We start from the raw sequence: 288358 nt of genomic DNA on the forward strand, positions 1-288358 counted from the left end.
CATTCTAATTTGCATTTGTGTCCATAGTACTTGACATATACTTTGTTTCTACTCAAGATACTCCAGCCCAAATAGCAATAATTAATATTTGTAATATGGTTTGTCAGGAATGTAAACTTTTTTCACCCCATTCATTAATTGACCATTTTTGTACAATGCAGCAATTTGCCCTGACCTGACCTTGGATGCACTTTTTAGTTTGAAGCACTTAAAACTTTTGGTTTAAAAAACCCTCACTTCTTGTGACAATATTATTGTCTGTTTCTTTTTGTGAACATATCAACAGCTTTTGTGTTGTCCATCATCCTTGATTGCTGAATGAACAACGGACCTGACGTAGAGTTTGGCGGAAGGGTTACTCCATCGCAATGGTGACAGATAATGGAATTTATACTTCAACTGACAGGATATCCGTCACTGTTGTGACAGAGTAACCCCTCCACCACACTCTAATTCAGGCCCTAAATGTCCAAAATGGCTTGGAGATTTGAGATAACTCTATGTTGTATCTCCCACAATGCAGTCTTTGTATATATTAGGTGCGTTTTACTCACCGAACATTAATCTTTGAAGTGCTGGGTAATTGAAGGACATAAGCCAATTGTGTTGAATAAAAAATCCCAACTGGTATTCCAAAGGATAGTAATACTTCTTGTAGAAACAGTATTAGTTTATCTTTTATGAGTCTGAGATTTTTGTTGGAAGAATAACACAGTTTGAATTGACTTTATCAACATACAGTTCTGATAAAAAGTCAGACTTCAGCACTTTGATTACAGGAAGTCAATTATGTTTTTGTGTAGCTTTGTGGACTCTACGTTACACATAAAAGACCAAAAGAAAGCAAGAGTCACACAAATTCTTGAGGAGTAATTCTGTAAACATGTTCAATGTAAAAAGGATCAATGACACACACTTTTTAAACTTACATGAATTAAAGTTTTTGGCCTATGTCCCAAACTCTTAGAAGATATAATCCAAATTCAATGTGTTACTTAATTTCAGGGACAAAGTGTGACTTCAAACAGACAAATTGTCTTACCTTAAAATGTTTCTCGTTTTCAACACCAAGATGCATTTTAAACATATATAGGACTTGAAGAACTGCAGAAAAGGCATCTCCATTCATCTTGGAGTCAAAATCAGAAACAGCATTTTGATTTGAGCAGACTGCAATTGTGCATATGTTAGAAGCAAAGGTGGTAAACACAATGAATAATATTTTGGGTAACGCTCTGTTGAGGTCCACATCTGATTGCTATTTATAGTCACGATCACTTTAAACTTCAGTGCTTAGACTGTGGTAAAGTGATATGCACTTAGTCAAGGTGCAGTAAGTACAAGTCATTTACAGGATTTGACTCAACTGTTTAATTTTTTCACTAGGTAGACTCTTAAGACATTGAAGTGACTTTGAAAGCACATTTTTACAGCCTTGGATAAACGTTTTGCTTGCTTGCACTGAGTAGTAATTAAAAGTGATTGAAAATGAAATGCAAAAATTGTGTCCATGCCCACTTATTTACTTAGTTGCTTTTTGATTTATTTAGTATTATTTAGTACATAGTAAAGTTGTCTGCACAGGTGCAGAAGTTTGGAAACAGGAGCAGCAAGACGTGGAAGATATAATTTTCAAACAATAACTCCCACAAAAAATTATCACACCTTTGATGTTACAAACCTATTAACAATATTCCAGGTTACATTTATTATCACATTAGCAGTAACACTACAATGAGACACAATGCAAATACTGTTATAAATTAGGTGTTGCTATTTTTTGATGTTCTGTTTTGAGGTGTTGTTACTTATAGGTTTCTGTTTTTGAAAGGTCACAAGCCTTACATTTGCTCTGTGATTTATGGATTGAATGACTTTTTTGAGTGTTGCAGTATATGTGGCAAACCATGATGTATGAATTCATGTGGATTTTAGTTTTAATTTGTAAACATAACTTTAGTTTGGCTGGTTAAATACATATCATTGTTGTTTCTTAAACATGCTAGGGCATTATACTTAAAGCTATTTTTCAGTGAATTTCTGGATTTTTTTTATTATATACCACATCCAATATTGGGACTCAGGGCCCTGGGCCCAACTTGTTATTTGTGATCAAACCCCACTGCACATGGTGATCAGCCACAGATGAGATTGGCCTAAGGCCCGGGCTTTTAGTCAGGCCTTGTGCCCAACCCATTGCAGGGTTGGGATACAGGTCCTAGCCCAGCACCTTCTTTTCTTAAATTTTTCAGTGGTCTGCAGACCCTGCTGTGTAGTTGTGTAGTTTGTAAACACTTACAGACTTGAGGACCCTTGTGTAATCTCTCACTTGGTTTATGGATCAGATTGCAGGTACCAGGTCTGTAAACCAAGTGTCATATTCAACAAGGGTCCATGACCTCTTGCCATGAGTTCACAATCCAGAGGTCTGCAACTCTGTCAAGAAAACAACTTTTTTTTTTACATTAGTGAACCAATAGCAGTTTGTTTGGGACATTTAGTTGAGCGACACAGTGAGGGGATGCTGCCCCATTATAGCTCCTTCATTTTTATTTTTCAGGACACAGGACTGAAATCCCCCAAGTTATATAATGGCTGCCACAAAATGCTTCTTCCAGGTACAGCCAATCAATGAAAGAGCTTTGAGTCCATGGACCTGACTTTGAATACGCAGAACCAAAATGGACAACATGAGAAAAAGCACCCTTATCCTAACAAATTTCTCTATTTTTTAAATTTGAATCTGCAGACGATCTGAAAAGCCCAGGTTCACAGATCTCCCACCAATAGTGTGCCAAGGTTCTCTATCTTTTCAATCATTCCAGGTCTATTCTGAAACACACATTTCTCAAAAACTACAAAACAGATTGAAACCAAACCATTCAGGATTTTTTTCAGTAGCACACACCAAATACACCCAATGGAGTCAAGAGGGGAAATTACACTTTTTTGCCAATCATTATTACCAGCACTGGCTATGCATAAAACTTGCCATGCCGAACCCAAATTGAGTGAATTCTTTTGTGGAGTCATCAAACAACAACAACATTATTATGAGCACAACAAAATGGATCTTCAAAGTACATTTTGACATAACTAGACATACAGAGGGACTAACACTGACTCTGCTACTTCGGTATATGTTAACTGAAAAAACACAGTCAAGGTGAAGTTATGGTTAGCTTATGGTAAAATATCTGATTATTCTTTTCAGAAAACCTGATATTCATTGAAACACATTCAAAGTATGTTTATGTTTATGAATTAAAACATTAAACTCCCTGAAATGCACCAATTAGTTTCAGCTCTGCAATCCATGACTGGCACAATAGTCATGCAAACAATAACTCATACACCAAATGCAATTCTCATGAGGTACTTAACTCCAAAGAGCAGAAAAGCCCACCTGTACTCAAGTGTACTCATGTGAGGGCCTGTTCAATAAGCAGGTGTATCTGACTGTGGTCCAATGTAGTAGTTCATAGCGACTTAATGAAAAATAATGCCCTTTGTTTATTGCAGCAGTAAGAAATCATGAAACGTCTTCTTTGTCTTGTCTAAGGATTTAAAAAATGGATAGGTGCAGCAAGGCACGATAAAGGGTATAGCTTGGATTTAATTGAAAATAATTCCTAAACTAATCCGTACCTACCCATAATCTGCTCATAGCACATTTTACTACAAACAAATAGAATCCAAAGTCTGAGGGACTCGACATCAGGACAGTGGTCCTTCTTTTTATGCTTTTATGATGGCAATGACCTGAATCAGTTTTCAAACTTCCGATATTAGGGTGGTTTTTCCCACTGCCCTAGGGCAGCGGTTATTAACCTTTTTACTTCTAGGGACACTGAATACATCTCTACTGGAATCAAGGGCCCCCAGCCTAAGAAATGTATACAATTTGAAGTTCAAAATAATACACAGAAACAAGAGTTGATCAAACAAATACCCAATTTATAAAATAATTTAATCCACAAACAAAAACATTATCCAAAATATAAATTTTAATTTCAATGAGAAGGTTGGAGCATTTCAGAATTTGGCTTATTTTTTAAAGATGATGCTAAACTCTAAGGGGCATATTTATACTCCGTTTGCGCCGAATTTGCGTCGTTTTTTTCGACGAAAATTCGACGCAAAACTAACTCCATATTTATACTTTGGCGTTAGACGCGTCTAGCGCCAAAGTTCATGGAGTTAGCGCCATTTTTTGGCGTGAACACCTTCCTTGCGTTAATGAGATGCAAGGTAGGCGTTCCCGTCTTAAAAAATGACTCCCAGGCATGTGCGTGGTATTTATACTCCCGGGCAGAAATGACACCCGGGAGTGGGCGGGGCAAAAAACCCCGCATTTGCACCTCTTTTTAACGCCTGGGTCAGGGCAGGCGTTAAGGGACCTGTGGGCTCAGAATGAGCCCAGAGGTGCCCTCCCCTGCCCCCAGGGACACCCCCTGCCACCCTTGCCCACCCCAGAAGGACACCCAAGGATGGAGGGACCCTTCCCAGGGAAGAAAAGGTAAGTTGTGGTAAGTATTTAAAAAAAAAAAAATTGTGGCATAGGGGGGCCTGATTTGTGTCCCCCTACATGCCACTATGCCCACGGGACAGAAGTCACCTGGGCATGGCCATTGGGCAAGGGGGCATGACTCCTGTCTTTGCTAAGACAGGAGTCATGTTAATGGCGTCTGGGCACCCAAAAAAAATGGTGCAAATCGGGTTAAGACGATTTTTTTGCCTCAGCCTGACTTGCCCCATTTTGGGACGCCCAAACGCCATTTTTCCCTACGCCGGCGCTGCCTGGTGTATGTCGTTTTTTTTCACGCACACCTGGCAGCGCCGGTCGGCTAACGCCGGCTAACGTCATTGAATAAATACGGCGCCTGCATGGCGCTTCAGAATGGCGTTAGCCGGCGCTACTTTTTTTGGTGCAAAACTGCGTTAGCGCAGTTTTGCGTCAAAAAGTATAAATATGGCCCTAAGACTCATGTTGTTTTTTAGGCTCTAACTGCATGCTTCATTCTTGTCAACAACTACCAGTACCTCAATTGATGTCACCTAGGTCATATTCATACTTTTTGATTCAAAAGTGCACAAACGCCACTCTTAGCTGCATATGGCCCTACATGTGGTGTGTCACCACCTTGTATACACTATGCTGACCATTGCACACCACAAGCCTCACAAGAAGTGACCCTCTGGTGGTGCCTGGGGCTCTTTAAAATGGGCCATGATATCACCATCTTGCCTACTATGATATCTGATCATTGGACAGTTTATCACATCTGGCATTGCATTCAACACACATGACTCACTCACACCAAACCCTGGATTACTTCACAGGACACACATTATCACATTTACTGGATTCCTCTGGGTCTTCAAAACGTGCCACTTCACCAATCATGTAGGGGGCTGGTCCACCTGTAAGACATAAATGGTAAACCATGCTTAGTGTCAAATCATAGTCACTGCGAGTGGACATCAAATTTCAGAGTGAACTAGTTAAGAGGAGTGAGCTAGTCATCCTAGTGGAAATCAGTGCAACAGACACACCACTACGATCACACAATGACACATACAGTCGGGTGAGTTTGAGTGACACATATGAACACTAGCACTGGGCCAGAGACTCCTGTGGTGCTACACCCTGCAACATTTATAGTTGGCATTGTCATGCAGCTGACTGTGGGCACGACACCTTCATTACCAAATGGGACTGTTTGATAATGTATTTTCCATCTGAGGGCCATGCTTTAGTTGTAGCAGTGGCAGGACCATTGTTACACCCATGGCATTTCTGCCTGTAACAGATGTAAGAAACAACTATGTCATCGCCATAGCTCACAAGCATGCTACTACCCTGGGATTGTGTGGGATTTGCATTACACACCCTGCAACATACAGATTTAAATGTGTGTGCCATCACAAGGCAGACACACTTAAGGAATTGCTATGGCTGTGGCCTCATGTGCAGTTGCTTTATCTACCTGCACATTGACTGCATTGTGACATGTATGTATTGCAAATTGTGGTGGGCCTGCTATTGTTGCCATTGTACACTATTGTCAATCCAGTGAGGGAGAAGTACGTGGGCATAGACATAGTGTTCAACACAGACACACTTGCTCTGTGGTCAGAGGATGAATCTGTAGTTGGAGGTTAGTGAGTGATGTGGCAGAGATGGACCTGATGCAGTGCAGCCTCATATTGTCAGTGAGGAGTTGTAGGCCAGTGGAAAAGACTCTGCATATGTGTTTGGATTAAGGGCGGTAGAGGCTGTCTGTGACAGAACATGAATGGTACACTGGAACTGCCAGTATTCTCTTCCCAACTCATGTACAATCTCCCAGACATGGCCTTGCCTAATGACACAAAGGGGCTAATAGGACAACAGTGGTGCAGCACCTGAGACTTGAGTAATTAAAAGTGAGCACCGCCTTTGCGTCATTTTCCGACGCATAAGCAATGCTAAATTACAAATCATGTGTTTGAGGTTAATTATATGCTGCTAATACGTCACACAATGATGCAAGGGCAGTGCTAGCCTCTCATGAATCTGGCCCCAAGTGCTGCCCCAAATGATGTGTACCCCTTAGCACACCCCTGACAACACTATGTGTGGGCCGTCTATTCAAACTGGTATAAGGAGGAGTTGTGTAGTAAATACATGACACTACCTTGCCACTTTGCAAGACTTACAACTCAAGTACTCAAGCTTGTCCTGCAAGGCACCCAGAGGGGCTTTGTAATAGAAATGTGTCTCAACTGAAAGTCTGCAGTGATCATGCATTGATTATTTCATGACTGATGTGGCAAAGTTGTCTCATGGAATCAAATGCACCATATTCATTGCCCGCTAAGGCGGGTAAACCCCCTTTTCAAACAAAATGGCTGGGGCAGGGGTCATGTATGTGAAATGTTGAAAAAGTTGCGCTATGCATGCATTGCTCCACTTTGTTGACACAATCCTGGGAGAAATGGTAGGGTGACGGGGCCTGTTTGGTAATTACATCTCAGGTGGTGGAGCACCTTTCCTCACCGCAGCCACCTTGCCTCTGTCCTTATACAAAATAAATGGAAACTTAACCCAACTAACTTAGCCCAACTATCCCAACTAACTAACAACCGTGGACAGACACCCCAAGTACAAATACAAAACTGGACAAAAACTACACAAAACCACAACTTCTAGGACAAAATGCACACAAAATTTAACAGTACACAGCACAAGGAACACCACAAACTTCCAATCACAACCAGCAATCAACCACCAGCTCCAGTACTGAAACATCACAGTGACAAAGGCACAGACTGTAAAGAGAAAGTGAAACCACTGTACCATGCTTGTAGAGAGGATTTCCTATTACATCACTTCCGGGGGTGGGGTGTTTCCAGTTTTTCAGTTATGCGTGTTTTTATTTGACACATTGGACATATGTGTGGTTTATGTTAGACGCATAATGCACATGCGTCGTTTACATTGACGCATGACGGTTATGTGTCGATTTCACAGAAGGCTGCATTAAGAGGAGGGTGAACATAGAATTCACGCTAAGGGCCCATGTGTAATTTTCTTAACGTTTGCAGATGTTTTTGATGTATTGGCATCAGATTTTTTGCCTCATTTCCTGATTGCCTGTTTTTTTGTATTGTCCTTGGATGCACCCTGATTAACTATGCATATGACATGGGCTGTGCTGCAATGTGGCATATGGAGTATGTTCACATGTGGAAGTCCATGCAACAATGTGGTAAGGGTGTAAATGGTCGGTTCCACCAATGCGTGTGTTATGGAGTCAATAGAATGCAATTATTTGCATGTCATGCATATATATGCATGTGTGACAACTGTGTGTCCACATATGTTTGGCATTCAGTACCAGGCAATTGGTCGGAATTGTGATTGTGTTTTGTATTTTGGTATGTGATGTGACATTCCAGACATTTTGACATGTCAGTACAGATGAAGTGCAACACAGGCACATTTTAATGAGTCAGTGACAGTGCACAACAGAGTTCCAAAATTGGCAGTGCTGTGCTGCATCATTTTCACTATGCAGGAATCCACCATGTATAATATGTTACAAGGCAACCCTTGTTGTCCCCTGCATCGTCGCCAAATATGCAGCCGTGCACCAGCTCTGCCAACCTTGCACCAGGGTGCTTTGCTGGCTGCCATGAGGAGGTGGTTAAATCTGTGCAGGAAGGAACACCTTCCTATACATATACTATTTTCTTGGGCAATTAGCTCTTTCTGTGTGTGCAGCAGTATGCAGCACTCATAGGTGGCACAATTACATGAGGTCAAATCACAGTCTATTTCCTTATTGCAACCTGCAAACGCCACCCCTGGGGTGGTGTTTGATGTTGGCACTGTCTCTGGTTTTAGGTGAGACCTACATCAGAGTCAGTAACATCATGCTATGTATCTTGCAGTGACACACCTAAGGCAACACACATTTCACGCCCCTTCCACGCAAAGTGCTGCATGGGAGGGGGGCCCTATTTCCAATGTGGCTTCAAGTTACAAAAGAGTGGTTATCTGCCGACTTGTACATACAGTGCAGGCCATGACAATGGCACTAGGGGCTCTTACATGTGCCCCTTAGTGATGAGTGGCAGCTGATGTTTGTGCCAGTCATCAGGTATCCAAGGGTGTGTATACCATTGTTTCAGGATGATCAATATTACTACCAGTGTACCTCTTGTCTTCCAATACACGAGTCAGCATTTATACTGTCAACACATGCACAGTGCAGGCTATGGGATGGGGCTCAGCTACTTTACAAATGCGTCCCTTAGTACAGTGCATGTAAGGTCAGTGACGTCCTAAATATTTCTTCAGGGCTCCACTATAACATCCATGTGAGGTGGCACTACAGTAGGTGTGGTGCCACTTCTCACAGATCTGGCACATGGTATGTGATGGCCATTAATTTTGTATTCCTATATGTGTCACAGCATCAGGCAGATGTCAGTTATGTGTTGATGAGATGTGTTAGACCTGAAAATCGTAGGATGGTCACCCCTAAATTTGTGCCTGCCTCCCTCCACTTTTTGGACACTGTTTTTGCTGGTTTTAAGACTCTGTGCACTTTAACACTGCTAACCAGTGCTAAAGTACATATGCTCTCTCCCTTTAAACATGGTAACATTTGACCATACCCAATTGGACTATTTAATTTACTTATAATTCCCTAGTAAAGTGCACTATATGTGCCCAGGGCCTGTAGATTAAATGCTACTAGTGGCCTGCGGCACTAATTGTGCCACCCACTTCAGTAGCCCCTTAACCTTGTCTCAGGCCTGACATTGCAAGACCTGTGTGTGCAGTTTCACTGCCAATTCGACTTGGTATTTAAAAGTACTTGTCAAGCCTGAAAATCCCCTTTTTCTACATATAACACACCCCTAAGATATGCCCTAGGTAACCCATAGGGCAGGGTGCTGTGTAGGCAAAAGGCAGAACATGTACCTATGTAGTTTACATGCCCTGGTAGTGTAAAACTCCTAAATCCGATTTTACACTGCTGTGAGGCCTGCTCCCTTCATAGGCTAACATTGGGGCTGCCCTCATTCATTGTTTGAGTGGTACCTGCTGATCTGAAAGGAGTAGGAAGGTCATATTTAGTATGGCCAGAATGGTGATATAAAATCCTGCTGACTGGTGAGGTTGGATTTAATATTACTATTTTAAAAATGCCACTTTTAGAAAGTGAGCATTTGTCAGCACTTAAATCTTTCTGTGCCTTACAATCCACGTCTGGCTGGGTTTAGTTGACAGGTCCTTGTGCATTCACTTAGACACACCCCAAACACAGGATACTCAGCCTCACTTGCATACATCTCCATTTTGAATGGGTCTTCCTGGGCTGGGAGGGTGGGGGGGCTGCTCTTACACAAAGGACTGCCACACTCCCTACTGGGACCCTGGCAGACAGGATTGAACTGAAAGGGACCTGGTGCACTTCTAAGCAACTCTTTGAAGCCCCCCCACTTCAAAGGCTTATTTGAGTATATAGAGGACCTCTGCCTCTACCAACTCAGAACCTTTGTGGAGAACAAACTTGTAACCAGAACCTGCATCCTGCCAAGAAGAACTGCCTGGCTGCCCAAAGGACTCACCTGACTGCTTTCTGTGAAGGAATGCTGCCTTGCTGTTGCCCTGCTGCCTTGCTGCTCTCTGGCTGAGGTGAAGAAGTGCTCTCCAAGGGCTTGGATAGAGCTTGCCTCCTGTTCTCTGAAGTCTCAGGACCAAAAAGACTTCATCTCTTCAACAAGGACTCCTTGTGCGGCAAAATTCGACACCTGCCAGGAACGATTCACAGCCCGCACTGTGGTGAAAAGTTCACCGCACACCAAACCGGAACAACGCAGCCCAACTTTGCAACAAGAAGACTGATGCAGTGCCAGCATAGTGACTGGAACTTCGACGCACGGCCCACTGGATCAATGCACAGCCGACCCGGAATGACGCAGCCCGACTTCCAGAGAAGAATCGACGCAGCGTTTGCCGTGCTGTAGAAAATTCAACGCAACACCCACCAGATCGATGCAGCTCCTGTGACTTCATCCTGCGGCGCAGGAAATCCATGCACTGTCCCTGGGGCATCTGAAAACCCTGCAACCCAAAGAGGATCCACGACCGAGCACCGGAAATCGACACACAGCCATCCCTGTGTGAAAAGTAAACGACGCATCACTGTGTGCAGCCCGAGAAATCGACGCACACCCCCTTTGTTTCCAAGCTTCTCCTCCTCTTTGGTTCTTTGTGGAGATTTTCACACAAACCAGGTACTTTGTGCTTGAAAGAGACTTTGTTTGCTTTAAAAAGAATTAAGACAAATATGGAGTTAAGTTTGAGTTGAATTAGCGTCAAATAAAATGACGCTAATTCAGCGCAAACTGAGTATAAATATGGGCCTAAGTGTTCATACTATATTCTGCTTACTGTACTTGCGTTGCTTCAATAAATCAAGCTAAGGATATCAAATGATTACTGTTAGAAATGGGGTCTTTGGTTGACAGTCAGGTTACCCCCTGTTCAAGCAAGGACCCTCACTCTAGTTAGGATAAAAGAGAATCACCCTCAGCTAACCCCTGCTTACCCCCTTGGTAGCTTGGCAGAGCAGTAGGCTTAACCTCAGAGTGCTGGGCGTAAAGTATTTGTACCAACACACACAGTAACTTAATGAAAACACTACAAAATGACACAACACCAGTTTAGAAAAATAGGAAATATTTATCTAGACAAAACAAGACCAAAACGACAAAAATCCAACATACACAAGTCAAGTTATGATTTTTTAAAGGTTTAAAATAAAAAGAGTCTTTAGGTAGTTGTAACACCACACTAGCGCTGCTAGCGTGAAAATGTACCTGGTTTGCGTCAAAAATAACCCCGCACGGGCGGTGTGCGTCGAAAATAACCCTGCACGGTTATATGCGTCGAAAAAGCCAGCAACGCGATGGTCCGAAAGTCCCTGCGGCGCAGGTTGCGATCTCTCAGCCTTCGTCAGCGATGCTGCGCGTCGTTTCTCCTGCTCCGGGCGTCGATTCTCCGGTCGCGTTTCCTGCGGCGTCGTTTCTCAGCTGCGGAGCCGGCGTCGCGTCGTTTTCTCAGCCGCGATCGGATTCGCGTCGATCTTTTCTCCGCACGGCGCTCGGTGCGTGTATTTTTGTCCTTAGGCTGCCAGCCTCTCCTTTCAGGGTCCCAGGAACTGGAAGGGCACCACAGAGCAGAGTAGGGGTCTCTCCAGAGACTCCAGGTGCTGGCAGGAAGAAGTCTTTGCTATCCCTGAGACTTCAACAACAGGAGGCAAGCTCTACATCAAGCCCTTGGAGATTTCTTCTTCAAGATGGAAGGCACACAAAGTCCAGTCTTTGCCCTCTTACTCTGGCAGAAGCAGCACTGCAGGAAAGCTCCACAAAGCACAGTCACAGGCAGGGCAGCACTTGTTCCTCAGCTATCAGCTCTTCTCCAGGCAGAGGTTCCTCTTGGTTCCAGAAGTGTTTCTAAAGTTTGCAAGTTTGGGTGCCCTTCTTATACCCATTTTAGTCTTTGAAGTCACCTTTCTTCAAAGGGGACTCACACCTTCTTGTGAAATCCTGCCTTGCCCAGGCAAGGCCTCAGACACACACCAGGGGGCTGGAGACAGCATTGTCAGAGGCAGGCACAGTCCTTTCAGATGAGAGTGACCACTCCACCCCTCCCTCCTAGCAGAGATGGCTAATCAGGAAATGCAGATCACACCCCAGCTCCCTTTGTGTCACTGTCTGGTGTGAGGTGAAAAACAACCCAACTGTCAAACTGACCCAGACAGGGAATCCACAAACCAGGCAGAGTCACAGAATGGTTTAAGCAAGAAAATGCTCACTTTCTAAAAGTGGCATTTCCAAACGCACAATCTTAAAATCAACTTTACTAAAAGATGTATTTTTAAATTGTGAGTTCAGGGATCCCAAACTCCACATGTCCATCTACTCTCTAGGTGAATCTACACTTTAATCATATTTAAAGGTAGCCCCCATATTATCCTATGAGAGAGAGACAGACCTTGCAACAGTGAAAACGAAATTGGCAGTATTTCACTGTCAGGACATATAAACCACATTACTATATGTCCTACCTTATCCATACACTGCACCCTGCCCTTGGGGCTACCTAGGGCCTACCTTAGGGGTGCCTTACATGTAAGGAAAGGGAAGGTTTAGGCCTGGCAAGTGGGTACACTTGCCAAGTCGAATTTACAGTGTAAAAATACACATACAGACACTGCAGGGGCAGGTCTGAGACATGATTACAGAGCTACTTATGTGGGTGGCACAACCAGTGCTGCAGGCCCACTAGTAGCATTTGATTTACAGGCCCTGGCACCTCTAGTGCACATTACTAGGGACTTACTAGTAATTCAAATATGCCAATCATGGATGAACCACTTACATACAATTTAAACAGGAGCACTTGCACTTTAGCACTGGTTAGCAGTGGTAAAGTGCCCAGAGTAACAAAAACAGCAAAATCAGAGTCCAGCACACATCAACAACCTGGGGAACAGAGGCAAAAAGTTAAGGGAGACCACGCCAAGGATGAAAAGTCTAACACGTGTCCCCCCCAGCTAAAAGTGGGGAGCAACTACCCAACCTCATGGGAGTTCTCATCACTAAGGCGGAAGAACCTGGACAGACCATCAGCATTGGCGTGCTCTGTACCGGGTCGATGTTCCACCGTAAAGTCCATCCCCTGAAGGGAAATGGACCACCTCAACAGTTTTGGGTTCTCACCCCTCATCTGCATTAACCATCTGAGGGGTCTGTGGTCGGTCTGAACTCGGAAGTGAGTCCCAAACAAGTAGGGTCTTAGCTTCTTCAGTGCCCAGACCACAGCAAACGCTTCACGTTCTATGGCACTCCACCTACGTTCCCTGGGTAGTAACCTCCTGCTAATGAAGGCTACGGGTTGATCTAGGCCCTCTTCATTCAGCTGTGAGAGTACTGCTCCAATACCATGCTCTGAGGTGTCTGTCTGTACAACAAACTCCGTGGAGTAGTCGGGTGCCTTCAGCACAGGTGCTGTGCACATGGCAGCCTTCAGGGCATCAAAAGCGTTCTGGCAAGCCTCTGTCCAGATCACTTTCTTGGGTTGCTTCTTAGAAGTCAACTCAGTTAAGGGGGTAACAATGGTACCATATCCCTTAACGAACCTCCGATAGTATCCTGTGAGACCTAAAAAGGCTCTCACTTCAGTCTGGGTCTTGGGAGGCTCCCAAGCCAGAATCGTGTCAATCTTAGGCTGTAGGGGTGCCACCTGGCCACTCCCCACCTGGTGTCCTAAGTACACAACAGAACCCTGCCCTATTTGGCACTTGCTCGCCTTAATAGTGAGGCCTGCCTTCTGCAGGGCCTCTAACACTCTCCAGAGGTGTTGCAGGTGTTCCTCCCATGTGGAACTAAACACAGCAATGTCATCCAGGTAGGCGGCACTGAACTCATCCAGTCCTGCCAACACCTGGTTGACCAACCTCTGAAAGGTGGCAGGGGCATTCTTCATCCCAAAGGGCATCACATTGAAGTGGAAGTGCCCATCGGGGGTAGAGAATGCTGACCTCTCCTTTGCCCCTTCAGTTAAGGCAATCTGCCAGTACCCAGATGTTAAATCAAACGTACTGAGGTACTTGGCAGCTCCTAACCGATCAATGAGCTCATCAGCTCGGGGGATGGGGTGTGCGTCAGTCTTGCTGACCGCATTGAGACCCCGGTAGTCCACACAGAACCTAAGTTCTGGAGTGGCACCAGGAGCAGTAGCCTTTGGGATCAAGACCACTGGGCTGGCCCAAGGACTGCTGGAGTGCTCAATAACCCTTAGGGCTAACATTTTGGAGACTTCCTCCTTAATGCAAGCCCTCACCCTGTCAGTCACCCTGTAAACCTTATGTTTAACAGGTGTACTGTCCCCAGTGTCCACATCATGTGTGCACAGGTGTGTGACTCCTGGGATCAGGGAAAACAGTGAGGCGAACTGTCCCAGCACGTGGCGACAGTCCCTCTGCTGTTCCTCAGTCAGGGAAGGGGAGAGGATCACTCCCTCCACAGACCCATCTTTCTCTCCTGCAGACAGGAGGTCAGGAAGAGGCTCACTCTCTTCCTCCACCCCGTCATCTGTCGCTAGGAGCATGGATAGCTCAGTTCGCTCAAAGTGTGGTTTGAGGCGGTTGACATGTAGGACCCTCAAGGGGTTCCTGGGGGATTGCAAGTCTACCAGATAGGTGACCTCGCTCTTTCTTTCCACCACCTCAAAAGGCCCAGTCCACTTATCTTGGAGAGCCCTAGGCTCCACTGGTGCCATGACCCACACTTTTTGTCCAGGCTGAAACTCAACCAGAGTGGCATTCTGGTCGTACCACCGTTTCATGTCCTCCTGGCTTGCTTCCAGGTTCTCCTGAGCGAGACTCCTGAAGCGGGCAGTCTGGTTTCTTAGTGCCAGCATGTAGCTAAATACATCCTGGGGTGGTTTACTAGGAGCTTTCTCCAAAGCCTCCTTCACCAGACTGAGCGGTCCCCTCACAGGGTGGCCATAGATGAGCTCAAAGGGGCTAAAGCCAAGTCCCTTTTGAGGCACCTCCCTGTAAGCGAACAGAAGGCATGGCAAGAGGACGTCCCACTTACGCCTCAAGGGCTCTGACAGGCCCTGAATCATGCCTTTCAAGGTGCGGTTGAATCTCTCAACCAGACCATTACTTTGGGGGTGGTAAGGGGTGGTGAACTTGTAGGTTACCCCACACACCTTCCACAGAGACTTCATATAAGTGGATATGAAGTTTGTACCCCTATCAGATACTACCTCCTTGGGGAACCCCATGCGGGTAAAAACCCCCATCAAGGCACGTCCCACCACGGGGGCGGTGACCGTCCTTAGAGGAATAGCTTCTGGGTACCGTGTGGCATGGTCCACCAAGACCAGGATGAACCTGTTGCCCATGGCTGTCTTGGGATCCAGAGGCCCCACAATGTCAATTCCTACCCTTTCAAAGGGAGTACTGACTACCGGTAAAGGTTGGAGGGGAGCTTTGCATTTCCCCCCACTCTTGCCACTTGCCTGACAAGTCTGACAAGATCTACAATAAGCAGCTGACTGCTTGTTCATCAAGGGCCAGTAAAAGTGGGAGACAAGCCTCTTATAGGTCTTGTCCTGCCCTAGATGTCCTGCCAAAGGCACATCATGAGCCAAACCCAGTAGGAAGGTCCTGAAGCCCTGGGGTACCACCAGCATACGAGCTGACCCCGGCTCAGGAACCTTAGGCTCACTATACAGGAGGCCATCCTCCCAATAAATCAGGTGAGTACCTGGCGCCCCGCCAGCCGCCTGGGCTGCAGCCTGCTGCCGCAGTCCCTCAAGAGTAGGGCACTCCTTCTGCGCTGTGCAGAATACTTCCCTGGTGGGTCCCCCTTCCTGCTGCCACTGCGACAGCTCGGGGACCTCCCCCAGTTCAGCCACCTGTTCCCCTGTAGGTTCCGGGGCATCACCCTCAGGCTCTGCCTCCTCCCGGACCGTGGGAACTTCTGGGGCGGGTTTCCCGCGCCTCCTGCCTTTCCTCTTCTTGGCGGTCCCCTGGGCCACTGTTTCAGGCTCCAGGGGCTCTTGACTACCCTGATTGGCTGCCATAGACCGGGTGGATACGCATACCCACCCAGGCAGACCCAACATCTCCAAGTGAGACCTGTGTTCCACCTCCTTCCAAGGGGAATCTTCCAGGTCGTTGCCTAGCAAACAATCAACAGGCATGGTTGGACTCACAGCTACTTTCCAGGAACCTGAGACCCCCCCCCATTCAAAGGGAACCTGCGCCACTCTGCAGAGGCGCTCAGAATTGTCTACTGCAACTACTTGGTGAAGTACCCGGGGATCAATCTGCTCTTCAGACACCAGGTGACTCCTCACTGTAGTCACACTGGCTCCAGTGTCTCTTAGAGCCTCCACCCTCTGTCCATTGATGGTCACCCATTGCCTGTACTTCTTAGTGTTATCAGGCACTAGGTTTCTCTGGACCATCTCACTGTCCCCTAGTGAGACAAGGGTCATTTCTGCTGGTTCCCACCCACCTGAAACCAACTCCTCCCCAAGCGCTACACTGGCCAAACCCTGGGACGGTGCACCAGTGGGTGCCGGTGTACTTTTGGGGCATTTGGGGTCCCCCCTCACATGACCCACCTGGTCACATGAATAGCACTTACGTAGGGGACCACCTGCCATTGGCTTCCCTTTGGAGAACCATGGCTTCTTTTCACTGGGGGGTTGGGAATCCTTACCCTGGGAATCAGTTTGGGGCCCTTTAGAGAACTCATCCTGTTTGCCCTTACCCCCCCCTTTCTTCTGAGAGGGACCCTGCCCACCCTTGGCGTGGTCTCCCCCATACCTCCCTTGGACCCTGGTGCTCTCCCAGCGGTCCGCTTCCTGTGCAAGCTTCCTGGGGTCAGTCAGCTTGCTGTCAATGAGGTGCTGGCGCAGCTCTGGAAAACATAAACTGTACAAGTGCTCCCAAGCAATTAAATTGTAAAGCCCCTCATACGTGTTTACCTTACTGCCCTTCACCCAACCATCCAGTGACCTGCAACAAGAATCAACACATTCCAACCATGTTTGGGATTCCTTTCTCTTGTAGGATCTAAACTTCTCCTTGTACTGCTCAGGGGTGAGACCATACCTGGTAAGTAAGGCCTCCTTCATGGCAGGGTAGGTGAGACTCTGAGCATCCCCTAAGGCCGTCAGTGTGTCCCTCCCCTCTGCCTCAAAATGCTTCCACAGGGCTGCCCCCCAATGAGCTTCAGGGACCAGGTTCATGTGGAGAGCTGACTCATAACCCTTGAACCACAAGTAGATATCATCCTCCCTCTTATAATCCCTCACAAGGTCTTTTGGGATGTGTACCCTTCTCTCAGGCTGCACTGTAGAATTGCTGCCACCATCCCTACTGGACTGACTCCTCTGATCCATCTCTTTTAAACTGAGCTCATGAGCCATGTTTATCTTCCTTTCCTCAAGGGCCAGCTTTCTCTGTTCCACCTCAAGGGCCAGCTTTCTCTGTTCCACCTCTAGACTGAGCTTTTTCAGCTCCAACTGGTACTCCCTCTCTGCCTGTCTGTCCTGTAACTCTCCAGGTGTCAGACTCTTGGAGGACACACTGCTACCTGCCCTGGAGATTCTCCCCTGAGACATAGCAGGCCCACCCACTACATCAGTGTGAGTGACTTGCAACTCCTCTTCCCCCTCTGGCTCCTCATCTGTGTGCCCCTCAGCTGCTTTGGCTGTCACCCAGGCCCTCAGCGCCTTTTGCAGCTCATCCTTCTTGGATGAGCTCTTAATGGGACAGCCAACATTACTACAAAACTGCTTCAACTGAGCCACTTTGTAGCTCTCCAATTTCTCCAAGTCAAAAGCAGCTTCAGCTAGGGCATCTCCAGACTGAGACATGATGAGAGGTTAAAAAAAAATATGCACAGTTCCAAAAACAGAAAAGCAAGTTCTCAAATGAAGTTTCAGAAAAGTCAATCACGGGATCAGCGAAAAAAAAGAAACTGAATGCAGAGAAAAACAGTCCAAGTAAAAAAACAAAAATCACAAGACTAGTAGTATGTGGTCACGTAGTGGTCTGAGATCAAAACAGTAGTGTACACTTAATTACTGTATGTCAAGTACAAACACAAGTCCAAATCCCGACCGCTGGTCACCAATGTTAGAAATGGGGTCTTTGGTTGACAGTCAGGTTACCCCCTGTTCAAGCAAGGACCCTCACTCTAGTTAGGATAAAAGAGAATCACCCTCAGCTAACCCCTGCTTACCCCCTTGGTAGCTTGGCAGAGCAGTAGGCTTAACCTCAGAGTGCTGGGCGTAAAGTATTTGTACCAACACACACAGTAACTTAATGAAAACACTACAAAATGACACAACACCAGTTTAGAAAAATAGGAAATATTTATCTAGACAAAACAAGACCAAAACGACAAAAATCCAACATACACAAGTCAAGTTATGATTTTTTAAAGGTTTAAAATAAAAAGAGTCTTTAGGTAGTTGTAACACCACACTAGCGCTGCTAGCGTGAAAATGTACCTGGTTTGCGTCAAAAATAACCCCGCACGGGCGGTGTGCGTCGAAAATAACCCTGCACGGTTATATGCGTCGAAAAAGCCAGCAACGCGATGGTCCGAAAGTCCCTGCGGCGCAGGTTGCGATCTCTCAGCCTTCGTCAGCGATGCTGCGCGTCGTTTCTCCTGCTCCGGGCGTCGATTCTCCGGTCGCGTTTCCTGCGGCGTCGTTTCTCAGCTGCGGAGCCGGCGTCGCGTCGTTTTCTCAGCCGCGATCGGATTCGCGTCGATCTTTTCTCCGCACGGCGCTCGGTGCGTGTATTTTTGTCCTTAGGCTGCCAGCCTCTCCTTTCAGGGTCCCAGGAACTGGAAGGGCACCACAGAGCAGAGTAGGGGTCTCTCCAGAGACTCCAGGTGCTGGCAGGAAGAAGTCTTTGCTATCCCTGAGACTTCAACAACAGGAGGCAAGCTCTACATCAAGCCCTTGGAGATTTCTTCTTCAAGATGGAAGGCACACAAAGTCCAGTCTTTGCCCTCTTACTCTGGCAGAAGCAGCACTGCAGGAAAGCTCCACAAAGCACAGTCACAGGCAGGGCAGCACTTGTTCCTCAGCTATCAGCTCTTCTCCAGGCAGAGGTTCCTCTTGGTTCCAGAAGTGTTTCTAAAGTTTGCAAGTTTGGGTGCCCTTCTTATACCCATTTTAGTCTTTGAAGTCACCTTTCTTCAAAGGGGACTCACACCTTCTTGTGAAATCCTGCCTTGCCCAGGCAAGGCCTCAGACACACACCAGGGGGCTGGAGACAGCATTGTCAGAGGCAGGCACAGTCCTTTCAGATGAGAGTGACCACTCCACCCCTCCCTCCTAGCAGAGATGGCTAATCAGGAAATGCAGATCACACCCCAGCTCCCTTTGTGTCACTGTCTGGTGTGAGGTGAAAAACAACCCAACTGTCAAACTGACCCAGACAGGGAATCCACAAACCAGGCAGAGTCACAGAATGGTTTAAGCAAGAAAATGCTCACTTTCTAAAAGTGGCATTTCCAAACGCACAATCTTAAAATCAACTTTACTAAAAGATGTATTTTTAAATTGTGAGTTCAGGGATCCCAAACTCCACATGTCCATCTACTCTCTAGGGGAATCTACACTTTAATCATATTTAAAGGTAGCCCCCATATTATCCTATGAGAGAGAGACAGACCTTGCAACAGTGAAAACGAAATTGGCAGTATTTCACTGTCAGGACATATAAACCACATTACTATATGTCCTACCTTATCCATACACTGCACCCTGCCCTTGGGGCTACCTAGGGCCTACCTTAGGGGTGCCTTACATGTAAGGAAAGGGAAGGTTTAGGCCTGGCAAGTGGGTACACTTGCCAAGTCGAATTTACAGTGTAAAAATACACATACAGACACTGCAGGGGCAGGTCTGAGACATGATTACAGAGCTACTTATGTGGGTGGCACAACCAGTGCTGCAGGCCCACTAGTAGCATTTGATTTACAGGCCCTGGCACCTCTAGTGCACATTACTAGGGACTTACTAGTAATTCAAATATGCCAATCATGGATGAACCACTTACATACAATTTAAACAGGAGCACTTGCACTTTAGCACTGGTTAGCAGTGGTAAAGTGCCCAGAGTAACAAAAACAGCAAAATCAGAGTCCAGCACACATCAACAACCTGGGGAACAGAGGCAAAAAGTTAAGGGAGACCACGCCAAGGATGAAAAGTCTAACAATTACTTTCTAGCATCCATTTCAAACTTCATCACATTCATAGACAGTTTTAAAATATGTAATTTTACATTTTACCTTTTCGGTATAATACTTTATTTATCTTATAGTATTATCTAATGTTGCATTGTGGACCACCGTATCCGGCCTTGCCGGCTCCCAGGAGTCAACAGACCACAGGTCATGAACCACTGCCCTAGAGAAAAACACACAGAAAATTCTACACTGATGCCTGAAGTTCAAGCATTGTATTCCTGGAAAATGAAGGAAATCGCTACATGGGTCCGTCACATTTCCTTTTATTGATCTGTCCCTTGATCAATAGCTGGTCTGTTTTCTCTGCTCTGACACAGCTACTAAGCTGGAAAGTCTATTATGTTCAAGATTAAAATGATTTGCCTAGGACGCTCATCTCCATTTTATTATAGTGTTCCAGCCCAGACACTGGCTTTGCATCTGTTTATCCTATACAGTAACTGAAGAAAATAAAAAAAATGTTAACATCTAAAAATAATGCCTACACTTACATTACATTATCTGGCTTTTCAAATTCTACTTTTCTTCAAACATTCAGAAGTTAGGCACTAAGTGGAATGTTTTTATGAGAGGCTTCGATTATAAATTTTAGGACCCAAAACTTTGTAATCTGCATAACCCGTATGCTATAGGGAAAATGTTACACATTTCTGAAGGCTTCACACCATAGGTGCACATACGAAAAGACAACATTTGGCAAGCTGATTGCCAGTCAGCCTGGGTTGTCATCATTATTAATTATTAATACCAAACAGCTAAAGGTTTTTGACCTGTTAAGTGCCAGGCCATACACAAGTTAACAGAGGATTATGCTGGGCCAAGACGAATCCAAATTCTGAGGTCTTTTAGGGGTTTGAAACTCCAGTAGAGGTTGAACAATGTGTATTCAGAAAACAAAACAAATGTGACAATACATCGTAGGGATTTTTTGCAGACTCATATGGCTTTTCACTTTCTAATCACAAGAAAGGCCTTACAGATAGTAGAACCATTTGCAAACCATTTGGATGGCTCGGAAAAGGAAACGTGCCATCTAAGCAATTTTATTAACAAATACTTAGCATGTACACATAGAGTTTTGCTATGATCATTAACCTTTTCATATTTTATTTTTGACAAAAATGTAAATACCTGCACATGTGCCAAAGGAATACAGGTACGCAGGTTTTCAGAAGCAATATTAAATGGTTGTGTAGTGGACATTTTTAAGGCTGTCAAGTTACCTGTGTAGAATCTACGTAGTGTACAGTTCTGCACAGAGGGAAGGGCAGCAGAATGTGCAAACACACATTTTTTGTTTTTCTTGCCCGGGGGAAAACAATGCTTCTCTGCTCAATTATATAGCTGGGGTTTGGAAAGCTCTGGTATACGTCCACAACTGAGACTTGTTGTTGAAGACTGTTAACACAAATTAGGAAAAATCCTTATTAAGTCATTGGACTTATTCATGCGACAAAACACACCTGGCTACATCCTGATTGGAGAAACAGAGCAAGGAATACATAATGAAGATTTATCGTTATGCACCGTCATTGGCGTTCAGTGATTCCTTCAGGTGTGCTCACATTTCATCTGTAAAGCTTTGGGCCCTTGACTCCCGGTTGGAGTACTTGCACAACTGCTTTTCCTCCCTTGCTGAGCACCGTGAGATGAAAAGGAATATTTTGGTACAATACTCACTGGTAATTGTTGCGTGAGTGCGGTATCATAACTCTGGCCACCGAATTACTTGATGAAAACAATCTGTGTGCCTGGATGTGAGCGTGTGACTATTTGGAGGAAAGAAGTGCATTTCAGTCTTTAAAGCACAGAACGCCCTACCTACATAAAAATGGAAATTAAGAACGTATGGGCATATCTAAAATGGCCTAGCGCCACCTTGCATCACATTAACGTCATTCTTTTTTACGTTAATGTTGCCCAACCAGGATGAAATCCCCACACCATATTTACAGGGTGGCGCAATGCATGCATTGCACCACTCTGTAACCCTTTGCGCTACATTATGCCTGCGCTAGTCATAATGTATGCAAAGGGGGCGTTCCCCCATTAGGGGGGGCTGGAAAAAAGGCGTAAGGAAATCTATGAGATTTCCTTGTGCCATTTTTTATGGAACTTTTAACGCCTGCTCAAGAGCAGGCTTTAAAAGGGGCCTCCATTCTTTAGAATGGGGCCCTACCTACTTTGCTGGAGTAGCACCAATATTTTAGTTCTACTCCTGCAGAGTACTTCAATAGCGTCATGAGAAATGATGCTATTGCCTCCTACCCTGTGCCATGGTGCACCATATTTTAAATATTGCGCACACATGGTGGCGATAATGGGGTACTAAGGGGCGCAGGGAAAGTTGCACTGCACTCAGTGCAGCGCTACTTTCCATAAAATGGGTCCCTGGTTCTATCATCTTTCATAAAGTAGATGAAAACAACTAATGGTTTGCCACTGGTAGAAGGCACATTATGGGCCTCCTTATGAGTCTAGCAGGCCACCTGCCGGCCAGCCAGACCCGTGGGGAGCAGACCACTGTGGACCAGGTGGTCTCTCCCCCCCCGGCCCTATGATGATGTTTCCACTTGGAAGACTGGTGAAGACCTCCGTATAAAGAGATTTCGGCCACTCATCCCAGTGGAAACAGTGAGGAGGCATTGGCGTCGGCTCCACACCGACAGAATGTGCACTGTCTGCTGTAGCAGACTGTGTGCATTCTGAGGGTGTTGGGCAGGGTTGCCCCTGCAGTTCCCAAGACATAGTCGTGGGCAGTGCAAGGGTCCCCTTGAGGCCCTCAGCACTGCACTGCCTTTCCACCAGACTTTTCATGGCAGGGACCCCGCCATGAAAAGGCTGACAGAAAAGGGACTCATGATCAGCATGGCAGTGCTGAGCTCAGCAAAGCTGTGGCTGACCACGACTCCGGCTGCTGCCACCCCACCATGATCCATGAGGAGTGCAGCGGTCTGACTGCCACCGTGGCCTTGGCTGTCCTTGGACTGCCAAATTTGTAATGAAGTCCTATGTATTGGTAGCAAATATACTGGAGGCCGACACTTGGTATCATTTGCTGTCTACAAACATAAATGCACTTCTCGATGAGTGGCTGCTGCATGGTATTTTAAATCGCTAATGTAAAATGTTCGGACTTAAAAGCAGAGAGAAATAATTTAAAACAATGCATGTTTTTTATATACTGCAGCACCTTTGATAAATACATTTTTTAAATCACTATTTAAACTTAATTAACAAGACAAACAAATCGTTTTAAGTCAGTAGGCCTAGAAGAAAATGATTAACAATGTATAATTACAATATGATGATGTCGTGCTCAGTTCTTTTCTTAATCATTTTGAAAAAAATCTATTTTGGATAATTCTGTGAGAGGACTACGGCAAATTAAAATATGTGAAATTGTTGCCTAAAACAAAGTTTTTTGATCAAAGTAACAGAGAAGGCTTCATACTAGCAATATATAAAAGTGACAGTGTATTTTTATTTATTTTCTATCTATTCTACTGTAGGAAAATGCCTCATTTTGCAGGGTCTTCCCCATTTTATGTGGACTGATGTTTCTAGTTCTTTGACTCTGTGCATTGGAACTCTGCTAACCAGGCTCCAGCACATGCGCTCCGAACCCAGTCAAAATTGGTTATTCTCCTAAATAGCATGTTTTTCACTTACCTCTGAGTCCATAGCATATGGTACAAAGAGTATCCATGACTTGTAGGTTAATGTTACCAGTGGGCTGTAGCACCTATTGTGCCACTACTAGAGTGATAATGTGAAACATGGCTTGAAGCCTACCAATATAGTCTTGCTGTGACATTTTTAAAACGGCATTACAACTTGTCAAAATAAACCCTTTTGACAAGTCAAAACCTTCCTTTTAAATATGTAGAAATGGAATGTTAATCATGTCCTTATGGTGAAAAAGCCCCCAAAGCGATTTTCTTTGTAGCAAGGCTGGCTGTTCCATAGAAAAGCACAGGATTCCATTATTATATTTAATAATGCTATTTTTAGTTAGGAAACAGTTAGAAATATAGTTCAGAAACTCCTTTCAATAGTTATATCAAATCCAAATTAATGGTAAAATCGAATTTGGGATAACTATTAACAAAAAGGTACTCAAAGGAATTTACATTTTCTGTGCCTACACATATTGAAGGCCCATTTGCATGTGCTTCAGCTGTTACCCAGCTGTTACCCAGGAGCTGAATATCTTCCTTGATGAGTGTGAACTTGTTCCCAGAGCTGAGACAAATGCCTTGGGTGTGGGAAGATGTTGTTGTCCCCTTGACAGGGATGGCCATTAATTTAAAAAAGGCCTTAAGTATAACAGGGTGATGTAGCTAACACTTGAGTCAACCCATTTCTTTTCCCACTTAGTCAGGAAATGGGATGGAGGTTGGCCTCAGAACTGGTTTAGAGTGACCAAGGAGGAAGGGACTTCTCATTATTATCACCATACATCTAGGTGGGTATATAGGCTTAGAGCAGGGCAAGAAGAGGTCAACCTTGTTAAATTTATGAAAATAGGTGCAGTTTGACATGTTTTGTGGCATAAGTGGATAGGGTTACTGTTAGAAATGGGGTATTTGGTTGGCAGTCAGGTTACCCCCTGTCCAAGCAAGGATCCTCTCTCTAGTCAGGGTACGTCACACACAATCCAAATTATCCTGTACCCACCCTCTGGTAGCTTGGCACTGAGCAGTCAGGCTTAACTTAGAAGGCAATGTGTAAAGTATTTGTGCAATAAACTATGCAATAACACAGTATAAAAACCACAAAAATACACCACACAAGTTTAGAAAAAGTATAGAATATTTATTTGAGTAGAATAAGGTCAAAACGATCAAGACTAAATAAGTACACGTTGAAATGTCACTTTAGAAAATTATAAAAAAGAGTCTTAAGTTCTTAAAAGCAATAAGTGTCTCTTGCAAGCACAAAGTACCTGTTTTGCATCTAAATTATCCACAAGGGACCACAGAGGAGGAGATGCGCAGAAAACTGGGAAATGTGTGTCAGTTTCTCAGGTCGCACACAGAAGATGCGTCAATAGTTTTCACGCAGCAAGGGATTTCCAGCCCGCGGACTTGGATTCTCTTTGGGTTGCGGGGTATTTGGACACCCCGGGGATGGTGTATAGAAATCCTGGGCATGCGGGATAAAGTCACAGGAGCTGCGTCGATCTGGTGGGCGATACAGGGAAATTTCTGTCATACGGCAGGCGCTGCATCGATTCCTCTTCACAGGAAGTCTTGCTGTGTCATTCCGGCTCAGCAATGCGTTGAACCAGTGGGCCGTGTGTCAAAATTCATCACAACTCTGGTGCTGCGTCGATCTCCACTCTGGGAGCCGGACTGCGTCGTTCTGGTTCAGCATGCAGTGATTTTCTCACTGAGGTGCAGGCTGTGCATTGATTCCAGCAGGCTATTTGTTGATTGTTCGCCACACAAGGAGTTATTTACATAGATGAAGTCTTTTTGGCCTTGAGACTTCAGTAAACAGGAGGAAAGCATAATCCAAGCCATTGGAGAGCACTTCTCAGCTGAGCCAGAGGGCAGCAAGGCAGCAGGGCAACAGCAAGGCAGCAGTCCTTTTCAGCAAAGCAGCCAGGTGAGTCCTTTGGGCAGCCAGGCAGCTTCTCTTAGCAGGCTCTCGTTCAGAGTTACTTTCCCAGTAGATATCTTGTCAAGAAGTGTCTGACAAGCAGAAGTGTCTGAGTTGGTAGGGTCAGAGGCCCTGTTTAAATACCAAAATGTGCCTTTGAAGTGGGGGAGACTTCAAATAGTGGCTTGGAAGTGCACAAGTTCCCCTTTCAGTTCCATTCTGTCTGCCAGGATCCCAGTAGGGGGTTTGACAGCCCATTGTGTGAGGGCAGGCCACTGTTCTTTGACATGTAAGAGTCAGGACCTCCACCCTCCCAGGCCAGGAAGACCCATTCAGTATGCAAATGTGTGCAGGTGTGACTGAACATCCTGTGTTTGGGGTTGTCTGCGACATATGCACAAGGGAGCTGTCAACTAACCTAGCCAGACGTGGATTGTAAGACACAGAAGGATTTCAGTGTAGAGAAATGCTCACTTTCTAAAGGTGGTATTTCTAGAATAGTAATATTAAATCCAACTTAACCATTAAGCAGGATTTTGTATTACCATTCTGGCCATACTAAACATGACCTGGCTATTCCTTTCAGATCAGAATCTACCACTCAAACAGTATGTGAGGGTAGCCCTAATGCTAACCTATGAAAGGAGCAGGCCTCACAGCAGTGTAAAACGAATTTAGGAGCTTTACACTACCAGTACATATAAAACACACATGTTCATGTTCATGTCCTGCCTTCTACCTACATAGCACCCTGCCCTATGGGCTACCTAAGGCCTACCTTAGGGGTGACATATGTAGAAAAGGGGAGTTTAAGGCTTGGCAATTACTTTTAAATGCCAAGTCAAAGTGGTAGTGAAACTGCACACACAGGCCTTGAAGTGGCTGGCCTAAGACATGGTTAGGGACTACTAATGTGGGTGCTGCAGGCCTACTAGTAGTATTTAATTAACAGGCCCTGAGCACATGTAGTGCACTTTACTAGGGACTTACAAGTACATTTAATATGCCAACTGGGTATTAGCCAATGTCACCATGTTTTAGGGAGAGAGCATATGTACTTTAGCACTGATTAGCAGTGGTAAAGTGCACAGAGACCTAAAGCCACCAAAAATTAGGTCAGAAAAAGAGAAGGAGGAAGGCAGAAAATTTGGGAGTGACCCTACAGAAAGGCCATTTCCAAAAGTTACCCTTTTCCCCATTAGTCATGGAGGGCCAAGTGTCTCCCCCACTCACAAACTAGTGAGAGGCAAAATGTGGCAACTCTTTTGTAGTTTCTTAAGAACAATACTGGCCCTGTTGAAGACAGAAGAAGGACTGTTTCTGATGTTGAGGCTTAAAGGGCTAGGCTTCCTCCCATTTATACTCAGAACAAAGAACTATACTCCAAGGGTCCTCTGATTGATCTCCTGTTAAGATACAGGACTACGAAAAGCTGCAAGACATCCCTTTTCCTGAATGCATAGCTGACCAAGTCCAACTGGACCTGCCTTAAACCCTGCTGGTGACTTCTGCTGTTGAGAGTCTTGCCCTTCAAGTGCTGTTCTTGAGGTCCTAAGACCATTGGCTGTGTCAAAATGTATACCTCCTAACATCCAAAAAACCTGGGGCTTGGAAACTTTTTGCCCTAAATACCTCAAAAGGACCAGGACAACCTGCCAAGTCGATCTGATGAAGGTGTGCTGTTGCTGGGCCAAAGAATCAGTTTGCTCTGTGCTTCTTGGCAGCAGCAAATCCAGTTGAGCAGGATGTCATGGATAGAGTATCTGGTCTTGTGGAGCTCTGTTTAGGTACAGTCTGCAGCATTTCTCCGCTGGGGGGATCAGAGCTCCAAAAATTCTGACTTTAGAAACCTTCAAGGAGCGAAGGTGGAAAAATTATCTGTCCAGAGAGGGCCCCTTCTTTGGGCAGGAAATTTGAATTTATCCTATTCAGAGCTTTCCTGCTAAAAGTCGGTGGCTTTACTGAGCTCACCTCACCGAATGGATGTACTAGTTCATGGAACCCTTCTCTGCCACAGCCTGCTGCCTTGCCACTGAGAGAATTATTTACTTCCAGTTCAGATTCTTAGTCCAAAGGTAACATTTCTAACCAGCTTGAACCTGGTTTTCTGTATCTGACCTGCATTCCATTGTGGTCAGCTCTAAATTGTTCCAAGATCCAGCTCAAGAACAACCAGATGGCCACAGTTGGAGCATAAAGCTTTGTGGCATTACTGGTACCTAAAATTGCAAAATGAATAATTCTCTAGTTCCTCATAATACATTTGTATCTTGTTGGTGTCATTTTGTTCATTAAGCTATTCATTAGTTTTATAAACTGGAGTTGGATTTTTATTATGCTGTGTCTTTGACCTTTTAACTATTTTGTAGTCTTCTGGAGAAAACCTAAAGGAAGAGTGGAAAAAGAGGGCTACCCCATTATGTTTTGTGGATGCTGAAAATGTATACATGATACAATAGGCTTTATGGTGCAACCTATGGTCTTCACCCTGTTTGAGATGAGTCGCTTGTAGAGCTATGATGTTGTGTTGCTGCTATAGCACATATTTCCATAATTTACTATGCTTAGATGATGAATTTAGGCCTTTAATGCTCCACAGAAGTGTAGTGATCACAATGGGGATTCAGTTAGTGTGTGGCCTGCGTCTTAGCTCTGCAACATACTGTCATTGGGCTCTTCCCTCTTCCCACCTCCCCAACCAACAAAAGCCATTGTGCACCTCCCTGATCCCCACTCCTCCAGCCCCCCTTCTCATCATTAAGCTGCATCCCTCATGTACGATAGTACCAAATACCAAGAAACTTAGACAAAACAAACAAAAAACTAGTGGGGCAACATGTCTTCAAACAAGAAGGCTCTTGGGGGCGGGGTACATTGCATGTCAGGCATGTGGTTAAAAGCTATGAATGCAAAATGTTAGAAGCTGTTTATTTTCGAGGTGTGTGAAGGCATTTTGGTTATACTTCAGTAAAAGACTCCTACCATCTTATGACCAAGTGAGATACACTTAGTTCATTTTCACCCCCTTTAGAAAGTAGGAGGAAGCAGACAGTAGAGGCTAGCAGTGCAATATTAATCTTTGAGGTAAGCCACCAGTCTCTGTTAATGCACATAAGCTCCTTGGTAAAGAGGACCTGCTCAGGAGTGAGAAAAAGAAAAAATCATTAAGTTTTCAACATTTCCTCTGGGGTTTGGCTTGTTTTTGCGATTACCACTGGATCTTCTCTGTGTTTCTCAAGTGACTTGTGGTGGGAGTAATTGTGTTTCCTCCTTGTCCTTGATCAACTGGGAGCGGCATACCCAGGATTGTGACTGCAGCTTGTATGCCTGTGGTATAATGAGTCTTCTTTTGATAATCAAACACCGAGCCAAATGGGTACATCCATCTATACCTGATGTGTTCCTGCCTTAATTTGTTGGTGGCAAGCCATAGTTGTTGTCTATGAGCCAGCGTTGTTGGAGCTGTATCTTGGAAAAGAACCCACATTGCACCCTGGAATGAGATGTCATCCTTCATTTGCACTGCTCGAAGAATCGCCTCCTTCATCTTAAAGGAGTGGACGTTACCAAGATATCATGGGGCAGCTGCACCCTCTTGTGCTCTGGTCACCCACTTGGTGGTCTCTCTATATTGATTTTCATGTGGTTTTCACCCAGTTACTCCGAAAAAAGGCTCACTACGTAGGCCTCAAGACCCAGACCCTCTGCCCCTTTCTCCAGGTTACGGATGCATAAGTCATCATGTTGCGACCTGTTTTCAAGATCTTCGCATGTCAATATTTAGGCTTGGAGTTGCATTCGGAGGGAGTCAGATGATTCTTCAGTCATGTTTGTACGTCTGTGCAGCTCTTGGATCTTGGTCTTAAGATCTAACGCTCGGGAGCCCACTGAGTCAATATAGTGCGGGAGCGCTGTGAATCTGATATGTCAAATTTGAGTAGGACCAAGAATGAGTTCAGGTCTGCTTTCAGCTTCTGTCTATGTTCCTGCTTGAATTCTTTTAAGGGAGGTGAAATGGTCCTCCTTTGTGCGCGCCATGGCGTCTCTGCTAGCAGTGACTGAAGGGGTGTCATGCACCTCTGACGGTGTGAAAAAGATGGACACTATTTGTCTGAGTCCTTTTTGGAGGCATAAAGACTGCATTTGCTGATGGAAGCTGTCACCCCGAGGGCCTCCACTATTCGTACTCTGTCTGGCTACTTCGAGGTAGTCACTTGGGAATAGCACCTGTCAGATCTGATTTAAGAGGGCCTAGTGCCATTTAACGACACATTAGCATAATTTGTTTATGCTAATGTGACTTTAGATGGCCAAAAACGTAGTGCCATATTTACAAAGTAGTGCAATACATGCATCGTGCCACATTGTAACCCCTTGCGCCACATTTTGCCTCTGCCAGGCACAATGTATGGGAGGGAGACGTTCCCCCGTTGGGGGGGGTGAAAAAATGGCACGAAGAAATCTGAAAGATTTCTTTGCATCATGTTATCTGGCATTTTTTAATGCCTGCTCAGGGCAGGCATTAAAAGGGGGAATACAATTGGTTTCAATGGGCCCCTATGCGCCAACATTTTGGTGCTAACTCTGAATAGTACCTCAATAGCGTCAAAAATGTTGATGCCATTTCCCCCTACCCTGCGCCATGGTGCTCTGTATTTTAAATACCACGCACACATTGTGGCAGTAGGGGGGTGCTATGGGGCGCAAGGAAAGTGGTGCTGCACAGCGTGCAGTGCCACTTTTCTTAAATATGCCTCATAGTATGCTGTAGAGGTAGTGAGACTATCTTCTGGGGCCACCAAACTGCACTTAGCTCCAATTGTTGGGCTATTTCATATCTCAGTTTAAGGCAAGAGAGAATTATCCAGGTCTGCCCCCAGCACCACATCTGCTTGTGTTTGTTGTTGCGGTACCTCAATTCAGTAGAGCCCATGGCCTTTCATTTAGCCCAGCTTACAGTGGGGGACAGCGGGCTCCAATTATTTGGTATGCCTTGTGGTACATTCAGTTAGTGAGTCCAAGGCATTGCATTCCCTTTGAATTTCACCATTTTAGCATTTATCTTAGTGGTCGAACTCCATTCTAATGTCCATTGTCAGGTGAGACAGAGATGGCACTGAAGCTTCCAGGGAGAATCATGTTCGTCAGGCTTCAAGCTATGAGAAGACCCAGGTTCTGCAGTCACTTTATTTTTACAATTCATGGGAGAGTGCAGTGTGTGTCTATTTGAGGAGTTTTTTGCCATTTCTTAGCCCCAGTGCTGCCATCGTAATAGCAGGCATTCAGCAAGGTTTGTTTTGCAGAGGGAGGTAAGCCTGTATTTCTGCTTATTTTGTTTTTCTTTTAAAGGTGCCGGAGCACCTGGGGAATGGGGGTGTCTCTCAGAAGCACTAAAGTTGCTTTTCTGGCCACTGTGAGGTTCACCACAGGTGACCTACTGCTCTCACCGCTGTGTTATCAGACCCCCAAGAAGTCACAGCAGTCAGGATTTAACTGCTACCCTTTACCTCCTTAAATATGCATTAGTATTCCCCCACCTGGGTCACTCACCTCATAATTCAGGGTCACAATGGGGCTTCCAGAATGTGACTATGGTGACGGGGCCGCGGTGGAGGCCCATCTCCCAGTAGCACTCCAACTCATGGTGGTCCTTTGGCACACCCCCACGCAGTCTCCGCTATCCCCTCAATCTGCTGCCATCAACCTCCTAGGGGCTCCAAAAAAAACCTCTGGCATTGTCATCCACATGTCACATATAGAGAAGGGGTCCCCTGTGCCAAGTAGAGCTGGAGATGTGCACACACCTCGATTCCACATATGTTTGCAGCAAAGCTCGTGTGGATCACCTCCACTCAGCCATCTTGGTTGGCCACGACCCTCTCCTTTTAACTGTTCGGTACTTCTGAATGTTTTACACATTTTGTTAAATTCAGTCTTAACTTAATCTGGATCCGCGAGAGCATGGCTGGGTAAAGATCCTTCTCCTACCTTGGTGCGAAGACCTGGAAGTCTCTGCCTCTGCACTTCAGGAAATCACCATCACTGCTGCAATTCAGGAAGTATCTCAAGACCTAGCTCTTCAACTAATCCACAGATCCACACACCCCCACTCCACTCCCCCACCACACTCAGCACCTGAACCCTGATTGATTGATTGATTGAATCTGTGTGACCTGTGCCATAACTACCAGTTGTTGAGTGCACATTTAAATCACTGAAACCTTTACTAGGCCTACCAAGAATAATGGCCTTATTACTTGAAGTAGACTACCATCCACTTCACCTAATAATCCACTTTCTCACATCATCCATAGGTTAACTGACATGCGGTATATGGCAACTGTAAAACCTTCAGACAGCTCTGGTGTTTCAGACCATTTTGTGACTTGTAGCTTTGCTATTACCATTTTAAGTATGAGTTTACAAATCTCTGGATACAAAGTGATGCTTGCCAAAAAAGGTTTACTGGCTAATGATGTACCCCTTTATTTGGTATGCATCAACGTGTTTCCCATATGTCCCCACTGGAAATCACCCTCACTGCTCTCTGCGGTTGAATTTTAATTCAAAGAGCAATTTATAAGATAGTTTCAGTGTGCCAAATAAGCATATGCAATTTAGCAAAGATACATTTTGTGCACCAGGTGATTAGGGATATCTGTAATTAGAAAAGCATCTCAGGGCTGTAACTTTGCATTTATAACTTGGGAAGTTTTACCAGCGTCTGTTTCCCATTGCAACAGCAGGAAAATGTTTACAAGGATGGTGTTTCCTGACTTCCCACTAATATATGTAATATGGCACAACAATGAGTCAAAGACTAATGCTCCAATTATCACTCTACATACACATTTTTGCACTGCATATAAACCAGCATTCAAAATTATATGGAGCGTGTTAGACTTTTTGCCTTACGCAGGATCATCTCCTAGTCTTTTTGCCTCCTTCCTCCTGGTTTTTCTGACCTCTCGCTGTTGGCTCTAGGACTCTGACCACTTTATCACTGCTGACCAGTGCTAAAGTGCAGGTGCTCCCATCTAAAGTTGGTATGATTGGCTTATACCTAATTGTCATATTTAATTTACCTATAAGTCCCTTGTACAGTGGTATCTCTATACCCAGGACCTGTAAATTAAATACTACTAGTGGGCCTGCAGCGCTGCTTGCGCCACCCATAATCCACGTCTGGGCAGAGTGACAGTTGGGGCTTTGTGCATACTTTTCAGACAGCCTGTACACAGGGAGGGTGGAGGTGTCACAGAGGTGCATCTGCATACTGAATAGTCTTCCTGGGCTGAGAGAAGGGAGAGGCGGGGCACACCTACATTTGTAAAGGCTGTGCCCTGGCCTCACACAATAGGGTCATTAACCCCCACTGATGTTTGAAGCCTGTGCTGAAAGGAGAGAGGGGGCACTCCCAGAACCAGTTGTAACTGGCTGGAACCTCCTCTCCCTACCATGGTAAAACAGTGTAAGAACTGACTATAAGTACAGGGGAATTTTCCCCACAATTTGGAGACTCTTGGAACACATGGAACTGGACACAGAAATGCTGGAAGGACTTACCAGGGACCGCCATGGACTGCTGCTGATGTGCTGACCTGTGACCTGCTTGGTCACTGTAAAGGACTTGCCACTTGCTGCCTTCCCTTGTGCCGGCCTGTTGCTAGGGCCCCTCTGCCTGTGGGCCCTTTTCTTGAACCTTTTGCTCCCCAGTGATAGGGTGCTGTGGCCCCTGATCCCTGCCCTGACCCTGAAGCGTGAGAGGTGCTTCCCTCGGTGCCTAATCTATGGCTGAGTAAAGTGCTCCCCCTTTTTTTTCAGCGCTTTTGCAAGAAAATCACTGCCGCAGCCCGGGCTGTTGACTGGAGCCCTAGCGCTGTGAAGAGCGCTCTCATAATTGCCCCAAATCACCGCTGCGACCCGGGAGCAGATTTATAGGCAGTGCGAGGATTGCGCTATTTCCAGTGCCCCCGGGGCACCCAGAAAGGAGGATTGGAGCGAGCGCGCTCCAAACAGTGCCCCAGGGTGAAGCGTGCTTCTTAACGCGCCCCCGGGGCACTTACAGGCACCATCCTTGGTGCCTGCTTCATTCGACAGCCCCGGTCGGGCTGAGAAGCGGCTCACGCATCCCCTCGGGTGTGGCCGCATAGGGAAGCATCAGAGGAAGCCTCATCAGAGGCCCCTGCTCCCTTCTTCACTTTGGCAGCCGCACTGAGGACGAGGGCGGCTGCCTCCCACGAAGCAGGACACAGGGCGGAAAGGGAGTTCCCCGAACTACTTGGTCGTCTTGTAGCTTTTGGGCCACCCCTCTTTGGAGAGGGCCATTAAAGGCCCCGGGGGGCCCATAAGGATCATGGGTCCCCAGAGGGGCCCGTTTCAAACATTACAGAGTGGGTGCTGATCGCCCCTCTCCCCAAGAGCATGGCGTGGCCCCAGTGAGCGCACAGGAGCGCCAGGGACCCCCCATACTCCTCTCACTAGGCACAGGGAGGCCCCCACGTTGCGCAGAAGAGCGCGGGCCCCTTCTTGGCCTCTTAGGCACTGGCGGTGCCTTTATCATCTACCAGGTATTTCAAAGGGACAATATATATCAGAAATTCTTATTAGAGACTTTATTGTATTATATGTTGCCTACCTGGTTTATGATGTTTTTATACATGTGCGCATATGTTCCTTTTATGGACATGGTTGCTAATATGTTTTTCTAACTTGCCATATGTTTTCTAATGTTCCTACTAAGGGCGTTTTATGATATTCTTATGACAAGTGTTCTAATGTGATAACGTGTCTCCTGACTACTGCTTATGTTGCAGAATACTGAGTAACCTGTGTGTTATGTGTGACTACTGCTAAGTTGCAGAGTAACTAATGTGTAACGTTCTGACAACTGCTAAGGTAGCAGGATAGTACTGATATGTGATGTTTGGTCTGATAATTGCGTTGTGTACAATACAGTATATTTTCATATAATCTGGTGTTGTGTTTCCTTTGTGGTGGGGATATTGCGTCACATGTGTTGTGTGTGTTGTGCAAACGCTTTACACATTGCCTCCGGGTTAAGCCTGACTGCTCGTGCCAAGCTACCAAGGGGGTGAGCAGGGGTTATCTTGGACGTGTAACTCCCTTGCCCTGACTAGAGTGGGTAAGTTCTGCCTGGCTGAGGTGCTTACCCTAGCCAACCAGAAACCGCATTTCTAACAGAGTGGAAAAATGTAAAATATCTTTTAAACATGACACATCTATATTTGTTAGCCTCATGGGATTTTGCCCCAGCCAATCCTACCATGCTTTTATTTTCTGTCAAAAGGTACTTATTTTTAGTCCGGAACATGGCACATCAAGTACAAAAATGATTGCAGGGCGTTCTTGCTCTTGCTTCCTACAAGCAAAACAATATATGCCAGACAATATAACAGGTGGTGTTTACAGTGCAGTCCTCACCCACTCTCTCTGCAATTGCCTAATGTGAATATTTATAACAATTATAGTAAACACTGTTTTTCTAACTAATGTTCGTGCAGGACGATGAATCCGTGAAACTTGTATCTAGGTGCAGTCTAACAAGTGATTTATGTTACTCATATCTATTTTGGGGATATTTCAATATTTGTCTATAGTTATAGTAAGAAATGCTAATGTATGTTAATTTTCTAGTTGACAACATTTAAATCTATGTTATTTGCCATAGATAAGAGATTATTTGTGTGCCCATGTGTAACACATATCTTTGTTAAAAGGGTATGGCAGACAGATTGGTAGAGGTTCATTTAGCTGTGAGAATATAGTTCCAGTCTTCAATGAACAGATCATTAGTGTCTACATTAAACACTTTTGTCCCTTGTTGTAACATTCATTGTTTTTTAAATAAAAATTGTGCTATTGTTTGCCTTATAAGGTCTTTATTATAATTGTTTTTTTTTTCTTTTCTTAAGTTTGATTTCGGCAAAATATGAAGTTAATGCCCCTATATATACGCCCAGAAAAGGGCACTGTGATTTGGAAAAACATACAGGAAAAGGTGTGGAATTACTGCACTCTGTATGTTGTATCCCACTCCAGCACAGGTTTGCATAAGAGCAGGCATCTCTTTAGAGTGGCACTGTGGGCGAAAGATAATGGATTGGAAAGCTATGCAGAGTGATTGCCAATCATTTACACTTTTTGCAAGCATTCCTCCCATCACCTTTTGTGTGTTTGATAGCCCATTCCAAGCCATTAACTTGACATGGCCTGGTAATTGTATAGAAATACCACCTAGTACATATTGCAGTGTTCCCCAGCGAGAAACTGCTTAAAACGTATGACCCAATGGTATTATACCCCTGCCCCGATATGCTTCATCTACCCAACAGTCTCTCCCTCCTGCTAGAGATGCAGAGCTCAGCAGAGAGACCTTCTCCACATATGGTGGGAACGTGTCCTCCCGTCACTTTATTTTGGAAAGAAATTCTCAAAGACACACTGGGATATCGCATCCCCTTGCACCACCATACGATTGTCTTGGGACACACTGGGACATCGCATCCCCTTGCACCACCATACGATTGTCTTGGGACTACGTCTGCCAACATTACTAAAATTGGCACCTGACAGGTGTGGGTAAACAACTAATAGCCCTGGCATGGAAGTCACTTAAGTCTCCCTATGTGGCAACTTGGTTCACAAGACGTTGGCATACTCTGGCAATAGAGCACATAATGCTGAAACTGACAGGCTCTGACCACAAATTTACGCAACTTTGGCAACCCCTCATAGATCAGTTGTCTAGTCTGGAATTTCTCTGTTTTCAATCATCCTGAATATGGACCCTGCACTTGTTTGATTGACCTAATGGGCTGATGGCTGACTGTTCCCCACTTTTTATAGACATCTTGCCCAGTTGACCACTTATCAGCACTCCGATGAAGACACCATGCTACTATTTGCTAACATTCTGCCCCTATTACACCAGGATCTCCACTGCCTCAGAAATGAACTTGCATTCCCAGTTAATCCCCTCCCCCTTGCCTCCTGGCCCTTTCCTCCGTTCACTAGCTGGGCACAACTCCTTTTCCATCCTCGCCCTCGCGAGCCGGAATAGCTCTCCTTATAATTCGGCCACACCTCAGCATTCATCTGCAGGCTTTTCCACCATAGCAGATGCCAACCCCACCCGAAGTTTACCGATTCCGATTGGTACTATACACAGTATTGGCCTTCTGTGATAGCCTTATTATCTCACCTCTTTTGTCTCGTTGTCCTGACTCCTCATATGCTTTTCATTATAGCAATGATGAAGCTTTCTATTGTGCCTCTCCTTTCTTTCATTATCGCAATGTATATTTTTAGTGAAAATCTAATAACAAGATTTTGAGCAAAAGAAATACCACCTAGTAACGTTAATAAATAGTGTTATTACTGCATCACTTCTGGGGGCTAAAAGTGTTACCTTTATTCTATGCTCAGAAAATCATTGATATTTAGTGTCACTACACTTTGGAACAGATTCACAAAGATTTTGCTGTGACTTTGGGCCACTTGTACAAATCGTTTGCCAGTCACAAATGGGCTGATTTGTAGAATCGGACCATCTGCAAATGCAAAAAGGCTTTTTGGGATGTACCAAGCCCTACTGAAATTCGATAACCTACTACTGAATCGCAAATTGGTTTTGCGATTCATTATTAGGAAGAGGATTGTTTAGATGCCCCTTCCTAATACTGAATCACAGTGGTTTGTGTGATTGATTTGTGACTGAAATGTGGTCACAAAACATTCACAGTATACTGCAATTTTCAAGTTGGTGTCAACCCATTCTCAAATGGGAAGGTGTCCCAAGTGAATTTTTGTAAAAGCATTTTTAAGAGCAGGCAGTGGTCCCAAGAACCACTGCCTCTTCTCAAAAAATGAAATGAAAACTTGTCTTTTTATTTTCTCAGAGAGCTGCCTTAAAGAACAAAAATATTGCTTTATTCAAAAGCAGTCACACACCTAGTGGCATGCTGATCCTTGCAGATCACCACCACTGTGATTTTAGTGATTCCCAGTGGGTCACAAACCAAGACCTACCTCATTAATATTCATGAAGTGGGTCTATTTGTGACCCACTGGGAAGCACAAAATATGTCAAAGACACATTTGTAAATTGGTGTTTTGTGACTACCAAAAAGTGAATCACTATTTTGGAACTGCAAACAATTACCTTTGTACATGTGACCTTACTCTTGTAAGTTCAGGAGTTAGGCTCAGCAGAATACTTGTGAATCAGTTCCAGAGTTACTCCTCAAGTTCAGGAGTAAGTCAGAAGTACTATATAAGTAAGTTACATAGATCTACTGTAGAATCTTTGTGAATATGGCCCTTTGTATGTTTGTTGTAAGATATTATGCTCATGATTGCTTGTTTGCATTCAATTTGAATAAAGAATTTCCTGTGGCAATTTTTTCTCTTCCAAACGCACTCTTCCACTTTATCCCAGGCGACTTCTTAAATAATGAGCTATTTCTGTGGGCTGGGAGCACACGTTCTCTTATAATAACAGTTACAAATATTTGCTTGCATCTGGATGGATGCATCAGTTTGCCAGTGCATAATGCTATTACATTAAGAGCAGTGTGAACACAAGACACCACCTGAAATTGAAGCTTGTGTCACTTCATTTAATCAGGACCCAGATGGATTTTTATGAAAATAAATGAGCATATCTGACTGAAATATCTCGACAAAACGAGCAGGCTTAGGCAAAGGATTCAAAAAGTGTTTTATCTCCACATCCTCAGCAGAAACTCTATGGAGAGAAGCAACACAAGTTTTCTTCACACAAAGCACAGGTACAGTTTAGGCAGCAAGTCTGAGAATATTCCACACAGGAGCACACACACACAGAACACACACATGCACACACACTTTCAAACAGTAACGCACATACTGTGCACAGCTTAGGTATCGCACTGCCAGTAGGAGAGCAAGCTTCCCTCACATGCACAACAAGAACACTTCAAGAGCAGTAGCAGCACAACTTTATCCCATATATTCCTGAAATTATTTCTCTGTAAAGTACAAAATACCCACCCATACTTTGGCAGCAGTGCCCACACACCAGAACCATTCCGATGTGCACAGCCAACTGAGGAACTGGGGAATCTGCTTCGAGACCCTCTATTGGCTTAAAATCCTGTGATTGTGCTTTAAAAAATAAATTTAAAAAACTATGGAATTTAATCTGGTGTTCATTTAAACCGCTCTCTCCTTGGGCCAAGTTCGTGGTTTAGAAAACTGCAAGAAAAACTGTGATTTCAGTTTTTTGCCTGACAGTGTTAACAATTCAGAATGTTGACTAGTGTTTACTGATTGACTGAAACCGCTGTCCTTCTTGCATATGTGGATTTGAAGGGCAGAAAATCCCCACCAACACATCATGATTTCAAGAACAACAAAACACCCCAAACACATAACTCCACAGACAACCCAGGGTCTCTGCTCTTCTCAGATAAACCTGAGCCAGCTGATTCTGAAAACCGGACATGACTTTAGCTGCCTGTTCCATTCCCTAATTATCAGTTTAGGTGTTATTCATGCATCTGATAAATAAAAATACCACGGGGGAAGACATGCGGATTTTGGTGTTTATTGCACCAAAATCCGCATGACACTGTAAATACTGTATGATTTGTCCCCGTTCAGTTTCAGAAGGCTTGACCTGCCGAAATTTAATATAGATTGGGGTATTTAATGTATCTGATAATTATCGGATGCATTAAATAGCTCTCAACGTTTCATTTAGACAGTGTTTAAGCAGGAGTTTACACAGGGGTTGGAATATATCCACTAACTTGTAATCAGGGCCTTAGTCTAACATTTAATTTAGAGAACTGCTAATCGCCCAGGAGTCTGTTCAAAAGATGTCTGAGATGAAAACTTCTCTTTTCTAGCAACAAATCATCTGCAAATAAATACAATTTTATTTCCTCATAACACAACATGTGATTCAACATCAGGTTTCAGTTTTACATAAAACGGTCCTGAAAAACAATGGCTAAAAATGATCACGGAAAGCAGTAAGTATCATAAAAAATGCCGCAGTTAAATAAGGAAACGTGATTTTTTCTGTTTCTATAACTGTCACACTTTTCATCCTCTTCAGTGGCTGTTTTTTTGCAGCAAAATCAATATGTGTTTAGGCTTTTACAATGGCCATGTAATCAATGGTATTTGAAGCATGATGATGCATTCGTAATTGCTGTTTTACAATTGTTGTTAGTTCCTAATTGATGTCAATGTTTTATTATAATTATTAAATACTTAACTGTGGAAATACTAGGACTTGGTGGCCAGTGACAGAATTCTCTTTACCATGTAATCGCCAGTCACTTTTACATTTATCCTGACATGCACAGGTGAATGTCTTACATTTTGTATGTTATAAGTTGTGTTCGCTATTTTGTCACCACGTTTTGGAGTGATGAAACTCTACTCGTTGCTTCCCTCCACTAGTGTTTCAATGATACTTACATACTGAAAGGTGCAACTGTGAAATACACTATATTTTCTTTGCTTTTCTTTTTCTGCATGAAGTAAACTTGTTGACATTGACTCAGAACTAACATGAGACACTTTATATTTGGATGATCATTTTGCATTCTTTTGAGTTGGGTAAAAATAACATTCATTACAGAGCTGCAAGAAACCCTTCTGAGTCAATGTGCACTTTACAAAAATTTCTTTCTAGATTATACTACAATAAAGCAAGCGTCACAATATTCCTACACTAGGTGTGCTTTATCTGCATGAATATACTACAGAAATTATGCCCTCGTGTACAATACTTACTCAATGTATTGGGTGATTGTGTGAATGCTGTACTACAGTAATGCCTTCAATGGCTTTGCTTATAAAAATCAGGCAAGATAGATCCTTCTATATGGAGCAGTCACCTACATAACACTTTCTGCAGAAACTGATTCTCACATGTGAGAAAAATGTCCCAGTCCTGTGTAAGACTCTGTGGGTCTTTTCATTTAAAGTCTTCTGGAGGACTTTGTAGCTTCTCCCAATCGGAGATGGAATGTGAGAAGGAGGGACCCCTTATGAGGTGCAATGATGAGGGGGAAAAGGCATTTTTTTCTAGAAAATCAATATGACCAGCTCCAAGAACCAGTGGACAACTGAATACTAAAGACATATTATAGTCTTATAGCTTGCTTTAGACGGCTATACCAGTTGTTAAAATCATTCAACCCGGCTTATAGGCTGAGGGACCTGCCTATAACACCTGGTAAAGCCGAAGGCAGAAGGGCTATAAGACCAAAAAGAGATCACAAGAACCCACTGTGGATATAATGAAGTTAGAATGATCTCAATTAAAAAGGGAGAGACAGAAAGACAAACATTTTAATGTTGGACCAGAACGCATACACGGTCATTAATAACTCTGAGCCACTTCATTGTCTTCAGCTGAGCTCTCCACATTTTAAAGTTCTAATGTAGCCTTATAGCCCACTGCTGAGGACTATACTTGTTGTTAAAGGCCCTGAACCTGAGTTATAAGCTCGAGCCGAATGTGGGGGCCTATTACGAGGGTAAGGGCCTTCAACAACAGGTATAGCCTGGGGCTGAAGGGCTATAAGGCTATTAGAACATTCCACCGACTAAGGGTAGAATGTTCTTAAATAAAAGTGTGAAACAGAAAGACAAACATTGGAAAGTTTGAGATTAAGGCTTATAACAGCCATTGTAAGCCCGGACACACTTCATTGTCTTCATTGGACCTCTCAACATGTTTGCCTTTCTGCTTCACCCTTTTTATTAAGAGCATTCTGCCCTTCAGCCGTGGGTTCGGGGCCTTTAGCAACCAGTATAGTCCTCAGGAGTGGGCTATAAGGTTACATGAAAGCAAAGGCTTATTAAACATGGCATGTTTTACTGAGAACAGCATGCTAAGGGGAACTGATTTAGAATTGATAAAAGAAATCAGGGCATAACTGGGGGTAAGTACACATGTAATACAAACAGTATATAGTCATGTTTTTCGTGTGTATTTGTAGTTTAAAGGACAGGATATGAATAAAGTGATTGGCTATGGAATTTACCACTTTCTGGCTGATTGCTGAGATCAGATCCCAGGCTTTCACTTTCAAAATCAATGTAAAGGGTTAGAATGCTGTGTTTTTTCCCACTGGGCAGTTCCCCCTTTGGGCTGGAGGCTTTGAAGGCCAATTTACTTGATAGGGACCACTGCTGCAACTTTCTTCAGCTTCCCCAATTACAGCAGTCAGTGGTGGAGTGGGGTGTCATCAGGAGAGAGAGCGAGAGAGAGTGGAAAGAGAAGAAAGTGAGAGATAAGAGTGTGAGGAGGTAGCGAGCAAGGCTAGCTCAACATGTTTGCCAGGGCTGATTTTAGTTCCCTGACCTGATACCAGTGAGCATAATCTCTCTTTTTAGTGTCTTAAAAAGGATTCCGTTTGTAGTACATTATACAAACAGCGTTCACCCCATATCTAATTATGCTATTATTTACTTTTCAGAGCCTACAATTATGTCTTCTGATGGTAATAAAATCAGAATGTCTTTTTCTCAATAATAACAGTGAACATTTGTAGATTTGCTTCTGTTTAATTCACAATGATAGATTTACAAATGTATGGATAGTGACATAGGACGAGAACACAAACATTTTCAGCTGGCATTATATCATGCCTTTCGGTGGTATAAACGGCAGTGGTCAGTGTAAAGACTGTTCATTGCTGTGTTATGAAAAATGTGGTAATTTTCAACACAGATGAATTGTGGGCGCTTTTGTGTTGCATTTTCATCTGGTGGTGATGTGCTGTAGTATTTTTTATTCTGCTGTGTTTATGCTGCATTATTCCAATGTACTGTGTATGCTACATTATCACGTTCTATTGTTGTCTTATGATATAGTTGTCGTGTTACAGTATCGTTTGACTGTTTTATTTTGACATGTCATGATTTTGTGCTATTTTACTTTGTGTTAATTTTGTTCTTTTCTGCTCTGAGATTACCTTAAAGGTGTCAACAAATGATGATTCTTTTCCAGTCAAAAGCAGCACTTTCCTTTAAATTGCCAGTGCCAATCAACCATTTACGTCTCTCTGATGTGGCAAAATGCCAACACTCAAGACCCTATATAATTGATGACACGTGGCAGCCAAAAATGTTGGCAAAGATCTTTCTATATTAGCACGTTCAGTGCTTACTTTATGTGAAATAACCCATAATGTATGCAAGACATAGCTGAAGTTTATGCAAGTGCATTGTTTGCAATTCCTTGCATATGCTCTTGCCTTAGATTTTTAATAACACATTAGTTTCCACAGCGGAGACCTACAACTATTTTTTAACCGCGCAAATGTAAAATTATGAATTGTTTATATATATGGCACTTCCTCCAACAAACTTGCCTAAAGATGTGAATCATTTTTCTGCACTTTTGCCACTCCTTTGGGAATATGCATATTGGAATCAATTACAGGCTCTTGTGCGTGGATTCGAAAATTGGGAATGTCCTTCAAGTTCATATTTTTTTTGGGAGAACATATACATTATTCTTCATTTTCCAGCTCTCCTGGCAGTTTATTACGGGGTTTTTTCCTGACACAATAAGCAATGTGGCTCAGAGTAAATTTCAGTGGCTTAGGACAACTCAAGGCTTTCAATCATTACCTTTTGTTTATTTCATTGCATAACTCAATGTCAGATGTGTATGCCCAGATGGGGGTCCCAAAGCTTGCTGTACTCTATGACTTAATTAATACTTCACGAAAGAGGTACAGCAATAACACCCATGTCTTGGCTTACTTGTGTTCTCATACAGGAAAACACAAACATTAAATTTGTGCTTGGCTACCCGTCTTTTATCAGTATAATCTCAGATTGTAATTGTTGTAAAAATGTACAAAAAAAGTGTTTACCTGTTTCATTGCTAATTTAAAAATAAATTATTGCAATATCATGATTACTGGCTACTTTAAAGAACTTAACAATTGGTGGTTTTACTGGCAGTTTTCTGACGTTTTCTAAATAAGATACAGTGTGTTGTACAATACTTAAAATGAGAGGTACTGAAAGAGTTCTTTTAACTGCACAGAGAACCGTTCTTTGTATCTACTTAGTTGGTGGTTGTTGCAAATGAGCAAGTTAACTTATAATTCGACCTATTGCATGCAAAGCTCCTTGGGAAATGCAGATGTGAATGCAAATTACAGTCTTGGGACATTTCAAAGTATTACTTAGCCCTAGTGTTTAAAATGCATTCACTCGTCAAAACAGGAAACCGTCATGGAAGAATAGACAATTGTTACAAGTCAATCAGCAAGTGTAATCAGGCCTTCCATGAGATGCTCAGGGTCAGTTTGGTCTTGTAGTGTTTGAACACAGAACCCGTATAAGTTATATTGTATGCAGACAGTGATTACATAACTGAATTAATTGGGCTGTGCAAAATTCAAGTGTCACTCAAAGAGCAAGTGTAGCAAATGAGGTATGCTCATTTAGCAAGAAAGCTGTAAGGGTGTAAGATGTAACTTATGGTGAATTTTGGAGCATTCTGTCACAAATATATTACAAAAGCATCGTATGGTAGCTCATTGTCATTCACAGAGAGCACATTTTCCATTGAGATGGCCACTAACTTTGCACATGCATAGTTTCACTGATAAAAGCATATAGCACACAAACGATAATGTGTGGAAATCAGGTTTCAGTGAATATTTGTTTTGGTGTGTGATTTTCTAATGCTGACATATTTTTAAATATATCATAGGTATTAAAATTTTGTTTTGTGTTAGAAAAAACATCATGAAGGCTTTCCTTTCACACCAGCAAGATTGCCACATTGTTCACTTTACAAAGTCTTCTCACTTTGCAGTATGAGAAAGAACAGTAAACAAACACCAATGCCCATTTTAAAATAATAAGCAGCAGTTTATCAGAAGATATAGCCTGAGATTTGACCTCTTTGGACGCACAGCAAGATAAAGGCATCTTTATTGCTTTAGCACCTTAGTAACTCCAGCATGGTTATTTTGGAGGTGCTGCATAACCCACAGCACCCCTAATTCCAGCACCTATGTAGGAAGCATTGCTTGTAGGTTTAGTCCCCGCATACATCCATGATACTGATGAGCCTCTGCCATTTCCTTCAAGAATGCTTTTCTCGCTGGCAAGGGTACTAATGTGTTAAAGACCTTCACAAATACAGCAGGGAGCTCCATTTGCAGGGGTGTTACAGGTGACAACAGCTGATATCTGTTATCACGCCTCTAGTACTGAAGTACATTGCGACAACCTGGCCATGATGTTCTGAGACCTCTAGCTGCAGCTGAGTGGCGAGCCAAATCTAAATGAAAACATAAACCAAATACAGCTGTTTCCAAGTGATGATATTCCCCAAACATAAGGAAGAGCACAGTGTCCAATGTAGGTCCAGGATGACCAGTTCAAGGCCAGGTCTTCTGGATATAAGACACATTTACATTCACATTTACATTTTAATCATTTCAAATTGAAACCATTGACATGTGAAGTTGTTATCATGGATGTTTAGAAATGGGGTCTTTGGATGGCAGTCAGGTTACCCCCTGTCCAAGCAAGGACCCTCATTCTAGTCTGGGCAATGGAGAAACACACTTAGATAACCCCTGCTTACCCGCTTGGTAGCTTGGCACAAGCAGTTACACTTATCTCAGAAGCAATGTGTAAATTATTTGTACCAACACACACAGTAACACAGTGAAATCACTACAAAATGGACACCACACCAGTTTAGAAAAATAGGTAATATTTATCTAAATCAAACAAGACCAAAATGACAAAAATCCAACATACACAAGTCAAGATATGAATGTTCAAAAGAATAAGAGTCTTACTCCATAGAAAACAATGGAAATGTTGGTTTTACACAAAGTACCTGGTTTGCGTCAAAAATAAAGCCGTAGGTCGAGAGTGTGTCGGAAAAGTCAGTGATGCGTTGATTCCTTAATCGCAAGTGAGGCCGTGCGTCATTTCCTTCCCTGGTTGGGTTGGCGATGTGTCATTTTTTCCCTCGCAAGAGAGCGATGTGTCGATTTCCAGAGGGGGCACCTCAGATCTGCTTTGTTTCATGATGACTTTGACGTCCAGAGACAATGCGTGAGAAATCGAATCACACAGTGTTAGAAAGACACGCCCTGTGGGGTTTGCGTCATTACCAGCAGCCTTAAGCGAGGGTTGCATCGTTTTTCCAGCCACAATGCGTCGATCTCCAGCCACAATCCAGGTGGGGCTTTGAGTCTTGCATCAAAGCGGATGGCGCATCATTTATCAGCCCGTGTTGCAGTCAAAAATTTCCCTGCACGGCATTCTGTGTGTGGATTTCAGCTCTTGTTCTGCCAACTTCAACTTTCAAGGGCCCAAGGAATGGACAGGGTACCAGTTGGTAGGACAGGAATCTCAGCAGAGAGTCCAGGTGCCGGCAGAGGACATCTTTGATGGCCCTGAGACTTCAAAACAGGAGGCAAGCTCAGTTCAAGCCCTTGGAGATTCTTCTTCAAGCAGGAATGCACAACAAAGTCCAGTCTTTGTCCCCTTTCACGTCATAGGCAGAAGCAGCAACTGCAGGATAGCCCAACAAAGCACAGTCACAGGTAGCACTTCTCCTCTGCTCTTCAGCTCTTCTCTTTGACGGAGGTTCCTCTTGGTTCCAGAAGTGATCTACAAATCTAGAGTTTTGGGTCTGATATTTATACCCCTTTCTACCTTTGAAGTGGGCAAACTTCAAAGGAAAGCCTCTGTTGTTGCCAAAGCCAGGCCCCAGACACACACCAGGGTGTTGGCGACAGCATTGTGTCAGGGCAGGCACCGCCCATTCAGGAGTAAGTGACCACTCCTCCCTCCACTCCAGCCCAGATGGCTCATCAGGATATGCAGGCTACACCTCAGCTCCCTTTATGTCACTGTCTAGGGGGAATTCACAAACAGCCCAACTGTCAGTCTGACCCAGACAGGGAATCCACAAACAGGCTGAGTCACAGAATGGTTTAAGTAAGAAAATGCCTACTTTCTAAAAGTGGCACTTTCAAACTAACTATCGCAAAACCAACTTCACTAACAGATGTCTTTTTGAATTGTGAGTTGAGAGACACCAAACTTCTTATTTCTATCTGCTCTCAATGGGAATTTACACTTTAAAAATATTTAAAGGCAGCCCCCATGTTAACCTATGAAAAAGACAGGCCTTGCAACAGTGAAAAACGAATTTGGCAGTATTTCAGTTTTAGGACGTGTAAAACACATCACTACATTCCCACCTTTAACATACACTGCACCCTGCCCATGGGGCTACCTAGGGCCTACCCTAGGAGTGCCTTACATGTAGAAAAAGGGAAGGTATAGGCCTGGCAAGTGGGAACACTTGCCAAGTCGACTTGGCAGGTTAAAACTGTCCCCACAGACACTGCAGTGGCAGGTCTGAGCCATGTTTAGAGGGCTACTAATATGGGTGGCACAACCAGTGCTGCAGATCCACTAGTAGCATTTGATTTACAGACCCTTGGCACCTCTAGTGCACTTTACTAGGGACTTACAGTAAATCAAATGTGACAATCATGGAAAAGCCAATTACACCTACACCTTACACTTTACACAGGGGCACTTTAGCACTGATCAGCACTGGTAAAGTGCCCAGTGTACCAAAAACAGCAAAAACAGAGTCCAGCACTCAGTCAAAACACAGGAAACAGAGGTAAAAAAAAGACAGCAGAGACCACGCCAAGGATGCCAAGTCTAACAATGGAAATTTTGCATGACTAGGTGCCTTATAAATACGTTGGACACCCCAGCGCTAGAGTTTTGTACACTAGGCCTATGTTTTAAAAATAGGTGATTTGTCAAGAAACCAAAGTCCAGAAAAACATGTTTTTCTGCTTCAAATAATTGATATCAGTTAACCAGTGGTATGAAATACAAACATCCCACCGTACTGCAACATACACTAAATAAAGTGGAGGTGGTTGACAATTGCCTTGCCTTGCCTAATATCGGCTGCTACGTACTCCTATAACCAGACGCATAGCTGATTAGGATTTGCTTTTAAATCCAATGGTCTATATAGGCGCAGATGCAGTGGCACACTGCACTGGCCTCATGGCCTTCTTCTGGTTCTTAGGCTATGATGTGTTACTGTTGCCTGACATACTTGTTGACAGCAGCTGGAATGTAAAGATCACCCTGGCAGTGGCAATAGTACCAGGTGCCACCTCCTCTATTAATGAGGAGTCCTATGTGGATCAAGTCAGCGATTGAGATAATGAGCCTCAGCGATAAGATCATGGGCCTCTGGATGTCTCAAATTGCGGGGGGTACTGCCAGCCATTTGTTTGTTGTCTAGCACTATTGCTCATATGTCCCTGGCCTCACAGCCATTTATTAAGATGGCCAGTCTGATGATCAGTAGATAGAGGGCTTGATGGTAGCCTCATGCCATACCTCAAATACGTGGCTTTACCTGAATTAAATCTGAGGTTGAAGCATCTGGTTTTTTTATACGATTTGAAAGAGTTCAGTTCTGCTACTAACCTTATTTGAACACATAAAATAGATTATCATTTGTTTCAACTGATATCAGCATGGCTTCTGTGTGATACTGTATGTTTGTGCTGCAGCCTGCTGAACCTGCCGAGGAGAGCTTGTATCTAAGCATGGAGAAGTTTTTATAATGCTTGTGTAACCTCCCATCATTTCTAGCATTTCACGTTATGCTTGTTATGCAAATGCCCAAAAAGATGCCACTACACCATGTTACATAATTGTAGTTTGTTCATGAACAAATTCTATTGCAGGAGCACAGGAACAAAATAAATGTACAGAAAGTGGCTGTTTGTATTCAGCATGTGCAATTTTCTGCTATTTTCTTTAGCATAAAGCATGTCTTTGCATCCAAAATTATTGCAATGACCCATTTCTTTACCAAAAACAGCATTAGTTGGAAGGAGTGTGGTTCATTCACATAATTCCATATAATTTTCCCAAAATGTCATTAAGTGACACCTAAGGAAATTCTGCAAATATCTCTCAGCACTAGTTGTCAAACAAAAAGAGGTTCTTGAGCTGTACCTCGTGTGCATCCCTTTTAGTTTTTTTGGATCCTGCATTTTGTCTTAAGGTATTTGCATGATCTGAGGCCAGGCTCTGAAGGGTAAGGGTATTTTTAGATAGATGATGCTACTGAAAATGTTTCTTATATATTGAGTCAATGTAATTTATTTGATTCATCTGGGAAGTTATGGCCAATTTGCCCTTATGAAATTTGTACCTGGACTTGATAGCATCTCCTCCTACATTGAAGGAGAGATATGAGTTTAGAAATCCTAACATAATACGGATAATCACTTGAATATGGACAATATTTTCACTCATACAGAGTGCCTGCAATGTTTGCATATCAATCTCATCGAATGATGAGTGGGCATTTCATTCATGCTTTACTGTCCCTGATTGGTGTATATGGGGGTCACTTATTGCAGGTGCATAGTCATTTCTCTTTTACCACTGAGACACTTCCTATGTGTACGTTACCCGCTTTGTTTCATTCTTTGAGTCCATGCATGTTTTTTATAGCGGGACAGTAAACGAAGAGAGGCACTCATTCATAATCCTTTGTGTGACTTTTAGATGATTGTCTGGCCATTTGGAATGATTCCTGGTGCCCATCAATTGGACTCCTCTTCGCAGAGGGGCATAGCTATCACTGGAGCAGTGGGCGCAGCTGTATTGGGGCCCAGTGGTTTGAGGGGCATAATGCAAGCCAATTATGGTTGTCTGTTATTACCCAAACAATGGCCCCTGGACTGTTGACTTATTTGCATTTGGGCCCAAGGCACCTTGCAAGGTTAGTGAGGGCATAAAAGAGTCGGGCAGGGGAAAGGCACTTTGAGCTCAACTCTTGTCCTCTGGTGTGCCTTTGCAGTATAGTGTAGGGCCTTACACAGTGCTTGAAATGGAAAAATAGAAGTGAAGGTACTCTGTACCACAGTACCTTCTTGTTTCTGAGAAGTGCCGGTACTCTCCAATTAAAAGTATTGCGTTTTTCTTGAGAAGTGGAGGTACTCGCCCTCTCAAAATAAAAAAGTGCCGGTACTCTGTGCCGACAGTACCGGCCCATTTAAAGCACTGGCACATTCCTTTCACACAAGCAGCACAAGGAACAGGGAAGACTGGGCGCGTTACGGGCTGAATGTTGGACTGGGGCGATTCTTTCGAATCACCTCGACAGAGAACAACACTGGTCATTCGCGGCACGCGCTGCCGTCCATTTTCGGGCATAACCATGAACAGACCACAACACTCGTCATTGAGGGATAAAAGGCCGCTTTAATAGAACAGGTCTGGCAAACAAATAACCTTGGCAAAAAGCCTCACAAAACTACTTGAACCTCACTAATACATAAATTACCTCCTATCCCCTCCCCCTCCCTCTAATACCCATTCCACAACTACCCCTTAACCCAAACACCTTGACCTGACCTACCCTTTACTTCTAAAATACCCTTGCCTGTAAATCACTGTCCAGTCATCTTTATGTCGATTCCCTTCCCCACCCGAACTGCTTCTTGGCCCAAACCCCCCGCAGCCAGACCTGACTATCAGCGGCAGCCAACCCAACCTCCCCACAAGAACAACCATCAAACATTACAACACACAGACCTGCTCTCTTAAAGAATAACCTATGACAACCATCGCCACAAAGCCTAGGTATTACATAAAACCCCACCCCAACCAAACCAAAGGAACAAAACAAACCAAAATAAATAATTAAATAAAATAAAATAAAAATCCTGGGAGGGCGGGAGGGCACGAGCACAACACGCCTACTGGGTGTGACGACGGCCAAAGAGGCCGCCCACACCCAGCCCCTGCCATATATACCCTTGCCCAAAGCCCGCCTTATCCTGCCCTACCAACCAATCCCTAAAAAACTCGGGCCGTGGACTGTACCACGGACGCCCGACAAGCCCGGGGGGAGACCGGGCAAGCCCTCTACTCCCCCCAAGCCCCCATCGGGCATAACCATGAACAGACCACAACACTCGTCATTAAGGGATAAAAGGCCGCTTTAATAGAACAGGTCTGGCAAACAAATAACCTTGGCAAAAAGCCTCACAAAACTACTTGAACCTCACTAATACATAAATTACCTCCTATCCCCTCCCCCTCCCTCTAATACCCATTCCACAACTACCCCTTAACCCAAACACCTTGACCTGACCTACCCTTTACTTCTAAAATACCCTTGCCTGTAAATCCCTGTCCAGTCATCTTTATGTCGATTCCCTTCCCCACCCGAACTGCTTCTTGGCCCAAACCCCCGCCACACAGGAAAACCCGGTAGGCGTTTTCCTGCCCCACCCAACCCTACTATCTATCCCAGAGCTTCAACCCCAATAAATCCGCAATAAGCATACGCAAATCCAATAAATACAGCTCATTACCTAAAAAAGAAAGATGAACCCCATCCTGTCTGAACAAAGCCACCTCCGAACCCAAAATGTTATCATGGCTCAATATAGAAAACCCATGTGACTTACAAAAGTTTTTCATCTCTCTGTTCACTTTCCGCCTCTGCTTCTCAATACCTTTAAAAGAATGAGCACCCCTCCAGACCCTCCTAGGTACCAGGCGTGTCCAAACAATGTGAATTCCTGCCCACCTCTCTTTAATACGTAGTAAGTCCACCTTCATTGTCTTAATCAAACCAATACCTGAAAGCGCCACTAAATCATTTTCACCTAAATGAATTACCAACAAATCCGGACAAACCCCTTGCCTTAGCCTCTGAGATAAGACATACAGTAATTCCCCCCACTTCATACCACTTTTCCCCACCCAGCTAACTTTTACCCTTATACCATCCAAGCCCAGCTGGTGACCAAAATGCCTTGCAGCTGCCTGCTTCTCCGCCCATCGCACAAAAGAATGCCTGACGATCCAAACCGCACAAACTCCATCTGGGCCCCCAACGCAACCTAAAAAGAAAAAGGGAGTGTTAATCAACAGCCTCTTACCCATCACCCAGGACACGCAGCACCAACCCTAAAGAAAGGCTGAAAGAGAAAATTAAGCATAAGCAGGGCATAAAGAAAACAGACCTGTTCCAACACCCCCCCCAAAAATCGCCCCAATCACTTAAAATTACGAACATACCGTTGAAAACACTGAGACCTCCATCTACCCAACTCCCGGATTACCTGATCACTCCTCCCAAGTCTTCTCGCTTCCGTCGCCGCCCCAATCCTAAAAGAATGAGTCCCATAGCATCTTGGATCTAACCCCAACTCTCTAATACACATTTTCAGTACCGCCAAAACTTGAGACGCCATCAACGCATTCCCATCCTGATGAATAAAAAACAACCTCGCAGATTCAGGCAATCTAGCCCCAAATATTTCCCACAACCCAACCGGACAGTCTTGCATACCCGTGCGACGCAAAACCACCTCTTGCCCCCTACCCAACTGATCTGTTTTTGATTTACCCAACCAGATCACAATATCCCCACCACTTACCTGTACATTAGAAAGCAAAAGACCCTCCCTCCCTCTCACTCCCAACAACTCCGAAACACGAAAGGCACCATGAAATAACCACGCCATACATAAAGAGAAAAGCCGAACTTCCCAACTTGAAAAACAAACACTCTTCAAACACCGCAAAATGGCCCTAAGTAACTGGGACGTAATCGGCCTTCTTCTGTCCCACCTAGCACCCCCCGCCCTAGCCCAACCAGCCAATACCCTCCTACAAATCTCCCCCTCCACTGGATCGTAACCCCAAAAATACTTACCGTAAAAAGCAATCCCAGCCAACTTACCAGCAATCGTAACAGCCGACAAACCTTTCTCAATAAGATGCATTATGAAACGAACCGCTTCATCCCTTCTCCTCCCAATGACATCCGTCCCCCTTACTATTTTTATCGCACCTGCTTCCAAGAATTCACACCAAGCCTGCCAATAGCTCTTTCGCGTCGACGGGGCTATAGACATCTGAACCAGCTCCAAAAGGCTCAATTTCCTATCTCCCACAATTCCCCCGGGACGCAAGTCTTCTCCGAATCCGCTCCCGGAGCCAGACCACGGAACCTCTGCCACTGAAAACGAGATAGGGCGTCAGCAATATCATTATTAATGCCTGGAATGTATTTAGCTTTAAACATAACGTTGAACCTCAAACAGTGCAACAAAAAGATTCGCAGCAACATCAACACCTTGTCCTCCTTAGCTTTTAGTGAATTAACTAATGCCACCACAGACTGATTGTCAACATTAAATACTACATTCCGATTGGCTAAATGAGAGCCCCAAATCACCAATGCCACCACCAAAGGGAAAAACTCCAAGAAGGCAATACTATGCTTTGCCTCTTTCCAACTGACTGGCCAGGCCTCCGCCACCCAATGGCCATCCCAAAACAATCCAAAACCATTCGCTCCTGATGCATCAGAGAATATCTCCACCTGCCAGAACCAATCCTCATCCTCCACCAACATGGAAACCCCATTGAATCCCTGCAAAAACCCCATCCACATCCTCAAATCATCCTTGATGGCGGCCTTAATCCGAATATGCTGATGTGGCAAGCATGCTCCTCTCATCGAAAAACCAAGCCTCCTACAGAAAGCCCGCCCCACTCTAACTACTCTGCACGCAAAATTTAGGTGACCTAGTAGAGCTTGAACCTGCCTCAACTCCATCTTCTTCTTCTTAACTGCCTCATCTAACAACTCAATCAACTGCTGAACTTTATCCTGAGGTAACCTCAACTCCATTCTCTCTGAATCCAACTCAATACCCAAAAAACTAATACACGTTGATGGCCCCTCCGTCTTCTCCCGAGCCAGCGGCACACCAAATTCCTCCATCAATCTCTGAAATTCCAACAACGATCTGCCACATGATCCAGACCCCGCCCTTCCGACGAAAAAGAAATCGTCCAAATAATGAGTGACTAAACCCACTCCATCCAAAGCCTGAAAACACCACTGTAAAAAGGTGCTAAACATCTCAAATAATGAACAAGAAACTGAACACCCCATAGGCAACATCCTATCCACATAAATTGCACCCCCAAATTGAATTCCCAACAGGGAAAAATCCTCTGGATGAACTGGCAACAACCGAATTTTGCCATTTCGGCACCACGTCCAAACCTCCTCACCAAAGCGACCGCTTGATCCACTGACGCATAATGCACAGCAGTGTCCTCCACTGCGATGAAATCATTAATCGAAACACCAGCAGGCCACAACAAATGATGGATAAGCCTAAACTCACCCGCCTGCTTCTTAGGGACCACACCAAGCGGCGAAATCGTCAAATTAGGCAACGGCCATTCAAAGAAGGGGCCAATTATCCTGCCTAAAAGCAATTCCTTCCTCAACTTCTCTTCAATCACTTCTGGGTACAGCCTCGCAGATTTCAAATTATTCGCCCACCTACGCAACCTAGGCCCTTGATAACACAACCTTAAACCTTCTTTAAAACCATAAAAAAGAACTTTTGCCTCTTCGACCCTAGGATAGCGCTGTAGCCAATACACAATAACACTTAAATCAATAGGAGAAGGCCCCTTTTCCCCCAACAAGCTGAGTCTGTCCTCTACCCCTGTCCCCACCTCTAAACTGCTGTCCTTGACCACTCCACTGCATACCCCCGAAGCACTGATAGGATGGGTGCCTCCCACCACAGTGGGAACAATCGTGCCGAAATCTGCACGGCTGCCTGTTGCAGAAACCACTGTTAAAAGCCCAGCAAGATCCATTCCCTTGCAAGTAGCTACGCTGTCCAAACCCCACCCCAAACTGGGTGGGACGCCCCTGAAAGGGCCTATACTGTACAGGCAAACCACTAGCTGTGTGCGTGGTTGGAGCATACCTCGCTGTCCTTAACCACTGCATCCACAGCTCATTATCAATTTCACCCCAAGCCTTTGACGGATCCATAGCTTTCCGAGCCCGAAACTCTTCATCATAGCGAAACCAACCAAAACCACCATAATCCATCTGCGCTCGCCGCACTACATCCATATACTTAAAAAGAGCCACACAAGAATCAACATGCCGCTCGCAGTAAACACTAGCATAAATGAGAAAAGCAGACGTCCAATTCTCTATGTTTGTAGGCACCCTAGGCCTCCTGAGTAACTCCCACTCCTCCTCCTTAGACCCTTCTTTTGCCTGAACTTCTCTATGGAGCAATTTGAAAACATCAACAAATTCCCCTTTCCAAATCCTCTCCTTTAAATTCTGGGTGAGATGCGCCCCCAAAGGCATCGCCACCCCCATATAAGGTAATTTTTTACCCTTCACTGCGACTCCAGCATTAACCGCCGCCACATTATGTACCTCGTCAGTTCCAACATTCGATGCATCTTCCTTCGTCCCAACTTCCGACTTACCTGCACCAGAGTTGAACGAATCCACCTGTATTGAGGCATCCACCCCGCCCTTCGTTAACAAAACCCCAATAGCACCCTTCAAGTTACCCCCAATCCCCTTTCCCACCTCACCTCTTGGTAGACTCCCCGCTACTGCTTGACGTCGCCTTGCAGGGTGATCGCCCCGGACCACCTCTGCTACCGATGGCGCAATTTCAGTAACCACAGCCGAAGAAACCGGAAGAGCCCGATCTTCCATCTCTTCCTCGAAGTCCAGAACTTCTTCTTCTTGGAGCTCCCACCTTCCCGTAGCGCCCCGGCTAGTGGAAGGGACCTCATCTAATGAGCCCGCACCGTGACCCATTAGCGACAATTCTGACTCCCGCGCTGTCAGGTAAGCCACTCCGGACTTCACCCTCTCTTCTCCCCGGTGTGCCAAAGGCGCCCTGGCCTTAACCGGCCGACTCTGACCATCAGAAGGCCGCCCAGCCTCCCGATGCACCGTCAACCCCTTCAGTCCGCCCTGAAACCGAGGAGCGCCACACCCAACGCCTACATCCTCTACATCTCTCTGCCTCACCTCCTGTAAAACTTGAAACTTTCCTTTATTCAATTCACCACTAGACTTACCCCAAACTCTACCTTTAAATATAGCCCCATCCTGATCAACAAATTCAACCTGCTCACCTAAATCCAAACCTGCTTCAGTAACCACACTCTTCCTCCTCACCTCCCCGGGAAAACTACCCAATGAATCCTTATCAACCAAACCATAACCCTCAAACCCTGCCACAAACTGACTATCAGAAAACAATTCTCCATCACCAAATTCTAAACCAAAAGCCTCAAACCCTTCTTGCTCCTCATCGGATATCAGGATCACATCCTCTGACCTAATAAATTGCTCCTGAGCCTCCACATCCACCGCATTCCGCTTCGATTTTAGTGAAACCGGCACCTTTTCCCTTTCCTCGATGGGCGCCGCCATTTTGTGCATGCATCCTAACTGTCTTTCCTCTAAGATGGCTGCCGGACGCCTGACTCTTTCTTTAGTCAGTTGGGCTTGTACAACTGACTTGATGCGCCCCGCCCCTCCCTCGCGCACACCTTCACGCTGCGCCCCCTGCCTCCCCAGCACCGCCTCCGCACTCGAGAGGGCCGCCCCTCTCCCCCCAGCCGCAACCCGCCGGGCTAAAGAGCCCCCCGAACGCCGCGATGACCTCCCAGCCCCCCTGCTGCGCGCAAACCACGTCGGGCTCCCTTGGACCTTCGCTGGAGTCTCCAAACGTTCATCAGGTGAGCGCGACGCCTTCCTGCCCTCAGCGCTCTTCGCCTTAAATTTTTTACATTTTTGAGGTGAGGATGAGCACGCGATAACCGCCGCGCTCACTCCTCTAGAAGACAGCCTTTTTGGTCTCCTTAAGCCCACCCACGCCTCCTCCAAAACCCCTTCTTTTATCAAGTCCTCCCTGCCCTCGTCCTGCAGAATTTTTAGGGCTTGCACTACCTTACTGGGCTCCATAATTTTACGGAATACCACTACTAATAACTACCTTCTTCAATATGACGCACCGTGAAACACCAAACAACACTTTACTCCAAACAGCTGAAAAACGCCTACCACACACCTACCCTCTGACACGAGCACAACACGCCTACTGGGTGTGACGACGGCCAAAGAGGCCGCCCACACCCAGCCCCTGCCATATATACCCTTGCCCAAAGCCCGCCTTATCCTGCCCTACCAACCAATCCCTAAAAAACTCGGGCCGTGGACTGTACCACGGACGCCCGACAAGCCGGGGGGGAGACCGGGCAAGCCCTCTACTCCCCCAAGCCCCCATGAAGCCGGTGCTTTGTTGTATAAATGATTGTGAACGCCTGCCTCACTTGCCCCTGAAATGCAACCCTGCTGTGCCTTTTGCCGCGGATTGCCGCACTCTATTGAGCGTACTGAAGGTTACATTTTTATCAGCCGGCGTGAAGCGGTGATAACTGTTACTCTTTCTGTAGGAGATAGTTGTTAACTCGCCTCCGAAAGAAGGCCGGTCGCAGCTCGGTTTGTGTGTACAGCGGTGTGGCGCCAGTGAACTCGGAGCATCCTAGATTTCTGCGAGGCCGGATCATTGCGTTGACACCTAAATACTGTGTATGGAGACAGCGTGCCGGCTGCCGCGCCTGCATTGAACATCGCTTTCCTGTTGTGTTAAATTCATTCCATGCCATCGGTGCCTAGCTTATACAACAAGCCCGGTTTGAAGGCTGGAAGCGGGCCAGCTCCATCCGTTCTCTTCATCTTCTCCAGACAAAGTCATTCACGGGAAGATAAGCACAAATTGCGCAGTCCCCTCCCGCAGAGAAGCCGGGACGTGTTTTACACGCGTCTTAGGAGGTCGGTTCGGTTAGAGTGCAAGAAACAGACATAATTGCCGAGCTGAAGGGAATTGTCAGTAAATCAGAGGGAAATTGATTGTCGACGTTGCTTTTTTCGTTTATCCTGTATTGATGGCGGATGCTTGTGGCTTTGAATTTATTCTGTATGCTTGAGCCATTCTGAGAAAGGCCTGCCGAGGGGAACTTGATGGAAACAGACAGAGCTCGTAACAGGAAAAAATTAAGACAGTCTCAGTTCCACGTCTCAGGTATTGTACGTGCTTTACGTGGAAATACGGTGTGTTTGTCGTTGTATGTTCATTGTAAAGCGCCTCTTTCATAAAACCCTACGTCAACATTTCTAGATACATAATTTACTTGTACCCACAATGCTACAGTCCTTGGGCCAGATTATGCAAGTGTCCTGAAAGTGAACTAATGATTGTACCTGCTTTTCACGCTCCGGGCATTTTCTGTATTTCAGAAAAGGGCAATTATGCTTTCATCCCCCCTTCTGGAAGAGGTATTATGCACGCACGTGCCAGCTAAAGGGAAGGGGGTGTCACCTCATTTGCATGTAGCTGTCACTCCATGCAAATGAGGGAATGCCTTTGATGTTGTCTGTGTAGTTTTTGTGAGTTCCCAGACTGCTCTTTATTAGGAGTCCCGGAGGGTCACAGAGACCCCTTGAATCGCTGGTCCACTTGCTCAGAAGAGCACTGGCCATTTTTTTTTAATGAAATGGAGTGCATGCTCCCCATCTGCTCAAGTAGCTCCCGAAGCTGGTGAACACCGGGGAAAACCATGACTGGCTACAGTTTCTTATAGTGTCTGCACAAATTAGTGTGCAGCCCCCTGAGATAGGAAGCTCGATTAGAGTTCGTTTATTCTGTAATAGGAATGTGATGGATGCATTATCATCATCATAATTATTATTATTGTTATTGTTATTATTATTATTATTATTATTGTGTTTTTGTTTTGTTGTTGGTTTATTGCTGTTCTTTTGTTGTTTTTAGTTTGTTGCTGTTATTGTTATTACCATTAACATAGTTAGCATAATAATTATGGTTTCTAATACTGTTTGCTGTTAGCCTATATTTACAAGTCAAAATGTGCAGAGAATATACAACAACAGTTTCTCTATTGCATGTTTAGGTGAGGGTTATGTGACATGTACTCACCAACAGGCAACGGTTTACCCATACCTAAGTGTATCTGCTTCAAATCAAAACTTAAAAAGCCATAGCTTGTATTTCTGAACTAAAATGTAATTCAGGTAAACTATGCACAATTTCCTTTCTCATAATTATGTAAAATTTGGGGGAAGTTATGAAAAACTACGAGGGATTACAAGAAAGCAAAATCCACCATTTAGCACTATAGTAAGTGAAAATGCACCCCTGGGTACATTTCTGACTCAAACTAAAATATTATGAGAAAAACACAATTGCTTCGAACAACAGCCACTCCTGTTCTGGTTGTTGACTTTGTTCCTGCGCTCCCATGCTATGTTTTTACTGTGAACTATGGCATAATTATGCAACTGGCTTCATTGTGTAATTTTTTTAATTTCATATATCATGCGTAATGTGAAATTCTCAATATTATGTGAATTACGCCTATGTCATTAACATTTTGCCTGGGCCTAATTTAGAGATTTCAAGAATCAGAGGGAGACCATGAACACAGGTTGATGCAAAAACAACAGAATCGCCAAATTGCCAAATGAATAATATTGTCATAAAATGCGACTGTAAAGTTCTGAATCAAAAGGTAAATTTTAGAAAGGCATACACCCCATGATGTAGGTTAAAACTGGTTTGTAAAGTTTTTTACTTAGTTCTTAACAACATTATTTTGGCTTACCTTAGTCCTTGAAGTCTGGATTGCGAGTCATTGCATGTTCTCTGATGTCCTTGTAGTCACCTAGACCAGAATCTTAAGACTTTTCTTTTCAAAAGTTTGGAGATAAGTCACTGGTTGTCAATGAAATGCAGATTTTCGTTGGCCAATTGAATATTACAGGCCAGGATGTCTCTTAAGCACACAGTTAATGATGAGATCCAGTTACTGTACTTTGTCATCCGTGCCATCAAGATTCTTTCAAAGAGTTCCCTGCAACTGTTCATGCAGTGTGTCCCTGAAGTATTGTTTATAATCGATCACATTGGGTCTTTCAAGTGAGGGGGTTCACTGTCATCGTGTCAATATGTGTTTTCTCTTGAAGCAAGAATAATAAGTAGTTTGATGCACTCACAAAGGACTTCGCTGAAATATCCTCCCCCAACCAATGAAACTACCCAATAGACTCCTGAACAGTGGCCCTGAGCTGAATCATGAGCAAGGAGTACCAATGCATTATTTGATTTGTGCATTTCTGTTTGCACATGTGGGATTAAGTTTCCATTTGTTTATGCATACGGATCAGTTTGTGCACATGGCCTCTGTTGTGATTAGCTCAGATGCACACATAACTTGTCATCAGCTGCTGTAACTTTTATGAAATTATTTCTAACTGAGATGGTGCCAAATGGTGTTTGCCAATTTCTTTGTTAAGCACAACCTCATAGAATCAGTACTAAATGACAGGTCCTCTGAGACACCTGCTTACCACAACACAAGCATTTTTCAAGGAGGCACAACTAATCAAGGAATGCAAAAATGACACTATGTTTATTTGTTCATCCCACCAGAGAAAATTCTATAATTTCAAAAATATTATCAGCAAGCTAGAAAGAAGGTGCCAATATTCTTTCCTGGCTTACAATAATTATAAGTAAAAATGGCTCCTGAAGATTCCACCTACAACATGACACAAGGAAAGCACAGTGGCAGTGAATAGCATAAAGTAACTAACAATACCTGTGACAAAATGCTTTTACAGTTCTTGACAAGATCATCAAAACAGAAACAGGCGTTATTCTCATTTATACATTTGGCAAGCAGAGACAGCAGCATAAAATGTGGCCACATTTTGGGGATAACTTAAGAAAGAAAACAAAAAAAAGTAAAAGGAAGCCAACCACTGTATTAGAAGCAGGTGTGGCTGTTCATTGATTGCAGGCTGTGTCTATCTAGAGTAAATTTAGGGGCTACGTGTATCGGGGCCCATGGGATATCCAATCATGAGTATGCTGCCACCAAAGAGCTAACATAGAGTGTTCAAGGCACCCAGTGAGACCAAAACAGGAACTCAATCCGTTTATAAAGCTAGAATGTTTAAATACTAAAAAGTTTGATGTTGGACTTGACTCTTTCTGCATGGTCATCCACAAACATTTTGCCTTCACTTTTCTGTTTTCTGAACCTGTTTTTGTTGGTTTGTAGGACTCTACATGCTTTACCACTGCTAACCAGTGCTATAGTGTTTGCCCTTTCCCTTTTAAACATGGTGGAACTGGCTTACACACAGTTGGCATAACTTATGTGTAAGTCCCTAGTTAAGTAGTACTACAGGTATCCAAGGCCTGTAAAATCAATGCCACCAGTGGGCCTGCAGCACTGGTTGTGTCACCTACTTATGTAGGGTTTTTAAACATGTCTCAGGCCTTCATTGCAGCCCGTGTGTGCAGTTTTAAACTGCGATATCGACCTGGTAAAATTAAAAAATTTCCCTCTCCAATGCTTCCTTTTTAAAACATGTAAGTCACCCCCTACGGTAGTCCTTAAACAGCCCAGAAGGCAGGGTGCAGTGCATTTAAAAAGTTGGACATGCACTTTTTAACTTTTACGTATCAAAGTAGTGGAAAATGGCAAGACCTCCCTCTCCCATAGGACAACATTGGAGTACCTTATTACATGCAATAATAGTTAACTTTAAATTGGAAGCAGGTAGGAAGTTCACATTTGGAATCTAAGGAAATATACGTTAAAAACCTTTTTAATGGCAAAGTCAGATTTTAAGACACAATTCTGAAAATGTCACTTTTAGAAAGTTGGCATTTTCTTGTCCCAACGAACTGTAGTCTGTATCATGGGTCACATGACTAGATGTAGCTGGAAGTTGGTCTTTGTGTATTGCTCCCAGACAGTGAGACAAAGGGGGAATAAAGGTTAGGTGGGATGGCTTGGCCAGATCCTGAGCTCAAGGAGAGAATGACCCCATCTTGGATTTTTAAAGAGCAATGCTTCCCGGGGTTTATTTTTGCCACACTTCACAGGAAGTGGTCACCCCTGAGGGTGGCACCCTGCACCCCATTGGCCAGGGGTGACCCCCTCCATGCCAGCCCAGGAATACTGCATAAATATGGGAGAGTTGCCCAGTGATTCAGAACACTGCCTGAACTATAAAGAAAAAAAATACTTCCCTACTGGAACCCTGTTCTGCATCCGAAAGGACTGCACTTTGCATGTCTGCAACTGCTGCACACTTTGGAACTACAGCTACCTCCTTCAAGAGAGGGAAGGAGTGGTATCCCTGACAGCAACAGGGTAAAGGAGCTTCACCCGCAACATCCCCACCAAGGAGAACCAAGCTAACCACCTTCAGCTGCACTTTCGAGGATTTGCCGGGCACAGTCCCAACATCACAAGGATGATCTCAGACCTGCTAGACCCTTGGATTGGTGTTTTGGCGACCACTGGAGACCCAAAGGAGGACTTCTGGAAGAAGGAGATCCAGAAGTTTGGAGAAGACGGGCGAACATTTGGAAAAAAGCTCCATAAGGTGACCAACCCATTGACGAGAGTCAAACCGCCAACGTCGAACCACGACCTGGCCTGAATTTCAAGTTCATCCCGTTGAAGCTCCGGAGCTTTTTTCCCATCAATGAGACTTCCAGGAGTTGACCAGCAGCCCACCCTGAGCTAAGCTGATGACGTTGCATCGAATCCAGGTCTGGCGAGGAGCCTTGCTGACGACAAGAAAAAAAGCTCCAGAAATACATCTAAGTCTGAAGGTAAACCTTTGACCGAGGTCTCCCACTCAGAGTATCCGAGCAGGGCTCCGTTCCCGTTGGCCTCACATTGTGACTTGGTCCTGGTCAAGTGAGACCAGATGTCCCTGTTTTGTACTATTAGTTTTTAGGCACTGGAAAGCACTTTTTTTTAAATTTATTCTTTAAAAATTCATATCTCTGATTCCCTACATGAGAATTTATTCGTTTTGCTGTAATTTTAAAGATAATAATGTTCTCTATTGCTATAAATTGATGCAGGATTTTTATTGTGTGTTGTGTTTTACTTTTTATTGTATTGTCGTTCTTAATTGCTTTACACACCAGTCTCTTAAGTTAAGCCTGCCTTCTCATTGCCAGCTACCAGGGGTTGAGCAAGGGATTCATTTATTGAGACACTGACTGAGCCTTACATTGTGATTGTGGCCTTATTACTAGTGGTAGGTCCCTATTTATCACTACTAATAACCCACTTTCTAACAGTGCTGTAATATCCTATGATAAGATAATATCTCACATTTTCTTTATTATCTAATCTCCTGCAGCACATTGTCATTGTCTGGTGCTTATCTTCTAATATGTGCTTATTACTTATCCAACACCGTTTTAACAGTTTAATTCCTATTAACCACATATTGAATTACATTAGGTGACTGTGACTTTGGCAGCCTTTTTAAAATAAATTTGTTGCATGAACAGGACAATTGATTCATTATTTATGTAAAAGTGAAACACCAGTTGGCTATTTGTCGGAAATAATTTGTATGAAGTTAAGAGAATCAAGATTTATGGACGTTCGTCAATAAAATTACCTTTTTATCAAAAAGATAACAAGGATCACAAATTGTGTTTTTTCCACCTCCCAGAGAAGGATTGATGGGCTGATTTACTTAATCACATGTCTAAGACTTATGGTAGCTAACCGTTCCACTTTATCCAATATTTCCCTTAGTGTTTTCTTCTGTGTGGTCCTTTTTTCTATTCACATGACTGTCAAACCCTTTATAAATGTAAACACTCATCACTTTTGAGTTGATCTTGAAAACTGCATTGTAACGGAACTAGTCTTTGAAACACTTTGATTAAATTGTGACAAAATCTAGAAAACATGTACGAGAGAATACCTTACTTTACATTAAAATCAAACTTGGGCAATGAAAATGGCTTACTTTCTCATATGGTACCCAGAACACATATTTCTTCACATTAGAGGTGGGCGAGCAGATGAAAGCTTGAGCCTGATACCTGGCTCTGGATCAGCACGAGGCCCCATTGGAACCTCGAGCCCATAACAAGCCAAACTTTCATGTAGTCTTTGCTTGCCATCCTCGCTCTATTTTTATGCAGAAAGAGGTGGAAACAAGCATTAACTTTTATTTGAGGCAGAAAATAGACACAAGTAGATACCCATTTAATGGATGGTTTGTACAAAGTGAAAACAGGAAACTGAGATTAATTGTGGCTTCCCGGCTTAATCATTTTATGTGATCTTAAGCAAATATTTTATTTTACTGATCCTCCTTTTTCTTCTATATTGCATATGAAAGCACCTCCAAATACATGTATTTAGAATGTTAGCTGTACAAAACTGTTGGACCTGGCTTTTTGACAGGGACATCCCAAAACGTTTTGCCTCCTTCCTCCTATTTTTTCTGACCTGTTGTTGTTGGCTTTTGACCTCTGGGCACTTTACCACTGCTAACTAGTGCTAAAGTGCATATGCTCTCTGTGTAACTTGTACTACTGATTGGTTTATCCATGATTGACTATTTAATTTACTTGTAAGTCCCTGGTAGAGTGCACTACATGTGCCTAGGGCAGGTAGATTAAATGCTACTAGTGGGCCTGCAGCACTGGTTGTGCCACCCACCTCAGTAGCCCCTTAACCTTGTCTCAGGCCTGCCATTGCAAGGCCTGTGTGTGCAGTTTCACTGCCACTTCGACTTGGCATTTAAAGGTACTTGCCAAGCCTAGAACTCCCCTTTTTCTATACATAAGTCACCCCTAATGTGTGCCCTAGGTAACCCCTAGAGCAGGGTGCTGTGTGGGTAAAAGGCAGGACATGTACTTGTGTGGTTATATGTCCTGGTAGTGTAAAACTCCTAAATTCGTTTTTACACTACTGTGAGGCCTGCTCCCTTCATAGGCTAACATTGGGGCTGCTCTCATACATTGTTGAAGTGGCAGCTGCTGATCTGAAAGGAGCAGGAAGGTCATATTTAGTATGGCCAGAATGGTAATATAAAATCCTGCTGACTGGTGAAGTCGGATTTAATATTACTATTCTAGAAATGCCACTTTTAGAAAGTGAGCATTTCTTTGCACTAAAATCTTGTTGTGCCCTTCAATCCACGTCTGGCTAGGTTTAGTTGACAGCTCCTTGTGCATTCACTCAGACACACCCCAAACACAGGGTACTCAGCCTCACTTGCATACATCTGCATTTTGAATGGGTCTTCCTGGGCTGGGAGGGTGGAGGGCCTGCCCTCACACAAAGGACTGCCACACCCCCTACTGGGACTCTGGCAGACAGGATTGAACTGAAAGAGGGCTTGGTGCATTTCTTAGACACTCTTTGAAGTCACCCCCACTTCAAAGGCACAACTTAGTATAAAACAGGGCCTCTACCCTACCTCATCAGACACTTGCTGGAGAAGAAACCTGAACCAGAAACTACATCCTGCCAAGAAGAACTGCCTGGCTGCTCAAGGGACTCACCTGTCTGCTTTTCTACAAAGGACTGCTGCCTTGCTGTTGGCCTGCTGCCTTGCTGAACTCTTGCCTGGCTGTAAAAGTGCTCTCCAAGGGCTTGGATAGAGCTTGCCTCCTGTTCCCTGAAGTCTCAGGACCAAAAAGACTTATCTCTTCCTCTTGGACGCTCCGTGCGCCTAATTTTTCGACGCACAGCTTGCTCCGCGGCAAGAAAAACGCCGCACACCGACGCTGATCGACGCGACGTCTTCGGGACGACCGAAACTTTGACGCACGGCCTCGCAAGGACAACGCCGCCCGACTTCCTGGGAGAAATCGACGCGACGCCTGCCGTGAGATCGAAACTTTGACGCACGGGCTCGCAAGGACAACGCCGCCCGACTTCACAGGAGAAATCGACGCGACGCCTGCCGTGAGATCAAAACTTTGACGCACGGCCTCGCAAGGACAACGCCGCCCGACTCCGCAGGAGAAATCGACGCGACACCTGCCGTGAGATCGAAACTTCGACGCACAGCCCCGCAGAACGACGCGCAGCCGGAAAACAAGCAGGAAAATCCACGCACAGACCCGGGACATCTGGTACTCCCCGCAAACCACAGTAAGAGACTGTCCGCGCGCCGGAAAACGACGCCCGACTCCCCGCGTGGAAAATAACGACGCAAGTCCGTGTGTGCTGAGGAGAAATCGATGCACACACCAGTTTTCCACGCACCTCTTCTCCTGTGGCCCTCTGAGGAGATTTTCCACCAGAAACCAGGTACTTTGTGTTTGAAAGAGACTTTGGGAGTCATTCTGACCCCGGCGGGCGGCGGGAGCCGCCCGCCTGGAGGGAACCGCCAGAAGACCGTACCGCGGTCAAAAGACCGCGGCGGTCATTCTGGGTTTCCCACTGGGCTGGCGGGCGACCGCCAAAAGGCCGCCCGCCAGCCCAGTGGGAAACAGCCCTCCATGAGGATGCCGGCTCCGAATGGAGCCGGCGGAGTGGAGGATGTGCGACGGGTGCAGTGGCACCCGTCGCGTATTTCAGTGTCTGCAATGCAGACACTGAAATACAAAGTGGGGCCCTCTTACGGGGGCCCCTGCAGTGCCCATGCCATTGGCATGGGCACTGCAGGGGCCCCCAGGGGCCCCACAACACCCCTCACCGCCATCCTGTTCCTGGCGGGCAGAACCGCCAGGAACAGGATGGCGGTGAGGGGGTCGGAATCCCCCATGGCAGCGGAAAACCGGCGGAAGACCGCCGGTTTTCCTGTTCTGACCGCGGCCGAACCGCTGCGGTCAGAATGCCCAAGGGAGCACCGCCAGCCTGTTGGCGGTGGTCCCGCGGTCCCCGGCCCTGGCGGTATTTACCGCCAGGGTCGGAATGACCCCCTTTGTTTACTTTCTAAAGACTTAAGACACTCTCTATCACTTTTCAGTGATATCTTTACAAATTCGTATTGCAACTTTGATCGTTTTGACCTGAAGATACCCAGATAAATATTATATATTTTTCTAAACACTGTGTGGTGTATTTTTGTGGTGTTATGCTATGGTGTTGTATGATTTATTGCACAAATGCTTTACACATTGCCTTCTAAGTCAAGCCTGACTGCTCGTGCCAAGCTACCGGAGGGTGAGCACAGGCTGATTTTGGATTGTGTGTGACTTACCCTGACTAGAGTGAGGGTTCTTGCTTGGACAGAGGGCAACCTGACTGCCAACCAAAAACACAATTTCTAACAAAAACCTATTGTATTTGATTTACTAGAGTGAAATTTTGCTGAATCTGGGCCACATACAAGGTTCACATGATAACTGTCTTGCCTCTAAGTTCACTAATGGCACTGTCCGCAGAACGCGGCGTTTGCAGGATTGGTTTAGAGTTCATGTTCAACTTTCAATGCGTACTTCTCAGGACAGTGCTATAAGGTGGCAGTGTTATGTCAAAGATTTCACATTTTAAAAAAATACACTTTTTAAAATTCTGAAGTGACCATATCAGTTTTGCCTGATGTGTGTTGCATGATTTGCATGGCAAACATTTTATGGCTCCGCTCGTGCACATGCTCTTACAGCCAAGCCAGACCCTAGCCTCGGCTCTGGCTTAACCCAGCCTGTTAATTTGTTGGTTCGTTCACATTTATTTCATACAACCTCTCTCTGAGTTACAGGTGCGGCTAAAATGAAGTTTTCACCCGATATACATCACAGGGGAAGCACAAGCTGCGCTCAAACGTGTGTTTTTCCCACCTATTGTGACCCAAGTAATAACGCCATTAAAATGGTTCAGTAAGCTGAATACTGCATGAACGTCAATTCACCAAAATGCCAGGGGTAGCAGAAGTGGCGTCACGCACCTGTTCTGACCCTCAATTCCATTCACAACATGCGTACACATACACACATTCATACTTAGACACACACCCGCCTATCTAAACACACTCACCCTCAAACATGCAAACAACATACATTAAAAAGGGTTTCTTTGTGCTTACCTCAGCTGTGAGGGAAGATCTAATCCAGTAATTGAACTCCATCTTTTATTAGATTAATTGTGAATAATTAAATATTATTCACTATCAGTGTAATAAAAAAATGAGAGAAAACAAAGAGAAAGGAGCACCAACCATTACCCATAGCGACGTGCTGCCACTGTGTTTCTGGCACTGCTTTTGCCAACCTCTTTAGCTAGATGTCGAAAATACATTGCCGGGGGGTGGCAAGGGGCAAGCCGTGTGTAGCAGCTGCGCCCCTAAACGACTTCCATGGAATACAGTGGGTCAAACCAGTCCAAAATACTACCAAAACATATTATTTCTCTTTTCCACATTGATACTGTATTAAAAGTGCATTTTCCTTGATGATTTGTCCCTCCCTTTCTAGTTCATCTCTAGCAAGGAGGCCATATTCATTTTCTAAGTGACTATACTGCAATGCAGTTGTTAGTGGAGTGCATTTTTACCAGTTAATTTCTAAAAGTTCATCCTATATATTCTTTTAAAATGTAGGTTTCAATATTTTCTTGGAAACTTCAGTTGCCGGCCTGTGTTTTGTGTGGTTGATGTCGTGCGGTATCTCATTGCGTAGATGAGTAGCTAACATCTGATATTAACTCAAAATGACACTAGATGTGAGAGCATGTGGAAGGCAAGTTGAGTTATAGTGAAAGGAGACCATTTTATCAATATAAAAACAAACATATGTTTGAAAATAAAATGACAGAGAGAAGCAAACTAATAGACTGGTACTATGGTTTGTGCAGGCACCAAGGCAAGCAAGAAAATGATCTGGCTATCAGGCATTACTGAATCCTCATTTAGTGCGCAGTGCAAAAGGAGCAGTAAAAGAACTAGGTAATTCAATTCACAAGTGTTAAGTTGTTCAAACAGCATTCACTTTTCAAAAGTAGCCAAAAACGATTCATTTTTCTGAATGCTGACTGTACAAACGGTTTATGAGAGTGTCTGTGCTTATGGTTTAGGTGAGTCTTACTTAGGGGTTGGCGTAACTGGTGGAAATCTCTCTAGTATAATTATTTATCATTACAGTGAAAGTACTTGTAATTATGTTTAATTACATGAAAAACATATTTCAGCATTTAGCACTATTTTCTTAGTGCGTAATGCACCCTTGCATCCAGAATGGGCCTGAAGATGCATTTTGCACTAAGAAAATAGCACTAGATGGTAAAGCAGCCACTCGCTATCTCTTAGCTCGTTGTCCCTGTTCTCCTGCGGTAGAATTTTTGCCCCAAGTAATTACTCTTAATTACTTAAACTTCAATAATCACATAATTTTGATAATTTCACCATAAAATCACAACAGTAAATGCATAATTACCAAAATTACTCAGATTACTCTGGCGTAAATAACATTTCGTCCAGGCCTAGTCTTACTAAGGTTTTGCATGGGGGCTTGCATGGCGCAAAAAGGGAAGCAAAGCATTATATTAATTTACTTAGCAATATAGCCGGAGTTATAGATGAAAATGGTGAACACTTTTTAGTATATCCATGTCAGAATGAAAACATAACCACAATATAATACATTTAGGTTTTTTGTAAAATCAAAATGTTGTCACATGAAATCTTTCGCCCAAGCTGGTTATTTTTCCCTAAATGCAACTCTCCAAAATCCTAGTTGAGTATGTTTAGTTAACTGAAGTTATATTTTAATAGTTGGCATTACTGTTGATTTAGTTCTATTCTTGGCAATTATTTTTGTAATTTATAAGACAATCACAAAATGGTGAGAAATGCAGTAATTCTAGGCCACACGACTGATGGTTTACAAAAAATGCAGGTGCAGGGAATGCAAGTGGTGTGCATGATGCATGAAGCTTAGCTGTTGCACATTTAACATGTACCATTTCCTCATATCATTGGTGCGTGATGTCAAAACAAAACAATGGGGCATATTTATGAGCCCCTAGCGCCACTGAGCGTCACTTTACGTGACGCTTCAGTGGCGCTAACCTCTTCTCCATATCTACAAGGAGGTGTTCGCCACTTTTTGTAGCATTACACCTCCTTGTAAATATTGGCACCTCCGACGCAGTTATCTGCATCAGAGGGGCGTGCAATGGGTGTTGCTGTGTGCGTGCCACGGCAACACCTGTTGCATTTTGACACTGCCTCAGATTTACAAGATTTCGTAAACCTGAGGCAGGGCCAAAATCTAATGCCACCCCCAGGTCGGGCATTAGCAAGGCACAACGAGAAGGAATACTTTTATTCCTCCTCGTTTTTTACTTTTTCTATGTGTGCTGCATTCTGCAGCACACATAGAAAGAACAAAATGCCAGAAATTATTGTTTATGTGTGGGAAGGTGTCCCTTCCTCCACATAAACAATCATTTGAAAATTATGCTTTGGCACTTCTGATTGTGTTGCTTCTGCAGGACACACAGAAGTGCCAGAACGCCATTAGTGATTGTTCATGTGCGGGAAGGTTTCCCTTCTTGCAGATAAACAATCACACTCCTCAATGCAGACATCCTTGCACGATGGTGCAAGAATGCCTGCGTTGGCACTGGCAGCTAAATTTAGGGCAGGGGACAAAACAGGGGTGCACTGTATTCACTTATATATACGGTGCATCCCTGCGTTATGAAAATGACAGAGCGTGGCGCTGCCAATTTTGGCGCATTTTCACGCTCCGTCATTTTCCCATTAATATTGGCCCATGTGCTCAAAGCGTGAATGATGATGTCATGGACTGGTGAAATTTATTTTGCGAAAGCTGTAACAGTGGCTTTCAAAAACGGGATTGCGGTATTTTTACTTTTGTTTCTGGCTGTTCTTAGAGTAAGGTGGACACATTTGTATCCTGTCGGGCACTGTGGTCACAAAGCAATATGTTTTAGTCTCAGAAACAGCAGCTTAACCCAGGTCCTTAATGATGTAGTATCTGTAAGTGGAAAACCTCTCACAGAAATACTTTGCTTTTGTGTTCTAGGAGACTGTAAATGTTATATGTGGTAAGCTGCATCATAAGGCATATTTTAGTTTTGCATTTTCTTAAATATTTTACCTTCTGCAAATAATTTACTCATTTATATTGTATCGCTGATCTCTGAAATTGGGGAGTGAATTTGGGGGAGAAGAAAAGCTATTGAGAAGGATATAGTATATGTGCGGACACCGGTATGTCTGCTTGGATGTCTGTAAGAATGTTGTTCTGTGTATAATTATGTGTTCATATGGGTGCACATATTAATATCAGGAGTATACCTCTGTGCATGATTTCAAAGCCTGAACTTATTAGGGTTGTCAATACTTGTTTACATTTGCTGCTCTGTTTCTTGTTCTTTCAATATATGCTCCAAAAAAACGCATTGCCTTAACATATTTAGTCAATATGTCACTACCTTAATGTAAACGTAGCTCATTGCCACCATTTGCTTGAGTAAAAACACCTTAATAATGCCAACCACACGTGCTGATAGAGTAACAGGTTGAGAATATGCTGGATAATTTTTTGCTAGCATTTCTTCGTACTTAAGGAGATAGCTAAGTGCTTAATTTGAGTCTGTGTTTTCCGGTGCACAGCACAGCCACCTAATTGTCAATACCAACACTTATGACAGTCTGCCACATGATGGTGATGTTTGTTTAATTTAGAGATGAGAACAACAGTAGTTGTTTATTAATTCAATATACATTAAAAATGTTTAATACCTGCTCCCCAAAACATTCTTATAGCTTTGTGGACCTGGAACAGTCTCAATCGTCACAATTGTAGGTGTGTGATGTATAGTAGTTGTGTTGGAACTGTCATTGGTAGCGATGACAGGGGTAATGGGTAGTGCAAGCTACAGTGGCTTAGCGACAAGGGCCCTGGTACTTATTTTTTGTAACATATTAAGCACTGACGAGGCACCATTTGTTTTCAAATAAAAATGGTACCTCATTCTCACATTAGATAACCTTCATTTATTTTACTTGACACATTCTTTATGAAGCATATATTTTTTAATTCAATAGGAAACTTTTTCAGTGTATTGCAGTTCAGTAGGGACTCTTACTACGATAATAAGAGTAACCACAGGGGAAAGAACTGAGTTGCAGTTCAGTGATTTCACAGTGATGCATAAGAAAAGTGGAACACTGGCAATACATCACAGCGGCAGAAATGTGTTCCACTACTGCATGCATGTAGAAGTAGAGTACTGCTTGAACTTTGATACCATTTTATGATCTTGGCAAGAACAAGCCTGCTTACTAGCTGAAATTGTACATTTCACCTGAAGTACTATTTGTCACTGCATTTCATCTCTTCTGCAGCTTTACTACTGAGAAAGGAATGTTGGTTCAATGAAACACTCCTCAGGTTTCTGGGATCTAGGACCTCTCTCAGAACTGATTGAGATCTGCCAAAGTAACCATAAACGTTAAGGTACACCATGAGTTATCTGTATGAAGGATTTCATCACAGTTACCTGTAATAATCTGTGGTTCATGGACTCTGTCCCTTTTTTGCACTACTAACTCTTCACTTTCTTCTGACCAACTCTCTTAAATTCTTTTCACCTCTGTACCAATATTCCATCTCCGACATCACAGAAGCTTGATGGCTGATTCTGGACTCTTCTGCTCAAGAGCTCTCACACAGATATTTATTGTGCGACAATTTCACAAGAAATAAATGGCCTAGAGTTATGCAACCCCCATCTCTGGGGAACAACCCAATGCTGCTACGAAGGTTGCTCAGACCAAGTAAAACTGACAGACAGCCGGTGTGGCAGCATTGGTGACGTGTGCAACCTCATTATCATTTCTACCCTTAAGGGAGTTATACACGTCTAAGCAACATTGTCCAAGGGAAAGGGCCCTCAGAGTCAGCTAGGTCAAAGAATGCTGGGGCATTGCAAAGGGCCCCTTCTGTCGTAAGTGAGTACCAGAGAGCCCTTTCTCTGACTGCCAATATTGCAGATCTGAAACAAAACTCCTTTTAGAGAACCTTCTTCAGGAATTAATCAGTTCATACAGGAAAGGAAAAAAATCAAGCTACTCGCTCTTCTGCCCGGTGGCAATGGCACTGGTAATCAATGGAAAGGAAGCTTTTGGAACACAATAAGGGATTAACCACTGACCAATGGAAACTCTCCTGGTAGTGGTTTAAGGCAAATTCCTTGTGCATCAAAAAACATGTCTAAATATGTTTTCCCCATGCAGTATGATTGTCATTCCAGCAGGTGAGAGGGAAACTCAAGAGATTTCTTGGTTAGCTCCAATTTCTAGGCAAGGCTCATCATCTGCCAATAAAGAAAGGAGTAGAGCCTTTCTTAAACTGCAGGGGATCTTTCTCCTGAAACACTGATAACGTTGTTGAAAATGAATTTAAAGCAAAACATCCTTCTCCAGTTCTACCCACACATAATTTGTTCACTTTATAGCCCTTCATACAACACTTCTGTCATCTCTGAGAACTGTAAACAAAGGGCCAGATCTATTAAGGTTTTGTGTTGCCTTTGCACCACGAAAGGGGACGTAAGGGTAACATAAAGTCTAAATGAGATTTATCAAGCCACGCAAGGCCACCTTGCATGGCTCTGCATGACTTGTTAAATCTGGAACAACGCAAGGCAGCACAAATCAGTGCCTTGCATTACTCTACCCCGGAGAGGCGTGACATGGGTGGTGCATGGGTGTTCTCACACATCCACCTATGTATTTTGGTGCATATTCAGATTTACCATTAGTGGTAGACCCGGGAATCTGTCAAAATCCTGTGCTTCCTCACAGAAGTCGTAACAAGGGGAAATATGCTTATTTCTCAACATGCTTTCCTCTTTTATGTGTGCTGCCTCCTGCAGCACACACAGAAAGAGGACAATGCCTCTGAGAATAGATTTTTACAGGAAGGTGTCCCTTCCTGCACAAAAACAACCCTGCATACAACGCAGGCACCCTTGCACTACAGTAGAAAGGGGTCCGCATTGTCGCTAGGCAGCCATCAGTGTGCCAGCACTAGGAAAGGACAAAAAAGCACAGTTTAATGTAAACAAAGAGCATTCCTGCCCTTTCACTTTCTTGCAGAGCAGCACAGCAGAGCAAGGTGGCTTGCTGTGTTGCGTTGCACGAATTCCTGGTAAATATGGCCCAAATTGTCTTACTATGACTCTGTTTAATAATACTCTATTTACTGACTCAGAAGAATGGAGCAATGAGTGAGCTGAGTGCCAGGATCAAAATTCATGATGATCGCCACATATTTCAGAAGCAACATTTAAGTATTGAGACAGCCTTTACGACTTGTACAGTGAGGCCACACCCTGAATAGTATGTTTTTCCATTGTCTTTGCAGTATTCCATATATTGCTGCAGGGGCTTTGGATATTGTACCACAGAAAAGCACATGCTGAAGTGTCCCCCACCTTTTTTGCTTTTATAACAAGATACTAACATCCATTTAGGGGTTATCTTATGAAAAATGTGTACTTGCGTTACATCTAAGCACCAGTTATGTTTACTAAAATGAACTATATACAAAGCTGAAGAACTATTTCAGTGGTGACACGAGAAAGCCACTTACTTAGGGTTAGATTTTTTTGAAAGTTTAAAAATAATGTTTGCTTTTTAAAAAAAAAATAGCCTTAAAATGTAGGTTTTTTTAAGTTTACGATTTGTTGTTTACGTAAGCAATGCTACTATAATGTTTTGTAATTACGGAGCACTGTAACGTGGATCTCAAACCTCAAAGAGTAGTGGGTATTTTTTCATTTAATTACCTAGCAACCATACCTGTGACATCCTGGCAAATGAGTCATAACTATAAGCTTTGTGTGTGTTATAGTCACTTGCATAGGAATACAGTTATGGAGATTTAACCTACTTTAATATTAACAGCAGTACAGCAAAAGAAATGCGCCTAATTTGAATAGTATCTCAAAAAATGAAGGAAACGAGATCAGTGAGACAAATTACCCCTTCCTGTGACTAATGTGAGCTTTTTAATTGGGATTTTTTTTACTGGTGCTGGGAAATACTTTCATGGATACAAAGACAAGTCGGCACCTGCTGCTTATCACCCAGGAAAAGATAGAAATATTGTGACTGAGCTTGCGATTATTTCTGAATGAGCCCTGAGCAGTAAAAGGCACTTCTCACCCAGCAATAACCTGCATAATCACAGCCTTCATCAGTCGATATTGTGCCGCCAAACAGATTAATGAAAACATGAAACAACGTCAGATTGCTCAGGGGCTTAGTCACCGAGGTGTTTCCCAAGTGCCATTGCTCTAGAGGTCCCTGTTGCTCGCTTGGATTTTCTACCACATCACACGTCTGAATCATATCTGTGTTTAAGCAACGGGTGATGGCGCTGAACACAGATTTTTTTATTTTATTCTGTGAGGTCACCTTTGGGGGAAACCTGGCTTTGTATTCAGCCTGTCTCAAATTTCCTACTTTGCGGCCTGTGGTAGTCTGTGTAGTTAGGGCGTACAATGTGGTAAAAAATGTGTATATATTCAGTTCATTTAGAAACCTTATGTCCCCTGTAAGTGTCCAAGGATAACATAAATGATGGAATAAATTAGCAATGCGAATCATTGTTGGGTAAATACTGCCACCTGTTGTTCACGCTAGAGATCCCCGTTTTCCTCTTTACAAGAGGAAAACATATTTGCCCAATGCCTAGATATGAGAACGGTGGCTCTATTAGCTCATTTTTAAAATTTGCAATTTCCATTTGTAAGTTTTTGTAAATCCCGGCGCTTTCATTTTAATACTTACAATGACTGGAAACACGTATTTATGTATCTGTTTAAATGTTCTGCTTTAACTCTTGTTTGTGCATGATCTTTTTGTAGGCTTTTGCAAGTATTTTTTAACCCAGACAACTTGATTGAAGCTAATTTCTCATTTTCATTCTTTTTGCAGACTGTCTACAAAGCCTGGCTGTGTTCCCAATATTTTGAAGTCACACAACTTGACTGCAGTAGCAAAATTCCTTGCAAGCAATATTGTTTGGAGGTACAGACAAGGTGTCCGTTTATACTACCAGACAACGACGACGTTGTCTACGGAGGTCTATCGAGTTTCATCTGTACAGGTAAAGTGCAAATGGTTTACTCTCTGAATACTGCTCAGTGAATAGTAATCACGTAGTAACACACAAAACATACATCGAGGGAAACTAAATAACATACAACAACAATGGAGATATCCAGTTAAGATTTAGACCTTGTACCATAAGGAATGAAATGTCCCCTGTTATACACTAAAAGGATATTTACAAGGCGACTCAAAGTTCCATGATTTGATAAAGGCCTTCAGTTACCTTTCTTCATTTGGTCACAGAATTTCGCAGTGACTTGCAAATTCTTTATAACATATGGAACAAAGGCGCATATTAAAGAGCTCCTAGTGACTCTATGCGCCACATTTGCATAATTTGTTCACGCTAATGTGGCTCAACAACGCCAAAATCAACACGCCATAATTTACAAAGTGGCGCTATGCATACATTGTGTCACTTTGTAACCCTTTGCGCTATATTATTCCTGCACCAGATATAATGATTGCAAAGGTGGCATTCTCCCGTTGGGGATTGGTGGGGGGCGAAAAATGTCACAAAGAAATCTAAAAGATTTCTTTACATCATTTATTTTGTCACTTTTAACACCTGCTCAGAGCAGGCGTTAAAAGGAGGCATTCCATTGTTTGCAATGGGCTTTGCAGGATTAGCATCAAACTTTTTGACGCTAATCCTGCAAAGCTCCAAACTAGCGTTAAAAAATGTGACCCTGGTTCTATTAACTGCCGCCATGGTGCGCCGTATCTTAGATATGACGCACACATGGTGGCGTTAGGGGAGCACTAAGCGGTGCAACAAACGTGGCGCAGCACTGGGTGCAGTGCCACTTTTCTTAAATCAGGGCCAAAGTATTTTTTAACATTCATACCACAAATTCATATTTTATTTTTACTAACACAGAAAGGTTAAGGGGAACACGTTTTCAATACTCCTATGACTGTTATAATGAATATAAATTCAGAACTGCAGTTTATACTTATATGCATCTAAGCCAACTGAAAGCAAAAAGTTCAGATCATTTTAGAATTTGATCAAACCAAGGGACATCTTCAAGCCATCTCTTGCTTGGGTGAAATGCTGTTTGGCTAGCAACCCAGGTAGTTCATTTTTTAATTGTTCCTTGGATGTGATTGTCTTGAAGGCTGTTGAAATGGAGTACCACACATTAGGGCCCAATTTAAGAAAAAGTGGTGCATTAGAGCTGATGTGCCACTTTTTCCACGCCCCTCTACCGGCACCTAATGACATCATGGTTGCGGCGTATTTATAATATGAAGCACCATGGCCCTCGTTAGCACAATAGCATCAACATTTTTTATGTTATTGTGGCACTTTGCTACATTAGCGTCAAATTTTGCAAAGTGCAAGGAGACCCATAGGTTTCTATGGGAGCATAATTTTAATACCTGCTCTCGGCAGGTGCTAAATATTATGCCAAAAATTGCGAAGTGAAATCTGTTAAATTTCACGGCACCATTTTTGTGAGCCAGCTGCTCCCGAAAACCCCCTTGCATACTTTATGCCTATTGCAGTCATAATGTGGTGCAAGGGTTTACAAAGTGGTGCAATGCATGTGTTGGCACGTGGAAAATGCCACTTTAGCGCTGCCTTTGTGTAAAAAAAATTATGCTAAGGTGGCTCTAAGGTGGTGCTAGGGACTCTTAAATATTCCCCAGAGTGTGCTTCCAAAAACAACAACCGCTTTAATGACTTGTCTTTCCTAAAGGAACCGTTTCTAGCAGAAGATTTTCTGAATTCAAATAATGTCCACTCCAGAGGGTCATTTTGAAGAAGAATATTGTGGTTGCCGTACATAGAGCCAGATGCATGTAATTTTGGCTTTTCAATTTCCTAATAGCGAATCTTAACTACTCGCTTTTAGGAAATCGAAAACTGGGATGTATAACAGTGTGTTTAACACGGTTTGCGATTCCCAATGGGATCGCAAATGATCTACCTCATCAATAATTATGAGGTAGGTCGCAATTTTTGACCCACGTGGGAATGGCCGCACTCAGAGGGATGGTGACCTGCTGGGGACAGCAGACCACCATGTCTGTGACTGCTTTTTAAATAAAGCAATTTTTTGTTTTGAATTGCAGCCCGTTTTCCTTAAAGGAAAATAGGATGCATTTCAAACAAAAATCATAAAAAGTTTTCTTTGAATTTTTTCAGAGTAGGCAGTGGCCTGTGGGACCACTACCTGCTCTGAAAAAATACTTTTGCTTCCATTCACGAAGGGGTCCCTTGGGGACGCCTTCCTATTTGCGAATAGGTTACCACCAACTTGAAGTTGGTTGCAACTATGATTGTTTTGCAACTGCATTCACAGTTGCAAAACAATCTTACATCCCCCTGCAACTCACTATGAGGAGGGGACAATCTTGCGACACCCCATCCTAATAGCAACTTGCACGCCTATTCTGGGAGTCAGTAACAGGTTACCAACCCACAGAAAAGAATTGTTACATTAGGTAAAGCCTTTTCCCGGTCCCAAGCAGCCTGTTGGGCCTTTTGGGACTAGGAAAAGGCTTTCATACATCTGTCCCATTGTTCATTGTTGCTGTCAGTTTTTGAGAAAGTGTTTTAACTTCTAAAGGAAGGTACTTGAAGGAAGGCCGAAGGAGATCGGTATGGTCATATTTCCTTTCTTCTGTAACCAGCCTGGTTGCAGAACACAGCATGACTTTGAGCAGTGCTGGGTGGACCTTAAGGAATTCTCGCAGCAAATAGTTATCATAGTGCAGTGTTGAAAAGCCTAGGGATTGAAGGCATATTTTTATCAAATTCACATGCAAACCAATGCTGTAACCCACCTTGCTGAACTGTGAAAAGGTGAGGGCAGGAATGTGCCGTATTTATTCAACATTATATGGCACATTCCTGCTCTCTGCCTGCCATGGACATCAATTTGCTGAAAAGCCAGGGATTGCAGAAGTGAAATCACACTCCATTTCACCTTCACTCACACACACATACTTATTTAAACATACTCACAAATTCATACTTACAAACACTTTTTCTCAAACAAACACACTCTCATTCGGAAGCATGCAGACAGCCATGGAAGGGTGTACTCCTGCTAATTGTACTCCAATTTTATTACACTAATATTGAATTATATATTATCATTAATCAGTGTAATAAAAAATTAACAGAATATAAAGAGTGGAGCCGTAACTGATGTCCATAAGGACGAGCTGCCTCTGTGATCCTGTCACCAAAGTTGCCACCTCTGATGCCAGGGGTCACAAAAGCAGTGCCAGGGGTAGCAACGTGCAAGCCAGGGGTGGAGATCCATAAAGGACGTCCATGCTGCCTGCACTGGCACACAAACTGCTGCCTAGTGTCAATGCAGGCACCCAGTCACTATGGTGCAAGGGTGCCTGCGTTGTAGACAGGATTGTGGACTTTTATTCCCAAAAACAATCATCAGAGACATCTTACTCTTTTTATGTGTGCTGCAGACTTGAGCACACAGAGAAAGAGGAAAGAATGAGGGGAAATAAACATTTTTCTCCTTGTTGGCATAGCCAGGTCTACCACTAATGGTAAATCTGGGAATGCACCAAAATACATGAGTGGATGAGTGGGGACACCCATGCACCACCCATGTAATTCCTTCCTGGGTCCAAGTAATGCACGGCAGCAACTTGTGCTGCCCTGCTTTACTCCACAATCACCAAGCAATGCATGACCACACAAGGTGGCTAGCGTGACTTGATAAATATAATTTAAGGTTTTGCAAAACCATGATAAATATAGGTCACATTGACCAGATTGAAGTCTTCTTCAAGTAAGAGACACTTTATTAATTGGAGAAGTACCAATGCATCATTTGGTTTTTAACGTTTATGTAGCATGTTGCTATACTAGAGTGGCCTAAAACACGGTCCAGTTTGCCACAAGTTAGTCTTGTATACATCACTGGTGAAGTGTATGTTTGTTGTGCGATCTTTAAGTGTTGTGAAGGCTTATGTGTTGTGATGCAAAATTCCCAGTCAACCTTATTAATACCTGCCTCCTATTTTATCTGGCATAGGTGCTGTAGTGGAATGTTCTTTTATGGCAAGCTACTGGTTCATTCGGGGTGGCACGATGAGTTTCATAAGTGACGAACAGACATTGCTTTAGGAACTGTAGGAGATTTGTGACTTTTCTTACTCGTGTTGGAAGCGAGCTCCAGAGACTGCTGGTCTATGCCAAAAGGGGTGTCACAGACATATAACGTGTTCTGTACATAGAATAGTCAAAAGAAGGGACACTCCTTATCTGAGTTTTATTACAGGGTGTGTGTGAAACTTGAATTGCAGAAAAACTCACTTTGTGCTATTTATTACTTAGGCCCTGAGTTAAGTGGGCCTAGTGCCACTTTAACCCCCCCTTAGCATGATTTTGTTTTACGCTAAGGCGGCGCTAAGGCCTTTTCCCCACGCCATATTTACAAAGTGCCACAATGCATGCATTGCGCCACTTTGTAACCCTTTGCGCTACATTATGCATGCCCCATGCATAATGTATGAAAAAGGGCGTTCTCCCATTAGGGGGGGTCGAAAAATTTGCACACCATTGTTTACACTGGGCCCCTATGTACTGTTCAGGATTGGCACCAACATTTTGCCACTAACCCTGAACAGTACAACAATAGCGTCAAAAATGTTGATGCTATTGCCCCCTACCCTGCGCCATGGTGCACCGTATCTTAGATATGGTGCACACATGGTGGCGGCAGACGGGTGCTAAAGGGTGCAAGAAAAGTGCCGGTGCACTGGTTACAGCGCCATTTTCCTTAAATCTGCCCTTAATGTTTCTGCAGTCCGCCCAACAGTGCTAGTTTTGTAAGGTAGAATGAGAAAGACATTTTAAATAAAAAATATTTCCTGGAAAAATACATAAGCTAATGATATAAAACGTCATCTATTTAGAAAAGCAAAAAACTAATTAATTCTTGAAGAAAGTAGACATTGATTATGGATGCTAAATATAATAAATCTGTGACAAACATTCATATTTGCACACATGGTTATTAAGCTATGCTGTATTATTGCATTTCTAATGATATGTACTAGAGCTGCTTGATTTCTTTAGTTTGCAAGTATATAAAATCTGATAGTGCTCTCCTTTCCTATGTTTGCTTTAGCTAGTACACTAGAAAATGCACTGTATTGGCAAACAGTGTGGCTCAATATATCATAAAAAAGTTGATCGTGAGCAAAAGTAAAAACATTTTTGATGAAAACAAATATATTATCATAAAATAATATGATTGATGCCTAAAAAATAATTGCTTTATGAGAAAATTAATTTCTTGACTTAAAACCTATGACAACATCAAAAGAAAACTACTCAATCTGTGGTTGGCAAATTAAAATGTGGGGATGCAATTTTTGTCCTTTTATAGAGTCCAATTGGTTGATTAGCCAAGATGTATTGAATATGTTAAAATTGCATCCACAAATTACACAAATAATCATTTGGCCATGTCTAATGGGTGAGGCTTGATAAAAGACATCTTCACAGGTACCCTATCATTTGGCACCTGAAGGATTCGTTGTGTCTTCCCGTCTCTTTGTTTTGGAGCCTATTGATTTTTATCTCAAACTACCAATACCCTCTACTGCATAATTGTTTAGTGATAGCACAGATGTAATGAACAATACTGAGAATTCCCCTTTGACTCCCATCTCTCAGAAACTAGTCACTCTAGACATAAAGTCAACTCAAAGCAATACACAGCAAGCTAATGCTAAAATTAATCAACTATTAATTAGCAATCACGCCGCCATTCAAGTACCACCCTATTTATCGCAAGCCTTTTGGAAGTGTCTTCGACTAAAACTATTTACTTATTGACCTCCTGGCTGTTAGATTGTCACATCATGCAATCATCATGCAATCAAAATTGTGTCCTAAAATTCGAATCACCATATTTTAAATGATCAGTTCACTATGTATTTATTTTGGCTTTTATTTATTATATTGACAAAAAAAGTAATCAATTGACTTTTTTTTCCAATTGTTTTACGTTTTTGCTTTATATATTAGGTGCGAAACACGTGATCAATAAAGCCATCCCCTCATTTTGTTTTCTTGGAACTTTACGGTTTTGGAAAAATTGTTAATCAAATTGCCTCATGATTTAAATTAAATATGGTTCAGCTTGGCTTTTATACTTCGTTATGTTTCATTAGTTCAACCCATTTGTGTTTCTGTGATCTCCTTAGAATCCTTTTATAGAATATCTTTTTTTAGTATCCTATTCAAATAATGTTTTAGAATGTGTTTCTCCTTCTCCTATTTAGTGTGTGCATCATTACCATATTATTCCCTAAAATGCGGAAAAACAGTGCCTAATTTGATCTGGGGTTTGCCGTGGGGACCACCAGCACTTATTTTTGAGGACCAACACTTATTTTTTTGTATCAGCTATTTACCAAGAGCAAGATGGGGGAAAATACAGAAAGAAGAAAGACGGAAAAGCCATCACAAAGGGAGAAAGCAGGAACCTGCAAGAGTGAGATAAAGGCGCCAGGAGTGTCTGGCAGTGGATTAATGAGCCATAAACTCAATTGAAGACTAGCAGCCTTGTTATTCTGCATGCCAACATTTAATTGCACCAGTTTCAGGCTCCTGCGCAGAGATTTGGGAAACAGAACTCTTTCTTTTTCAAATTAAGCATGGGGGAAAATACAGTAAAATTGTCTGATTGCCCTAGTCTAACTAGTGAAAAGGTAGAAGGTGTGATATTTTCCATTCACAAATTATGTCAGGTTTTAGCTGGTGAAAGCTGTAGAGGAAAAAAGGGATGCCATTTTTGTGCTACTTGTACTCCCAGCTCAGACAGGAACGCCAGTCTGTGCCCACATTGGGACTACTAGGACATTTTCAATAAGGCTGTACGTTTATAACTCTAGACAGACAGGAGGACTACACAGGTTGCCCAGAGGTTTTAAGTTCGCTTGAAATTATTGTGGTATCTTGAAGGCTCCCGAAGGAGTAAGGTACCTGATTTCCATGAACTTTATGATCACAGTTTTAAATTTTCTGTGTGAAATATGTTTCTATGTACTTCCAAAATGTATGTGATAGAATAAGGAGTATATTTTGAGATTCTGTATGATTCAGAGATAGATGTTTGTTTGGAGTACCCATTGGGAAATATCTGGGTGGATAGATCATTTGCACTTATTCATTTTAAGTGAATAAATTGGAAGTGGAATATGTTTTTTTCCACTTATTGCACTGATGTTACAGTCTTTTCATAATTTTAAATCATTTTCTTTTTTTAAATTTTCTTTTCATGGTATAGGCTAATCTTTATTGGACACACAGCTGCACATTGAATATTTTCTGGAACTATGTAGCTATTGTGGATATGATTGATGAATGGAGTTTGACTATTGCAAAGGAGAATCGAAGATATACAGGGATTTTTTAAAATTATTTATTATTTCTTCCTGAATTTGTGTCATTGACTAGTGGAACCAGTGAGGTTCATATGTTTGATTTTTGTGTCCAATTTATGTTTTGCCACAAACAGATCTTTAACATGTTACAAGATGGCCGCCATTTTATATGAATGTGTAATCAGCAAGTTAGTCCGTCTACTATTTTGATCAAGTGTATACATGTCAATTACTTTTACCGCCTTTGTTTATGTACAGCACTGGTCAACGTTTGGAATGGTTAACATTAAGAAAGACTAGAAAGCTGAAATGCATCTGTCGTTTGCTATAAGTGTGGTCTAATAAATATATTTGCCTAAGCAACATTGTCTAGTGGATATCTCCTGTGAGTGCCCAGCTTTGACTCAGAGGAACATATATATATATATATATAAAAATCAGCAAAAGAATAAACCATTGCACTCCAGGAAGCATATTTTCTGAGCTTATTTATTCAGTACAGTGTGAGTGCCTCAACCACCACCCGATGCGTTTCGACCACCAAGGTCTTGATCACAGATAACCTTGTCCCTTTACTCTGCTTGATTTATAACATCATGTAACCACAGTTAATTTTGGGGAATTGTGGATGATGTAGTTTCAGAACATTTTTGTGTTTACATTTTGCGTTTTTGATCTCAATATTAACCTTCTAAGTGAAGCAGTTCCAAATTAATGTACCAAGTTAAACATGGTCAACTAAAATCTGTTAAGTATATTGTTCTCCTTACAAGCCTGCAACTAAATTCTCTTCCTACATATTTAACCGCTTATATTCCTACACAGGGTAACTACATGTTATAGAAAACCCTCTTTCTCTTCTATAATTGTGTAATTCCACCATTATTTTAATATCCAATTCTAATTTTACACATTCGTTGCTTTTATTCTTTACATAATTCCCTTTAGGTAGGAATTTATTAACAAACGTCATTCTTCAAATGGGCAAAAACAATATTTGAGAAATAAATTTCTTCAATAATTTGATGCTTGACCATTACATAACTTTGATCTTTATTGTTCACAGTTCTTATGTGTTCCAGTATTTGTTTTTTCAATTTGCAAGTTGTACTGCCCACATATTTAATGCCACATTCACATTTCAGTACATATACTGCATGAGTTGTCTCACATGTTATTTTCTGGTTGATCTTAAAAGTTCATCCTGAGGTGTCCTTTGCTTCTTTTCTGTTTTCACCAATATGACATGCCTTGCATTTCAAACACTTGGGGAATCTAACACTTCTTTCCTTTAACCAAGTATGGGACATTTCTTCTGTCAAGTGGCTCTTCGCCAGTTGGTCCTTGATAGAGTGAGCCTTTCTATAGGTGATTTTTGGTCTTGCCCCTACCATGGGACCTATGTCAGGATCATTCCTCAACAAATTCCAATGTTTTTTCAAAATGTTGAATATTTTGTTGTGCTGTTTATTGTATGTGATTAGCATTCTTATTTCTTGATCCTCTTTTGCATTATTGTTTTTACATTCTTTCTGTATCAAAGTTTGATTTCTGGGTACTCTTCTCGCCTTTGGTATTCCTTGACTGATATATTGTCTTGGATAACCTGTTGTTTTGAAATTGTTTTTGACATCCTTGACTTGTTTTGTCATCTCTAAATCATTTGAACAATTGAGTCTCACCCTCAAGAATTCCCCATTGGGAATGCTTTTTAACTGGGTTTGTGAATTAAAACTACTCCCATGCAAGATGCTATTTGTTGGAGTGGGTTTACGGTAGTGTTGTTTTCAAATTTTGGCCTTGCACATAAACTTTGATATCCAAAAATTCTATTTCTGTTTTGTTTATTTTATGTGTAAACCTTAAACCAATGTCATTGGTGTTAAGAATTTCAAAAAACTCTTGGAATTCCCTTCCATTCCCTGCCAAATGACGAACACATCACCAATGAATCTTAGCCAGAGTACTATTTTTTACATGTACTGGTTGTTTTCTTCTCTCTAAGCCACTTCCTTCTCCCACCAACCCATGGTGAGGTTGGCATAGCTTGGAGAGAAGGAAACTCTGATTGCTGTTCCCTGTATTTGTAAGAATAGTTCATGATTGAACATAAAAATGTTGTTGGTAAGACATAACATTTTTGAGTGTTGCAACTGCTGTACATTGCGCTGTCTTAAAAAGTATTCTATAGCTCTAAGACCCACTTCATGCTTAATGGACATGTACAGAGACACCATGTCAATTGTCAGCAAAAGATATTCAGATTGCCATGTGATGCCTGATAGTATTCTTAAAACATTGCCTGTGTCCTTCACAAAAAAACTCAAGGTTGGAACTAGGGGTGCCAGAAAGTAGTCGATAGAAGATGACAGGTTCTCATACAATGAGCCACACGGAGTCGGTTGCAGGTGGCGTCACTGGATTCAGCAGCGGCGTGGGTCTGAAGTCGTCCGAAGTCAATTTCCTTGGATTTCCACCAGCTTTCCTTTCAAGGGCCCAGGGACTGGATAGGTCACCACTTGTCAGGTCAGGAGTCTCTCCAGAGACTCCAGGTGCTGGCAGAGAGAAGTCCCTGAGACTTCAAACAACAGGAGGCAAGCTCTAAATCAAGCCCTTGGAGATTTCTTCACAAGATGGGAAGACACACAAAGTCCAGTCTTTGCCCTCTTACTCTGGCAGAAGCAGCAACTGCAGGGTAGCTCCACAAAGCACAGTCGCAGGCAGGGCAGCATTTCTCCTCAGCTCTTCAGCTCTTCTCCAGGCAGATGTTCCTCTTGTTTCCAGAAGTGTTCTAAAGTCTGTGGTTTTGGGTGCCCTTCTTATACCCAATTTCTCCTTTCAAGTAGGCCTACTTCAAAGTAAAGTCTCTTTTGAATGTGAAATCCTGCCTTTCCCAGGCACTCACCATGGGGTCGGAGACTGCATTGTGTGAGGACAGGCACAGCCCTTTCAGGTGTAAGTGACCACTCCTCTCCTCCCTCCTAGCACAGATGGCTCATCAGGAAATGCAGACTACACCCCAGCTCCCTTTGTGTCACTGTCTAGTGTGAGGTGCAACCAGCCCAACTGTCAAACTGACCCAGACAGGGAATCCACAAACAGGCAGAGTCACAGAAATGGTATAAGCAAGAAAATGCTCACTTTCTAAAAGTGGCATTTTCAAACACACAATCTTAAAATCAACGTTACTAAAAGATGTATTTTTAAATTGTGAGCTTGGAGACCCCAAACTCCACATGTCCATCCGCTCTCAAAGGGAATCTACACCTTAATCAGATTTAAAGGTAGCCCCCATGTTAACCTATGAGAGGGACAGGAGTTGCAACAGTGAAAAACGAATTTAGCAATATTTCACTGTCAGGACATATAAAACACATTACTATATGTCCTACCTTATCCATACACTGCACCCTGCCCTTGGGGCTACCTAGGGCCTACCTTAGGGGTGTCTGACATGTAAGAAAAGGGAAGGTTTAAGCCTAGCAAGTGGGTACACTTGCCAAGTAGAATTTACAGTTAAAACTGCACACACAGCAGTGGCAGGTCTGAGACATGATTACAGAGCTACTTATGTGGGTGGCACAATCAGTGCTGCAGGCCCACTAGCAGCATTTGATTTACCTGGCCCTGGGCACCTCTAGTGCACTGTACTAGGGACTTACTAATAAATCAAAAATGCCAATCATGGATAAGCCAATTACATACACATTTTGTAAAGGAGCACTTGCACTTTAACACTGGTTAGCGGCGGTAAAGTGCCCAGAGTAGCAAAAACAGCAAAATCAGAGTCTAGCACACATCAACAAACTGGGGAACAGAGGCAAAAAGTTACGGGAGACCACGCCAAGGATGAACAGTCTAACACCGCCTTTTTCCTAATCTTCTCTTCCACATCCTTTATTTCTTCATGTATTTCATCCAAACTCAATTTTGCATATTTAATGAATATTTAAATCATGTTCTTGGAACATTGCATCCTACTTTCACCCCAGTCTTGTAGCATTTCTGGTTTGGTACCTGGGTGACTGGGGAGAGTGACGATCCTTAAGCCTCAAGGTATTCTGGCTACTTCAATATATTTTTCCAGTGTAATTATCTCCCTTTGGTGATTTCCTTTCTTAGAAGTTTTTCTAATTACCAAAATAGTTTTTTAGCTGGGAGGTAATTTTCTTTTTTATTCATTACTTCTATGACTGGCAATGTCATGCTTTCTTTGTTGAATATAACTTCTGATTTTTGTCTCCTCCTAGCTGCTCTCGCTTCCATTCTTTCTCTGCACTTGTTATACTTCCGAAAATAACTTTTTTTCCAACACTTGTTTTAATTTTTAAATTCTTTACATTCCACTAATTCCTACAATTACCAATGTGTTGTTGTCTCACACCCATGTGACTCAATCACCTAGACCCATTAATTAAAAAAAGTTAATTCAAAACAGTTTGATACTATCATGTATTCAATTGGCCATCGTTTTTTTTAAAGTTCTTTTTGTTATTTTCATTGTAGCATTTTTCATGTATACACTGTGCTTTCAATGTTGCACTCCGTATGCGGTATTCTTATACACCGTTTTTGTAGTTTCTTTACTATGTAGAGTACCATCCCTTAAGAATTGTTCGATACTATGTATCTTTACACTTTCTGGCGTTGGCACTCAACACTAGTATTGTTTATTACTATATGCTTAAAACGTCCCGGTCCATCACATTAATCAGACTGCATTGATATTGTAACTTATTTAGTATTCCTTTTCGAATGCATCGATTCAGCACATACCTTTTCAGGGGGAGACTCCCATGCGATCGGCGTCCCCTGACTCCATTCATTTGGCGCTCTACCTTCTTTAAGTGTGTGACTTCCATAGCGTATACCGCTTCCTTCGATTGCATTTTCGATGCACAGCTCCCAGAACTATATTCTCGCTCAAGGACCATCCCCTGATGAGTATATAAGTTGCACAGCCACAAGTGTGTCAATGTGAGAAAAAGTGTTTGGTGGCTATGCAATTTAAATAAAGACTCCCAAATTGGACTTTGTGGAGTGCAGTGAATCTTATTGTTAGAATATATAATCACAAGATTGGTCTCCTTTGTCACCAGCACTGGCAGATGAGTGCGCCACTCAAACAACTGACCAATTTGCACACACACACACACACACAAAAATACATGAGAACTCCCCTATATGTCAACATGGAGCTTTGACCAAACACCTAGATCGAGTTTTCTGAGACTGTGAAGAGAGAAGATAAGTGTCAAACTGGCACTAGTGATGTAGGAACAGATGAAGTCAGGGGACTCTCTCTAAGGTCTCAATAGAGCCAGTCTCATCTCTGACATTAGGGAATGAAATGCGAAGAATCTCACGTAATGGACTTTTCCAGGATGATGAGCGGTAATCACATGTCCTTTGCTTGTCACAGCTTTGAAGGGTCCAGCATCAAAGGGAGCATCGGATTTACATTTTCTCTTTTGTCACACCAATACTCGATCTCCTTCATTGAAAATTACGCTTTTGGACATATACATTCATCTGCTCAATGATATTCACTATCTGTTTTAAATCTGTTGGTCCATTGTGGTAACTTTGTCAACATTGGATCCCCTGAACATCAGGGTGGCAGGACTTACACCCGTCATTGAATGAAAAGTTGTCCGGTAAGCTCCAAGAGTAGCATGGAGAGCTGACTTCAGATCAAGCTTCTCCAATTTAGCACACTGCATAGTCTTTTTAAGGATGCTGATAAGGTGTTCGATTATGCAGTTTGCTTATGGCCAAAGAGGTGTGATTTTCTGATGCTTCACATTGAGATGATTAAGAAAACCTCTGAATTCTCGACTGTTGAAAGACTGGCCATTGTCAGAGTTTAGAAGTGAAGGAACACCCCATATTGCAAAAATGCCACCTAATCTCTTGATTACTCTTTCTTTAAGAATCAAAGCGAGATCTTCTACTAATGAGAAATGGGAGTATTCATCGATAATCACCAGCAGGTGATGTCCATTGTCAAGAGGGCCAAAGAAATCAACAGCAATTCTTTTCTATATATGCTTTGGTAATTCCAACATGCATGATGAGTGATTGTGGGAGATAAGCAACTATACAACGACAGGCCTTCAACTCTCTTTCAGCTCTCTCAGTCAAGATGAGGGAACTAAATTCAGTATTGCAGAGCTAGTTTAGTGGCATCAACTCCACGATGTCCTTCATGGGCCACTTCAATTTTCGAACCTCGTAAGACAATACCTTCTTGAGTGATGGACAGTTCATCTTTCACATTTTTGAATTTCTGATTTTCATTGTCACGTGTGAGAGGTTGAGTGTGCCATTTACAGGATTATTGATGTGCAATAATGTCTATTAGTATCAATGTGTCACTATCTTTGCTCTTTGCAGTAATAATTTGTTGAAAAGGCATAGTGGCACAGTACTGCACATTTCAATTAAGTTAATGTAGTCTTCAGCCACTTTGGAATGGGTACCATGACACTGTACTGCCACTCGTGAAAAGTAGTCAGCAGGGTTTTGATCTTTCCCTGGTCAGTGCGCAATAGTATAGTCATATTCCTGTAGTTGCAAAGCCCGACATTTAATTCTATAAGGTATCGTGGCTTTTGGATTGCCAAAGATGGAAAGCAAATGCTTCATGATCGGTTACAAGAGTGATAGGTTTTTCACATAAGAATACGTGGAAATGTTCACCAGCCAACACCACTGCTAAACATCCTTTCTCAGGTTGTGAATAGGCATGTTCAGTTTGAGGCAAACCTCTGCTTGCATATGCCACAATATGCCTTTCAGCATATGGGTGTCCATTGTGTTGGGTAAGGATTGCGCCCAACCCGACCAGGCTTGCTTCATTAACAACCTCTGTATGAAGCTTCGGATCAAAGTAGATTATTTATGTAGCATTTTCAATTGAATGCTTTATTTTCCTAAAACTTTGCTCACCTTCATGTGACCAGTAAAATGAAACATTTATTGTTGGTAACTCTCTTAAGGGAGCTCTTACTGTGGAAAAGTCATTTATTTATCTGGAACAATAACTAGCCATGCCAAGGAATGAATGTAACATGGTAACATCTTGTGTGGGATTGGTGGCTGATAATACGTGTACTTTAGCTGGTTCCAGTGTCATACCCCCCATCAGAAAAGGATGGACAAAGAACTTGAGTTTTGTTTTGTGAAACTCTAATTTCTTAGCATTCAAAGTTAAACCTGCATCAGCAACTAAATGACACACTTGCTTTATCATGTCCTTTTGAGTTTCTCCCTGAAAATCATTGTCATTACTGTAATTGAAAGCATTAATGACAGGCTGTATGATACTTTAAATGACATTTTGAAAACATTCTGCAGCTGATGACACACAAAAACTTAATTGTTTATATCTAAACAAATCAATATTGGTCAAGAAGGTGGTAATGTACCTGCAGTTTTCTTCAAGTTCCAAATTGATGATATCCGTTGTTCAGATCAAGGCGACAGAAAATGTTGGCACTGTTTAGCTGTGTGATCATGTTGGCAATGTGTGGACCAGGATGTCGTTCTCTTTTAGTTGCCTTGCTAGCTTGGCGGGCACAGCTTCTTCACTATCTCTTTTGAATACTACCACTATGGGCTAGACCCACAGAGTTGGACCAGTAGATTGCTCAATGGTATTATGCTTTAGTAATATCTTAAGGTCTTTCTCAAGAGCTTCTTCTAGATGAAATGCAATTCCTCGATGTCTTTGAGCAACAGGATGAACGTCCTCATTGATCTGCGGTTTCACTTTCATGGTCTTAAGTTTTCCTAGTCCATGAAACAACAACAAAAAGTGACTTACTATTTTGTGATGAGCATTTGTGTTGTAGTTCACAGATATCAGTCCCATATCAGAAGCACTATTGAAGCTGAGTAAGTAGGCACTTAATGCAGTACCTTGAAGTATGTGAATGGGTTCTTGTACCTTTGTCTTTTTGTGTCTCATGGTTGCTACGAATGAACCTTGTCTCTTTAATAGCATCAGTGCAACCCATGTATATATAGTAGCCTTCGATGGTGTGAGACGAGACAGTGGAGACAGTTCATTGTATTTCTCCTCATGCATAATGTTTATTGATGCACTACTGTCAATAGTAAAAAGTATGGAGCATCCATTTATCTTTAGTGTAATCTGTGGACAATGTTTGAATGACTTTTGTGATTTTACTCATTAACTTTTCCAGTTGGCCAGTCTGACATGTGCATGTTTCTCTAAGGTAAACATGAACATCGCACATCCGTCCTCCTCACTGTCACTTGATAATGAAAATGAAGAACTCTTGGACAAATAATTAGATGATGATCAACTTTGTTCGGTGTCAATTAGTCTTAGCTGATATTGCTGCCTGGCCTTGTGGGTGTGCATAGAACTTAGCTTCTGGAACCTTTGGGTGTCCATTTTGTTTTCTTGTGATGCAGTTAACTTTTCCTTCGCTTTGCAAACTATTACAAAATGGTTCTCCTCCCCACCACCTTTGCACACTTGTCCAATGGTGGCACATTTTTCTTTATATGGAAACAAAAATCCACATCTAAAGGTCAGTTTTTTTTTTTCTTTAGAGATATCACTTGGTATCCTTTGGCTTTGTGCTTCTACTTGATTTTCATTTTCATGACTAACTCATTCTAGGCACCTCCGGTCTCCATGTGAACAGCTTGTCGATCAGCATGTTCCGCAGCTCTGGCAGCCATGTGAACTCACTCCAGACTAAGGGTTTCTCTCAGCATTCAACATCTGAAAGAATCTGACAGGCATCCATAAATAACTGGGACATGTATGGCTTCTACGTCATTGAATTCATTGAACTTACCGTGTTTGATAGGTGTATCAAGCCTCTCAACAAATTTGTCCATTGCTTCACTAGCTTTCTGGTATCCCTGACTGAAAATGTATCTTTCGTAAATGATATTTGGCATTGGATTGAACTATTGCTTCTTTGATTTGACGGTATGTGAATTTATCAGTTTGCACCAGTTTCTTTATTACCTCTCTTACTCCTTCACCTGCAGAATTTTTGAGGTATTTGACAATCTTTTTGTTATCTGTTTCTTCCAGTGCATCGATGAAATCATCAACATTTCTACCCAGGCAGTCTATGTGTCACCAATATTTTGCTTTTTAGTGATATCATCATGAGGCAAAGTTTTCTAGAATGTGGCAGCATTATAACCTGTGGAACTTTCTGCTGTTGAGAGTGGAGCTCTTTCTGGCAGCATCTGCTGTCCACTTGTACTGGTACATTTGCCAAGTACTAGTCACATGCTACATCTGAGTAATCACACCCACACTCTGGTTGTGAGGCGCAGTCTTCTTCTTTATCAGTGAGTACCGACTTTGCTTCTTGCAAGGTTTCTTAGTCATTCTTGCCTCTTTGCATTCAATGAAACCTTGGTTATCCTGAAAACCTTTACACTGGGTGAAGTGGTGCTTTGACTCCACATACACCAATCATCGATCTTCACTTTGACTGAGGCACATGTGGCATGCACAGGCAGTTTGCTGGACCAAGGCACTGTCGATCTTCGGGTTGCGTATCCCATCCTCATCACCAGTTGTAGCGCTCTTCCCAGTCTGTGTACTCATAAATCAATATGCCACACATAGGGCTTGGTCTTACATGTCTTTATTGCTCTGCATGAAACCCTGAACTCAACATTCTAAACATGAAATCTATTCACCACACCTGAACACTTGTGTTACAGTTCTATGGAGTCCACAAGGAAGCAAAAGGGTACTGTCATCGCTAATTCACAAGACACTACAGCCTCCTTCCTATCCTCATCCCATCCCGGCTAGCTTTGACCAAACATTTAGGAAGACCAATAAGGTAAAGCACTTTTTTTCTTTTTGATGCTGAGATGATCCTCAAAAACAGATTTGATTTGTGATACGTAGTAGTTTTCCCCAGCTTAATAAACTTAGAACTATGCTATCCTGAAGCTCAAGAATGGTTTGTTTCAACTATATGTATGTTGCACTTCTTGCCATGCAAATCACTCATGTACATAGGGCCCACAAGGCAGCAACCATGATGGTTGCAGGCCTGCGTCCTAGAGATCATGCATCACGGGCTAGGAATTCTTCACTTTGGCTAACAATCCCAGACAGAATCACGTTTAAAGTCACCTGCTGGATGTTTACATTCTTGAATAGTGCAGATAACAATATCTGTCCAACTCAGTCACTCCTTTATTCCTGGAGGTGCACCCACATAAATGTTTGCAATTAATATTTCTAGCTTTAATGATTTGACTTTGTTTTTTGTATTCTTCATCTACTACATTATTGTATGTCTCCTATGACCACCCATCACTCCAGGCCTGTTTTTGTTTCCTCATTCCTTACAATTCTACAAAATAAATATTTTCCAAATAGAAAACATCCAGTAAAAGCTTTATTATCAGTCTAACACTTTAGTCTTATAATCGGCAACTCAAAGCATTAATTTAAGATGCAATTGGGGTCATTGAGGTCTACTTTTGTAAAACATGGAGCAAAACAAAAACACTATTGGGAATTGCATTTGCAGTAGTAGTTATGTGATTATGCAGATGAGGAACATAATGAGAAAAATAACAAAGCAAAAGAGATTTCCGGCGTATTTTCCAAATATTACCAGCAAATGTTTTGTGTTTTGCACTGACAGTGAAAAGGTGGTGGTGGTGACAACGATCACAAAATTTAAGTGAGTGTCAGTTGTGCACAGCTCAAAACGTGCACCAATGCAAAAGCAGGCACAAACACTAGTTGCACCTAGTGTTTCACTATCTTCTGGTTATAAATGATCCAACTTGCAGATAATTAGTAAGCTTAGCTGAGTAAACAGTGAAATATCTAACATCATATAACTTCCCATTCACATGCATGTGGAAAGAAAAAGGCAACCACCCAACCATATAGTGCCTTGCAGAAGTATTCCACATAATGTACCCTAGACTGATGTGGCAGCTTCCTGCTTTCCCTGAACTTCAGCCTATACTTCTCAGGGGTGAGGACTTGCTTTCTGACAAGGTTTTCTGTCATGAGTGGTACTTCATCATGTCACCCTTCTCTAGGGATAGCAGTGAATCCCTCCCCTCATTAGGTATACGCCTCAAGTACTCATACATGTATAAAGCTATATCATATGCCTCAAGCCACCTGTCTATGTTATCCCCCACTTCAAAATTAGACATTAGATCTTTGTGTATGTGGCCCCGCCTGTCTCCATTTAACAATGTTGTGTCACTCTCACCATTAATCTTGGGCCATATGGCCACTAGGCTTTGATGTCCAGCTCCTTCCGACTCACTTCATGGGCCAACAGTAGTTTTGTTTCACCCAGTGTCCTTTCAGCATCTGCTTTCTCCTGTTCTAGGGCCAACATTTTCTCCTCCAAGGCCCTCTGAGCACCTGCCTCCTGCTTGGCAGCATTCTGACTTTCTTCAAATACACCAAAGGATATCTGGAGGTCTACAGTGGCCTTCATTCCCACATGCAGCTCAACCCTGTTGAAGCTGTGAACATTGACCATCTCTGTCTAGATTGAAGCAAAAAAGGTGTGAGGCGGCACCCATATTTCAAAATGGAAACAATAGTCAAATCAAAAACTAAGAGTAATTTTAAAAGGTTGAATCTAGTATCAAAATATTTATATGAGATTTTAAATTTAGAAAATAACCACTGAATACCTCTGCACAAATACAAGTACTGGATCCCACCACTGAACACCAATGTAAGAATTTGGGTTATTGGTTGAGTGGGATGGAAATCCTCACTCAGGAAACAGCCACAATCCTTGTTAGGGTGAAGCACAAAAGTAACTAAATTTACCTGTACATAACCCTCTGGTAGCTTGGTACAAAGAAGTCAGGCTTAAAATAGAGGCAAAGATTAAATTGTTTATGCACCAAAGAAACAGGAATACAGTAAAAACACAACCCAAGAAAAATCCAAAATCAATTTAGAATAAATAGGGTAGATTTTAATAAATAAAATGTTACCAGAACAACAAAAATCCAATCAGTAGAACTTTAGATATTCAATTTCAAAGTTTTAAGTAGATATAGCACCTCAAAGCACCACTCCTGGTCATCTGATTGTACTAGTCTACGGGAAAGTCACATGTTCATGGCCAACCATGATGGAGCATGAGCAGGATACAGGGACCAGGTTAGTGCCACTGAAAAAACTGTTACCTTCCAACAGACCAGCATGAACGGGCCTGTTTGTGGTAGTGAAGAGCCTAAAACCTTAGGATGTCTCCTTTTCTTGAAGAGAAGTGCACTCTGATGCCAACCAAGGGTCCAGGACCTGGGAAAACACCTCTTTGGGATCAGGGACTCCCTCTAGTGGAGGCCTGCAGGACTCAGACAGGTCCATTTGCTTTTATGCATCATACTGATTTTTTATTCTTAAAATGAGTAATCAATGTAAAGCTGTAAGTAGGCTATCTTAGATTATAGTGTATTTAGTCCCAGCAGTGACCCAAAATACACTCATAAATCTATGACTAAGTGGTGGAAAAGAGGAAAAGAAAGAATCAGGATTCTGTACTAGCTACATCAAAGTTCAGACCTCACCACAATGAGATTTTTGGAGAGATGTAACAAGGGCTGTGTATAAACAAATGCCCTCATTTATCATAGGCTTTAAAAGGGGGAGTGTTCCAGAATTCCTACCATGTGATGCAAGATAATGGTAAGTGAGGACTTGGGGTGTATTATGAAGAGGTATGCTGGCTTAGAGCTGAGCATCTGTTTGTCTTTTTATTTGTCTAAAGTTCAAACATATAACTTCCTTTTAATACATGTACTTTATATGAACCTTCTGAGTTTTGCAGTCTGCATTTCACACATTAATTCAGGGAAATTGGGAGATATTCCAAGCAATATGTATTAACTTCAGACACCTTAAATCAAAAATAAAAACAGGCACATTTTTATATTTTTCTAACCCCTTTTCTTTGTCTACATCAAACACCTTAAAAGAGCTGCAACTACAGATATGGGGCTTCTGCCAGAAGTCAATGCAAATAAGCAAGAAAGCAGTTTCATTCTCAACCAACTCTCATTCATTCAGACCTGTTTAACAGTGAAGACTTCTGACACCATCTCTTTGGTGGCTATTATTTCATTGAATAACTGAAATTCAACTTGAAAATTGTCTGCATAGTTTGGGGGGATGACAACCAGATTATACAGAGGCATAATGTAGTAATTAAAGTGAAGTAGGGTGTTAGCCCTGACAGCCTTAGGGTGGTCATCCCTAACTTTTTGCCTGCCTCCCTCCACTTTTTGGATACTGTTTTTGCTGGTTTTAAGACTCTGCACACTTTACCCCTGCTAACCAGTGCTAAAGTGCATATGCTCTCTCCCTTTAAACATGATAACATTGGACCATACCCAATTGGATTATTTAATTTACATATAAGTCCCTAGTAAAGTACACTATGGGGGTCATTCTGACCCTGGCGGTAAAAGGCAGTTACCGCCGGTCAGAAGACTGCCATAACACCGCCGCGGCCGCGGTAAACCGCCAGGGTCATTCTGACCCACAACTGCCAAACCGCCAAAAACCCGACCTCCACTGAAGGCCGCCACATCAGCGGTCAGCGATAAACTGGAGATGACCAAACCTCCACCGTCACGCCAACAGAAATACGCCCATGCCATTCCGACCCACGAATCCACGCGGCGGTCTTTCAACCGCGGTATCCCATTGGCGGTACACACCGCTGCACTCAAAATACACACACATCTACAAAACACCGCCACATTGGACAATTACAAATACACACACCTGATACACATACAAACACCACTCCCACACAATCAATACGATATAAAACACACACCCACATCACCCACAAACCCCCACAAATCGAAATTCGGAGACAAGGCGCAATACACAGAGAGAGAGCACAGGGAACGCAAACCACAACACACACAGGAACCCAACATCATCCCCCACACTACATCTACGCACAAAACACCACACCACCACACTCATCACCACAAACACCACCCCACACCTCATCCACACCACCCCATGGCACCCCAAAGACACCCCAGGTTCTCGGACCAAGAACTCAGGGTCATGGTGGAGGAAATAATTAGGGTAGAGCCCCAGCTCTTCGGCACACAGGTGCAGCACACCACAATAGCCAGGAAGGCGGAGCTATGGCAAAGGATCGTCGACAGGGTCAACGCTGTGGGACAGCATCCCAGAAATCGGGAAGACATCTGAAAGCGCTGGAACGACCTACGGGGGAAGGTGCGGACGATGGTGTCAAGACACAACATCGCTGTGCAGAAGACTGGCGGCGGACCCCCACCCACTCCACCCGAATTCACAGCATGGGAGCAAGAGGTCTTGAACATCCTGCATCCTGAGGGCCTCGCTGGAGTAGGCGGAGGAATGGACTCTCGTAAGTCTAATCTCAACTACTACATCCCCCCCAACCACCAGCATGCCAACCCACACCCCCACCCTCACCCCCAACCCCCCAGCACATATCCTCCCTGCTAATGTCTCACCAGCACAACCCACCAAAACCAACACCAACCCCTGAATGCCAACACAAACCATGGACACCCATCACCTAAGCATGACCACTGCACATACCCATCCCCCCCCCAAACCACCCTCACAACTCCTCCCACAAGGGAATGCCAGCACTGGGGGACAAGGGCACCCACAAATCGCACGCCATGGCACACACAGAAGCAATAACCATACTCTTTTACCCCTGCAGGGCCCGAACGCCAACACACCGGCCAGGAGGGTCCAGAAATGTCCATCCCACCCCCAGAACAGGCCCCCAGTGATGACAGCAGCTCTGTCGACCTAGAACCTGATGACCAGCCCGGACCATCGGGGACCTCTAGACAGTCGGTTCCCCTCAGACAGCCACAGGCCACAGCAGACCTACCCCCCTCTGGAAACCCCAGCACAGCACCCACCCAGCGGGCCCATGCCTCTGTCTCCAGGACAGGTCAAGCAGCGGTGTGTCTACCACTACAGGGCACCCAGGGCAACCCACCACCCCAACAACAACAGGGACCTGGGGGCAGTGGTAGTGGGCACACCGTCCAGGGGACAGAGGCCCAGGAACAAAGGGGAACTGGGAGGGCTGCTGTGCGACAGAGGGAGGACAGGCCTAGGGAACCCACTGTCCAAGAGGCCCTCACCACCATCATGGGAGCGTACCAAGAGACAATGGCGACGGTCCTGGCCAGGTTCCAGGAGATCCAGGCCATGCAGGAGGAACAGTACATGGGGTTCCGGGAAGAACTGCGCAGCATCAGTTCCGCAATGGGTACAATCGTGGTGGCACTCAACCAGATTGTCACTACATTGCGGGACCATGTGGCCCCCCAAAGGGCCCCAGCCACTAGCATGGAGGAAGAACAGCCCACCACCTCCGCCGGCGCTAGTGGTCAGGAGGCCCCGACACAACAGCAATGGGCCACCCGGACCCCACCCCCTGCAGAACAAGAACCACCCCGCAAGAAAGGCCTGAGATCTAGGAAGAAGACAGAGTAGGATGTCAAGACCTCCGCCATGCACGGATCCCCCCGGATGTCATCCCACTGTCCCACTTGTTCACCCTGTCCAACCTTGAACTGCCCCTGCTCCACCTTCCACAGGCATATGGACAATGCACCTGTGCAAACGAGAGTCTGGACTCTGCCATGGACATGCCTCCACCATCACCCATCACCCTTTTTGAACTATACACCAATTTTTGCTCTTCAATAAACACAATTATTGCACAAAAACCATCTGGAGTCTGCTATTTATTTTTTTAAACCAAATGTATTCGATATAACCAACCAAAAATGTCCAATTACATTGTGATGACAATATACCAGTGTCACACAGCGGTAGTCCATGGGGAAATAAACCAGAGGGCACTCCGTGGGGACCAGATCACTGAAATAGGAAGGCAAATTAACAACTAAGTTACCATACATTGGGGTGAAAGGTCAGACAGTAGAGAGCCAGTACTGTTACAGATATAATAAAATGCAGGAGTAGATTCTTACCTGTGTGTTACTGGAAATACTGCTGTTTCACTCTGTCCGTGTTGTCTGTGTCGTCCTCTTCGTCTTCCTCCTCTTCACTCTCCGCAGGCTCCACAGAGGCCACAACACCACCATCTGGACCATCCTCCTGCAGGAAAGGCACCTGGCGTCGCAAAGCCAGGTTGTGAAGCATGCAGCAGGCCACGATGATATGACACACCTTCTTTGGTGAGTACATTAGGGATCCACCTGTCATATGCAGGCACCTAAACCTGGCCTTCAGGAGGCCGAAGGTCCGTTCTATAATCCTCCTAGTACGCCCATGGGCCTCATTGTACCGTTCCTCTGCCCTTGTCCTGGGAGTCCTCACTGGGGTAAATAGCCAAGGCAGGTTGGGGTAACCAGAGTCACCAATTAGCCACACACGCTGTCTCTGTAGCTGTTCCATCACATAAGGGATGCTGCTATTTCGCATGACGTACGCGTCATGCACTGACCCTGGGAACTTGGCATTTAAATGGGAGATGTACTGGTCAGCCAAACAGACAACCTGGACATTCATTGAATGATAACTTTTTCGGTTCCTGTACACCTTTTCATTGTCTTTTGGGGGGACCAAAGCCACATGGGTACCATCAATGGCACCAATGATATTGGGAATGTGTCCAAGGGCATAGAAATCACCCTTCACTGTAGGCAAGTCACCCACCTCAGGGAAAATGATGTAGCTCCGCATGTATTTCATCAGGGCAGACAACACTCTGGACAATATCCTTGAAAACATAGGCTGAGAAATCCCAGATGAAATGGCCACTGTAGTTTGAAATGATCCACTGGCCAAAAAATGGAGTATTGACAGCACCTGCACTAGAGGCGGAATCCCTGTGGGTTGGCGGATGGGTGACATCAGGTCTGGCTCCAGCTGGGCACACAGTTCCTGTATAGTGGCACTGTTGAGTCTGTAGGTGAGTATGACATGTCGTTCTTCCATTGTCGACAGGTCCACCAGCGGTCTGTACACGGGAACATTCCTCCGTCTCCTCGCAAGTCCCAGCGGACGGTGCCTAGGAAGGACAACATGGAGCACAGAGTCAATCAACCCACAGGTAAGTTCCCACAGCCTGCACAGTACACGAATCTCTCTGGATTGAATGGCTTGTATGAGTGTCGATGCAAGGCCTAGCCATGTGTGACGCAGTAGGAATTAAGCCATGTGGGCCCTTGAAATGGCGGCTGCCTGACCTGTGAAGTGTGGCAATGTGAAGTGAGGTCATTGCGCTGGCGTGGCACACCGTGGCGGTAGGCGGTCGAAGACCACGGCGCAAAGCAGCATTGGTTAACATTGAACCCTATGGGTTACAGGAGCCAATGAGGATGTGCGCCGGCGGTCGCGGTACGCACCGCGCGGGCGTGACCGCCATTTTCTCTCTGCTTAATCACACGAGACCTGAGCATCCACAGGAGAGGACCTATACTGCAAGTGCTGCTGTGACCTCTGTCTGGAAGTGACAATGGCTGCTGCGACTGGGGAAATGGCCGAAGAGTTGGAGAAGCTCGTGGACGGGGTCCTCCCCCAGTATGCGCTACTCTACGGTCCTCCAGACCAACAGGTGAGTACACGGGGGCCAATGCATAGTGGGCAATGCCTGTGATGAGTGGGGTGGATGTACGATGGAGGGGAGGGGAGCGAATTACGAATGCATGGCACGACAGATGAGAGCATGTGCCACATGGCAAGTTTGGGGAGGGGGGCCACTCACATCGAGCATGCAGAAAAGTGATGATGTTTCTTTTCCCCCCCTGTACATGTCACATAGGTCAGCGCCCATCAGAAGATCGATATTTGGCGTGCCATCGCCAAGGACGTCCGGGCCCTGGGGGTCCACAACAGACGGGGCACCCACTGCCGCAAGAGGTGGGAGGACATCCGCCGCGGGAGCAGGAAGACCGCCGAGGCTCTGCTGGGGATGGCCTCCCAACCTAGGAGGGGTGCCAGTCGTACCTTGACCCCCCTGATGTCCCGGATCCTGGCGGTGGCCTACCCCGATTTAGATGGGCGCTTGAGGACATCAAAGCAGACACAAGGGGGTGAGTACCAGCACATTCAGCTATATTTGCGCGCAGTGGAGGTGCCTGGGTGGGGGAGGAGGGCTGTGGGTATCCCTAGGCCAGGGCGATTTCTGTAGGCTAGGCCCCTCCGTGAGGTATGGTCCTGTGCCCCCGCCCCCCACCTCTGTAGGGTGCCTAGTAACGCTGTTCATGGACCTGTGTATTCTGTGTGGGCAGTTGTCACCCATAGGCTTGTAGGGCATGTCCCAGTGAATGAGTAGTGTACCCCAAGTGTGCAGCGTAGTGCAGGGGGCTTCTGTGTCTGTCATCTCCACCAACGGTGTCCCCAATGCATGCACTCAACTTGTCTTTATTTCTCCACCCCCCCCCATTTTCTTTGTTTGTCTGTGAATGTGTGCATTAGCATCATCAGGCGGAGGAGGAGTGGCATCGGCGCAAGAGGGAGCTGCATCTCACATGGCCCCGGAGGGGCATGCAACGGACTCCGACATGACCAGTGAGACGGAGGGCGAGGGGGGCTCCACCACGGGGACCCGTGCAGACGTCAGTGACACCGACACGTCCTCGGATGGGAGCTCCCTTGCGGTGGCGGCAACATCCGTGCCCACCGATACTACAGGTACAGCCGCCACCCAGCGCACCAGCTCTGCCCTCCCAGCAGCCCCTTGGCCTTCGGCCCGTGCCCGCACGGCCAGGAAGGCGGCCATCTCTTCTTTCGCCCCAGGCACCTCAGGCCCTGCCCCAGTCACCCCTGCTGCCCTCAGTGAGGAGGTCATTGACCTCCTGAGGACCATCATTGTTGGGCAGTCTACCCTTTTGAATGCCATCCAGGGTGTGGAGAGGGAGGTGCATCAAAGCAATGCATACCTGGAGGGCCTTCATTCGGGTCAGGCTGCCCAGCAGCGATCGTTCAACGCTCTGGCCTCAGCACTGACGGCAGCGATTGTCCCTGTCTCCAGCCTCCCTCTTCTAACTCCCTCCACCCAGTCCCACTCCCCTGTTCCTCTGCCTATCCCATCCACAACTACAGACCAGCCTGCACACACCTCAACACCCAAGGGAAGCTCATCCAGACATAAGCACCACAGAACACACAAGCATTCACCCAAGCAACATACAGATGCAGACATGCCAACAGCCACTACCTCCTCTGTGTCCCCCACCTCCTCTTCTCCCTCCTCCCTCCCTGTGACGTCTACACTCAAACCTGCATGCACACCACCATCAGCCAGTACACCCATCACCAGCACACCCTCCAGACCAGTCCGTACACGTGCAGTCACCACCCCCACTGCCATGTACACGTCCCCTGTGTCCTCTCCCAGTGTGTCTGTCACCCCCGCTTCCAAACCACACAAACACAGGCAGGCACCCAACCAACAGCCATCCACCTCACGACAGCCTCCAGCCCAAGCACCTGCACCCAAAGACACCAGACTTGACTCTCCTACAACCACATCCTCTTCCTCCACTCCCACTCCAGCTACCCTTCCCATTGCTCCTAAAAAACTATTCCTCTCTAAAGCGAACCTCTTTTCCCCACCTGACCCACCCCCTCCATCTCGTAAGAGTTCCAAAAACACCTCAGCCACCACCAGCCCAGCAACTCCCAAGAACATCGTGCCTGGTTTTTGGAGTCCGCCCTTTCCTTGGGCAGGGACATCGGCCAGCAGCAAAGGCACAGCCAGCCCCCCCCTGGGAAGAGGAGCAAAAAACTGAAGGGCAGGCGCGACAGGCCTGATACGCCTGCCCCCAAGGAGGGTAGCCTTGCACCGTCACCTGCCACATCGGGTAAGGGAGCCAAGGGCCACGGAGAGTCTGCCAAGGAGGGCAAGGGCAGCAAAGCGCAAAAGGCAGGGAGCAGCCGACCTGGCCATGAGGGCCCCAACAGCCCCATTCCGGGGGTATCGGAGGAGACCCAGGGCCCCAGGACTCCATCACAGGAGGGCCCCGCAACAGAAAGGTCCGATGCTGACTGAGCGGGAAGTATTGGCCAGGTGTGGTTGACTCAAAACACAAGACAGGCACCGCTGACCAGGGGCTGCTGTGAGTAGCACCGCTGAACAGGGCCCCACCAAGACAGGCACCGCTGAACAGGGGCCGCCGTGAGAAGCACCGCTGAACAGGGCCCCGCCGTGAGAAGCACCGCTGAACAGGGCCCCGCCGTGAGAAGCACCGCTGAACAGGGCCCCGCTGTGAGAAGCACCGCTGAACAGGGCCCCGCCGTGAGGAGCACCGCTGAACAGGCCCCGCCAAGACAGGCACCGCTGAACAGGGCCCCTCCTGTCAAGCACTGCTCCGCTGGGCCCTCATCTCAAGCACCGCTCCGCTGGGCCCTCCTGTCAAGCACCGCTCCGCTGGGCCCTCCTGTCAAGCACCGCTCCGCTGGGCCCTCATCTCAAGCACCGCTCCGCTGGGCCATCCTGTCAAGCACCGCTCCGCTGGGCCCTCCTGTCAAGCACCGCTCCGCTGGGCCCTCATCTCAAGCACCGCTCCGCTGGGCCCTCCTGTCAAGTACCGCTCCGCTGGGCCCTCATCTCAAGCACCGCTCCGCTGGGCCCTCCTGTCAAGCACCGCTCCGCTGGGCCCTCCTGTCAAGCACCGCTCCGCTGGGCCCTCCTGTCAAGCACCGCTCCGCTGGGCCCTCCTGTCATGCACCGCTCCGCTGGGCCCTCATCTCAAGCACCGCTGGCCCATTGGCAGGCCCGGATCTGTGTCGGGCAGGGCTTCACGGGGCCCTCTGCCCACCATGCCTCCTCCATGACCAGTGGACTCTGTAATCCACCTGATGGACTGTGGCTTTGCACCCCCCAGGATGGCACAGTGGGCATGGAGGCCCTTCGTGGATCTGACGTCGTGGACTCATGTGGCTGAGGTGCCCCCCCTTCCCTTCCCCCTGAGGTGCCTGTATTTTATTTTTGTGATGCCCCAGCAGTGTTCTCTCCAATGGACTCGATCTCGTGTGTGGGCTTTGCCCATGTGTTGCTGCACATTGGCCCACGGACATTTGAACTTTGCAATACTGTGCCGGACTTTTGCTACTTGTATATATAGAGTTCTAGATGTGTAATAATTCTTTATATATTGCTAAGTTCGCTATACTTAATTATTGCTATAATATAGTTCTATTTTTACAATCATTGCCTTTTGTCTTTGCATTTTTGTTTTGGGGGTTTGGGGGTGTAACTCTGACTTTTTAATCTGCATTGGTGTGTAGGTATTTCGGTGGGGGTGAGGGTGGGGGTGGGTGTGTGGCATATGTGTGTGCCCGTAACCTTTCCTCCTCCCCCCTCCCCTGTGTCGTAGGTGCAGTACTCACCGTTGTCGTCTGCGGCGACGTTCGTGATCCTGGAAGAAGAGCAGGAAGCCAATGGCTGGGAGGATGTGGAGTTACGGTTCCATGCTGTCCCGATTCCGCGTGGAGTGTGTCGAGGTGAGCGTTTTCCATTTGAAATGTCTGTTTCCGCCGTGTTTTTATCGGCGGGGCTCCTGCCCCGGAAAAGGTGGCGGATTGGTGAGTCGTGATAGGGTGGGCGGTACATTGTCAGCCGCCTGGCTGTTGGCGGTGACCGCCGCGCTGTTTGTTTGTGCCGCCGTGGCGGTCGGAGTGTTAAAGCGGCGGGCTGTGTTGGCGGTTCCCGACAGGGTCAGAATTCCATTTTTTTGACCGCCAGCCTGTTGGCGGGTTGGCCGCCGCTTTAACACTGACCGCCAGGGTCAGAATGACCCCCTATGTGTCCAGAGACTGTAGATTAAATGCTACTAGTGGACCTGTAGCACTGATTGTGCCACCCACTTAAGTAGCTCCTTAACCATGTCTCAGGTCTGCCATTGCAAGGCCTGTCTGTGCGCTTTCACTTTCTATTCAACTTGGCATTTAAAAGTACTTGCCAAGCCTAAAACTCCCCTTTTTCTACCTGCAAGACACCCTTAAGTTAAGCCCTAGGTAACCGATAGGGCAGGGTGCTGTGTAACCAAAAGGCAGGACATGTGCCTGTGTAGTTTACATGTCCTGGTAGTGTAAAACTCATATATTCATTTTTACATTGCTGTGAGGCCTGCTCCTTTCATAGTCTAACATTAGGGCTACCCTCATATACTGTTTGAGTGGTAGCTGCTGATCTGAAAGGAATAGGAAGGTCACATTTAGTATGGCCAGAATGGTAATACAAAATCCTGCTGACTGGTGAAGTTGGAGTTAATATTACTATTTTAGAATTGTCATTTTTTGAAAGTGAGCATTTCTCTGCACTTAAATCCTTCTGTGCCTTACAATCCACGTCTGGCTTGGTTCAGTTGACAGCTCTCTTGTGCATTCACTCAGACAAACCCCAAACACAGGATGCTCAGCCACACTTGCATACATCTGCATATTGAATGGGTCTTCCTGGGCTGGGAGGGTGGAGGGCCTGCCACTTACATGTCAAAGGACAGTAGCCTGCCCTTACACAAAGGACTGCCACACCCCCTACTGGGACCCTGGCAGACAGGATTGAACTGAAAGGAGACCTTCTGCACTTCTAAGCCACTCTTTGAAGTCTCCTCCACTTCAAAGGCACATTTGGGTATTTAAACAGGGCCTCTGCCCTTACCAGCTCAGGCAATTCCTGGAGAAGAGAACCTGAACCAGAATCTGCAACCTGCCCAGAAGAACTGCCTGGCTGCCAAAGGACTCATCTGACTGCTTTCTGTGAAGGACTGCTGCCTTGCTGTTGCTCTGCTGCCTTGCTGCTCTCTGGGTGTGCTGAGAAGTGCTCTCCAAGGGCTTGGATAGAGCTTGCCTCCTGTTCCTGAAGTCTCAGGACCAATAAGACTTAATTCCTGCAAGAAAAACTCCTTGTGCGGCGGAAGTCAATGCACAGCCTGCCAGAAACGATGCACAGCCTGCATTGCGTTGAAAAATTCACTGCACGTCGAACTGGAATGATGCAGACCAACTTTGCAATGAGAAGATCGATGCAGTGCCAGCGTAGTGACCGGAAATTCGATGCACGGACCTCTGGATCGATGCACAGGCGAGCCGGAACAACGCAGCCCGACTTCCAGAGAGGAATCGACACAGCGCCTGCCGTGTGGTAGAAATTTCCAAGCAATGCCCACCAGATCAACGCAACCCCTGTGACTTTGTCCTGCTAGAACCTGAATTCAACGCATCATCCCGAGGCATCCAAAAACCCCGCAACCCGAAGAGGATCCAAGCCGGAGCGCCGGAAATCAACGCAAAGCTTTCCCTGCGTGTGAAAAATAAATGGTGCATTGCCATGTGCAGCCCGAGAAATCGACGCACACCTCCCTATTTTCCATGCATATCCTCCTCTACGGTTCCGTGCGGAGATTTTGCACACAAACCAGGTACTTTGTGCTTGTAAGAGACATTTATTGCCCAAAAAGACAGAAGTCCTCATCTTCCGCTCCATCCCCTCCACATGGGATGACTCCTGGTGGTCTGCCACTCTCGGAAACGCTCCGACTCCCACCGACCACGCACGCAACCTAGGATTCATCTTGGACCATGACAGAGCAAGTCAACACCATCTCCTCCTCCTGCTTCAACCCCCTTCGCATGCTCCAAAAGATCTACAAATGGATACCCCCCAAAACCAGAAGAACAGTCACCCAAGCCCTCGTAAGCCGCAAACTGGACTACGACAATGCCTTCTATGCAGGAACCATGTCCAAACTCCGGAAGATGCTGCAACGCATCCAGAACGCCTCCGTGCGCCTCATCCTGGACATCCCCCACCACTGCCACATCACAGACCACCTGAAAAACTTGCACTGGCTCCCAGTCAACAAGAGAATCTCCTTCAAACTCCTCACCCATGCTCACAAAGCACTGCACAACACCGGACCAGAATACCTCAATAGACGACTCTCCTTCTACACCCTGACCCGTCATCTCCGCTCCGCCGACCTTGCCCTCGCAACCATCCCACGCATCTGGAGAACTACAACCGGTGGTAGATCATTCTTGCACCTCGCCGCCGAAACGTGGAACACTCTTCCCACCCACCTGTGCCAGACCAAAGACCTCATTACCTTCAGGAAACTTCTCAAGACATGGCAGTTCGAGCAGTAGCAGCACCATCCCCCCTTCTCCCCTCTGCCCTCCTCAGCACCCTTCAAATTCCTGATTGAATGATTGATTGAAACACTCTTTATATCATTTTTACAGTGATATCTCAAAATATACTGATTGCATCTTAATCATTTTGACCTGCATTTATCCAGATAAATATGATATATTTTTCTAAACTCTGTGTGGTGTATTGTTGTGGTATTCTACTGTGTAATTACATGATTTATTGCACAAATACTTTACACATTGCCTTCTAAGTTAAGCCTGACTGCTCAGTGCCAAGCTACCAGAGGGGGGCACAGGATCATTTGGATTGTGTGTGACTTACCCTGACTAGAGTGAGGGTCCTTGCTTGGACAGGGAGTAACCTGATTGCCAAACAAAGACCCAATTTCTTACTTAGGGATAGACATGAACCTTGCAAAACACTGCATTGAACCTTCACAGATTTAGCCAACGCCTCCCCCAACTACAAGCCAAGAAACAAAATTACCCTTTTAGAGATACTCAAGATACAGCTGCCACCCTCACCAGTTTGTCTAAAAGCATGAGATGCCCAAGGGCATCAAAGTCTGCTTATACATTCAAAAACATCAGGAGTGTTGAGATCACAGAGTTTACAGTGTTCAAAATAGTAGACTGGAAGTCAATCAGGACAGCGTCCATTCCTTCACGGGAATGAAAGCCTGATGGGTTATCGAAGGACACCATTCAGCTCCACATACTCCAAAAACCAATCGTAATAAATTAAGGATAATTTATTCAGCTTTCTTAAACACCTATCTGTGATAAGACAGTGGCTAGCAGGAAGCTCAGAAAGAGGGTGGACAAATGGACACAATATCATGGTTGCGCTTTGTTTTCATTTGAAATCACAACAGAGGTTATTATGCTGTGCTCATTACTATTCATGAAGCTTCTTTATCACCTGGGGAGGGCCAAGATAGTAGTGTTTGCACAAGAAAGAAGATAAACCATGGAAGCTGGGAGAGGCATGCTTAGAGCCCCCTCTCCTCAAATTAATTTGCTTCTGGGGGCCTCCATCTCCACTGGAGATAACACTGATGATGGTAAAAAAAGAACAACCACCTGGGAAGAACAGGTCAAAGACAAGTATAAAACACTACCGCACCCATTATATGTGCTCCTTGGGTCGCCAGAACCCCAGGAGAAAGGCTTTTTGTCTCCTCAGTCCTCACACCTGTGTCTTGGGGGGCAGGGAGCACACCACAAGCTAGCAGCCCATCCTCACTGTGGCAGAATGGAGAGATTGACTTATGCACTGACAAAGGACATTGTCTGGTGAGCAGCAGGGTCATGCAGGTTTTTCCCGCAGCCCATTACAGCATGTGACCATGGTGCTCCATGGAGGAGCTGTGGCACCTGTGAACACTTAAAAACAAAGGGAAAAAAGGTAACAAAATAGAACAGCATCTTGTTTTATCATAATGCTGCTTAATTCATGTGCATGTCCTCATGCCAAAGGAGCACCCGAAAATCCTCTGAGGTATAACATGTAAATATTTCCTTTGGTGGTGCCCAGAGAGGGCAGAGGCATGACCAATCTATCGTGGTACATTCTGAGAGGCTGCCACCACTCTGACAGCACCACATGAGTCCCAAAGTTTTTACCAAAGTCGCTCTAAATTTTCTAGGGCATAAAATTGTTGACCTCTGATGAGTTTTTACACGGTGTCAACAACTTGTGGAGTTGGAGCTCTTGCTCAGAGTTCCTGGAGTGTAGGAATATCTGTAAGTAGCTTCTAATACTGTGATTGCACCATGTTAAAAGCAAGATAAAGACTTAAACACAAATTTGTGGAAATTGAATTGCTTCATCGACAATGACAATATTGTCAGCCAATCATTATTTGTCTTATTGAAGGTGATGGGAATAAGGTTAACAGTGAAATATTACATGCCCTAATTAATGTTATTGTATTGTGCTACAATCCTTGGTGATTTTAATGGAGTTCCATTGGTTTATTATGATATATTGTGGCTTTTATTAATGTGGTGACACCCTGACAAAGCCAGTAGGCCTGCCTTTTGGAAAGTACACCCCATTGCATTGTGTCTAATATATGTGAGGAGTATGGAGATCATAGGTTTCAATGTTTGCTAGGGATAGGAATGAGTAGGAGGACATCACCACAGTTATTTCCACCTACCTACATTTATATATTTGTAAATTAATGTGTTGTGTTAAATAGTATGTACATTATATTGTGCGTTTCCTTGTTTTGAGTAAATGCACTGTCTGGACAGTAATTTACTGAGTGTTGTTTGTTGTGTTTTTATGGACTTTGGTACTAGCCAACACCACTTCCCATTAGTAGGCCTTGCACTGCTCTGCCTCACTACCATGAAGGCAAACTGAAGGTTTCAGATTTATTACCTGTGAAGAAACCACATCCTTTGCAACTAATGACATACTTTCTTACAATCTGTGTTATCATGAGACTGAAATGCCAAGCTGTGCTTCCTTAAGATGCTATAAGTGTTTAGGGAAATTTTCAAAGGGGCAGAACTAATGTTGTAAGCACAAGGAAATCAGCATGTCAGACTGGAAGATAGGGAAGAAATAACACCCATTTGTGCAAATTCACCCCACTCTTGGAGAAACCATCTAAAACACTTAATAGACTGAGTCCCCACTCCAGTGAACTCTTTGAGTCAATTAATTAAACTAATGTAATTAATGGTATCAACGGTTGTAGAGAGGTCCAAGAGGTTCATTAGGCTCCAATCTTCTTGATCAACAATTCAGAACAACTTATCATTAACATCAATCAACGCAGTCTCGTGCCATGTTTTGCTCCGAGAGCTGGCTGGCTGATATCAAGACACCTGTGTGTTACAATGTGAGTTTAGAATTGACATGTTATGATCTAAACATTGATGTGGCATTATTGGCTAAAGAACGATGAGTTGGAATGCTACCCCAAGTGATTGCCAGTAGTATCACAAATTGCAAGCATTTCTCCATCACCTTTAGTGTGTTTGATGAACAACTCAAGTGGCAAGGTTATGCCCAGAAGCGGGTCCTGTGCTTGCTCTGTCACTAGTTACAGGTTACACCCAACTGAAGATACCCAAGCAGGGCAAAATCGGTCTTGGATTGCTTGTGTTCTCGTTAAAGTAGGACCTGACCTGGTAAATTCAGCTGGAGTGTTCCTATTGAAGCATGGCCAAGTCTGATTTGTATATGGCTGGTTCCAAACTGAGGTTGCATGGTAGGTAAAAGAACAATCATTTGAAATGCTACTCTAAGTAATTGCCAATGGTTAGACAAATAAAAATAATTCTTCTAATCACCTTCTGTGCTTGCTAGGATCTAAACATTATCTTGTTTAGACTGGGAAGGCCCATTATGAAAGACTTGTTGGCCAGATGAAGATTTTGTGGGGTGACATCTTAAAGATGTTAAGGGAAAATCTTTTGAAAATGTTAACATGAATGAGTGTATAAAATTACGGTCCGGGGAATATTTGGCATGATTATAAAAACATAAATGAAGCAGTTGAATGTTTTGTTTTCCTAAACTGTAGAAGCTAATGTGGACAATAAAGTTCTTTGTGAAAAAAATCCCCACATAGAAGGTAGACCTAAGAATTGTTAAGAGGTAGCCTAGAGGGATTACTTAAGTTTCCGTTTGTCTCTTTTTCAAGATCTTTTTATTTCCTCATGAGATTTTCAGACAAGTAGCAAGTTTTGATTCATGCTGACAGTGAAGCTTCTTTAACATGTTGCAAGAACATTTTAAACTGATTATTCATCCTTTGGCAGGCACTGGAGATCTTTCAGCACTGTGTGATGTGATCAAACCATTTACAAAGTTAAAGTCTTGCTTTTAAATGTGCCATGACTCTGATGGGAGAACATAACATTTTTGGAAGTCCTATCGTGACAGCATTTCCAAAGCCATTGGGAGTAGTCACTAAGGGTTGCACCATTCAGACCCCCATTGTTAGTGTCCTCTGAATTCTGATTGGAAAGTAACAGCAGTTACTGGCTCCATTAGAATTGCTAGTTGTTTTACTTTCACTGGTGGTTTTCTTCTGATAAAAACTCTGGATGAAGTCTGCCCTAAAGTGACAAATTACCAAAATTTGACTCTGAATTACAACTTCTACCAGTAATTTCTCATTTCTTAGTGGACTATGAGGGTTTAACCAGTAATAGACCAGATCGCCCGCTGCCTGCAGAGTTACCAGTATTCCCAATGTTGGGAACCAGGAGGTGGTGAATAAAAGATTAGGAGTATGCAGCATGATTAATATTTTTAGATTTGACTACACCTCTCAAATGCACAGATACAGCACCCCTGATGAGGTTCTGATTCTCTTTCCATTTGGTGATAGTTTTGAATTTGTTATAAAGTTGAAAGATAGAATGTACTTTCCAGCCCATAGTTTGGTACGCTGCTCTTAAGTGGGTGATTGTTGCTTTTAGATTTTGCAGCTTCCTGAATGATTAGGATGCTGAAGAATGGGACACATATGCAGATTATAATGCTATGTTCACTATATTGCTTGTTATGTAGTTGTCAATTCCCTGGATTATTTAATAATGGCAGTCTAGTGCATTTGGTATGCTTTTATTTCAAAATATTTGCAGAACAATATTTGAGCTGCAGTTGGTAACTATTGTTGAGACCTATGACACCAGTAATTGGTGTTGTATGCATACACCTTATTTTGGGTGCTAAAGGTACAATCTAAGGACATCCTTCTTGGCCTGCTCCATGATTATGTGTAATTTTGGGGTCTGTTTGTGGAACTCTGATGTTCTGTGCATCAGCCACACTTCATTGGATTTTATGAAAGAGGAAATAACATTTTCTCCAATGTAGATGCTCTTTTGAATTTCTGTGGTTCCCAAATGTTGTCATGTATGATGATGACCATGCTTGGTAATGTGTGCAGTGACAAATCTGATTTTGATTTATTCATGGTAGAGTTTGTGGGATTCGCTGGTACTTTGCAACTCAGACGCTGCCTTTGCTAATGTTTCAGCTAGACTTTATGCAGTTTTTCCCTCAAAGCCGAAAGATGTATTTTTGTTTTCTCTGAGCATTAAGAATATTCGTGTTGAAGCTTTTACCTTAGCCTCTGTCCAGCAATCAAACATTGCTCCATCGGGGCCTTCAAATCCAACATTTGTATATGTCTAGTTTTTGTGCAGCATTAGTACTCCACAAAGTGAAAAAGACAAAAGACCCCTCGTGTGACTAGTCAACAATCTAAGGAACCCCAGATAAGTGGAAACATAGGGCCTTAGTTAGAGATCCGGTGAGTGCCCCACTGTCTACTGGTGGAGGTGGAAATCATAACCTTTGCCACCCTGGCTGATTACCGTCCACTTATTTAGAGAGTCCCCCCTGCCTGGATCAGATGTTTATGCCTACAGAGGAGATACACCATGGCTCCTCCTCTGAAGGTATTGTAAGTTTGCTGAATTGCCGCTGTGCAGCCCTTCAACAAACTTTTTTGTTTCTCAGAAACTTAGGGGCATATTTACAAGCCCATAGCGTAGCCTTAGTGTCATTTGTTTTTTTTACACTAAGGCAGCGCTAACCAGTCCCCCACCCGGCACCATATTTATAAAGTGCTGTAATGCAAGCATTGTGCCACTTTGTAACCCTTTGCGCCACATTATACCTAAGCAAGGTATAATGTATACAAGAGGGCATTCTCCAGCAGGGAGGCTGAAACATGGGTGCAGTGGAATCTACGAGATTTCATGCTGTCATTCTAGCGTCATTTTTTAATGCCTGCCTAGAGCATGCGTTAAAGTGATGCTATTGCATTAGCCAATGGGCCTCCCTGTGCTTTGTTGGACTAGTGGCAAACTTTTTTTTGGCGCTAGTCCAACAAAATGCCACAATAGCGTCAAAAATGTTGATGCTATTGTCCTAAAGTGCACCATGGTGCCATTAGGAGGGGTGCAGGATGAAACAAGGGAACTGGTGCATTGAAGCTGATGCACCAGTTCCTTGTAAGGTTCCAAAGTGGGAGTTTGTTTTAAAAAAAGAAAATACTATTGACCCTGATACTTTAGGAGTTTTCTTCTTGGGTCTGAGGGTCATTGATTTTTGTTTTCTGTTCGAGACCACCAGACGTTTCCCGGTGGTTCCTAACAGAAAAAAAAACACTTCAAAATATACACTCTAAATAGGCCCTGTGTCCATGAGGCAATTAGTGCAAGATCTCTGCAAGCCTAGCCGGGCAGGAGCACCCCCAGAAGAACCACGATGGTCCAACTGACTCTAAATTAGTATACAGACCGTCAGTTTGGCAGATAGGTGTGCCACCACATATTTATCAGAGTACTCAGATTACCTTGTCTGCCAAACTCCAAATGACCACCAGACTTACTTTATTTTCAGGCTTAAAACATGTAATCAATTATTTTCAATGTAGAGCATTTAAAAATGTATTGAGCACATATACCCTCATCTCTCTCTAATAGCTTAGATGGTGAGTTACAAGCCCTTTCTATTCTGCCAGAAGCAAGCACAAATATAAATTTATGAATAACTAGGCCACCCAACAGAGGACGTGGGAAATCTTTGCCTCAGTGCACTTCACAGATTGAACTCAGGTGAAGCACACAATTTACACCAATCAGTGCATGCAGCGACTTGTAGATTATAATTAATCACATGCCCAATTGACTTCTGAGCTCATGCCTGGTGCACATTGTTGAGACATGCCCAGCACTCTAACAGAAAAGCGTTCTTTGTGTCCTCATTAACGATCAAGCAACATTTAATGTTTGACCCTGGATGTATTCGATGTACACTGGCGCTTATTTTTGGACCGTGACTTATTCTTCTTCATCATACTTCGACACATAGCAAGATAGCAAGGCAAAGCAAGCAAGAAATAGGAAGCAATTGATACAGAAACAGTGACAAAAGGATAAAACAGGGTGAAATTTAGCCTGCAAGAGCGAGATAAATAGATAGTAAGAGCCTAGTTCACCAAGATAAACATACGCTTTTTGTAAGTTTATGATTTTTCCCTAATCACACTCCAAAAAATGTTTTGTAGTAATGTTGACATGGGTGTGGTGACTCCACATAAAATACCCTTATGGATAGAAAAAGATAATAAACTAAACAAAAGTGTAAGCTTACCTTTGTGAATCAGGTCTTACTGTCTGTTTATCTCATTCCTGCAGACCATATTTCCTGCTGCTTTCTCCCTTTGTCACTGTTTGCCTGTCTTTCTGTACCTCTTTTTTGTTCCTCTTTTTAGGACTGTCCTATCCCTTTATGTACGGAGTCTCCGCCACAAGTGCAGAGAATCAACAGTCCTAAAGATGATACTTGTAAAATACCTTTGTGAATAGGAGACAAACCATAAACTTACACAAAGGTGTTACTGTGCCTTTGTGAATCTGGCCCTCTGTGTGGAAGGCTGATAGATAGAGTCTTGAAGTAGAATCAAGACTAGGCAGCATTTTTTCCAAAAATTACAAATTAGACACTGTGATGAGACCCTCATTCTACGGTATGCACATTTTCCGAATTGCTACTAAGGAACTGAAGATGGCAAGTTTGGTAAGATCATATTTTCATCACATTGAAACCATCATCTGACTTCTATTTCACCGCACACCATCACTGTGTCAATATTCATTTTTGTGTTCACGTCTTTTAATTCACACTCACCATGAAGATCTATGCACCCTTTCAGACTTAATGGTAGTAAATAATGCAATAAAATTGAAAATTAGGTTTGGCTAGAATTTATTAGATCTTTCTCATGTGTGTGTTTACAGGAGACTTGGACTGCAGACCCTATCCATTTAAACGGATACAGGACATTTCACACCCCTGCAATCCCTTCGCCACGGGGTAGGGCGAAAGGCAGCCTTTGCACATACATTTCTAATAAGTCTGATTCACTAAAGGTGTCTAGCCTAATCTCTAATACGTATTATCAACTGATTATATGCGAGTTAAAATCTGGAGCGCCTTTAGTTATTATTAACTTCTATAATAATGCTCCCTTACAAAAATTTCACATATCCTTATACAATTGCAGGATGATTTGGACCGCGCATGTAACCATACACACAAGGAGACCTACATCATCTGGGGAGGTGATTTTAATACTCATTTGTGTCCTCAAATACATGAGAAAGTTTGCAGCCTAGGTGCAGGAGGAAATGATGATTTATTTCATTTTAGCCATAATTACCTTGGTAACATGTTAAATTACATATTATTTAAATTCGATCTTTCTTTCTGTAATGGTCTAACTGGCAGTAACCCTCAGCTCAAACCCACTTTTAATGGCAGAGGTGCAAACACCATAATAGATTTCATGCTAATATCAAATAACTTCGCTTTTGGTGCAGCAGACTATAAAATATGGGACATTGCGCTAAGCGATCACTATCCCCAAAGCATCCATCTCGAACTGCCCCAAGTGATAAACAAAAACAAGAGTGCAGTAGAAAATGCAGCAAACATTGAATTGGGCTCAAGAAATGGGTATTCTATACCTTGGTCACAGATTGAACCGACAAGTTTTATGGAACAGCTGTTGAATGACAACTCCAATGAGGTTGAAATATGCCTCTCAGACAACATCAGAGCTCAGGACTGCATTAGTGCATTTACAGCAATCACCATGGGAATTAAACAGTCCCTTACAGCAAGGGCAGATAAATCTAGACCACGGGGAAATAAAGGGTGGTTTGATGCTGAATGTACACGTGCCTATAGGAGACTCAAACTGTACCTACATAGTCAAAACCCAAACAAGCATGAGATCACTATCCTTAGGCACAAGTACAAAGAGGCCATAAAACATAGGAAAAAAGATATAAAAATGAGGCTTGGAATAATCTTTATGAGGTAAGTATACAAAATAATAACGTTAAATTCTGGAAGATAGTAAATTCTCCTCTACTGGATGAGGGCATGTCACTGAGAATTGAAATTGCTATTACCGATGAGGATTGGGTGACCCACTTCTCCAAAATATACTCTCCGGGAAAGACAACCTCTGACATAAATGCACACAGAGTGGATCTCCAGCCTATCACCCCACCATTTAGTTTAAGAGAGGTCATCAACGCAATAAATACCATCAAGAGTGGGAAAGCACCAGGCCCAGATGGGGTACCAATTGACATCTATAAGGCCAACGTACCACTTTGGGTCCCCTTATTGACACAGGTTTTACGAGCCTGTTGTTCCACAGCCTTTATCCCGACCTGGGCGGAGTCCATCATTGTTCCAATTTTTTTAAAAGGCGACCGACATAACCCAGCATGTTATAGACCAATCTCACTACTAGATTCCCTTGCAAAGATTGCAGGACGTATTGTGCTTAACAGGCTGCGGGAGTGGACGGAAGCTAATAACATATTACCGGACCTACAATATGGCTTCAGATCTGGGATAGGGACTGTGGAACAGGCCCTGAATTTAGATATGCTGATTGGCAAATACACAAAGGCCAAGCCAGGTGCCCTATATCTTGTATTTGTAGATTTGACCTCAGCATTTGACTGCATAATTCATAGTAAACTTTGGTCCATCTTGCTGCATATGGGGGTCGACAATACAATAGTTCACTTTATTAAGGAACTATATTCCGGAGCAACAGCTAGGGTACGTTTCGGGTTCCAGGGGGAGTGTACTACCTCCTTCTCTGTAAATCGGGGGGTACGTCAAGGCTGTGTTCTTGCACCTCTTTTGTTTTCTCTCTACATCAACGAACTAGAGGCTGTCTTGTTCACAGAATATAGAGATCTCCCACAACTTGGCTCCCAACAGATTCCAGCACTAATGTACGCTGATGACGCTGTTCTGATGGCACGTACCCCATTAGCTTTGCAGCGATTATTGGCAATTTTTGGTAACTATATGGAAGATCTAGGCCTCAAAATCAACCACTCGAAAATCTATACGATGACCTGTGGCATAAAATCCGCTAAAAAATCCCATATTTCATTAAATGGCGCTAAACTAGATGATACAGAAACTTTCTCATACTTAGGAATTATGTTTGACAACAAAGGCACTTGGTCGCAAGCTATCAATTCCAGGAAATTACTTTTTACGAAAACCATTATGGCTGTAAAAAACGTCTCCCAAAATGTTATCAGGGCCACGCCTAAAAATATGTTGACAATTGATAATGCCAAATGTGTCTCTGTTGCAACGTATGGGGCAGGCCTATGGGGACATAGGAAATGCAATGTCCTGCAGTTAGTAGAAAATTATTTTTTTTAATGTATCTTAAGTGTTCCAAAATCTACTTCAACCATGGTGTGTCATTCAGAACTGGGGGTAACATACATTTTAGACTTATTAAATATTCAACCAATTTTACTCTGGTACAAAGTATGGAAATCTGAATCCGCAAGCCTAAACAGGGCTGTTATTGCAGACGCACAATCACTAAACTATTCGTCGAAAATCCCCTGGCTGGCCTACATAAAGAACTTTTTTATGGCCTTGGGATATCCAGAGTTTTATCATACACCAGAAAAAATGAAAAGATTTTCTGGGAAAGATTTGAAAAAAATTTGTCTTTTCCATCTGGCGGACCGAAGATGGGCAATAGAATTAAGGAAATCAAGTTTGATGAGGAATCTTTTGCTTCAGCAATCGGACGGTATGGAACCATATTTAAAGTACGTTCTGAACCCTAGGCATCGGTACGTCCTCACACACTTAAGACTAGAGACATTTCATCGACTTATCAGCTTTTCTTTTACTAATGATTGGAGCCCAGTGCTGGGAAAATGTCACTGCGATTTTAAATCAGATCAAAGTACAATGCATACTGTTTTATTTTGCACATTATATTCTGATTCAAGGAAAGTGTTTGTTTTACCACTTTTAAAATCCTTGCATTTTACACAGTTCCGCCCTGCTTTTCCCTATCTGCTGACTCTTCCATCAGTTCAAATTTGCAATGCCTTAGCGGTTTACCGGTGTGCAGTTATGAACTCTCGATCACACTTTTAGTGTGAATTTAGGAGGTCTCCTGTGTATAAATGATTTTAGCAATGTCAGTAACTTTTATCTCCTAAAATTCTGTTTTAATCTCCCTTACCGTTATCAGGGTCTTTTAATGTGTAATTGATTTTAGACTTTTGTCGTAAACTTTATGACACCGTGTTAATTTTTAGAAATGTTATTTATTCATATTAAGTGGAAGTTGATTGGCATTGTTATTGTATATTTATGTGCTTTTATGATTGTGATAAACAATTGAATAAAGTATTTTGATGATGATGGTAGTAAATACAAGCTAACAATGTGCTTGTAATGCTGGACTTAAGTTAATATGAATGAATCACCAGAATAGAAAGATAGCACAGGAAAAAAACTGCTCCACAAATGCCAAATGACCATTAACTATTATTATGTGTGTGTGCGTGTGTGTGCATGTGTGTGTGTTGGCACTTTTTGTAGAAATAGATAATTAATCACTTTGGCCCACAGGAATCTTAAGATAAAAAAAAAAAAAACGACGTGCCCATCATCTGTGAAAAAATGTAAGTGGGTTATACTTTTGCCACTTCTGCCAGTTTGCTACTTGTACTTATATTCATGACACAGTATGTACCAATTCTGTAGCCTCAACAGTCAAACATTATTCTGTATTATTAAAAATCTTCAGAGTCTCCACACATGTTGACTGCACATCTGACATCAGATATTTCAATGTTCAAGATAAATAATAAATCAAGCTCTCCTTCTTCTCTGTACTACACTTCTGTAATGAATCTTGTTCTCATTGCTCTTTGCTCTAGAATATTCTTTTTCTTTCTAGGCCGTATCACATCTTTATCAACGGTAAAATGGTGCAAAATCATAATGATGAAGATATCAATTTGCAGTCATCTGCACCACTCTTGTTGACCTGGTCTTTATCTGTTCCTGGTGTCGACAGTAGGCCCACACACACAAATGGGTAGTGCTTTTATCGGGACAAGTGGAGTAACACTAGGTGGTGGGACCTTTGTGGATTCTTGCAGAACTGGAAGTTCCATCACAGAAATGAAAGGATAATGCTTGATGTTAGATAAAATTTGAGGTTTGCGGGGCAATTTGGGAAAGAAAATGGGATCATGTCCATGCAAGGCACACCATCTTGGAATCTGATGGGTGTCTACTTTTAAAAAATCTCTGTGGTTGTTAGGTTTCCATGGGTGGTGGCAAAGCTCATCCTCAATACTGCAGGTACTCCTATAGCTCATCTCTGAACATAGTGATTTAGGGCCTTTTGTGTTGGAGTCTGTGGTCCCACTCACTGAAGTGGGGTACTGTTGTTATCAGGAGACATGTGGGAATGCTGGGCAATAGGAAACTTGTGGATCCCTGCAGATTCTGGAACTTTCCTGCACACAAATGTGAGGAAAATGTTTGCTTGGAACCAATGTTTGAGGTTTGCAGGGACTTCTGGGTAAGAAAACCTCATGAGATCCACTCACGCCAGACCACATTCTACTACTCCCTTTGTTGTTTATTTTTCAGAAATATGTTTGATAGGTTTCAATAGGTGGTGGCACAGATAATCCCCAAAATCCACATCTGTGGAAACATTTGTTATGTCCAATTTGTTTTTTGTGCCCTTTCCTATAACGGGCGCTTGGCATACCTACATGAATTGGGTTCTGGATTTATATGGAGACAAGTGGGAAGGCTGGGTGGTTGGCAATTTGTGGATCCTCACAGATGCCAGAAATTTCCATCACAATATGTAAAGAAATGTGTGCTCTTTCACATTTACACAAACCTTGAGGTTTTGCATGGCATTATGGGAAACTGAGTGGGATCATTTAAAGTTAAACCACCCTGGGCACCTATGGGTGTTAAGGTCTAAAAATTGTGAGTGGTTGTTACTGTACCTTCAAACTGAAACCGCTACTGAAGCAAGACTTACACCGGTTGGTTGAAGCACCTCCAGAAGTGCTAGCTTCAAAGATGAAATACTAAATACAGTTTCAGAATATTGATCCCAAGACTTCTGAAGTTGTGCCATGAAGCTAAGACAAGGCACCAACCACTTTATGGGCCATTAAAATGTCTTTCACACTCACCACACAAAGACTTTCATATCCCCATCCACAGGCCTAATGCAAGACAACTGTATACTCGCATCAACAGGCTGCTGCCATTCAAGGGCCCATTACATTCATACGCAACAATATTGAATCACCAATCAAACCACCTCTTACCCAGTCTTGCAAACTCACCACAGGAAACCTCTATACACATGACCAGATATGTTGTAGGTTGGTGGCTCAACAAGCCTCACAGCATCACAAATGAAAAGAAACATGGGTTAAGTTTTTAAGCATATGCCTCCCTTGATGTAGTGAGTGATACCGAATGAGTCCCAGAGCAATACTGAAGGCGTCCCAACTGAAACTTTACTAAAGACGCCCATGACAGCCGCATAAGACTCAGAAAGACCTGTGTTTCATGTGCCATTAGCACACTGGCTGAGCTAAATTGAAATCTGGTCACTTTGGGGGTGTAAGTGGTGGGATGTCTGGGTATGCCTCTGATCCTGTGTTTCTTGAACTGAGTGCATATATATCTACCTTTCAAACAAAAATTAACATGCTGTGGAAGATCAGCCTAAATTCCCTAAACAGCATGTCCACAATACTAAGGCCCATATTTATAGTTTTTTTGCACCGCATTTGCGTCATTTTCTGGCGTAAAAATGGCGCAAACTTACAAAATACAATTATATTTTGTAACTTTGCATCACTTTTGCGTCAAAAAATGATGCAAATACAGCACAAAAAAAGTATAATATGGGCCTAAGGACATTTGTTTTTTGATCAAAGGGTATAGTGTGACAACATACTGCATTTCCTGTCCACCATTATGTGCTGTGACATAATACATTTGTCATATGGCAAAAAAAAAAAATCTAACACATTCTGATGGCAGATAAACATGGCAAGTAGGCCACAAATATGACTTATATGTGCAGTGTTAGGGGCAGAGTTCTGTGTAATACTATGTGCATTTGTAAAGCCTGCTATCACCCAAGAGGGTATCCTGCCACTAGGTCAGGAACTATGGTGTCCTTTAACTTGTACCCAGCCTGCCCCTGCAGGCTTGTGTGTGTACCAGGATACCTGTGCCCATGTAGTGAAAGAATACCCATGTGTGTTTTCACTACACATGAGAGCTGCTCTGTCAATAGGTTAACATGGGGATAGGTTGTAACTGATCCTGAACTGCAACAGTGGATTGCAGTGGAGCAGCCTCATGATGTTTACTATTATTCGATTCACAAGGACAAACTTCTTCCCAAGGTAAAGGCCGTTTTGTCAGTAATAGTCTAGAAATGCCACTTCTAGGAAGTGGACATTTCTATTTTCTAAAAACTCTCTTTTAATTCCAACTTCATTTCACTGGAGGGTGGGGAAAGCACATTTGTTCATTCCCCTGCAACAGCCTTAAAACGTGGGCACCCGAGAGCCTCTGCCAGTTGAGGGCCTGGCTTGATAGATTGGAGGGAGAGGTCTTGAAACTTTGCCTCTTGGAGCCAGATCATAGCCCCACTAAAGATAATGATCTGCATTGTATGTCCCCATCGCAGACAGGGCGGAAATTTAGGGGAGGCATCTGTGGTTCAAAGGGAAAACCCTTTAAAGCACCCCCTACTTCAAGGGCACACTTCAGTATATTTACTGGCACCACGCTTCAGCAACTTAGAGCTGCACATGTAGAAACGTGGGACAGGACGCTGGATCGCATGGTGCACTCTGCAAGAAAACTCTGTTGTGCACAAAGAGTATTTACTGCCCCCAGGAAGGGACCACGCAACTTCAAACATTGTGGTTGACCTGGGGAAATGGGTAGCTGCAATGTGCACTCTGAAGTGTACTCCTCAAGGGTACGACGGCGTGCCCCTTTTTCACTTGTGGCGATCTCAGGGGCATCAATGACCTCCTGTGAGGGACCTTCTACTGGTGTCATCTGGAGAGCAATGCCCTCGTAAGTACTCGCATTGTCAGGTGGACTCCATCTGGTACCAGCGTTATGAGTGCTGAAGCAAATATACAATCCGCAGGCCAGTTTTGCCTGGTGCCGGGTCTTAAATGTATTGCCCGCATTTCAAAGAGTGTGGCCCTTCATCGTGGGGTCACAACTTGCATAAGCAGATGGTTTGTTGTGAGTGGATTAGGCTTTGTTGGGGGCGTTGCATTTCTCTAATGCTCATTGTGTGCAGTGTTCGTGTCTTAGGTGACATCCCTTGGAGGTGTAGGCATCTCAAGAGCACTGTCGTATCCTACCTCATGTAGCCCTGCTGAACTTGCGCCTTTTGTGTGTGTAGCCAGATCATGTGCCGGGACTCAAATCATCGCAAACCAGACATTGTGCCTCATTCCAGGGAGGCACAGAATTGGGATCCTTCATGTGTGGATCATCATGCTCCACACATTGTGCCTCATTCCAGGAAGGTATGACATTGAGAACTTTGTGTTGACTATTGGGATTGTCTGGTACAACTCAAGTCATCACGCACCAGACGTTGTGGCTTTTTCCAGGGAGGCACCACATTAAACATGTTGGGCCCTTTCCACAAAGTCTAAGTTTATGACTTTTTTGGTATTCACAAAGGTGAGTTACAAGTCATATATTTACTTCTACACTCAAGGTGGAATCTCCGCACTCAGGCGGAGATCACCCCAAGTACGGAGATTCCGTCCTGAGTGTGGACATAAAGGTACTACTCCTAACTTACCTTTGTGAATACCGAAAAGTCATAAACTTAGACTTTTGGTCTAAACTTAGTTTGAGCCCTTTGTGTTTGTAATTTGAAGTGCCTGGTGTGACTCATCATGCACCAGATGTTGTGCCTCATATCAGGGAGGTACGTGAAGGGAATCATTTTCATGTCTTTAACTGGATTATATGGTGCGGATCAAGTCATTGTGCACCAGATGTTTTGCCACATTCCAGGGAGATTCAACATTGAGCATTTTTGTGTGCAATCAGAACCTTTCTGGTGTGACTCACATTGATGCGCACCAGATGTTGTGCCTCATTTCAGTGGGTACAGCATAAAACACCTTGTGTTGTGATCGGAATCATCCTGTGCAACTTAAGTCATCACGCACCTGACATAGCGCTTCCATCCACGGAGTTGTGCATTGGTATCTCTGTGTTCTCAAGTCATTGCACCTCAGACATTGCGCCTCCTACAAGGGACGTCAGGGATTTGGTAACTATTGTCTATTAGAGTGCCTGGCTCGGCTGAGTGCCACTGTGACCAGCATTTGTCCCCAACTGCCCTCCCCATGCTTTACAGATCTGGGCCCATATCAGATGGCATGGTGTGCAGACCTTTCAGTGAACTTCCTGATTGGTGGACAAACCTGCGTTTATTGACTATTATCTTCTCCTCTGGTATCTCTTCCTTCCCCCCATATTGTCCCAGAGAGACTGAACAAGAGTGACTCCAGCAGTGTGTAGCCTAGCACCCGGGGAAAGGCTGTGCTCATCTTCAGTTAGTGGGAGATAGAGAATTAGGGCCAGTTGGAGGGTGGAGGAAGGGGTTGGGGCCCAAGGGGGAGTCCGCAAGTGCAGCAACAGCTAACTGGCTGCATGTCAGTGCACCGCATTAGGGTGTATGTGAGTGCTTAGTTTATGAGCCACTTGATATCTGTGGCACTGCTTGGTGGTGCGGAGTGAGTGTGTGGGAGCAATTGCAGGTGATTGCTACATTGGACAATGGTGTTGCCAGACATGTCAGTTCTTGCTAGATGACCTACATGGTTGACTTTAGATTATACATGTGCGGCCCAAGGACACGGAGTTAATTTAAAATGTTGCATTGCTCTGTATGTACATATTGCTGCTATCATTGTGAACTGGGGTGCTCCCTAGAACTGTGTATAATTGAGTTGTGGTAATCGCTGGGTTGGGTCTCGTGCTGACAACGTTTGGCACATCATGTGGGTGCTGGGAGACAATGTATTATTTTTCTCCTGTGTGCATACTGCAGTTGTCATTTTAACACAGTTGGGCCTAGTACTGCTAGTGTTGTTTCAAATGGTGAATTCTGCCCAGAGTTACGTTATTCATGCTGTGTTAATTAATGTGTGTGTTAAATACAGAGCTTATTTATCTACACCTCCTGTGAAGTCTCATTTGTGACGCTCAGCATAATTGTGTGGTATTGCTGTGCCATTGCTTTACACATTGCCCCTGTGATAAGCCTGACTGCTCTGTGCCAAGCTACCCGAGGGTGAGTGTAATCACCCACTCCTGACGGGTGTGGAGAGTTCTGCCTGGCAAGGGCCCAGACTCAGCCAACCATAATGTGCCGCCTCCAGCGGGTGAACAGATGTGTCTGGAAGGTTTCTGAAATTTGTGCATATCTCAGTCTGTAAAGATAACCAGTAGAGCTCTCACACAACATTTACATCTCTCGATGCCCAAAAAATATCTCCTGCCTGGTATGTAGGGCCTGAACAGCAGCCACCATTTGTGTGTCATCAATGGCTATATTCTTTCCAGCAGTATAGCTCTCTGGAAATCTTGAAGAAAATTGTGCAAGGCATCCTGAATTTTGAGCAATCTGTCATGGTCTGGATGGTCCTGAGGCAAAGTAGCAGAAATGTCACTGAAATGCAGTATAGGAAAGTAGCCTCTTCCTAGCTTGATTACCCCCACTTTTGGCCTGTTTGTCAGTGTGTTTGACTGTGTCTACTGGGATTCTGCTAACCAGGACCCCAGTAGTTATGCTCTCTCCCCTAAATGTAGTTGTTGGTAACTGTTAACTCTGTATTTCACCCACAATTGGCACACTGGTGCCCCATTATAAGCCCCTAGTATATGGTACCTAGGTACCCAGGGCATTGGGGTTCCAGGGGATCCTTATGGACTGAAGCCTGTATTTTGCCACCCATAGGGAGCCCAAGCAAAGGGTTCTGCAGGACTGCCATTGCAGCCTGCATGAAAAGGTACAAGCACCCTTCCACTGCTGCTTTCCACTGCACCAGGTCACTTATAAGTCACCCCTATGGTAGGCCTTCCAGCCCAGAGGGCAGGGTGCAAAGTACCTGTGTGTGATGGCACCCCTTTCTTGTCCAGAAATCCACTGTCAATGTCTTGCAGACTCTTCTGGGTTTTGCAATATTCTTCTTTACTTATCTGTGTGTGTTCTGGGAAACATACTGTGATTTATTCCTGTTTACCTGGTTGCTGGGGTGGGTTGTGGTACTTACCTTTGGGCTTTCCTAGTACTCCCAGCTCCCCTCTACACACTATACTTGCTTTGGTGGGAAACCGACTTTCACATTCCACTTTCTTAGTATATGGTTTGTGCCCCCCCCCCAGGCTTATTTCTAACTTCTGTGATTTTCACTAATTGCACTGTTTTCTAACAGTTTTTATGCATTTTCTGCAAACTAATGTATATAATTTGTGTATTACTTAACTCCTAAGGGATATATAGTCTCTATGGTATCTTTGGTATTTGTGTCACCAAAATAAAGTACCTTTATTTTTGTAACACTGGGTGTTTTCTTTCATGTGTGTAAGTACTAAGTGTGACTACAGTGGTATTGCATGAGCTTTGCATGTCTCCTAGATAAGCTTTGGCTGCTCATCCACAGCTACCTCTAGAGAGCTTGACTTCTAGACAGTGACTACACTACACTAATAAGGGATACCTGGGCCTGGTATTTGGTGTAAGTACCATAGGTACCCACCACACACCGGGCCAGCCTCCTACATGCAGCATACTCTGCAAAAGTAAAAACTGATCCCTGCTCATGACCAGTGTGAAGCTGGGTGTTACCCAAACCATGTGAGTTGATTAGTAAGACATTATGCTTAGTTTGTGCACTACCCCCATTTTGAAATGACTGCTCAGAAATGTCTTGAACTCCCCAGGTGAGGTGGAAGCCAAATAGTATGCCCTAGAATGAGGTCCAAGAGTGACTCCATGCTCCCTCAGAAACTTTGGCATGAAAATGTGTTTGGTGCACAATTCCTTTAAGGAAGTCAACATCCAAAAAGAGATGCATGTAGTCAATCAGCAAAATCTTTACTGTATTGCCTTAACATCCAACGTCTGCAGTTAACAGTGGACTTTGGGGCTGGATTAAATTGGGGAGGTGCCAAGAGATCAATGTGTCTGGGCTAGCTACCACACGCACCTGCTCTCTGGGTGGTCTACCTTGCTACTGTCTCTCTGCTATACAGAGTGTGCTTGCCAAAGGACTTAATGACTGCCATGATCATGTTCCTCAGAATCACTGGAACCTGAGGCATAGAATGGAACTCATCGGCTTAAATGTTGCTTTCAGATTTGGCTTCGTTTTCCTCTCTCTCAAATGCTGCAAATTCAGTGGATGAGTGTGTGTCTTCAAAATGTTTTTAAAGTGGAAAAGCAAAAAACACTTAGCTTATCAATGCTGCGATCCAATTAGTTCCTCTAAAGAACTTCTTCAAAGGCATAAAAATTATTAAAAAACCAAACTTTTACATCAACTTGTCACATACGCAATACCACAATATACTTAATGGGACAAGTGGCAAGGTTGCTTCACTCCATCATCTGAGGAGAGTGGAACTGCGGCACATCTTCCAAGAAATGATTCAGTTCTGCTATCACTTTGCACTGGTGCATCGTGTGCTACATTGTATCAACCCTGGCCCACTTGTGCCATTGTGCAAGGGTGTCTGCATTATGGTCAGAATACGTTATGTGTAGACAAACTACCCTTTGAGGTATTTTCCACTATGAATGTGTACTCAAGAATACGCAAATGTGAAATAACAAGAAGTAAACATATTTCTCCTCATTATGAAAGCTTCTTGCAGGTGTCAGATTTTAGTGCGCGTCATGTCTACAAGTAAAAAACCAAGGTTGGCTGCAGGGGAACTCCTATGCACGGCCCATGGAATGCCTCCCGGGCTCAAAGTAATGCAGGGCAGCACAATGTGCTGCTTTACTTTTTTTTTTAACAAAGCAACACAAATAGCCTTTTGTGTTGCTATGTAAAATCCTAGGAAGCGTTTTGCATTGGACATGCGTGAAAAAAGACCTGAAACATGATGCAAAATCTTTTTATGTGTGGACCAAGTTTTCACTGAAGACAAGCAGTGTAGATGTTTGGCAAGTATAGAAAACTGTATGCCTTTATTCTTGCTGTAGGCAATATTTATTGTAAAATATCCAGGAAATAAACACTAATTACTGCCCATTTCATGGGCCCACAAGCACCCTGGTGATCCTTTGAAATAGGGCAATGTTGTTTTCGCTGTGAGGGGTGCAAGTGCACCCTCTATTGGGGTGCAATCTCACCATCAGAGGAACACAAACATTTTGGAAAAATATTTTGCCTCCAAGGACTCCAGTGCCTTGTCTCTCCTCACATCCGGTATGGATTTTTTATGTCAGCACACCTCATAGTGGGCTAACCTCACAGATGGGCATGAGAGGGTGTCTGGGGGCTACAGTTGAAGTGATTCCGCTCACCCCCACCATGGAGTTTGAAAAAGAGAAATCTTTAGTCCAAGCACTGAATGTTGCTTTTGAAGCCTTCCCAATTTCAGCCAATGGCCATCAGATGGAAATGGGTGGAAGTGCTGATGCCTGCACCAAAGTGGTTACAACTGCAGTACACATTAATGGAAAGGCCATCAATATGCGGCTCTTTCTTGTTCAGCTTTGATGTCACATGCTCGGGTTTCTGCCCTTTTCGTGAGACAGAAACCAATGTACTAATTGCTATATATGCTAGTGTGCATGTTGTGTCAGGTGGCCCGTTTTCCCTGATCCTTTTAGACTTCAATATGTGTAATCCTTCTATTGTTTTAGGAGTTTTCATACCAAAGACATCAGACATCAGGCTTGGTAATGAATTATATAATTAGATAATAATAGGTCAGGTAGTCTCTCTTTCTTCTAATAGATCAAGGGCCTCATTATGACCTTGGTGATAAATACCGAATACCGCCGAGGTGACTGCTGCCAGTATACCGCTGCAAAAGCGAACATCCGACTGCCACATAATAACACATACATTCAAAACCGACAGAAAACAGCCACAACGTCAAATCCGCCAGACCCACTGATTGTGATAAACTGTCGGTACTACGGCCCATACCGTTACGCCCCCAACACTACACCCTCCAACTAATGACCCACCAATCACCACAGTGGACATTCAAGGACTGTAAACCATTGGGGTGAACACCGCCACAGCGGATAAGACCACTCAAAGACAAAACAAGACAACATTGGCACAAACTAAAAACCCACACCTGACACAAATATACACACCTCCCACACCCACTAACAGCACTAAAAAACACACACCCACACCACCCACAATCCTTTGCTAACACGACAAGACCGCAATAGCTAGCCTCGCAAATCACAGAGACAACTTCACACACACCACAACCACCCATTCATCCCTCATGCACCACTCACCCCACGTCCCACCACATTACTCTACACCCTCAGCACAACACACACACCACACAACACCCATGTCCCCACAAAGGCACCCCCTTTCACTGATGAGGAGTTACGGGTCATGGTTGAGGAAATAGTCAAGGTAGAGCCACAGCAGTTTGGAGCACAGATCCAGCAGATATCCATTGTCAGGAAGATGGAGCTATGGCGGAGGATCGTGGACCAGGTGAATGCTGTGAGACAGCATCCACGAACAAGGGACGACATCAGGAAGAGGTGGAACAACCTATGGGGGAAGGTACATTTCATAGCAGCAAGGCACCAGCTTGCCATTCAGAGGACTGGCGGTAGACCCCCACCTCCTCCCCCACAGCTGACAGCATGGAGGAGCAAGTCTTGGCAATCCTGCATCCTGAGGGACTCACTGGAGTTGCCAGAGGACTTGACACTGGTGAGTCAATTTTACTACCTATCCAACCCCCATACCTGCATGCCACTACCACCCCTCACCCTGTAACCCATCATCAGCTCCATCAACCACAGTGCACCACCACAATTAACTAACCCAAATGCCAAGCCCTGCTTGCCATACTCACTGCATGCACATCCCTTCAAGCCTTGCATGTACACCCACCACCAATGCATGCACAGCATGAAGAACTAACAATCCCACAATATATCACAGCACACAAACAAGGGTGGCAGGGCTACAGCAATGATATAGGGGAAGCTAGGAATGAATATGTCACAGACATGTAGCATAATACACCACTTACATCCCCACAGGTGCCTGAGCCACTCTCAGTGGTGAGGAGGTGCCACGGCTACCCAGTCCCCCACCAAAAGATGCCCCCAGTGATGACAGCAACTCTGGAGTTCTGGATCTGGATGAGCTCACTGGGCCATCAGGGACCACTTGTCAGACAGATACACCAGCAAACACCCAGTCCACCATAGAGTCTCCGCCCTCAGTATCCAACACCACAGTAGCCACCCAATGTCCCCAGACCTCTGTCCACAAGACACATCAATCAGCAGTTTTAGGTGCCACAGGCACAGCGGGCCAGGGTCACTCGGAGGACAGCTGTGCGCCGGGGGGAGGACAGGCCCAGGGAACCGACAGTCCACAAGGCAATCACCAATGTCCTGGGAGCTTACCAACAATCCCAGGACAAGATGGTTCAGGTGATAGACATCATGCAGGGGAACCAGCACCACCAGGAGATTAGGAAAGAATTGCAGGCCCTCAACACCACTATGGTCTCCATAGCAGGGGTGATGGGTGATATGGCAAACATCATGAGGGAGTACACACCCCAGTACCAGTGGGCCCTATCCACTAGCCAGTCAACTGACCAGCCCTCCAAATCTGCTGCAGCTAGTGGACAGGTGGCCCTGACACAGGACCCACAGGCCACAAGCACCCCTCCCCTACAGAAGGTGAACCACCCTGCAAATGTTACCTGTGACCCAGACATACACCAGAGACACTTACCAAGACCAAGATCACAGCCAGGAAATTAGCCCCTCCTGAATGTCCCCCTTGCGTTCCACTGTGCCACCTTCTCCACTTTGAACTGCCATTGCTCCCCTTCCTTTGGCCCTTGGACACTGGATCTGTGCTAAAAACAGACTGGACCACTACCCTGGACTATTCCCAACCATCATCCCACTCTATTCCACTTCCCATTGTAGAACAATTTTCAATAAACACCCTTGGACACAACTTGTATAATAGTGCTTTATCTACAGGGTAACGAAGTGTAATGAACTGCATGATCCTGTGTGAATGTCCAGTAACATGTTGACCCATCCAACAAATGTGCCTCAGTAGTCTGGACCCATCACTGCAGTACACTGTTGGAACAACACCAACATCTGCAATAAGGAAAGGTATAGGTGACAGTCAGGTGGGATGCAAAGGGAATGACTGGCATCATGCTGCAGTCACACAGTACAACACAAACATTTAGGGGGTCATTCTGACCCCTGCGGTCTTAGACCGCCGGGGCCAGGGTCGGCGGGAGCACTGCCGACAGGCCGGCGGTGCCCCGCAGGGCATTCTGACCACGGCGGTAAAGCCGCGGTCAGACCGGCAATACTGGCCGTCTCCCGCCAGTGTACCGCCGCCCCTTTGAATCCTCCAAGGCGGCGCAGCTAGCTGCGCCGCCGAGGGGATTCCGACCCCCCCTACCGCCATCCAGTTCCCGGCAGTCCGCCCGCCGGGAACCGGATGGCGGTAGGGGGGGTCGCGGGGCCCCTGGGGGCCCCTACAGTGCCCATGCCTCTGGCATGGGCCCTGCAGGGGCCCCCATAAGAGGGCCCCTACGAGTATTTCACTGTCTGCTTGGCAGACAGTGAAATACGCGACGGGTGCAACAGCACCCGTCGCACCTTCCCACTCCGCCGGCTCGATTACGAGCCGGCATCCTCGTGGGAAGGGAGTTTTTCCCTGGGCTGGCGGGCGGTCTTTTGGCGACCGCCCGCCAGCCCAGGGAAAAACTTAGAATACCCTCCGCGGTCTTTCGACCGCGGAGCGGTATTTCGGAGGGGGGAACTCTGGCGGGCGGCCTCCGCCGCCCGCCAGAGTTAGAATGACCCCCTTAGTCTTGCTTAGATCAACAGTCTTACCTGGGTTTCATTGGAAGTACTGCTGGATCAAATGTGACCTGTTGTCCACATCCTCCTCCTCTTCCTCCTCCTCACTGTACTCAGTGTCCACTGCTGCCACAGCTGCATTGTCACCGCCCTCCTCCTGCAGATAGGGTACATGCTGCCTGGGGGCCAAATTGTGCAACATGCAACACACAACAACAATTCTACAGACCTTCTCAGGTCTGCCAGATGGAGGCACCTGAACCTAGCCGTCAGGAGGCTGAAAGTTCTTCCAACAATCCTCCTGATACACCCATGGGCATCACTATAGCTATTTTCAGCCCTTGTTCTCGGATTCCTAACAGGGGTCATGAGCCAGAACAGGTTTGGTTAGCCGGAATCACCTGTAAGAAGTAAGTGACACACATTAGCCCTGCGCAATGGCATGGGCCATGACTCCTCAAGGCATACACTTACAAACACTGGGTTGGGACACAGGCTCACCTATTAACCACACTCTGTGCCTCTGTAGTTGTGCCATCAGCTGTAGAACACTGCTATTCCTCAGGACAACGGCATCATACACCGACCCTGGATACTTGGCAGTGACGTGGGAGATGTACTGGTCAGCCAGGCACACCATCTGGACATTGAGTGAGTGGAAACTCTTCTGATTCCTGTACACTTGTTCATTGGCCGGGGGGGCTTGGGGCTAAGGCAATATGGGTCCCACTGAATGCCCCAATAACATGAGATATGTGTCCATTGCATAGAATCCAGCCTTCACAGTGGGTAAGTCATCTATTTGGGGGAATGCAATGTAGCTGCACATGTGTTTGAGCAAGGCAGACAAAACCCTTTCAAGCAGAATAGAGAAGATTAGCTGTGACATCCCTGCAGCCAAGCCCACTGTCACCTGGAAGGAGCCTGTTGCAAGGAGATGGAGCACTGAGAGTGCCTGCACAGGAGGGGGGTTGCTGCGGTGCTATGGATAGCAGGTAGCAGATCAGGCTCCAATTGTACACACATCTCTGTGATTGTGGCCCTGTCCAGACCATAGGTAAGTATGATGTGGTGGTCCTCCAGTGAAGCCAAGCCCACAAGGGGTCTATTCACTGGTGTTTGCCTCCTCCTATTCCTCTGCAGTGGTTGGTACCTAAGGGACCCAAATATAGAAAAAGAGTGTCAACAGGAGCCATGAGCAGACTACTGCAGTGTACACAGAGCATGTTTGTATGTTGGACACTAGAACTGTGTAGGTGAGTACATTTGACTAAAATCAGCACTTAATAATCAGTACATGTGTTCTAGCATTTGAAAATGGCACCCGCCTGTCCTGTATTCAGGGAAAAGTGGAAGTGACCTCACAGCGCTGGCGTTGGGGTCATGGGGGAAGGCGGTCTGTACCGCTGTGCAATTCCTCATTGGCTAACATGGCCCTTAATGGAGTATGGGAACCAATTATGATCAACACCGGCAGTGACGGTGTTCACCGCCGCGGACGTGACTGCCATTTCCTTTCTAATACTTCACTTGATTCCTTACTTTCCACAGAACAACATCTCCACTGTGTGTGCTGCTGTGACCTGTGTCTGTAACCTGCCATGGCTTGTGCTACAGGGGAAAGGGCCCCAGGATTCACGTCGGAGGAGTTGGAGTGCCTTGTGGACGGGGTCCTACCCCAGAATGGCCAGTTGTATGGGCCTCCAGTCCAACAGGTGAGTACACCATAGGTATGTTGCATGCGACATGACTGCATGGAGATGTGTGTGTTTGCTGGCAGTGTGTCAGGTGGGGGGAATGGCTGGTGGCAGTGTCAGTGCAGGGGTATGGGTCATGTGTGTGCCTCACTAGGGGAAGTGCTTTTTGTGGGCCATATGTGTGATAGGCTGGATTGTTAGGTTCAGGGTGTACCACCTTCTGTGTTTCCTCTGCAGGTCAGCGCCTATCAGAAGAAGGGATTGTGGTGTGCCATCGCCAAGGATGTGCAGACCCTGGTGGTCTATAGCAGGTGGACCACCCACTGCAGGAAACGATGGGAGGACCTGAGACGCTGGCCCGGAAGACCACGGAGGCCCAGCTGGCGATGACCTCCCAACAAGGGTGGGGTGCCCGCCGGAACCTGACCCCCCGATGGCCCGCATACCGGCGGTTGCCTACCCAGAGCTGGATGGGTGCTTGAGGGCATTACAGCAGCCACAAGGGGGTGAGTACAGTGTGTATGACAACCATCTCTGTTGGCTGGCATGGGATTTGGGTGCAGGGTGCTAGTCAGTGGATGCCCAAATATGCCAGTTCAGATATTGCTGCGTGGTCCTGCTCAGGATAATAGGGTGGAAAGCATGTATTAGATAGCTAGTTAGGTGACGCGACATGTCACGCAGGGCTTAGCTGGTCCCAGTTGGTGTGTGGCTGGCAGAGTTTGGCTCCTACCTGCTGTGGTACTTAGCCAATGGTATGCCAGTGTGGTACATACTGCCCATTCTTAGTCTCAGTGTGTGACAGTGATGTGTCTGCCATCTGTGCTGTTGGTGCTGAGATTTACCCTGTGTTCCCTTTCTTTCTCCCCCCTCTCCTTTTGTCATCCTGTCCATGTATGCATTAGCATCATCTGGCGAAGGAGCAGGGGCACCGGAGAGTGAGGGAGCTGCAGCCCACTGGACCCAAGAAGCAGAGTCCACCGACGCCGAAGGGACCAGTGGGATGGAGGGCAAGGGGAGCACCATGGCGGGGACAGGAGGTAACACCACTGACTATGAACTGTCTTCCAATGGGAGCTCCCTGGTGGTGCTGGACCCCTCTGGGACCATCTCAGCTACAGGTTTACCGCCACCCCCATACCAGCACCACCTTCCCAATAGCCCCTCACCGAGTTGCCTGTGCCCGCTCACACAGGAGGGTGTGTATCTCCTTCCCCCAGGCACCTCAGGCCCTGCCCCAGTCAGCCCTGCTGCCCTCAGTGAGTAGGCAATTGACCTCCTGAGCACCATCTCTGTAAGGCAGTCAACCATTGTGAATGCCATCCAGAGGCTGACATCCCAAATGCAGCAATGCAGTGCCTTCCTGGAGGGCATCCACAGTGGGTTGGTGGCCCTACAGAGATTGTTTCAGGCTCTGGCCTCTTCACTAACGGCAGCCAGTGTTCCTGTTTCATCTGCCCCCCTCCTACTACCACTACCCATTCCCAGTCTCCTTACCCCCAACCCATTGCATGCACAAATTCTGACAAGCATGCACCTAAAACAACACACAAGACTCGCACAGAGAAACACAGGCAGCACACGTCAGTCCACAAGCACTCACACAGCCAACAGACAGATGCACACACAACATCATCCACTGCCTCCACTGTCTCCGCCTCCTCCTCATCCCTCACAGTCACATCCCCACTCACACCTGCATGCACTGCATCAACATTCCCAGATCCTGTCACCTGCCAGCCTTGCCACAGTCACAACAGCAGACCTGCAGACATGCACTCCACACACCACATGCACAGTTAGCACCACCATCACATGCAGCACACCCACCTCACTTGCAGACACCACCACAACATCCATCCACACATCAGGTTTGTCCTCCCCCACCCTGTCTGCTCCCCCTCCAGTAACACACAAACACTCGCAGTCAGACCCCCAACAGCCATCCACCTCACACACGCACACTGTCCATGCACATGCAGCCAAGTCCAACACACCTCCTCCTCCTTCAACAACCACTCCCTTTACCTCCACTCCCATCCCTCCTCCCACATCCTTCCCCATTATCCCTAAGAAGCTTTTCCTTTCCCACCTTAACCTCTTCCCTTCCCAAAAGTCCTACCCATAAAAGAAACGTCCCACCACCCCAGACCAGTACCTCAAGCACCAAGTCCGACACAGCTCCACCACCAAAGTCTCCAGTTGGCACTATGGGATACATGAGTGTTAAGCTGGACCCATGCAACATGGACACTCTCCCCCAAATGGAGGGCTAAGGTGCTGCCCCCTCCCAAACAGACTGGCAAGACCATGGGACCACCTACAAAACCCAGGGCCAAGAAGGCCCCAACGAATTCCCTGCCCAAGGAGGTCTCCCAGATATTAAAGGCCAAGGAGGCTCCCCAGAAATCAAAGGGAAAGGAGGAGCCCCAGACATCCAAGGCCAAGGAGGCCCCCCAGAAATCAAGGGCCAAGGAGGCCCCCCAGAAATCAAAGGCCAAGGAGCAGCTCCAGACATCCAAGGCCAAGGAGGCCCCCCAGAAATCAAAGGCCAAAGAGGCCCCTCAGAAATTCAAGGCCAAGGAGGAGCCCCAGACATCAACGGCCAAGGAGGCCCCCAAGACATCCAAAGCCAAGGAGGAGCCCCAGAAATCCCTGGATAAAGAGGCCCCACAGGAATCCCTGGAGAAGGAGGCCCCACAGGAACCCTTGGACAAGGAAGAGCCCCAGAAATCCCTGGGGAGTAGCCCCAGAAATCTCTGGGCAAGGAGGAGACCCAGAAATCCCTGGACAAGGAGGCCCTACAGATATCCCTGAACAAGAAGGCCCCACAGATATCCCTGGACCAGGAGTCCCACAATATAGTGGCCATGGAGCAGCATCCGGAACCAGAGGCCAAGGAGTCGCACCCAGAAACCAGAGGCCAAGGGGCACCATCAGTAACCAGTGGGCAGCCAGCCCCCTCCTCATCCTGTGGACAGCCAGCCCTCTCCTCAACCTGTGGGCAGGAAGCTCCCTCCAGAACCAGTGGGCAGCCAGCCTCCTCCTCATCCTGTGGGCAGGAAGCCCCATCCAGAACCAGTGGGCTCACAATGAGTTGCAAACCCCACCCACCCCCGCGCACTGAGGTGGCTGCCTATTTTTCCAACATGATGCCTCTGAACAGTGGATTCACAATGTTGTCAGGAGTCAAGTTGGGGCTTGGACTTTGCCCTGTGGGCATTAGTGACTTTCGACTAGCCTTTGGGCCTGCATATCTGTGTATGTGTCCTGCTTTTATTTACTCTGGGGTTCTGTTGCTGTTTATTCCTGTGCATGTGTTTCTGGGTGTGTGGTGTGTGTATGGTGTGTGTTGTGCGTGTGTGTGTCACTCTCCCCCCTTCTCTCCCTCATTTGTGTGCTAGGTGGCTGTACTCATTGTTGTCATCTTCGTCTGGGTTGGTGCTCCAGGATGGCCATGGCGTGGTACAGCATCGGAAATACTTGCAGTTCAGGTTCCATGGCGGACACGGACTCCTGTGTGTTCATGGAAGTGAGTTGCTCCTTTTCAGTGATGTGTTTCTGCCAGGCTTTTGGTGTCCTTGTTACCAGCCCAGAAATCCTGGCGGTGTGCTATGTCATAATTTGGTGGGCGGATCCTTGTCTTCCGCCTGCCTGTAGGTGGCTACTGCCGTGTTCAGTGTTTGTACCATGCTAGCGGTTGGTGTGGTACGTTGACTGTCTATGGGAGGGATCACCGTCATGGTCATAATTTGGCAGTCATTACCGCCAGCCTGTTGCCAGTGATACCGCCACGGTAACCCTGGCAATCAGAAGACCGCAAGGTTTACAGCAATGTGGCTCGATTAGTCACTCTTGTTGCATTGTTTCGAGCAGCATTTTACACCTATGTGGGTGACATCCAACTTCTTTTAAGCCTTAACAGGAATATTTCTGAAAATATCAAGTGGGTCCATCCCTAGTCGACTACTGTAGCTTCTTGTATGGCAAACCAATTATCTCAAAATAAATTATGAAAAAATGGAGGTTCTCATTTTTGCAGTCAACCCTATTTCCAGATATCAACTTGGTAGCCTGCTCTGCTTTGTAAAATACAGGGCCGCAATTAAGAAATCTTGGGATTATAGTCAATGCCTAGTTATTGTTTGGTGCCTCATGTGAAATACACTACCTCAAGTTTTTTTCATGACTTAAAACTCTGAAGTTTGAAGTAGTGCAGTCCGAGAGTGGAAGAATTAAGTAGTGTAAGGAAATATGTTGGTCATTATGAGTTTGGCGGTCCTGCTCCGCCATGCCGGCAGTGGCGGTAATACCTATGACAGCTTGGCGGAGCAGGCCCGCCAAATTATGATCAAGGTGGTGAATGGGCTGCAAAGCAGCCAGGTCACTGCCTGTACTGCCAGGACGGTGGGACTGCCAGGCTGAAGGTGTACCACTTTTGGCCTGGCGGTCCACCTTATACTGCCGACGGTATTATGAGTCTCCTTTTCACCGGGGATTTTCTGGCGGCAACCCCACCAGAAAATCCCTGGCAGAAAGGATACTGGCAAAAGGAATTAATATTCCTGTTGCCAGTATGCGACCCCCCCGAAACAGCCACGGCTCCCCTCCCACACCCCCAACCATGGTTATGCCCCCACTCCAACTGAAGGGGGTAACAGTCTTTCAGCTCTCCTCCACACACTAAACGATCTTATTCCAATAGCAAGCAAGAGGACATTTGATTATTTTGGGTTTTGGTTTCACATTTGGGCCATGAGAGCTTCTCTAACTCTCAAAATTGTCCCACTTGGAATGGTGAGGGCTACAGTTTTTGGACTGTGGGACGCTGCCATGTAGAAAAATCCACGAGACCTAGAAACATCTGAAAACTAAACATATAGGTGAGTCCATGGTGGTGTGCTTAACATGCACCTGCACCATCTTCTTACCCACAATGCCCTACAAACTTCCAGCTTTGCTTGCAATCACACATTTTCCCACATTTTTGTGATGGAACCTTCCGGAATCTGCAGGAATCAACAATATTCCTACCACCCAGCATTGTCTCATCTATACCAATAACAATTCTGCCCTACTTGTCAGCCTAAAATGTATTTTTTCCAAACTGTCCTTTTGCATCCGCTTTGGCACCCCCCCAATTTCAACCAGTTTTTGGCTCGTCCCTGTCACAGGCACTTTGCCCACCTATGCAAGTGGGTGGTAGGAAATATTTGTGCTGGTGCGGTGATCCCACTCAGAAATAAGGAGAAAATTTGATTTTTTAGCTAAATTTGAGGTTTGCTGAGGATTCTGGGTTAGAAAACATTGGAGGATCCACGCAAGTCACACCTAACTGGACTCCCTCAGGTGTCTAGTTTTCAGAAATGTCTGGGTTTGGTAGGTTTCCCTAGATGGTTTCTGAGCCCAGGACCAAAAACGTAGGTGCCCCTCACTCTGCTAAAACAGGTAGTTTTTTTATTTGATAATTTTTATGTGTCCATGTTGTATTTCGGGGCATTTCTTGTTGCAGGCACTAGGCCTACCCACACAAGTGAGGGACCATTTTTATTGGGAGACACGGGGTAATGCTGGGTGGAAGGAAATTTGTGGCTCCTCTCAGATTCCAGAACTTTCTATCACTGAAATTTGAGGAAAACGTGTTTTTTTGCCAAATTTTGAGGTTTGCAAAGCATTCTGGGTAACAAACCTGGTAAAAGCCCCACAAGTCAACACATCCTGGATTCCCCTAGGTGTCTAGTTTTAAAAAATGCACAGGTTTGGTAGGTTTCCTTAGATGCCAGCAGAGCTAGAGGCCAAAATCCACACCTAGGCACTTTCCAAAAAACACGTCAGATTTCAATGTAAAAATGTGATGTTTCCATGTTGCGTTTCCTGTCGCGGGCATTAGGCCTACCTGCACAAATGAGGTACCATTTTTATCAGGAGACATGGGAAAACACAGAATAGAAGAACAAGTGTTATTGGCCCTTGTCTTTCTCTACTTGTTTTACTTCCAAATGTAAGACAGTGTGTAAAAAAGAAGTCTATCTGAGAAATGCCCTGTAATTCACATGCTAGTACGGGGACCCCGAAAATTAAGAGATGTGCAAATAACCACTGCTTCGCAACACCTTATCTTGTGCCCATTTTGTAAATACATAGGTTTCCTTGATACCTATTTTTCACTCTTTATATTTCACCAAATGAATTGCCGAATACCCGATATACAATGAAAACCCATTGTAAGCTGCAGCTCCTTTATTGGCTCTGGGTACCTAGGTTTCTTGATGAACCTACCAGACCTATATATCCCTGCCACCAGAAAAGTCCAGCAGACATAACAGTATGTGGCTTATTTTTTTTATTTTAGTTGTTACTTTCTGTAGGAAAACCTTGAAGGATCTACACAAATGACCACTTGCTGAATTCATTTTTGTCTACTTTTCAGAAATGTTTAGCTGTCTGGGATCTAGCATTGATTTCACACCCATTTCTGTCACTAACTGGAAGGAGGCTGAAATCACCAAAAAATTATGAAAATGGGGTATGTCCCACTAAAATGCCCAAAATTGTATTGAAAAATGTGGTTTACTGATTCAAGTCTGCCTGTTCCTGGAAGCTGAGAAGATGGTGATTTTAGCATTGTAAACCCTTTGTTGATGCCATTTTCAGGAGAAAAAACACAAACTTTCTTCTGCAGCCCTTTCTTCCCATTTAAAAAAAAAAAAAAAAAAAAAATGTAGTTGCATTTTGGCAAATTTCTTGAACTCCTCTAGGGAAACCACAAACTCTGAGTACCTCAAGAATCCCTTGCATGTAAAAAAAAGCACACAAATTTGGCGTGGGTAGCTTATGTGGACAAAAAGTTATGAGGGCCTGAGCTTGAACTGCCCCAAATAGCCAAAAAAAAGGCTTTGCACCTATGAGAAAGTAGCCTCTTTCTTGCATGGTTACCCCCACTTTTGGCCTGTTTGTGAGTGTGTGTCAGTCTGTACTTACTGTGTCACTGGGATCCTGCTAGCCAGGACCCCTGTGCTCGTAGTTTGTGGCCTATGTGTGTGTGTTGCCAGTAGTGCTTAACTGTGTCACTAAAGTTCTGCTAACCAGAACTCCAGTGCTTATGCTCTCTCCACTTCCAAATTAGTCACTATAGTTTAGTGACTTCATATTCCAATTCCAATTGCCACACTGGACCCCCTTTATAAGTCCCTAGTACCTAGGTTACCAGTGCATTGAGGCTCCAGGAGATCCTTACGGGCTGCAGTATTCCTTTTGCTACCCATAAGGAGCTCAGACAAACCTTTTTTCAGTTCTGCCACTGCAGCCTGAGTGAAATAGTGCACACACTATTTCACAGCCATTTTCACTGCACTCAAGTAACTTATAAGTCACCTATATGTCTAACCTTCATTTACTGAAGGCTAGGTGCAAAGTTACTATCTGTGAGGGCACCCTTGCACTAGCAAAGGTGCCCCCATGCTGTCCAGAGCCAATTCCCTGGACTTCGTGAGCACAGGGATACCACTAAATGTGTGCACTACATATAGGTCAATACCTATATGTAGCATCACAATGGTAACTCCGAATATGGCCATGTGAGGTATCTAAAATCATGGAATTGTCCCCCCATTCCAAATCTGGTATGGGGGGCAATCCCATGCATCCTGGGGGCTCCACCATGGACCCCCTGTACTGCCAAACCAGCTCTCTGGGGTTTGCACTGCAGCTACAGCTGCTGCCACCTCATAGACGGATTTCTGCCCTCCTGGGGTCTGAGCAGCTCAGTCCCAGGAAGGCAGAACAATGCATTTCCTTTGGGAGGAGGGTGTTACACATTCTCCCTTTGGAAATAGGTGTTACAGGCTTGGGAGGGGTAGCCTCCCAGAACCTCTGAAAATGATTTGTAGGGCACAGATGGTGCCCTCCTTGCATAAGCCAGTCTACACCGGTTCAGGGACTCCCAGTCCCTGCTCTGACATGAAACTAGACAAAGGAAAGGGGAGTGACCACTCCCCTCTCCATCACCACCCCAGGGGTGGTGCCCAGAGCTCCTCCAGTGTGTCCTTGGCCTTAGCCATCTTGTTTTCCAAGGTGTGGGGACACTCTGGAGTTCTGAGTGGCCAGTGCCAGCAGGTGATGTCAGAGACCCCTCCTGATAGGTGCATACCTGGGTAGGTAACCAATCCCCTTCTCAGGGCTATTTAGGGTCTCTCCTCTGGGTGTTTCCTCAGATTCAGCTTGCAAGACTTCTCCAGGAATCCTCAGCATTCTCTGCTTCAGCTTCTGACCATCGGATCATCCGCAGACTGCTCCAGGAACCGCTGTAACTGCAACAAAGTATCCAGGATGACTACTGTGGCCTGCAACTTCAGCTCCAGCCACTATTGGCAACAGTTTCCAAGGTGTGCACGCTCTGAGGACTCCCTGTCTTCAACCTCCACCAGAAGAACTGAAGGAATCTCCTGTGGAGTGACAGAGTCACTTCCCTGCTTTTACAAACACCTTTTGTGACGATGACCGGTTCTCTGGGACTCCTCTCCTGACAATGAGCGTGCTCCCTGGAACACAGTTGGTGGACCAACATGATCCAGACTGTCTTAAGTTCCAGCTGTCCAAATTTTGAGGAGGTAAGAGCTTGCCTTCCCGGTTTGCGACAGTGCCTCTGTGCACCCCGTCATCTCTAGCTCCTTGGGCTTCTGTGCACTTCTTTCAAGAATCCATAATGCACAGTGTAGCACAGGTCCCCATCACTACATCCTGCAATGCACAACTCGCTGAGTTGTTCTCCGGCGGTGTGAGCCTTCTTTTGTTGTGCTGCACCAACCGCACTTTGCATCTTCTTTGTCCCCATGTCCTGGGACTCCCGTGGGTGCTGCCTGGTCATCTGTTGGCTCTCTCCGGTGTTGGGAGCCCCCTATGCCTCCTCAGTCTGAGTTGAGGTCCCCAGGTCCCTCCTGGGTCCAGGCAGTTCCATTTTGATTCAAACTGTGACCTTGCTTGAACCAAGGCTTGTTGGACAAATCCAGTGACACAAACAGCCTGCATCCAACATCTCAATGTGGGACATCTCCTGCACCATGCAGGAACCCGCAGCCATCTCCTTTGATGCTCTTCAGAAGACTTCTAACCGGAGAATCCTCTTTTGCAGCTTCTTCTAGGTTGGCATGGGCTCCTTTCATTCCTGGAATCTTCTGCGACTTCTGGACTTGGTCTCCTCTCTTCACAGGTCTTCAGGTTCAGGAATGCACCATTTGTTGATTGCAGTCTTGCTGGGTTCTTGCAATATCTCTTATCACCACTTGTAGTGTGTCCTGAGGAAATTAGCATACTTTCCTCCTACTTTCCTGGGCTCTGGGGTGGGGTATTTTACTTACCTTTAGTGTTTTCTTACACTCCCAGTGCCCCTCTGCACACTACACTTTCCTAAGGGGGAATTCATGATTTGCATTCCACTTTCTTAGTATAGGGTTTGTGTTGCTCCTAGGCCTATTGCATTCTTTTGTATTTTCTACTGTTTGCACTATTCTATGATTATTTAATTACCTGATTTTGGTCTCAAGTGTATATAGTGTGTATAATACTTATCTCCAGAAGGAGTATTGCCTCTAAGATATTTTTGGCCTAGTGTCACTAAAATAAAGTACTTTTATTTTTGGTAACACTGAGTATTGTCTTGTATTGTGAATACGTACTGTGTAACTATAGTGGTATTACAGGAGCTTTCCATGTCTCCTAGTTCAGCCTAAGCTGCTCTGCTACAGCTACCTCTAGACAGCCTAAGCTGCTAGAACACTGCCTACATTTCACTAATAAGGAATAACTAGACCTGATATAAGGTATAAGTACTTTAGGTACCCACTACAAACCAGGCCAGCCTCCTACAGCACCTGAGGGAGAAAAGGCCTGGCAGCGAAGGGTTTAAAGGTTTACATGAAAATAGCGCATCAATGCTCAAAGCACCAACTGTGGTTATCTCGTCTTGCCAAACCGGGACAAAATCAAGACTTCAGGCAGACTGCGATAGAGCGCAAGGTGGATACAGAGTGCCACTTTGGCACGCTCAACACAGTACGTTAAATACTGAGGCGTTTTCTGTGAGCTGTTGCTTTGCGGTGCTTCACGGTGGATCAGGTGAAGACCACAGAGTGCATACCATAGGCCACATCCAAGAGACAAGGCCTGGGATGGTACCACTTGAAAGGGCAGACTCACAGACAGAAGCATCCTGGTGCAGGAGCAGGTTGGTTGGAAGTCTTTTGGGTCCCTTGGAATCACTGTGGTGCCTGGGTGGTAGAGATGCAGATCCAGTCCTTCTGACTTCCAGGCAAAAGGGCAGCAGCTATAGGTCAGCACAGCAAGCAGGAATCCAGAAAAGTAGCAGTCCAACAGAGTGGCAGTCATTTCAGCAGCACAACAGTCCTTCCTAGCACAGTATCCACAGGTTCAGAAGTGCACTGAAGTGGTGGTGTCTACGGTCCAGTAGTTATACTTTGGTGCCCTGGTGCTCGAATGTGGGAGAAGCTTTTTGAATTATATCTTTGAGGTCCACATATGCCCTGCCTCTCTTGTCTTGGCTCCAAGCTGGCTGGAATGACAATGCAGGGTTGTTCAGCCATATTGTGTGTGAACAGTACAACCTATTCAGATGTAAGTGAGGCACTCCTAAGCTCCACCCACATCAAGCTGGTTAATGGTCTATTAAGGCTCATCAAGTTATAACTAATCTCCCATTGTGTGCGGCTGTCTAGAGGGAATGCACAAGGCCCAGTTGTCACCCACCCCAGACGTGTATTAGAGAAAGCCAGCAGGTACACAGGGCTCAGAGCAGAAAAATTGCCAACTTTCTAAAAGTGGCATTTTAAAAATTGTAATGATAAATTTGACTTTACTAGTAAAGAGGATTTATCATTACAGTCCCATAGGTACTGAACATGACAGCCCTACTTCATTCCAATCAGTAATTACACCTAATAAATGTATTAAGTATCCCCAAATGTTATCCCATGAGAGGGCTATGCCCCACAGTAGTGAAAAACGAATTTGAGAGTTTTTCACTGCCAGTGCATGTAAAGCTAAAAAGTATATGTCCTGCCTTTTTCTTACATAGCATCCTGCCTAATGTGCTACCTAGGTCCTACCTTATGGGTGTCTTATGTGTAATAAAAGGGCAGTTTAAGGCTTGGCAAGGGGTTTAAATTGCCAAGTCGAAATAGCAGTGAAACTTCACATATAGACTCTGTTGTGGTAGGCCTGAGACATGTTTAAAGGGCTCTTTAAATGGATGGCACAATCATTGCTGCATGCCCACTAGTAGCATTCCATTTCAGACCCTGGACACTTACAGTGCACTTTACTAGGGACTTATAATTACATTAAATATGCCAATTGTGGATACACCACTGTTACCATGTGTTAGGGAGGTGAGCAAATACACTTTAGCATTTGTTAGCAGTGGTGAAGTGTCCAGGGTTGTAAGGCCAATAAAAACAGATTCAGCAAAAAGGGGAGGAGGAAGGCAAAATGCTTGGGGGTGACCCTGCAGAGAAGGACATTTCCAACAGTTATGTATAGCATTTGTTTAAATTAGTTTATTTTTTCACAAATTAAAGTTGCATTTATGGAAGTCTACACTTTAAGTAAATCTACCTTCATGAATAGCCCAAATTAGTAAAGTTACTGAAAACTGTAAAATTAAATTAACTAGTGGTACATTTACTAGTGTAGATTTTCTTTGTGAATATGCCCCTGATAGAGGATGTTGCCTGACGAGGGAGCTTTACATGGTTTCCCCATGCCTTGGTATGGTGTTGGGCAAGGCTCTAGAAATTGGGGTGGGCTTTGTTGTCCTTTCCCAAAGCAAATTTACAACTGCATTTTCCCACAGGTAAAATTAGGTGTGATGGTTTTGTACCCAATAAATCTGAGTGTGAAAACACCACCCAAAAGATAATTGTACAGAATAGAATTTTACAAAGAAATTCTGCTCAGCACAATTCTTAATAGAGGCTACCTGTGCTAGAACATATTTTAGCCATGCTATATTTTCTTATTTCTAAAACTATCTCCTGTCTAGACATTTTTAAATGGTCTACAAAAATACTCAAACTTATGTAGTTCTTAGGACATTTTTGAAGAATGTTTGTAAATGTAATCCATCTTCACATATAACACAGCTGTTACATTCTGGTACTCATTGTACTAGAATGTATTAATTGCATAAACCTAACAGTTATTTTTTCACCATGAAGCTTCACTTGCAGGTTTTCACCAAGAACCGCAGTTGATGGGATATTTACTGAGTGTTAAATCAGTTTTGTAAACTTTAATATGGATTTTCTTAGACAGCCAAGAGAAATTGTAAATGAGGTGGCTGCTCTGTACAGAACTCCTCTCAGTGCGCCAGGTTTTCACAATTTGCTTGCCGAAACCCAGACATGTTGCTCACTGATCCCGATATAAAATACATAAATGCAGTCAATGTCTCATAACTATGGCCAAGACACAAATTTCAACAATACTGATTCATTCAGCCTCATACCTAATGATTGTGCCATAAATGTTAATTGAAATTATGGAAGTAATAGTTAGAGAAGAGTTTTTGTGAAAGTGATTTATTAATTGGGGTGGATGCTAGCCCACACAAGCAATAAAGTCACTACTCTGTTAGATTCAGGTGAAGATTTGAGCACCTTAAACCTGAGCTCACCCCTGGTAGCTATAGCACAGACCAGACAGGCTTTACATAGAGAAAATTTAAAAAGCATTTACAAGCACTGACACAGTTAAAAAGTGAAAAACGCAATAAAATAAAAAACCCACTCAATTCATAAAAATTGAGAAACATTTAATAAACACAATTACAAAAATTCTAAAAGGAAAGCCAGTGATATGAATTTTTATAGATTTAGGGAAAAAGGGCCATGAAAACTTAAAGGAACCTAGGCATGATTTCAGGGTGACCGCAATGGAACCCTGGCCCAGTACACCAAGCAGACTCATCCCAGTCAAATATGTTACTTTCTGATCTATCCTCTGAAACAGCAGTTTAGGATTTTACTGTGTGACCTCATAGAAGTCAAAATACTCTAGCAGGGCAAGATTGTAGGCTTTAGCTGGCAAAATCCACCCAAAGCCAAATAGCCAGGGGACAAAGTCCAACTGAAGCCCTTGTCTTTTTCTGGAAGGGTCCAAGTGGTAGAAATTCAAATTTAATGTGTCTCCTCCCAGTCAAGAATTCTATCCTCAGACGCTGGGCCTGATTTAGATCTTGGTGGAGGGGAATACTCCTTCACAAACATGATAGATATCCTGTCTGCCGTATTACAATCGCCGTAGGATATAATGGGACTGCCTTTGCTAACAACAGCATTTCATTTGAATTTCTTGGAGCTGCAAAGTTTTCAACATCTGAACAAGCATAAAGTTCCAGTATGCTAGATAACATTTAAAGGTAAAAGTCAGAACAAGATAATAAAGTAAGATAAATACATGCATTTTGTATTACTGTGTGTACACTAGTCTTCTTCTTGTTTTGTAGATTTTGTATTTGTGAATTAAATACAATCATTCAGAAATTGAATATTTGTTTGATGTATTCTTGTTTCTGTATTTTTTGTGATGTTATGAGGTTTGAAACATATGAGTTGCTTAGTTAGTGTCCTCCGGCATCCAGTGGTCATTCAGTGGGGGTCCTCTAAAGTAAAAAGGTTAGAAACCGCTTGTCTAATGTATTTTCAGCAGCTTAACTGTCCTAGGCCATCTTATCTCTATGTAAAATCTATTTTCATAATCATCTCTGTGCAGCCCAGAAGACACAAAGCTGTCCTGTCACTTTAACAGTTGACAAGGATGTTAATTTTAATGACAATAAAGGTGCACAACATTTTTCACTGAATTAAATTGAAAGCCATTTTGGTGAATACCAACTTCACATTTGTTTGTTTTTATGCAAGTTACTACAAAATTCCCAAATCTGATTACAGAATACAGGGCCATTTGTATCTGTGTAATCGTTAGGTAAAGTTTGACCAGATTTATTGCAATCGGTACTGAATTTTGCAAACCGACCTTCGTACTAATTGGTCAGTTCACAAAATTCGATATCGGAGTTGGCTGACCTACCTAATTATTCATTAGGTTGGTCACTAGTTGTGACTGACACTGCCTGGATGCTATCACAGGAATGGACAGCAAGAGCTAACAACCACACAGTTTGGGGCTGCGGCTGACTAAATACACTTTTTTCACAAAAAAGTCAAATTCACTTTAAGGAAATGAAGCTGATTTTTTATGGTTTGAAAGTTGGACCACTGCCTACCCCAGAAACCTTTTTCAAAATTCACAAAAAGGAAGGGGTCCTAAGGAGACTCCTTACCTTTTGCTAGCTAATTACTACCACCCCAACTTTGGAGTCAATGACTTTTCCATTCACAGCCCGAATAACAGTTACAAACTAATGATAAAGAATACTGATTTGTTATCAGCAATAGATGTCCAAATACACCCCTAAAACTTTGCAGACTGAAAATGATTAAAACAAAGGAAATCTATTTTTGCGGTTACAAGTCTAATTCATTGGTTAGCACAGTCAACCCTGAGTTATGTTGCATGAAATGAAGAGGTTTACCATTTTTGAGGCACAATGAACACTTGAGAATGCACAAATAACCATGCAAAATGCACCAGCAGTGACCATTTGTGCACTGCCATTTCTAAAGCGTTTTATTTAAAGGTAGATGTATAGAGTGGGTAGTAATCTTGTTTTCTCTCCAAGATTCACTGACAAGACTCTCTGTGGAATGCTGTCATCTGTGTCCATGGAAGGTGTAGTAATTCCTCTGACATGAAGACAGCTGGCTTTGTTATCAGTGGGTGAGCTTAAGGTTTGGTTATGGTTCAATCCCAATAGAGTTGTTTGTTATTTCGCATATGCCTTTTCTATAAGATACTCTCTTAGGGTAGGAAAAATTTAGTATAGTCTGGGAAATGTGAATGAAACCTGAGATAACTGGAACTCAAAAGCAAATTGTGATGATTAGATGGATGTCATAATGAGATGGTGGAATTCTGTGGTAATGGAATGTTGAGGAAGTGGGGCAGTAGGGAGTTGCAGGGGACGGTTTGCTGGTGGGTGTTGTGCCGGCATTTGCTCCTGTTATGAACTGCATTATTTAAAATAAAGGAATTATACTTACCTCTGCGGTATACTAATCTTTACAATGGCGACGAGGTGGGCAGGAGCAGTGTTGGCATGATTTATGGTCAGCGGTGTAACATCATGAATTTCGCATTTGGCAACATTCTGGAGGTGCCTTCATTGTACTCGAGTGGAGCGGACGCCGTAGGCGGCACATCTTTTCATGCGGCAATCTCCGTGAGGCATTTCCAGGATATTTTGAAGTTTTGTTATTTCTCTATACGTGCTGACGGCTGTGTAATGAAGTTTAAGGCATGTGGAATGATGCGTAGGAGTGTGCCCAAATTTCCCTGGAAAGCATGGTACACTGAGCCAGCCATTTTAACTAATTGGGAAGCTTTGTATGCTTCATATTTATTTACACAGTGAGTGGATTTGACATTGATAACTTTCCTTTCATGGGGATTGGAGCACTTTGTTGCTGATTGACTACATTGGATTGCATATTTATGCTTGTCAAGAGAATTTGGCACTTATAATTTTCTTCACGGTAATTGGCAAACCATGAGGTTTAGATTTTGTGCATATTTGTGCAATATGTCTAGTATTCAACCCCCACCCTTTTTCTTAAATTAACCAGATGATCCTCCTGTTCAAGGGGGATTATGGTTGGATTTATTTGAAGCATATGTAGATGTATTGGAAGAAGGTGAATGTACACCAGAAAGACATTTGTCAGTGCTTAAACATCATTTGGGGGCGACTGGATTGAGAGAATTAAAAAATATTCCACCTATAGATAATGTTAATGGAGAAGATATGTACAAATGTGCATTAAAACAATTACAGGAGAGGTATGGCAGAAAGGTAATGTGGTCATGGAAAGGTATAAGTTCTATTCCAGAGAACAGAATGATGATTAATCTTTTGACCAGTATATGGCGGTGTTAAGAGGCCTTGTGGTTACTTGTGCTTTTGAGCACGTGACATATGACCAGGATTTAAGAGATCAATTATTGATGAAGACTAAATCTAAAAAAAATCAGGAGAAACTATGGTTGTCAGGTGAAATATCCTTAAAGACAGCTATAAAAGTATCGAGAAGTACTGAGGTAACAGAGAGTTGCATACAAGTTATGAGAAAAGATAATAAGGACGGTTGTACTATATGTGCTGTGAGTGATGACAGGGATTGCAAGGAGAAAAAAAGGTTGTAGTTCATTCTGCTAGTGGGGGTAACAAAATTGGGATGACTAACAATGCTAAAGTGTATTTTAGGGGTGATGCTAGTACGCATATTGCAAATTTTAAGGGATTTTCGGCTATTGGCACAATGTGTAGTACATGTAAGAAGAAGGGACATTTTTCACGAGTGTGTAAAGGTTTGGGAAGAAAGTGAGTTGTATTGTGGAGGATGTTGATGATGATGAATTTGGAAAAGGTATGCAAAATATGGTGTTAAGTATTCAGAGTAGCAATTTTAAGGGGAGGAGTCTTCAATTACCTCAGTGTTGCTTAAGTATTGATGGCGTTCAGGTCGAAGTTATGGTGGATTCATGTGCATGGTATACTATAATGGGGAAAACGCTATTTAATCAGTTGTGGCCTGGTAGAGAACTGCAAAACACTAAAACCAGTCCTTGTAGTTATTCTGCTAATAAAATTGCGATAGTGGGTAAAATGGAAGCAGAATTTGAGTTTGCTGGGAAGAAATGTACTGGAGAGGTTCTTGGAGCTGAAGTGGGATGACAATTTTGGGTTAGTCACATATATGTGAATTAGGGTTGAAAGTAGACCCTAGTGCCAGTCCACTGGTGTATGCTGTGAATGTGCGTAAATTGCGGAATGATTTGTACTCTGATTTAAAACAAATTTCCAACAGCTTTCAGTAGTCAATTGGGTAGTATGAAGAATTTCCAACAATCCATTGTGTTAAAAGAGAATGCCATTCCTGTCCGACAAAAATTGAGGAATGTTAAATTTAATTATAGAGGGAAATTGAAGGAGATGTTGTGAGACTTGTGCGACAAACATATTATTGAACCCATTGAAAGCCCTGATTGGGTTTCTCCGATTGTAATTTCTGTGAAATCGAGTGGGGATCTCAGGCTGTGTGTAGACTTGCGAGCACTCAATGATGCTATTTGTGTAGATGCTTTTCCATTGCCAAATTAACAGGAATTAATGTAATGCATTGGTGATGCTACAGTGTTTTCAACTATCGATTTGGCAAATGCTTATCATCAGATACATTTGAATCCAGATTCCAAGCATTGTACAGCGTTTATTACACCAGAAGGGATGTTCCAGTATAAAAGGATGCCTTTTGGATTGGCTAGTGCATCCGCAGTTTTTCAAAGGGAATTATCCAAAATACTTTCAAACATAAATGGTGCAAAAGTATTTCAAGACGATATATTAATATATGGAAAGGATAAATTGAGCATGACAGCACTTTAAAGGCAGTGTTGCAAGCACTGACAAACTACAGATTAACTGTTAAAGATCATAAGTGTATATTTGGAGAAAAACATGGGGAATATCTAGGTCACATTATCTCAAAGGAAGGTATTGATCCTAAAATTAGCCATGTGAAGGCTATTCGTGAAGCTCCGGAACCAGAATGCAGAGAGCAATTACTATCCTTTTTGGGGCTGGCTCAATTTTAGTCTCATTTTGTGGAAAGCTGTGCATCCAAGGTGGAGAACCTTCGAGCGTTACTGAGGAAAAATGCAACATTTTGCTGGGAACAAATACATGCTAAGTAATTTGCAACTATAAAGGAATAAATTGAAAATGCATCTTGTTTAAGTTCATTTGATGAAACTGCCAAATGCATCATATCAGTGGATGCTTATGGGTATGGTATCAGGGCTGTATTATCTCAACAGAGAAAAGGAAATTCATGGGTAGTTGCATATGCATCTCATACTTTATCCCATGTAGAGAGTAACTATTCTGTGATTGAAAAAGAGTTGTTGGCTGCTACTTGGGCGGTGCAACATTTTAGAATCTATAGGGGGCGTAAATTCAAGATCATAAGCCTCTCGTTAACATCTTGAGTTGGGGTGGAAAAAAAACTTACTCCAAGATTATCAAGACTTGCTTCGAAATTACAAATGTATCATTTTGTTGTTTTGTTGTCTTGATTACCACTGACCACTGGAAGTGTTGAGGAGGTTGATGATACTGAATGTGATGTTGCATTTACCCATGATGATGTGATGTTTCTGCAAAATGGGAAAATTGATTTAGGGCTATCTGAATACGTGTGGATGGAAGAAATGCAGAAGGATGAGATTTTGTTAAAAGTGAGAGAATTCATCTTGAAGGGGTGGCCATCAGAACAGAGTTTGCAAGGTGAGTGTAGTACATATTGGCAGGTTAAGGATGAATTGTCAGTGTCTAATAATATTATTTTGAGGGGTGATAAAATTGTTCCTCCCCATGATATGCGAGAGACTATTGTAAGGTTGGGGCGTGAAGGTCATGGGGGTATGGCAAGACCTAGGAGAAAAATGAAGGACATTTTTTGGTGGCCGGGTCTGGATGGTAAGAGAATTTTGTATGTGTATATTGAGTGATAAAACTGTTAAACCTTTAGTATTACCATTACAAGTGGTTGAATTGCCTGATGGGCCATTGCGGATGGTAGCAATAGATTTCATGGGACCGTTTGTTACTCTACCTGCTAAGGAAGCATATGCTATTGTCCTGATTGATTACTTTTCCAAATGGCAGGAGGTTCGTATGGTTGGCAATATAATTACTGATACGGTGATTGAATTTTTGAAGGATGTATTTGCAAGGGAAGGCATTCCAGAAACTATTGTTTCAGATAATGGGATGCAAATTACGTCTGACAAGATTCAGTCCTTCTTGAAGGGTTGTGGTGTGAATCATGTGAGGGTCCCATTGTATCATCCTGAAGGGAATGGTCAGGTTGAAAGGTTTTACAGAGTAGTCAAGGAAGCTATACAATTAGCATTAGCATCCAACCTATCCTGGTAGGAGGCCATCCAAAGTATGTTGTTATCTTACAGGAATACACCCAATTCTGTTACAGGCAAGACACCTTCTGAGCTATTGAGGGGTCGGAAACCATCTTCTAAATTAATTCCTTGGTAGTTCAGAAACAAAAAACAAAGGGAGTTGTTTAAAGAGGACTTTAATTCTGTGAGGGAACGTGTACCAGAGTATCAGGGTAAGGTGTTGAAGAGAGTTAATAATGGAAGGTCAATGCCACGTTTGATAGATGGACAGTATGTGCGTGTGAGGAATCCTGGCTTAATATGTAAAGGGGATGCTCAATGGTCGAATCCTGTGAAAATTGTGAAAGTTCTGGATGGTGATGTTAAACTTGAAGGTGGGAGAGTACGTAATTTGAGGCATGTGAGTTTGTTTAAAGGGTTTGGTATTCCCGAGGGGAAGGAATTAAGTAGTCAAGATGATGTACTTATTGGGAAATGATTCTATTTTGCAATCAGATGAGGTTTGTTCCGATGGTGGTGATGATAGTGGGTCTGGGTATCATAGGAACAGTATAATACCTATTCGGAAAAGTCAAAGAGAGAGGAAGTTACCAAAGTACCTCAAAGAATTTGTGATGGGAAGTAAATAATTCGGAAACATTGGAAATTGTCAAGGTACCTCAATGAATTTGTCATGGAAGTAAATATTTTACTTCATGATAAACAGAAAATTGTTTATATTTATATATATTTAATATATGTTTGTTTTGTACTATGGAAAAAATGTGTATTGTTGAGGAAAAAGATGTGTGGTGATTAGATGGATGTGATATTGAGATGGTGGAATTCTGTGGAACGGGAACGCCTACCTTGCATCTCATTAAGGCAAGGTAGGTTTCCACTTCCAAAAAATGACTTTAACTCCATAAATTTGGTGCTAGACGGGTCTAGCACCAAAGTATAAATATGGAGTTAGTTTTGCACTGAATTAAAGTTTTTAAAAAATGACGCTAATTCAGTGCAAACAGAGTATAAATATGCCCCTTAGCGTCAAAAAATGATGCCAATCTGGTCAGAATCATTTATTTTGACTCAAAACTGCCTAACGTCATTTTTTTTTAAGCTAGCCTACCCTTTGCACCGGCTTGCGCCATTCCATAAATATGGTGCCCAGCTGGTGCTAAAAAATGGTGCAAGCCGGTGCAAAACTTTTTGGGGCAAAACTGCCTTAGTGCAGTCTTGCACCAAAAAGTATAAATAAGGCCCTATGTTTGTGGGATAATTTGTTCACTATATCTGAAAAACAAATAGTTATCTTAGATCTCTTGAGATAATTGTGCAGCCAGTTACCTCTACCCAGATGAAAAAAGTGTTTTTGCCTCTCTACCTTGGCCTGTAAGGACCATTTCAGTAGGCTGGCCCCAAACCATGGAAAAAATTGTAAAGTGGAGTCAACTCAGAATATCACAAAAAGGTGGGTGGTTTGGTCTACACCCAAGTTACATTGCTCCTGCCTTCTCACTTTGATATCAAACAGTATTGCCTTCACTTATCAAGAACGTTATGTAAAATTACATAATTTGTATGAGCATTTGATTTTAGTAAGGGGCATGCTGGCAATTTTTTAAAATAAAATGACCTCTAGAATATTTTAAAAAGCTATAATATCTGTTAAAAATGAGGTTTCTAGTAGACAGTCAGTTTGCACTCTGTCCAAGCAAGAACCCTCACTCTAATCAGGGCAACACTCCTAATACAACCTCTGCCCGCCCCCTTGGTAGCTTGGCACAAGCAGTCAGGCTTATCTCAAGGGCAATGTGTAAAGTATTTGTACCAAAACAAACAGTAAATCATTGAAAACACTACAAAACAGTCACCACACCAGTTTAGAAAAATAGGTAATATTTATCTAAAACAAACAAGACCAAAACAACAAAAATCCAACATACACAAGTTAAAATATGAATTTTCAAAAGAATAAGAATCTTACTCCATAGAAAACAATGGAAACACTGATTTTGCACAAAGTACCTGGCTAGCGGCAAAAATAAAGCCGCACGGGCGAGCGTGCGTCGGAAAAGTCAGTGATGCGTCGATTCATTACTCAGAAGTGAGGCCGTGCATAATTTCTTCTCTGGTCAGGTAGGCGCTACACCATTTTCCTCTTCCGCAAAAGAGTGATGCCTCGATTTCTAGACAGGGCACTTTGGATCCACACAGGGCCACAGTGACTTTGACGCCCAGTGACGATGTGTGGAAATCCGGTAGCACGGTGTTGGAAAACCACACTGAGTGGGATTTGTGTCATTATCAGCAGCTTCAAGTGAGGGGTGTGTCAAAATTTTCCCCGCATGGCTTCCTGGCCGTGGATTTCCTTCCTTTTTCTACCAGCTTCACCTTTCAAGGGCCCAGGGCCTGGATGGGGCACTACTTGACAGGGAAGGAGTCTCAGCAGAAAGTCCAGGTGCTGGCAGAGGAAGACTTTGATGGCCCTGAGACTTCAAAACAGGAGGCAAGCTCAATCCAAGCCCTTGGAGATTCTTCTCAAGCAGAAATATACCACAAAGTCCAGTTTTTGTCCCCTTCACAGGCAGAGGCAGCAGCTGCAGGATCGCCCAACAAAGTACAGTCACAGGGAGGGGCGGCACTCCTCATCAGCTCTTCAGCTCTTCTCCTTGGCAGAAGTTCCTCTTGGATCCAGAAGTGATTTAAAATCTGAGGTTTTGGGTTCACTATTTATTCCCCTTTCTGCCTTTGAAGTAGGCAAACTTCGAAGGAAAGTCTCTGTTGTTCACAAGATCCTGCTTGCCCAGGCCTAGGTCCAGACTCATACCAGGGAGTTGGAGACGGCATTGTGTGAGGGCAGGCACAGCCTATTCAGGTGTAAGTGACCACTCCTCCCTCTACTCTAGTTCAGATGGAGTTTCAGGACATGCAGGATACACCCCAGCTCCCTTTGTGTCACTGTCTAGTGGAGATTCACAAACAGCCCAATTGTCAGTCTGACCCACACAGGGAATAGACAAGCAGGCAGAGTCACAGGATGCTTTAAGCAACAAAATACCCACTTTCTAAAAGAAACAATTTCAAACAGACAATGTAAAAAACAAACTTATCAAAGGATGCATTTTTAAATTGTGAGTCCAGAGACACCAAACCCTACATTTCTATCTGCTCTCAAAGGGAAACTGCACTCAAAAGTTATTTAAAGGCAGCCCCATGTTAGCCTATGAGCAAGATAGGCCTTGCAGCAGTGAAAACCAAATTTGGCTGTATTTCACTGTTAGGGCATGTAAAACACATTTGTACATGTTCCACCTTTAACATACACTACATCCTGCCCATGGGACTACCTAGGGCCTACCTTAGGTGTCCCTTACATGTACCAAAAGGGAAGGTTTGGGCCTGGCAAGTGGGTACACTTGCCAGGTCAAATTGGCAGTTTAAAACTGCATACACAGACACTGCAGTGACAGGCCTTAGCCATGTTTACAGGGCCACTCATGTGGGTGGTACAACCAATGCGACAGGCCCACTAGTAGCATCTGACTTACAGTCCCTGGGCACCTCTAGTGCACTTTACTATGGACTTACTGGTAAATCAAATATGCCAATCATGGATAAACCAATCACCAATACAATTTATACAGAGAGCACATGCACTTTAGCAGTGATTAGCAGTGGTAAAGTGCCCAAAGTCCTAATGCCAACATAAACTGGTCAGAAAAAAATAAGAGGAAGGAGGCAGAAAGTTTGGGGATGACCCTGCAAAAAGGGGCAGGTCCAACAGTATCTCAGCCAAACTATGTAGTATTATAGTGGGTAACCATGGGATAACAGTTATCTTTGAACTGTTGTTTTTTCTACATGTTGTTTTATTTGCAATAAAGGGACTTAGCATGCAAAAATCTATGGCTTCTAAACCAATATAATTATGATTGTATAATCAAATTTTATTTTGCCCATTTGTTAATACATATTCTCTAAAGGCCGCTGAAAAAATCCCAATTTTCTTCATTTTCTTAATATAACGTAGGAACATCATCTTGTGGCATGATGTGGAGCAGTAATGCGGAAATAAATAGTTTGTTAAACATAGATTTTTATGAAACATTGTTATGAGAAGGAGACGCAGTGTCAGTGAATTTTCATCATACCACCACTCTTTTATGAAGCTTTCTTTGCCCTTCTGACTACAGTAGCAATGCCTCATACATCTTGATCTACGATCAGCTGCTAGGCCTGATATAGAAAAGAGGCCACTATAAATATCCCTTCCGCTGTAAAGGAAAGAGGCCATATTGAAAAATTAGCTCTGGTTCATGACACAAAAAAATGTAATCTAATGCGGAAAAGGGATTTATATATATATATATATATATATATATATATATATATATATATATATATATATATATATATAAAACACTTCATTGAAAAAAAACTAAAGGTTACAGGAATGTTATAGTTAGGAAATAGAATAAAAACACTCTGATAAATTCATTAAAAGACCAAAGGTTACAGACACATTATAGGTAGGTTCAGATTTTACACACACAAAACCATAGAAATCCAGAGTTATTTCAAGGAACTTTAACTTGTGCCCTAAGGTAACTATTAATTGTGCTCTCACCATGCACAGTTTTCTCATCAATAGGTTTACTGCAAATGTTACAGTGATATTGTCAATGATGTCAAAGAAGATGTCATGAGTGATGTAATAACTAACTTAATTAATAGTGCATGGCTAGGGCTCAAGTTATAGTTACCTTAACCTGGTTGCTCCTCTTACCACTTTCCCCTTTGCTCTCTGTTGTCCATGCGCATGGCCTTGTCCCCTCCCTATTGCTTCCCATGGTCTGTTGTGCTGCACTGCCATCCCGCTTGCCCTGTGTGGTGTATTGTACTGCTATAATCCCTGACGCTTGCCCTCTAAAGTGAGTTTGGTGCACCGGCTCGTCTCCCTCCTGCCATCTGTTATTTGAGTCCATATACCTACTTCCTTCCTCCTGTCCTCCGTGATCCAATGTACCATACTTGCCATTATTTTGAATTTGGCAAGAGGGATATTTTGTGAAAATAAAACTGTGAAATAGATTTTCCCCATTGACTTACATTGAAAAAGAGGTGATTTTATGCAGGAGGTAGCTAAATTTAAGCCTTTGTAGGCTTAAAAAAATCGGGAGTCTCCTGCCTCAATCCGGTATGTTCGCATAAATGGTTGTACTGTTACTGCCTCTTTGTTCTGCCCTCAATGGTCTGTTATATTGCCACAGCCTTTCTTGCCCCTGCCCCACCTTCCCTCTGCCCTCCATCGTTTGTTTGTACTGCCACTGCCACTCCTGCCTGCCCAACATGGTCAACTTGTTGCCTCTGCACCCTCCTCCATGCCCTCAATTTTCTGAGTCAGTATCTATATCTATATATACATCTATATCTATATCTTCATCTTTGGTGGAGTTTGACAAATCTTCACAAAATTTTCCAAAAAAAGTGTTCATGTGAATCTTGTTGTACATGGGAAGTTTCGGGGTGATCTTTGAAGCAGGGGCAGAGGAAAAGGGGAGTCAAAAAACATGTGTTTCCCATTATAATTCCCATAGGAATTTTATCTACAACTACACCCTGAACCGCTGGACAGAATTGCACCAAATTTGGCAGAACGGTAGCTCTTGGTCGAGAAAGAGTGCTTTTTGTTATTTTGTGTAAATCGTTTCAGGACTTTTTGAAATATTGAAAGAACACTAAATATAGATATTTAGAGGAGCAAAGGGTTTGCAAATAATAACTAACTTGTGCAGGGAAATGCAGAGCTCTGATTGGCTGCCAACAATTCAGCCAGGTAGTGTTGGCAGCCATATTGGGACTCGCCTTGAGCTAAGTCCCACAAAAAAAGATGAAAAAAGAAAAGATGCAGGGTAGGTTCACCCAGACCCCTTAGCTCTAGTGCTGGGGTCACAGAGGGACCCCCTCTGGTCAAAAAAGCATTTTGTTAAACATTTATGCTGCACATTTGCTGATCCAGTGCAAATTCACAGCAAAAATGTAATGGTCTCCCTATAGCCCTGGGAACCACCGTCACCCTGGGGCTGAAATCAAATATAATGGTACTCATTGTACTAGAATGTATTAATTGCATAAACATAACAGTTATCTTTTCACAATGAAGCTTCACTTGCAGGTTTTCACCAAGAACCGCAGTTGATGGGATACTTACTGAGTGTTAAATCAGTTTCGTAAATTTTAAAATGGATTTTCTTAGACAGCCAAGAGAAATTGTAAATGAGGTGACTGCTCTGTACAGAACTCCTCTCAGTGCGCCAGGTTTTCACTATTTGCTTGCCGAAACCCAGACATGTTGCTCACTGATCCCGATATAAAATACATAAATGCAGTCAATGTCTCATAACTATGGCCTAGAAACAAATTTCAACAATACTGATTCATTCAGCCTCATACCTATTGATTGTAAATGTTAATTGAAATTATGGAAGTAATAGTTAGAGAAGAGTTTTTATGAAAGTGATTTATTAATTGGGGTGGATGGTGGCCCACACAAGCAATACAGTCTCTACCCTGTTAGATTCAGGTGAAGATTTGAGTACCTTAAACCTGAGCTCACCCCTGGTAGCTATGGCACAGACCAGAAAGGCTTTACGTAGAGACAATGTAAAAAGCAGTTACAAGCACTGACACAGTTAAAGAGTGAAAAATGCAATAAAATAAAAAAAAACACTCACTTCATAAAAATAGAGAAACATTTAATAAACACAATTACAAAAATTCTAAAAGGAAAGCCAGTGATATGAGTTTTTAGAGATTTAGGGAAAAAGGTCCATGAAAACTTAAAGGAACCTAGGCATGATTTCAGGGTGACCGCAATGGAGCCCTGGCCCAGTACACCAAGCAGACTCATCCCAGTCAAATATGTTACTTTCTGACCTATCCTCTGAAACAGCAGTTAAGGATTTTACTTTGTGACCTCATAGAAGTCAAAATACTCTAGCAGGGAAAGATTGTAGGCTTTAGCTGGCATAATCCACCCAAAGCCAAATAGCCAGGGGACAAACCCTGGAAGGGTTCCAAGTGGTAGAAATTCAAATTTAATGTGCCTCCTCCCAGTCAAGAATTCTATTCTCAGACGTTGGGCCTGATTTAGGTCTTGGCGGAGGGGAATACTCCTTCACAAACATGACAGATATCCTGTCTGCCGTATTACAATCGCCGTAGGATACAATGGGACTGCCTTTGCTAACAACAGCACTTCATTTGAATTTCTTGGAGCTGCAAAGTTTTCAACATCTGAACAAGCATATAATTCCAGTATGCTAGATAACATTTAAAGATAAAAGTCAGAACAAGATAATAAAGTAAGATAAATACATGCATTTTGTATTACTGTGCGTACCCTACTCTTCTTCTTGTTTTTGTAGATTTTGTATTTGTGAATGAAATACAATCATTCAGAAATTGAACATTTGTTTGATGTATTCTTGTTTCTGTATTTTTTGTATTGTTTTGAGGTTTGAAACATATGAGTTGCTTATTTAGTGTCCTCCGGCATCCAGTGGTCATTCAGTGGGGGTCCTCTAAAGTAAAAAGGTTAGAAACCGCTTGTCTATTGTATTTTCAGCAGCTTAACTGTCCTAGGCCATCTCATCTCTATGTAAAATCTATTTTCATATTCATCTCTGTGCAGCCCAGAAGACACAAAACTGTCCTGTCACTTTAACAGTTGATGAGGATGTTAATTTTAATGACAATAAAGGTGTACAACATTTGACACTGAATTAAATTGAAAGCCATTTTGGTGAATACCAATTTTACATTTGTTCATTTTTATGCAAGTTACCACAAAATTCCCAAATCTGATTACAGAATACAGGGCCAGTTGTATCTTTGTAATCGTTAGGTAAAGTTTGACCAGATTTATTGCAATCGGTACTGAATTTTGCGAACCGACTTACGTATTTATTGGTCAGTTCACAAAATTCAATATCGGAATGGGCTGACCCACCTAATAATTATTCATTAAGTTGGTCACTAGTTGTGACTTACACTGCCTGGATGCTATCACAGGAATGGACAGCAAGAGCTAACAACCACAGAGTTGGGGGCTGCGTTTGACTAAATATACTTTTTTCACAAAAATGTCCAATTCCCTCTAAGGAAATAGAGCTGATTTTTTAAGGTTTGAAAGTTGGACCACTGCCTACCCCAGAAACCTTTTTCAAAATTCACAAAAAGGAAGGGGTCCTAAGGAGACTCCTTCCCTTTTGCTAGCGAATTACTACCACCCCGACTTTGGAGTCAATGACTTTTCCATTCACAGCCCGAATAACAGTTACAAACTAATGATAAAGAATACTGATTTGGTATAAGGAATGGATGTCCAAAATACACCCCTAAAACTTTACAGACTGAAAATGATTAAAACAGAGGAAATAAATTTTTGCGGTTGCAAGTCTAATTCATTGGTTAGCACATTCGACCCTGAGTTATGTTGCATGAAATGAAGAGGTTTACCATTTTTGAGGCACAATGAACACTTTAGAATGCATAAATGACTATGAAAAATGCACCAGCAGTGACCATTTGTGCACTGCCATTTCTAAAGCATTTTATTTAAAGGTAGATGTATAGAGTGTGTAGAAATCTCGGTTTCTCTCCAAGATTCACTGACAAGACTCTCTGTGGAATGCTGTCATCTGTGGCCATAGAAGGTGTAGTAATTCCTCTGACATGAAGACAGCTGGCTTTGTTATCAGTAGGTGAGCTTAAGGTTTGGTTATGGTTCAATCCCAATAGAGTTGTTTGTTATTTCGCATCTGCCTTTTCTGTAAGGTGCTCTCTTAGGGTAGGAAAAACTGAGTATAGTCTTGGAAATGTGAATGAAACCTGAAATAACTGGAACTCAAAAGCAAATTGTGGTGATTAGATGGATGTCATAATGAGATAGTGGAATTCTGTGGTAATGGAATGTTGAGGAAGTCAGGCAGTTGGGAGTTGCAGGGGACGGTTTGCTGGTGCGTGTTGTGCTGGCATTTGCTCCTGCTATGAACCACGTTAGTTAAAATAAAGGAATTATACTTACCTCTGCGGTATCCTAATCTTTCCAATGGCGACGAAGTGGGCAGGAGCAGTGTCGCTGTGATTTATGGTCGGCGGTGGAACATCATGCATTTCACATTTGGCAACATTCTGGAGGTGTCTTCATTGTACTCGAGTGGAGCGGACGCCGTAGGCGGCACATCTTTCCATTCGGCGATTTCCATGAGGTGTTTCCAGGATATTTTGAAGTTTTGTTATTTCTCTATACCTGCTGACGGCTGTGTACTGCAGTTTAAGGCGTGTGGAATGATGGGTAGGAGTGTGCCCAAATTTCCCTGGAAAGCATGGTACACTGAGTGCAGCAGCCATTGTAACTAGTTGGGAAGCTTTGTATGCTTCATATTTATTTACAGGGTGAGTGGATTTTACATTTACAACTTTCCTTTCATGGTGATTGGAACACTTTGTTGCTGATTGACTACAATGGATTGCATATTTATGCTTGTCAAGAGAATTTGACACTTATCATTTTTTTCACGGTAATTGGCACACCATGTTGCTGATAACTACTGGAGTTTGAAGAAAATTATAATTATTGCATCGTGGATTTCATCCTTGTTTTTTTTTTATTGTACTTGTAGTATGTTTATTTTTTTCTTTCTATTTTTGTTTAGTTGTTATTTACCTATAAATTTGATTTTGTGCATATTTGTGCAATATGTCTAGTATTCAACCCCCACCCTTTTTCTTAAATGAACCAGAGGATCCTCCTGTTCAATGGGAATTATGGTTGGATTTATTTGAGGCATATGTAGATGTATTGGAAGAAGGTGAATGTATGCCAGAAAGACATTTGTCATTGCTTAAACATCGTTTGGGGGCGACTGGATTGAGAGAATTTAAAAATATGCCACCTATAGATAATGTTAATGGAGAAGATATCTACAAATGTGCCTTAAAACAATTACAGGAGAGGTATGGCAGAAAGGTTAATGTGGTCATGGAAAGGTATAAGTTCTATTCCAGAGAACAGAATGATGATGAATCTATTGACCAGTATATGGCAGTGTTAAGAGGCCTTGTAGTTACTTGTGCTTTTGAGCACATGACATATGACCAGGTTTTAAGAGATCAATTATTGATGAAGACTAAATCTTAAAAAATTCAGGAGAAACTATTGTTGTCAGGAGAAATATCCTTAAAGACAGCTATAAAAGTAGCGAGAAGTACTGAGGTAACAGAGAGTTGCATACAAGTTATGAGAAAAGATAATAAGGACGGTTGTACTATATGTGCTGTGGGTGATGACAGGGATTGTAAGGAGAAAAAAAGGTTGTAGTTCATTCTGCTAGTGGGGGTAACAAAATTGGCATGACCAACAATGCTAAAGTGTATTTTAGGGGTGGTGCTAGTACGCATATTGCAAATTTTAAGGGATTTCCGGCTATTGGCAAAATGTGTAGTACATGTAACAAAAAGGGACATTTTTCACGAGTGTGTAAAGGTTTTGGGAAGAAAGTGAGTTGTATTGTAGAGGATGTTGATGATGAAGAATTTGGAAAAGGTATGCAAAATATGGTGTTAAGTATTCAGAGTAGCAATGTTAAGGGGAGGGGTCTTCAATTACCTCAGTGTTGCTTAAGTATTGATGGTGTTCAGGTCGAAGTTATGGTGGATTCATGTGCATGGCATAGAATAATGGGGAAAACGCTATTTAATCAGTTGTGGCCTGGCAGAGAACTGCAAAACACTAAAACTAGTCCTTGTAGTTATTCTGCTCATAAAAGTGCAATAGTGGGTAAAATGCAAGCAGAATTTGAGTTTACTGGGAAGAAATGTACTGGAGAGGTTCTTGTAGCTGAAAGTGGGATGACAATTTTGGGTTGGTCACATATATGTGAATTAGGGCTGAAAGTAGACCCTAATGCCAGTCCACCGGTGTATGCTGTGAATGTGGGTAAATTGCGGAATGATTTGTACTCTGATTTAAAAAAATGTTTCTAACAGCTTTCAGTAGTCAATTGGGTAGTATGAAGAATTTCCAACATACTATTGTGTTAAAAGAGAATGCCATTCCTCTAAGACAAAATTGAGGAATGTTAAATTTAATTATAGAGGGAAAGTGAAGGACATGTTGTGAGACTTGTGCGACAAACATATTATTGAACCCATCGAAAGCCCTGATTGAGTTTCTCTGATTGTAATTTCTGTGAAATCGAGTGGGGATCTCAGCTGTGTGTAGACTTGCGAGCACTCAATGATGCTATTTGTGTAGACGCTTTTCCATTGCCAAATTAACAGGAATTAATGTCATCCATTGGTGATGCTACAGTGTTTTTAACTATCGATTTGGCAAATGCTTATCATCAGATACATTTGAATCCAGATTCCAAGCATTGTACAGCGTTTATTACACCAGAAGGGATGTTCCAGTATAAAAGGATGCCTTTTGGATTGGCTAGTGCATCCACAGTTTTTCAAAGGGAATTATCCAAAATACTTTCAAACATAAATGGTGCAAAAGTATTTCAAGATGATATATTAATATATGGAAAGGATCAAATTGAGCATTACAGCACTTTAAAGGTAGTGTTGCAAGCACTGAGAAACTACAGATTAACTGTTAAAGATCAAAAGTGTATATTTGGAGAAAAACAGGGGGAATATCTAGGTTACATTATCTCTAAGGAAAGTATTCAACCTAAAATTAGCTATGTGAAGGCTATTCGTGAAGCTCCGGAACCAGAATGTAGAGAGCAATTGCTATCCTTTTTGGGGCTGGCTGAATTTTATTCTCATTTTGTGGAAAGCTGTGCATCCAAGGTGGAGAACCTTCGAGCGTTACTGAGGAAAAATGCAACATTTTGCTGGGAACAAGTACATGCTAAGTAATTTGCAACTATAAAGGAAGAAATTGAAAATGCATCTTGTTTAAGTTCATTTGATTAAACTGCCAAATGCATCATATCAGTGGATGCTTATGGGTATGGTATCAGGGCTGTATTATCTCAACAGAGAAAAGGAAATTCATGGGTAGTTGCATATGCATCTCGTACTTTGTCCCATGCAGAGAGTAACTATTCCGTGATTGAAAAAGAGTTGTTGGCTGCTACTTGGGCGGTGCAACATTTTAGAATCTATATATGGGGGCGTAAATTCAAGATCATAAGCCTCTGGTTAACATCTTGAGTTGGGGTGGAAAAATCCTTACTCCAAGATTATCAAGACTTGCTTCATAATTACAAATGTATCATTTTGATGTTTTGTTGTCTTGATTACCACTGACCACTGGAAGTGTTGAGGAGGTTGATGATACTGAATGTGATGTTGCATTTACCCATGATGATGTGATGTTTCTGCAAAATGGGAAAATGGATTTAGGGTTATCTGAATGCGTGTGGATGGAAGAAATGCAGAAGGATGAGATTTTGTTGAAAATGAGAGACTTCATCTTGAAGGGTGGCCATCAGAACAGAGTTTGCAAGGTGAGTGTAGTACATATTGGCAGGTTAAGGATGAATTGTCAGTGTCTAATGATATTATTTTGAGGGGTGATAAAATTGTGCCTCCCCATGATATGCGAGAGACTATTGTAAGGTTGGGGCGTGAAGGTCATGGGGGTATGGCAAGTCCTAGGAGAAAAATTAAGGACATTTTTTGGTGGATCGCTGGGTAAGAGATTGTAGTATGTGTATATTAAGTGATAAAACTGTTAAACCTTTAGTAGTACCATTACAAGTGGTTGAATTGCCTGATGGGCCGTGGCGGAAGGTAGCAATAGATTTCATGGGACCGTTTGTTACTCTACCTGCTAAGGAAGCATATGCTATTGTCCTGATTGATTACTTTTCCAAATGGCAGGAGGTTCGTATGGTTGGCAATATAATTACTGATACGGTTATTGAATTTTTTGAAGGAAGTATTTGCAAGAGGAGGCAATCCAGAAACTATTGTTTCAGATAATGGTATGCAAATTACTTCTGACAAGATGCAGTCCTTCTTGAAGGGTCGTGGTGTGAATCATGTGAGGGTCCCATTGTATCATCCTGAAGGGAATGGTCAGGTTGAAAGGTTTAACAGAGTAGTCAAGGAAACTATACAATTAGCATTAGCATCCAACCTATCCTGGTAGGAGGCCATCCAAAGTATGTTGTTATCTTAAAGGATTACACCCCATTCTGTTACAGGCAAGACACCTTCTGAGCTATTGAGGGGTCGGAAACCATCTTCTAAATTAATTCCTTGGTGGTTGAGAAACAAAAAACAAAGGGAGTTGGTTAAAGAGGACTTTAATTATGTGGGGGAACGTGTACCAGAGTATCAGGGTAAGGTGTTGAAGAGAGTTAATAATGGAAGGTCCGTGCCACGTTTGATAGCTGGACAGTATGTGCGTGTGAGGAATCCTGGCTTAATATGTAAAGGGGATGCTCAATGGTCAAATTGTGTGAAAATTGTGAAAGTTCTGGATGGTGATGTTAAACTTGAAGTTGGGAGAGTACGTATTTTGCGGCATGTGAGTTTGTTTAAAGGGTGTGGTATTCCCGAGGGGAAGAAGTGAAGTAGTCAAAATGAAGTTAATGGGTACTTATTGGGAAATGATTCTATTTTGCAATCAGATGAAGTGTTTTCTGATGGTGGGGTTGATGGTGGGTCTGGGTATCATAGGAACAGTATGATACCTATTCAGAAAAGTCAGAGAGAGAGGAAGTTACCAAGGTACCTCAATGAATTTACCATGGAAGTAAATATTTTAATTCTTGATAAACAGAAAACTGTTTATATTTATATATATTTAATATATGTTTGTTTTGTATTATGGTAAAAAATGGTTTTGTTGAGGGAAAAGATGTGTGGTGATTAGATGGATGTGATATTGAGATGGTGGAATTCTGTGGTAATGGAATGCTAAGGAAGTCGGGCAGTTGGGAGTTGCTGCCGGCTGTTTGCCGGTGAGTGTTGTGCTGGCATATGCTCCTATGAACTGCGTTATTGAAAATAAAGGAATTATACTTACCTCTATGGTATCCTCCTCTGTACACAAATCTTTTAAACTCCTGAGCTTGTTTCAAATTAGCTTTCTATCAGCCATTAAAAATGTGACTCTTTCCAGTTTTTAAGATGTTTGGTACTTCTCAAAGTATTGATGATTAGTCCTTTTATAATTGTTAGTTTTTAAGAAAGTTTCTTCTGCTCGTGTTTGTAAGAATGTGCACTGAAAGGGAATAGTAGACATAGAGTGGATGAAGAGGATGAAAAGTGATGTACCTCACTGCACATTTCCCAAATGAGAAAACATTGCAACTGTATTTATATCTTGCTTTAGGACATTTCACATGCTGCTGAGATGAATATGTAACTATTTGAAAGTAGGCAAGGGTGACTTGTATATCATAATTATAAAGTTAATAAAACAAGTACCAGTTAAGCGGAAACTTGAGTGATTCAATGTGGTTTGATAATGTCAGTCTCTCAGTCAGCACAGCATCAGTCATGCAGCCTTTATTTCAAATTAAGCAGCTAAAATAAGTAGTGTTAAAGATTAGACTGACAGTGGGTTTTCTTATTGATCCTGTCCCTTTGAAGCGGTAGCAGCCCCATGTATATGCACAGCACTTTCCGATAGTATTGGCATTTTAGCTAACAGCACCACTAATGCTAGGATTGCGGACCATCTATTTTTAAAGGGACCGCCTGGTGAATTATGTCACAGAAGGTCTCAAAACCCAAGCAGACATCTTCAAACAAAAGTGATTGCCAGATGACTAATAATGGTGATTGTTATCCATGCAGCACCGGGTAAAGAGAACCGTGTATTTTCTAGATACCAGATGGCTCCTTTAATGGTAAATTCAAACTGCAAAATTGCTGATGCAAAGTGCAACTGACTAAAAGGCCACAACCCAATGGTGGCTTTAGAAATAAAAATGGGCCATGTTGTAACTATGAAAGGGCCCGATCAGACACATTACCGGAATAGATACTATGTTTGTGGGATAATTTGTTCACTATATCTGAAAAACGAATAGTTATCTTAGAACTCTTGAGATAATTGTTCAGCCAGTTACCTCTACCCAGATGAAAAAAGTGTTTTTGCCTCTCTACCCTGGCATGTAAGGACCATTTCAGTAGGCTGCCCCCAAACCATGGAAAAAATTGTAAAGTGGAGCCAACTCAGAATATCACAACAATTTGGGTGGTTTGGTCTACACCCAAGTTACATTGCTCCTGACTTCTCACTTTGATATCAGACAGTATTGCCTTCACTTATCAAGAACGTTATGTAAAATTACATAATTTGAGCATTTTTTAAATCAACACTAAAAGTTAGTTTTCTTCACCAATGTTTAGCCCAACAACTGATTTTAGTAAGGGGGATGCTGGCAATTTGTTTTTATTAAAATGCCCTCTAGAATATTTAAAAAAGCTATAATATCTGTTAAAAATTGGGTTGCTAGTAGACAGTCAGTTTGCACTCTGTCCAAGCAAGAACCCTCACTCTAATCAGGGTAACACTCCTAAGACAATTTCTGCCCACCCCCTTGGTAGCTTGGCACAAGCAGTCAGGCTTATCTCAAGGGCAATGTGTAAAGTAGTTGTACCAAAACACACAGTAAATCATTGAAAACACTACAAAATGGACACCACACCAGTTTAGAAAAATAGGTAATATTTATCTAAAACAAACAAGACCAAAACAACAAACATCCAACTTACACAAGTTAAAAAATGAATTTTCAAAAGAATAAGACTCTTACTCCATAGAAAACAATGGAAACCTTGATTTTGCACAAAGTACCTGGTTAGCGGCAAAAATAAAGCCACACGGGCGTGCGTGCGTCGGAAAAGTTAGTGATGCGTCGATTCCTTCGAGGCAGTGCATAATTTCTTCTCAGGTCAGGTAGGCGCTACATCATTTTCCTCTTCCGCAAAAAAGCGATGCCTCGATTTCCAGACAGGGCACTATGGATGCACACAGGGTCACTGTGACTTTGACGCCCAGTGACGATGTGCGGAAATCCGGTAGCACGGTGTTGGAAAACTGCACTGCTTGGGATTTGTGTCATTATCAGCAGCTTCAAGTGAGTGGTGTGTCAAAATTATCCACGCACGGCTTCCTGGCCGTGGATTTCCTTCATTTTTCTACCAGCTTCACCTTTCAAGGGCCCAGGGAATGGATGGGGCACTACTTGACAGGGAAGGAGTCTCAGCAGATAGTCCAGGTGCTGACAGAGGAAGACTTTGATGGCCCTGAGACTTCAAAACATGAGGCAAGCTCAATCCAAGCCCTTGGAGATTCTTCTCAAGCAGAAATATACCACAAAGTCCAGTTTTTGTTCCCTTTCACAGGCAGAAGCAGCAGCTGCAGGATAGCCCAACAAAGTACAGTCACAGGGAGGGGCGGCACTCCTTCTCAGCTCTTCAGCTCTTCTCCTTGGCAGAGGTTCCTCTTGGATCCAGAAGTGATTTAAAATCTGAGGTTTTGGGTCCACTGTTTATTCCCCTTTCTGCCTTTGAAGTAGGCAAACTTCAAAGGAAAGTCTCTGTTGTTCACAAGATCCTGCTTGCCCAGGCCTGGGTCCAGACTCATACCAGGGGGTTGGAGACTGCCTTGTGTGAGGGCAGGCGCAGCCTATTCAGGTGTAATTGACCACTCCTCCCTCTACTCTAATTCAGATGGATTTTCAGGACATGCAGAATACACCCCAGCTCCCTTTGTGTCACTGTCTAGTGGAGATTCACAAACAGCCCAACTGTCAGTCTGACCCACACAGGGAATACACAAGCAGGCAGAGTCACAGGATGGTTTAAGCAACAGAATGCCCACTTTCTAAAAGGGGCAATTTCAAACAGACAATTTAAAAAACAACCTTATCAAAAGATGCATTTTTAAATTGTGAGTTCAGAGACACCAAACCCTAAATTAAAATCTGCTCTCAAAGGGAAACTGCACTCAAAAGTTATTTAAAGGCAGCCCCATGTAGGCCTATGAGCAAGATAGGCCTTGCAGCAGTGAAAACCGAATTTGGCTGTATTTCACTGTTAGGGCATGTAAAACACATCTGTACATGTTCCACCTTTAACATACACTACACCCTGCTCATGGGGCTACCTAAGGCCTACCTTAGGGGTGCCTTACATGTACCAAAAGGGAAGGTTTGGGCCTGGCAAGTGGGTACACTTGCCAGGTCAAATTGGCAGTTTAAAACTGCACACACAGACACTGCAGTGACTGGTCTTAGCCGTGTTTACAGGGCCACTCATGTGGGTGGTACAACCAGTACGACAGGCCCACTAGTAGCATCTGATTTACAGTCCCTGGGCACCTCTAGTGCACTTTACTATGGACTTACTGGTCAATCAAATATGCCAGTCATGGATAAACCAATCACCAATACAATTTATACAGAGAACACAAGCACTTTAGCAGTGATTAGCAGTGGTAAAGTGCCCAATGTCCTAATGCCAACATAAACTGGTCAGAAAAAAATAAGAGGAAGGAGGCAGAAGGTTTGGGGATGACCCTGCAAAAAGGGCCAGGTCCAACAGTATCTCAGCCAAACTATGTAGTATTATAGTGGGTAACCATAGGATAACAGTTATCTTTGAACTGTTGTTTTCTCTACATGTTGTTTTATTTGCAATAAATGGACTTAGCATGCAAAAATCTATGGCTTCTAAACCAATATAATTATGACTGTATAATCAAATTTTATCTTGCCCATTTGTTAATACATGTTCTCTAAAGGCTGCTGAAAAAATCCCAAATTGCTTCAGGAACGTCATCTTGTGGCATGATGTGGATCAGTAATGCAGAAATAAATAGTTTGTGAAACATAGATTTTTATGAAAGCTTGTTATTAGAAGGAGACGCAGTGTCAGTGAATTTTCATCATACCACCACTCTTTTATGAAGCTTTCTTTGCCCTTCTGACTACAGTAGCAATGCCTCATACATCTTGATCTATGATCAGCTGCTAGGACTGATATAGAAAAGAGGACACTATACATATCCCTTCCGCTGTAAAGGAAAGAGGCCATATTGAAAAATTAGCTCTGGTTCATGACACAAAAAAATGTAATCTAATGCGGAGACGGGATTTATATATTTATATATAAAACACTTCATTGAAAAAACTAAAGGTTACAGGAATGTTATAGTTAGAAAATAGAATTAAAAAACCCTCATAAATTCACTATAAGACCAAAGGTTACAGACACATTATAGGTAGGTTCAGATTTTACACACACAAAACCATAGAAATTCAGAGTTATTTCAAGTAACTTTAACTTGTGACCTAAGGTAACTATTAATTGTGCTCTCACCATGCACAGTTTTCTCATCAATAGGTTTACTGCAAATGTTACAGTGATATTGTCAATGATGTCAAAGAAGATGTCATGAGTGATGTAATAACTAGCTTAATTAATAGTGCATGGCTAGGGCTCAAGTTATAGTTACCTTAACTTGGTTGCTCCTCTTACCACTTTCCCCTTTGCTCTCTGTTGTCCATGCGTATGGCCTTGTCCCCTCCCTATTGCTTCCCATGGTCTGTTGTGCTGCACTGCCATCCCGCTTGCCCTGTGTGGTGTATTGTGCTGCTATAATCCCTGACGCTTGCCCTCTAAAGTGAGTTCGGTGCCCCGGCTCATCTCCCTCCTGCCATCTGTTATTTGAGTCCATATACCTACTTCCTTCCTCCTGTCCTCCGTGATCCAATGTACCATACTTGCCATTATTTTGAATTTGGCAAGAGGGATATTTTGTGAAAATAAAACTGTGAAATTGATTTTCCCCATTGACTTACATTGAAAAAGAGGCGATTTTATGCAGGAGGTAGCTAAATTTCAGCCATTGTAGGATTAAAAAAATCGGGAGTCTCCTGCCTCAATCGGGTATGTTCGCATGTATGGTTGTACTGTCACTGCCTCTTTGTTCTGCCCTCAATGGTCTGTTATATTGCCACAGCCTTTCTTGCCTGTCATGCATGGTTGGTTTGTTGCCCCTGCTCCACCTCCCCTCTGCCCTCCATGGTTTGTTGTACTGCCACTGCCACTCCTGCCTGCCAAACATGGCCAATTTGTTGCCTCCGCACCCTCCTCCATGCCCTCAATTTTCTGAGTCAGTATCTATATCTATATATACATCTATATCTATATCTTTATCTTTTGTGCAGTTTGACAAATCTTCACAACATTTTCCAAAAAAAGTGTTCATGTGAATCTTGTTGTACATGGGAAGTTTCAGGGTGATCTTTGAAGCAGAGGAAAAGGGGAGTCAAAAAACATGTGTTTCCCATTATAATTCCCATAGGAATTTTAGCTACAACTACAGCCTGAACCGCTGGACAGAATTGCACCAAATTTGGCAGAAAGGTAGCTCTTGGTCCAGAAAGAGTGCTTTTAGTTATTTGGTGTAAATCGTTTCAGGACTTTTTGAAATATTGAAAGAAAACTAAATATAGATATTTAGAGGAGCAAAGGGTTTGCAAATAATAACCAACTTGTGCAGGGAAATGCAGAGCTCTGATAGGCTGCCAACACTTCAGCCAGGTAGTGTTGGCAGCCATCTTGGGACTCGCCTTGAGCTAAGTCCCACAAAAAAAGATGAAAAAAGAAAAGATGCAGGGTAGGTTCACCCAGACCCCTTAGCTCTAGTGCTGGGGTCACAGAGGGACACCCTCAGGTCAAAAAAGCATTTTGTTAAACATTTTTGCTGCACATTTGCTGTTCCAGTACAAATTCACAGCAAAAATTGAATTGTTTCCCTATAGCCCTGGGAACCACCATCACCCTGGGGCCGAAATCAAATATGATGTGGGGAGCTGTGTGCCCCCCCTCAGCCCAGGGACTGCTGCCTCCCCAGAGCTTTGATGAAATATTATGTGGGTGGGCCATTCAGCCCTCCCTGCAGCCCCAGAGACTGCCACCTACCCAGAGCTTTAATCTCATACAATGCCTCGCAGCCCTGGGGACTGCCAACTCCCTGGGGCTTTCATGATATTTAATGCCGGGGGGCCATGTGGGCCCCTTACAGCCCCAGGGACTGCCGCTTCCCAAGGCTTTAATCTAGTACAATGCAGGCGGGCACACAGCCCCCACAGCCACAGTGACCGCCTCCTACCCAAGGATATTTTACATTGGAAGGGGGCCATGAGGCCCCACTCGTGAAGCCAATGATGACCCAGGGCCGGTTCCTGCTATGTCCTGGGGTGCCCACACCTGGGACATAGCTGTTTGCTTTACTTGGCGGGAGCTTTGACACGCCAAGTCAGGGCAAACACTTCAATATCTGCAAGTGAGAGCTGTCAAACATATCGGGTATCGGGTTCCCACAACCAGGGAGCTGCTATTTAAAGCAGCTTCCTGCTTGTGGGAGCAATGCCTACTCCCGCAGGCTGTGAGGAGGCAGCTAGGGCCCTGGGGACCTTCAGGCTTCCCCCGCGGCCCTGTTACTCTCTCTTTCTTCCTTCCCATAAAGGGATGGAAGAGAGAGAGAAATTGTTATTGCAATGGTCTCTATGTACAATGACTTTAAAAATTCAGATTAGCAAGATGTTTGGTAAGAATGTTATAGTTACATTTGTATGCACAGTAGAACAAAGTCACTTCTGGGCTCATAGTAAAAGTCTTGTGCTGTCACTGAGTAGGCTGAAGGTTCAAGTCCTAGTATTGCTTGGCAATGTGTCTGTTAATTTTGTAGTGTTTTCACTGTTAAACATCCCTAGTGCTGAAACACTGAAGTATTTTCCCCTCAATATCTGGGTGCTTAATGTCATAGCTAAGTCTGGACACCACACAGTAAAGAGTCACTTCTGGCCTAGCAGTCAAGGTCTCAGACATGCACACTACAGGGAGTGCAGAATTATTAGGCAAATGAGTATTTTGACCACATCATCCTCTTTATGCATGTTGTCTTACTCCAAGCTGTATAGGCTCGAAAGCCTACTACCAATTAAGCATATTAGGTGATGTGCATCTCTGTAATGAGAAGGGGTGTGGTCTAATGACATCAACACCCTATATCAGGTGTGCATAATTATTAGGCAACTTCCTTTCCTTTGGCAAAATGGGTCAAAAGAAGGACTTGACAGGCTCAGAAAAGTCAAAAATAGTGAGATATCTTGCAGAGGGATGCAGCACTCTTAAAATTGCAAAGCTTCTGAAGCGTGATCATCGAACAATCAAGCATTTCATTCAAAATAGTCAACAGGGTCGCAAGAAGCGTGTGGAAAAACCAAGGCGCAAAATAACTGCCCATGAACTGAGAAAAGTCAAGCGTGCAGCTGCCACGATGCCACTTGCCACCAGTTTGGCCATATTTCAGAGCTGCAACATCACTGGAGTGCCCAAAAGCACAAGGTGTGCAATACTCAGAGACATGGCCAAGGTAAGAAAGGCTGAAAGACGACCACCACTGAACAAGACACACAAGCTGAAACGTCAAGACTGGGCCAAGAAATATCTCAAGACTGATTTTTCTAAGGTTTTATGGACTGATGAAATGAGAGTGAGTCTTGATGGGCCAGATGGATGGGCCCGTGGCTGGATTGGTAAAGGGCAGAGAGCTCCAGTCCGACTCAGACGCCAGCAAGGTGGAGGTGGAGTACTGGTTTGGGCTGGTATCATCAAAGATGAGCTTGTGGGGCCTTTTCGGGTTGAGGATGGAGTCAAGCTCAACTCCCAGTCCTACTGCCAGTTCCTGGAAGACACCTTCTTCAAGCAGTGGTACAGGAAGAAGTCTGCATCCTTCAAGAAAAACATGATTTTCATGCAGGACAATGCTCCATCACACGCGTCCAAGTACTCCACAGCGTGGCTGGCAAGAAAGGGTATAAAAGAAGGAAATCTAATGACATGGCCTCCTTGTTCACCTGATCTGAACCCCATTGAGAACCTGTGGTCCATCATCAAATGTGAGATGTACAAGGAGGGAAAACAGTACACCTCTCTGAACAGTGTCTGGGAGGCTGTGGTTGCTGCTGCACGCAATGTTGATGGTGAACAGATCAAAACACTGACAGAATCCATGGATGGCAGGCTTTTGAGTGTCCTTGCAAAGAAAGGTGGCTATATTGGTCACTGATTTGTTTTTGTTTTGTTTTTGAATGTCAGAAATGTATATTTGTGAATGTTGAGATGTTATATTGGTTTCACTGGTAATAATAAATAATTGAAATGGGTATATATTTGTTTTTTGTTAAGTTGCCTAATAATTATGCACACCTGATATAGGGTGTTGATGTCATTAGACCACACCCCTTCTCATTACAGAGATGCACATCACCTAATATGCTTAATTGGTAGTAGGCTTTCAAGCCTATACAGCTTGGAGTAAGACAACATGCATAAAGAGGATGATGTGGTCAAAATACTCATTTGCCTAATAATTCTGCACTCCCTGTAAAAGTAAGGGTTCTAGCTAGGTGAGTCTGTAGTCATTACTGCTTTAGTTTCTTTTCAACTATAAATATTTAAGTTACATACTGAAAGATGCTCCCACTCTTTTTAATTGACAAAAAACATTTTTATTTTTAATATTTCCAAAAATATCTCATTCTAAGTATATCATACATCAAAGCCTAAATCACTCTCTCTGTCTCAATCTCTCACTTTCTCCCCCCACCCTCTCTCTCTCTCTCTCTCTCTCTCTCTCTCTTTCTCTCTCTCTCTCTCTCTCTCTCTTTCTTTCTTCTGGTTGGGCAGTTAGGAGGGCTGGTCGCAGGGATTGGCCGCAGGCTAGGTCCTTAGGGCAAGGCTGTCACGCACCGCTAAAGGCCATGCGCGGCAGTGTTTGGATTAACGTTTAGTAATGAAAGTTCCCTCACTTTAAAAAACCATAGAGATTCACTGAAAAAAACAAAGATTACAAGGATGTTTTAGTTAGGAAACAGAATTTTTAAAAAACGGAAATTCACGTAATAAACCAAAGGTTACAGGGATGTTATAGTTAGGTTCTGAATTTACTCGTACCAAATGTTAGAAATTCACTAGTAATAGTTAATTCAAGTAACTATAACTCATGCCCTAAGGTAACCATAACTTGGGGCCTCGCCATGCACTGCTAATTACTCCAGATATTACAGCACGCATTACATCTTTTATAAAATCATTGACAATATCACTGTAACATTTGCTGTAAACTAATTCATTAAAAAAACTGCATGGCAGGGGTGGAAAGCCTTATTACTACCTACTATGTGGAAACTTTATCTTGACCAATAAATCCTGTTTGCACAGCAGAGACAAAATAGACAATGAAATTAAATCAGGCCAAACCAATTTTTAAAAGCAGGCAGTGTATTTACATCATCTGCCTGAAAATACCATATAAAAGTGAAGCTCAGCCACTGTTCCCGAAGGTGAGGGGACATTCTCTAGTTTCTGCAAGCCTTTCTTGAAGAAGCTGTGGGTCGGTATATTACCCTGGGAGTTGCCTGTCTGTATAGGAGAAAGGAGAGAGTATTGTTCAACAGGAAGTGTTCTGTCTGTGCCAGAGAACCAAATGGAGAAGGAAATGTTAGAGAGTGCCATGAAGTGGCCTGATCACCCTGCACAGCCTGACTTCTCAGACAAATATGACTGAGAAGTGTCATGTCTGACTTGCAAGTACCAACTACAAAGTAAAAACTGCCAGATTTGGAGGCAGCCCAGGGAAAGACACATGCATCCTGCAGTGGCTTTCATTTCACTCTAGTGATTACACCAGCATTCTAGACTGAAGGACGGAACTCCTTCTAGTGCGAATGTTGGAGCAGAGAGATAGAAGTATAACAGTGGAGCTGCTGCCCTGCCAGCCAGTTGATATTGGCAAGGAGACAGCATTACCTCAATATGCCCCCATGAATGCAACAGCTCGTTCCATCCCCCAGCATACCTGTGATTGGTAATTCCTGTTTCACACATAACAACAGGTAATTCTATACACATGAGAAACATTTCCTGTGAACTTTGTACTTGGTTGGAAAATGTATTGAACTTTGCTATCCATGCATATGGACTATATAATCATGTGTTCTGTACTGCCTGAAGGGTAACAGGATGCTAGAAGTTATTCTCCTGCAAAATAGTGAGCCTACACCTGAGTTATTACTTCCATGTTTTCATTCTTTGGAGAACCTGTAGATCTTATACTACATTACTATAGATTTTCTTACTTCTTCTGTACAGCAATACGTTCTGTTGTGAATAAAATACTTTCTATAAACACAGGTCTGGACTGGCCATTATTGCATACCTTTTATATCTGTTTGAGTTCTGCATCTCTGTTCCCCATACCACCTTCCTGAGATGCCTGGTCTGATGGCTCTCACTACCTTGAGACTCAATTGCAAAAAGGGTGATATGGACTGACATAAGGGTAACAGAATGCTGAGCGGCATAGTGAACCTTCACCTGAACTTTGACCATGACTACTCCCAGGTTTTCATTTTGTAAAGAATCTTGTAGAGCATTTCTGTAAATTGGACTACTTTTCATGTTTCGTATTAAATTCTATTGTGATTAAATACTTTTCTAAAAAACACCGGCCATGGAGTGTACATCATATTATTGCGTGTATTGTGTGATTGTTTGATTTCTGGGGCTGTAGCCCTCCACTACATCTCTGTGATGCCTAGACTGCCTATTCATGCTACATTGAGACTCAAGTGTGGAAAGTTTGCACTTGGGTGAGTTTTCTGAGCCACATTATAATGGATACCAGTGGCAAATGACATCAGCCATGACGGTTGGGGACCAGCAACTCCTGTCTGCCATGCAAGTCCCTTTTATTGAGTCTGATAGGCATAACAAGTATTTAAAGTGCTGTAAAATTTCTGAGTTACTTTGAAAGAGTTGAATGAGGCCTGTTACTTGCTCATGAGCTCACCCAACAGAATACATGGTGAGAATTAGTCTTGGTGTCCTCCCTCTCCATGGGGTACAGATACTGAGTGAGTCAGTTGCTTTGGAGAGTGGTGTGTACTCTTCTAGTTACAGGAACTTGGGCAATAGAGTGCAGGAATCAATGTGTTAGTGCTGATTACAACATTGTTCACCCATTGTTTCAACAATAGCTAATTTTCAGCAGAAATACTACAAACTATATTGCCCAAGGGACTGGGACTTCTGCCCCCCTCGGAATTAGCCAGTCACTCAGAATGAAAGCCTTAAAATATGTAGCTGAAAATTGTCCTGCAGGACCAACCTGGAGACTCAATATAGAAAAGGTGTCAAAGTGGTCAGATACATTGTGTGAGAGCTTTTGGCCAGATGTGGATATCACAGGCTAAATTAAACACTGTGCCCTGGGGGAGCAACAGGCATGTGCACCGCCTTCCTACACCTCCAGGGCATAATGGTGTTAAAGAAGGGGCCACAGATGCTTGTGCATCCCCTTCTGTAATACTGATAGCGTTGGTGTATTTGTAGTGCCAACACCACCATGAAAAACTGTTCTCTCATTTGTATGGGGGCATGGCACCATGCAAATGAGGCAATCAGTTTGTCTCTGCCCCTGCCCCGTATTACCAACGTGGGTCCAGAGGCAAACATGCCCTTAGGAGACGCCCTGAAAGTGTGCCACAAAAGGTGGACCCCCAGACATTCCCACTACAGACGAGTGCAGTCTCTCGCTGCAACCACCAGCAAGGGAATCCCACTCCCATCTTCAAAGTGCAGGCAGCATACCACCTGCACTCTGAAACAGGGAACATCTTTAAAGCAGCAGCTCTATATTTCACATGAATGCACTGCCCCGAGACAGGCCGCGTTTGCTGCTTCCCTGGAGCAGATCATTCTTTCTAATACTACACACTGTCTGTGTTTGTACCTGGTGAACCTTTTGAAAGTTGTGCCATTGTGAAACAGGGAAAGTGTGCTATATTCGTAACACAGCCCCTGGATTGAAAATCTCTAAGCACTATATGGTTTCATATGGCTGGGATGTTATTGCATGTGGCCAACTTGAAGATGCAGGGCTCTACCATTACACTTTTGGATTTTAATAAGTTTTAGACCTTGAGTGTCCCAGGTGGATCAAAGTACTACATAATAACCAACCGAGAAGGCTTTGAAGTATGATATCTTTAGCTCAACTCCCAGTTGTAGTTGCCTAGGTGGGTTTCAGAAATTCGAGTCTTCCTCGTTTCTGCACTTCAATACCAGCCTGATCACTTTAATTTTGGGACACCTCCTGCTTAGAAAATGAAGGTTACTGAATTTGAATGCTAAAATGTTAGAGGCAAATCTACTTTTACCAGATATTGTAAGAAAAATAGAGAATTGATTTAGTGACCCAGTCTTTTGTGATTACTGTTTGTTGAGCTATTCCTTTGCATGTACCAGGAGCAATGTCAATGTTTAAACTCTTCATAAGACTCTCATTACTCTTCCTGCTCTCCCAGCCTTAGAAAGAAAAGCCAGATACTTGTCATCAGGATACCAATGTAGTCCAAACAGCAGGTTGAAGTCAACTCAGATTTCCACCAGTTCAGTTAACTGTGACTCCTTCCTAATCAGCTTCTCTATCAAAGAAAATTTCTCCCAAAGACACAAAATACCAAGTAAGCCAATTAGATGCTCCACATGGGACTAAGGCTTCTCTGTACCTACATGCCTGGTCATGAGGTTGACTAGGTACAACATTGGAAAAAGATTTTATCAGTATGAATTTTTACACATTGATGTTTCTCAAAGAGTATTTTTTAAATATAGTAGCTGTCAGCATAATGAAATAGTGGAGGTGTAAAAAACAAGTCTCCAGAACAATTTGTAAACAAAATTAAGCTTTTTGTGGGAACAAGGTTTGTCCCTCACATCCATCGAACTACAGCCGGCGGAAGATCCATCTTCTTCCTCGCCACAAACCTGGAACACCCTCCCCGCCCACCTTCGACAGACCCAGGACCTCCTGACCTTCAGAAAACGCCTCAAGACCTGGCTATTTGAGTAGTAGCAGTCCTCCCCTCCTCCCCCTCCCACTCTCCTCAGCGTCTTGAGCCCCTAGCGGGTGAGTAGCGCGCTTTACAAATGTTTGATTGATTGGTTTCAATGCTTAATGCATAATTCTGGTTTATGAATATGGGGCCCGATGTACTAAAATGCAATTTTGCATTCCCTTAATAGTGACTTTAGAGAAATCACTATTTAGGAAATGCAAAATTCTATGTACAGAGATACCGGTTTCCTGATAGTGATTCCTACAACAGGAAACAGCAAATAAGGAATCCCATTGCATTTCTGTCAATAAGCCGGTTTTGCATTTCCCAATAGTGATTTCCTATTAGGAAGTCGCCATTTGGGGAATGCAAAACCAAGGATGGCAATGGGCAAAAGGTTGCCCTTGGTGGACCCCCAAAACTAGTGGTGTACATGTAGAGCACACATATGCCCAAGGGGCATGTGTGTGCTCTTTTGCACTAAAAAAAGCATTTTGGGGTGCATTTTTTAAAATACACATTATTACCATCAACTTCAAGTTGATGGTAATTGCATTTCCTAAATGCCCAAATCACATTCAGGAAATGCTCTGTACATCAGAACAGGAACCACAAATAGTTAATCCCTATTTGCGATTTCCTAAAGGCCTTTGATTATCAGAAAAGGCCGTTTTGTATTTCTTAATGGCCTGAAATACTGATTTGCCCCATTAAGAACAGCAAAAGGTCTTTGTACATCTGGCCCATAGCTATTATAAAAAAATATAAATTATATGCCATCTTTATGGCTCTCATCAAGTAAATTGACTCAGCCAGTGTGTGATCAATAGTGTGAATAGAACAGTGATAACTATTACTTACAAATAGGAATTATTGTGTTGTGCAACAGGACTACTATTAAAATATATGGACATGGTAGATACACAACCCTTTATTTTAGAACTCATACTTGGGTGTACTACAAGGGTACTCTAGTTCCTCCTTGTTTGTTTAGTACTTAATGGGTTTTGCCACTCAAGTATAACTGGGGAACACATTTATCTTGAAATCAAAGTATCAAGCTGTTTCCTAAAGTCCTAGTTGTCAAACATTCACAAAGTCGTTTGGGGTAAATAAACAGGTAATGAGGCGGACTGTCACAGTTAATGAGGCGGACTTTCAAATGTGGATGACAGATTATCAATGAGTACATCTATGAGACACACAGCCTCACCCACGCTCCAAAGGCACTGCACATCACTGGACCAGAATACCTCAACAGACGGCTCTCCTTCTACACCCCAACCCATCAGCTTCACTCCGCCAACCTTGCCCTCGCCACTATCCCACACATCCACAAAAGGACAACCACCGGTGGCAGATCGTTCTTCCACCTCACCGCCAAGACGTTTAACACTCTTCCCACTCACCTGTGACAGACACATGACCTACTTACCTTCAGGGGAAATCGCAAGACATGGCTGTTTGAGCAGTAGCACCCCGCCTCCCCTCAGCACCTTGAGACCCTCACAGGTGAGTAGTGCGCTTTACAAATACTCTGATTGATTGATTGATTGATTGTGAGACACTGAAAGACACACTACAATGAAATTCAAAACTAACTATCATAAACCATTGTAAAATTAGTAAAAACATTTTCCAAGTGTGCCCCCTTTAGATGTTATTATTTGAAACTTGGGACAAAAGTTTCTAGCAAAGTTTTTGACACCCCAGTAAGATACGTTTAGAACACCAACACTTCGGAACTCAGCAGAACTGCTGGATAAATAATACATTATATTGTATTAATCTGCAGATAATCATGCATAAAAAAGGAACTTTAAAAGATCAGAAAGGCCCTCTAGTGAGTATGGGTGAACATTTCTGTTGTTCCCAACTCCTAAAGTGCCCAGACACATATTAGGGAATTTCATAAACTTTAACCCCTCATTCTTCCCTTAAAGTAAAATTTGGGCAAAACGTTTTACAAAGGTGATATCATGGGAAGTGGTAGCACACATAGAGACATTAAGGGGAAGAAGTATTAGTGAAAGATATTTGAATGCATGCCTGAGGAGAGACGTAGTGTGAAAATTATGCTGAATATATTGCACTGTGAGTCAATGTATGGTTTTAATGTACTGTATCGTAGCTGTCAATGAATCAATGCTAAGTCATTCTGAAACAGAAACAAGTAAATGAGAACCAGATGTACTAAGGTATTTTATGGTTACAAACCCTGCAAACCCTGCAATTCATACTATCACTGGGCTTGGGACAGCAAAGTCCCTTTTCCTATTTGCTAAATGAGTTTATGAGTCTTTAGAATTGAAACCACTCATAAAATGGGTTTTATAACTAGTTACTAACTCATAATTTGAAAGATGTGTTTTGGCCGTCCTTTCCAAATTGTGAATTGGTACAATATGTATCAATGGTTTGCATCCATTATTCAAGTTACAATTGAACTGCAACTGACTTCCAAGTTGGGGTGGTAACTGATTCCCGTAGCAGAAGGCACCCCCTTAGAACACCTTCCCCTTTTGGGAATCAGATGCCAACTTCAGGGTGAGTAGGCAATGGTCCAAAGGGGCACTGTCATCTCTTACTGGAAGTTTTCGAAATTGGAAACATTTATTTTTTAATTAAGCCCTGGTTTAAAAAATAGTTTTCAATTTTGAAATACAATCACAGGGATGGGGTGTTTCCTCTGTCCGTTGCACGCCACCATCCCTGTTAAGGTAGCCAGTTGGAGGGAGTCACACATTGTGTCCTACTTAATAAATAGGCTGATCTTTCTTCCACCACCTACAATTTATTTTTTTTGCTAACTGATCTATTACTATATTGGTTGATTCACAAACTTAGATACTGTTCAAAAGGAGTCATGCCACAAAGTGTGACCACTTTTTGTGACCATTATCTTTAATTGTCTGACCCTTTTTTAACCAAACATATATTGACTCCAACTTTGCTATCTTCTTTGGGCTCTTTGAAAACAAGAATTAGGAATTAAATCACAAAACAGAATCAGAACTTTAATCATATTTCCAACTGCCTTGGAATTCTCAAAGGATTTCAAATGCTAAAATTTCTTCTGCTGCTTTTGATTGGAATATTTACCTAACTGTGTCAAGGTTGAGAAATGAACACAAACATGTAACATCTTGAGTATGTAAACACTTCCAGGTCATTCTCATACTGGAACACCCACTCCCTACTCGAGGTAGAACAATTAATCACATACATAAGTATATGAGAAGAAATATTCTTCATATGCAAATCCACATTCTGAGAATGCCATATATTAATTTTCATTTGCAACTCTTACTATTTGAAAATCATTTTAAAGAAAGGTGTGCAATTAGTGTTGAGAATTGATCCATGATTGTTAGAAAAATAAATATTTATCATCTTGAAGTGTCAAATGGGTTTAATAATTCCCAGCTTCTGGAGTACACTTCAGCTGCTGGAAGTTTGTGGAATAAGTACCATTTGTTATATAAATGTATCTTTGATTGCACTGATTTTCAACATCTAATAATGCCCAGCTTCTTTATAAAACTTAATCTGAGTGAAGTGTGTAGAATAAGCGTTGTTTGTTATATAAACTTATCTTTGACTGGACTGACTTCCAACAGCTTAATTTGTGTATGAATGTAAGACACTCCTAGTGTTCTACTTATAGAAGATCTTAAATATGCCAGGTGTGTTGTGATCTTTTGTAAATAAGACAATGAACAGTTTGATGTTTTTTACGCTAATGGGATTATTACTCTCAGTCTAATAAGGTGTACCAAAGCTTGAAGGAGTGAATAATAACGTTGGTCTTGGCCCTTATCGAGTACATCAAAGATCTTCTCAAAAGATTCAATAGAAATTCCTTTTTGCTTTGCAACACTTTGAAACAAATCACAATAAAGTCCCAGAGGAATTTCATTAAAGTTAGGTCCATGACAGATGGGTTAAATATGTGTCTGATTTTCCAAGTGAGTGGTTATGAAGTTCTCTGACATTGATGTTTTCAAAAATATTGTTCCATCTCTTGGCTTCCACGTAGCTGGCTTTGATTCATATAGAAGTGTAGTGGCACCACATAATGTGTGACACATACTGCTGGCAAAGGCTAGGGCATACGTACCAAGGTTGATCTTTATAAATATAGAATAACAATTTACTGGGTGCAAAGTACTGCTACATTAATATCCAGATAAACATCAAGAGCTGGTAGAAAATGTTGCACGTGGCATGAGACCACTTAACCGCTATGGTTATTCAATCAATATTGATAAAAAACTATGTTAAATTTGTGTTTCATATAAATGTTAACAGAAATTAATTTTACAATTAATCAATATTCAAATAAACATGGAAATCTAAAAATACACAAGATAGTCCAAAGCACAACCATTCTGCCTTATTATCTACCCCACTCATCTTATTAATAATAGAAGAAAAATAACCTCTTATTTATGAAACAACCTGGCTCACAATATAGTGAAGTCATACATATGCATAGTTAATGTGATATGGTGAAAATGAAATTGGGAAGATACATGGTTCAAACACCCATACTTCCTTTCCCGACCCTGACCCTCCACCTAAACAGCACAATGAGGCTGGTGCAAAATCCTAGGGACCTTTAACAAGATCTGATCTTACATCACTAATAACCTCATTCATTTCTGAGCCAGTAATCTATAGCTAAAATGATACAAATTAAATGCCACCCTCTTCCTTTGTGCCTCTGCTTAGACTCCTAAATAATACCAGTGGTACATTAGTACTCTCAGTCATGTAGACCAAAGCACACAATACATCTTGCATGAATGCCAAGAACCTTTCCCACAAAACACAAATGACTATTGTCTATTTCAGTGTTTGTTTTAATGTACTTCAACAAACCTCTAACCTCTTAGCTTTCTACTGAATGTCTAATGCACAACCACAGCATTCTACTACTCATAGGTTTTTCCAATGGGTGTCATAAAGAGGAAAATAAAATCATTTTAGATGAAGGTCATTACCTAGGTGCAAAAATGATGCAAAGAAAGACATTCAGGCCAGATCTAATATGAATTTTGGTAGACCAGACATCCTTGGTGTGGTCTCCCCTAATGTTTTGCCCTCTGACCTTCTGTTTTTCTGACCTATTTTTGCTGGTCCTTAGGGATCTTTGAACTTTATCATTGCAGACCAGTGCTAAAGTGCAGGTGTGTTGTCCTCTAAAATATGGTATTATTGGCTTCTCCACAACTGGCATATGTAATTTACTTGTACTTCCCTAGTAAAGTGCACTATATGTGCCCGGGGCCTGTAAATTAAATGCTACTAGTGGGCCTGAAGCACTGATTGTGCCACCCATTACAGTACCCTCTCAAACATTTCTCAGGCCTGCCACTGCGGGGCCTGTGTGTGCAGTTCTAAACTGCCATTTTGACCTGGCACTTGTAGCTACTTGCCATGCCCAAACTTTCCCTTTTATTGCATGTAAGTAACCCCTAAGTTAGACCCTGGTTAGCCGGTGAAGTGACACCTTCCACCACATAAACAGTCATCCATGGCATTTTGCTCTTTCTATATGTGCTGTAGAATGAGGCATACATGGAAAAAGCAAAAAACAAGGAGGAATTTAAGCATTCCTCCTCGTTTTGACATGCTAATGCCAGGTGTCAGTTTTTGAACTGCCACAGGTTTAAGATTGCACATTAATCAGGGGCAGCATCAAAAGCAATGGCTGTTGCGGTGGAACACCCACTGCAACACCCATTGCACGCCTCTTTGATGCAGAAAACTGCATTGGAGGGGCCCATATTTACAAGGAGGCATAACGTCACAAAAAGTGGCATTACAACTTCTTGAAAATATGGAGTAGTGGTTAGCGCCACTGGAGCGTCACGAAAAGTGATGCTCAGAGGGAGCTAGGGGCACTTAAATCTGCCCCGATATGTGCATATTGCACTATACAAAATTACTTAACAGATCCTAGCCTGGGATTAGTAATTCTACCACATCTTTAAATATTCTAAGTCAGTCTCTCTGTTATTTAAGTGATTTCATCTGCAGGATGATCTGGGTGCTCCGAGTAGTAACATAAACCCGATAATCTGATTACTGTAGTCAGGTTTCACAGATGGTCACCAATTTTCATGAGTTTTTTTATTTGTTTATATTGTCCTGTTTCTCTCTACCTTAGATAACCTCTTTTCCTATTCTTATCTCTTTAAGAGACGCCTCTCTGTCTTTTTATATTTCTACTGCAGAAGACTGGTAATAGATCATTTTGTTGCAGGGTGGCGGTTATAGTCAGTCTGCACATTACACTTGTTGATTGTGCAGCTGGGGACCATACTCTGTGTAAGAGAGACCGTGTGCATCATTGATGTCCTCAACATTTTGAACAGGTGAAGCACCAAAGCAGGAATTGCACAGCATTTGATGCATGTATTTGAAACCTTTTCGAATAGGTTGGCATCTGGGTGCCTATCCAGAGCATGGCTTCTTAGGCATAGGCTGGGCTGCTCCAAATAACAATGTCCTACTCACTTAAGTGTACTTCTTGAAACCATGAAAAACCACAAACTCAACACAAATAACAATCTCTGAGTCACAGCAGCAAGAACATCAGTATTCAGATGTTGAATATCACATAATAGAGAGTGGTGTCACAACTCACACCTCCACCTATACCTTCCTCTCAGTGGCTTAAGCACCTTCCCCAGATATCTGTCTATACCTGCATGTCACTTGTGCCTAACTTAACATGTTCTGGAAGCGTTGAAAGCTTCTACTAGTCTGACCTCCTGAATTAGGGCTGCAGGGAATAAAAGATTGGTATTGCAGCCTTCTGTGAGACAGGGAAGTTTGCTTTGCTTCTTCCATGCTGTAGCTGTACTTTTAGGAAGCAAAGCTTGCATTCCTGCTGTTCAATTTGAACTTCACCTGTGATGAACAAAGCTTGCACTGCTGCTTCAGAAGCTGTATTTCACCTTTGAATGAAGGAAACTTGCATGATTTCTAGCCAAGATGTTCCTATTCTATGAAAAGGAATGTTTCCACTGCTGTTGCATTTTAAGCAAAACAAAGGATATTTTGAATGCACCTGCATAAAATGCTGAGGCCAATCAGAAACTTTAGTCGGATATGGGAAAAACACTGATTTGTGCCCTGTCACAGATACTTCAATTTTAGTTCTGCTTTCCAGCTTGATGGAACTGTGTGACTCTGGGCAATTAATTTTCTTTGCTATGCCCCTTTTTCTCTGATCATCACTTCTGAGAGCACCTGGAAATAATTCAGATCAGGATGCACACTGTACAAAAACCTCTCTTGTGTATATTGTTTAATAGACAATAATGTTGTTACACCCACAATAAGCATAAAGGCTTTGTTTATTAGGCACAAGACAACAGACTTGCCCCATCTGTCCCTAATAAAATTGTCATCTGCATAGAAATGAAAAAGAAAGCGATGCCCAAGCAGGATCTGAACTGCTCAGTGTCTAATCAGGAAATATGATTTCAATCACTGCTTCTCATCCAGACCAAACAGTTTGACACTGGGTAAATATTTTTCTTCGCTATGTCTACTTTTATATTACATACACGAGTACCTTACTAATAATTCAGGTCAGGATGCATACTTTTGCGAATGTATAATGTATATATTTTAATACACTGCAGTGTTGCTCCACAGACTCATATACAACAAAAAACAATGCACTTGCCTTTTGAGCCATTAATAAGCTTGCCAAAGCAGAAGGGGTGTGGTATGCTAATTCTAATAAAGGCCACTCAGTGCAGTGATCAAATTGAGTGTGCTTAAGTGAATACATCCAAAATACACTTTTATTTAAAAGTTTGAACCTGAGCTATAACACAGTGGCAGCTTGTACATGAGGATGACTTGCTTCATGGCGCTTGACTATGATTACAGTGTTCCGCCTTGTGAAATATTCTACACATGCCAACAGCCACACCAATAGTGCATTCTAAGGCTTCTTCAAGGAGGGGGGCCTAGGGAAATATGCCTCACCTGCCTCTCCCTTTTGATGCCGTTCACAATATTTGATATGCTATACCACTACTGCTGAGGAAGAAGTCTGACCCCAGGGGGCAATATTCAAGTGCTGAAACATTTTGACAGGGAAGAGAAACAGGTTCTGTTGCTCAATCCTTCTGTTGTTAATCTTGTGGTTATGAGATACCTGTGAATATTTGCTTAAGGGACAAAACTTCACCCAAACTAGAGATTCCATAACTAAACAAATTCCCGGTGCTAGATGTGTAGCCCACTGATGAAAGATTCCACACTAAAAACTAGGTATATTAGGCTTCATAATCCTACATGAGTATGTGAGTGTATGATAATTCCAAAATAAATTAGGCTTTTCTTCCAGCAGTTTTCAACTTCTTGTATGGGGGGAGAGACTTAAGTCGCAACTATGCCAGTATTGACTAACAATGACTAGTGACTAATGACTAGTAGGGGTGAGGGGTGCGAGTTATGGTGCCTCTGTGAGAAAGGGAGTCCATATCTGATTAAATAGGTCTCTCTGATCCTGTAAGTTGTAAATGACCCATTTGTATGCCGCTATCTGGACCATTGCCCCATCCACTCCTCTGGATCAGGGGGCACAGTTGACCTCCAGTGGCGGAGGACGCATATCTTTGCTGTCACTAGCACCGTATGGAGGAGCCTCTGTTGAGGTCAGAACAGGGTGGGGAGGGATCCTGTGTCATGTAGGAGCATTAGAGTGGGGGAGAGCGGCGACTTGAGTTGTAAAGAGGTGCTGAGAGTGGATCCCACTGCTTCCCACAAGGGCTGTATCAAAGGACATTCATATAGGATGTGGAGTGTGCCACAGCGGCCCTCCAAACATCGCCAGCAGTTCGCGTGAGGTAGGAGTCCTACTCTATGTAGTTTCACCAGTGTCCAATACCAATCATGGATTATCTTAAAGAGACAGAACTTCAGCCTGGGCATCTCAAGTACCTCTATCAAGGGCTTCTATTATGTCCAACCAGTCTTCCGGTTCATAGTCCTTTCGTAGTCGGGTCTGCCATTTACAGTGTAATGTTTCATGGAGGGGTTGTGAGTATAGATGCTATGTTATTACCTCATATAGGCCTGCCATTACCCCTTTATGATGATCCCATGTCTTGAGATAGGAAACTTCGGGCGAGGTCTGGACTATCCAGGGGGCAGCTCCAATACTCTGGAGTAGGCAATGTTTAAGTTGGAGATAAAACCATTCCTGGTGAGGGTGGAGACCGTGTTCCTCCTGTAAGTTCTCAGACGGCTTGAGTGCCCCGTCATCAATAATTTGAGCCAGGCTATCAATACCAGCCACGTTCCATTGTGGCGAATCGAGGGGGGCACCTCCTACGCATAGACCGGTATTGCCCCATCAGGGGGCCTGAGCGTGTAAAAAGGGGTGTATTCTGAGGAGGCGATCCACCCTGCTCCAGGCTGTATGCATTGCTCTTAAGATTGGGTTGGCTGGGCCGGGCTGGGGAGGACCGACACTGTATAGTACACTAAGGTCACCTCGGTGTAAGAGTAGCTCTCTTTCAATGAACACCCACTGTGGTTGATCCAGGAATCATGTATGCTAGTTGGGATAAGTGGAGGGGGACAGCGTAATGTTCAGTCGAATTAATCCCCAGGCTACCACTAGCGTGGTGTGCTGTGAGCTTTGCAGGTGCTAACCGGGGGTACGTGGAGCCCCACACGAAGACTCTGATTGCTCCATCTATCGATCTCAGGGACCGGAGGGGCACCTGGAGGGGTATCATACCCAACATATATGTAAAACGTGATAATGTGACCATTCTCACCGCTTGTACTCTACCCCACTTTGAGAGACCTAGCTGAGACCATTTCTCAAAGTCCAGTTTCATGCGAGTAGTGAGAGGATCCAAGTTATCTTCCACATTTGTTCTATTCCTCGATTAACATGTATCCCCAGGTATTTAAGGCTGTTCGGGGTCATTCGAAACAGATATCTGTGTATCACAGCTGGTGTCATCAATAGTGAGAGAGGCAACAGTTCGCTCTTGCGCCCAGTTTACCCAGTAGCCTGATATCTTTTCAAAACCCTCTATGATCTTGAGTAAGGCTGGTAAGGAGCATCCCGAATTCACAAGAGTGAGTAAGGTGTCATCTGCCTATAAATAAATTTGAGAGATACTCCCTTCAGAGGAATATCCGTAATCAGCATAGATTGGCGGATCGTAGCTGCAAGCGGCTCCATTGCCAGCAGAAATAGAAGTGGCGAGAGGAGACAACCCTGCCTCGTCCCTCTGCGAATATGGAAAGGGTCAGATATAAAATCCCCGCAGTTGACTTGTGCCATGGGGCAGTCGTAGAGCAGGCTGACATTGGCAATCAATTGGTCCCCCAATCCGAATTTATGCAGAGTCGCAAACAGGTTAGTCCCATTCAATGTGGTTGAATGCCTTTTCGCAACTAGGAACAGAGCTTCATCTGGCATGTTTCTGGCTTCCCACAGGGTGTGGGATAAGGTGGGCAGATGGTTCCTGGAGGCACGTCCTGGCATGAATCCCACTTGGGTGTGATGGATTAGAGACGGGATAACCTTACGCAAGTGGGCAACCAAGACATTGGCCAAGATCTTGATATCTCAGTTCAGGAAAGAGATGGGTCGATAACTGCCACAGAGTAGGGGATTCCGTCCCAGTTTTGGTATGACTGCTATTGTTGCTCGATTGGATATTGCACCCAGTGAGCCCTCTAGACATGCTTCTGTAAGGGCCACGTGTACAGTTCTTATCACCTCTTTACCGGCCCACTTGTAAACTTCCACGGGAAAGCCGTCTTCCCCTGGTGATTTATGGTAGGGGAGGTTGGAGATGGCTTGTGTTATTTCAGCTCTGCTAATCTCTCCAGTCAGAAGGGCTTGGCCCTCAGCCGAAAGGCGGGGGAGGTTGGTGCTGTTTAATAAGGCCTCTATTTGGGCAGGACTAGTCGTTGTTTTCAGTGTATAGAGGCGTTGGTAGAAAGCCGCAAACTCATTGACGATTTCCTGTGGTCGAGTTAGTACCTCCCCACTGGAGGATGTTATAGCCGGGATGGCTTCTGCAGCCGCTTTCTGATGGAGTTGTGCCACTAAGAGTAGGCCAGCCCTCTCTCCTTGCTCATAGTGTCACCCTTGCAGGCATTGTAACGCATATTCAGCCTTTGACGTGTATAGCTCATTCAGGGCCATATGGCATGCTCCAGGTGCTTGCGCATATGTAGAGATTGATGGGTAGTGTATTGTTGTGTGAGGTGCCGTATGTCATTCTCTAGGACCTTCTGACAAGCTTTTCTGTCCTTGATGGCCATTGCCGCATCTCGCAATCATTTGCCCGCAAATGGTTGCTTTAGCCGCTGCCCACGTAACTCTCTGAGAGGAGACAGTGTCTGTGTTTTCACACATGTAGGTGGACATATGGGTCCGTAGTTGCACTTTACCCTGAGGGGAATGGTAGCGGTGCACGGGAAACACCAGGGTTTGCGGCCCGGGAAGGGTAGACCTATGTCGATGGCCAAGAGCACTGGGGAATGGTCCGAGATGTCAGATTCCAATATTCAGGTATCCTGAATTTGGACCACCATACTGCATGACACAAGGAAGTAATCCAAACGTGATTGGGTTCCATGTACCAACGACAGAAAGGTGTATTCTCTGTCTGTTGGATGTGTAAGGCTCCAGTGGTCCACTAGTCCCTGATCTGTCATCACGTCAGCCCAGATTGCTCTGTCATGGTTGCTACTAATATCAAGAGGTCCCGTCCTGTCCAGCACTGCATCTCTGGCCAGATTCCAGTCACCCCGATGACCTTACGGGTTGCCCCTATTTCTGTCAGTAGGCAGGTGATTTGCAAGAAGAACTGCCGCTTAGAGCCAATTGGCGCATATACGGAACCTGCACATATCGAGGATTCTCCCATTTTTAGTTTGCCGAATACATACCTCCCCTCTGGGTCTGACCATCATTTTGTGACAGTTACGAGCAGTGACTTCTGGAGTAGGATCGCCACCCTTCATTTCCTTGAACCCGCTCCCTGTCGTCTGTAGCGTAAAACAGCACCTAAAGAGTGCCTTCCCCACCCGGTCCCGGTGCAATTTACTTGATTCACCGTCGTCAAGATGCGTCTCTTGAAGAAGAGCTATATCAGCCCATTTGGATTGGAGATAGGAGAGCATCTTTTTTCATTTCAAGAAGGGCGTCAGACCATCAACGTTCCAGGATATGATCAAGAGTAGAGGGCTTGCAGTTGGAGCTGGTCCAGGCATCCCAAAACCGGAGGTGAGGGGACAAGGGAATGGGGAGGAACTGTGGGTGCAGAGGGGAAAAGGAGTTGGGTGTGATAGAGTGGGTAAGGACAGCATGGTAGAGGGAAGGAGGGGCTGTCGGGCATCAGGTACTCACTAATGTCAGTGAAGAAGAGGGGCGTAGAAGGGAATAGAGGAGATGGACGTGGTTGGATTGGGGGGGTTGAGAATAGGGAGGACAGGGAAAAAGGGAGGGGGTGCAGAGGGGAATATTACGATAGAGAAAGGGAAGAGAAAGGTGAAAGAGAGATGGGAGGGAAGTAGAGAGCGAACTAGATACTAACTGGAGAAAGATAAAGAAGGATGTGGCACCGGATCAGAGAGAGGAGCAATGCTCCAGTTGTCTGGATTTTTGGACTATGGGTCTAGACCTGTGAGGCCCACTTGCTCAGCTGGAGTGTGCTCGGCTATCTGTCATGTGTCGGACAGTTGAGTTCAGGGCTGAGTACGATAGAATAGAAGGGAGAGAGAAAGTGGTGGGCCACAGGAGGGGGGCAAGTATTGGAAGGATAGGTATAATACCTCTGCACGTGGAGGGTTTCCCTGTAATGCAGAGGTCTTCAAACTGGGGGGCGGGCCCCCCTTGGGGGGGCTCAAGTGATCCCAGGGGGGGCGCCAAACTCTGGCCAAAAGAAATATTATACAGATAACATGCCTTTGTTTTAAGCAAAAGCATGTTATTGCAGTTTTAAAAAGGTAACAATACTTAACTGCAATGTTTAAATAGGTTTAGACCTATTTAAACATTGCCATCCTTCTAAAATAATTGTGAAAAATTCTGAGGGGGGGCCCAATGATTTTTATTTTTCAATTGGGGGGCGTGGCATTAAAAAGTTTGAAGACCACTGCTGTAATGGGTACATGCAACCACAATATTTAATTGGTTGTATGGGAGTAGTTAATGTAGTGGCGTAGGTGGGTTTGGGCATCCTAGAACTGATGTCAGTATGAACAAGCAGAGGTGTATCAGAGGTTCACCGTCATGAAATATTGTGTCTTGGAGCACTGTGAGTGCCATCTTTCAAGTGACCCTAAATCCGTGCTCTGCATTCTGCTTCTCCCACGTATCACGGTAGCTTATTCATATCACATATTCTCGCAAATTCACCAGGAGATGTCTGATACACCGATAAGGCGGTAAGTACATTGACAGATAGAGAAGGACAGGGAGAGAGAGGGGGTTAGAGGTGCTGGATGTCTGAGAGGAGGAGGCAGTACTATATATCACAAAATAGTGTTATGCTGAGTGTGACCAATGAGTAAGAATAATGTACAACCACAGTTTGAATGTGTCCTAACTAGAGCATATCATAGAACCAACATTACATCATAACAATGACTTTCAACAAAGTACTGAATGTACTTATCTGCCCATTGGTACAGTCGTGGAGATCGTGATCCTCAAGTAGGTCTCTGGACCCTCAAGCGTCTTATATCCTAGCTGTGGTTTCATGGAGGATCTGTGGTAGGCTTCATAGGAGATCGAGACTTGTACCTGTTTGATAGCTGTGTGTGGTACGCCACTGTCTGTAGTACTTGGCCCCTGTCATCATGTGTCCTTGCAAGCCTCTCCAAGTCTCTGCCTCTGGGATGATGGTTAGGTTCTTGGCAGCTTCTTCTCTCCTTGGGTGTTGGGGGGGGCAGTGCACTCAGAATGTCAGTGGGCAGGTCCTCTCGCCTGGCCGAAGGTGTTGTTTCCTTTGATTGAGGCGGTAAATTATCCAGGAAAAGCCACAGGTCCTCTGGTTCATAAAAGTCCTTGGACATACCGTTGCTGGTGATCCCCATTCTTGCTTGGGTCAAACAAGCCATATTTCACATTTAATTGGCCCATCGGTGTCTAAGGGACAAGAAGGCTTTCCAGAGATTGTTGGTCTTTTTTGAGAAATCTGCTGTTATGCGGATTTCATATCCTTCTCTCTGAAATGGACCATGAGACTGAGCCGTTAGGAGAAGTTGACGGGCCTTCCCATGGGGTAGGAGACAGGAAATAATCTGTCGGGGTTGGAGGTCCCCTTCCTGCCGTATTTTGGGCCCAATCAGTGCGCTCTTTGAAACTCCAGTGTTTGGTCGAAGGTTAGGTTAATTAGTGTGGAGAGGACGTCTCCAAAAAAGGCTTGGGTGTCAGTTCCTTCAATTTGGTCTGGGAATCCAAGAATGCGGACATTGTATCTGTGACTCCTATCTTCCAAGTCTACCAGCTTGCTGCCTAAGTATAACAGTTCCTGTCTTGCGTAGTTTTAATGTGGTCTTCCACAGTCATCACTCATTGCTCTAGCCCTGATATATGAGATGGAAAGCTCGCTATGTCCAGGCACATCGACTTCGTCTTAGCTGTTAGCGAGGACATAGTAGAATCCATTCCCTTGAGCCATCGGCCCACAGCCGTGACCTCCTGAAGTATGTGCTCCATAGTTGCTTCCTGCTCTGGGCTAGCAATGGTGTGGGAGAGAACCGTCAATGGTGGTCCTTTAGCAGGAGTCGTGGGTCATGAGTATTAGAGGGCTTTGGAAAAAACGTAGTTGTCTTGCCGTCTTACCAGCAGGTTGACCTGCCGTTTTGCTGCCGGGCATCTCAAGACCAATTATGTAGGTTCGGTCCATAGGCTTAAATCTCAGACTCCGCTCTGCAATTAATGTCACATTGCCTAGCAGCAAAAAAGTTATAGGTTTAGGTAGGAGAAGGAGAAGTGGGAGCCGACCCTCTCGTCCTTCTTCCTTACTAGATAAAAGCACCACGAATAGCGGCCTATAAGCAAAGCCTGGGACGGGTGGGTGGTTCAGTGACCCCTGCTGTAGTCTTGTATAGCTGCTCTCGTGTTTTAGCGGTGAGGAGCCCACGGGGCCATTGAGTCCATTCCATTGTCAGTGTCTCCCCAGAGAAGGTAAGTTGTTTGGGAGGGCGGTGAGATGTCGCTGTCTACTCTGAGCTTCTGATTCCTGGGGGGTTCCCTCCGTTATGCCTTCCTTCTGCCCTGATTGCACCGTCGTTGTGTCCTTCACCTGTACTTTGAGTTCCTCACTGGGCAGTGAATGGGGGGAGGAAGGAGCGTTGCTGAGCTCTCACAATCCTTCTCTGTTTGTGGGTTTCTCCCTCTCCTGGGATCGTGTCGCCCCTAACAGTCCATGTTCAGGCCCCACATGTTCACTCAACAATGATGCCAGCGGAGGTAACTCTTGATTTCCTCATGCAAGGCTTGCTTCGCGGCGGTCTATGGTTGTAGGTGGGATTGAGTCACCTCCGATGATGGCACAGAAAAGAGGGATGCTTGGTGCGAGACTTTAAGCAGCCCCCGCTCCACCTCTGTTCGGCCAGATGAGGGTAGTGGCGCAGGGTCTTTTGAGGCTTTGCAGCAGGGAGGGGTGATACGTAGTCTCCTGTTGGCCCTTAAGATGGTGCAGGTGAGCTGGCGGGCAGGGGGCATATCCTCCCGTATACACTTACAGCAACCCCACAGGGCCGCTAATCAGAGGAGCCCTGCGCAGGAAGCACCCAGTGGCCCTACGTTATGCTGCTGAATGTTCCTGTTTGTATATGTTGTGGGGGGGCAAAAGGCAGGGGAGGTCCCTTATGCATCGGGGGAGGGCCGGAGACCTCACCTTGTACGCCACTACTGGTCTAGTGGCAGAGGAGGGGCCTTCGGCATCGGTCCGCAGATGCTGCTCCTGGTCTTCCCCGGCTGCACTCTGCCGGTACTTGAGGCCGCGGATTCACGCGACTAGGTAGGCCTCTCCTGCTCACACCCCATTTGAGCAATGCTGGATATATGCACGCGGAGGAGGTACCCCCTCGCAGTCCCTCAGCTGGAGAGCATTGCAGAATAGTCATCGGGGCTCAATTAGTACTATTCTCAACCTCAGAGCACCTCTGCATCCGACCAGAGCCGACCACCTCATGGAGCCCCAGATTCAGGTGGCCATCTTCACCCGTGGCCAGACCGCACCCCATGTTAGGTACATCTGTTGTACTTGCATTGCATATGTAAGTGAATCTTTCTACTGCTGCACCCTCTCCTGCACTTGCTCATCCTGTTAGGGAAGGAAGCACAGCTACTGCTCATGTTGTACCTTTATTGTGTTGTGAAGCCCTGTATAACATTTTCCACTACACAAAAGACAAAATGGTTTGCATTTACTAAATACTTGTAGCATATTCCTTCTCAGGATTATGCTCTGATGGGGTCCATACATCTTTTGCTCCAACATAAGGTTGTGGAGAAAAAGACATCAGATTACACAACAAATCACTTTAGGACAGCATGACCAATGTGGCCACACAAGGAAATCTCCTGTCAGGAAAAGGTCCAAGGGTGAGTTTTACAAATTAAGGGTCAAAGTGATATAAATGACTCTCAAAGCAAGGCTGAAAAGATACAGAATCATGACGGGCTGTCCAAACCTCCTAAAAAGTTCAAACAAACTAGCATCAAAAAGACAAGACATTCAATTAATCCAATATACAAAAGCAATAACAAATCTGAAAAGGAGAAAACAAACACTGTCTAATTCTGTTAATCATTTAGCTGTTAAATCTTACAATTTAATAAACTGGTCAAGGGGTAATCTTACTGTTAGAGGCTGGGTATTGGTGGGGTAAGTACACTCCTATCACTAGCAATACACCCCAACACAGGGTTGTGCCCCATCAAGATTCCACAAAGTAACCTCTGGCTCAACCCCTGGTAGCTTGGCAATGAGCAGTCAGGTTTAACTCAGGAGACAGGTATGTAAAACATTTAAATACACAAATACAGTACATAAGTCAGACACACAATAGGACCACCTCCCCAATTTTTAAAAATAGTAAATATTTTTATCTTTGAAGTGACACCAAAATAACACAAAATGATTCTAAGGAACCAGAGATATGAATTTTTTAAGTTTTAAAAGTAAAACTAGTGCTTAGAAGACAATAGCTCTAAAAGGAAAGGTTGCACTGAACATAGTCAAGATTTCCATCTGTCTGCCATTAATCATTTTCACCCTTAGTTCCAGAAATATTTCTTCATGCAGAAAAGTAATCCACAACCCCAATCCAAGGTTCCAGAAACATTGGGACTACAATTCCCACAATGCACCCCGGCCAAATCCTTGCAAGTCCACTGGATGCACTCCAGGCTGGGGACTTTTGTGGACGTTGGTGCATGGAAGCTCTTTTAATCTGTTGCTTCAAGGAGACCACTCCTGAGTCCTTTTTGAAGCAAGGAAAAGTCCTTAAGGTTGTGGTTCCAGGGTGCAAAAGGCACAGACCTTAAGTGTGCAGGCCTCTGGGTTGCAAACCAGGGTTTCAGCAGAGCAGTCCTTCTTCTTGTCGGTTCAGACAGCAGATCTGAATTCCAATGTAGATCAGCCAATTGTAAATAATCATCTTGGGGGACAGTCAGTGGGCATCATTGTCCAGTGAGATGCATTGTGCTACCCAGAAATATGACAACTTCCTCCAAAGTGAGGCATCTTCTTGTCCCATAAAGCCCTGCACTTTAACATTCAATGATGGATGATTGAAAATTCCTTTCCTAACCCCACCATCTAGCTGTGGGATACAGGAATGAGATGGCAGGCCTGGCTGCATTCCTTTCTGGATAGTATCCTTTTGAAGCCTCAGCTTGATTCACACAGCCCCTTCCTGGCCTGGATTCCCCCTCTTCCTACCTGCCCTATCAGATAACCTCTGCTCAGTGCAGGCAACTTATCACCTCATCAAAGCAGCCTGGCTAATCATTTTAGTGCTGACCAATCAAGGGAGACCACTAGCAGGCTAAAATTTAGCATACAAGTCTCATAAGTTATTTTCTGTATAAGTTACGATAAATTCAATAATAGCAATTTTTTGCATTTATCATTACCATTCATCTGAGTCCTTTCATGGTATTTTGATCTCTTTCCTAGCAATATTTAGGCTTATAAAAAATATTTCCATTATAGCCGAAGGAGCCAACTTTCTACAACGGTTGAAATTGAAAGCTGCAGTTTTTCCCTCACCAGGGAATATAAAACATATTTTATAATGTCTCTGTTTATAGTTACATGGCACTGTACTCCTGGGGCTTCTGGGGAAGACCTTCAGAGTGACTTATATGCAAAAATAAGTAGATTGTTCCTCTGGAAGTACCTTTCATTCCAAAGTTGAATTTGCATACATTTTACATTTTAAAGACAGTCTGCAGGGCAGGGCTGCCTTAAAAATGACAGCAGGCTTGCAACAGTGCACACGCCAGTCAGCAGGAAATCTGCCCTATTATATATTAGGCACTTATGGGTAGTTTGACTGCCCCTTGACTGATTATCTTATAGGGATTTATAGGGTTTGTCAGTACTGATCGAAATTATAACATTGTGCCATTTGACCATATACCTTTTATTCAGAGCACTGGCCCTGGGCCTGTTAAGCAGAGCCCAGGGCACAGTCAGGGTCACTTACTATCAGTCAGAAACATTGGGGTGAACATGCTAAACGGGTGACTTTCTCACACCTATAAATTAGCAATTCCATGTCATTGCTGGGTCAATCACATGTAAGCAAGAAGGCAAAAAGCACAAAAGGGACAAAATGAATTAGAAAAGGAAGAATCTAGGGAAACCAGTGAATAATTAAAGTTTGGCAAAAAGTAAGTAAAAAGAGAAAAAGGGAAGATGTCAGCATTTCAGACGCCCGATCAAGAGTCGTCTTCTTTGAGTCAAGGGGAAACTGAGACTTTTGTATGTGATTTCTAAAATACTTCTTTCACAAAAATCTTTATTGTTTTAATCCAAACTGTTGATTTACATGATAAATTATAACATGAAAACAAATTACTCTGTTAAACATAAACTTACAAGGCTATACCACATGCATTTTCGATAACCTATTCTTCAGTGATTGCATGTTAATATAACTTTAAGTGAACCACTTTATAACAAAACTATTAGTACTGTGACGTGGATTAGACAACTTTGTAAACATTTTAAATGTAGCTGAAAAGTAGCTCTGTCATGTATGCCACCTTCTGTCAAATGTGACATTTTATGCCACAGCACTTTGCATGTTAGGATATTGAGGCAACATTAATTGTGTTTAAAAGCAAAATTATGATCCCCATAATGCATCATGCTGTTAGTTGAAAAATACAGGACTGACTGTAGTGTTATATATGTCAGTGTCACTTCGCAGACTCAAATTAAAATTCAGGTGCTGATTTTCTGCTTTCTGTCTTGTAGGCAATGAAACAGCTCAGTGAGTTTGAGGGCAGCAATAGCACTTCATATGCAAATAAGATCGAATGTCTGCTAGTGGGCTAACATTAACACTGATTGTAAGATAGGCCTCCTAAAAAGGATGTTATTTACCAGACCATGCAAGTGGAAGCAGCTGGACGTGTCTGAAGAGACACATGGGAACACAGGAAAAAATAGCTGGCGCTCCTCCTGACAGGAGCTTTAGGGACTTACTTGGAGCGTCTGCATCACGCTGGTAATACGGCTTGCCTTGTACAAGTACAGTACGAGGTGCTGCCCCACATATCTGCCAGTGGCATGTATGTGTTTTCTTTGTGCAAACGGACACTGTATAAATGTGCAAAAATGCATCATATCACAAAAGGAAGAGTTCACTGATCTCTCTTCAAGGCTAAAAGTGTCAATCAACACCAAGTTGTCGAATCCCACAGTTGTCGTATCTGTGAAATGGTAATTTAGCCATACATTTTTTTCTGTGTTCTTCTTGTCAAGGTGAAGTATTTTCTTTATTATCTATTGTGCAATGAATAAAAATAACATGGGAAGATAAATGCTACAGCCCACTGGCCTGGTCTGTGGGGGTCTGTAATAAGAGAAACCTCGCCCCTCAGTAGTTAATAGATCCATCTTGAAATGGACTGGAGTTTAAGCCCTTTTTTAGTGTAGTATGTTTAAACAAACTGCATATTCATATTTTAAAATCCATGTGGATTGTACATGATCGGGCATTAAATGGATCATCTCCTAATTTGCAAATAGAACAGCACTTCCACACGCACAGGGCAAGGTTCAAGCTGCTGTTAAATGCAGTTTGGATGCAATAGACTTGCCCCCTTCTCCGCCAAACCAAAGCAATATAATCACTTTCCACATGGCAGAGGAAAATATTGTAGCTTTTCTGGAGGACCTTTGATGAGGTCATTATTAACAAAGGGCCAGATTCATGAAAAGTGGCGCTGCTCCGCAATGACACTTTTCTTGTGCCCCTTACTGCCCTCCTAACGCCACCATGTGTGCGCCGTTTTTCATATACAGCACACTATGGCGGTTGTTAGGGAACTAGCGTTAGGATGTTAGACGCTAGTTTGGAGCTTTGCAGGATTAGCGTCGAAAATGTTGATGCAAATCCTGCAAAGCCCATTGAGGCTCATTGTAAACAATAGTTTGCCTCCTTTTAGCGCCTGCTCTGAGGGAAAACAGTTACGCAAATAAATCTCTTAAATTTCTTTGTGCCATTTTTTCGGTCCCCCTTAATGGGGGAATGACCTCTTTACATACATTATGCCTGGCGCAGGCATAATGTAGAGAAAAGTGTTACAAAGTGGTGCAATGCATGCATTGTGCCACTTTGTAAATTTAGAGTGGTGATTTTGGCCTCATTGGGCCACACTAGCGTAAAAAAAAATACGCTAATTTGGCACAAGGATGCACTAGGGGCTCTTAAGTATGCCCCAAAGTGTTTTAATTAAATTTTCATATTTCTTGATCAATTTATATTGCTGTTTTTTGTAAACCTGAAAACAACAGCATGGTATATTGACAGCCTATTTTATGTTAAAACATGTTGTGTTGCTTGCTTTCAAGACCTAAAACGTCCCTTCGGCTGGTACACAATACTGTAGTAATACTGCACTAGCTTTCCCCCAATTAGTTTGACAGTGTGCACAGCAGCGTAACGCAAAATGATGGACCCCCTGTAGAAGGTGATGAAGGGCTTTACGTTTCTCACAGATATTCATTTTCCGAAGATATTCCTATGCCTTGATGCTATTAGAAATTTGGAGCTCATGCAAGGTTGGGATTAATTCATCCTTTTACAAAATTTTGCAAATGGTCACTTGTTCACATGACTTTAAGATTTTTGAGAATTGCAAAATGCTTTGGAGAGTGACCTGCTGCACTAAAAGCTAAAAATTATTTTGCCCAGGATTGCTTCAGTAAAATAGAGTGGAAGCAAGGCTACAATGTAGCACACAGCGCTTCTCCCTTAAAATGTCGCAGTACTAAAATAACTGTAATGCATATACGAGGCTCTGTGACCGAGTGCTGATATTGCACCTGATTCGGGAGTGATGCTGGCACCTTGAGGTCCTGGCATGATCGGGGAGGTACAGTAGCGATGTGCAATGTATGAGTCAGTGTTCTGATATTAATGGCCTCACCTCATCCAGACACAGCCCAACTTTCCACAGCATCAAAATACACCACTAACAGTGAAACCTAAAGGCAGATTTAAGGAAAGTGGTGCTGCACCCAGTGCTGCACCGCTTTCGTTGAACCCCTTAGTGCCCTCCTATAGCCACCATGTTTGCACAGTATCTAAGATACAGTGCACCATGGTCTAGGGTAGGGAGCAATAGTGTACAATTTTTGGACGCTACATAGGGGCCCATTGTAAACAATGGTGTGCCCTCTTTTAACGCCTGCTCTGAGCAGGCATTAAAAATGCTGAAAAAAATTACGCAAAGAAATCTCTTCTGCTTCCCTAACAAGGGAATTCCCCCTTTCCATACACTATGCATGGTGCATGCATAATGTTGTGCAAAGGGTTACAAAGTGGCGTAATGCACCACTTTGTAAATTTGGTGCAGGGAAAAGGCCACCTTAGCGCCACCTGAGTGTCAAAATATCACACTAAGGGGGCGCTAAAGTGGCGCTAGGCCCTCTTAAATCTGGGCCCTAGCTTTTGGAGAAGCGCTTTTCCGCTGTTACAATCCTCATCACTCATCGCATAACCTCTGCATTTCTCACCTTTGTCCCATCATCAGAAGAATTTTGTGGTGCCATACAAAAAACGCACTACGTAATGTGTAAGCACCGCTCAGTGCTGTTGATTATGCTGCTCGGTGTAGGAAAGTTATTAATTACACAATCAAATCCTTAAATAAATGAATGGCATGGTACGTTTTGATAGAAATAAAATCTGAAACCGATGCAAAGCAGTGACATTCATCCACAGTTATTTCTACATGTTCAATGTCTCCAAAAGCGGAAACATATACAGTGATCTGGGGGGGAGGGGAGGGGAATAAGGGAAGGTCATTGATCAAACTCACTTGTGAAATATTCATTATTGTGTTTTTGCTGGCAGCCATGCTAGATGTTGGCAACAGGAGGAAAGCATGATTTTTCGCTTTCCTTTCAAATTATTAAATATCTCATAGGCCTGATGCATTTTGAGAAATTAATTTTTTCTCTTGTGTTACATTAATAAATATATCCAAAACACTGTACTCTGTGCTAACTGTTTTTCTGTCCTTCAGAGCTGAAGTTATCTCTGTTCACATAACGTCAGCACTTGCAGCCTTTCCAAGACCCAAATCCTTCCGTGCCCCTTATTCCTGCATCAGTCCTATTTATTTATCCCTGTTATCATTCTGCACGTCCTTCATTGTTTTTCCCTCCCTGCTTGTATCCAACTATTTCTCTTCACAACTCCGTGCTTCCACATATTGCCTATGCCTCAGTCTGTGCTCCCTTTGTCTGCCTGTACTTCCTTTCTCTTATATTTCCTACCAGTACCCCTTCTTCAAATCGGTGTCCATTTCTGTCGACAGACGTTTCTCTTTTTCATCTTTTATCCTCACTTACCCATTCATATATACACACAGACACCATTAATTCATCTATCGACTGACTCGTCCATCTTTTCAGTCAATCATCTCTCATTCATTATGGTATTCACAAAAAGCACAAATAAAAACACTCCATCAGTAAAGATGCAGTTTCATTTTGAAAGGCTTAGACCTATTTTTTTTGGCATGTTGTTGGTTGGCTTCTCTTCTAAATGGATTATGCATCTTTGAATGGTAATTGATGCTAAAATATGGCAAAACATTCAAGAATGGCTGCTTGTGCGGCGCATGCATGAGAAGCCATCTTTGATCATTTTTTGCAGGTTGTATGATGGAACCACGCATGCGGCAACCAGGCATGCCTGAATAACGCGGTCGGAACTCCAACCGCGTTGTTTCCATGAGTAGTTGTCGTATGCCCACCCTAAAAGCAGAAGTACCCTGACCTCCCTAAAAACCCTTAAAAACTACGCCGATACCCCCACCCACCCTGAGCCCTAAAACCAACCCCATCCCCAAAAATAAACCAACCCAATCACTAAAAACAAAATTACCCTGCCCCACCCTAAAACAGAAGTACCCCTACACCCCCCCTTAAAAACGACCCCTATATCCCCGACCCAACCTGAGCCCTAAAACCGACCCCACCCCCCAAAAATAAAACTACCCAACCACTAAAATCGAAATTACCCCACCCCTAAAAACCTGACCCCCCCACTGCAACCCCCTGCCCCGCCTCTAAAAATACATGGACCCCCTACCCCGCCACACCCCTAAAAACTAAAAATACCTGACCCCCCACCCCGCACCAAAACTACTATGACCCCCTAAAACCTAAACTACCCCGACACCCCCACCCCTGCCCCTAAACCTAAACTACCCCCACCCCCAAAAACTAAAAATACCCTGACCCCCACCCCTAAAACTACTGTGACCCCCACCCCTAAACCTAAACTACCCTTACCCCACCACCCCACCCCTAAAACTACTGCGACCCACCACCCCCTAAAACCGAAACTACCCTGACCCCGCACCTAAAAACTAAAAATATCCCGACCCCCCACCCCCAAAAACTAAAAATACCCGACCCCTCACCCCCACCCATTAAAAAAAAAAATAGCCTAACCAGCCCAACCCCTTCACCCTCCGCCCCACCCCTAAAAACTACCCTAACCCTGAATCAGCCCCACTTACCTGACTTCACCCTGTCCCGATGGATCTTCCTTTTTCTCTACCTTAACAAACCACGTGCGTTGTTCAGCACATGAGTGGTTAAGGCAGAGAAAAAGGCCTGCGTTATTCAGGCAAGCGTTTTTCCGCTTGCATGAACAATGCAGATGAGGTTCCGAACACGTTGTTCCAGATCTTTCCCTTTTTTGCCATACTTTGTCATTGCTTTACCATTCAAAGATGGCCGATTTATTATTTTAAAAATATCATGTGTTATTGGAATGATAAACTAGAAATAAAGAATTACACTTAAACAATTAATCAGCTGTACTGCTAACTGTTCTGTTTTGTCTTCATCCACAGGGCTCTATGAAAACCATCCAACCAATGTAGAACCAGAATGCTGTGATGTCAGATGGGATCTATTACCAGATAAACAATCCAAAGGGACTATAAAACCAAGTGACTCAACGTTGTGTCATAGGACATCGCTCACAGCTTCATCAGCATCAAGACTGTGTAACAGCAGACTCAAACTGTGTGTACTTGTGTTATTCCTCTTACATACAGTACTTACAGTCTCAGCAGCACAGAACTCAACAGACCTGGGTTTTGGAAGCCTAACAAATTTCGAAGATAACACAGCTAATGAGGAATAAACCCGGATGTATGGATGCATGTCATATGATGGACAAAGCGGCCCACATGTACAAGCTACTACAGTCAGTTGTCAAAGAGACTGGGTGTTTTTGCCCAACATTCACTTCTTGCAAGGCCTTCTGGATAGATTTCAAAACACGGGCCAGGGTCCAATCAACAAGGACATAAAAGGCAGCATTTTATTGACTAAAAGGCTGTACGGTGACTTAAATTTCTCACACCATTTTATACACTGTGTTTCAATGTCTGGAGTTTATTTTTTTCTTCTTTGCACTTCTTAATACAGGATTTTATTTTTGGGATGGTTTATCAAAGCTAAAAAAAGTATTTTCACTGTCTTTATATTTCTAGTCATTGTGTTTGTTCATTTGATGGTTTTGTCCTTTCTGTCCTGTTGGTTTCTACTAGAGTAATGCATCATGACATAGCGGACATCTTTAATCTTTTCTACTCATGCAAACCATCCTTTTTACCCCCATCTCTCTTAAGCAGACAACATCCGCTTGCTTTTGTCTGTGTAATCACAATGAATGGGCACACATATCCAAGTGTGCCTCTGCCACTGTTGCACAAACCAGCTGACTGAGCAATCCCAGGAGAGCATAGGCACGAGAAGGGGTTCCTATAGGAAGTGCCCTCCGTAAATGGTGGAGTTGGACAGTTCACCCATGTTTAAACATATAACAAACTGTGTTGCTCCAGTTCCCGTTTCAAAGAAGTCCAGTCCAAACCTGCTGGTCAGTTGAACAGGAGCAGCCTTTAGATTTCATGTGGCATTAGCTAAGCTCAGTGTGTTCAATAGATGGGGGCCTTCATGTTGGAGGTACAAAGGTTGGCATTCATTGTGAATTACTTTTTAAGTTCTGCTGCAGTCACATTTTTACCAGCGACCATTGTAATAAGTGGAGGGTGGGATATGAGTGGAAAACAAAAGCTGGAATGCTTTGTTTTTCTAATTTGTTTGAGGTATGGTAATAAGTACACAATAAATACTCAACAAGCACTCAACACCTGCAGAAAATAAAAAAAGCAAATCAAATTGGAGTTCACTGTCTAGAAAACAGATGCACCGTAATACAGAAACATAAATATTACTTTTTTTCCAGTATTTAAGGTGATATATCGGCACACACCAACTTGCACCAACTTGCATATATATGTGTGTATAAATTTCCCCAGATTGTGTGTAATAAACCAGTGGGCAGCATACCAAGATATGAGGGGTCAATGGCAGGAATATTGAATCAAATTGACTTTTCTTTACTTTTGTGGAGTGGAAATATTTCATATTCTGAGTATATGATAATTTGCTTTTTACAAAGGCTTTTAGAGTTTACAGTAGAATCAATGGAAGGAAAATTTATAAGGGCTGTTTTTATTAAAAACGATATTCCTTCCAGTTCTCTGAGTACATTTGGGAAGTGCACTTCTGAGATATTTGCCGTGTAGCTGGGAGATGAAGGAACATTGTAGGCAAAATTACATTAGCAAATGCAATTTAGTGACCTATTTTGTAATAATGAAATCATCCAGAAAATAGTTTCGAGTGTAACAGTTTATTTTGTCTGTGGTACTTGCCGTAGCAGCAAAAATTTCACACAGAGCATAAGCGTGTTTTTGTCCGCATTAAAATCATAACAAACTTATTAAGATAATTTTAGTATCTCAAATATTTTGCAGGGTTCGTTTAGGTCGGGTTTTACAAAAGCTGGAATTGAAGATCATGGAATATGTCCTTCAAATCAAAACATTTACATGCAAAAGGCATCGAATAATGAATATTTTTTTCCAAATTTGCATGCTATCTGAAACGTTCAAAAACTATCTTTTTCAACTATTACATCTAATAACTCATGGTGCTTTTCTTTTTTGCTTCTTTCTCTCGGGCCACACAGTAAATTCATCAAAATGTTGCAAAATTTAGAACTGAGAAAATAAACGCCTTAAGTATTTGTAGAATGTAGATTTTCAGCTGAAGTGGAGCCTTTGAAAAGAAGTGGAGCAATAACAGGAGAGTACTCAAGTACTGTAAGGGAATGAATCAGTCACTTTGCAGAAAAAGCACTTACTAGGTGAGCTCTTGTTCAACTGACCTCTTGTGTTAAGTGTACATGGTCAGTATCCAGTTTGTTATAACCTTTATCTACCTCTGCTGGGCAAAGGCCATTTGAAAGTTCATGTGTTTGATGTTCTGTGTATTTTCATGCTTACGCCACAGTTCGTATTCATCTACATGTCCAAATCGCTCACGTACTGTGTCCAGCCGCTCCATGATCCTCTGAAATGTAATGGCGTAAGCCATGTTGTCATGATGTCCACCCAGGTGATCCTGCTTCTCTCCTTGGTAACTTGTGTGGGTCTATTACTCCAAAGTATGATTTCCAGTAACGGTGGTTGGTCGGCAATATGTGGAAAGTGGTGTAAAGGGGGATAACGTGTTTTATTCATGGCAACGTGGGGTCCCGTCACAGAAAGGCCACTGAAATTAAACAGTGACAGAAATGTATGCCCGGAAGCAAAATGTAATGAGTTTGGAAAAATGACAACAGCAAATCATTTCACAGCCTTATACATCAAACGTCAACTAACTCTACTAAATACGTAGTGCTGTCTTTTTTCATTAAGTATTTATTTCTATGCAGTTTGTGTCTGAATTCAAATGGTATCTCTTCCAATACATTTTTTTTGCTCTTTTCCTTATCCATATGTTAATTTCTCTTTTTCGCTTTCTATTTACTTTCTCTCAATCTCTTTCTCTAAATGTATATTTATCGTAATGTCTTTCGTAGCCCATATTATTTCTCTTTCTCTCTCACTGCTTCCTCCGCACGTTCCATTTCTTTCTTAAGCACACACGTACACTACAAAAAAAACAGTATATTTCCAGGCATTATTTCTCGAAATCGGTGCTGTGGTAAGGCATTTTAAGTCAACAAATAAGCAATATTTGAAAAGATGGGAATTTGCTCTTCAAATGATGTTCTACTAATTCTTGCAATTTAAAACGTTTTCATCAAATGGGAAGAGAATCACTCCAGTGATATAATGGCACGTTCAGTAACACTTTGTTGTCACTTTATTGTAACATTTAGAAACTCTATTGAGCACATAACATGAAATAATACAATATTGAAACATATGTTAAAAAAAACAGCTAAATGAAATCATCAAGTTATGCTTTCCGAGCTGGAATAATTAAAGCACACAGAATAACGCGATGAAAGTAATAGGTCGGAACCTGAAAAAATGGGAAACGAGACCAATGTTACCATAAATGTACAAGTTCTGGTACTGAGCAGGTACTGACTTAATTCTGTTTGGTTTAATGGATTTGTATTACTTCGAAACCAGAAAATATAATTGCAGAACAATTGAATACTGTTTAAGAGGTGTTCAGAGGAATTTATTTACTTGCTTCACTCAATCTTGGCCACTGTTGTGGCTAGTATAATAATATGGATACGTTAGATAACATTACTTTTCATTGCAATAAACACATCAGTCAGTATGTTAAATTATTTAAAGGGAACAATAAATGGAGCACAGTTTGACCTCGTTCAAGGCCTCAGTCAACACAAAAAATACATATATTTCACAGTTGCATGTGAAATACAGGTTTTATCATCATAATGGAAGGCCCAAAACCACCGTGCAGAGCTTTAAGGTTATCAGGGCTACTAAGGATATCTCTCATGAATGACACAAATATGCAGCAAGGTTATCTTAAATATGCATCCGAAAAAGCAATGTATGCAGCACATTGTCTGGTAGTATTATTTGTATCTATTTGAACTAAAGACATTTGTGGCGATATGGTGCAATGTGCAAACGTTATGTGGTGAGCTTGGTGACAATTGTGGTAAATCCATAAGTATGTGTTAGAGGCTACAGCCACAGAAACCTATCAACCCACTTTATCAACCATTGGTTTAATATAAAAATGTATGTCACAGTAGGCCATAGATTTCAAAGCTCAGATTTCCCAGAAAAGAGGTCTAGCAGTGAAATATTTCACAGTGTTGAATTCATGGGCAGATAATTTTGCTTCTGTAAACAAATAAATGTAACACAGCAATTCACACACACACACACACACTCACACACACATGCACACACACACACACATACATACATATATATATATATAGATAGATAGATAGATAGATAGATAGATAGATAGATAGATAGATAGATGCAGAAGACAAAGTAAGAAATTTTGAGTTGAACCCATGTTTAGGTGGAGAGCAGCTCCTTTATTTGGATCACCCTATAACACCAGCAACACTCTGCATCTGCTCACCTCAAATGTCTGTTTGGGGCTTGAATGTTTCTTTACCAATGCAAATGTGCCTGGAGTAGTAAAAGGGTTTTGTCACTCTCCTGTCGGTGGATGGCACTGTGCTAATCCTATGCTTAAAAAATCTGCTAGAAAAATAGAAATTTGAGATCAGCAGATTCAGACTGCTGCTGCTGTTGTAGGGTGCTCCATATAAAGGAGCTGCTCTCCCCCTAAACATGGGAACTACCCAGAGTCCCTTGCTTCCTTTTTTGCATAATGTATGTACCTTTCTAAGCCTGAAAGGGTTTGTGTGTGTGTATGTATGTGTGTGTATATGTATATATATATATATATATATATATACATATATATATATATATATATATATATATATAATAAATGTTATTTGTATAATAAACAAAAGTTAACATATCTTTTATATATATATATATATCTATATATATATATATAGATATATATATATATATACATATATTGTAAATGTTATTTGTATAATGAACACAAGTTCCCATAACTATTCCTTCACTTCAAAATTCGAGTTTATTACCACAATACAGCAAATGTGACAGGAGAAAAACACTTTTTACTGCCCCACAGATTGCATATAACAATTACTTTACACATGGAAATAATTCTTCTAACAGACACTATGGGGGTCATTACAACTTCAGTGGACAGAAAAGCCCATCTGCTGAAATCCAGATGGGTAGGTTGCCACCAGTGCGGCCTCCTCCCTGCCGACCCCATTACGAGTTTCCAGCTGGGTCAGCAGATGGAAACAGAAGACTTTCTGCTTGCTGTCCCAGTGGGAAGCGGCCTACAGCATTGTCTCGATCTCATAATCGAGCCGACAGCAATGCCGTAGTGCATAGGGTGCAGCAGCACCTGTCAAAAAGTTCACTCTCTGCAAAGCAAACGTTGAACTTTTGTGACAGGGCTGGCTGGGAGGGGGGGTGTACTGCCAAGTGCATTTGCAGTGCAGGGGCCTCCCTGGGGCACCCTGCACCCCATCTCCTTAAGTTTTTGTATGGTGGTGCTACTGCCATGATACTGCTTGTGGTAAAAGGGGGTCGTAATCCCCAGGGCGGCACTGCTTGCAGCACTGCCCTAGCGGATTGGGACCGCCAGCACCACCACACATTGTGTCAACAAAATGTGGCAGTGCTGGTGGTCCGACCGCAGCACTACCATCATTGGACCGCCAAGGTCATAATGATGCCCTATATCTCTTTAGTGTAGTTTTGCCTTGATGCACAATTTCAACCCCTTCTATCCTGGTTTTCACTAAACACATTTTTTAAACAAATATACATGACAAAAACACTAAGGCATAAACCATATATGCAGGTACACAGACTGCAATATGCCAGTACCATTGTTGAGGAAGGGGAGGGGCATCATCACTCCGGCAAGACTTTACCTCTTGTGAGTCATAGCATTTCTTACACTTTATAATGATAATAATAAGCATGTAACACTCTCGATATCTGCATTTTATGTGTATACATATATTTTGAGAATATATCACAATCCTTCTAAAGAATGACACTGCAGTAATACATTTCAGTAACACAGCATAATGCACATACCTTGTCAGGCAGTACAGCAACCAAATTGGCCCACTCTGAATTAACATTTTAGATTACTAAACATTTCACATTAACAGACATAACGGTATCATGAGATGCATCGTTTTTTCGTTTTGATGGGTATGGTGAACATGTGTTTCTTGGCTAACATGTATTCTGTGGGTACTTTAAAGCGCTTTGGGTCAGTCTTCTTCAACAATTAGCTCATCTTGCTTGCATCCTTCCACCATTGACTGAGACATTGTGAATTGTGTCTTGGACCAGTGCCCTGGAGTAGTTTAGTCACACCATGTGTTTATTGGCTGATGGTGTGTGTCCTTCCACCTCATTGGTATGTATAAGCATTATCTTCCACCTTGAATCAGTGAAGAAATGGCCCGGTACACTGAGGAGTGAGCCGTGACAAAATCATCTGAAAATGCATTCTGCAGAAAAAGTGGCTACTTTATGTTTTGTAGTATTCATTCTTGAGATGCCTTTGTCAATATGTACTCCTCAGTGCTGCTGTAGCGCTTATTGACTGCTTATAAATGTTGTGGTCATCTTGGAATAGAATTGTACAAACACTATTATTGTTTTGTCATTTCAAGAAGTCTACTACTTTTATATTTTGTCAGGATGGAGTGCAGAAGAACATAGGACAAAGGACTGGCAAAAGCATCTGAAAAATGGATGCTACAGAAAAGAAGCTGCTCTCTAATAGTAGCAATAAACTTGTTAAAACATATGTTTACAAATGCATAACTAAACTGGGAAAAAGTAAGAACCCAGAACTGTGTGGAAGCCTGAAATATAGGCTGATGTACAAGCATTGGTCACTTTTGCCATTTTTTTAAATCTCAAGGCTAACTTCATCACTTTGTGATACACCATGTTTTTTAAATAGGACTGGATTATATTATTTCCCTAAAGCTGCTAGCAACATTATATTTTGTAACACTTTATTATCACAAGATTAAGTTTGCTGCATAAGTCTATTCTATTTATTTAAAAAATAATCACTTTTACCATCTCAGAGCAACAGGTATTGCAATATCCATTGAATAAACATTCTTCGACAACATGGAAAAGAAAACACAACCTTTGACATTCTCACCCCTTTGACATAGACTAGAACTCACCTCTGGAAATGTATTGTTATTTTTGTGTGTACCCCCCCTCAAACACCCACACACTAAAGCATGAACACTCCTCTCTGGCTTACACTTAGAAAGCCTACTCTCTGAAGTTTTATTTTTTCTCATGCACTTATATTCTCAACCACAGTTTCTTAGTACCTCTGTACCCTCTTCTTTTGCTCCTTTCTCTTTCTCTCTGTTCTTTCTAGCTTTTGCTTTAGTTTCCTGCCACAGTTTTCATAATCACATTGTCTGTGACAATCTTGCTGTCACATGAAATCTGCAGTCATTCAACTGAGGCACATCCCCTACAGCAGTGTGTTCAGGCTGCAAAAGTTAGAAGCAGCTAGTGTATGAAACAGATTCATGCAAACTGTAACAATGTGTATTTCTGTGTGAAAAGTAAATTTATTTATTTTGCTTTCATATGGTTCCAGTACATTTGTTTTGGTGTGCATCCTAATTTGAAAGATTAATCCACTCTTTAAAGCTTTGGCTTGCATCTACCATCCTGTCTCATATTGCATTGTAATGTTAAGTCATGCATACATATTGCAAAACAGTTGGCAGAAACAAAGAAGTTGTAAGTAAAAGAAGCAAGGAATATTTATTTTTCATTATCAAGCACTAGAGATGTCCCCATTTCTGTATCTTATTTTTTGCAATAGAAAAGATTCAGAGTTTGTGCAATATGTTAACACTGCTAAGCCAAATGTCACATTATGAAAAGAGCTATATGTTATTATTTATTGCATCAACATTGGTATTGTGTAATAGTTTATTTGAGATTAAAGAGACAGTATCCATTTTGCAGACATGGGAGGTAAGCACTGACCATGATTTGTGAAAAAAGAGCATGAAGAAACTGCTCCATTATCATCCATAAGTGGCAAATATGTTTGGTCTTGGAGCATTAAAAATCATATAAAAAGGAGATTTTTAAATTAAATTATGTCTTGATTTGCTAGCAAGCATGCACATTGATTTTCGTATAAAAAAGAAAAAAACATGAATCTGGAACAATGAGGATTTTACTTTCAATACCAAATGGGTTACAGATGGTGTTGCATGGAATATAGGGGGGGTTCAATGTTTCTTTTTGCTATGTACAACTAGCAAAATTAAAAGAACAGAGATATAAAGTTAGGAATGCTGGTTAGTTATCAGTAACCCTGCTGTCAGTGTGTGTTTCCTGAATGAAATGTAGTGAAATCTGAACTGGATATTTACATTACTTAATCCCTCCCTAACACTTGTACGCTGTATCACCAAAACTCAAACATAATTAACCTAGTTCATACAAATACTGCACACAGTGCAGAAAATGGTATATTTGTTTGAGTGATTTAATTGTTAAAAATGTAAATGCATTTGTATGACGTCCAGGTTGACTTTTTGAAACTTCTTTAACCTGGCTATCCAACCCAACACTTTAGGAGAAGTCAGAGCTGAGAATTGGCATAACAGCAATACTGCATTGAAAATTTCCAAATGTTCAAATTGTGGGACAGTTAAATTTGACTTTTTCACTTTTGCCAGCCTAGAGATTACATGGTGGCATTTTGGGGAAAAGGTTAAATACCGGGTGATTTTCTAAAGAAATATCTGCAAACCTCATGTATAAAATGCATAAATCAATACCTTCTCATTTGTTCCAGTGTTTCTTATAATAAATATTAAGAATACAATTTGAAGCCACACCCTTTGTGATGGCAAGAGACATAAAAGTCATGTTGAGCCAAAGATTTGATGTAAGCTTTTTTTTAGTATTTGGCTACACATGACATATTGAGTTTTGTTTTAATATTTAAAACAAAAGAAGTGACGATGAAACAAATGGAAATGTTTTTGCAAGTTTCCCTGAGTACCAACAGAAATACATCAGAACACCAGTTTTTTGCCTCTATACAATAAGGATACTATTTCTTTAATTCAAATTATTTTCAGAAGCAGACCTTTTTTAAGAGCTTTTGGGTTCTTTCAAAATCCAATGGATCTATGCAGCTATACAATTAAGACTTCTGTTGATTGAACAACTTGGAGTTAAATTTGTTCTTTTTTATGTTTTCCCAATATGTACACAAATAGGAAGCTCAGATTGATAAAATCAGATTTAATTAAACTTTGTTTATATTGTTTTTTCTCTACCCAAATGACTAGATTTTTTTTTAAATGGACTAAATTGGTGTCAGTGTTTTAAACCACTTGGAATGTCCAAAATGTTGTAGCCCTAATGAGGGGCTGAATGGTCCTGTTAAAAAATCTATATTAAAACAAATGTATAATATAATATTATATTACATATTGTACTACTATAGCAATTTTAGTTGAGGAACTAATATTATCTTTAATTTTTTTACAAAGAAAATAATTTATTACAATGACTCACACCATAAAATTCATGTTTTCAAAATGACAAAGGGAAATTGTTGAAGATTGTGGAAAATGCTAAAAAAATGATCTATGAAGAATAAATTTAAAGAAGCATTGACTGAGTTTGACGTTTTTTGGGAACAATGAATTTCACATAATTTTATTAAACTGCTGTTTAAAGGTACAACCGAGATTTGAATGTGAACAGTTTACTTTTAAAGCATGCTGGATATGTCAAATAGGTCAAGTCATTTTTACTTTCAAGCCTTTTAAAAATATGCCAACAAGTGTGCTTTTTTTTAAACACTACTATCTCCACACCAAATTTGTTGTGATTTCAACTGATATGATATTTACAATGTAAATTAAATAAGAAATGAATTACCTTGTGGAATATGAAAATTCAAATTTAAATATTTTATGAACTTTTCTTTCAGTTGCATTAGTAGAATTGATCTTTGACTCTTAATAGACAGATATTTTCAAATTATTTTTCTTTCTCCTCTTAATTTAATATATCTGTCCCTTACTTTTGTAGAAGAACCAGATACTCAGAGAAATGTGCTTATGTATTTAGGAACTTATTGTGTCAATATGTATTTGCACAATGGCAAATCTACTTTATAGGTCATTGTGTTTCTCTAACTGACAAATATTCCATCTTCTAGGGCTTTTCAGAGATTGAAGTTGCACGTCTGTCAATACCATGCTAGGGTAATTGTCAGCAAAGGCAGCAATATAATACTGCCATTAATAGTAAATCACCACAGGATTAATGGTTCCAGTAGCCAGTCTCAGAAATGCTTGATTAGGACTTACCTGATTTCGAATCATTTGATAACCCCAGAACTTTAGCAAAACATAACATCATATTTTCTGTATTTGTATACTCTAAGGAATTGATTGATGGATATACATTTTCCTCCTGTTGATTGGCTGGTCCAAGGAAACTGTGGAAACATTTATTTCATTTTGTTCGCATTAAATTGCCAGAGGGTTGTGTTTTTCCTCTTTCTGTTTCACAACGGAATCTGTTGGGAAGACGTTTGTTGATATCTAAGTCGATGTGTCACATGGGGATATAAATGCCATTGTTGTTGAGTCTAACATTTTCCAATTATTGCCTTACAATGATATTTCTGGACTTAGTTATGGTTTCTTTCTAAAATGCTATGTTTTCCTTCTGCCATCCATCTATATCAACGTGTCACTGGGCAAAAAGGTCCAGGATGTGATTTCTAGAGGTATTTTGAGTTGTGAAAATTTGGAGAATATGTATTTTCAAAGGTCTTCATTTCCCCCACCAGTGCTGAAACAAAAAGTAGCTCATGCTTATGATTTCAGAACAAAATCTTTTGATATTAGTTTTGTACTCACCTTCTTGTGGCTGTGTGCAAAAAGAGTATTATATTTTAAGATTCTCAATGAGGTAAATAATCTATTGGTTCAAGACAGTTTGTCCTCCCCTCATACATGGCTGGTTGGGGCCCTTACAGGGAATATCAGTTTTAGAGTATTTCATAACAGTTACAAAAGGTGCCAAATCCTTTTCTGCCGCACTAACACAGGAATACACCAGTGGCAATCATATTATATGTATTTCCTTCTTTCAACTGGGTGTGTGCATACTTGGTGAATCTAGATTTAAAAATGTGTTTGAGATGCCCAAACAATTTGAGTGATGTAGTGCAGATGAGTTCAGTTTCTTAAGGCAAACACAAATCATGAAACCAATTGATGGAAAATATAGTATAATTTTCTCTTCTTCTGTAGTCAAGCACACATACATAGACAGCCGGTGTTAGCTTTGCATAGCTGCAGCTATGTTCATTTGACCTAAGTGCTGATCTCCAATTTTTTTCCCGCTTTGATGACATGACTATCAAAATTGCTAGAAGTCACCTTGCCTCATGGTAGTATGACAATGTTACGCAAGGAAAACTGCAATTCTGACATTGAGCATAGCTTTTCCCAGTTGTTAGACTTTTCATGCTTGGTGTGGTCTCCCTTAACTTTTTGCCTCTGTTTCCCAGGTTGTTGATGTGTGCTGGACTCTGATTTTTCTGTTTTTGTTACTCTGGGCACTTTACCACTGCTAACCAGTGCTAAAGTGCAAGTGCTCCTTTACAAAATGTGTATGTAATTGGTTAATCCAAACTCAAACAAGTACTCAAAATTAGTAGTTTTTGTTCTGGGAACAAGGAGCTCATTTGTGCCCTGCAGCCTTAAAAGAACCTTATAGTTTATAGGGTTGGGTTGAATCTTGATTTTCAAAATCTCAGAGCAGTGCACTGTGCAATCCTGTGAACCAACATCAGGGATTCAAAGAAAATTATTCTTTCTTGATTGACAGCCAAGGCAGGATGCAGACAACTACAGACATATGCTCTCTGCATGCAGTGCCAATTAGTAGATGAGCAGAACCATTCCAGACTAACTGGAAATGTCTGAGCTGCTTATCAGGAAGACCCAACTTTCATCGTGTAACCCAGTAAGAATAAAAACATTAACAACTAACATATGGAGGTCCTTTTCAATGAAAAGCAACAAGATTATAAGATGCACGAAGTAGTTAGTGGCTAGCTTTGCTACTTCGGAATCCATCTTAAGGGGTCCACATCCAGGTAAAATTAGTGCTATTAGGGCTCAAGTCCTTAGACTAGTGCAGTTAAAAAAGTGATATACGTACTATCTTTAAACAATTTTGTTAATGACACAACTCATATATTGATCAGAATTGGAGAGATAATAGAGCCTTGCGGGACCCTGTATTGGGTTGTACACTGTGACTGAAAATGTAACACTGTCACAGATTTTGTCTAATTTGTCAAAAAAGGACTTAAACTGTTTTAATGATTGATGATCACAACCACATGCTTCATGATGGGATACCAATAAGGTATGGTATCAAAAAGAAGACAGAGATGTAAAAGGATGATGACAGATGCCTTGGCCCTGTCCCTTTTCACTTTAGGATCATATAGCATGTCAACGATTACTGTGTCTGTGTTGTGACCTGCTATCAAACCTGCTTTCTGGGGATGTACAATATCTTACAATTCCAAAAAGAGTTCAAATTGGTTGAAAAACAGTTTTTCGATATTATGACAAAACAAGGTAGCAATGACATTGGGTGGTAGTTGATTTAATCTTATGCAAACTATGTGTGTTTGTTTTCAACAGAGGTTTTGCCAGATCAGATTTCTAGCAAGTGGGTACTACCACCCACTTGCGTAAAAGGTTAAACAGTGACATGGTCCTTATTACAAGAAATAGAACCATTTGCTTTGTAATTACTGCCTGACAAAGGGCTTTTAGGGAAGCCTGAAACTTTTGCTTTATCTATTGCCATAAGTATTTGGATCGGGTGAGATCCTTAAATAAAAAAAAATTAAAAAAATTGTTAGCATCAAGATTTTCCAGTGCATTGTGAAATTCTACCACACAAAGCTGATCTGGTGCTATGTGGTCTTTAAGCTTATCAATTTTTTGACAATGTTTAGGTACTGTGTTGAAGAAAGCCTGTGAAGGAAGGATGGTATTATTTGCTGATTTGGGTGTGGTCAAATACTTCATGTGTCTCTTGATTTTTTTGCTTGAAAAAGAGCCTCTCAATAATGAACTTAGCCTTCAAGGTTGTAGTTCATGTGTCATTTCCTCTCTGATTATCTTGCTTGAAGTTTTAAATTGCTTAAGTCAGAATTGAGTTATTTTGGTACTCTTGTGTTCGCCACTCAGTCAGAAGTGAGTTATTTTGTTACTCGTGTGTACGCCACTCCTTGAAAATAATTATATTGGAATATGTACTCTTTCTTCTAAAGAGGTATACAAATTATAGCTTAAGCCTGTAGCTTCATCCTGCTGGAACTTATTGTATACAAATTGGTCAACTATGTCTCCTCTAATTTCCTCCCCTCTCCCACCGAGGAGGGGTGAGGACACTTTTTGAGATTTTCTTTGCATTTCTCCTTGAATGAGCTCATTCAATTTCTGAACATGAAAGAAGTCCAGTTTGTGAGATTTCAGACTCTGGTAGATAACTGGATGCAGAAAGGTATTACCATATGGTCAGTCTATATAAATGGGATGTAGATACCCACTTTGTAAGTTAAATTAGAGGAGCAAAATACAGCATCCAAGTAATGACCATTTGTGATTGATCCAAAGAGTATAGTTACAAATTTACCTTCAAGGGAAAAGGCTCAAATATATTTTAAATGTTTATTAGTGACTTTAGTTAAAGCTTGAGAAGGGCACTTGAGTAATATAAGATCTAAGGTCAAAGAACTCCATGTGATTTGACAGGATAATATTTTTCACAAAAATGCTTCAGCAGCCTAGGATGATTTCATTGCCAAGTCCGATTTAAATATGAAAGCAAACCCATTCCCAGGTATTCCCTACAAAATCAAATCTTATGATGGAATAGAAGGTTTGGGGCTGTTCAAGATAGATGTCTGTAGGCCATGTTCGTCAAATGTGAATTTACCTTGAAAAACCAGAAGACAGGAGGCATTTGGCAAAACAGGAACAGTTGGTTTAATTAAACATTGCAGCCGGGAACAGTTACAGAAACGGGTTATGAGGACTGGCTCAAGGTGCAATCAATCTGAGCAGTGTTGATACAGTTTTCTGGGCATCATAAAACAATTTCAGCATTCTTTTTTAGGTAAACAATGTGTACTGTTCTCTTGGTATCATAAAGAAGGTCCCTGATAACAAATGCAGGTGGGCCTCGACCTTGCGTGGGCACAATGAGAGCCGTGGGTAATGTGTCCAGATGAATGGCATGAGGGGTGCATGATCATTGCATGTTACTGTGTGTGCTGTGTTCTGATTGGCTGAGCATTCCTAACTTCATATACCACCTGACTTTATGGTGTTTTGGGAACACATGCACCCCCTTCGGGTATGTATGCTTTATTGGGACCAATATCCTTGGACCATTGTGGTGTCGCTGCGCCTATCTGTGGGATTGATCTGAGTTTGCTTTTTGCGCGTGTTTCTGCTAGTTACCTGCCACCCCACCTGTAACCTGTCAATCAGTAACCTCGGACCTAGGTGTCAGAGCTTGCCTGATCACGAATTTCTGATTGAGGGTTGATGGAGAGTTCAAGATGGGAGAATTAGATAATAGTAATGCAATTTCATTATAATATATGAATGTGTCATTGTGCGCATCAACATCAACGTTTTCAATATTAACAGCCACAGTGCTGTAAGGCAGCTTATGTCAAAGTCTAAAAACTGATATATATATCTGCAATCTAATGATCTGTTTAATGACAGAGTGCACATTACACATTAGTATGTTACAGTTAAAATATATGGGCTCACAGGATGTTTGTTCCTCTTAATGACACCAAAATGATTGGGAGTTATATTATGGTCACCAAAAGCAGAGGTAGAAGCAGATATGTCAATACATAGGCGTTTTTGCTTTAGCTGTTTCCTAGACTTTATGCTAGTGGGTATTTTGTTGCATAAAAAATTAGAATGGAGCTTTTAATAATGTACCCAAAGACTGAGGGGGTCATTCCGACCCCGGCCGGCGGCGGTCACTCTGGGTTTCTCACTGGGCTGGCGGGCGACCGCCAAAAGGCCACCCGCCAGCCCAGTGGGAAACACCCTTCCACGATGAAGCCGGCTCCGAATGGAGCTGGCGGAGTGGAAGGTGTGCGACGGGTGCAGTAGCACCCGTCGCGAATTTCAGTGTCTGCTGAGCAGACAGTGAAATTCAAAGTGGGGCCCTCTTACGGGGGCCCCTGCAGTGCCCATGCCACTGGCATGGGCACTGCAGGGGCCCCCAGGGGCCCCACGACACCCCTCACCGCCATCCTGTTCCTGGCAGTCGAAACCGCCAGGAACAGGATGGCGGTGAGGGGGTCGGAATCCCCATGGCGGCGCAGCAAGCTGCACCGCCATGGAGGATTCCCATGGGCAGCGGAAAGTCGGCGATACACTGCCGACTTTCCGTTTCTGGCCGCGGCTGTACCGCCGCGGTCAGAATGCCCAAAGGAGCACCGCCAGCCTGTTGCCGGTGCTCCCGCGGACCCCGGCCCTGGCGGATTTTACCGCCAGGGTCGGAATGACCCCCTGAATCTCTTGTGGGTCTATTAATGCTGATTTAGGCATAATGACTGGCACTTGGTAGTGTGTAGGTGGGTACAAGTGCAGATGGGCTTGCCTTTATTTGGCCTGTGGCATGCCATGGTCATACCCTCTGCATGGATGCACAGCACCCATCTCTAAGTAGGTATGAGCTGGGCAGAACATTATAAACTAGTGTGCAGCTCAACAATACCTCAAAAACGTCCACTGCTTTGTGTTTTCAGCTCAGCTCAGGAAAATGTCCCTGTGGTCTGTCAGAAAATAGCTAAATATGCAGTGTCCAAGATAAAGCGGTAACATGCAATAGTTTTGTTAGTAGTCAATAAATACACTGATCCTGAATGCTTCCAGATATCAGTGAATTATCTTCTATATAAACTGCAGTCATGCTTCCTTTATTATAACAGACGGTAGATGAGACCTTGTGATGCATCACACATGCGTCCATATAGGTATAAGCCAGGTTACACATTCAAAACTAGTGCATGCCTCTGCAATACCTCCACAACTGTTGCCACCCCTTGGATATTCCACTTGGCTCATGAAAATGACCCACCAGCTACCACCATATATCTCAGAAAGCAGTTACACAGTCAAATAGGTAAAGTGCAACTTTTTGGCAATAATTAATTAGCACACTGACCCTGAACATTTCCAGATAAAATATGCAGTCCTGTTTCCTTTTTTGTAATGGGAGAGATAAAGAAAAGAGAAATTAGTAGTACTACTATGTATACAGACAACAACATGTGATTTATGATCAAAGCTCCTTTATCTTGTACAATAATGTGTGTACAATTGAGAACTTTAATGAATTTAGATATACAAAAAATTCTCTGCAAAACACACACACAGAAGGACACAAACCAGTGTAATTCAAGGTTCAGAAACACAAAACCCGAAAATACAAACATCTGCAGATTACCCTAATCAAACATTTTTATAAAATTCCACAGACCAATCCAGTTTAACTGTTATATGATATCAATTATCAGATGCTCAGAGTCGCAAAACATTGAGAGTGAAAAGTCAGGGGGCACAGAGAGATGTTGTTGGACCGGGCCACCTCTGCAGGATAACCGCAAACTTGTTGCCTTAACTCCCTTCCTTTGCTTAACCCTTTTTGTTGGCTTTTAGGACTTTGTGCAAGTTACTACTGTTAACCAGCCCTAATGTACTTGTGTTTCTCTCCTGTGGAAAACTTCAGAAGGGCTGCCCTGCTGCTATCATAGGACTATTCGGTTGTGTGAAGAGCTGCCTTGCTGCTTAAAGGAGAGCTGGAGACCATCTCCTTGAACCCAGGATCACCAGATGTGATTTAAGTGCGACTTGTCTGGTCTCTTGTGTGAGTTACAGGGACATACTAATTTCTTGAGTACTGACGGAAGACTAGGACCTAACCGTCAGTTGATCTATCGAAGGTGCCTTACCAGTTGGCCTGACTTCACAGTAACTCCCACTACGTTCTTCACAGCAGCAGCAGAAAAGCCCCTTCAGTGGCACCTCTCAGCAATGGTATGTGGCCTCATGGAGCCCTCTTGCGCGTTAGCCTGTAGCTTCATCCTGCTGGAAATTTTTGACTTCCAAAAAGATGTCTAAGTCTGAAGGTAAAAATCTTCACTGGGCTTGATGGCAACTATCTCCCGAATGACCATGACAACCTCCTCACCCTAGAAATCCAGCTTTTTTGGCTTGGAGCTTTTATTCTGTACTTTGTCCATCACCTCCCATCGATGACTCCTCCTTGGACACAGCCTGCTGCCTTGCCCCGCTGAACTCTACCTTCTGGACTTTTCCTCAATAGTTTTTCTCTGTTCACAATATTAGCCAAGACTGGGCCCAGTCCACCACTCATATCCAACCAGCCCTCCATCACAGTCAGCCTTAACTTTAGACTTAGCCCCAGTCCTGTGCAACCAGATACTTGCACATGACACTTAGGGCCATATTTCTACTTTTTGACGCAAAACTGCGCTAAAGCAGTTTTGCGTCAAAAAAATTAGCGCCGGCTAACGCCATTCTGAAGCGCCATGCGGGCGCCGTATTTAATCAATGACGTTAGCCGGCGTTAGCCGGCGGCGCTGCCTGGTGTGTGTGGAAAAAAACGGCGTACACCAGGCAGCGCCGGCGTAGGGGGATATGGGGCTTGGGCGTCAAAAAATGGGGCAAGTCAGGTTGAGGCAAATTTTTCGCCTCAACCCGATTTGCGCCATTTTTTTCGACTCCCAACCCCCATAGAAATGACTCCTGTTTTAGCAAAGACAGGAGTCATGCCCCCTTGCCCAATGGCCATACCCAGGGGACTTCTGTCCCCTGGGCATGGTCATTGGGCATAGTGGCATGTAGGGGGGCACAAATCAGGCCCCCCTATGCCACAAAAAAAAAAAAAAAATGACTTACCTGAACTTACCTTAATGTCCCTGGGATGGGTCCCTCCAGCCTTGGGTGTCCTCCTGGGGTGGGCAAGGGTGACGGGGTGTCCCTGGGGGCATGGGAGGGCACCTCTGGGCTCCTTCCGAGCCCACAGGTCCCTTAACGCCTGCCTTTTCCAGGCGCTAAAAAACGACGCAAAAGCGGCCGTATGTCATTTTTTTTGACCCGCCCACTCCCGGGCGTGAATTTTGCCCGGGAGTGTAAATACGGCGCACATGCCTCGGAGTCCATTTTTTAGACGTGAACGCCTACCTTGCATATTATTAACGCAAAGTAGGTGTCCACGCAAAAAAATGACGCAAACTCCATGGACTTTGGCGCTAGACGCGTCTAACGCCAAAGTATAAATATGGAGTTAGTTTTGCGTCGGAATTGCGTCAAAAAAAACAACGCAATTCCGGCGCAAACGGAGTATAAATATGCCCCTTAGATCTTTTAGCCCTAGATTTCACTTAATCTTTGAAAAGTCACATCTTCAGTTTTACTAAATGGATTTATTTGTTTTGGTGTCATTTTTATTTTTTAAAGTTTTCTCTATATTTCTGAATTAGTCTGAGATTTTTCTTATGCTGTTTTTCACTTTATCACAGCTTGTGTGCTGCATAAATAATTTACATTGTGGCTTTAAGGTAAGCCTGACTTCTTTTGTACCAAGCTACAAGACAGCTATACACAGGTTTACTTTTTGACTTTTGTGGTTTGCCCAGACAAGCATTATAGTTGCTGCTTGATTAGGGTTTCCACAGTTCTCAACCAAAACCCCAGTTTCTTTCATTAGTGTTCAGTAGTGCCACTCAGTGATTTGTATAAAGCAAAAACACATACAAATATTCTGACATGAAATGTAAGTCTTTCTTCATTTCCTTAGTCTACAATGTGGATGAAAGTGGGAAACATTGACAAACTCAGCAAGGTAGAGCTGCATAGGGTCCTGACGGTATTTGTGAAGGAAGGCCAAAAGGTAGACCCCCAGATAGCCTGTTCTGCCCTTGGGGATATCAGCAGGATGCATGCCACCTTAGAGGAGCATGTTTAGAATGACCCTGAGGCTAGGGAGGTGGACTTAGAGGAGGATGAGGAGGAAGGAGATGGCATGGCCAAAGTCACACAGGCTGCCGTCCTCTGTGGAGGATGAGAAGAACAACTTGTCTGCATGAACAAAGTACCTTGCCAGAGCACAGGGGAATGTGTCCTTCTACAACCAGTACTCTGAGAAACTGGCAGAAAAGAGGGTTGAGAGGGCGCTCAAGCTCCAACTGGTAAAATTGAATCGTGCTCTAGAAGAAAAGAAAGCAGAGGCTGTCAATGAGGAGGCAGTTGTTAAGAGGGCCCTGGAGGAGAGGACAGTAACCCTTTAGAAAAGCTGGAAGAGAATAAGAAGGCTGAAAGAACCTTAGAAGAGAAACAACTCTTGCTGGCTCATAAAGTGGGAGTCTCACAGAGCAGGACGGAAGGCCAAGCAGTGCAAAAGTTCCTGCAGTAATGGTGGTAGGAATAATTCAGAATACAGTGGAGACATGAGTGTCTGCATTTTCCAATACCTGATACCTATATATGTTGTAGGGGATGATCCTGATACATCAGTCTATGAGGTAGCCTTAAGGATGCACTGGGTGCCAGAGGAGGACTGGGGATGGGTCTTTGGAAACACATGCCTATAGTAGAGAGGAATATTCTTCTGGCATTCGAGGTAGAAGAACAGATCATTTATGCCACCATGAAAGTCAATCTTGTTACCAAATGTGGGTTACCCCAGAGAAGCCCATCTTGAGATTTAAGAACAGTCATAAGCTTCTAAACCAGTTGGGTGGATTTCCTTGATTACTCCAGTAAGGTAATGAGTGGTTGCATGAGGTGCAGTAAAGTGATTTTAACAGGCATTATGATCTGATGCTCAGTACTTGATTTATAGAGTTAACACCAACACCTGATTAATCGCTTCACCTAGAGAGCTTGCGAAGGAAGCGGACCACTGGGACAGCACTAGTGTGTCCAAGAAGGTACCTGGTCGTGACAACAAAAAAGGTGGTTCTGGTTCTACCAGCAGAGTGATGCGGAGGTCTTGGGAGACTCAGGTCCCAGAATAAGGTGGTGGGGGGGTCAAATGTCCTTTCTGAAAATCCAGGGAGGAGGTTTGGGTGCTTGCTTTCCAACCTTGTTGATTTGATTGTTCTGCGTTAGGACACAAGCAGGGGGACTCTGCCTGTCCTAAGAAACCACCTACTCATGGGAACTCTTTTGGAGTGGCCAATGTGGCCTTAGAGGAAGTAGTCCTCAGGGAATTGTGAACAACCTACCACCAGTGTTAGAAGAGCTGGGGGGGGGTGGCTGCTAAGTGCACCCTGAAAGCTTTTATTTTTGGGAACAAGACCTACTCCTAAATGGTGGGGAGGGAGGCCCATATGGAGAGCCAGGAGGCAAAATCAGTCCACAGTTGGAGGACCAGTGGAACAGGAACTGTCACGTCTGAGGACACAGCATCCCACAACTGACCCTGGTCAGGCCAATTAGGACCTGAAGGTGCTCAATGTAGTGTCACATAGACAGAGGGTTGAGGGCCTGCACCAGGCAGACCCCAGCATGACACAGAGGGGGTCATTCTGACCCTGGCGGCCGGTGACCGCCAGGGTCACCGACCACGGGAGCACCGCCAACAGGCTGGCGGTGCTCCCTCGAGCATTCTGACCGCGGCGGTTCAGCCGCGGTCAGAAACGGAAAGTCGGCGGTCTCCCGCCGACTTTCCGCTGCTCGGGTGAATCCTCCATGGCTGCGGAGCGCGCTCCGCAGCCATGGGGATTCTGACACCCCCTACCACCACCGCCAGGAACAGGATGGCGGTAGGGGGTGCCGCGGGGCCCCTGGGGGCCCCTGCAGTGCCCATGCCAATGGCATGGGCACTGCAGGGGCCCCCGTAAGAGGGCCCCACAAAGTATTTCAGTGTCTGCAAAGCAGACACTGAAATACGCGACGGGTGCAACAGCACCCGTCGCACCTTCCCACTACGCCGGCTCCATTCGGAGCCGGCGTCCTCGTGGGAAGGTAGATTTGCCCTGGGCTGGCGGGCGGCCTTTTGGCGGCCGCCTGCCAGCCTAGGGCAAATCTCAAAATACCCTCTGCGGTCTTGCGACCGCGGAGCGGTATTTTGTCGGGGGTAGACTGGCGGGCGGCCTCCGCCGCCCGCCGGTCTCGGAATCACCCCCAGAGTGTGTAACCCTTAAGGTGGATAATGGATCCCTCCCCACAGAAGTCCTGGCTTGTCAGGCACTTGTTCAGCCTCAGGAGACAGAACCCTGTCTAGGTGGACAGCCTCAGGCTACCACACCTTGAATTGTGAGGCTGAGAGTGGAAGTAGAGTGCCTAACACCCAAACAAACCTCAGAGGAAACCCCCAGGAGCAAGTAGGGACCTCTTTGCTGACCCCAAAGCTGGAAGTGAGACATATCCCAGGCACCTGCTTAGATTAGAATGGATTGCCTTGGCCCTGATTTGTTTGTACTGACAGCTGTCAGTAGCCTCTGCTCATGGCTGTCCTTATTGTCAACATTTTCCTAGGGTTAGCAACAGAAGTCTGATTCAAGGGGTGAATGGGCCACATCACTTTGTTACCCAGGGTGTTACTGTCTGCCTACTACTGGAACGCATCTGTGAGCAAATTAAGATTAGGAGCTACACCTATGGGGTACACAGGTGAGAAGAACAGTGCCCATGGGTCAGTCGAGTAGCTCAGGAGGGTGTTGTCAAAGTGATGCAAATAGGTTCAGAGATGCATAGAACTGACAAATGCCACTGTAGAAGAGTTCCATTGTCCACATTCTATCATCTAAGCAGGGAAGCCCATTAAAGTATTGATTAGTTGACTATAGCTTTTGACTGGGGAGGTCAAGTTGGACTTGGCCCTTTCTGCAGGGTCACTCCTGCCCTTTTGCCTTAACTCCCTTCTCTTGCTGAACCCATTTGTTCAGACTCTGTGCAATTTACCATTGCTAACTAGTGCAAACGGGCTTGTGCTGTCTCCTTCAAACATTGTAAAATTGGACTACACCTAATTGTCACATTTAATGTACATGTAAGTCCCCAGTAGAGGGTATTATATGTACAAAAGGCCTTTATATTATTCGCTACTGGTGGGCAGCTGCGGTCATTGTGCCACCCACCCATGTAGAACTTTAAAACACCTCAAGCCTGCCACTGCAGCAGTAGTGCAATTTTCGACCTGGCAAAGGAAACCTTTTACCCAGCCTAAACCTTCCTTTTTAGTACTTATCAGTCATCCCAAATGAAGCTTGTGGGACAGTGTGTCTTGTATTTATAATGTGAGGCATGTGTGTTTATGTTTACACGTCCCAGTAGTGAAAATCTCCTAAAGTGTTTTTCACTACTGCAAGGCTTATCTCTTCAAACCTAGAAATCCTTTTCAAAGATAAAATTCTTAACTCTCCATTTTATAAAAAAAAAGTAAAGATTCTGGAATTCCACAGTGTAAAGCGCTAATACAGGATTTTCTGGGATGTAAAGATTAATAAAATATGGGTACACAGGGCTGTAAATAATAGAGATCATCCCTACCCAATGTGGTGAACTTTATTAACTAATTCTGAGCATGAAGAGTTTCTTTGTAGGTTGTAAGCCAATATTATCACAAGATACTGGTAACTCTCAATTACCTCAATGACTTGTCATTTATTAACCATTGTCATAGAGGGGTTAGACCTCTGAGGTCAAAAATCCTAATTTTGGTTCAACTTTCATTCACAACTAGGTATTAAACCCTTGCGTAATAGGCCAAAGTTGTCAACTGGCATTGTAAGCTAATTGGCATAAAATTTTAAAAGAATGTTGAATGACACAAATATCAGATTAAAGGCATTGTGTGACATGAATATTTTCAAAAATATTGGGACTAAAACATAATGTGTAACAGAATATTGAAAGCAATAATGTTGATTTTTGGTATATATTATTGTTTTTAAGAATATTGCTTTTAATATTGCTTACTTTAATAGTTGTAAAGCATAGTGTTTTTTTATTTGATGTGTTTTTTGTTGCTAGATTAATTTTATGTGTTAGTATTGTTAGTATAATTTTTATTAGTTTTGAAATATAGATTGGAATTTTAAAGGTTCAATTTGAGTTTTGCAAGTAATTAGAAATGTATAATGTCGTAACAGGTTGTTGCATTTTTAGGGGAACTGGGCGGGAAGGTAACTGAATTACAACTAACCTAAATATAATGTTGATTACTGTTTTATTGTAGATTAAATGTTGAAATTGAATAAAATATATGTACTTTTTTCTATTAATTGTTATTCCTCAGACGTGAGGAAGGCAAAGTGCGGTGAAACATGTTTTCGCTATTAAACTGGTGTAATCTACTTTAGAGTGCCAGCTGTTTCCTTGGACATTTGCAGGAGACTCTTCATTTTCATAAGTAACGGATCCACCACCCATTGTTTGGCACCACACCATATCCGAGAAAGCCAAAGGTTACAGGGATGTTATAGCTAGGTTGATGTTTTACCTACACAAACTATAGAAATTATGGCCTGCCTCCCTTTGTTTCCTAGTCAGCTTGGCTCCAAACCCAGTAGACTGAAGGCTGCTTCAGAACTGGTTTACATTGACAACAAGGAAGGGTTTGCCTTTTACCATAGTTATATTTCTGGGCGGGTACAGTGAGCTCTGACTAAAGGAAGAAAGGATCTGCCATGTTATATTTAGGTAGAGAGGGGCATTGTGGGATAGTCTACAGTAGAGCACACAGGAAGTGCTGTATAGTGGGTAAGGCCACCTATGGGAATGTTTTCACAACTAATTAGGGAGTGGCCATGTGTTTCCATCGCCTATAAGCAAGTACTGCGCATAACTGTGGCATCCACAATACACCTCTCCAAACGCTCCTGGACCTGTGAAGATCAAAAGAAGGACTTCCCTATTGTCTGAATCCTGAAGGAAGACTGACCTGCTTGCCTTAACCCTATGACTTCCAGAAGTGAATCCAAATGTCAATTGGCTGGCCTCCTGTTGGAAACAACAAGTTTCCAAAGGCCCTCTCCTGCAACTGCCCAGCTGACATGTTCCAACTGGACCTTCCTGCTACCCCCGCTGTTGAACCTTGCACGAGTGAATCTTGACCCCCCATTCACTGTCACCAGGGTCCTGGACCCTTGACTGATGTCAGAATGTACGCCTCCTAAAGGTTCCTGAAACCTGGGACTTGTTGCAGAATTTTGTCAGAGAACCGATGGAGGACTGAGACAGAACAGGCCAAGTAAATCTAGAGAATTTACATCACTGCTGAGCCAAAGATGCAGGTTGCTCCTGCTAAATTCTTCTTCACAACAAGATCCAGCGGGACTTCACAGAGAAGAAATCCTTCCTCATGGAGCCCTCTTTGGTTGCAGCTGTGCCCCGCTAGAAGAATGCAAACACCAAAAATGTGACTAAGTCTAAAAGTAGAATTCTTCACCGTACAAAGAACCTTATCTGAGCACAAAATTCAAATTTATTTCACCTTGAGTTTTCCCACCAAATGTCAGCATCTTTAATAAGACGTCATCCAGTGATTTTGACATGGAACCCTCTTCAACCACTGCCTGCTGTTTTGCCTGCAGAGGATTTTTGTCTTCAATCCCAGAGACTAAGAGCCATACTTATGGCAACGTCATACAGTGCAGCACAGCAAGTCATCTTGCTGCACCACTTTCCATGAAAGGAAAAAGGGCAGCAATGCATCACACAGCACATTTCTGCCTTTTTCCCTGTGCTGGTGCCACTTTGGCTGCCTAGTGCCAATGCAGGCACGGTAAATCTGAGAATGCATTACAAAACATGTATATTGCTTGGGAATCAATCAATCAAAGAGATTTGTAGAGCATGCTACTCACCCGTGAGGGTCTCAAGGAGCTGGGGGGGGGGAGACTAGGGAAGGGGCGGGCCAGGGAGGGTCACTGGTCGAACAGCCAAGTCTTGAGGTTCTTTCTGAAGACCAGTAGGTCTTTGGTTTTGCAAAGGTCGGTGGGGAGGGAGTTCCAGGTTTTGGGGGCGAGGTAGGAGAAAGACCTGCCTCCTGTGGTGGTGTGCTGGATGCGGGGGACTGTGGCTAGGGCGAGGTTGGCTGATCGGAGGTTGCGTGTGGGAGTGTGGAAGTTTACTCTTTCATTGAGAAAGGTTGGGCCGGTGTTGTGGAGGGATTTGTGTGCGTGGATGAGGATCTTGAATGTGATTCTCTTGTCTATGGGGAGCCAGTGTAGGGATTTGAGGTGTGGAGAGATTCGTTCGTGTCGGGGGAGGCCAAGGACGAGGCGCGGAACACCCATGCAACACCCAGGGGATGCCTCGCTGGGAAAGGGGAGTAAAAAAACATAGTGATTTGTATTCGTTTTACATTACTCCAGACTTACCAAGACACTCCGGGCCATGCAAGATGACTTTGCCCAGCTTAGTAAATTACCTTTTGGATTTAAGTTGTGCATGCAACATGCTGTGTAGTGCAAGAGCAATACAAACCCAGCTACAAATATGCCCCTAAGTCTGAAGATAAACATGTTTACCAGGACAAACCTAGACCCAGTATCAAACCCACACTCCATCTCAGTTATCCTTAACTGTTGACTTTGTCACAGACTAGCGTCAGATATCTGTGGGCGGTACCTATTTTTTTTGCTGCTATTTAAAATTTGTATCTTCAGTTTTACTGATTGAATTTTTATTACTCTGATCTATGTTTATTCATCAAAATAGTCTTGATTTTTCTAAATTGGTATCAGATTTTATGGAAGGAAGCCCTCAATAATGCAAAGTCCAGAGATGATCACTTTATGTGAAAGGTTTACTTTATTTAGAAAAACACATCCAACATGTTTTGTTCATATACTGAACTTCTTCAGGGCTTAAGTATTATTCCATATGTGTGCCACAAATGATGATAGACAAACTCTCTTTCTCGTGACCCTTGAACTGGTGCAGTCAACTTTTCTAATATAAATATGCATCATAGATGAACATTAAGATACAAGTGCAAAGGGTAAATCATATCCCAGCATCTGTGTCCGTCAAGCTGTGTCACATATCACAATTGCAGCCTCTAAATGGAACTACATGTACCCACGGACTGTGAATTATTTGCTACTAGTTGGCCTGCAGCCCTCCCTGAGCCACCCACTGAAGTAGCCTTTAAAAATATTTCTCAGGTCTGCCACTGAAGCCTGTAGTGCAGTTACTACCATTTAACCTGGCAAATAAACCTTCTTATTTAGTACTTAAAAGTCACACTTATGGTATGCTCTAGAGGCTCTTACGCTCTTGTAAATGTAGGACATGTGTGCTTAGGTTTTACATATCCTGACAGTGAACAACTCCTAAAGTTGTTTTTCATTGCTGCAAGGCCAAGCTCTCCCATTGACCAATACCTGGCTACTTTATTACATTTAATACGTGATAAATTTAGATTGGTAGCAGGTAGAAACATGTTGATAACACTCAAATGAATTGTCATTTAAAATCATCTTTATTGCTAAAGTCAGAATTGAAGTCACTATTTTGAAAATGCTACTTTCAGAAATTTGGCATTTTCTTGTCCTAACCATTTTGTGCCTTCTTCCAGTGTCACGGGTCACATGATTGTGAATGGCTCTGCTATTGGTGTTTGTGCATTCCTCCCACACAGTGACACACATGGGCCTAGATATGTGGGCAATATGGGCCATACTGCCAGGATGGCTGGGGATTGACTTGTGACCTGCTCCACTTGCAGTTCAAAGGATACACAATGGAACCTGACATCAGACTTCTTGGATCCTTGATAGTTGAAGTGGAAGAACTTTCCAGAACCTGGGTTGGGAATAGTATAGGGAATCCTCACCATCAAAGGCTGGAATCAAGTATAGGTATTGGCCCTCCCTAGCTGCTCACCATTCATTGACCACTCATGGACCTGTGGACATTACAGAAAAAGGACAGAACTGAACTGCTGCTACCAGAGGACTTTTCTGCTGCTTGAGGACCTTCTTTCGGTCTGAGAAGGGAGACTAGACCTGCTTACCTTCATCCCAGACTAACCTGAGTGAATTTAAAGGGTAATTGGCTGACTTCCTATTTGAGCTACAGGGAAAGAACACATTCCAAAGGCCTCCGTACAACTGCCCAGCTGACCTGCTGCACTGGATCTGTCCGGACCTGCAAGCTGACCTGTCTGAGTCTGCTGCTGGCATCTGCTAGAGTTGAGTCCCTGGTCTCCAAAAGGTGCCTCCCAGGTCCTTGAACCTTGACTAACATCAGAGTGTACCTCTCCCTGCCTACCTGTGGGTCTAAATCCAACACTGCGCAAAACAGCTTAACTGATATCACAGCACCTCGCAGCTCCTGATTGACCGCCTCATCTGAACTGAAGTAGCATGGCGCAACTTGACACAGGACCTTGCATTGCAGCTCCTGATCAGCAGCCTCATCAGAACTGATGCTGCACAACACAGCTTGGCACAGGACTTCATCATAACTTCACAATTCCTCATCAGAACTGACACCGTGCAACTCAATACCTTGCATTAAGGACATAAGGTACACATCTCAGAGGGACTAACCTGGTTCCTCTATGCAGCCTGCAATCCTTCATGGTCACCCTGAATTTTTTACTTCGTCCTTGTCCACAGCGACCAACTAACTTCAGTTGGTAGTTTGTGCTTCTAAGAGCTATTGTTTACCTAAAAGTTTGAAAGTAAATTTCTCCGGTTTTACTAATTGAATTGTTGTTGTTCTGATATCCTTTTATTTATTGAAGTCTACTCTATTTTTCTAAATTTGTTTGGGATTTTACTAGTGTTGTGTTCTGACTTTGTTACTGTTTGTGTGCTGCTGAAATACTTTACACATTACTTATAAGTTAAGCCTGAGTGCTCTGTGCCAATATGCCAGAGGGTTAAGCACAGGTTAATTTAGTGACCTATTTAGGTTCCCCCTGACAAGAATTGTGATTGTTGCCTCAGTGGAGCTTAGATCCCCCTTCAACCAATAACCCAATTTCTTACAATGTGTAAACCCTAATGTTTGCCTTATGAGAACAGTAAGCTTAATGCATATAAAAAAGTAGCAAGATATATGTTTATTTCCACACAGTGAAAGAATTTCTAAAAGCTGTTTACGTTGTGTAGGGATGCCTACATTATCCATAACACAGGAAGAGCAGGATGTTTTTAAATCTTCGCTTAGGATAAAGCTAGCAAACCAATTCAAAGTTATTTTCTTAATTTTCAAAATCTGACTTAATGGCAAAATCAGATTTTCTAGAACTTTAGTTTAAAAGTTACTTCAGAAAAACAAACTTTGCACTTCTTGGGGCAGAGTTGGCCTAATACCAGTTCTGCCACTCATTAGTCCTCAAGACTCATCACCCCTCAAAAGTTCACTACACATTGCAGGCTGGAATTGATGACTCTGCTTTTCAGAGACCAATATTCTGACCTCAGGACCCAGAAAGGAGACATAAGTGTTATCAACAACTGACTACATAGCATGGATTAGTCATCTGACAGGAGGACAACAGAGCTGACAGAACCAACGGAATCTTTACTCTGTCTTCATTTGACTTGTTAATCTATAATGAGGGTGGCAGGATCTGCTTCCATTCATTCCCAGGTCTCTCTTAGACTCTTTGGCTCTAACACCAATATGAGATAGAATGAGTTCTGAGCATGACAGGGGATAAGATCTTACCTTGGTGTACCTATGGGCCTGCCGGAAGCTTCTCTAGAGGGAAGAAATGTTCAGCTACTTGTTCAATGCTCAATGTTCAAGCTTCTGAGAATTTTAACTGTAACGGCAGAATTAGGTAGGGAGAATTCTCCAATCAATAGTGAGTGCACCGGATAAGTCTCACATCTCATCCTATCTTCTCAAAATACTCTTGGATATAAGAAGGTTGCACCTGAAGAAACATTTTTTCCTGGAAGACTGAATACTTCTACTCCTGTTGGAAGTAGAGGACTGACAGACTCTAGTATTCTTGAGTCCTGCTGGCACCCATGGATTGAAACTACTCGCCAAGGGTCAACTGGTTGTCTATCTGTTTCCTGCTCCAGGAACTCACAAAACAGGACTCCTGACTCTTACAGTTACATGCAGGACTGAGCACTGAAGAAGGCCAGGCTGGAGAGAGATGTGTTCTAGTGCCTATATGCTTGCCCTGAGAACAGGGGTACTGCAAACCTCCCCACAAATAAGTTTATAAATAAGTGAAGATATAGTCATGTTTTGTACCTAAAAAGGATAAAAACTAGATGATGAGCTATACTTAGGGAGGTTGCACCCAAGGTCCACATGAAAACTAGGTTCATCCAGCTCAGAGCTGTTTGCCCCACTGAAAAATGGGCTCTCTGGAGCCTTGTTTATAGGTATCTGGCCTCAGGGAATTTGGTCCAACTACAATCTCTAGCCTTGCTCTGCTGGAGGATTTTGAAAACTAAAAGAGTAACTAAGTCCAAAGGTAAATCCTTGGACTGGATGAGGCAACAAATCCATCCCAGTGACAAAGCGGCAAAATCCAGCTTTGTCTGACCCACTGCTTTTGTTTCAAAATAACAGCTTTGGCACAAGCTTGATGATGACCTATCCAACTTATAGGGACCTTTCCCAACCTCAGCTTTGAACCTTGCCATGCGCAAGGATTTTGATTTCCATTTCAGAGACAAGGTCTGAGGATATACTTTCACAAGGAAGACCTGCTTGGTATATCCAACCTAAGCTCCATCATGCTTGATCTGAAATTGTGCCTAAGTCCTGGTCAACAGCAAAATGTTTTTCAATAGTGTTACATTTTAGGTGGTATGTGCCTTAAACGTTAAAAAAATGATAAAGTTGGTACCCTTTAATACATTTTAAAGACTTTGGTGCCTTTCACTTATTTTCTCTATATTTCTCGAATGCTGTTGAGTTAGATTGTTTACTTTAGAATTGTAGGTATTGCTTGGTGTTAACGTTAATTTCTCCAGGGAATTCCCAGTGGTTGAGCAGACTCCTCCTCCTCTAGGCATTTCAATGTCTCTGTCACCATTTTCACTGGACTCCGTGTATCTTCTTGTGTTAAGGCCAATTCCTTTGTCAGATTCATGGACGAGGAGGGCCTTCTTCTCTTCCAAGACCAAGGTTAACTTTTGCTCCTCTAATGCTAGCTGTGCCGCTGCTTTCCTTTCTTTAATGGCAGGCTAGCCAGTTTCAGCTTCAGCATCCTCTCAGCTTGCCTGTCCTTCATCTGTGCAGTGGTCAGGCTGTGGAAGGAAACACTGCACTCATCCCTGGACCATACAAGGGACCTCACTTCTATAGCCCCTTCTCTCTCCTCTGGGGCCTATGCCAGGCCATTCTCTTACTCCTCCTCTACTTCATGCTTTATCAACCTCCTGCCCATGTGATGTAAACTGCACCATGCAGACTTATTCCCATGCTATGAAGGCTATCTGGTACTTTTGCAATCTTCAGAGCCTTCCTCTTATACAACTTTTTCATGTCTGCCACAGAGAAGCTTTCATTGTTGCTGAGATCCACTGTAACTCTTGGAAAAAATGCAACTGCAAAATATGAGGATAGAAGTGAAATTTAAGAAAAAGAAAAAATGTCCAATTTAGGAAAACAAGAATTTAAATTAAAAATAAAAAAATCTATTTTGATGTCAAATTATACAAAGGTTTTTTTGTTTTTACGCAACCATTGAGTGGCCCTGCTCCAGATAGGGTGAGTTCCTGCACTCTCACTGGGTTCGTGCTTACATGAGGCACTTCCTATATTCACACATTTCTCGTATATTTAGTATTCACTGAGGGGCATGGACCTGTTTTTAATTAAATACACACAATGGAGTGGTTCATAGATATGTACTAGAACCCGTTTCCCTGGTTGAGCTTTAAGAAAAAGAGGGAACCCCCTAAGCATTTATTGAATGTCTGACACATAATAAGTAACCATGGACCCCATGGTTGAAGTACAGGGTATCATCAGGAACATAGTAGAGAAGGCCAAAAATAATGAGTGGATTACTGTGAATGAAGCTGAATTCCTGCAACCGCTCCCCCAGGACCCTGTTTTTTACATCCTGCCGAAAATACATAAAACACAACGTCTGCCACCGGGACGTCCAATAGTCTTGGGCATTTAATCATTCCTGGAATCTTTGTCCCAGTTTACAATCTTCTTCTTTAAGGGAGGCAGTGATCAGTCAGCCTGCTTACGTACTTAATATCACTGATATTTCAAATATACTGCAGGATATTGCATACGACCCTACCACTCAGTTTCTGGTCACCTTTGATATTGAGTGATTGTATACAACCATTCCCCAAGATGCTACCTTGGTGGCAGCTGAGTTAGGTCTGGGGGCTCAAGAATAGTTCTACAATACACCACAATCATTCGTACTTAAGTGTTTTGAACTGGCACTTTTGAGAATTTTTCTTTGTTTTCAAGATCATTTATTTTTACAGATCTCTAGTTCTTTGATGGGGGCTACTTTTGCCCAAAGCCTGGTCTGTATATATGTGGGGTTGTTTAAAGAGAATTACATCTTTCGAGCCACCAGCCCTTTTCACCAGAATGTTCATCTATGGAAACATTACATAGATGATGTGTTATATATCTGGTCAGGTACGGAGGAGAACTTAATGCAGTTTCTCCAGTGGATTGATGTAGTGGAACCTTTCCTTCAGTTTGCCTGGTCCATAAGCAGAAACACTGCAGTGTACCTTGATCTGGATATTACAGCGAATGACCTCAGGCTACAAACTGCTGTCCATCAAAAGCCTTCGGACAGACACTCCCTCCTACATTATTCATCTTTCCACTCCAGGGCTTTGAGAGACAATCTCCCTGTAGGTCGTTTCTTCAGATATAGGAGAAATTACACAGAGGTAGGGACTTTTGTCTCACAGTCATCGGCTCTGGTTGAACAGCTGAAGGAGGGGGCATATCCTGGGAAAGTGGTGAATCAAGCACAAAAAAGGACATTTAATACCCCACGTGTAGCTCTTCTGGAGAAAAATAGGAAACTCTACAATCGTTGTGTTACTGTGGTATTTACTTTTGACCTTCTTTCTACAAAGAACAGACAGATTATACGTAAGAACAGGCATCTTGTTGATGTGGGCCCATACAAATTGCCACAGCCAAGATTCGCTTTTAAGAGAGCAACAAGTTTGAGGGACTGGCTGGTTCACACCACCAGATAGGACACCAGAAATGTGTTACTAGTGTACCATCTGGCTATTTCCCTTGAGGAGAGTGCATAGTTTATAGATTTACACAAGCTTCCAAGAGTGTGATTCTTAATGAAAGCCGCACTTGGTTTTAAAACAAGTTCAGCAACTGCAATTTGTAACATGTCATATATAGGCTGACTTGGTCTTACCACTTGGAAAGTGTAAATTAGGGACCAGGAACACATTAGTAGGCAAACTTACAACAAGACTGGTTAAGCTTTTTCAGGAGAGTGGCCATGGATTTTGGATGGACAGTTTTGGAAAAACTAGGTGGTTCAGGGGCTGATTAAATACTTTTCAGGAAAGAAGCCCATTGGATTTATACAGAGAAGACAGATCAAGGAGGTTTAAACAATGTGATTGAATGGCACAAGTTGCAAGGGTAACACGAAAGGGTTGGGAGGGTCCAGATGAGAAGTATGAAAACTACCCTTTTGCAAGAAGTGTAGGAACCAATTTGTGGATAGATCCATGGCCCAGATATTAGTTTAAGATGGCACCTGCATCCATTGGCTTGATCAGGTGATCACATTACGCTCCTCCGCAGACTGCATTCTTTGTAAACAGATGGGTTGCAGGTTGCTCAAATAATGAAACACCGAGCCTGACAGGAAGTGCAACAGGCTCACAAGAGTTAGGAGCCACAGATTTTAGTATAGGAATTATGCTATTTCAAGCATGAGGGGCCATCCTTTACGCTAGGAGGTGCTTCATTGGAGGCACTGAAGGAGGGCTGTGAGCCTGGGATTTTTCATTACTTGTAGAAATGCCACAGTCTTGTTTTCAACACTACAGCAGGATGGCATGTGTGATGTGTTTCCCCACACGGCAGTAATCAAATATAGTCACGCATTTGGGTGTGTGTGTTTTTACAATGGTCCATTGTTCATAAATTTTCAAAATACAATACATCAATCATGGACTGTGTTATTGTTGAAAGTCTGTTGTGGTGTGGTATGCACATGATAGAAAAGGACAGGGCATATATAGATTTTTTAAACTAGATAGAACACATAGTGATGGTAGGATGATGCATAATCACAGATGAAATGGGATTGGTTATATATCATCTTTTTTGCAGGTGACTGATCATTGTTTCCCAAAATTGTTCCTATTTCCCGCCTGTGGTCTACTGGTAGGCTTCCACCTGGTAGCCATACAATAATTATCCCTTGCATTTTGTGGGTAGGAATAACCCTGGGTATATATTTTAAAGTATGTGTATTTTCTATGCTTTTCTTTGTTCACTTATATTTCTTTTAATATACAGGTCTGGTGCACTCAATGGTGGAATGTGGTCCCTGTGCCCTGAAGAAATTGCTAGAAAGTGAAATGGCAATGAAACATGTCGGCCGTTCTGCTTAAAATGGTCTAAACATGGTGTGTGTTTTTTAACCATGAGTGCGGGCACAACAAATTAAAGACGGCTGCAATGTAGTACCGCAACTAATTTTTAATCTGTTTTTCTGTTAGTGAGAAATAAGTATTTTTAATCTTTTTTCCTGTTAGTGACGGTCACAGGGACCCAGAGGGAGTTGTTCAGATGTATACCACACATGGTAGAGGTGTTTAGGTTACACTCACACATATAACATTATTTTTGCACTTGCTTGGGTCTTGGTTCCGTTCCCTATATAGGAAAGTTGCTGATGATGAGAGAGTGAGCAAGTTGGCGGGAATCTGGTAATCGCTCTTTGGTGGTTGCCTACGTGAGGCACTTCCTATATTCACACTTTTATATTTAGTATTCACTGAGGGGCATGGCGCCTGTTTTTAATTAAATACAGACAATAGGGTGATTCTTATGTATGTACTAGAACTTGATTCCCTGCATTAAATCTAAGAAAAAGAGGGAACCTCATAAGCATTTATTGGACATGTGACATGTAACAAGTGCTTCTGTTCATTGTTGATTGTGAGTGGAGGGCCACCTTGACCCTTCTTTTCCCCTCTATTGCTCCCCTCTGTTTTATAAGGGAAGATTCCTCTGTCCCAAAACCAGATCCCCTTGTCTGTTGTCTGAGAGCAATATACTTCTCACCACAGGGGGAGTTATCAAGGGTCAGGTGGCACCTGGGCAATAAAAGGAAAGCCTTTCAGTTTTAGACAGGAAAATGACAATGTTATAAAAGTATAATTTCCCAAAAAGTATTTAAAATATGACTTATTCATTAAGTTGGACTTTAAAGTTATATTAAAATGAATCCTTGAACCATTTTCCCAAACTGAAGATAGCACTGTTGGACCTGGCCCTCTCTGCAGGGCCACACACATACTTTTTGCCTCCAACCCCCTTGTTTTCTAACCCCATTTGTTGCAGCTTTTAGTTCTGTAAGCAATTTACCATTGCTAACTAGTGCTAGTAAAGTGGTACCCAGGATCTTCAGATTAAATAAAATTAGTGGGCCTGCAGCCACCCACTTATGTATCCTTTTTAAACATATCTCAGTCCTGCTATTGCAGCCTGTGTGTACAGTTTCAGACTGCCATTTTGACCTGGTAAAATAAACCTTTATACCTATACCATTATCCCTCACATTCATGGGAGAGATGTTCTCTATGTGTATGGGAGAATTGCAGGATAATACCTACTCATCTCATTTGTTCCTCCTTAGGCTATCCTACTACCCTTAAGACTCAGTTCAGACTGTTTCTCTAGAAAAGAGAACATTTAAAAGGTTTCTTTTGGACCCTCTCACACCCTTTTGGTGTCATGCTTCATCATCGGTCTCACATGGTCCCTATGAACTAGGGTGGGCTCAAACACCTTCCATAGAGCTCTTTGAATATTATTACTAGTGGGGTCTAAAAGATTAAAAATACCTAAATGACATCCCATTTTCCCTTTATACTCGGGTGCCTTTGGTATAGTATAAAAAGTATATATATATATATATATATACATATATATATATATATATATATATGTATATATATATATATATATACACACATATATATATATATATATATATATATATATATATATATATATATATATATATACGGGTGCTATGGGGAAGGGGTTACACAGAACATGGGAGTGGGCAGCACCAATTGGGTTTATCATGACTTTGAATAGGCTTGCACTAAAGAAAAACAATTTTGAATTTGAAGGAACCATATATGAACAAAAGCATGGAACATCAATGGGAATCACCTTTGTCCACAGTATAGCATACTTATATGTTCACCTGGTTCAACAGGAGACATTTAGGGAAAACAACTCATTTGATGGTGAAATAAAACTTTGGTGATGGTACATAGGCAATATCATTGTAATTTGGCCATGCACTACAGCAAAATCAGACTGGTTTTTGACCTTGCTCAATACACTGAACCAGTTCTTGAAATTCACAATGACAATGAACAACTGTGAACTCCCATTCCTAGGCCTGCTAATGAGGTCATTGGATGGGATTTTAACCACAAAAATGTATATCAAGCCAACGGATAGAACCATCCTCCTCCAATTTGATAGTGCACACCCAAGAACATTAAAACAACATTTACCAATAGGCCAGTTCTTATGCATGAAATAGAATTGTTCAAACCCGAATGAGTATAAAACTGAGGCAAAAATACTAAGGTACAAATTAAAAAAAGGAACTACTTGCAGCTCTTTGTAAAAACAAAAGAAGAGAAGCAGGCTAGACACAGCTATAGGGAGCACCTTCTAAAAGATAAAGAAAAACATGTAAAGCAACAGCTCATTTGTGTTAGTTCATACAGTAACAACTCTAACAAATTGAAAAAAATAATCAACAAACATTGAAGGATCCTTAACGGCAATGCCCTCAAATTGGAAAAACCTTAGTTCTCTTTCAAAAGAAACACCTGTTTAAGGGGCACTGTTGTAGAGCCATTATAGTGATGTCTCTGGGCACATTATTTTAGCAACCAGGCCTGCTGCTTGTACCCTTTAGCCTAGTATCATTTTATTCTACTTCATTTTATTATTTTAGAATTGGCCACATTCTTGGTGGTGTTTTATTTCCTTTATCGATGTTCGTCCTTTCATCTAGGAAAGCGTTACATTTCTTAGCACAACATTATTTCCCTCTGTGCTTTCCTGAAAGCTGCAGCTAGATAGGATTGTTTGCACAACTGGTACACTGCGTCTCTAACATTCACAGAAACACACATATTTTTATGTGGGGACATTTTCTCAGAATATCAGTTGTTTTAGTTTAAAAACATTTCCCTGTCCCATGCACATTAGAAGGAGGTTCCAGCCAAATGAACATGACCGCATTCTGTCTGAATCGATTACAGCTGCTGGCTGAGACTACCGGTTCCCTGGCCCACATGTGGCTGGTATCTCTGTAAATTACAGGCGTCTTCACTACTGTCATACTCACATGTAACTGACATAAGAAGACTGGGACAAAAAAAAACAACAGAATACCCATTAGGATGGAGCATCAATGTAGGATTAGCCCTGATGTAAGTTTAGGATCTTTTGAGAAGCCATGCAAGGGCTGAAACATGTTGATGAGAAGGCGGTAACCCCTCTAAGAACACCCATATTTATACAAACCTTTCTGATGATACCAAAGGCACAAAATAATAAAGGGGAAACTGGGTGTCCTTTAGGCATTTTTAATCTTTTAGACCCTGCTAAGAATACTATTCAAGCAACTCCCTGAAAGGTGGTTGAACCTACCCTGGTTTATAGGGACCATCTGAGTTCCGATGATGGAGCAAGACACCAATAGTGTGTGTGAGGGTCTATAAATAACCCCTTGGGTCGTTCTCTCTTCTGGAGAAACAAGTCTGAACAAAGTTTTGAAAATAAAACTTTTGCCAGGCCTAAGCCTTCCTTTTGAATACACATAAGTCACCCCTAGGTCATGTAGGCCATGATAGTGAGAAACTTTCAAATTAGTTTTTCACTATTGGAAGGCCTACCTTTCCCATAGGATAACAATGGGTTTCCTCATCAATTTAATAAGTGATAACTTTTGGTAGGGAGCAGGGAGGAATGCCATGCTTAGTGTCTGAGGAATTATAATTAAAAAACCTCTTTAATGGTAAAGTCAGAATTTTAAGTCTCAATTCTTAAAATGACACTTTTAGAAAGTTGACATTTTCTTGCCCTAACCATTTGGTGCCTGCAGACTGTTTCTGGGTCACATGATTAGGCGTAGTTGGCAGTTGGTCTTTGTGTATTCCTCACAGAAATCCACACAATAGAGAGTCAGAGTGTTAGCAGGATGAACCATCCTCATTTGATGAAAGGGGAAGAGCTGTCGCCTGTCACACTTGCACTTCAGAGGCCTTGCCTCAGCTCACACTCAAAGGACTTCACACTAGCTCGTTGTGCCTGCAGACAGTCTGGGACCAGAACAGTGAGGCAGGAAATTCCAGACATCTCTGAAGGAGGAAAACTCCAGGCATTAGAAGAAATGATAGAGATATTAAACTTCCTAAACATCCTGATGTTTGCGTTACAAACTAGTCAATGAACTGAGGTGAATATTTATTTGACTTTCATGCAGCGCAGCAAGTCACCTTGCTGCACTGTGCTGCATGGTAGGGAAATGGCAGGAATGTGCTGTATACAACATAATACTGCACATTCCTGTCCTTTCCTAGCACTTGTGCATAATGTGCTGCCTACCTCCAATGCAGGCACCCAGTCTTGATCTAAATTTATCAAGCCACACAACGCCACGCAAGGTTGCCTTGCATGTGTTGATAAATCTAATTAGGAGTTGCTTTGCTCTTGCACCCTGTTGCGTGGAGCATGATATTTAATAAATATGCCCTTGAATGCTGTGTCTTTAGTTTTTGGAGGAAGGTTGCCAGACTGATAACTGGAAAGCACTGTATCCTGGATGATAGCTTGAAACTCAGGCACAAAAAAAGATGAGACTTATATACCCTAACGGGGCATCTGTGAAGCCAAATTCACTCGTGGCAACACTCAATGAACATTTTGATGCTCAAGAAAGTGCATATCCAAAAGACTAATGTCTTCACCCAGACCCACACTTTAGCTCTTATTTTACTGAATTTCTATTTGGGGACAGGTGTTCTCCCACAAGGGCCACACACACCATACTTGACCTAACACTCGATACAATCCGAAAAGAAACCTCAGTAATAGGGTCCTATCAATTTAAGCTGTCTACAGACATCAAAATTATCCACAGACATCAACTTTCCATAAGCGCTTGACTCTAATAGTAAAATGATTAGCGTCAGCAAAATCAACAGGGGCAGCACCCCATTCCTCACACAGAAACTATGGGATCTTCACCATAAAATCACAGATTTGAAAGCAGACCCTCAAGACAATATTTAAAGGTATGGCATACCAGAAAAAATAAAAAAAATGGGACATGATCGGCTTTCTAACAAAGCTACTATGAAACTCTTGGAATTGCCTTTCCCATGGCCTGTTGGATTCCAAAAGACTAGTCAGATAAATTCTCGGAAAAATATATTCCTTCCCATTGTAATATGTCTTTTGCATCACCAGCATGTTAGAATGATCCTACAAAATGTAAAAATAAAATGGTATGTTCATGATGGGGGATATATCTATTTATTTTTTGGAAAACTATTCTAATAACATGAATGTGCCGAGGGAAAAGTTCTTAGCCCTAAGACTATGACTGAGAAAATTTGGGGCCAGATTTATGCTGGCCTTGCACCGTTCAAATGCCATATTAGCATAATTTGTTTTTTACGCTAACGTGGCGTTGGAAGGGGGAAAATGCTGCGCCATATTAACAAAGTAGCGCAATAGCGTTAAGAGATTACTTGATATTGCGCTACATCAGGGTTAATTCAAAGTTCAGACCTACTGTGATGGAAAGCAGGCCAGCTAAACAGCCCACACAGTGAAGTACTTTGGATGGCATAGTAGATGGAAAGGTGATGCATTGGTGTCGATCTGCACAGTATGGGGATGCATCACCACTGAGCGGTGCAGCCAGCAACACAATGTACTCAAAGTGCAGCGTTGAACCTTTGCATTGAGGGCGATGCGTTTTTATCAAACAATGCATTTGGTGATGTGAAAGTGGTGCACAGGGGCTGTTAGTGATGTGTTGATCCTGAGCCATGCAGTCAGCAATGCAGCAGCATCAAGGGAGTATGTGGTAGTTCCGATTGGCACAACGGCCTGGATGAATTGTTTTTTGCAGAAAGACAGCTGCAGAGTCCCTTCATAAGGCCAGGACTGTTTGGCACCCCTTGGAAGGACAGGACTCACAATTGGCAGAGTCAAACAGCTGAAGCAGAGTTGGAGGAAGTCTTTGATGGCCATGAGACTTCAAAACCAGAGTCAAGCCAGCAAGCCCTTGGAGTCACTTGGTTCTTCAGAGGATGTAGAGAGTTAAGTCCAGTCATTCTCACTCCCACACAAGAAGCTGCAGGCAGCAGGTCAACACAGCAAAGCAGTTCAGCAGGGTGGCAGTCCCTTCTGGCAGCCCAGCAGTCCTTCCTCCTGGTAGAATGTTCTCAGATCTAGAAGTGCACTGATTTGGTGGTGTTTGGGGACCAGTACTTATACTCAGTTGTGCTTTGAAGTGGGGGAGACTTCAAAAAGAGTCTTTTGAAGTGCACAAGGTCCCTCCCCTTCCTTCTCTGGCTTCAGTAACTCTTCGGGGGGTTATGAGGCTCTTTATGTTGGAACAGGCATAGCCCTATTCACATATAAGTGGCAGCTCCTGCCTCCCTTCTAGCCGAGGAAGGTCCACCAACCTGGTAATGGGCCATTAGGATGTAAATTTCACACCCTAGCTCACTCTGTCTGTGACTGTCTAAAGGGAATGCACAAAGCCGGGCTGTTACCCACCCCAGACTTGTATTCAGAGACACACAGAGGCCCAAAATGGCTAAAGTAAGAAAATGACAGCTGTATAAAAAAGTGCCATTTAGAGACTTACAAGTTAAACTCCGACTCACCATAAGTTGTGATTTTAAATTATGAGTCCAGAGACAACAAATTCCAAATTTCTATCTTGTCCCACTAGCAAATTACATTTAAAAGCTGCTTCAAGTAATCTCAATGTTAACCTATCAGAGAGATAGGCCTTGCAGTAGTGAACAATAAATGTAATAGTTTTTCACTACCAGGACATGTTAAACTTAAAAGTACATGTCCAACTTGTTAAATACACTGCACCCTGCTCTTGGGGATAAGTAGGGCCTACGTTAGGGGTGACTTACGTGTTCTTAAGAGGAAGGTTTGGGCCTGGCAAGTGGGTACACTTGTCAGGTCGAAATGCCAGTTGAAAACTGCACACACGGGCTCTGAAGGGGCAGGTCTGAGACGTCTTCAAAGGGCTACTGTAGTGGGTGGCACAATCAGCGCTGCAGGTCCACTAGCAGCATTAAATTTGCTGGCCCTGGGCAGAAATACTGCATTTTACTAGAGACCTTCAAGTAAACTAAATATGCCAATTGTGGATAAGCCAATGTCATTATGTTTAGAGTACAGAGCACCTGCCCTTCAGCACTGGTTAGCAGTAGTAAAGTGCACAGATTCCTAAAGCCAGCAAAAATGAAGTCAGTAAAACAGGATGTCAGAAGGCAAAAGGTTTAGAGGAAATCAAACCAAGGATGCCAGGTCTAACACATGTCCCCTAGCTGAGAGTGGGGAGAGCTACCAAACCACTTGGGAGTTCTCTTCACTAAGGTGGAAGAACCTGGAGAGACCATCAGCATTGACGTGGTGTGTTACAGGACAGTGTTCTTCTGTAAAGTCCATTCCCTGTAGGGAGATGGACCACCTCAGCAGTTTGGGATTCTCACCCCTCATCTGCATTAACCATCTGAGGGGCCTGTGGTCTGTCTTAACCCAGAAGTGAGTGCCAAACAGGTATGGTCTTAGCTTCTTCAGCACTGAGCCCACATCAAAGGCTTTCCTTTCAATTGTTCCCTGGGGAGTAACTTACTACTAATAGATGCTACAGGTTGTTCAGTTGCTCAGGTTGTCATGTTGCTGGGAGAGCACGGCCACTATGCCATGCTCTGGGGTATCTGTCTGTACCACAAATTCTTGTGAGAAGTTGTGGGCTTTGAGCACAGGTTCCGTGCATATGGCCTTCTTCATGGTGTCAAAAGCTGTCTGGCACACCTCTGTCCAGTTCACCTGACTTGGCTGCTTTTTGGAAGTTAGCTCTGTCAAGTTTGCCGCATCCCTTGATGAATATCCAGTGGGGACTAAGAAGGCTTTCACTTCTGTCTCAGTCTTGGGGGGTTCCTATGACAGAATGGTTTCAATTTTGTCATGGACAGGCTGCACCTTGCCACCTCCTAAGAGGTGACCCAAATAGATGACTGAACCCTGCCCTAGCTAGCATTTACTGGCCTTGATAATCAGGCCTGCTCTCTAAAAAGCCTGAAGCAATTCCTTCAGGTGGCACAGGTAGTTCTCCCAGCTAGAACTGAGGACTGGAATGTTTTCTAGGTAGACCCACTGAAGTGCTCCAGTCCAGCTAGTGCCTAGTTTACCAACCTCTGGAAGACGGCACGGGCATTCTTTGACCCGATGGGCATGACACAGAACTGGAAGTGCCCTTCTGATATAGAAAACACAGACCTCTATTTTGCCCCAGCAGTCAAGCCAATCTGCCAGCACCCTGGCATTACATCATAGCAAAGCAGAAGTGAATGGATTTCAGGTGCCTCTGTAGAGAAACAGAAAGTAACAAAGAATGGAAGAAATATAGTGAAGACAGCTGAGTCCTGATGTACAAGTACCCGGTATCAATCACAGGACAATCAGAGCACCTGGACTGCTACAGAAATGTATACTGGAAAATACTATCACATCCTGAAGCATGCAAAACCTCTAACATGTGCAGGTCAGCTTTGGGATGTACCACACCATAGAGATATAGAGTTTTGGGTTTCTGAACTAACAATTTAAACATACATCCTTTGGTGGAGTTGTTTTTTAAATTGTAAGTTTGAAAAAGCCACCTTTGAAAAGTGGGCATTTTCTTGCTTAGCCATCCGTGCCTCTGCCTGTCTGTGGAATACAAGTCTGAGAAAGGATGATAGTTAGGCTGTTTGTGAATTCACTCTACACAGTCACACAAAAGGAGCTGAGGTGTGCCTTGCATATCCTGATGGGTATTCCTGAGCTCGAGTGGTGGGAGGAGCTAACACTTGCACCGGAATAGGGCTGTGTCTATCTTTACACAAAGCAGTCACCAACCCATTGGAGTGTGTCTGGGGCCAGGGCAGGAAAGGCAGAGTCTTGTACACTACAAAGACTTTCCTTTGAAGTTTGTCTACTTCAAAGGCAGAAATAAGAATAAGTACTGGACATCTGACCCCACAAAGGTAGAATTCTTCTGGACTGAGGATATTCTGCCAAGAAGAGCTGAATGTTGTAGGAGGGACTGACACTCTGCCTGTTGCTTTGCTGTGCTGGCCTGCTTCCTGCTGCTTCTTTCCTGGGAGTGAAAGGACTGGACTTTGCTTTCTACATCCTACTTTCAAAGGTTCTCCAAGGGTGCGGACTGAGCTTGTCCCCTGTAAAGAAGTCTCAGGGACCTCAAAGACTTCATCTACCAGCGCATGGGATCACTTGTTGAGAGTCCTGCCTTGCCAAGTAATGCCAAATCCAGTACATCGGCCCTTGGGAGTGAATTCTGGTGTAGTTAAAAAAAGAACAAGGACATCGACTTCAGAATGACTTCGGATCTGGCACTGCTGTCTGACGCCATACCTCTGCCTGCATCGGAACTGTGGTTCCCCACTGAGTGCAGTGCTTCAGGCCCGATGCTGCTGTAGGACCTCTGAAGTCCACCACAGCATGTGTCCTGGGTGCCATGTCACCGAAGTCTGTGACTCCCAACTACGACTCCACCGCAGCATCTGTGGCACCGTGGTATGATTGTAATATCTTGAAGTCAACGCCTTGCATCTTGACCTACTGGACTCATCAACCCTCCTTGTCATAAGGTACTGATGCCCCACTGATGATGCTGCATCATCTCACCTGCTTAGCAGTAAAGAACTGATGCTGCACAGGCTGCAGCAACACCTCACCTCCCCAACTATGTGCAATGTCTTTGTGTGCTCTTTTTCCAAGGTACTGTACCTGGATGTCCGTGTGACTCCGTGACCAGCCCACTCACCCTCGTGAGTGGCATCAGACTTTTGGGAATAACTCTGTCAAGACATTGTGATAGCCCCAGTTAGGGCTATTGTATTTCTAAGCAATGTAGCACAATTTAATCTTGGAAAACTTGTATTCGGAGCAGGATGGCAGGTGTAGCCCGCATACTCTGCTGTTGAGCACTCAGCCCCTCGCCGCTCCTCCAGAAGCACAAGCCTCTGCTAGGTCACAGGCCATGAGACACACCAAAAGTGGAATGACAGTCTCTCACCATTATAAGTTGCAGGTACAGAGTGACAGCCAGCCAGCGAGTATGAGCATCAGGGAAAATGAGGGCCTGTGAAGTTAACAGGACCTCTGAGGATGCTGCCATTGGTGCTAACACGGCTAAAGCGGAGCACTGTGCACGGAGTGAGATGGAAGGTGTCATTTGTGTCATCAGCCACCTCTGTTTGGATAAAGAGGAGAGCAGTGCTCATAGTTCCCTACAGACAGAGGTGAGTGTGGCTGGTCGCGAGGAGAATGGAGTGGGCCAGGGCTCACGCATTTTGGTGAAAACTGAGAGTATTAGGCGACAACAGGTGGCATCCTGCAGAACTAGGTTGTGCTCCCATAAGATGAAGGAAGCCAGGAAGCTTTAGTAGCAGGAGCCCTACAGATTTTGTTGTTGGACTATCTGTATTAGGGTGCCTGGCTAAGCCACTCATTACAAAAGGACATTTAGTTAATCGGCAAAGCTAATTGTTGCAAGCTAATGTATAGTGAAGTGGACCTCCCTAAACAGTGTTTCCACTAAAAGTATTAGACAGCATGCAAAAGCATCATTCTAGATCCGGGAGTGCCTCTGGTCCACCCCTGCCCAGAGGTCGAAGCATTGGGGGGCTCACAGCCAAAGTCCCAGTCAAAGTAGGGGGCAGTAGAGGAAATCGTAGCATCTCATCAAAGATGGAGCTGGAGATCAAGACCAGGGCATTGCTGGACATTGGAGGCTAGATGGGGTGAGCAGCCAAGATGGAGGGGCTAAATAGGTGCCCGTCAATAAGGAATGGGGGAGGCCACCTGATTCTAAGGTAGGGGATGAAAGATCACCTCCGTTTATGCTAGAGCTTACGAATTACAAAATGAACATCATGCAGGTGGTAGTGGATGACATCAGGGAAGCAACCTAAAGCCCCACTAGATCCAAAACCAGCCCAAAGATTTTCTAGAGCCAAGTATCCACACACCACATTAGTAAATTCTGCTGAATTTGGGGTGAGGGAGCGCATCCTGTCCAAGGCCATTGAAAAAAGAAGTTTCTCGACTAGCGAGACACCCCAATTTCAGTTTTGGATCTTTTGTGATATGTCTGCATCAGCGGCAAGGCAACCAAAAGACCTCGTTAAATAATAGATTTGTTTAAATCTCAGTGGGGGCAGGCATTAATTATGCAACAGTTAAAGCTTAAAGTCTATGTGAAAGGGCAGCTCTATCCCTTTCCCAATAGTGGGGCAGTGCAAGAACTTCTACAGAAGCTATCCAATTAGTGCTAGGTGTGCAATGCAATCCTACAGCTCAACATCTCATAGGGGTTGGGGTGATTCCTCAACTCTTCTTCTTTTTAAGCGAGATATGCATCTGAGGCTTTGGGAAAGTGCCCCTTTCTATGGATTGGGGGCTCTGAATGCAGTGGAGTGCAGTGTCATGGCACCCTTGCTTAGTTGAGTGGGGAGAGGGGTAGTGCGGGCAATTCCCCTTCCAAGGGTACTGGAGCACTGTGGGATTGGGGCTTGGTGCGTGTAAGGTTTGGGGAGATAGGGGCACTAGTGGTGGGGAAGCAAGGAAAAATTGAGCACTGTCAAGTTGACTGCCTTAAGCATGAGTTTCAACAGGGCAAGCAGCAGCAGATTACAGAGAAAGGGTAGTGCATAATTAAGGAATTATTTCTTGCAATGCCAATGGTATTCTTAACAAGCATAAATATGGGGGCCTTATAAGCTTGTTAATGACGCTTGCTCTGCAGATAATTGTTTTACAAGAAACCCATTTGAAGTGCAATAACCCTAATATCTTCATTTCTAGGAAGTTTTCTCATGTGTATTTTGCTTCAGCTGGGTAGCTGCTCGTGGTGTAGAGATGTATGTGGGCAACAGTATTGACTCTGAAGATAGGTGATCAAGAACCCCAGGGGCAGGTGGCTATGAATTAAGGTTTTGGCAAATAGCTTTCCCCTCAATTGAATGAACTACTATGGCCCTATTAGTGATGAGACTTGCCCCCGGTCATCCATTTATCAAGTTGCCATGGGTTCAGTGGGTCCGGTGATTTTGGGGGAGATTTTAATTTTATTTAAGATCTTTCACTAGACACATCTTTAAAGGCTAAAAAGCAGATAAAGCCTAGGAGCAAGCAGGTGATTTCTGTCCTACGCTAAGACTTTGGGCTCATTGATCTTTGGAAGCTCGTGATCCAGCCAGTGCCTTGCATACTTGCTTTTTGCAGCACTTTAAAACTGCTTCTCTTCAGAATTGTTTTTTGTCTTCTCAGGCACTTAAGATGACAGGAACAAACATTTGGTTAAATGCTTTTTCTGACCACTCTGTGGTATCAATGTCAGTAGAACTAGCTGCCCCTTTGAGTATAAGGCATAGGTGGCAGTTTGACAGGGCCCTATTATCTAATCTAGACTGGCTGCCAGAAACATGGGTGTTTAAAATGAAGTTCTTTTAATTTAACAGAAATATGGCTTTGCTTTTCTCAGTCTGGGAAGCTTTTAAGGCCACAGTATGGGGTGTACCATCATGTACAAAGCTAATCACTCTAACAATCTCTTAAGGCAGGTTCAGGAGCTACACTCAATTCCTGAAGCTAAGACGAGAGCTGTTATGAATTATTCTGGCCAGGGTTCTTCTGTGGAAGATTTGGAGAAGATCAAACAAAAGTAAGGAAAATAATAGCTCCAAAACCAGCAGTAATAGTATGAGGAAGGGCACCAGATCAGAAAATTCCTTGGTTGGTCTAACGGAGTTAAACAAGAGAAATCACTAGTTAGGAAAAATTAGGATCTGGCCACATACAGTGTGGTTTTGGAAAAAGATGATGTTGTCCGGGTCTTTTTTGCATCATTATAGAGAATTTACAAAGCTACATATTTAGTGTCCCAGTCTCGTATAGCACAATATTTTTATTCATTAACATTGCCTCAGCTTTCTGGGACATTGGCTAAAACAGTGCTGATGAAAATATCTGACTCAGAGGTTTTTGAAGCCTTAGCCAAAATGCCCAGTGCAAAAGCTTGTGGTAATGATGGATTCCCCTCTGAATTTTAAAAGACATTTGCACAACAACTAGTGCCTTTTCTGAATGAATTATTTAACTATTGTGGTAACTGAACACTTGTTGCAGTACCATCCCACTTTTTGCCTGGTTTCTGAATGCAACGTGGACTGGAGTGCACTAGGTACCTGCTAACCAGGTCCCCAGTGCCAGTGTTTTTCCACTAAAATGGATAAAAATATTGAAACAATTGGCAATACCTTTAGCCGCCACTATACATCCCTAGTAAATGGTACTTAGGTACCCAGGACATGGGGTACTAAGGGTAAGCCTCTGAGGGCAGTAGCACAGACCGTAAATCCAAGTGAACACAGCACTGCCAATGCTGGGTCAGTGTCCTGGTACAATCCTAATGTGCAAAACTGACATGACACGCAGCCTGTGTGCCCTGTCCAGTACACAATGCATGCAATATAGGTAAGTCACTCCGCTGGCAGGCATTCAGCCCTACGGCATGATGCACTATACTACATGCATGGCCATTGATGCATGAGCAATATGCCCCTACTGGGTCCCTGTCAAACCTGGGGCATAGTAAGTGAACAGACCAGTCATTTTACAAGCATGTGCTGGACACTGCTCAGTACGTGTTTCACAGCTACATAATGACCACTCTGCACTCTGGGTATTTAAAATCAAACAACTCAGAATGATGAATCCAAACTGGTACCAGTACTGGATTTATTGCGAAATGTACCCTGGGGCCACCTTAGAGGTGCCCCCTGCAACAGCTAACTACCCTGGCATGGTTGCTGGCCGGTCACAACCAGCCTGTCACCAACAGACAAGATTCTGGAACCCTGACTTGAGAGCCTATGCTCACTGGGACCAGAGAACAAAGTCCTTCCTAGGAAGAGGTGTTACACCTCCTCTCCCAGGAATGTGCACACCCCTGACTATGAGCTTCAAAGGGCTTATCACTCTTAAAACCCACCCCAGCCCTACAGCTAGCTGTAGATGGACCACCCTTTGCAAACCCCCAATTTTGGTGGGAGCAACGGTGAGAAAATATTCTCTTCTAAAAATTGATGCAGATCTCCCTTCACAGTGAAGACATCACTCTCCTGCAACAAAGACCAAAAGAACAGTGAAGTACAATTCACTGACTGGCTGCTGACCAAGGAACCTGATAGCACATCCAAACCAAATTTCACTTGATGGACCCAGAGGAGAAACCCTGCAAGTGTGGCAGGTTTGGTGGCACTGTGAACTCCAGTTGCTGAACCGTGCAATAGCCCAAGGTATTTGTCTTTCAACATCACACACCAAGAATGGAAGTCCAAACCAGACTCAAAAATGACCAGGAGGAAGCCCCAGTTAACGAACTTCAAAGTACACCAGAACCACCCACCAGAGTGGCCCTGCTCCCTTCTGCTTCCAAGGGCATCTTTGCACACATCTCTTAGCTCACCTATCTGCTCTGCACTCAAACTCCCACGGCCTGTACTCTAAGGGTCCCCCACCCCTTTCAACCTCTACATTCCAAGGAGACTCACCAGACTCACCTTGAGGTCCACCTGTGCATTGCTTTTCCAAGTGGTCCCCCACAGTGGTGGATTACCTGCTCCATGGTTTTAATTAGCAGCTCTTCCCACCAAAACTGGGAACTGCCCGATCTCAGGCTTGCCCACAGGACTTCTTAACAACCTTGACCTAAATGCAAAAGGAGACACTTGCCTGATTTTATATGTATTTTTAAAGTTCTTCTCCCATTGATTCCTATGGTATGTAATTACGCACAAAAATACTATTTTTTCTGAGCTTTGAAAAACTATAACTTATAAAAGTAATTACCTGATTTTTATAATCTTGGCCTTAAACATTTTATAAAAATCTGAAGTATGTTTGTAAATTAGTCTTGAGTTATTCCTTTGAATGTGTGTCTTGCTTTATTGATAATGTGAGGACAAAAAGTGCTTTGTACTTCTCCAAGATTGACCTAACTGCTCGATCAAGATACCACAAAAATTAGAGCATTAGGTGGTCTAGTTTTTACATCTGTATATCAATGTGTGGTTACCCAGACTCTCTGCACAGTGTGCCTGATTTTGCACACTACATAGAGAGCCAGCCTCCTACAACTATATCAGGACAGGCGGGTTGGCTTACCTCTCACTCGAGGAATCCATTATAATACCCTTTGTGAGAAAGAGCAAGTCTCTGCTATATGTAATTTCATGCAGACCAATTAGTCTCAGTGGGGATTACAAGCTTCTGACCAAAATTCGAGCAATACGGGTTACTCCAGTGGGTCAAGCATTGATCCATCAGGATCAGTGCGGCTTTGTCTCTTACTGGCTGATGGCTTCAAATATTAATTTATTGATCCATGCTATAGATTATTTCTTGTGCAGTCAAATACCTGCAGTGGCGATTATGGTCGACACCGAGAAGGCGCTCGACCTGGTTAATTAGGACATTTTATTTTTTCCTTATTGCCATTTGGTTTCCCCCTGCAATTTGTGACGATGCTTAAGAATTTATACCAGGGTGCACATGCCAAGGTAGTAATGAATTTCAATGTGGTATGGGAGGTCACCATCAACAGAGGCCCCCGCCAGGGATGTCCTCTATCTCCCAAACTATTTGCTTTCTTTATTGAGCCTTTAGCACTTAAATTGTACAGTACACCTGCACTGAATGTACTGCTGGAAGGGATGCCCAAATCAAAGTTATTTGCTGATGACATAGTGCTGTATCTCAAGCCTGATACACCTAATGTTCAGTGATCTTTTGATTTGCTGGAAGAATACACGGGCATTGCAGGCTATAAGGTGAATTTGAGTAAGACAGAGATATTGCTCATTAATGCTTCCGCCAAAGACTTGTTGGGATTTTTATGACACCAGGCAAGTGCTCATGGCCCAGTTACGTATCTCAACATATATGTTACTAGTGATTTTTATCAGCTAATCCAGCTGAACTATGTTGCTATGCAGAGGAAGGTACAAGATTTGTTGGATAGGTGGTCTATTTTAACTCTGACCCTTAATGGACGGGTAGCATTAGTTAAGATGTCGATTTTTCCCCTTTCTTGTTAAAAATTTAATAATTTAATAATAGTTATTTTCAAGATCTTGACTCCCGGTTGAGGAGCTTTATTTGGAATACGAAGGCCCCCCAGGGTTAAGCTCGCTATAATGTAGCTTCAGGAGGATCAGGGAGGATTGGCTTTCCCACATATACGGACATATTATCAAGCTGCCTTTTTAGGTGTAATAGGTAGATTACTGGGATACAGGGGGTGCTGGATAATTTTTTCATTAAAAACTGGTACAGGAATCTGCAGTTAGTCTCCATGCTTTTCTTAAAATTGCAAAGCTGCCAAAGAAAACGAAATATAAGGCACTACAAGAATGTGATAGTAGGATCCCTGCTATATTTAAGATGTGTCTGGCACCAGCAGGATTTAGTTATCTTCAGATCTCAGAGCGTGATTATATTGGTCTCTTTCTTTCCAAGGAAGTGGTTTCACTTTGGGTTTCACATGACTTGCAGAAGTTAGGCAATTTTGCTATAACAGGTACATTTCTCACCAGGGATGAGGTTAAGCAGAGGTGTGAGCGCCATGGGGGGATAATTTTAGGTAGAGCTTTCTTCAGCTGACCCATTTTCTCTCAAATTTGTATGACTTAAGCCGAGAACCATCATGTAATGCGTTTGCTGATTATGACAAGGCTTATGGTGGTTGGCAATTGGTACAGTCTACTTTGTCATATATTAAATCAGGATTTGAACCCAGGTTTCTTGAAAGAATCTACGACTCAACTAGATGAAGATTCATGGAGGATGATTGGGAGGTCATTTCTGAAGTGGAGGATGAATCACTGAGAGTGACAAATTTTAGGAGGATGACTTTTTTTCTCACGATCGATGGCCTATTACACTCCGAATGTTTTGCATTGGATGTACCCTGAAGTCCAGGATCCATGTTTTCGTTGCCATCAGAATGACACAGGGACTGGATACATCTATTTTTTTGCGCCCAAAACTTAGCTATTTGTGGGGGGTATTGTTTTCTGTTATAAGTAAGGGAGTGAATGTTACTGTCGCCAGTTCAGCGTTATTCGGAGTGTCTAAGGAAAGCTGGAAAATTAACCAGACATGCCAATATTATATTTCAATTCCACTAACAGTAGCCTGAGTCTTAACTCTGCAAAAATGGAGGACTAATCGAGTCACCTCGTAGAAGAGATGGGGGGAGAAAATGTCTAGGATACGAAAATTTGAAGAAGCCTAGACAAAACATTTAAGGAGTGTTAATAGGTTTGAAGCAATTTGGTCTGATTACCAGACCTTCGATCACATCTTGGGCCAGGCGGGTTTAACTTAACATTGTTGTGAAAACTACATTTAAGCATTTTATGATGTAGTATTTTACCCAACATAGGATGCTTTTACCTTTGCACTCGGCACACAAAACTTTATTATAAGCATTTTTACAAAGACTGGATTTGATAATTCTGTGACAGCCGTATCCAAGCATTAATTAAAGTTACACTTTATTGAACATATGTCATCTATGTCGCACTTAGCACGTGACACTTTTCTTATACTTTTTTATTTAGATTAGATAATGATAATGTAACATAAGGGGTCATCTATTTTGGAATAAGGCTACCACAATGGTATGCTTGTTCATCTTCTCGGCACCCTATAGTTCCCTCTGGTTTTATCCTTCTGTATACTGTATGCATACTCCTTCTTGCTTGTTTACAGGTTTCTCTTTTCTGCTTCTTTTCAGGTTGCTCTTTTTGCACATGTTTTAAATTACTTTATTTACTGCACTTTAATGAGAACTCGGTTGATGGTGGATGTATTAATTTTCGAGGTGGGCTGCAATTTAATTAATTCGTTTTTAGTATTTTCCAGTATGTTGTTTATCTATTCATTATAGATTATGAAATGAAGGAATTCTGTATATGTATAAGCTCAATTAAAAAGAAAAACACAATTTGTATCTTTGCTTGTGTATGTTGGATTTTTGCTGTTTTGGTCTTGCTTCACTCAGATAAATATTGGCTATTTTTATATACTGGTGTGGAGTATTTTTGTGGTGTTTTCACTGTGTTACTGGGTGTGTATACAAAAACTTTACACATTGACCATGGACAACATAGAACACATGAAGGCCTATGGCAAAAGCACACTAGCTGAATAAACAAAATGGCCACCGGTCACATGGTCAAACAACAAGCCAGGACCCATGGACAACAAAGAACACATTTAGGCCTGCGGCAAAGGCACACTGACTGGAAAATGGCCATACTCCACATGGTCAGGAAACAAGCAAGAAGGCATGGATAGCATGCGGGTCTATGGGTGGAAGTGGACACTAAATAGCCACTTGCCACATGGCATGGAGCATGAAAGACAAAATGGTGGCCTATGGGAAACAGACATAAACACACACACCCACTAGCTGGACAAATGAGGCATGATCAACAATGAAGAAAACACTACCATTAATTCAGCAATGCCAAAAGCAAAAATGAAGTCAGTTATGAACATTTTTACAACAACACATATTCTCTCAGGGCATGATATTAACCCACTGTTAGAAATGCAGTTTCTAGTTGGCAGTCGATTTACACCCTGTCTATGTAGGGATGCTTACTCTAGTTAGGGTAAGGGAGTCCCACTCCTAAGAAGCTCACCCCCATGGTAGCTTGGCACAAGCGGTCAGGCTTTTGTGTTAATTATTTTTACCTACACACAGTAACACAGTGAAAACACTACAAGAAAACACCACACCAGTTCTGAAAAATAGCTAATATTTATCTAAGTAAGGCAAAAACAAAACAACACAAATCCAACATACACCAGCAGTGATGTGAACTCCAAATAAAGTGCTTAAAAACACACTAGTTCCAACTGGTGCTATCACGGCGTCATGACAGAGTCATTCCCAACAGTGTGGCGCCAATTGCGAGGGAGTGTGGCTGCGGTCACTGAGTCACATGGACCTCAGGTACAGTATCTTAGAAATGAGGCAGAGTCAAAGACGTGGCATGGTGTCGGGGAGGTAAGGCACCACTGGAGCCGGTGCAGTGTCGATTCTGTACTGCTACACAGGAGGTGTGATGTTGGTTCCTTACTGCTATGCAGTGGAGATGAGTCATCGATTCCATACTGAGGCAGTGGAGGTGAGGCGCATCAGTGATGAGGTGTGGGTTCCTTACAATTCAGCAGGGTCGATGAGTCCAGCAGATCAAGAAGTGATGGGGTGACCTCTTGGTGTCATGGTGACACTATGTGGCCACAGATGACATGGTGGATTCAGGTGTCACAGACGTCAGTGGCACAGCACTGGAGACTCAAAATGTCAGGGCACTTCAGAGGCACTGCGTTGGTGTCAGGCCTGCGATGTTGGTTGTTGCAGTTCAGCAGGGACCACTGATGCGGGTCCAGGCAGAGGTGCAGAGTCGGGCAGTGGAACCGGTTCTGGAGTCGTCTGGAGTCGATGTGCCTGCCTCTTCCGATTTTATGCCAGATTTCACTACCAATGGTCCAGGAACTGGTCTTGTCAAGTCACGGTCCTCAGCACGAGAACCCAAAGGCCAACAGGTGAAGTCTTTGATATTCCTGAGATTTAACAGGATGCAAGCTCAGTCCAAGCCCGTGGAGTAACTTTACAAGCAGGAGACACAGCAAAGTCCAGTCTTTGTCCTCTCCAAAGCAGAAGCAACAACTGCAGGCCAACCCAGCAAAGAACAAACAGAAAAGAGGCAGTACTCCTCCTCACAGCTCTTCTCCTTGGCAGAGTCTCCTCTTGATCCAGAAGTGTTCTAAAAGTCTGAGGTTTGGGGTTCAATACTTATACTCATTTCTGTCTTTGAAGTAGGCAAAGTTCAAATGATAGTCTTTGTAGTACACAAAACCCTGCCTTTCCTGCCTGTGTCCCAGAAACACTCTAGTGGGTTGGAGACTGCATTGTGTAAGGATAGGCAGAGCCCTATTCAGGTGGAAATTACAGCTCATCCCACCACTCTAGCCCAGGAAGACCTTTCAGGATATGCAGGGCACACCTCAGCTCCCTTTGTGTGACTGTCTGGAGTGAATTCACAACCAGTCCAACTGTCATCCTGACCCAGATGTGTATTCCAAAGCCAGGCAGAGGCACAGAATGGGTAAGCAAGAAAATGCCCACGTTCTAAAAGTGGCATTTTTCAAACATGCAATTTAAAAAACACCTTCACTAAAAGATGTATTTTTAAATTGTGAGTTCAGAGACCCCAAACTCCACATCTCTCTCCGCTCCCAAAGGGAAATGATGCTTACGAGATATTTCAAGGCAATCTCCAAGCTAACCTATGCGAGAGATAGGCCTTGCAATAGTGAAAAACAAATTGGACAGTTTTTCAGAATGTGTAAACGCACCAGTACATCACCTACCTTTTAAATTCACTGCACCCTGCTCATGGGGCTACCTGGGGATTACCTTAGGGGTGCCTTACATGTACTGAAGGGGAAGGATCAGACCTAGCAAGGTGGTGTACTTGGCAGGTCAGCTTGTAATTCAAAACTGCAAACACAGATACTGCAATAACAGGTCTGAGACATGTTTACAGGGATACTCATGTGTATGACACAATCATTGCTGCAGGTTCACTGGAAGCATTTGATTTACAGGCCTTGGGCACACATGGTGCACTATGCTAGGGACTTCCTAGTAAATCAAATATGGCAATCATGGATAACCAATCATAATCACAATTTACACAGGAAACAATTACATTTTAGCACTGATCAGCAGTGGTTACGTTCCTAGAGCACCAAAACCAGCAAAAAACGAAATCCAACACACAGTCAAAAATACAGGAGGCAGTGGCAAAAAGACAGAGGAAACCACTCCAAGAATGCCAGGTCTAACACCCGCTTAAGAACATTCATTTACAAGACTGCAATTGTGTTGTTTCCATGGGAAAAAGGTGATACACAACAACAAACTATTGTGTACCACCGTGCTTGGATTGGAGCAAGCAACTATTGCACCAATTAGTAATATTATTGAGTGAGTGTGAATGGTGATGAAGATTGAGTGTGGTGGCAGACAGTGAGGGTGACAAAACTTAATTTCCATGATTTGCAATGTTTGGTGGCTGATGGGTGATTTTGCCTGAAGGTGATTGTTGGCCCTTGCTTTCAAATGGAGTTACATTTACTTGCACGGTCCACTCGTTTCTGTACTATTTTTTTGAAGTTGTTCAGAGACCAGTCAGTTTGGTTAACAAATAGAATCTACACAAAAATGTTGAAATTCTTTTCCTCTTCTTGTTCATCTACAGCTGGGCACTACAGGTCTATTTCTCTCAATCACATTTAAGTGAGGAGGACTAGGACTCAGAAGTTGGGCACAGTAGTTACGTAGAGTCAGACAGACTCGTGCAGGACTACCTCAAGGGCCAGATGAAGGAAGTTATCTACTTCAACGTCAAAGGAAACCAACATGACTCAAAGAGGCCTACATGGCCCTCTGGACTTCACTGGAGAGAGTTGTATTAATAATTCTGAGATACTAAGTATTGTGCTGGCTCAACTGCTCTAATGAAATGGTTGTATTTGGGAGGGGCTGTAACTGGACATAGACATGTCATGTGATGGATACAGCTGGCTAAATGTTATGATAGTTGTGAGATTGGTCAGCCAGGTACATGCAGCTACTTGTTTGGGTTTAATTGTAAAATTGCTTTCACTTTTCAATTAATCACACGAGTCATCATGATTGCAGCAGCATATGGCCTTACTCTACCTCTTGGTGGATCAAGAAGCTTACCTTCTGTCCTTCTCCTTGAATCTATAATACTGTTACTGTTTTACAATCTACAGGCCTTCTCTTCCTCTATTCTTAAAGTGAAAGCTCTATAACACTCCAGTTTACCTTACCAGACTGGTTTGGCCAGGTATCCAAGAAGGACAGTCCGAGAATAATTCAGATACGCTGCCCAATTTGGCATTTATATACAGTATCATAATTTGTAGAACTGTGTGGGTTCACACTTGCGTACTTTATATCTTTGAAACCTAGATAACAGAGCATATAGATATGTAATAACTTTGGTCTCTGGGGCTGAAGGACTGTTTGCAATGCATTTATTTGAACTGTCATTCCTTCATTTTCTCAACAACAGATTTGATGATGATGATCTGCCACTCATCGACCTGATGGATATTGTTGTTGAATAGGGTTTGTCTTTGTCACACCTTTCCCCGACTCCCTGTTCCCATCCACTCTTCAAACCCCCTAATCTTCTTCCCCCAGGCTGTGTGATATATTGAGGTATAACTTACTGATTTATGCCATAAATTGATTACACACTTAGTGGGGCAGATGTGGTGGAAGTAACACCATCTCACTGCAGGATCTTCCTACTTGAGCAATAGCCCATGCTTGCCCTTCTTTCCCACCCACACATAAAAGGGATATCTATAACATCATCATTGAGGCCATACATTGCTTACATGCTTTACCTTCTCCTGAATCCACTCAAGGATTTCATTAGTTTAGTTTTGATTATCTTAACCTCTTAGCTGCTGGGCTTTCCCCCACCCAGTGCTGAGCCCTTTTTTGGCTATTTGGGGTGGTTCGCGCTTAGGCCTCTATAACTTTTTGTCCACATAAGCTATCCATGCCAAATTTGCGTCCTTTTTTTCCAACATCCTAGGGATTCTAATGGTACCCAGAGTTTGTGGTTTCCCCTGGAGGAGACCAAGAAAGTAGCCAAAATACATTGAAAATTTAGTTTTTTTCAAAAAAATGGGAAAAAAGGGCAGCCGAAGAAGGCTTGTGTTTTTTCCCTGAAAATGGCATCAACAAAGGGTTTCTGGTGCTAAAATCACCATCTTCCCACCTTTCAGGAACGGGCAGACTTGAATCAGAAAACCAAATTTTTCAGCACAAATTTGCCATTTTACTGGGACATACCCCATTTTTACTATTTTTTGTGTTTTCAGCCTCCTTCCAGTTAGTGACAGGAATGGGTATGAAACCAATGCTGGATCCCATAAAGCTAAACATTTCTGAAAAGTAGACAAAATTTTGAATTCAGCAAGGGGTCATTTGTGTAGATCCTACAAGGTTTTCCTACAGAAAATAACAGCTGAAATAAAAACATATTGAAATTGAGCTGAAAACAACAGCCATTTTTCTTTATGTTTTACTCTGTAACTTTTTCCTGCGATGTCAGATTTTTGAAAGCAATATACCCTTACGTCTGCTGGACTCTTCTGGTTGCGGCGATATATAGGGCTTGTAGGTTCATCAAGAACCCTAGGTACCCAGAGCCAATAAATGAGATGCACCCTGCAGTTGGTTTTCATTCTATACTGGCTATACAGCAATTAATTTGCTGAAATATGAAGAGTGAAAAATAGGTATCAAGAAAACCTTTGCATTTCCAAAATGGGCTCAAGATAAGGTTTTGAGGAGCAGTGGTTATTTGCACATCTCTGAATTCCGGGGTGCCCATACTAGCATGTGAATTGCAGGGCATTTCTCAAATAGATGTCTTTTTTACACACTCTCTTATATTTGGAAGAAGGAAATGTGGAGAAAGATAAGGGGCAATAACACTTATTTTGCTATTCTATGTTCCCCCAAGTCTCCCGATAAAAATGATACCTCACTTGTGTGGGTAGGCCTAGCGCCCGTGACAGGAAATGCCCCAAAACACAACGTGGACACATCCCATTTTTTGACAGAAAACAGAGCTGTTTTTTGCAAAGTGCCTACCTGTAGATTTTGGCCTCTAGCTTAGCCGGCACCTAGGGAAACCTACCAAACCTGTGCATTTTTGAAAACTAGAGACCAAGGGGAATCCAAGATGGGGTGACTTGTGGGGCTCTGACCAGGTACTGTTACCCAGAACCCTTTGCAAACCTCAAAATGTGGCTAAAGAAACACGTTTTCCTGACATTTCGGTGACAGAAAGTTCTGAAATCTGAGAGGAGCCACAAATTTCCTTCCACCCAGCGTTCCCCCAAATCTCCAGATAAAAATGATACCTCACTTGCGTGGGTAGGCCTACCGCCCGCAACAGGAAATGCCCCAAAACACAACGTGGACACATCCCATTTTTTGACAGAAAACAGAGCTGTTTTTTGCAAAGTGCCTACCTGTAGATTTTGGCCTATAGCTCAGCCGGCACCTGGGGAAACCTACCAAACCTGCGCATTTTTGAAAACTAGAGACCTAGGGGAATCCAAGATAGGGTGACTTGTGGGGCTCTGACCAGGTTCTGTTACCCAGAATCCTTTGCAAACCTCAAAATGTGGCTAAAAAACACGTTTTCCTCACATTTCGGTGACAGAAAGTTCAGGAATCTGAGAGGAACCACAAATTTCCTTCCACCCAGTGTTCCCCCAAGTCTCCCGATAAAAATGATACCTCACTTGTGTGGGTAGGCCTAGCGCCCGCGACAGAAAATGCCCCAAAACACAACGTGGACACATCCCATTTTTTGACAGAAAACAGAGCTGTTTTTTGCAAAGTGCCTACATGTAGATTTTGGCCTCTAGCTCAGCCGGCACCTAGGGAAACCTACCAAACCCGTGCATTTTTGAAAACTAGAGACCCAGGGGAATCCAAGATGGGGTGACTTGTGGGGCTCTGACCAGGTTCTGTTACCCAGAATCCTTTGCAAACCTCAAAATGTGGCTAAAAAAACACGTTTTCCTCACATTTTGGTGACAGAAAGTTCTGGAATCTGAGAGGAGCCACAAATTTCCTTCCACCCAGTGTTCCCCTGAGTCTCCCAAAAAAAATGATACCTCACTTATGTGGGTAGGCCTATCGCCCGCGACAGAAAATGCCCCAAAACACAACGTGGACACATCCCATTTTTTGACAGAAAACAGAGCTGTTTTTTGCAAAGTGCCTACATGTAGATTTTGGCCTCTAGCTCAGCCGGCACCTGGGGAAACCTACCAAACCTGTGCATTTTTGAAAACTAGAGACCCAGGGGAATCCAAGATGGGGTGACTTGTGGGGCTCTGACCAGGTTCTGTTACCCAGAATCCTTTGCAAACCTCAAAATGTGGCAAAAAAACACGTTTTCCTCACATTTTGGTGACAGAAAGTTCTGAAATCTGAGAGGAGCCACAAATTTCCTTCCACCCAGCGTTCCCCCAAGTCTCCCGATAAAAATGATACCTCACTTGTGTGGGTAGGCTTAGCGCCGGTGACAGAAAATGCCCCAAAACACAACGTGGACACATCCCATTTTTGGACAGAAAACAGAGCTGTTTTTTGCAAAGTGCCTACCTGTAGATTTTGGCCTCTCGTACAGCCGGCACCTAGAGAAGCCTACCAAACCTGTGCATTTTTTAAAACTAGAGACCTAGGGGAATCCAAGATGGGGTGACTGTGGGGCTCTGACCAGGTTCTGTTACCCAGAATCCTTTGCAAACCTCAAAATGTGGCTAAAGAAACACGTTTTCCTCACATTTCGGTGACAGAAAGTTCTGAAATCTGAGAGGAGCCACAAATGTCCTTCTACCCAGCGTTCCCCCAATGCTCCCGATAAAAATGATACCTCACTTGTGTGGGTAGGCCTAGCGACTGCGACAGGAAATGCCCCAAAACACAACGTGGACACATCCCATTTTTTGACAGAAAACAGAGCTGTTTTTTGCAAAGTGCCTACCTGTAGATTTTGGCCTCTAGCTCAGCCGGCACCTAGGGAAACCTACCAAACCTGTGCATTTTTGAAAACTAGAGACCTAGGGGAATCCAAGATGGGGTGACTTGTGGGGCTCTGACCAGGTTCTTTTACCCAGAATCCTTTGCAAACCTGAAAATGTGGCTAAAATAACACGTTTTCCTCACATTTCGGTGACAGAAAGTTCTGGAATCTGAGAGGAGCCACAAATTTCATTCCACCCAGCGTTCCCCCAAGTCTCCCGATAAAATTGATACCTCACTTGTGTGGATAGGCCTAGTGCCCGCAACAGGAAATGCCCCAAAACACAACATGGACACATCCCATTTTTTGACAGAAAACAGAGCTGTTTTTTGCAAAGTGCCTACCTGTAGACTTTGGCCTCTAGCTCAGCCGGCACATAGGGAAACCTACCAACCCTGTGCATTTTTGAAAACTAGAGACCTAGGGGAATCCAAGATGGGGTGACTTGTGGGACTCTGACCAGGTCCTGTTACCCAGAATCCTTTGCAAACCTCAAAATGTGGCTAAAAAAACAAGTTTTCCTCACATTTCGGTAACAGAAAGTTCTGGAATCTGAGAGGAGCCACAAATTTCCTTCCACCCAGCGTTCCCCCAAGTCTCCCGATAAAAATTATACCTCACTTGTGTGGGTAGGCCTAGCGCCCGCGACAGGAAATGCCCCAAAACACAACGTGGACACATCACATTTTTTCATAGAAAACAGTGCCTACCTGTGGATTTTGGCCTGTAGCTCAGCCGGCACCTGGGGAAACCTAGCAAACCAGCGCATTTCTTAAAACTAGAGACCCAGGGTAATTCAAGATGGGGTGACTTGTGGGGCTCTGACCAGGTTCTGTTACCCAGAATCCTTTGCAAACATCATAATTTGGCCCAAAAAACTCTTTTTCCTCTCATTTCGGTGACAGAAAATTCTGGAATCTGAGAGGAGCCACAAATTTCCTTCCACTCAGCGTTCCCCCAAGTCTCCCGATAAAAATGGTACCTCACTTGTGTGGGTAGGCCTGGTGCCCGTGACAGGAATAGATCACACAACGGTCAATGTTGGTCCTTACATGAGGCAGCTGTTGACCCTGGGGTGATCCATTCCTGACGCAGGCACTAGGTGTAGGCACTCAAGTGGGGTAGTGTTTTTATCAGGACAGGTGAGGAATCACTGGGTGGTAGGAATTTTGTGGATCCCAGCATATTCCTGTAGTTTGTGTGACAGAAATGCGAGAAAAATAGAGTTTTTATTCAACATTTCAGCTTTGCAGGGTATTCTGGGTAAGAAAACTTTGGGGAATCCACACAAGTCGCACCTCGGTGGACTCCCCCGAATGTCTAGTTTCCAGAAATGTTTGGGTTTAGTTTGTTTCTTTATATGGCCGCCGAACCCAGGACCAAAAACACAGGTGCCTGCCTTACAAAACCAGTTTGTTTTTCAATAGATCATTTTGATGTCTCCACAATACGATTTGGGCGGTGGAATTTGGGGCTGAACTAAATTGGGGAGCTCCCAAGAGAGCACTCTCTCTCTCTCTCTCTGCTTGCCGCTGCATTCACCTGCTCTCTGGGTTGGGCTAACCCACTATTACCCAGTTGCACAGACTGCTTGCGAAGGGACAGCAGGACTGTCCTCATCACCTCCCTCTAATGTACTGGAAGAGGAGTTATCGAATGGGACTCCTCCGACTGAGAAACCACTCCCAGAGTCTGCGCCATTGTCCTATCCCTCAGATGCTGTCTCAGTATCTGATGTCTCAGTCTCTGATCCTATGTCAGAGCTGTCCTCTATAACCCGAGTGACGGCAGCAGTCATCCATCAAGATGTCATCTCTGCTATTGGCTAAACTGTTGCTCTAAAACACTAGCCTGCGTAGACAGTCACAAAATCGATGGTGTGTGTAAGATACGTGCAACAGTAGAGGCCACCTTACCTGCGCTTCTTCCCTCAATCATCACTTTTATATGTGGGTCTGGTTTTCCTGGGGGCCGATCGCAGCCCCCAGGGAAACCACACACGTATTGACAAAAGTGATATATATATACATACATACATATATATATATATATATATATATATATATATATATATATATAGATCTATAGATATATATATATATACATGTATCTATAGATCAATCTATAGATATATCCATGTAGATAGATATATCTACATAGATATATCTATATAGATCTATGTAGATATATAGATATATATATATATTTTTTTGTTGTTGTATGGTTTCCTTGGGGGCCAAAATAGCCCCCAGGGAAACCCTACAACAACAAAAAAAAATATTGCCCCCACAGGGGGTCGCCCTGCCCACGGGCTACCCCCTGTCCATCTATTTTCTTTTTGTTTGTTTTAAAAAAAAAAAATAATAATTAGCCCCTAGGGGGGCGCGATCGCACCCCCACCCTAGAGGGCACCTACCTTTTTTGCCCCGTTTTCCGAGGGGGCCGACCCCCCCAAGTGAAATCCCTGGCATCTAGTGGTGTTTCCTGGCCCCAGATCGCAGCTGTGCTGCGATCGGGGGCCAGGAAACACTTTCAGAAGGCCTCGTAAGAAAGGGGAGACTCTCCCCTTTCTTACGAGGCCTTCCCGAACGTGGGGAAGGCCGTTTTCCCCATCGGAGCAGGAAGCGGGCGCAAGGCTGCTTCCTGCTCCGATGGGGAAATCAACATTGTTACGTCAGCGCGCCTTGTGGCGCGCTGACGTCACAAAGGGGCGGGTGGGGGGCGGGGAGAGAGACGGAAGAGCTTCCGTGTCTCCATGGGACCAAAATAAAAATGAAAAAATCCTCGGGTGCAACGCACCCGAGGATTTATTAACCCCCTCCCTGGTGTCGGCCACTGGTCGTGACCCGCACCAGGGAGGTAGTGCGGGCGTCGGCCAGTGGCCGACGCCCGCATTGAATGGGCTAATAAATTAAACAATAGCTACTCATTGCTCAGAAGTTACTGCTGCTAGTTTTTGTATTATCATGTCTTTGTATTATGGTGGTAATCTGGTCTCAGTTTTTGATTAGTTACTAACTCTGAGTTTTCCTTCAATTTAGTTGCTCTTGATAGAAAATCCTTCTGAATAATCCTACAGTTGGAGTTCACCTAAGTAGGAGTGGGACCCCCTTGTGATGTGTTCCCTGTTAGCATGCTGGCCCACTACCACCATCAATACCATTAAGAAGATACCTTGGGAAACCCTGCAATAAGGTTTTGGAAGATTGAGAGAGGTATCAGCCATTGTTTCATCTATTCTGGTAGGAGAACTAAGAAGTGAAGTTAACTAGTTTAGTTAGTAACTTCTACTCAATCAATCAATCAATCAATCATTACTTTATTCAGCTATAACAAGCCATAAAATGTTAAATAGAGTATAAATATCAAACAGTAAACTTTGTCAAATAAAAAGAAATGAAGTTACATTAAGTTATGGATAAAAAGAGCGAGTTTTTAAAATAGGTAAAATAGAGTTCAATACTGCCTTGATCACAGTTACAGTGCCCAAACCCCATAAATAATGAAATGCAGCACAGTGGGATCTAAAGCCAGCTCCCCTCAAATGAGGATGTAAAAAACATTTCCTTTCATATAAATGAAATGTGCAAACCAAAGTGATATGCAGGGTAGATTGAACTGATGGGGCTTCACAATGGTAGAGCGGCAAATCTGAGCACCACGCCCCTTATTAGGAAAAGTCATTAAACTGTAGTGAATTAAGATGAAATCTTATTAAAAGAAACTTGTGCCTTTCCCAGTCAGCTAATTGTAGATAAGAAGCTGGTCATGCTGGTCCAGTTTTGATTAAATCCCCCCCCCCCTTACTGCGAACATGGCTATGAATATTGCACATTGATTCTAACAAAAGCCCTTTCAATTTGATAATAGAGACATTTCAGAGACTATCAGGACTATAGCTATAGTAAAATTCAAGATTACCCAACCTCCCAAAACATTTCTGAACATAAGCCAGCCATGGTAGTCCTGAGGTGTTGTCCAGCTTCATGGAATCTGCCAGGATGAGCCTACTCAAGTGTGCCTCTGGGTTCTTCCAGTCTCATGACCAAGCAAGAGGGGTTGCATTTGGATAAACTCATCTATTCATGGTGCCAGAAAGAAACAGCTGTATACTGGGGGACTGACAGCAGCCTACGTATGAACTTGTTTTGTGTGATCTGCAAGGTGCACAGTTAACATGTCCACATATACCAGCTCCAAATGAACCGATGGAAACACATTTACTCATATACGGACAGTAACTCTGTTACAGGCTTGCGATCCATTCTTTTTGAGAATCTAAAGACGGCATCTATGGAGCTGTGAAGTTGCAAAACACATATTTATGAGAAACCGCCAGTTAAGGTCATTGTTGAGGGATCCTTAAATAAATAAAATGAGGGTTTTTCTCAATTTCTTCCCCTGCGATCAAAAACTTTCTTCTCTTAGTGAAGTAAGGACCACATTTCATTATACATGACTTGGTGTAGTTAACTGCTAGTCCTAGAGTCTCCATGTCAGAGTGAAAGACATTCAGCAAGACCTGTAAACCATTGGCTGTATGAGCCAACAAGACATCATCATCCGCGCAGAGTAAAACTGGTATTTCCTAGTCTCCGAGTTTGGGGACGTCTGCTCCAGCCCCAATCTGAAATTAGCCTTCAGACTGTTAATATAAATCAAAAAAGAGAAATGGGGCCAGAACGCAGCCCTGTCTCACACCAGTGACTGTAGTATACCATACTCTGGCCGAAGTGTGTGCATATAATCTTTGAAGTAAAGCCAATATAGCTCTGTATATGCAAATCTTTTACATTATCCCCCATAGTTTAGCGCAAACTAAGTTGAACACTCAAGTCAAATACATAAATGCTAAATGCAGACTACCTTTCCTAACCTTAGTGTACTCCTTCTGAATTATTAAGGAGAGATTAAAAGCCTGTTCAAAAATCTTTACTGTGCTATCTAGAAGCGAAAGAGGTCGATAGAATTTAGGTTGCCTTTTATCTCCTTTTATGAAAATTGCCACTCTTGTGGCCTCCTACCATGTTTGTAGTAAGGGCTCACAAGTATTGCTTCTCAGCACTGTAGTAACCACAGGTCCCCAGATTTCTAAGTTTCATTTATAAACATTAACTGGGATTTGATCTGGAGCTGGGGTCTTACGGGCATGGCACCTCTCGATCGCTGTTATAACATCAGTTAAACTGATTGAGGAACTTAGACTCATAATAGCTGAGAAGTCCAATGCAGATACAACTTTGTTATTAAAGTTATGGGATTTTTCCTTTGGCCCACAAATTGATGCAAAATGGCTGACCCAGTCCTCCTTGGAAACCAGATACTCAACCTTAGGGGTTAAGTCATCTGAAAAGACCTGGGAGTTAACTATTTGCCTAAACGCCCCTGAGTCTTTACTCTCAGTTACAAGCCTTAAGTCCTCCCAGGACTTTTCTCTTATCTCTGCTTTCCTTCTAGGATACCTTTCCGGTGTGTTTTCCTGACCTTTGTGATATCCGCCCTATCTTAAGGGCATATCTTTAGAGCCTGCTTTAATACTTTATGGGCTTTTGTGTAAGTACCATCAAACCACCTTGGGCTGGTCCTTTCATTTCTAGGAGTAATAGCTAAATTGGTAGCCATATACTCTTTTAGAGAGGTTAAAGTCCAGATCACATCATGGAGGCCGGCGTCCGATGGAGGATACGGTTGATCTCAATCTGTTTATGTGCGAATAAACCATTATAAAAAGCTTCCTTATCTATTTTCCCCTAAAAGATACTTAACCCCTTATTCTTGTTAAAAACAGTGGGGACTTGTTGAGTTTCCCTAGTGGCCTTAGATGGAAACAAACTGTTGCACACCAAAATTAGGGGGTTATGGTCACTTATGCAGGAAACAAGCATTTTGCATGCTAACAGAACCAATACCAATTCCCTTGCAATCAAAATATGATCCATTAAAGAGCCTATCCCTGAACCAGTAAATGAGGGGATCAAAGGCCCCTCCCTATGCCTTTGGTGTTGAGCAAATATCAGATCACTTGCACAGACTAGTTGATTTAATGCATCACTATAAGTGGTGTGTTAGAAATGGGGTCTCTAGTTGGCAGAGGTATTCCCCTTTGTCCAAATAGGGATCACAATCCAAGTGATCCTGTGCCCACCCTCTGGTAGCTTGGCACTGAGCAGTCAGGCTTAACTTAGAAGGCAATGTGTAAAGTATTTGTGCAATAAACCATACAGTAACACAGCAGGCGCGGCCCTTCCTTTAGGGTGAAGGGGCCACGCCCCCCCACCTTTTGCCCTTCATGAAGAGTGTCTGTCAGGCTGAACAAAGGTCAGCCTGACAGACACTCTTGATTTTCAGCTTAGACAGCCAGGAGTGAGACTTGCGCGATTTGTGCAGACTCCTGGCTGCCTGAGCTGAACTTTGCTGGGCTGAGGTGGTCACAGCACCTATGGGCTTGACCTCCTCGGCTCAGCAAAGGTGCCTCGAGGCCCTCCCCTGGGTGACAAGGAAAGCGTCACTCATTGAAACTCACCCTGGGCACTTCAGGTTTAAGCCCTGAAGCGCCCAGGGCGAGTGTCAATCAGTGACACTTGGTCACAGAGTGGGGTGGGGTCAGCAGTTTCACTGACCCCATCCCACTTTGTGACGAGGCTTGGACTGCTGACTTCCCTCATTGGCTGACCTAAAGTCAGCCAATGAGGGAAGGCAGCAGTCCCAAGCCACCTGGGACCTCGAGGCTGAAGGTAAATGTGTGTGTTGTGTGTGTGTATGTGCATGTACTTATCTGTGCACACTTGATTACAGCTTTTCCCATTATGAACAATCCCGCCTTACCTGGTGGTACTATATTATATACTGGCTGCCACATGGAGTCCTGTTTCCTTTTCACATTTTTGTATAAATGTTTTAATGTTTTTAAAGATGTCCGCTTGTTGTCTAAACCCTTTTGGGAGATGGTTCTTGAATTATTTTATAGTGCAATTTATTTAGTTTGGTTTTTATGCCCTTTGGCCGAAATTACGTTTCTATATATATTCTGCCTTTTTTACATATTTATTGTATCCACACAATAGTAAATATTCACATTGTGTGATTTTATCAGTATTTATTGTACACTCTTACTGCCACTCGTCCTGCCCTAGTTATAATTGCACATCTTAAGAACTGTATACTAGCATTGTATATAATAATAATAATAATAATAACAATAATAATAATAATAATATTATTATTATATGGCCATCGAATAACCCACCTCTTAGAATGACAGTCTCCAGGAGCACTCTATAAACTGATAGGTAGCCCGGGGCTGAAATCTAAAGCTATAGTAAAAGGAGATGCTTGCTCTGCATCATCGAGGGGCGGTGAAAGGATGCCTTGGAGAATGACAGGCTAGGGCTGGATCAAGGTAAACCCTGGCTTAGCCTACAAAGTTACGATGGGTGGCACTTACGCATCTGCCAGAGAAAAAGTGCATGGCTGTCTGACTCTCCCACAAGAGAGGGTCAGAAAGTGACAGCCATTATAACAGTAATTAGAAAAAAGGGGCAAATACTTAAGGAAAGTGGCACAGCATCCAGTGCAGCTCCTCTTTCCTTGCGCCTCTTAGCGCCCCCCGTACTGCCACCATGTGTGCTCCGTATCTAAGATACGATACACCATGGTGCAAGGTAGGGGGCAATAGTGTCAGAATTTCTGATGCTATTGATGTACTGTTCAGGGCCTGAACCCTACCAAGGGACAATCGTGTGACCCCTTTTAACTCCTACTCTGAGCAGGTGTTAAAAGTGCCGAAAAAAAATGTTGCAAAGAAATCTCTCAGATTTCTTTGCACCATTTTTTCAGCCCCCGCTAATGGGGGAACACCCCCTTTTCATACATTATGTCTGACGAAGGCATAATGTAGTGCAAATGGCTACAAAGTGGCGCAATAGATGTATTGCAACACTTTGCAAATATGGTGCGGGGAAAAGGCAACCTTAGCGCTGTCTTAGCATTAAAAAAAATGACACTAAGGTGGTGCTAAAGTGGCGATAGGCCCTCTTAAATCTGGGCCTAAGTATGTTTCTTTTGTAGGAATTTGGGTGGGCTCTGCCTCAAGCTCTAAGCAATCAGTTTCCCATGCGTATAGCCAATACTGCAACACAGCAAAGGAAACATTTCCAATACTACTCGTGCAGTGATTTCTGCAAAGAGACCGCATAGAGGAGGCCTGGGCTTATCGACTCCTTTCCCCCAATAAATACATGTGGGAAGCAAGACCGAAAATATTGTACTTTAAGGGGGATATTTATACTCCGTCTGCGCCGAATGTGCGTCAAAATTTTTGACGCACAGTCAGCGCAAACGTTGCCCCGTATTTAAACTTTGACGGCCGAGCCCGCGGACCACAAAATTCTGCCGTGTGCGTCATTTTTTGGATGCGGCAACCCGCCTTGTGTTAATCATATGCAAGGTAGGCGTTCCCGTCCAAAAAATGACTTAAACGGCCGTGCGTCGTATTTATGCTTTCGGGCAAAAATGACGCACGGCCGGGAGGCGGAGCCAGAAAATTACGAACAGCCCGATTTGCGTCAAAAATTAACACCTCGGTCAGGGCAGGCGTTAAAATGGGGCAAACAGACCTGTATTTAATCAGGACACACAGAAGCAACAGCAGAGCAGCAGAGCAGCAACAGGGAGACATGGAGGTGATTCTAATCCAGCGTGCACGCAGACACAGAGCCCAGCAGCAACAACAGCAGCTACAACAAAACCAGCAGGGACCCCAAAGGCAGCGCAGAAGGCAGGAGAGGATATTCCCCCCCAGAACAACCCTTCATGGCCTCAGGGAACAGAACATCATCCAGAGGTACAGGTTGAACTGGCAGGCCATTCAGCAGCTGCTGCGCAACATTGAACCGCAGTTGGCCCCCACTTTGCTGACACCCCGCACTATCCCAACAGAAACCAAGCTGCTTGCCGTACTTCATATGCTGGCAAGTGGCTCTTTTCAAACAACTGGTGCCCTAGTTGCCGGAATATCACAACCATCATTCTCCGCCTTTTTGCCCAAAGTACTGGATGCCATCATTGGACTTATACCCGCCACATCTGCTTCCCTAACACACTGCAGAAGCAACAGGAAACAAAACAGGGGTTCTACCTCAACAGTGGCTTCCCACATGTCCTTGGTGCAATCGACTGCACACATGTACGCCTTGTGCCACCTGTTGCAACTGAACACCTCTACCGTATCAGGAACCACACACATTCCATCAATGTGCAGGCCATTGTCGATCACCAGGGATTGATCACCAACATCGTGGCTAAATATCCTGGGAGTGTACATGACTCCTTCATCTTCCGTCACTGCACCATCAATGAACACTTCCAGGATGGACGGTATGGCAATGGACTACTTGTTGGTAAGTACAAAAACCTACTTATATACACATTGCACAGCAACCCTCTAGGACACACAACACAAACACCAAAATAGCAACATGTGAACAGGAACACACTGAGGTCGTGACATTGGTAGCCATGTTTCTTAGGTCTACAGTGAACCTGTCACACATCTGAAATTACTGTACAGCCTAATGTTAAGATGTCAAAGATCACAACGTGTGGAGTGGGATGCCTAAATTTCACCTTGCAAAATGTAAGTGTCCCAATGACGTTTACATGAATCCATTGCATAAGTCTAAAGGTATGGGATGTCCATGGTACATTGATTTGAACGTGTTAACAACACTGTCAATTTTAACCTGTGTATGGAACTATCATCTCACCCCCAGTGAAGACAAAGGGACACCTGTATCACAAGTCACAATGCTAGGGAGGGCACACTGCACTGCAAATCCCAAAACATACTGCTGACAACCGGTCAGCAGCCAAACACTCGTTCAGCCAAGGAAACAACACAATGCAGATGGAACATCCTACAAGCCTAGGATGCTACATTATAACACAAAAGAGTGACAGACAACACAAGACAACTACTGCCATGCAAGGTCATTTCAATAGGGCCAGCTAGATCAACATGATCCCATTAATTTTCTCTTCCAGCTGATCAGGGGTATGGCATCCAGCCATGGATTATGACACCTATTGGCAACCCGAGTACTGCTGCAGAGCGTGCCTGCAACGACGCACATAGGAGGACACGCAGCATAGTCGAGAGGACCTTCGGCATCCTCAAGTCAAGGTTCCGGTGCCTCGACATCACTGGTGGTAGCCTCCTATATTCCCCAGAGATGGTCTGTAAGATCATCCTAACATGTGCAATATTGCACAAAATTTGCATCAAAAGGAACATTCCCCTCCTGGAACCAGAGCCGTACATGCCTGAAGAGGAGGCAGAGGAGGATGCTGGCCTGCAACATGAGGGGGAACTACAGAACACAGCCGCTGGTATACGCAGGCGGCAACATATCGTCAACAATTTATTTTAAATATTATCACCTTCACCACTTTAGTTAACTAATTTAAATAAACACCTATAATAATCACCATATCATGGTCTGGCTATTCATTTTTGCACACCTTCGTCTCTACTTATCAGAATAAGAGTGTTGTCTCATGGAGCCTTCCTGAGATACTGATTAGGACACTGAAAATCCCAGAGCTAATGTGATACCTAACATACAATGGTCACATACACACACACTGTAAATTGCATCTATCATGTACATTTCTCATTTGAAGGCCAATAGCAGAGGACCACACCTATTTCACACATACATGTTGAAATCAAGGTCCAACGCAGCATATGGCACACAACTAAGACACCATCACTCAATAAGGGGAAAACAAGCCTCATACATGAGGCAGTCGATGTGCTTTTGCGTCAGTAACAGGAATGTCTGACCAGACCCTTGACAGCAGTAAGTCCAACTGCATCCAATATTTGCAAGGACTATCTGTGACCAGAGTTCCATAGAAGCAGAACATAGTCAGCGCAAGTGCCACAAATATGAGCAGCATTGCACACATGACATTCCATGTACATGTCAGCCCATTTCCTAACTCCTGACACACCCATGCACCTGGTCACAAACCACCTGTCGGAAGAGGTCCCCGGAATACTAAGATGTGTACCCTGGTATTACCTCCTCTACACACACAGACTAACAATAGCAATCCAGTGTGCTACACCCTTTCCCATGGTATGCCATTGTCATAGAACATCTGAATGCATGGACGTCAGGTTAATTTATACACTGTCTTCTACAGTAGTTTCAAAGCCCTGTTAGCACCTGTAGATTGCTTCCCATGTGAAGATGTCCGTTGGCCCTTAGAATGCAAATGTCACCTACAGGACTGGTGAGAAACAGATGCAGCCCACACCTGTGATCTCCTCCATGCACACCACCCATTTAAAAAAGCACTGCCCCTGCTGATGCCTGGAACAGCATAGGAGTTGCCATTTTGTCAAATACACCGTTAAGCATTGATACTAATTAAGCTGTGTAACACAGCCCTTGGGTTCATTTGTCACCTTCAAAAACACAGGACATACACAGTTTGACATGTCTACTGTCTAGTTTGTCCTCCAAACAGTCTGAGTCAGACCACTGATTATGTAACTTGTCAAATTGCTGGATCCTGAATCACCCTGCATTCTGTCAGCCTGACTGGCATCTGTCTGTGCATCACACTAAAGTATCCCTGTGTCTACATATGTACCACACTTGCGTTAGCAAACCTCTCATTCATCAGGGGGTATTGGGCATGGGCTTCTTCAATGCATACCCAAATACATTGTATAGCATCATCTGCCTTTTAACTGTAACATTTGAGTAAAATCCTCTGGGAAAAGCTAAATTCATGGCCCATCCCTTGTCTGGGTCTCATTTATTCATGAATGACAAAGTGTGACAGTGTCCCAGGGCCGTAGGCAGGGATTGGGTACGGGGCTTTCAGCAGAACCAGCAACCTCTGATAATATCCATGAAAAATACACACATGTCAGGACCATGACAGTTCACACACAGAATCACAGTGCTCACAACATATTGATGGGCTGTGTGTGGTTAATAGCTGCGATAATAATCAGCACAGAGGCTATGATGTTCCCAGATTCAGTGGGAATTGCAGAGGCTAACCTGTGTACAAATGTTGTAAGGACACCTGCCGGAACATGACACCTGAGACATTATCTCACTCAGCACACCAAGGTTGCCCTGTTGACTGTCTCATTACACGTCTTTAGTGACAGGGTGGGACCATACCCATGTAGGTTCACATGTCCTCATCCACTTTACTCACATTGATCAACCAAGGATACTCAGTAGATACAGGAATAGCTGCCACTGACTCATGATGAGTCCTGGACTGAACTGTGACAAATTACACCCCAAACTATATACACGATCATAATTGGACCACACACATGAACAAGACACCTATGTGCAATTGATCACTGGAAATATGTGGACACGTGCTGTCTTGTATGCTGGTCCACCACAGCCACTTGATAGTTGGGGCTCACTTCTATGGCCTCAACTGTGGTGTCATCATACATTTGAGATTCACCCTTGTCTGTCTGTGCAAACAACATGGTACCAACTTCCTCGATGCATGTGATGACTTACTGTGGGATTCACCAACTAGTGTCTAGGAAGCTGTTACCAATACTCTAGGACATAGGATTTTGAAAATGAGGACCATTGACATGAACAAGCGTCTGCCATCTATCTGGTGCATGCTTTGTCACATGTGGTGTCTACGTTACCCTAAATCTTGGAAGTCCACATTACGGATGTTGCTACATGTATGACTAACACATGCCCTCTCTCATTTCTACAATAAGTTGCATCTAAGGATTGGACACATGGACGTCACATTCATACAAGCATATGTGTAATAATGCTTCATGTGATACACACACACTTGGTCAACAAATACATTAGTTGCCAAAGCACACACTTTGAGCCAAAGGCATTTAGGTATTGTACATATGTGCATCACATTGCTATCCTCTCCTTATGCCAAACATGCCCAATTTGTCCAACACATATATGTAGGCCACACTTATGACCAACTGTTGCGTCAGCCAACTGTAAAAATACTGTGAAGGGAGTAGCGGATCTTGGTCCGCTGCAGTGTGATGTCACACATGTGAACATACACCATCAACACCATAGTGTGTTCAATCAGCCTATCTCTGATGTGTCCCAAATGTAACATAACAAAAAAACAGAAACATTGCCCAAAACCAGTTAATACACTGAAATTTTGACGTTCCTAGCGTTATGCGTCATTTTTTGCCCACCAATACTGTACTTGCGTCATTTTTTTTGACGCACAGGAGTGAAAATTAGCCCGCATCCAGATATTTGTACAGGCCATGTACTATTATTTGGATGCGGGCTAATTTTCACTCCTGTGCGTCAAATAAAATGACGCAAATACAGTTTTGGTGGACAAACAATTACGCATAGCACAAAAAAGGGCAGACATTTCATACAGGAAGTGATGTAATAGGATATCTCCTGGTTACAGATCATGTACAGTGGGTGTACTTTCACTTTCACTTTGCAGTTTATGATCCTTCTAGACTGTGTGGCTGTGTAGAGAGTGGTGCCCTGCGATTTTGTGCTTTTTTTTCCTGTGTGCTATCTGTATTGTCCATTTGTGAAATAAATATTGTTGGTGTATACTGTACTACTGTGTTTTGTGTACATTTGTCCATTTATCTAGTGTTTTTGTTGTTTGTGGGAGTCTGTTGCGGGTAGTGCTAGTTTGGGGATAGTTGGGCTCTTTTAGTGGTTAAGTTTACTTTTCATCTGTATTTGTACCCCTACTTTCCCCCTTTTCCCCTTTCTATTTCTTTTTCCCCTATTCCCTTTCACATTTCCACAATGTCAGGTAGGCCACGTCTTGGCAGGATGGGTGAAGAGGAGTTGGGGGGGGTTCATATGGCTTGTGTGCCATTTCTTGCCACTCATGATCGAGGCAGGGGGATACAGGGGTATCCAACAGAGGCGCACAGAATCCGGTGGGGAAAGGTGCTGCATCACCTGCAGCGTGTGTATGCCAGCCAGAGGAGTGACCACCAGCTCAAGCACCAGTGGGCTGACCTCATCACCAGGGAGTAGGATCTCTTGGACCACCTGGGAATCATGATTGGTGGCACTGTTGGTGAGTACTAATCATGTAAATGTGAACGATTAAATGCTCTGTAGTGACATAAGAGAATTTGTACTCTGTCTGCCAGCTAACTTGCTGACTGTGTGTAATGCTGGGGAAACATACAGGGATAATTGATGCACTATGGTAAGGATCCCAATTGCTAGCTGTCAGGTAGCACGTGCTCAGCAAACTTACAGTATACTTTTCCATGAAGTAAATTGGTGCGGCCTTTGTGTCAGACAACCAAACAAAATAGGAGCCAATCATGTCTATATAGGGTACTATTGACAGAGAAGTAAAGATGTACCAACAAATTGGCTAACCTTGTTGACGCAATAGCTAGACTGACTTTAGAATCACTACATGATGCTGCCTTCACGTCAATTGACAATAGCAAAGTGGCTCTGACATAGGTGTCATGTGAGTCTGGTGAGTGTGGAAGGAAAGCATTCACGGAAGTACTATGAATGTTTGGGATTATTGTGTTCCTTGATCTTTTTGGATACATGTCAGATCTGGATTTGAAAACATCGTGATAAGGTGTAAGGTGCCCTCAGCTAATATCTTAGAATGTTTGTTGGAGTTAGTTGTGCCACATTCCAAATATGGATGGCAGTCCAAAGGTATGCACATGGCTTCACATCTCCATGTTTGGTGCAAATCACCATAGCTGGGCCACATCAATTGAATCAAATGTAACAACATGAGTCCTTACAAAAGTCCCTGCCCCTCCCTCTGTACATTGTACCTATGTGTAATAAATGTGTCATGGCCACAAGGCATGTTTGACTGGTAATGCAGTCCTCAAGTAACCAGGCTTTGGATGTCTCTCTTAGATGCACATGATGAGACGATTACACTCCATATTTATTTCTGGTCACCAATTACGGGGCATGTTTGCAACCACATGATAGTTAGGGCCAATGTATGTGTGAAGATATGTGTGTAACTGTCACAGGAGACCCATGCTATGTACAAGTTGGCCGTGATAAATCAGATGCAGTATCATCATGTCTGAATGGCTGCCATTTCCTTATTCAGCCTACACATTGTATATGTTTATGAAATTGTTGCTCTGTGCACAGATTTTGAGCACATTTCTTCCTTCCATACCTTACAGGTGGACCGGCACCTACACTGTGGGAGAGGTGGCGACATTTGAGGACCCCGACCACTCCAGTAAGTGTTGATATGTCTGTTATGTGTTGTGTTTGCTGTTTATGGACTCGTGTGTGTTGAACGCATAGCAAGGTGTGATGCGTTGGGCAATCATTTCTCTTGTTCCATGAGTGGGATTTCAGTTTCTCACATGTTTTGAGTTGGCCAATGCGTATCCAATGGTATTATCTAGGGATTGTAGGCCATTCCTGTAGGCCCCACTGTGAGTACTGGGGTTAGTCATGTGGATGACACTTGTATCAACAAGAGTCGCACTGGAAGTCAGCTCCGATTTGGTCAGCCTGTCAAACCCACATTCTCCAAGATTGGTACAGCAAATTGCTTTCCAATAGACTTCTGCTTCCCTATTTACCAACGTAATTATGAAACTGTAGGTAGAACCTCCTAGCAGCATGTACTTCCACATGTACTGCTACAAGTATGTGGAACTTGAGTGCAATGGCCTAGGCGTGCATGCAATTCATGATCATGGGTGTTCTTGCAACTCTGTGTCTGATGTAAGTCAGGCCTTACTGGAAGTATATGTTGTGTACCAAGTTCTGCATTTCCTGACATGTGTGGCCCTATGATTGGTCTAGGGTTTGCTGACTCCTAATTGTTGATGGACCTTACCTGTGGTGTGTGTGTAGAGCCAAACACGTGTGGAGTTTTCTATACACTCCTCGGTGTACATGTTGTTGGTAATTGATAGTTATTTATTCCAACCCCCCACCATCAAACACGGGCATGGGTTTGTGAATGGGGTACCTAGTACTGATGCTACTAGTATGTTACACATACATGTGAATAAGTGACTGTTTGGTTGGAACCTAGTATACACACTCAGGTATGGCACTTGGTACTATACTGGCAAGTCCAGTTACAACTTGCAGACCATGTGGCCTTAGTTTTGCATTCCGTACACTGACATTTGTAGCCCAGGTCTTGGCTTAGGATGTGCAGCATGATTCTTAGCTGATAACTGGCAGAACTCAGATGGCAAGTCAAAGCCAGTTGTTACCCATCTTGTAGGTTATGGATGTGCTATGTGTTTTGTGACCTTTGTAGGCTGGCCTGCCATGTACTTCCTCAGGGACATTCAATGATCTGTATTGTGATATGAGCTGTTACAAGTACTGTAGATGTATTGTCTGATTAACTTCTTGTGCCATTTCACACAATGCAGTTCCTAATGTAGATTATTTGCATTTGTCTTCACAGCTGCCAACATGACTCCAGACCAGGTCTGTGAGTTCCAGCGGTGGGCCATGAGATACCAGCACATCCTGCTGGTGGAGTCGGGGTTCAGGAGGATGGCCCGGTGATATCGCCATGAACGGACCTCCGGGGCATGGAGAGCCTTCCCACAGGGTGGGCCTACTTTGTCCACCACAGCCACCACCAGCACAACCACCACTTGAAGCCAGGTGGCCCCACCCACAGCTGGGACTGTTGTGCCTACATCTGCTGGACTTCCAGGCCCCAGCATTGCTACAGGTGCAGGACAGCCCACTGGGCCTGGCTCCACACACACACAGACCTCCTCCACTGGTACCCAGACTGCCACAGCTCCATCTGTTGACCCTGCAGCCTTCCACAACATGGAACGGAAGATGGACCGTGTGCTGCGCAAGTTGAGCCACCTGAGCCGGGATGTGCGTCACATTAACCGGCGTGTTAAGTCTATCAAGAGGACCCTCCGCAGGGCCAACCTCTAGACTGTATTTGGAATGGACATGATTCCCTCCCATCCCTCCTCTTTCCTTGTTCTTATAGTTAGTGGGCTTAGGGGGCTTAGTGTTAGGTTACTATAGGCTGTTAGTTTAGTTAGTGTTAGTGGGTGGGGTGTGATGGGTCGTGATTCTTTCTATTTTTACTTATTAAGTGTGTGGGTGGGTGGGGGTCTATGTTGGGGTTTTTGTGTGTTTAAAAAAAAACACACACAAAAAAGGAATATATATATATATATATATATATATGTTTAGGATAGTATAGTATGTGTTTAGGTTAGTATGTGTTGTCCTCCATGTGTCCCGTCTCATAAGGGGAAGGGGGGGGGTAGATGTTTAGAACATTTCATTACATGTGATAAGTAAGTATAGCTTAGGTTAGTTAGGGACAGTTGTGGGTAATGAGTAGTCAGGGTAGATTAGGGTAGGTAAGATTTTTCCCTCAGTTTCCTCTTCTGGGATTAGCATTTAATAAATATTTGGTTAACCCTTAATAGTATGTGTTAAATGGTACTTGATCCTGGGTTTGGATTCAGTGTACATACATTTTGTACTATTACATTTGTGTCTAGGCTACAAACAAATCCCAACTGAGCTGTACGATTGGCAGCTAGCCCAGAGCTACCTTGCAAAGTGTCCACCCTTCGTTGCAACCACCAATCACAGTTAATATGGATGACAATGTGTTTCTGTTGATAAGTGTGTTTTCAAAGTCACAAACAGTGCTTCCAGACTTGGTATTGGGGGAACAGTTTTAGGTCTGACTGCAGTGTGATGATCAAGGACACCCTTATAAGATGTGTTCTCATTGCCACTCTTGTATTCTTGTCTTCATGACTCTCATACGTCATTTGTGACACAGTTCAGCATGATTACCGATTTGTATGTAAACTCAGACACCTTCATTTATGCAGTTTTTGTAGTGTTTGCTTAGATTAGTGTGCACTGTTATATGTGTTATTACTGCATGTTGACAACATTTTTCGGCCACTATTTGATGACTTAGATATCCCTTGAGGAAGCATTATTCTGTCCAACACAGCATGATGGTTTATGGTTTCTCACTTCATCAGATATGTCCCTCAGGATGGGCAGAGTATGATGCAATCATGGACACTGTGCAGATTTCTCTGACTACATAATATCAGGACAGTTGTATTGACAAGCTACGTAATTTGACAGTAGGCACATTTCAGTTATCTACTGCACAGTTGATATGTCACATTACCCAGAGACAGATTTGTTGTGTAAGTGCTATTTATTAAAACGTGCTGTAGTGCTGTCTGTACATTGTCCATGATTGTGAGTCCATTATAGTGACATCTTACATTGTGATCCAACACAAGGGTTTACCGAAATGCTTTTGACATGCTGGGGTTGATGTTTCAGACAGTGCAGAGGGACAGAATTTGCCAATGAGTAGGATAGAGACAATCACTGGGCTGGGTGACAAGATATACAGTGGTTTGCAGAACAGTGCTTGAGTACAGTTGTTGCAAGGCTGGCAAGTTACAAAGTGTAGGACCTTGGTAATAGTTGGCCATGTTGCAGGGACTATTGCTTCTGGGTCATTTTCCTTGTGAATGTGATCTGTTCCATGTCTTCTTCTTCTGATGTGTGTGTTGCCTCCTTTGTCCTTGTTGGTGTTGGTTGTGAAGGGGAAACACACACCTCAGTGTTAGAAGACATAGGCCCTCATTCTGACCTTGGCGGGCGGCGGAGGCCGCCCGCCAAAGTCCCGCCGTCAGGTTACCGTTCCGCGGTCGAAAGACCGCGGCGGTAATTCTGACTTTCCCGCTGGGCTGGCGGGCGGTCTCGTTCAGACCGCCAGCCAGCCCAGCGGGAAAGACGCTTCCACGATGAAGCCGGCTCGGAATCGAGCCGGCGGAGTGGAAGCTGTGCGACGGGTGCAGTTGCACCCGTCGCGTATTTCACTGTCTGCGCAGCAGACAGTGAAATACATGTAGGGGCCCTCTTACGGGGGCCCCTGCAATGCCCATGCCAGTGGCATGGGCACTGCAGGGGCCCCCAGGGGCCCCGCGACCCCCCCCTACCGCCATCCGGATCTCGGCGGTCCGACCGCCGGGATCTGGATGGCGGTAGGGGGGGGTCAGAATCCCCGCGGCGGTGCAGCAAGCTGCGCCGCCGCGGAGGATTCAATGGGGCCGCGGTACACTGGCGGGACCCCGCCAGTGGTGCCGGTCCGACCGCGGCTTTACCGCCGCGGTCGGAATCCCCATTGAAGCACCGCCGGCTTGTCGGCGGTGCTCCCGCGGTCCTCCGCCCTGGCGGTCAAAGACCGCCAGGGTCAGAATGAGGGCCATAGAGTCAAACATCCCGGCCGCTGCTCCCTGTGAAGATCTTAAGGGCAGTACTGCAGCAAGGAGTATCTGCTGGTTCATGAGAATAGCAGCCACATCACTATGGTAGGCAGCCAGGTCGGCCCTGAGGGGTTCAATATTGCATTCGTGCACGCGTTGACAGGATTGCTGATGTAGGTGTTGGGTCAACTGTATTACAGCTGTGCTGATTTCCTTCTGGGTTTTCTGCAGTTCCTGCAAGATAGATGTTAGGGCTTGCATAGCTGCTGCCTGATCTGCAGATGACATCATGCACGAACTCACCCCCTCTAGGCTGGCTGCCATATTTTGCATCCCCACCCGCACCTCCTTGGCCAGCTCCCGCTGTACTCCAACTACAGTTCTCTCAAAGCTGGTGCCAGTGTCGTCTGACTCCTCAGCTGTATTGGAGCTGGCAGGTCTTACAATTGGGGTAGTGGGTGGATCCTCTGTGATGGCTGCTTGTTCTGTGCTCATCCTTGTGACTGAAGGTGGGGTCTGGAGGGTTTCAAGGACCTTTTGGATAGTCTCCTGGGGAATGTTTATCGGCTCGTCATCCATGTCATCAGGGTAATCTGGGACAGGCTTATCCGCAGGAGATCCATCTTCCTCTGCAATGAAACAGGGTACAATTAGTGTGTCTGTGTTGTGGCAATTTTGATGTGACATGCCTGCCTTTTGATGAATTCACTTTGTGATCTTGTTTCGTGTTAATTGCTCAAGTCCTTCAGATGGGCATTCTTCCAGGCCTATGGCCCACCTGCATGTCACATGTATGTTATTGAGTTATTAGACTTGTCAGCATCATCGCCTCTTGGTGTTGGTTTAGGCCAAATAGAGAATTGCCACCTTCTTCTCCCACTCAACCCTCCCGTCTACATCCATTCTCATGGTGAGACCTTTCACTGGCTGTGGGTGTTCTGATGGCCCTGGCAGCACACTTAACAATCTGGACCTGCCCCAATCTCTGATCTTTCACATCCACTTAAATGTATTTGACATGTGGCATATCCTATGCATAGCAATGTTATGACACAATATGGATGTTGGCATTGGTAATGTGTACTGCTGATGTTGGGGAATGTGTGTTACATTGGATTGCCCTGATAATCGTATCAGTGTCCTATTTCCTCCTCTGACTGTGCAGGTGTATTTCAGTGACCAGTTACATGTGTCCCCTCCTCAATGCTGTTGTCTGAGCAGTATGACATTTGGGATGTTGCATTGTTACCCAGGCACAGGTTGGACTCTGACATATGCAGCATGGGTGTGTCCTTAGTGCTGTGTAGCTCCTATTGTTGTTTACATTGGCTGATGTTTGCGACAACTATGGGCATTGACATTTGACAGTACTGGGGCCTTTGTCTTGTTTCTGGGGATTGTTGAAGTTGTCATCCTCACCTCCTAATTTAGGTGTGTATGATCCATAGGGAGGTTACTGCCATGGGCTACTTGAGCTGCACACAGAGCGGAGGTGGTAGTGGCAACTGTTGTCAATGTTACATTCCAGTTGTCCGTATGGCTAGAGGTTGTTAAGAGGGCCCTAGTTAATGTAGGGGGTATGGTGGCTGACGTGTGCCGGGATGTCAGTTTGACGTTGTGGCCTTACCTCCTGGCGTGGCTTTCCCTTTGCTCCATCGTTGGCATGACAGCATGCCCCCATGGGACTGTTGTTGGTGTTGTGTAATGGTGTGCCCCAGGTCTTCTCAGAACGGGCCATGCCCCCATGCCGTGCCCCTTTACCCATGCCACTCCATGTATATGATGACTTCCATGCATTTTGTGGTCGGTATCCCCCCCTGCTCACAGTTGACATTATTGCATTATAATTCCCCATGCGACTTACCCTGCATGTGCGTTGTCTCCTGGTAGTCTGCGCTGTCCTGTCTTAGAATCCCTGTGACGATCTCCTCAGGGAGGACGGCTGCGACCATCTCCTCCATGTGGTCCAGGGCCTCCTGGTGTGCTGGACTCCCACCTCCAGTCTGCAGTGCTGCCTTCCTGTTCCTGGCCATCTTTTCCTTGGTCCTGCGCTTGCAGTCATGCCAGCGTTTCTTGCACTCGATGACTGTTCTGCGTACTTCAGCCACACTGTTAATCTTGTTCACAATTTGTTGCCATATAGCCTCTCTCCTACAACTTTGAGGTGACAAACAGTTGGTGCTGGTGTTCCGTCACCTCTTTAACCATAGTTTCCTGCTCCTCTGCACTGAAGCAACACTTTTTTTTTCTTATTATAAGTGTCCTGGGTCTTGTGTGGGTCCTCCCGGCTGGTTCCTGGTCTGATGTCATCTTCCTGGGGTCTGTAGTGGCATCTGGGATCCATTTTGGCTCTCCTCTGGTGAAATGGCAGTGTTCGCAGGTTTTTTTGACGCTATTGCGTCAAAAACGGCGCATATCTGGCTTGCGGGTTCGTAAATCGACCCACAGTAATTTCCGCCGTGTTAACATCGTTTTGCTTTACGACTTGACGCTGCAGTGTGCGTCAAAAATAATGACTCCCACCTATGGTTTGCGCGGCCGTGCGTCAAAGTATAAATTTGACGCCCGCATGGCGCACCAAAATGGCGTTAGCCGGCGGTAATATTTTTGACGCAAAACTGCGCCGGCACAGTTTTGCGTCAAAAAGTATAAATATGGCCATAAGAGTTTACATAGTTGGCACATGCCACAATTCAAGGTTTGAGGGCCAAGGCTACTGAACCAGTCAAGTTGTTGGGGGTGCAAATACTCCATGTGAGACCTGATGATTCTAATATGTAGGGTGAAGTGATCCAAACATTCTGGTCAGACGTGTAGTAGACTCTACCCATGGAATGCAGCCTGGATATCCTACGATCTGCGCGCACAGCACTTACACATGTTTTCTATGTAAAAAATAAGATACAAGGGCACAATCACAGGTGGTTTGCAACATCTTTGGCCACAGTCAAAGTCTCTGTTTAAAGCCATTGGATGAAGACTGTCACGAGATGAATGAAATGCATTACACAAAAGTATGATACATACTGCCGATCTGCTGCCTGTTTTAAACAGATCTAGGGCCCGTTTTGGGACATTACCGACACGGGTAGATAAATACGAATATTTTATACAGGGAATGAACTCAATAGCATAAGTGCAGTGATTGTTACAGATGTAAACATAACTTTATCTTAGTGGGTAATGGCATTTTCGAAGGAGAAAGTAAGACAGTGAAAAACATACTAGAACATTGCCTAACAACATGATGAGAGGAGAAACGGATATATAGAAAAGTGATGGTACGCATACCAAAATACATATGGTTTACTTTTTCTTTTATATGTCATTTACTACTCACCAAAAACCTACTGCACAACTGTGAATTCTAGGTTTGGGTATTTTTGCAATAGTTTGGCGATAATAAAAATTAATCTATTGTACAACAATAATATCTTAGACTCAGCTGGTTGAAAGAGCATCTCAAAATTTGACTATTTGGATGTCTGCCTTTGTGATGACTGGAAATGGTGTACCCAGGAATGTGGCTAACTTTGGCCATAGAAAAAGTGCCATGAAAATGTTTTTAACTCGGTATGGTGGTAGTGTTCTAATCTCAGAACCTAAACATTTCAGTTTTAAGGCTGTGAAAGCGGCTATGTTTGGATTGGAATCGAAAGGCATTAATAGAAAAAAGTTAGCAACTAAAATAAACTTGAGACAAGATTCTAGCATTTATAAAATTTCAGTATCAAAGAGATTTTTTTCTGGTTTAGATTCTAGACCTCCCCTGCTGGTGTAATCAACAGACCAACTCTGACCGATCTTATGGAAGACGCTTAAAACCTTCATTTTCCCTGGCTGCATTTTGCAATAACTATGTTGTTCTCATGGCATGCATAATCCCTAATCAGATTGATTATCTTTACATACTAATATTGTTAGAAATGGGGACTTTGGTTGGCTGTCAGGTTACCCCCTGTCCAAGCAAGGACCCTCATTCTAGTCAGGGTAAAAGAGAATCACCCTCAGCTAATCCCTGCTTACCCCCTTGATAGCTTGGCATGAGCAGGAAGGCTTAACTTCAGAGTGCATGGTGTAAAGTATTTGTACCAACACACACATTAACTTAATTAAAACACTACAAAATGACACAACACAGGTTCAGAAAAATAGAAAATATGTATATAAACCAAACAAGACCAAAACAACAAAAATCCACAATACACAAGTCAAGTTATCAATAAAAAACGAAAAAGAGTCTTCATGTAGATTTAAACACAATGCTAACGCTGTTAGCGTGAAAAGGTATCTTGGGTGCATCAAAAATAACCCCGCACGGGCAAATGTGCGTCAAAAAGGGCTTGCGATGCGTCTATATCACTCACGAGCGAGACCTTGCATTGTTTCTCCTTCCGTCAGGTTGGTGTGCATAATTTCTTCTCTCAACAGGAGAACGATGCGTCGATCCAGTCAGCACTCTCGGGTCCGAGCAGGTCTTGCGTTGTTTTTGCATGCCCAGCGGTGTTTGCGTCAGAAATCTAGCCGCACGATGATCCGAAAAGCACGCAGCACAGGTTGCGATCTCACCAGCCCCCGTCAGCGATGCTGAGCGTCATTTCCCAGCCGCATGCGTAGATCTTCCGGTCGCGTTGCAGGGGAGCATTGATATTCAGCTGCGATCGGAGTTGCATCAATATTTTCCCCGCACAGAGGTCGGTGCGTGGATTTCTCAGCCTTGGGCTGCCAGCTTCTCCTTTCAGGGTCCCAGGAACTGGATGGGCACCACTTGGCAGAGCAGGAGTCTCAGCAGAGACTCCAGGTGCTGGCAGAGAGAAGTCTTTGCTGTCCCTGAGACTTCAAACAACAGGCGGCAAGCTCTAAATCAACCCCTTGGAGAGTTCTTCTCAAGAAGGAAGGCAACACAACATCTAGTTTTTGTCCTCTAGCAGAGGCAGAATCAGCAACTGCAGGATAACTCCACAAAGCACAGTCACAGGCAGGGCAGCTCTTCTTCCTCAGCTCTTCAACTCTTCTCCAGGCAGAGGTTGCTCTTGGTTTCCAGACGTTTTCTAAAGTCTGTGGTTTTGGGTGCCCTTCTTAAACCCATTTTGCCCTTTGAAGTAGGCTTACTTAAAAGCAAAGTCTCTCTTGTTTGTGAAATCCTGCCTTGCTCAGGCCAGGCCCCAGAAACACAACAGGGGGTTGGAGACTGCATTGTGTGAGGGCAGGCACAGCCCATTCAGGTGTGAGTGACCCCCCTCCCTCCTTGCACAGATAGCTCATCAGGAAATGCAGACTACACCCCAGCTCCTTTTGTGTCACTGTCTAGTGAGAGGTGCAACCAGCCCAACTGTCAAACTGACCCAGACAGGGAATCCACAAACAGGCAGAGTCACAGAAAGGGTTTAAGCAAGAAAATGCTCACTTTCTAAAAGTGGCATTTTCAAACACAATCTTAAAATCAACTTTACTAAAAGATGTATTTTTAAATTGTGAGCTCAGAGACCCAAAACTCCACATGTCTATCCGCTCCCAAAGGGAATTTACACTTTAATCATATTTAAAGGTAGCCCCCATGTTAACCT

The 288358-nt window shown here is 43.5% G+C and overlaps 1 long non-coding RNA gene across 1 annotated transcript; it reads left to right on the top strand.

Moving 5' to 3' along the window:
• Positions 1 to 57137: 57137 nt before the first annotated feature.
• Positions 57138 to 208728, top strand: LOC138249977 (uncharacterized). The gene is made up of 3 exons (XR_011194874.1): positions 57138 to 58025; positions 75737 to 75908; positions 203929 to 208728. It is a non-coding gene; the product is annotated as an uncharacterized lncRNA (long non-coding RNA).
• The last annotated feature ends 79630 nt before the right edge of the window (positions 208729 to 288358 follow it).

This window comes from Pleurodeles waltl, chromosome 8, assembly GCF_031143425.1.
Source record: "Pleurodeles waltl isolate 20211129_DDA chromosome 8, aPleWal1.hap1.20221129, whole genome shotgun sequence".
Classification (NCBI taxonomy): Eukaryota; Metazoa; Chordata; class Amphibia; order Caudata; family Salamandridae; genus Pleurodeles; species Pleurodeles waltl.